Genomic DNA, 278,472 nt, shown 5'->3' on the forward strand with positions numbered 1-278,472 from the left:
TTCTGTCTCTCCTTTGACAGTCTACAACTACCATTTTGATGCTTCAAAAAGTCCATAAAGAGATCGTAAAACGAATCCATATGAATCGAGTGGTTTAGTCCAAATTTTCTGAAGAGGCTTGATCGCTTTATGTGATGAACAGATTGAATTTAGGCTTTTATTCACATATAAACATTGATCAGCAAACATAAACGGAAGCTCAACTGTACTTGCTTGAAAGCGAGAACAAACCTAATTGGTTCTTGCTGAAGCTCAAACGTGCTGCGTAACACGAGAATGAACCTCATTGGTTCTCGCATGTCCGTCAAACATGTTTGAGCTTCCGTTTACCATATCTAATGTGTGGGTTGATGAATGTACATATGTGAATAAAAGACTAAATTAACTCTGTTCATCATATAAACTGTTTGTGTCTCTTCAGGAATTGGACTAAACTGCTTCCAAGAAGAACTTGCGGATTTAGGACAACATGAGGGTTATAAATGATGCGAGAATTATTACTTTTGGGTGAACCAGCCCTTTAAACCATATCAGCAATACCCCTTATGTCGGAAAATAAAACGTAAAAATGTTTTGAGTTTGTGTTCACCACAGACTGTATTCCAGACATTTCCAGACAGTGGAACTGGAAGTTCTAAAATGCTAACTCGTTTCTGGGATTTGACCCACAAAATACGTCACCCCTGCAGCGCTCAATTCCAGGTCTTCTGAAGCCATACAGTATAACAATTCTGAGGAACAGAATGAAATCTTTTCCCTTCCCCCAAAGCTCTGAAATGTCAGTCATGTTCTGATTCAAACACTGATGTTAGATGACCCAAAAATGAACATTTTTACTTATGTACTCACCCTCATGTCATTCCAAACCCTTTCAATTGCAAAACACATATGATTGTTAATATTCTCTCATCATTTTCGTCCATTCATTGAAAGTTACTGCAACCAGAACTTTGATGCATCATTTAGGCTTTTATTAATATATACAGCAGAGCACACATACATGGGACATGAATTAAACCACTTGATTCATATTGATTACCATCTTTTTTGTACTTTGATGCAGCAAAGTTTTTGTTGTGTGGACTTTTATTTGTTTCAAAGATTTGGATGTTTGGAACGACATGATGGTGATGTCAGAAGTTTCATTTTTGGGTGAACTAACTTTTTAAATTGAAGTCAGTTCCTCACACTAAGCTTTTGCATGACTTCAGGAGACCTGGAATATAGTGTTTGAGTCATATGAACTACTTTCATAATGTTCTTCTTGGAGCTTGACAGACATGATCACTATGAACTGTGGTTTAATGGAAAAGAGCTACATCAACTGTGACAATTCTTCAAAATGTCTCTATTTTGTATTAAAAATAATAATAACAGCCTATGGCTTTAAATGTGACATTGTAAAATAATTTCCATTTTACTATTCCTTTAAACAGACATTTTTGGGAGGGAAAGCACAATCCAGTTATTGTAAACCAAACTGTGGTTTGTGGATTTTGCACATCTGGCTAAAAGTGCAAGTGTTGTGATGGAGGCCCTTCAGCAGTGATTTTTTGTCTTTGGTGAGGAGGTCAGGTCAATGGGATTTACCCAGCATGCTTGACTGGATTACGCTGTAATTTAACACAGCAAGACCTGAGCTCTAGGTGGATATTTTAAGGACGGCACAGCCTTATAACTGCATTATATGCAACCCAGCTGGTTTCAACGGAGCTGCTTCTCTCTTTTACCCGAGTTTGTGTTTTAATTGGGTTTATCAGATAATAAACTGAAGTTTAAACTGTTTCCATCACTCTTGTAGCTAATGAGTAGAGGATACTTACCATTAGTCCTGGAACAACTTTGTGGCGTATTTCTGACCCTAAGCATTAATCGCCCTATAGGAAACAATTGACTAATTGCATAAATCCTAAACCTTAAAATCTGACCGGTTGAATGTGATGTCATTCCAGGAACAATGAGGATGTTGATGGAAGTCAGAATCAAGATCACTGTGCACATTTGTGACAATATGGTATTAAAACAATGAAAGTTGAGCATTTGGTGCGAACATCTCGTCTCATGATGACGTTCATGAATTTTATATTCGTGCATAATCTTCGTCCATAGCGGTCCAAATCACTGAATCCATCATAAGCCAAAAATACATCCATTCTGCCTCACTTATGTGATCAACAGTCGTAAATTCAATCCGATACACACTCCGAACTGTTATTGTAGGGCAAACACATCTCCTGCTCAAATAAGCCCAGTACACTGACATCCCTTGACCGTCTAAGAGGTCTTGGGCCTGATCTTTATCTAATACGTTGATTTAAAAAATATATATATATATATTATTTTATTTGTAGGGTTTCTTTTTGTTTCAGGGTTTTTTTTAAAAAAATATATCCAATATATGGAATCTATTCTAAAGCGGGTGTTGCATGAATGTATGTTTACATGGGGAAATTATATATAAATGAATCAAAAAAGCAAAGATTATTATGAATGCTGATTGCCGATTAACAGACTCCTGGTTCATCAAGAGTTTAGTTTTTAATCCTAGTCCCTGGCCCTCCATGACCTCATCTGCTGCACAGGCTCTGATTGGTCAAGGTTCTCTCCTACATTGTCTTGTTTTAGCCTGTCTTTGCTCTCTCTCCCTCTCTCTCTCAGTCTCGACGCTGCTGCTCAATCACTGCAGTGCTGCCTTTATTCTAAACACTGACCTGAGAACAGAGAGTATGAAAGACCTGAGCGCACTATAGAGTCTCCTTCTCTAACACCCCTTGCTCCGCCCATTTGCCCCTCTTTCTTTAGCTCCTCATTATACTCTCACACTGATTATGTTTTAGATACGTGCATTATTTTAAAGTTTTCTTCATGTGCACTTACAATGATAATTATATTTCGGGGGAAAAAGGAAATGGGTGACTTTGAATGAAAAACGTTTTTTTCATATTCTTTATTTGTTGGTTTTGTCATTGGCATCGGATGCTGTAATGTTAGAAGACTTTAAAAATGACAATGTAAAATCCTGTATCATTTATGAAATGTGTATAAAAGAGAAATGTAATTCAATTATCAATAAATACTTATCCAGTTTTGAATCTGGTATTGGTTGATTGATTGATTTAGCTAGGACAACATATAGTATGTGGCCTGTCATGTTAATATACTGTACATGTAAGGTAAGATGGATGTCCCCAAACATAATTTTTTAATCTTAACACCATAGACAGCACAAAATCTCAACACTTTTGATGAACACTATGCTCTGCTATGAATGGCTTTCTATTCATCTGAATATTCATCTTCTTGCCCCAGTTAGGGGACCATCTTGCTTGAGTATTGGGGTAAAATGGCCTCTTTGAATATTTTTGTAAATTAAAAGTAAATGCACATTGTTCTTAAGGGTGCCATCTTCCCCTATATATATTACAATTCAAAATGCTGGATTTCCTATTATGCATTCATGTCTGCAGTACGACATGGTATAATTTGTCTAAAACTACATACATTAAGAAGCTACATGGATATTTTTTACTTTTAATTCATTTGTGACACCACAGGATTATGCAAGTGTACTGCGAAATAAATTGTGACCAGTTAGGACATATACACTTTCATTTACAAGGGCTTTTTTTTCTGTAATTATAATTAATTAAATGTCCAAAAACACACTAGCATACAAGAGTGACGTATATAATCAAGGCTGAAAGGTTTGACTGTGTCCCTTTTTTTATTTTACTTTACTTACTTTAATGTCAGGTCAGAAGTGTCACATGTTTTATACTGTTATACAATTTATTATCTATGAACTGGCCAAAACAACGGTTTATTTATTTATTTATTTATTTATTTCCAATGGCAGTCATTTATTTATTTATTGTGAATTTATATTTAATTTATTTTTCATGAATTTTGTTTTTTACATTTTGGCAATTTACCCTATAGTATAACCAAAAGGTTAGCATTTGTTAAATGAACATGCATCTTTATTTACCTGCAATAACCTTTTTTTTTTATGGTCAAGATGTTAAGGTACTTCTGATTTTCAATCTAAACCTATTTCTATGAGAAATAGTCACTTGAGTAAAATGCCCTGGTTTCCACAATGGGGTCCACAAGTTTAGAGCCACTAATTTAAGATATTTCTATTAAATGCAAATTCAAATATTTTCCAGTGGCAGTGAGTTTTGTATTTTTGCTTCACCAAGAAAATGTTTCCAAACAATGCCAAAACAAAACGATGCTCAGCCAATCAAATGACTGGATCTATCAGTTTCCATGTGGCATCGTAACAGTAAACGATTTGTTTCTAAATGAGCTGCAGCATTTGTTTTAGAGTCATATTTACCTCAACAACACCTTGACCTGCTCAACTCCTCAGTTCTTCCCACATTTAGCTGGACTTCCTACCAGATAGGAGGCTTCTGTTTGTACACACTGTATCAGCAGCATACTCTAAACTGCATTAATATCCAATCAAATACCTTTAAAGATGGTTCTTCCCTTCCTAAGCAAAGAAAACCAGATAGTTGTTCTCGCATGATTCTGTTCTTGCAGAGTCTGCATTTACTCTGTGACTGTCAACTTGACACACTCCAGCCCATTTCCCTACTTTACTTAAATGAGAGGGGAGAGGGGAGAGGGGAGAGGAGGGGGAGAGGGGAGAGGGGAGAGGAGGGAGGGAGGGAGGGAGGGAGGGAGGGAGGGAAGCTCTGACCAAATTGACACATCCATGCCTGTTAAGCTCCAAGACTTGAAAAGACCAGCAACAGCTCTCCAATTTGTCAATCTCCTCTAGACTTTTCCGTTTCTGTGATAACCTTCAGACACTTTCCTCTACTCTGTGCTAATGATACCAATGATTAGCACATTGTCCTGCCTTTCCTGGGCTGCCGTGAAGGACAAAGGAAAGACGACAAACTTGACAAAGTACAAAGCAAAGTCGGACTGATTACTGACTAATAAATGGCTTAAAGAAATAGTTCACTTCAAATTGACCCCTTGCAACATAAAAGCAACCTAAAAGTATGATCAAAATGACTTGCTTTAAAACTGATTTAATTTGTGATTTAGTAATTGTTAAATGATTGGTTAAACATATAACAATAAAATAATACATTAATAACTAAGTTTTAAATTTTAAACTTAAGTCTGTTTCACAAAACGTTTCGGTTACTAACGTAACCTCTGTTCTCTCTAGAAGAGGGAACGAGTATTGCGTAGTTACTACGCTACGGGAAAGCCTTTCTTTCTCGAGATACTGAAGCCAAAAATTATCCTTAATTTTTATAATCTTGTCAACGCAGTGCGGCAGCCTGCAGACCTAGGGCAGGCTTACTAGCGTGCCCATTGGCTGCCCTGCGGCAACTGCAGCAGCCTACCGCTGAGCCCTTGGCGTGACGTCACGACCAATGAGCGCGCTTGGCGCGCTTAATGCGTCACAGCCCGCGAAAAGGGGTGTGGCTTAGCGTATAAAAGCGGGGCTCGGAGGCTGCTTCTCTGGTTTCTGTCGCATGAAGCGAATGAGCTCGTGGCGCGAGCACGGCGGGCTACGCAATACTCGTTCCCTCTTCTAGAGAGAACAGAGGTTACGTTAGTAACCGAAACGTTCTCTTACGAGAGGTTCTCTCGTATTGCGTAGTTACTACGCTACGGGAACACCCTTGTCAACGCCGTGCGCGCCCAGCATCCACTGAATGAGTCCCAGGGAGAGCCCGGGGAACGTGATAGCAGAGAGCCGGGCGGCCCACAGAGGGCTAGCGCCGTACATAAGCACACACTAGGGGGTTAGGAGCGGCACGGCCGGTCCGAACTGACAATTCCCTGTATAGTGCAGCTCAACCAGTAGAGCTAAATCACACAACGTAGCCCGCGCACAGATAGTGGGCTGGCATACGCGAGACTTAGACTGATAACACTTTCGCCTGCAAGGCGGGAACATCCAGGTTGTAAAACCTAACAAATGTGGAGGGGGAGGCCCAGCCTGCCGCTGCACAAATGTCATGAATGGGAATCCCGCTGGACCACGCCCACGACGAGGCCATGCCTCTGGTGGAGTGAGCTTGAATGCCCAATGGGCACTGCAGGTCTTTAGACGCATAAGCAGCAGCAATAGCGTCCACTATCCATCTGGACAGGCTGTGTTTCGAGGCGGCGAGACCCTTGGTGCGCCCGCCAAACGAAACAAAGAGCTGTTCCACCACTCGTTTGACTGAAGACAGTGCTATCAGAAAAACGGTTTTGAGCGTGAGGTATTTCATATCCACAGTTTCCAAGGGTTCGAAGGGATGCGCTTTCAGGGCCTCCAAGACCAGTGAAAGATCCCACATAGGAACCGAGGGGGGTCGCGGGGGGTTCATCCTCCTGGCTCCTCTAAGGAAGCGGATGACGAACTCGTTCCTTCCTAATGCGCGGCCCAGCTCTGAACAGAGAGCGCTGAAATGGCCGTGACATAGACTTTGAGCGTGGAGGGGGACCTGCCCGCGTCCAGTAACTCTTGAAGGAAACACAGTACTCGCGATACCCCACATGTCTGTGGATCGAGCCCCTTAGCAGTGCACCATCTGTTAAACACTGACCATTTCGACATGTAGAGCCGCCTCGTAGAGGGGGCTCTAGATTGTATGATCGTGTTCATGACCCCGTCTGGCAGATCAGCGTGTAATCGTTGAGGCTCCACGCATGCAGAGACAGCGCTCTGGATGGGGATGCCATATCGAGCCGCGGGCTTGAGAGAGAAGGTCTCTCTTCACCGGTATCGGCCAGGGGGCTGAGTCTGCCAGCTGTATTAGATCCGCGAACCAAGCTTGGTTCTCCCAGTATGGGGCTAAGAGGAGCACTGTGTGGCGCGCTTCCCTGATTCTCTTGATGACCTGAGGCAGCAGAGAGACCGGGGGAAAAGCATACAGCGGGCCGCTGGGCCAGGTCTGGGCCAGCGCGTCCTCGTTCTTCGAGAAGAACTCTGGGCAATGAGCGTTGTCTTTTGACGCAAAAAGGTCGACTTTCGCTTTGCCGAAACGGCGCCACAGTGACTGGACTGTTTGGGGGTGTAGAGACCACTCCCCAGGGGGAACGTTGTCCCTGGACAGTCTGTCGGGGCCCTCGTTCAGGTGGCCAGGCACATGCGCGGCTCTCAGCGAGCGCAGAGTGCTGAGCCCACACGAGGAGGCGTTCCGCCAGGGTGCAGAGCGTCTTTGATCTGACACCGCCCTGGCGATTCACATAGGCCACTACCGATGTATTGTCCGTGCGGACTAGAACATGGTGACCGTGGAGGAATGGGAGGAAGTGTTTGAGCGCTTTCTCGACCGCGAGCATCTCTAGACAGTTTATGTGTAGGAGATTCTCCTGGTCTGACCAGCGGCCATAGACCGGTCTGCCTTCGAAGAGCGCTCCCCAACCTAGGTTGGAAGCGTCTGTCGAGACAACTTTCCGGTGTGAAATCACTCCCATAGACACTCCTGTGTGATACCATTCGGCTGCCAGCCAGGGCTGCAGGGCTGAAATGCAGCTCTGATTCACTTTGACTCGCAAGCCGCCGGCCGCCCAGGCTCGGTGGGGCACGCGCGCTTTCAGCCAGCGTTGAAGCGGGCGCATGCGCAGTAAGCCCAGCTGGAGCGCTGCTGCAGCTGAGGCAATATGCCCCAGGATACGCTGGAATGTCCTCAGCGGAACCCGGCTGCCTATTTGGAGGGATGCGGCGAGGAGGCGGATGCGGCGCGCGCGCTGCTCCGACAGTCTGGCCGTCATAGCCACCGAGTCCAGTTCTATTCCAAGAAGGAAATTGACTGACGGGGCGATAGCGAGCTCTTGGTCCAGTGACCGAGAGACCCAGATCCTCCAGATGGCTGAGAAGCGCTGTTCTGTGAGACACAAGTTCCGTCTCTGACAGCGCTAGAATAAGCCAATCATCCAGATAATTCAGTATTCGCATTCCCTGTTTTCTCAGGGGAGCGAGAGCCGTGTCCATGCATTTCGTAATGTACGGGGTGCCAAAGACAGGCCGAAGGGCAGGATTGTGTACTGATATACTCGACCGTTGAAGGCGAATCTCAAGAATGGCCTGTGACGGGGAGTTATCTGGATCTGAAAATATGCGTCTTTTAGATCGAGAGAGATAAACCAGTCTCCTGGGCGAATCTGCGCGAGGATTTTTCTGGTTGTGATCATTTTGAACGGCCGTCTCATGAGGGCTTTGTTCAGATGTCTCAGATCTAAAATAGGTCTTAACGCTCCGTCCTTCTTGGGTACGAGGAAGTAGCGGCTGTAAAAGCTCGACTCGCTCAGAGAAGGATGAACCTGTTCTATAGCCCTTTTGCGCAGCAGCTTCGCTATTTCAGCTTGAAGCAGGTGCGCAGCTTCTGAACTCACTTTCGTCTCCGTCTGTGCTAGAAAGCGCGGAGGGCGACGAGCGAATTGAAGCGAATAGCCGTGTTTTATAGTACTCAGCACCCATTCTGACGCGCCCTGAATAGCTTCCCATGCTTCCGCATGCATAGCTAGGGGTCGAATGGTCTCTGGGTTCAGATCGCCGCGCTGCGCGGGATTGGGGAACCTGTATCAGAGAGGATGGAGCGGCGTGCGCGCCGCTGGTGCTCGAACACGGGGGCTGGTAAACAGTATTGGCCGGCTGTACAGCGTTCGGTAGCTCGGTCCCAGAGGATGGAGCGCGATTTGCTGACAAACACCCCTGGCGCGAAAGCGGCGTGGGGATTGTAATGTCTAAAAGTGAGTGCGCGTGCACGTGAGCGGGCGCAGAGTTTACACTTATGACACGGCCAGTGTTTGGGAGCTTAGAGGGTGTGCGACCCGAGGTAACTGAATGGCAGAGCGAGCAGCGGGTAGGTGTGAGCACAAAGTTGTGGGCACATTTACTACACTTAGTACTCGAGCGGCTTGTGTCCGCTTTATGAGAGAGCGCTCTATGCGCGTTACCATGGGGACCATGTTTGTGTGAAGCAGTGAGCACATGGGAGTGGGCACATTTTCTACACTTATGACACCTTCGGCCAGAGCCGGAATGTTTGTGAGCTTTAGAGGATCTGCAACCCGGGGTAACTGTGTGATAGAGCGGGCAGCAGCTAGGTGTGAGCACAGAGTTGTGGGCACCTTTACTACACTTAGTACTCAAGCGGCATGTGTCCGCTTTATGAGAGTGTGCTCTGTGAGCGTTACCGGGGAGACCGTGTTTTGTGTGTAGCAGTGAGCACATGGGAGTGGGCACATTTTCTACACTTGTAACACCATCGGCGTTATAGAGCAAATGCTTTGATGGCTCATATGTTTAGACGCTCATAAATACTCAAGCACCATCCTGTGAGATGCGGGTTCGCTTTCTGAATGTAAGAAAGCTGGCCGCGAGCTCGGAGAAGCCAGCAGAAAAAAATATTTTTCTGCCGCCAGAGCCGGATTTGAACACGGTTCTCCAGTGCAGAAGCGTAATATTCTGCCACTGAGCCACAGGGGCACACATGAGCTTCCAGTTGGTGCGAGCATATGACCGAGCGTCGTGTTTCGGCGTTTGTTTGCAGGCGCGCGTGTATTAAAACAGGCCCGTTTACTGCAGCATTAGTATTTCCAGCCGCCTGAACTTAGAGGGGACTGAGAAATATTTAACCCGTGAGATGCGGGTTTGCTTTCTGTATGTAAGAAAGCTGGCCGCGAGCTCGGAGAAGCAAGCAGAAAAAAAGTTTTTCTGCTGCCAGAGCCGGATTCGAACACGGGTCTCTGGTGCGGAAGCCTAATGTTCTGCCACTGAGCCACAGGGGCACACATGAGCTTCCGATCAGTGCGAGCATATGACCGAGCGTCGTGTTTCGTTTCGGCGTTTGTTTGCAGGCGCGCGTGTATTAAGACAGGCCCGTTTACTGCAGTATTAGTATTTCCAGCCGCCTGAACTTAGAGGGGACTGAGAAATATGTATCCCGTGAGATGCGGGTTTGCTTTCTGTATGTAAGAAAGCTGGCCGCGAACTCGGAGAAGCAAGCAGAAAAAAGTTTTTCTGCTGCCAGAGCCGGATTCGAACACGGATCTCTGGTGCGGAAGCCTAATGTTCTGCCACTGAGCCACAGGGGCACACATGAGCTTCCAGTCAGTGCGAGCATATGACCGAGCGTTTGTTTGCAGGCGCGCGTGTATTAAAACAGGCTCGTTTACTGCAGTATTAGTATTTCCAGCCGCCTGAACTTAGAGGGGACTGAGAAATATGCGAGGATTGGAGGAAGTCCGGCCTAAGCGGGACGAAATCACTCTCTCTTCCTCCTTTCGCCGGTGCTCGTGACGTCCGCTCTGATATCCCTTGAGAACGGCGCAGTTGCGCGGCTCGAACAAAGGGAGAGAGAGCGGGAAGATGTCATTATGTGCTGTGACATCGTTTGTTTGCAGGCGTGCGTGTATAACAACAGGCTCGTTTACTGCAATATAGATATTTCTAGTCGCCTGAGCTAGGAGGGGACTGAGAAATGTGTGAGAAACGGAGGTGGCCGGAGAGTGACGCGCGCGACCGAGACGCGGGGTAGCTTTCTTATAACGTAAAGGAAGCCAGCCCGTGACCGTCTACTTCTGACATCCCTTGTGAGCGGCGCCTTGCGCGGCTCGAACAGAGGGGGAGAGGGCGTGCGTCATCCGGGGGGGGGGGGGGGGGGTAGCTTCCTTGTAACGTAAAGGAAGCTATAGCCCGTGACCGTCCGTTCTGACATCCCTTGTGAGCGGCGCCGTTTGCGCGGCTTGACAGAGGGGAGTAACCAGCTGGTCTGCTTCACCCCCTGATGCGACGGCAGTGCGGGCAGAGGCCGGCCGCTGCGCGTCGGTGAAGGGCGGGGGAGAAGGAGAGAGCGAGGCTCGCGGGAGGGGCTCCGGCGAGCGCTCAGCTATAACCACCGGCTCGGAAGGCCTTTGAGAGCGGCGTTTTTTCTTACGCGGCCCGGAAGAGGCAGCCGGAGAAGGTGGAGGATCGTGAAACATGGCGAGTCGAGCCCGCAGGGTCGACATCGGCAAGTCCTCACACTGTTCGCAGCCGCCCGTGAAGGGCGCGGGCTGCGTGGTCGAAACCCAGGCAGAGAGCGCAGATCACGTGGCGGTCTCCGTCGCTGAGCGCGGCTCTGCACGAGCCACAGGATGAGCGAGGCATTTGCAACAACGCCTCGCGCTCTTTTAGATGCAAAGTGTGTCGCGGGACGAACACACAAACACATACAACACAGAGCAGTAAAAGGATATATTCGCCGGATAGCGAAGCAGGCAGGGAAAGCTGAAGGCGGCGAAGGCGGCCGGCGTCCTCAGGCTGAGATCCTCGGCGTGCTGGTCGCTTGTTTCGACGGCTTCCTCAGAGAGCAGCGATGCGTAGAGCTTCGCTGAAAAGACAGAAATCAGAGAAGCAGCCTCCGAGCCCCGCTTTTATACGCTAAGCCACACCCCTTTTCGCGGGCTGTGACGCATTAAGCGCGCCAAGCGCGCTCATTGGTCGTGACGTCACGCCAAGGGCTCAGCGGTAGGCTGCTGCAGTTGCCGCAGGGCAGCCAATGGGCACGCTAGTAAGCCTGCCCTAGGTCTGCAGGCTGCCGCACTGCGTTGACAAGATTATAAAAATTAAGGATAATTTTTGGCTTCAGTATCTCGAGAAAGAAAGGCTTTCCCGTAGCGTAGTAACTACGCAATACGAGAGAACCTCTCGTAAGAGAACTATTGTATGGCTTCACAAGCATGGAATGTAAGTCATGTGAACTACTTTTATCTATAGAAAGATATAGTGTGTATATAACGCAAAACCATTGACTTATTATTTTTCCTCCCATTTCATATTTTTTCCACCACCATCTGTACAAACTCAGTACAAATCCAATGGTTAGGTTTCAAATTTTAATAAAAATTTTTTAAATACGGTTTATCCATATTTGACCCAAACATGGGTTGAGACAACCCAGAATTTTTTAGAGTGTATGTTTTCTAATCTAAGTGTTGAGCTTCCTTAGATACAGTCTAACTTATAGGCCAATAACACCTGTAGGAAGTTCTACAGAGAGCAGGAGATGAATCTCCGCCTGAATTTCCTAACACACTGTCTACTAGAATGCATCACATCTGCTAATGTAGGCGGTTGACTGGTGTTGGGTCGGATGATAAAGGATTCTGGATGATGTATCAGGGTGGGATGGATAAGCCAGACTCCAGTAACAATGAGAGGATGGTCCTGTCTCTATCCGGACGGGTGGGTTTTCATAGACGGGGGACAAGAGAACAGGGGTCAAGGTGAGATCGATGTCCTGTCCATGGGAAGACAACAAACAAATTATTTACAGTCATTGTGTTAGACACATCCCTCATAATGACAGAGATAACAGACTCCACTATTAAACCACAAAGCTCTTCCACAAACTGAAGTGTCAAGACTGGGATGACAAGGTGTACGTCTGTGATTTTCTCACCAAATAAAATCCTCTCTACCACTGGACATGCTTTTCACTTTGGTTGTTCTTTTACAAGCTGTGAGTACTGCACAGGCCATAGGTAAGCACTTCTTGTTTTACACTGCTTATTATTATTAATATAATGCGCTTATTACTTGAGCTTCATTCTAAAGGATGCCATTTTTTATTGCATTGATATAACCACATTTTTCTGAAGGACATGTGAGTGATGCTTGTGCAAAAGTCATGACCATCATGATAGAGTGTTGTGGGTGGTTGCTAGGGTGTTGCAATGCAGTTGCTAAGGTGTTCTGAGTGGTTTCATTGTGTTGCTATGTGGTTGCTAGGAGGTATTATCTTATACTGGTCCTTCCCCAAGTCCTAATGATTTTCTGGTCTCTATGGTTCAGATAACTCCTTCAATAAAAATCATAAATCAAAAGTATCGTACTGTAGTTATTGAGTTATGTTCAATATGAGCAACAGTAATAATGATGTTTTCCTTGAACATTTAATAACAATGTGAAAGATATGGCTGACTAACATTGAATGGGTTCGTTTCCTCAGGCATGACATCTAAATTAGTTTACACTTTATTTTAAGGTGACATTGTTACAGTGTAATTGCATAAATAAGAACTGAGGGTAACACTTTATTTTACAGTGTCCTTGTTACACACGTTACATGTAGTTACTTTAGTAATAACTATAAATTATGCATAGTTACATGCAAATAACCCTACAACAAACCTAATCCTAACCCTACCCTATGTGTGCTATCTGGGTCAGGGTTAAGATTGGGTTTAGGGTTAGTTGCTTGTGATTATGCCTAATTTACTGTTATTACTGTAGTAAGTATGTAACTTGTGTAACTGTCACCTTAAAATAAGGTGTTATGTAATTATTGAACTGTAGCTGTAAAGATAAAGATATTTTAAAAGATTTAAAGATTTTTTTCTCTCGATCAGTAAAGTTAAAAGGAGTAAATACTTTTGCCTCAGTTAATATTCTATTCTATTAATCAGTAACACTTTATTTTAAGGTGACGTAGTTACACATTACTTCATGTACCTACTATAGAAATAACAGTAAAGGATGCATAATTACAAGTAGTTAATTAATATTACTCAGTACTAATTTGAGTTAGTACAATGTAACTACGTCACCTTAAAATAAAGTGAAACGTTTAAATCTTCTTTAAGAAATATCCTTAATTTCAGCATACCAAAAGATACCCAAGAAATCAGCAATGTTTGAAGTGATAAAGAGCTCTGTGTATGTAAATGGATATGCAGCAGATGTGAAAGAGGACATGATTTATTATAACGGTGTCCAGGAATACAGTGTTTACGGCAAACATTCTTGACCTGAACATCCGTTTCTCCTTGACCTCCAGCTGTTCATGTATCAACTGAACATGCCTAATAGATAACCCTATCTACAGTCTGCCTGCATGTGCTGATAGAACTACACTATTATTTACATTCAAAAAGCTATTTTCGAAGGCAATATTACAATAAACCTCTAACCCTAACTACCAAACTTTGATGCAAGCTTGTTTGTACAACAGGGATGAATGATACCACAAATCAACGGACATGTAATGAGGGTGTTTCATATCAGAATATCAGAGACTGGAGGGGCTCTTTTGCTTCAGGCTAGTAAACAATCTCCTGCAACCATTCTGGACACCCAGAAAACACTCAGAATACCTAAACAAAAGGCAACGTCCTGGCATCATGGTGGTCATTTCCTTCAGAAAATGCAAAATACACATTTAAATCTCCACCTACTTGAAGGTGTTCGAGTTTGCACAGAAAGCTCTCTGTTGTGATGATTTGGAGATATGGCCAGGGAGAGTTGATTCTATAATGTATAAACTCCCCATGAACCAGGGAACAGTGTGTTGTTGCCAATTTTTATTTGAACTGAGTTGATAATTTACTGTGGAAAGGATTCTCCCTCTATGCCTCATCAAGCAGCTGACGCTTCCTGACTAATGGTCATTTACACTTTATGCTGCTTCAATTTTCATCTCCACATGGTCCAGCAGAGCAGCCCAACTTTATATAAAGACCTAACTCATTTGTGGGGAGTGTTGGGGAGAGAGCAGCGGTGCAGTGCGGAGTATTGATTAGACACCTTTTGAAAATCTACCAACCAACTGAAGGAAAATAGTTTTGCACTGACAGATTTTAACACGCAGTGAAAGCCTTCCTCTGTACTGCTTTAGTCATATTCCTCTGATTAAAAACACATTCCTTGCTTTCCTCAAACCACTTCTGAAAATACCTGCTTAGACCAGCATAAATTTCCATGATGGTCCTGAATGGTTAATCCCTGTAGTTGATGGTGGTCTAGCATGTGCAATAAAACTTCAAAACTTGTAAAGCTTGTTGATCAGCTCGTCTTTTAAGTGAAGCTTGCTGGTTAAGTTATAGGTTAAGTGTGTGATTTCTTGCCTCTAGCATCACCAAATAATAAACAGATTTTTCGGTAACACTTTCTTTGAAGACCATGCTTATAATGAATTATAGCTCCATTTATGCTTATTTATAAGTAACTATTAATATTTTATAAATACATTTATAAAGACTCATTACAACCTATACTGCATCATAAGAACAATTATAGTTGCATTTATGTTATTTTTGATAGTTACTTATAAGTCATGCATTTGTTTTTTCAATGCGCATGCTCATAATCCATTATACACTAACTTATAAGTATTAATTAGTCATATGGTTCCATGAATGTATTTATAAAGATGCAGCCTGCATTGCTTTAATGTTATTATATTATAGTTGCAATGACTTTTTAGTAACTTGGATTTATTTCTGTCAAATAAGTGCATATGTTTTTATTATTAGCTGTGTTGTGTTCTTATAAATACTTATTGTGAGTGATAATACAGTTGCTAAGCTCTATAAATGCATCATTGATGGCTATAAGTAAAGTGAAAACATAGGATGCAATTTTCCTAAAGCAAATGCTAAGAAATCATGAAGAAAAGTTTACATAAGTTTATTTGTAAATGCAACTAATGAACAATAATTTCTGTAATAAAAAAACATAAATTATTAATACAAAGAGTTGAAAACGATATATATTTTTCAATGTTACATTCATTGACAAAAAACTGCAACAATATTTTTTTTTAAGTATAATTTCAAACTGCTATAAGCAATATCATGCATATGGCTGAGGAGATATAGATTTTAACAAATCATAATTACTATTCGTGACCTCTAATGCAAACATTAGCCATTAAATACATAATTGATAACTAACTGGTACAGCAAACAAGGGTCTCTGGAACTATTTTATATTTGATAATTTATAAAGCAGTGTCTGTTATGAGCATGCGCATTGAAAAAGCAAATGCATGACATAATTATAAAATTAATATAAATGTAACTATAACTGTTCTTATAATGCAGTATAGGTCTTAATGAGTCTTTATAAATAGATTTATAGAATAGTAATACTTATAAATAAGTATAAATGGGGCTATAATTCATTATAAGAATGGACTTGATAGAAAGTGTTACCGATTATTCTGTTAATCGCAATCTTAATTTGAATGATCCTGATATCAGTTCTTAAAATCACTTACTGGTGAAGTATGCAAATGTTTATTAACACAACCCCGATCTACCTTTGGTCAACAGATTGTCCCCTCCACATGTCTTACTTATAGTTGTCTCCTGCATATTTTCCTCTCTTCCAGATGAATATGCAGTGTCACCAGTGTGAAACAGATAATCTGTTCTGACTAATTGTTACCTGTCTCTGTTATTGGTCAGCCCTAGATCCCTGCTCAGCGTATATCACTCTGAACGAACCATGGCGGAATACAGACTACCATGTCAACAACTCTGCAGGAGTCCCTCTGTGCGACCGGCACGTGGCGGGGGAATGGTATCGCTTTACAGGGATGGCAGGGGACGCTATGCCAACCTTCTGTATCGATGAGAACCACTGTGGTACCCATGCCCCCATCTGGCTGAATGGCAGTCACCCTCGGCCTAGTGATGGCATTGTTACCCTACATGCTTGTGCTAGCTTCAATAATAACTGCTGTCACTGGACAGCTAGTGTGGACGTAAAGGCCTGTGCTAAGGGTTACTACGTCTACCGCCTACCCCGACCCTCAGTCTGCTTCCACGTCTACTGTGGCCGTAAGTCTTCCTACTGCCTCATTAGGTCTTTCTGACATGTTGGTTAAGAATTGACCTCCATCAGACGGTTTCGTTATGTGTGTCACCATAGATTTCTATGACATATGCGATGAGGTTGAGTGTAATGGAGCCGACTGCCCTATCGAGCCAGAATGCCGCTGTTCTGAGGGGACGGTTCTAGGCCCTGATGCACAGACATGTCTGGGTGAGTAACAGTGTGGTCCAGGCCTGGGCAAGAGAAATGCTTATAGAGCAGAAGAGTTATATTGCGATAAGAATGAGAGAATGAGAGACCACAGGACTGTTGAGAAACAATCCACTAATGTACAAAGGCAGCCAGCAAAATCAATGCCTTTAAAGATAAAAAAAAAAAGAATAGAGTGCAATTTATCCAGTAATTTTCAGGGTGTCTACATTTTTAAAGGATTTTCTGTTGGTAAAATTAAGGACACAATCTGTTTAAATTTGTCTTGCAGAACCCAAGTTGTTTATTTGCTCCCAATTGGTACTGTTGCTATGGTTACATCTCAGAATGAACGTAACTTATGTTCACAAGTCTATCTTTTAAGGATATGCAGTTGTTACAAGAACAGAGGCCAGGGGTAAATGGATGTTTAAGACCGTAGGGCATTGGTGTCCAATCCTGCTTCTGGAGGGCCACTGTCCTGCAGAGTTTAGCACGGTCCCTGATCAAACGCATCTAAACCAGCTGATCAAGGTCTTCAGGATTATTCCAAAATTCCAGGCTGATGGGTTGGAGCAGGTTAAACCTAAACTCTACAGGACATTGGCCCTCTAGGAGCAGGATTGGATACTTGTGGTGTAGGGCCAAGTATCCTGACACAATCTGACCCATTTGAAACATTGTTAAAATCTATACTTAAAAAGAAAATGTACTTTAAAGATACTCTAAACTTCCGTTTTTACGTAGCTTGGGGATTCAAACCTTAATTTGACGAGTCAGACTCATCAAATCCTTCCTTAATTTGCAAAATGAACACATTGCATAAAGCAGTTCTGCTTCATAAGCTGGTAAGAGAAAGTGTCAACTTTAAATGCTGTATTGAAGGGCAAAGATTTAGTAGGACAAAAATGAGTAAATGGAATAAGTGAAGACAATTAGATTTAATTTTATGTGTTCATTAACTGGATTGGATGTAATTAAGGACATCAAGCCCTCTGTCCCCTCATTGATCTTCTCTCTCTCTGTCTTTCAGTCTTTTCCGTTAGCATTTAATTACCTTTTTATACGGTGGCCGAGAGGGCTCAACGTACTGCAACTGAAGAAATCACATGCAAATAGAAAAAACACCAGCAAATTTAGAAAACATCCTCATCAGTTTGACAACACATGTGCTGCAACTACTCACAATGCAACCAAATACAGAAACACACTGCAAATTCTCCCAACGCACATAAGATCAGGATGTTAAAATAAACCAAACAAAACTCACCTTTCAGGTCATCGACAACAGCACTGACGAGTAGACATTGAACTGTAAGCATGTCTCAGCCAAGTTTGTCACTTGTTGGAGTCCCCTGGAAACATTCTGTCCTATTTGCAGCATGTTTCTGTATTTGGTTGCATTGTGAGTATTTGCAGCACATGTTGTCAAACTGATGAAGACGTTTTCTTAATTTGCTGGAGTTTTTCTAATTGCATGTGCTTTCTTCAATTGTAGCGCATTGAGCCCTCTCGGACACCGTATTTTTACCCTCCACAAACAACTTAACTAATCGCTGTCTATTCCAATGCCAGAAGAACATAAATGACTGGCTTTGTTGCAAAACAGTGATCTCCCTAAAGAGGGAGCATGTTAAGGCAGAATTGTGTCGCTCCCGACACAAAGATTGTTCCGATAAAGTATACAAACAAAGTCTAATGTAGCATTGCATGTATCCTTCGTATAGAAGGCAATCCCTTGTGTTCCAAATCAGTCTTTTTCAGTTCGGCATGTAGACAGCAAGGGCAACTAGGTTTAAGAACAGAGCCACAGCTCCATCTGTTTCTATCCCACATTCAAGTATCTGTTTTAACTGTGATCTGGTGTGTTATGTGTAAGATGTAAACGAATGTGAGAAAGGGAATGGAGGATGTGCAGAAGTATGCATCAACACCAAGGGCTCTCGTCGATGTGAGTGTGGACGAGGTAAAGTGCTGGACGTAGACGGGAAGAGCTGTAAAGGTAAGAACGTGGTAAGACAGCGCATCCTGAATATGGGCAGACTTTCATTTAAGTCATGCATTGTGGTTTTTGTGGTTCTGTGTAGAGACTGAAGGATGTGACAACGTGAATGGAGGCTGTAGCCATGGATGCTCCTCAGAGGACGACTCCTATTACTGTCACTGTCCCCGGGGTCTGATGCTGGGAGAGGACAAACAGACCTGTCAGGGTGAGCTGAACCTCTCTCCCTTTTTCTGTCAGGGTTTGTGGACTTCACTTTGACATTTGTTTTGTGTGCAGTCCCTGTGCAGTGTGATCCTAGTTCCATAGAGGTCTCGGTTCCCAAAGACCTGGTTGGAGGACTTGAGCTCTTCCTGTCTAACACTTCCTGCCGTGGCATTTCCAATGGCACTCACATTAACCTCCACTTTAGTCTGAAGACCTGTGGCACTGTGGTCCAGGTAAAAATTATTATGGATCTGTCAAGCTTTGATTTGAAAGTCAACGTGAAATCTAGACTGACCCTGTTTACTTCTGTAATGCATATTTCTGGAGTTATTGTACATGATTAAAAAGTTTGCGTTAGTCCAAATAAAAAAAAAGTTTGTATTTGTAATCTAATTACATTACCTGTGTAAGTCATGTGACATTCTCCTCTTATCCATCATATTTATGACCTTGAGTGGGGAAAAGTAACGGCAGTAACTTTACTTTGCCCCACTGATGATAATAAATATGGCAGATGAGCAGAAATGTCACATGACTAAAACGGATTCGTTTTTTTGATAACAAAGTAATTTAATGTCGGTGTTGTTAATGCAATAACACCAAATAAAGCTAGAATCAATAAAAAAGCCTTATAGTTATACCGCTCCAGAATGTGAACTTGACCTTCAGCCTCCATATCCTGGTCAAAAAGTCAAGTCAAATTTATTTGTATAGTGCTTTTCCCAATGTGTATCATTTCAAAGTAGCTTTACAGAGAGTCATACTGTTATGTCAATAACGCCTTACCATGATTTATCATAGAGCAAGCGTTAGGGCTAGAAAGTACAGTACAGTAAGTAAGTAAGTACAGTACTTGCAAGTGGTGTTCCTTGAAAAACCACAGCAAGCTCGCATTCAGGTCTGGTTCCATTCATTTTCACATTGCAGCCCTAATGGATAAAATCCCAATGGATAATTTTTTTTCCTCATTGTCACATTACTGAGGTAAAATAGATGGCAAACAGTATTACATGTTGACTTATAAAATACCTGATAGTTCTCTGCGAATGTAGTGGAAAATCCTTTCCCTTTCTCTCTGCTTCAGGTGATTGATGACAAAATCGTTGGCACCAACTTGGTGACAGGGTTGCCCCGGTCTAGTCCCAGCAACAATGGTGATTTGATCGTGCGCACCAGTAAACTACTGCTGCCAATCACGTGCGAGTTTCCGCGGCAGTACGAAGTGTCAGATGGATACCTGCCGAGTCTGAGCAAAACAGCGCTGGAGTTAGCGGGACACAGCGAAGGAATATTCCCCTTCAGTTTGGAGCTGTTTAAAAGCGCAGAATTTTCTGAACCGTACAACCAACCTCCTCAACTGCGGTTGCGTGACTCGTTGTACTTCGGCGTTGAGCCTCGAGAGCGGGTGGATGGCCTTGCTGCCTTTGTTGAAAGCTGTTTTGCCACACCTGGTCCCAAGGCTGACCAGGTCTTAAAATATTACCTCATTAAAGATGGGTAGGTATTCAGAAGAATTCAAATATGAAGGGATACTGTTCTGTATGCTCACAATACCATACTGTATACTCCATGACTGGAGCTATATGTCATTTTATTACACGGCGCTGTGGAATGCTTGATTGTGATTGGTCAATTGCACCATCCAGTGATATGTTATTCCCAGATAACAACCGCTCAAAACAGAAACACAGGCTCATCCGGGTTACTGAAGTCAGCAGCGCTGACATTTGTTTTAGCTAATAAAATATAAAAACTCAGTCGAATCAATATTTTGTGTACAGCTATTAAATTATGCCATCCAGTATCGTGGACTCGCTCTCTCGTTTCATACAAACGCAGTTGCTGCCATTTTGTGACTATTGTTTTGTACACTTTTGGATTATGAGATGCAAACACTACGATTTTAAAACAGTTTAATCTGAAATCAATATTTCTTATCTCCATAATTATTTATGTGGTGAAATGCTGTGCGAAATGCGAAATGCTAATAAGCGGTATGACTGTATCTCTTAAATGTCCGTCTAGTTTGAACTTGCCGTGCTAGCAACTGCTCTCTCCACAGAAGCTTTGCGTTTAAAGACCTAATAAAATATCTCAATATTTCGTGTCTAATTATTTACTTATGTGGCAAGTAGCCGTGTAATAAGCGGGATAATGTACGTTATCCCTTACTTAGCCATTTTGCTAACTTCAACTAGCCACTGAATTAGACCGTCCTATCTCTTCTACCACAAGTTCCCTCTCCAAAACCTGAATACTTTAGCAAACCTGACACATAAAAGGCAGAGTATTAAGGTGTTTTCTGAATTGCTTAAACATCATTTTTAGCTGTTTTTTAGAGCCTACACCTCTCTCAGAGCGAGGACACCTGAGTGTTATGTCATATCTATCGGTATAATTTATGTGTGATATTTTGAGGAAATATTGCTTACACCACCTTTACACAAAGGCAGAGTCTATATTTAGAGACTGTTGTGCTTTAATGGCCTTATGTTTCCCAGCTGCATTTCAGACGGAACAGTGCGTCAGCTTTCGGCTAAAGACCAGCTCTCCAAACACTACCAGGTCCCGGTCTTCAAGTTCATCGGCAAGGACAACAGAGTGAGTAGGGAACAGGTTCATGCTGGGAAATTCAACTGTGTCCGATGCATGTGTTTTTGTGTGCTAATGAGGTAGCTATAATGAGTATGTGTGAGAATGAGTGGGTCATTAAATCAGTTATGTTATGCGTACTGTGTGTGTTAGGAGGTTTTCCTGCATTGCCGTGTGCTGGTGTGTGGGCAGGCACAAGGGGAATCTCGCTGTACACAGGGTTGCAGAAAGCGCTTGAGGCGACATCTCTGGACAGACCAGCACCAAGAGCAAGACGTTCTGTCCAGCGGACCCATTCGGATACTGCCAGACCCATGAGACCACACACATTTATAACATCTCTTACCTACATAAAGAAGACAACGCCATCTACAGGCTACTTTACCGTATTTAAATACATGCATACTGTATATCTACAGTAATCTTACATTTATGAGTAATATAAGGAGCATTTGTTAAAGTCTCGTCTTACTTGCTTCCTTCCACTGCTTCTGACACTATATTAACATAAACCTCATCTACCAGACCAGAAATATGCATTTACTGTAGGCGATGTGATGTGTGCAATTAACAGTATAAGTCTGAGCATTTCAATAAAGCTTAGGATATGAAACTGAGTGCTGGCATTTTACAATTTTGAATAATTTGCATTTATATTCAATACTGTTTTACTAATGGGGAAAATAAAATGATTTTACAGCCAATAAAGGTATTTTTCACAGTCTGTAGTCACATTGTCTCTCACAGGGCAATACACATTTCTGTGTAATACTGTTAAACACTAATTTGGCTTTTTGTTTTAAATGTAATAGAATCAATCTATAGAATCAAACTATTTGGTTTAGGTGAGCATTTCAGTTTTCAGCATATGATATTCAGATAGTTAAACAATATTGTTTAAATAAATATCATTATTTGCATGAGTGAGGTAAAAAAAAAAAAAAAAAAAAAAAACATACTATTTTGATTATGCCAAAACAAACCAACAACTTAAATTTAGTTTGGAACATTGTTTATTAATAGTACAATAAATGTTAAAAAGGTGTAAGCTATTGTGGGACGTTTGTATTGCAATTTTCCTGTTCTCTATATTTTAATGAGCTCTTTATTTAAATATTTAGCATTAACTTACATATAAGTATACATTTTTTTATTGTACATATGAAATTGAGACTATATTTATGGATATTTTATAATAAACCCATACACAAGCACACTCACTACAAATTTATGGGACACTTTTACACATGCGATATAAAATCTTTTGTGTTTAACTAAATTGGATCCATTAAGCACCAGGGTTACTGGGTGAATCTCATGAGCATGTCAAGAACATGTAATGGTCATATTTCACCCCAAAAAGTAAAAAAATCTATTGCTGCAATGCAAAGAAAATAAAGATACATAAATTAAATAATATATGTTTTATTAGTAGTATTTATACGACACAATAGTATGATAAATATTATAATAATATAATAATTCGAATTTAGAATGAAAATATGCCTAATTTCTTTGAATTTTTGTGGTGAAATGTGACCTGGGTGTGTTTTAATGAGATTCATCATAATACTGACCCATTGTGTGGAGTAGTTTAAACCTGTAAAGTATTTAAATGTGTTGAATGTGGTGTGTTTCTGTGGTTTGCAGGTCTTCACAGCTCATCCTTCTCTTCTCCTTCACAATAGCAGGATGCCCTCTGGCCGTTCATGAAGGGCCTGCAGCCCAAAGTCCACACTGTGTTATACATAGTGTCTGCAAAGGTCTCGCATGCTAGAGAGAGAGAGAGAGAAGGGAAAAGAGGTTGAGGGGTTTTGTCCGGTTTGTTATTACAAATGACAAACCATTTTGTGTTTTTATCTCTGCACTGTTTGTTTTTGATTTCCTATAGTTTAAGATTTTTTTTTTTTTCATCTGGGTCATAATAGATAATAGCTCTGTTCCAATAAGACAAGAGATCAGAGACCATTCCTCCATACAGAATCTCTCCAGATCCTTCAGATTCCCAGATCCATGTCGGCACTTCTTCTCTTCAGTTCAGGGCTGGGGACTGGGATGGCCATTGACAAGATCCAAACATGGCCTGTAATAAGATCTCTAGCACAGGCTATCAGGTTTTGATTTTTTATCTGTTGGTATTTGATGTCCAGGACCTCCAGCAGAAAATTAGGCCCACAGAATTAAAGATACAGCAGAGTATTTCATTTTACACACAGGATACTTTTTTATCCCTGTGTGCACCAAACCCATATTAAGTGTTTGCTGCCAAAAAATCTTTTTTTTTTTTTTTTTTTTCCTGCCAGAGGTCTTGGACATCTTATTCAGATACATGGCATCATGGATTCGATAAAATACCAACAGATAAAAAAATCAAAACCTGACAACCTGTGCTAGAAATCCTATAACGGGCCATGTTATGATCTTCCAACAGGACAGTGATCCAAAAACAAACATCAAAATCAACACAAAAATGTGTCACTGAGCACAAAACCAAGCGTCTGCAATGGCCAACCCAGTCCCTGACCTAAACCCTATAGATGATGAGTGGGCTGAACTGAAGAGAAGAAGCACCAACATGGATCTGGGAATCTGAAGGATCTGGAGAGATTCTGTATGGAGGAATGGTCTCTGATCTATTGTCAGGTGTTCTCCAAACTCATCCGGCATAGACTCAGAGCTGTTATCTTGGAAAAAGGAGGTTGCAAAAAGTATTTAATAAAAGGGGGCAAATAATTGTTCCTAATGTGTTTTGGAGAAAAACATGTATTTCATAATGTGATTTTTCCCCCACTTTCAATCATTTCCTTCAATGAAAGGTTAGATTTTTGCAATTTTTTTAAATAAAATATCAAAAGGATTAACAATGCAGATTTATTTTTTACAGCCATCTTTGATCATATTTACCAAAGGGGCAAATAATTCTGACCAGCACTATATACACTCACCTAAAGGATTATTAGGAACACCTGTTCAATTTCTCATTAATGCAATTATCTAATCAACCAATCACATGGCAGTTGCTTCAATGCATTTAGGGGTGTGGTCCTGGTCAAGACAATCTCCTGAACTCCAAACTGAATGTCAGAATGGGAAAGAAAGGTGATTTAAGCAATTTTGAGCGTGGCATGGTTGTTGGTGCCAGACGGGCCGGTGTGAAAAGGGAAAAACATCCAGTATGCGGCAGTCCTGTGGGCGAAAATGCCTTGTAGATGCTAGAGGTCAGAGGAGAATGGGCTGACTGATTCAAGCTGATAGAAGAGCAACTTTGACTGAAATAACCACTCGTTACAACCGAGGTATGCAGCAAAGCATTTGTGAAGCCACAACACGCACAACCTTGAGGCAGATGGGCTACAACAGCAGAAGACCCCACCGGGTACCACTCATCTCCACTACAAATAGGAAAAAGAGGCTACAATTTGCACGAGCTCACCAAAATTGGACAGTTGAAGACTGGAAAAATGTTGCCTGGTCTGATGAGTCTCGATTTCTGTTGAGACATTCAGATGGCAGAGTCAGAATTTGGCGTAAACAGAATGAGAACATGGATCCATCATGCCTTGTTACCACTGTGCAGGCTGGTGGTGGTGGTGTAATGGTGTGGGGGATGTTTTCTTGGCACACTTTAGGCCCCTTAGTGCCAATTGGGCATCGTTTAAATGCCACGGCCTACCTGAGCATTGTTTCTGACCATGTCCATCCCTTTATGACCACCATGTACCCATCCTCTGATGGCTACTTCCAGCAGGATAATGCACCATGTCACAAAGCTCGAATCATTTCAAATTGGTTTCTTGAACATGACAATGAGTTCACTGTACTAAAATGGCCCCCACAGTCACCAGATCTCAACCCAATAGAGCATCTTTGGTGGAACGGGAGCTTCGTGCCCTGGATGTGCATTCCACAAATCTCCATCAACTGCAAGATGCTATCCTATCAATATGGGCCAACATTTCTAAAGAATGCTTTCAGCATAAGTATACTTATGTCTTATGTTGTATGTATACAATGGGGCTAAAGGCACACCTTTAGAAAAAAAATTGCTTTTCACTATTCCCATAGTGTATGATTGTAGAATTTATTTTTTGTATTGAACATTTACCAACAGATTTTGTGTGAAAATAAATCATAAAAGTGGTTTATTATGTTTAAAAATCTTATAATGTATGAGGTGGCAAGGCTCACCAGCATGGGGCAAAAGGCACATAGTATTGATACAAATACTTAAGCTAAAATAATGTGTTTTTAATAATTTTAATAATGTTTTTAATAAGTTTATACTTGTTCAAAACAATCACGTTAGCAAAATTTGCACTTTTTTTCTGTTTATTTGGATAAATAAAAGAATTAATTGTAATTAACTTTCGCCCCAACAGCAGGGGCGCTTTTTACCCCAAATACCAAACTTTTACATATTCATCCGTTATTGAAAAAACTGAAAATCATTAACAAGACCTTTGTCTCAAAATTGTAGCGATTCTCATTTGCTACTTAAATCTACAACGTTTTAAAAACATAAAATATTAGATCAAATATTCAGCATTATCAACTTTGCATTGCTGCCCGCGATCGCATCAGGGATCAGCCAAAAATCCACATGCATCTTGAAAAGCAGATGTTTTGGAAAGTGCTGCGGCAAGTTTTTGTGCCATCTAGTGGTTTAGAGGAAAATAATATCAAAGGAGTCTTTTACCCCATTGTAGTTGTACAGTTCAGTCTTCTGAGAAGCTGATTGGTTCTCTTAAAACCGACTGCTTTGGCCATTCAATCTGTTTGTTCTATCTACAAAACCTATTTATTTCCGTCCCATATCGGCTCAACTCGCCATGGGAATTTTCCTAGCGCTCCACCCTCCCCAGCACCACCTGCCTAGATCTGCTAGAGTGTTCTCCCTACTTTCCTTGCAGCAGTTCACATTCTATTCACTGTATTTATATGCATGTTTCAGCAGTAGCCTTCGCTCGTGTCCATTATAGTCCATTTTGGATGGATGTTTTTCAATGAGATTGTCACTCTGCATTATGGGATTGGCTTCTGCTTTAGAACTGTTCAGGGACCTTTTGGAATAGCTTCTGTGTCTCAGCTCACTAGGTTTTATAACAGGGTTGAAGTGTGTGTTTGCATGTGAGTATTTCGCACCTTCAACCTTTGACATGAGGCCCAGGCTCTTCTTCAGGTCACCACAGATGCTATGGAGGCACCAGCGGAATTTGGTGTCACAGCGGTACTTGTTAGAGCCACAGGTTTCATAGCAAATGTCTAGCTGGTTACAACATTTGGTCATGGCTGGAACACCCATATCAAACTGTGGAGTAACAGCACATTACACAACATGCGCATTAGAACTTTTACAATATTAAATAAACCAGTTAACCAAAAACAACCAATGGAATTACTGTTGTACTAAAACCAGAGTGATACACTACAGTGTTGTCTATTAAATAAGAGAGGAATATGCATTATAAGGAAAATAGGTTAAGATTTTAGTTGTACTGTTAACAAACAAACACACACAAGTGCAGACATACACAGAACTTGTTAGTCACAAAAAATGGAACAATCTGTACACCCTTTCAATGCCAAACTCAAATTATAATGTAATGTATTTTGTCTATACATGTCAAGTCAAGTCACATTTATTTATATAGCGCTTTTTACAATACCGATTGTTTCAAAGCAACTTTACAGAGATAACGGGAAAATAATGCAACAAAGTTTGTTTCCAGAAGAAGATAGCGTCACAGTCCAGCATAAGTAAGTTCAGTGATGTTTCATTATTGTTGTAATAAAGTTATTAATTTAGTTCATTTATATATAACTGCTCTGGAGAAAACCGTCATGTCATTGTCCAGCTCAGTTCAGTTCTCATATAATGGCGTCAATGCAGGCAGGTCAATAATATTGTTGAATATTAAATTAAATGTCCCAAACTAAGCAAGCCAAAAGCCAGTAGCAACAAAGGCGAAAAAGGTGACAGTGGCACTGTTGCATTGGTAATGATTATTTACTTTATAAAGTAATTCTATAAAATTATGCAATTTTACTTGCTTTGCAATGTAAGCAAAGACTGCAAATATATTGTATTATGGTGCTACGCATGTTCGTTTTGTGCCAGGCTTAAAATAAATCACAAAATTTCAATATCTAGCAAGGAGTTCCTGCTCCATCTTTGGTGTGAAAAGGATGAAAACTCTTGATTTGGTTATAGCCATGGTTATTTAAGGGAACAATGCAACAATGGTGGTTAGACTCGCATCGTAATTCATAATGTTGAAACATAAGACAATTACATTTGTCGCCCGTACTAGAGGAGGATACAGATATATTGCTTTTATAATTGCTTTCTAAATGGACATCTTAAACTTCATAATTATGAAAAAAGTCAGAAATTACATAGAGGGCTGTCCATGAGTCATTTGTGGAACGTATTTGGCACAAATGCCTTTCTCTTTCCTGACAGCAATCTCATCAGCGCTTTGGCTGGATGCCAAACTTAACTGTCCAGAACCTGTTGGATGTTCACTCTCTCTTCAGAGTCCTTGCTATTCTCTCAGGGTTAGGAGCCACATATTTGAAATTTTGTCAGGCCTTTAACTTAATGCTATAACTTAAGGTCTGGTCCACATAGCAACTTATATGGCCAAGAACCACCCAGTTAGAAAGGAAGAGCCAGTCTAACTAAGTCTGATGTAAAGTAACCAAACTCAGTTTTTTGAAGTTAGGGGTTTAATTGAAATATATTACCATAATATTAGTTGTGAAAACATAGAAACATACTCAGATTTTTTATATCTAGTTTATTTGTTACTAAGTGCCACAAATTGTTATTATTATTATTATCATTTTATTTTTTTCAGATTTGATGCCATTAACCTGCCAGCTTCTCTAAAGGCCATCGCTTTATATAAGTCACTGTACTTTGAATCCCAAAGTCATTGATCAGTGACTTGTTTTCATTTAAACAAGCAGGGCCACCTTTATGTTATCAGATACACATTGCACAAAATGATCTAATTTTCTCTTCTGTCTAACGCAAACATGTAAACATTAACAGGTTGATTTTGATGGATCCTTTAATTATAAGTTTGATTGATTTGTTGACTAGTGCACACTTCATAGGCCGGACTCCCATAGGTCATTCATGGAGATGGTTCTTAGCAAAGCTTCAAGGCGGCTGGCCACTGGTTAATGTTAGTAGAGATAAAGGGACACATACACTGTTCGGTACCTGGAAACCAAGAAGTGAGGTGCTACAACCATCAGGTTCTGGCATCTGATAGCCAACACGAGGTTGAGGAGCTTTACCTGAAAAACAAAAATGATACATTAGAATATAGAATATATCATATATTTAAAAAAAATAAAATAAATAAATAAATATATATATATATATATATATATATATATATAATATTGTTAATGATCTTCAATCATTAGAATACATTTCACATAACAGTGGCTTTAAGAATTTATCTTACAAATGTGATGAAAATCTAAATCAGTTATATATTGTTGTGTGGACCCCTGAGATCCACTAAAAATAAAAGGTTGCAAAAGTTATTATTATTATTAGTAGTATTTTTTTATTTTTTTTTTGCAGTGATGCCATAGAATAACCATTTTGGGTTCCCTAAAGAACCTTCCAGTAAACAATTAGTAAAATAACCACTTTCTTAGTGGGAAGAACATTTAAAGTTCCCTGGATGTGAAAGGTTATTCATGGAACAATAAATGCCAATAAAGAACCTTTATTTTTAAAAGTGTATAATGAACCTAAAACATTATTATTTTTTGGCTTCACAATGTTTCTTGAGTCGTACACAACTTTGTCAGCTTTTATTAAAAGAGGGACAATGCAAAAAGCAGAATCTTAACAAGTAACACCATGTTTTGTACTACAGATTTAACATTTGAGACCAAAGATGCATTTTTGTCCTGCAAATTCCTTTTTAGAATTTCTGTACCCACTACCATTAATTCAATCTTATTCAGTATTATTAAATTTTATTGAGAAATATCTAACATGGAGTTGTGATCTTCAGATGAAATAGAAGGGTACAGTTGTATATCGCTTGCATATCTATGAAAAAAACGAATTCCTGAAAACATTACCTAAATGTAACAAATGGAATTAAAGCAGCAGAGGTCCTAAAACAGAGCCCTGGGGAATTCCAATGTCAATAACATATTTGTGATCAGTTTTGTCCAAAGCAACAAACCACTATCTAAATAAAGCAAGATTTAAGTCATTATTTTCTCTGTAACAATTTTAATTGCCTGATTAATTACAGAGAAATCGAACATATGTGGTAGACATGTATGCATTAATTTATACATGGAGCATTCCAATTGACTGCATGGTGCAACAGTATAAAACATTTCCATGTTTGGTATTCAGAGCATGTTCTTTATCAATGCAAAAGAAGGTGACAATGTCCATGGAATATTAGTTTCATTATAAGATTAGACACTACAACTACTCTATTATCTTAGCTTTAGCATTTAGTCAAGGCTCAATTACCAAATGTTCAGTATGACTTTTGAACCCTCATTAAGTATTATGCAATTATTTTGCTTAAACTGTACATAGGCCGATACTGACAAATTTGACTTTGAGTGAATAAAATACACTCACTACCCTTCTTAGGTAACATTAAACATTAAGAATACTGAAAATTTGCACTTACTCACATCGCTAATTAGCTCAATGTATGGATTTGTTCTGGCTGCATTAAGTTATATTAATTTGCATTCCGTTTTTTGCAAAACTAAGCAAAGAGTGCAAATCTGTCATTCTGAAACCAGAAAAGTAATACAAAGGATTCAAGATATAAAATAACTACATTCTCTTATTCATAGGCATATGAAACATTCTGTTTCATCAGTGTTTTCTGTAGAGTGGTGTGATCTACTTGCCCAATGCCACACTGTGTCTTTCAACATGAGGACTTAGGACAGATCAGTGAGGGCATGTTTCAGATGTTTCAGCTTATCAACAAAATGAATTCTGTTTTTCATTAGTATCACACATTAGTTAATATTCAACTCTGATCTTAGCTTTGTAAGCTAAACTAAGTTTTACTAGCTAAACTTAAATGCAGTTCATCCAAACATTAATATGTTATTATTAACATTAACATTAACATTATTTATTCACCTTCTTTACTCTCTTATTTTTAATGAAACAGAAAAGGAGAAGTTTTGAAGAATGTACACACTCTTCTTTAACATTAAATGACAGTTCATGGTGAACACATCTATCAAGATCCAAAAAGGACATAGAAGTGTCATAAAAGCAGTCAATGACCCCTTTTGGAAATCTACAGTCTTGATCACTATGAACAGTCAACATTCTTCAGAACTCCTCTTTTTGTGTTCCACAGAAGATAGAAAGTAATGCAAGTTTGGAACAACGTGAGGGTGATGAGTAAATCATTTTAGGGTGAACTGTTTTATTGTTATCATCTTTGTCAAAAGCATATAGTGTGACACAATCTCAGATCTGAGAAGTGTCATCCGATGTGCACTGAGACGATACTATTTCACTTACCATGTCTACAGCGGTACTGACATACACCATCCCGACCTCCCATCAGCTCCAGTATAGAGTCAAAATAGCCATTCACTGCCTGGAAACTCCCTCTGATAGAACCGAAGCCCCAGTCCGAATCATCCTCAGATTCTTGTGTGGTACTCTGGGTCTCTGCAGGTTTTCCCTCAACAGGGGCATCTGCCATCAAGATGTGTTCTGCCTGGTACTCCCCATTAACTAGAACATCTGGGGTATCACCAGCTTGAGCTTCAGGTAAAACAGACCCGTCAGCAGGCGAATCCTCTGCCGCCCCATCAACAGAGGCCTGGATAAGTGTGGCAGCCAAGCTTGTGGAGATACACAGCAGAAGCAACGGCAGCGTACGTGGAAACATGATTTGACAACAGGTCCTTGGAGGTCTGTAGGCTCCAAGGAGAAGGGGAGACAGATAAAGTCAAAGCGCTTAGAGGAAAAGAGTGAGCAGCACAAACAGACACTGTTGATAGTGCTTCGTGGAAGGGACTTTGACCTGTGATTAGATCAAGCAGACAGCAAAGCATTGATTGGTGCTAAGGTTAAAGGTAAGGTCCAATCTCTTGCTGAGGCTTGCTCTCTCAGTGAATTACAGCCACACTAACCCTGTGTAATCGACTCTTGGCTTTCATTATCTGCAGTCCACACTTCACCTGCAATATGATCTCCTGACACACACAGTCATTTTACCTGTCACACACAGTCATTTTATCTATAGAGCTCTCGTGATTCAACTATTTTTGCTATTGAAAGACTGTTGGTAATCTCAAGGGTCTATATCTTGATTTGGTCATGCGTAATTAGTATGAGTCATGGTGATTGCAGGTATGAAGTAAGATTTTTTTTTTCTAATTACACTTTAGTACACTGTATAACAAACATGGTTTTATTTTCTGGATTCAAATTAATTTGGATCTTTCTTTTTTTTAAAGAATTAAGTCAAAAATGTCAGTGTGATAGTTCTGTTAGTTTAGTCAGAAAAGACATACAGTGTCAGGCTAAAGGAGCGAGCAGAATAAAAAAAAAAAAAAAAAAAAAAAAATTTATGTTTATATTTGGGGATTTTGATTTAGAACCCCCCAAAAAGTTCATACATTATGTATGTGTGATTGATTGACAAAGTCAACATACCAGACAGCAACATAGCGTTGGCCCAAATCCGGCCCACATCTGGTACGCATGGAATCCACATGCATCAGATGTGGCCCGGATCTGGGCCGACACTCTTTCCCTGTCTGGGGTACTATGTTAATGTTAATAGTTAAAAGTTATTAGAAAGGTGTGTCTGTCGTTGAATGTGCAGTTGTTCACACAGTTTCTTATCATATGGACTGCAATGATAAGCAGTCTCTCCCTGTTCTCTCCAGTCTCTCCCTGTTTACTGAAGTCAGCTGGACCCCGGCCGTATCCAGATCAGATGGTGGACCTGCACCTGGACCCATCCATAACGCATCCCTGAAGTGCCAGCCTCATCAGCCCTGTGAAGGCCTCATCGACACGACCAATCTGACTTCTGACCTGTAATGGTGCCTGGATCATAATCATACACTGTTCGCTCGTTGGCCAGAGGAGAACTGGCCCCCGACTGAGCCTGGGTTCTCCCAAGGTTTTTTTCTTCATTCTGTCACTGATGGAGTTTTGGTTTCTTGCCACTGTTGCCTTGGCTTTTGGCTTGCTTAGTTGGGGACATTTAATATTCAACAATATTATTGATCTGCCTTACTTAGGGTGGACGATGACGCAATTTTCTTCTAGAAACAAACTTTGTTGTATTATTTTCATGTTATCAATGTGAAGCTGCTTTGATACAATCAGTATTGTAAAAAGCGCTATATAAATAAAGGTGACTTGACTTGACAATGTCCCTGATTTCAGACGTGCAGTGTGTAGGAACATGTTCTGGTTGATAACCAATAAGTGGAGACGTACAGTTATGAGCTTTCACCTCTATTACTGCAAATAGATTAAAAAAAAAAAAAAGAATATTTATAGTGAACATGAACACACAACATAGTTAATATATTCTTATATAGTGAACATGATGCAATGCATAACTATCATGCAGCACAAGGGGTATAATAATAGTAGGGTAAAACGGGGCTAAAGGTGAACCGAGGTAAAAGGCGCATTTGATTTTATTCTCTTTTAAAACACTAGATGGCACAAAAATTCAGCTTAGCACTTTTCTTAACATCCGCTTTTGATGGGCACGTGGAAATTTGGCTGATCCTTGACGCGATCACGGACCGCAACGCAAAGTTGATTCTGCACTAATTTGATCTGATATTTAAATTAATGAGGTTTTGTTAATGATTTTCAGTTTTGTTCAAGGTAAAAAAAAGTTCAAAACGGTGGCAATGGCATAACGAAAGAATATGTAAAAGTTTGGTATTTGGGGTAAAAGGCACATCTTGCAATCTTATACATTTATAGGATTTTTAAACAAACAAACCCCTTTTATGATTTATTTTCACACAAAATCTGTTGCTCCATCAATGTTCAATAAAAACATATATATTTTGTCTGCAATCATATTGGGAGTATTTAAAAGCACATTTTCTTAGGGCAAGTAATTTATTTTGTGTTTAAAATAAGTATCCCCAAAATGTTAGAAAAATCAATGTACTGTATGAAAAATGTAGGGTTTTCCTATTGAGCAACAGGCACGTACCCTTAGGGGCCGCTCCCAAAGAACGAGTTTTTCCATTCCAATGGTCAATACTTTTCCACTGTTTTTCTAAACGCGCTATACAGACGTGTATGACCGCTGCGCTCACGTCTTACGTCTTTTGCAGCATTTTGCACGAGAGCAGCGTTTTTTTAAGACGTCGTGTCAAGTTAAAAGAATTTCAACTTTTACATGCAGGCAGCGCTGCTCATCAATATTAGTTCCATAGCCAGTGCAATTTTCATTTTTCCACGTCAAAAATAATAGCTACAGTATATTTTCTGCTGTTTGGCCATTTCTGTTATTTTGGTTATTGGATCACGTCTCAAAACGTGTCTCGAGACCCGAGTTCAGCGCTTTTTATATATAAAAAAAGACGTTTAGACGCAAAGATGCGTTCTGTATGAACGGCCCCTTCACACAGTATGTAGATGTTATCAAGTTAAAATAACTCAAACCACTTGAGGAAACCGATTGCCTTTTACAATTTAAGTTTAAAAACTAATATTTATGAGTACCGTGAGTACTTATTCCATTTGAGCTCACATAATATTAAATTAAACTATAATTCCACTTAAATATTTTGTGTACTGAAATTCGAAATTGTATACTCCCTTGAGTAGGTACTTTGAATAAGTAATTAGCCTACTTCACAACCGCTAAAAAAGTATGTTATAAGTGTGTGTGGTATGAATGTAATCCGAACATACTACATTCATCATATTGTCATTATCATGTTACCTACCAATCCTCTCCAGTGGCCTCATCATGGGATAGTTTTTTGGGGGCAGACCTGACCTGTTGAAAAGAGATGGTATTCAGCCCTCCTGGGATGGTGCTGCTCTTCTCTCTAGTAATATGGCACATAGTCTTAGAGCTCAAACATGACAATCTGGGGCTCAGGTCAGGAAGCAGACAGACTGGCTAAACCGACCGTCTCAAGTCACTGAGGTCAGATAAATCCCATCACATAGAGACTATTTCACTTAGATATCATCATATAGAGACTGTGTCTGTTACCCGAAGTAGGAAATACAAAAAACTCCCAAACCCATTAAAGGGTAATAATTTAATTGATGTTCAACAAACAAAAAACAGATATAATACAGATGAACAAATGATAAAACTTGGGTTGCTGAATATTCGTTCCCTTACTTCAAAAGCACTTATTGTTAATGATATGATTACAGATTATAATCTAGACGTGTTGTGTTTGACAGAAACCTGGCTAAAACCAAACGATTACATTACTTTAAATGAGTCCACCCCCAAGATTACAGTTATAAACATGAACCTTGTCTGAAAGGCAAAGGGGGTAATTGGTGCTGGTGCGGGGAAGTGTTGGTGCTTAATGTAACAATATATAGTGTAAATGATAAATCACACATTGGGATTGGCATTTAAAGACAATCTAAACTCTATTGGAGTTAGACAACACGTGTCAGAACCTACTCATTGTCGTAATCATACTTTAGATCTAATATTATAACATGGAATCAATGTTGATGCCATTGAAATTCTGCAGCAGAGCGATGACATCTCAGATCATTATCTAGTCTCGTGTAAACTTCATTTAGCCAAGGCTGCAAAGCTGACTCCGAGTTACAAATATGTTAGACCTATCACTTCTGCCACTAAAGATTGCTTTATTAATAATCTTCCTGGTCAACAGAAACTTTTAACTCTCTCTTTTCCAGCACTTTAGACACAGTTGCTCCTATGTGCTTAAAGAAGATTAAAGAAAATAGTCCAACGCCGTGGTACAACAAGCACACTCAGGCCCTTAAGAGAGCAATGGAGTGCAACTGGAAGAAAACAAAATCGAGGTATTTTGCATTTCATGGAAAGAGAGCTCGATTGCATAAAAAGAGGCATTAAAAACTGCTAGATCTGCTTATTTTTCAACCCTAGAAGAAAATAAACAAAACCCTAGGTATTTATTTGAAACAGTGGCTAAACTAACGAAAAAATAAAGCTTCAAGCCCAGATGTTTACAAGCAGCACAGCAGTACAGGGGCGCGGGAAGTGGGGGTCAGTGCTGATGCCGGGGGTGCATCATGTTAATGAGCAAACATTTGCGTTGCATTTACAATCCTGTGAAAACAGGGGGTGCTGGCACCAAGCCTGCACCCCCTGCATTGCACCCCCTGTTTTCACAGGATTGTAAATGCAACGCAAATGTTTGCTCATTAACATTTATTCGCCGGAAGAAGTAGATCATCCAGGTACTTTTTGCCTACTCTTTTATGTGTATACTGTGAGATCAGACATACTTCTTTTGTTATGAAAGAAGTGTTTTTCACCTACTAAAGTAGGGAAGTATGCGATTTCGGATCCAGCCTTACTTTCCTTTAAAAGTCAGAAGCACAGCATGCTGGAAACTAGAAATCTGCTGTAAATCATTCCACTTGAGTTCTGCTTAATATAATCACTGATTGAGTTCATATATATATATATATATATATATATATATATATATATATATTTATTTATTTATCAAGTACAATGAACTTTATGTTATACTTGAGTAAAATGAACTCAGTTCATTTAGTAAATTTGACGGTTTTACAGTGTGTCAAACAGAGGAAAATAACACTCTCGGAATCTTTTGATCATTCACAAATTTGGTCTAAGAAGAATAAGGAAAGGTTTATTGATAATCTGTCATAATTCATGAAGCGGAAGCAAATATGCAAGTACTCTTTTATTGAGGGTCAGAAGACACAAGGCAAAATTCACGGGTGGGCTGGTGGCGCAGGGACTTGATGGTCAGCGTGATGGTGAAGACAGGTGACGGTGAATCCAGTGAAGTGAACATCCAACGCGACGAACACCACGAGAACACCGAACAGGAACGAGATCAGGAACAGGAACAGGACTGGAATGGCACACGACGACACACACTGAAGACACCAAAACAACAATCTGACAAAGAAAGGAGAGTGTGATGAGTCTATATAGGTGAATGAATTGGCAGCAGCTGGTGAGGGGAATGAGATCAGCTGGCGCGCTGATCAGCTGAAATGAGCAGCCACGCCCACTCACACACACCCACACACACAGAACAACAAATACACGAGACACGAAGAAAACAGTGAATTCATGAACCGTGACAGTACCCCCTCTCCTAGGAACGCCTCCTGGAGTCCCCAGACTCCCTTACCTGTCGATTGTAATCATCGATAAGAGAGTGATCCAGGATGTCTCTAGCAGGAACCCAACTCCTCTCCTCCGGACCGTAACCTTCCCAGTCCACCAAGTACTGGAATCCGCGTCCCCTCCGCCTTGAGTCCAGAATACGATTAACCGAATACATAGGTTCCCCTTCTACGAGACGCGCCGGGGGGGGGGAACCGGGACAGGCGGATTAAACTGAGAATGGAACACGGGCTTAATTTTGGAAACATGGAAGACGGAATGGATCCTCCTGTACACTGGAGGGAGTTTGAGGCGGACTGCCACCGGGCTAATGATCTTGGTGACAGTGAATGGGCCAATAAATTGGGGAGCTAGTTTATTAGAGACGGAACGGAGAGGAATGTTCTTAGTAGAAAGCCACACTTTTTGACCAACGACGTATACGGGAGGCCTAGACCGGTGGCGATCGGCTTTAGCCTTGGTGCGCGCTCCCGCTTGGAGAAGAGTCTCGCGGGCTCTAGTCCAAGTGCGACGACACCTCTGGACAAAGGCGTGAGCGGAGGGGACCGCGACTTCAGATTCCAGACTAGGAAAAATTGGTGGCTGGTAACCTAGACTACACTCAAACGGCGATAGGCCCGTAGATGATACTGGTAACGAATTGTGGGCGTACTCCACCATTGACAGTTGTTGGCTCCATGAGGAAGGATTCTTGGAGACCAGACATCGCAACATTCTCTCCAAATCCTGGTTGGCTCTCTCAGTTTGGCCATTGCTCTGGGGATGGAACCCTGAGGACAGACTAACCGTCGCACCCAGTAATCTACAAAACTCTTGCCAAAATTTGGACACAAATTGGGGTCCTCTGTCGGAAACCACGTCTGTCGGGAGGCCATGTAACCGAAAGACGTGGTTAACGACTGTTAACGCTGTCTCCTTGGCTGAGGGTAATTTGGGCAAGGGAATAAAATGGACCGCCTTCGAAAACCGGTCAACCACGGTCAAAACTACCGTGTTACCCTGAGAGGGTGGGAGGGCGGTAACAAAATCTAGTGCGATATGGGACCAGGGTCTCGAAGGGATCGGCAGCGGTTGAAGGAGCCCATCTGGGGGTCGATTGGAAGTCTTACCAGTGGCACAAACTGAGCAAGCCAAAACAAAACTGTGAACGTCACGAGCCATGCGTGGCCACCAAAATCGTTGCTTAACTAAAGATGTAGTGCGACTGACTCCTGGATGACAAGCCACATTGGAACAATGACCCCACTGAATGACGTTGGACCGTAATTCCTCTGGCACAAATAAACGGTTCGGTGGACAACCGGGCGGAGGCGTTACCCCTTGTAAGGCCGTCCTGACCTTCGATTCGACCTCCCATGAGAGTGTGGAGATAATTAGGGTCTCCGGAAAAATGCACTCGGGAGTAGACGGGCGATCGGAATGGTCAAAACGGTACGAGAGAGTAAAGTCAAAACGTCCGAAAAAAAGTGCCCACCGAGCCTGCCTAGAGTTCAATCTTTTAGCGGTTCTAATGTATTCCAGATTCTTATGATCGGTCCAAACGATAAAAGGTACCCCCGACCCTTCTAACCAGTGACGCCACTCTTCCAATGCTAACTTGACTGCCAACAACTCTCTGTTACCAATATCATAATTACGTTCGGCAGGGGACAAACGATGAGACAAAAACGCGCACGGATGCATTCTGTCGTCTGTAGAAGAACGTTGGGATAACACTGCACCTACCCCCACCTCTGACGCATCGACCTCCACCACGAACTGACGTGATGGATCAGGGGTAACTAAGATGGGGGCTGAAACAAAGCGGCCTTTCAGTTTGGCAAACGCAGCCTCAGCTGCGTCTGACCACCTGAACGTAGTTCTGGGGGAGGTCAAGGCGGTCAGAGGCGAGGCTAGTTGGCTGAAATTGCGAATGAACCGCCGGTAGAAATTGGCGAACCTCAGAAACCTCTGTAGGGCCTTACGGGAATCCGGACTTGGCCAATCCACCACAGCCTTAACCTTCTCAGGATCCATACGCATCCCCTCAGACGACACAATGTACCCTAAGAAAGGAACAGACTGTGCATGAAAAGCGCATTTCTCCGCCTTGACAAAAAGCCCATTCTCTAGCAACCTCTGAAGCACTCGTCTGACGTGCTGAACGTGTTCCTGGAGAGACGAAGAAAAAATCAATATGTCATCCAGGTAGACATAAATGAACTGATCGACCATGTCTCTCAGCACGTCATTGACGAGTGCCTGGAAGACCGCTGGGCTATTGGACAGCCCAAAAGGCATAACCAAATATTCAAAGTGCCCCCTGGGGGTGTTAAAAGCGGTCTTCCATTCATCCCCCTTCCTGATGCGGACCAAATGATAAGCATTACGTAAGTCCAGCTTTGTGAAGACCGACGCTCCCTGCAACCTCTCGAAGGCTGAAGACATCAACGGCAAAGGATAAGTATTCTTTACCGTGATGTTATTCAACCCTCGGTAGTCAATGCAAGGTCGCAGAGAACCGTCCTTCTTCCCCACAAAAAAGAACCCCGCCCCCGCTGGAGAAGAGGAAGGTCGGATGAATTTGGATGCCAGAGAATCAGAAATATATTTCTCCATGGCCTCCCTCTCGGGAATAGACAGAGAGTAAAGCTTGCCCTTAGGCGGAGACGTACCTGGCAGTAGATCTATAGCACAATCATAGGGACGATGCGGAGGGAGAGAAGCAGCCCGAGACTTACTGAACACTTCCTTCAGGTCCAGATACTCCGTGGGCACGTTTGACAAATCCACTGCCTCCTCCTGTAACGCAGAAACAGCAACAGACGAACAAGCAGACACAAGACAGGACTCATGACATAAACTGCTCCACTCCAACACTGATCTCTGCTGCCAGTCAATCTTGGGATTATGTTTGATGAGCCAGGGGTGACCGAGAACAATAGGTGCAAGGGGGGAGTCCAGGATGTAAAATGAGGTAGTCTCTGTGTGGTTTCCGGATACTGTAAGTGTAATGGGTCCAGTGGTGAATGAAATGGTAGGAAGAGCTTGACCGTTGAGTGCGTGAACAGCAATGGTGTGGGTGAGGGGTAACAGGGGAACCTGGATCTTGTGAGCGAATGTGTAGTCCATGAAGTTACCTTCTGCCCCGGAATCCAAAAGTGCTAGACAGTCGTGAGTGTTGGCTGACCATCTAAGTCTTACCGGGAGGAGCGTAGATGTAGATGAGGTCTTCTCAGCGGAGATCCCACCCGACAGTAGCCTCAGATTTACTGCCGGGCTTGCCCTTTTACCGGGCAGTTGTACGCGAAATGACCAGCAGTCCCACAGTAAAGGCAAAGGCCCTGGGATCTCCGCCTTTCCTTCTCCTCCCGGGAAAGCCGAGCTCGCCCGACCTGCATGGGCTCGTGATCGTAGACGGGGCTGACCGCGTCCCCGCCGCTGGCTCGCGTGGTCTCAACAGCTGCAGAAGCCCGAGCTGGTATCTTCATACGTTCCACTCGGGAAAGACGAGAATCCACGCGAAGCGCCAGATCAATAAGTCCGTTGAGTGTAGCGGGTAAATCCAAGGCGTAGATTTCCTTCAGGACGCGGTCAGCCAGCCCATGCAGGAACATGTCCCACTGCGCCTCCTCGTTCCACTGACACTCAGCCGCCAAGGTCCGAAACTCAATGGCATAATCAGATACAGATTTACCTCCCTGCTTGAGGTCCGCCAGGGTTCGTGCTGCTTCTCTTCCCGCGACCGCGCGGTCGAACACCATCTTCATCTCGGCGGCGAGTGTCTGGAACGAGGCACAGCACGGATCTTGATTCTCCCACACTGCCGTCCCCCATAGAGCTGCCCTCCCAGTCAGTAGTGTGAGCACGAACGCCACTTTGCTCTGTTCGGTGGCAAATGTTCTGGGCTGCAGAGAAAAATGCATTGAACAGCGTGTTAGAAATGCTCTGCAAAAGTTCGGCTCACCACTATACGAGGAACCTCAGGAACCGGTAGGCGGGGCTCTGACTGGGAGACGCTCGGTGGTGGTACTGGGGGAGCGGCGGGTGTGGGTGGCGCAGTGGGAGCTCGTAGATGTTGCAACTGCTGGGTGAGCTCGGACACCTGCGCCACGAGTGCTTGAATGGCCCGACCCGACTCATTAGAACTCCTCTCCTGGGCCTCTATCCGAGAAATGGTGGACCTGATGAAATCGTCCAGAGGAGAAGAGGATCCACTTGCTGCTCCCATCGCTTGGTCAGATCGTTCTGTCATAATTCATGAAGCGGAAGCAAATATGCAAGTACTCTTTTATTGAGGGTCAGAAGACACAAGGCAAAATTCACGGGTGGGCTGGTGGCGCAGGGACTTGATGGTCAGCGTGATGGTGAAGACAGGTGATGGTGAATCCAGTGAAGTGAACATCCAACGCGACGAACACCACGAGAACACCGAACAGGAACGAGATCAGGACTGGAATGGCACACGACGACACACACTGAAGACACCAAAACAACGATCTGACAAAGAAAGGAGAGTGCGATGAGTCTATATAGGTGAATGAATTGGCAGCAGCTGGTGAGGGGAATGAGATCAGCTGGCGCGCTGATCAGCTGAAATGAGCAGCCACGCCCACTCACACCCACCCACACACACAGAACAATAAATACACGAGACACGAAGAAAACAGTGAATTCATGAACCGTGACATAATCAGGGTCATCCAAGAGTCCTTTGACTTATCACTTAAAAAAAAAAGTATCCATATAAATCTAAATGACATACTCTATATGTACATTACTATTAAACTAAAGAAATAATTAAATTCAGTATGTTTATGCCCATTTAACACAGGCTTAAAAATAATATCCTGATGATGCTATACATTTGATTCTTATTTGCTGAAAAGTCTTGCCAGGATTTGCATTTTTGACCAAATGGTCATACCAATCTTGTATTCACTATTCACAGTCTTTAATTCAATAAATCACTATTTGGGCAAGTATTCACTATATTTAGGGCCCAAGCCCTGAAAGGGCGAAGGCCCTATTGTTTTCCTAAGGATTATTATTAGGGCCCAAGCCCTGAAAGGGCGAATCAGGAATTTAATTAGGAATTGCCATTGATCAGGAATACATTTATTATCAACTATCGATCGCAACTTAAAATGAATGTAATAAAATCAGAATAATCTCTCGTTTTAGTGATTCCCAAGTTATTAATATTTTTGTCATTGACGTTCTAATCAGGCTAATCTGGTCGTGCAAGTAAAATTCTCTTTCGGGTAGGCCTATATATTAGGGATGTGTGACACCGCTGGGGGCTTTTAAATCGCTAACCTAAAGTAAAATACAGACGTCCGCTCAGACATTAAAGGTTGTATCAGCGATTTCAGGCACAAACATAAATGATCACATTCATCTAATCTTTCCTAACGATCCACTAGCTGCGCGCCCCATGAGCATGCCGTCAAAAAAACGCGTCTCTGTAGGCAGCCTAGGCTCTGAGATCTGCACACAAAAACAGTTGGTTTCACCACCACTCAAAACCAAAATAAATAGTGTTCCAACCAATCACCGACAGGGGTGGGTGTTGTGAGGTTTTGCGCTCGTGCACGGCTGCCTATGATGGCTGCACGCGAAAACCTCACAACACCCACCCCCTGTTGGTGATTGGTTGGAACACTATTTATTTTGGTTTTATATAAGAAGCAAGTCATCTTCATGGTGTTGTGGTTCCTATCAGTGATGCGAGGGTTGATCCGAAATGAGCGGGTGCCTGCGGTCATCCGCGGTTACCCGCGGTTATGAGTCATCCAAAAATATTTTTAATGATATTCGGGTCACGGTCGGTCGGGTCGTTTGAAATAAAGATGCCAATTAAACCTTTGTAATTTATATAGTACAAGAGAGCATATGAGCGGAGTGGAGCGGTGAGAATCTCCGCTCATCGCTCACGGAAATGTTCGCTCCCCCGCTCAAAGCTTCATCAAGCCGCTCCGCTCATCATCGCTCAGCGCTCAACGCAGTTTGCTCCGCGCTCCACTCAAATCGCTTAGATGGGCCTAATAATATAAATAACAATTATATAAACAAAAATATAGCCTACATAAAAATTGTAAAAGTAAATTTACTATTAGGCCAGAATTTTGATAAGTGAACTTTTGCGCAACGCGCACGATTAAAATTTAAATGGGCTTGTATCAATTGTTTGAATATTACGCTATATTTAATTTACACTTTGTTACAGGTTACCGTATTCAATTTGCTAACCTTTTGCTTTCTTCCCAGCGTGTTCACATCACACTGCATGTTTACGAGAGATGTGTCTTTTTAGATTCCAAAATTAATCTTTACTGACTGGAATGATGTCTCCACATTCGTTTTCTTCTACCACATTATAGTTAGTTTTATATTATAGTAGCCTACACCTGTGACTTCTTATTTTCCTTTTTGAAGTAGACTACTTTTTGAACTCCATTATTGAGCCGAGTTTTGACTTAAAATAGAATCCATCTTGCAGTCATCAACAGTAGACTGAGTCAGGCTTGACTGAGCATGCTTCAGAATCGTGGTGTGCGCGGAGCGAAATTGGAGCGGGAAATAGGGCGACGCTCCGTCCTTTTAAAAATGCCGCTCTGCGCTCTGTCCAAAAATGCGGGTCAGGAAGCGGGTCGGGTACAATATTTTCTACTTTTTTTTTTGCGGTCCGAGTTGCGGGCGGGTTAGTTGAAAACGTCGGTCGGGTGCGGGTTGTTTATACATTGACCCGCGCATCACTGGTTCCTATTCTCCCACCTGAAGAACAAGAAAAACAAAATGCTTGGTTTGACAGTGTTGAAGAACATAAAACTGCCTTTGTGGAGGAGACAAATAAATGGCTGCTGGAGGCGCCAGATAAACCAGCAGAGGGTGTTGTTGCCCCATGTTTAGGATCTACTGTTTCCAATGATGAGGCACGTATATTTAAAATTATGGAAAATGCAGTAGAAGATGACATTAGACCAAGTGATAGTGTTTCTAATGTGTCAGTGAGGTCAAAGAAATGTAGTACAGTGGTGAGTAAAACTATGTCCACTACATCATAAGCCAGATTAAGGGCTGAGGCTGAGACAGCTGCTCTTATGGCTCGTCAAAGGCTGCTGAGTCAGAAGCATGCCCTAGAGGAACAGCAGGAACTGTTAAGGAGAAAGGAGGAGGAGCTGGACCTGGACATGAAGCTGGCAGCATCTATGGCTAAAGTGAGTGTGTTCAAGGCTTCAGAAGGATCTCGTGTGTCTAACGTTTCTGTGAAATCAGATGGGATGAACTCTTATTTGGAAAGAGGGAAAAGAACACAGTTAAGCCATGACACTGCAACATTTGTGCCTGAGTTCAACACTCAACCATCGGCTGCAGAGGTTGGAGATGAAGCTTTGCTTTCAGGTTATGCTGCTGTGAGGCCCAAGACACAGACAAACAGAATGGAGCCGTCTGCTGCTGTGACCCGGGCCGGTCCGTCCACTTTGCTTACTCTGCCCGCTGCTGTGACTGGGGTTGGTATGCCTACTCTGCCAGAAGGTGCTTTTCAGTCACCAGTTACTCACCTTCAGTATGAAGCTGCACCTGTAACAGTGAATAATTCTGATCAGCGTTTTCTCACAGTTTTGGAAAGGCAAAATCAAATTACATCTTTATTGGTTGGACAACAGTTACTTTTTCTCTTACCTAAGCGAGACCTACAAGTTTTTGACGGAGATCCGTTGCAGTATCAAACCTTCATAAGGATTTGAAACCTTCATTGAGGATTTGAACACAACATTGAAGGGAGAACACAAAGTCAGAAGGACTGTTTGTATTACCTCGAACAGTATACGAGAGGTCAGCCCAGGGATTTGATCCAAAGCTGTCAACATCTGCCTCCGTCCCATGGATACACTAAGGCAAAGTCACTACTTCAGGAGCATTTTGGCGATCCATTCAAAGTAGCCTCTGCCTACATGGATAAGGTGCTTTTATGGCCGATGGTTAAAGCTGAAGATATCAAGGCTTTAAGGGCCTACAGTCTATTGTTGCAGGAATGTTGCAACTCTATGGGAGCCGCCGTAAGTGACCTGAATGTGCCTACAAATATGCAAACCATTGTGAAAAAGCTGCCTTATAAGCTCCGGGATCATTGGAGAAGTGTGGCCTGCGATATTCAGGAGAAGTTTCGTCGTGGAGCTACATTTTCGGACATTGTGGAGTTTGTTGAGAGGCAAGTCAAGATAGCAAGTGACCCTCTTTTTGGAAATATACAAGATACACCTGTGACAGGAAGAAAGGAATTAAAAATGGTCAAGTGTCAAACTAGTTCAAAGGCTAGAGGCAGTAGTTTTGCCACTACTGTAACACCTGCTGAGAAGAAAGTGGAGCCTGGGAACAAAAGGGAGAAGAACTCACTAGTGAAAGTTTGTTTGTTTTGTGGAGCTGGACATTCGTTAGATGTTTGCCTTCTTTTGGATAAAAGGACACAAGATGAAAAAATGTCTTTTTTGAAGGAGAACCGTATGTGCTTTGGATGTCTGTGCGTTGGGCACATGAGTAAAGATTGCAGAAAACATCTGATATGTAGAGTATGCAATTATAGGCACCCCACGTTGTTGCATTTCCACCCCAAAGCAAAACAAAAGAGTTTGACTCAGGCCAATGGTGGCTTGGAAATGGCCAGAGAAGGCGCTGTGGTGTCTGTTCAGGCTTGACTGGGGCCGGTAAGCAGGACTGTACGCTCTCTATTTTGCCTGTTCAGGTGAAATCCAAAGGGGGGCAAGAGGCCTTGGTCACGTATGCATTTTTGGATCTGGGGAGTACTGCCTCATTTTGTACAGAGCAACTCATGAACTGGCTCAATCTTACAGGGAAGAAGCTGGGAATCCTCCTTACAACTATGGGACAAGAGAAAGTGGTGGACAGTTATAAGTTGTCAGACTTGGAAGTCGCCGGGCTGGATTCGGACAACTTTTGTTGCCTGCCTGAGATTTTTACTCAAAGGAGCATGCCTGTTCATCGAAGTAACATTCCACGCTCAAAAGACCTTCAAAGATGGCTGCACCTGAGACACATAAAAATACCAGAGATCGATGCTGATGTGGACCTTCTGATCGGCACTAACGTCCCTCAAGCTCTGGAGCCATGGGAGGTGGTTCGTGCAGTGAACGGGGGCCCTTATGCAATTAAGACCATCCTGGGTTGGACGGTGAATGGCCCGCTCCGAGGAGATTGTCAGATCAGTGATCAGTGTTTTCAGCCCGACATCACAGTCAATCGGATCTCAGTGGCGAGGCTTGATGAGCTTTGGGAGAAGCAGCTGAAGGTGGATTTCCCTGAAACTCTGCAGGATGAACAACCTGGTCTGTCAAGGGAGGACAAGCGCTTCATTGAGTCAGTCTCAGAGTCTGCCAAGCTCATTGATGGTCATTACAGTATTAGTTTGCCGGTAAGACAAAGATACCTAAAAATGCCAAACAATAAGACAGTTGTAGAACAGCGTGCATTGAGTCTCAAAAGGCATTTGAATAAAGATCTATCTTTTCGCTCTGATTACATCACATCCAGGATGCTGGCTAATGGCTATGTAGAGAGAGTTCCAACTGAGCAGCTGGCCCGTTGTGATGGAAGGGTGTGGTATATACCCCATCATGGGGTGTATCATTCTAAAAAGAAAAAACTGCGGCTAGTTTTTGATTGTGGGGTCACGTTTCAGGGGACGTCTTTGAACTCACAGCTTTTTCAAGGACCAGATCTCACAAATTTGTTATTGGAAGTCCTCACAAGATTCCGCAAAGAACCTGTGGTGCTCATGGCAGATATTGAGGCCATGTTTCATCAGGTCAGGGTGCCAGCTGAAGACTCTGACTTGTTGAGATTCCTGTGGTGGCCTGATGGAGATTGCAGTCGGGAGCTAGTGGAGTACAGAATGATGGTGCATCTGTTTGGTGCTACTTCCTCCCTTAGTTGTGCCTGTTTCGCCCTGAGGAAGTGTGCTGAAGACAATCAAAAGTGCTTCAGTCCTATGGCAGTTAACACAGTCCTGCACCATTTCTACGTTGATGATTGTTTGGTGTCTGTTGGCTCTGAAGAGGAAGCAGTATCTTTATGTCGAGAGCTTAGTGCCTTGTGTGCTAAAGGCGGTTTTAAGCTCACGAAATGGATAAGTAACCAACGCACTGTCCTTGCTACTATCCCTCAGGAGGAGCGAGCCAAAGAGGTGAAAGATCTGGATTTGAATAGTGATGCTTTGCCTGTAGAGTGTGCCTTGGGTGTACAGTGGTGTGTCCAATCTGACTCATTCAAGTTTAAAATCACACTTAAAACCCACCCACTCACAAAAAGAGGAATCTTGTCCGTGATTAGTTCGATTTACGACCCTCTTGGTTTCTTAGCACCTGTTGTTTTGTCGGCCAAGAAAATCCTCCAAGACCTTTGCAGGAGAAGTCTGGGATGGGACGATCCTTTGCCCTCTTCGGTTGCTGGAGAATGGATGGCTTGGCTGGAAGACCTTCATGACCTTGAAAATTGGGAGGTCAGTAGGTGCTTAAAACCTGTAGACTGTGGTCGTCTTGTCTCTGCTCAGCTCCACCACTTTGCAGACGCAAGTGAGGAAGGGTTTGGGACTGTGACTTACCTGTTGCTCCATGACGATAGCGGGCGAACTCACAGTGCATTTGTAATGGGAAAGGCACGAGTAGCTCCTCTAAAACCTGTCACCATTCCCCATATGGAGCTGATTGCCACGGTGGTGGCTAGCAGGATGGACAAGTTGTGGAGGAAGGAGCTGCAAATGGACCTCCAAGAGTCGGTCTTTTGGACAGACAGCACTTCTGTTTTGAAATACATAAAAACGAGACATCCAGATTTAAAATCTTCACAGAAAACAGAGTGTCTGAAATATTGAAAATGTCTAATGTATCCCAGTGGAGGTACGTGAATACATCAACCAACCCTGCGGATCTAGCCTCCAGAGGTGTTAAAGTTCAGTCGTTGCTAAAGACTGGTGCATGGCTCTGTGGTCCTGACTTTCTTCATGAGCCTGAGAGCAGGTGGCCTGAAAACCCTGAGACCTTGGAAAACCCTCTTGTTGGAGACCCGGAGGTCAAGGCTGTGGTGGTGAACGCTGCTCAAGTTGAGCAGGTCAGTCCAGTGGAGAAGCTCATTGATTACTTTTCCTCCTGGCTCCGTCTTAAAAGGGCTGTTGGTTGGCTTCTCAAGTTTAAGACCTTGCTTTTGTCCCTGGTGCGACATCGAAAGCTGCTGAGAGAAACCCTTTCTGGATCGGACCTAAGTGCTGAGCAGCTGGAGAAAGAGCTACAGGTCCAGATGGAAGGTGTGAAGGCTCAAGTGCCAAAGGATGTTCTGTCCATGAAGGATATGGTTGTAGCGGAATCAGATATTATCTGTTTTTGTCAAAAAATAAGGTTTCTGGAAGAACTGGCCAACTTGAAGAAAGGAGAGTGTGTAAGGAGGACGAGTCACCTCTACAAGCTTAACCCGATCCTGGATGGTGATCTCATTAGGGTTGGAGGACGGCTTAGTAGAGCAGCTATGCCAGTTGAAGCAAAACACCCAGTTATACTGGCTAAAGATCAGCACATCTCCAATCTTATTCTCTGTCATGTACACCAAAAAAACAGGCCATGGTGGACGAAACCACATGCTTTCTCATCTGCGTCAGAAGTATTGGATTCCTGGTGCCTGTGCTGCCATTAGAAAGGTTTTGACTAAAGCCGAGTTCAGACTGCACTATTTTAGCCCCGATTTTTGCTCGCCGTCAGGTTTTGAGAAATCGCCGACAAATGCCCGAAAGCAGTGTGAACTTGGCATAAGTGTGTCATCTGTCATAGATTGTCAGCTTCACCTAGACATCAGAAAACCTTCCTCACAACAGAATAACTCCTGATGAGCCTCCTTTCAGACGAGTTGGTTTGGACTGCTTTGGACCGTTTGAGGTTAAACGTGGAAGAGCTGTGGTCAAGAGGTATGGGCTCATTTTTACATGCTTGGCGATGCGAGCCATACACCTTGAAGTTCTTTCATCTTTAGACACAGACTCCTTCATCAATGGTTTTAGAAGGTTTGTGGCGAGACGTGGTCAAGTCCTGGAAATCCGTTAATGGTACTAACTTTGTGGGCACTGAACATGAATTGAGGGAGGCCATTGAGAATCTGAACCACAACCTCATAAATGACATGCTGTTACAAAAGAGTGTGAAATGGGTTTTCAATCCCCCAGCAGCATCACACCATGGAGGTGCTTGGGAAAGATTGATTCGGTCAGTCCGTAAAGTGCTAAACTCCATTTTGAAGACTCAGACTCTGGACGAAGAAAGCTTGGCGACGGTGTTTTGTGAGGCTGAAGCGATTGTTAATAGCCGTCCAATAACGAAAGCGTCAACAGATCCTCAAGACTTGGAGGCGTTGACCCCTAACCATCTACTTCTGCTTAAGTCGCGGCCGTTGTTGCCACCAGGATTGTTTGAAAAGGAGGATGTTTATGCTCTTCGTCACTGGAAACAAGTGCAGTATATGTCGGATTTGTTCTGGAAGCGCTGGGTGAAGGAGTACCTTCCTGGATTTCAGGAGAGCCAGAAGTGGAATTTTGCTAAAAGAAACTTTGTTCCAGGATATCTCGTGGTGCTAGTGGATGATATGGCATCTCGCAATACTTGGATTACAGGAAGAATTGTGGATACTGTTCCGGACAAAAATGGACTGGTGCGAAGTGTACGGATTAAAACTAAAACCAGTTATCTGAACCGGCCAATAACCAAAGTCTGCCTTCTGCAGGAAGCAGAGGGGCAGTGAAGATCTTTGGATACAGACTTCCGGTGGCGCGCGCTGCAAGATGGCTGCACAGCACTAGGCTCCTGACTAAAACCTCCTAATTGAACGTTGTTTCTTCACGCTGAGGAAAATATCACATGTTATCACAGCTGTACAAGTTTTATTTCAAGTATGGCAACTAAGAAATCGAGTTCACCACAGAAATCGGCAGCGGGCTGCAAACGACTCAAAACACTCGAGGACGACGTAGCCTCAATTGTTAACCATGCAATCGAAGCACAACAGGTGGCCATGCGCGAAATGGTTTCCCGCATGTTGACAGAGGCAATACAATCGGCCCTTAAGCCATTCAAGGACTTTATCGACGAAAACAACGCTGCTCTTCGTTCGATGAAAGAGGAAATGAATTCCTTGAGTAATAATGTGGCGTCAATCACAACCAAAGTGGATAATCTTCAGGGCAGTTTACGCAGCACTAAAAAGAACGCGAACCTCTGCCTATCTCAGCTTGAACAGATGCAACGAAAATGCAATGACCTCGAAGATCGGTCACGTCGCAACAACGTCCGCCTGGTCAATCTACCAACTGGAATGGAAGGGGACGATCCGGTCGGTTTTCTACAGAAAATGCTACCTAAATGGATCCCCGACCTCTCGGCGCGCTCAAGTCCGATCGAGATTGATAGAGCTCACCGAGTGTATTCGAGTTCCAACTCACCAAAACCACGATCGTTGATATTCCGGCTCCTCCGCTATCCTGACAGGCAAGCCATCCTTCAGGGAGCCCGGAAAGCAAAACCCACTTTGCCCGGAGGAGCGCGCCTGGAATTCTACGCGGACTACAGTCACGAGAAAGCTCAAAAGAGGAAAGCTTTTTCGACCGTAAGATTCAAGCTTCATCAGAAAGGCGCAGAAACTTTCCTAATCTACCCAGCATCGCTGAGAGTCTCCCACAAGGGTCAGAAGTACTCGTTTGAATCACCGGAGAGTGCTGAAAAATATCTCGAGGGTCTTGATGTCGACGCGTCAGTATCCACTGTTCGTAGATCCTTAAACTTCCCGCTACCGGAGGAAATGGAGGGGTAGACCTGACCATAAGGTGTCATCGTTTGAGTTTTTTGCTGAATAACAATACATGGACCAATTCTCTATCAGCTTATTCGGACTTTAGTTCACCAAAGTGAAATGGTAAATTATTTTATTTACAAATATTTGCATTGTGTCAAACTATTTTCAGTTTTCAAAACTCATTTTTCAATTTTCAAATTGTGCTGGTTGTAGATAGTTAATTATGAAGATCTGGTTCTACCCAGAAAATGCGGACTAAATTACAGTCCTTAGCTTAGTTAAATCTGGTTGCTGTAATTCTAGTTATGAGAATAGTGTATGTTTTACAGTTAGTCTGATTTTGGAATATTTGTTCTTTTATTTTAACCTCCCCATCTGTCAAATTTATAGGGGGCTAAGAAGGTTAATAGTGTTCAGACATTGCCTCGCGATCGCCACAGACGTTTGCTAAAAAGGGAAGGGGGGAGAGGGAGGGGACGATTAGGCGCGTAAAGCACTCGGGACCTTTTCTGTTTTTGTTTTTGCTCATTACGGTTGGAACTTTAATGGTACACTCAATAACTTGCCCTAACCATTACATGCTAATTTGTGAATGTCTGGTTACTACAGACCATGGTTAAAATAAACACGCTATCTTAAAACGTCAGGGGGTTAAACTCTCCTATTAAACGTACACGAGTGTTAGATCTTTTACACAGGAAAAAGGTTGATGTAGCGTTTCTTCAGGAAACCCACCTGACTGCCATGAATGTTAAAAGAATGCAAAATAGGTGTTATATCCCCATAGCATCATCTAGCTGTAAATCTAAGAAGAAGGGAGTGACAATTTTATTTAAACGTAATTCTAACTTTATTATTGAGCGCACAGGTTCCGATGAAGATGGTAGAATTGCATATTGCGGTACGTTAATAGAAGGAAAGAGGTTAGCATTTGTTAATATTTATGCTCCGAACTCTTACGACGCCTCCTTCTTTCCAAATGTTTCCAAAATCATACTTTCTCTCCAAGGCTATTCAATTATCATTGGATCTGATATGAATGCCGTGCTCGACACAGTTTTGGACCGTTCCAATCCTTCAGTTTCAGTAGCACAAACTCAGTCTTCTACAGCACTGAGATCGCTCAATAAAGATATAGATGTATGTGATGCTTGGCGTATTCATAATCCAACAGCCAAAGAATACACTTATTTCTCCCCAAGTCATAAATCATTTTCAAGAATTGATTATATTTTACTCTCATCTCCGTTACTTTCAGGGCTTATCAATATTGAATTTCTACCTCAAAGCGTTTCCGATCATAATGCTGTACTAGCACATCTTCAGATTAATACATCTTGTAAACCATCTCGATGGAGATTTAATAATTTTTTACTGCAAAATGAAGACTTTCTTTCTCAACTGAGAGCAGAACTGATTGAATTTATCAATATAAACAAGGACTCTGTTGATAATCAGGAAATGCTATGGGCTTCCATCAAAGGGTTTTTAAGGAACAATGCTATCTCCTTTTCGGCTAAGCTTAAAAAAATTCATCTTGAACAAATATCAATGTTAGAGAAAAGATGTGGGGAATTAGAAAAGGAATTAAGCAATCAGTTTTCCATTGATACACAACAAAAATTACATTTAGAGAGGGTCGCACTTAATGATCTTTTGCGAAGAAGAGCAGAGTATTTAATGCACATTACAAAACATAAATATTATATAGATGGAAGCAGACCGAGCAGACTCCTTGCGCTTACTCTTAAAAAACATGAACGACGTTTTAACATCCAGGCTATCCAGAGCTCAAAAAATGTTCTCACCTCACATCCCACCGAGATTAACAAAAAGTTCTTGTCATTTTTTGAAAAATTATATTCTTCAGAAACGCAACCCAGTAATGATCAGTTAAAATTTTTTTTTGATCAGTTGAGTTTAAACATACTTTCAAAGGAGGAAGCTGACAGTCTTGAATCTGAAATCACCATAGAAGAATTACACTGCGCATTATTAAGTTCAAATAAAGGAAAGTCCCCGGGAATCGACGGCTTACCAGTGGATTTATATCTAGCGCTTTGGGATCAACTTGGTCATATCTGGTTAGATACTATAAATGAGTCCATATTCAAAGGTCGTTTTCATAAAGATCTCAATACAGCTCTAATCACGGTTATGCCCAAACCTGGCAAAGATCATTCAGACTGTTCTAATTATAGGCCCATCTCCTTGATTAATGATGACGTTAAACTGTATGCTAAAGTTATTGCCAGGCGTCTACAGTCAGTGATTCATAAACTAATTGACTCAGATCAATCAGGATTTATAACAGGTCGTTTGGCTTCCGACAATGTTCGTCGAGTTTTACATATCATTGCTGAATCCGAGAAATTAGAAACACCCAGCGGCCTCCTGTTTATTGACGCTGAAAAAGCCTTTGATCGGCTGGAATGGAGCTATCTATGGTATACATTGAAGAAGTTCAATTTTGGTGACCATTTTATTAGAATGATTCAAACTCTATACGCAAATCCCATGGCCAGGGTTTCTACTGGTGGACTCATTTCAGATTCTTTTACTATTTGTCGAGGCACAAGACAGGGGTGTCCGCTTTCTCCTTTTATGTTCAACTTATCGTTAGAACCTTTGGCACAGTATATTAGACATTGTAAACGTATTACCCCAATTCAGTTAGGCTCATCAACCCATTCTATTTCTTTATATGCTGATGATACTCTGCTATTTTTATCTGATCTACAACGCTCACTTCCTAACGCCCTTCAAATTATAGACGAATTTGGTATATTATCGGGGTTTAAAATTAATCATCCTAAAACTATTTTAATGCCTCTCAATTCAGACGGTTTTAATTTTCCTATTCCAGGTAATATTCAGATTTCAACACAAGTCAAATATTTAGGGATTCAGTTGAGACCTACTTTGCCCCTTATTTCCAAAGTTAACTATACGTCAATTTATGGGGGAGTTGAGTCAGATATTCAAAGATGGATGTGTCTGCCTTCATCTCCATCCGCCCGAATGTCAACAATAAAAATGAATATTTTGCCCCGCATCAATTTTATTAGCTCTATGCTTCCTCTCCCCCCACCAGTGAATTATTGGAAAAAGTTGGACTCTTTACTGATAAAATATATATGGAATGGAAAGCGTCCTCGTATTAAGTGGTCTACACTTCAAAAAAGTAAAATAAAAGGTGGAATGGGCTGCCCTAATTTTAAATGGTATCACTGGTCTTTTATTCTGCTCTCAGTTTTGAAATGGTTTGATTCGAGCTCACAGTCTTCATGGAAACAATTAGAAAAAGATCGTATTTCACCAATTCGTTTGCAAGATTTTTTATTTTCAGGCCTTTCGCACAAGAAATGCTCACTGTATTATGGTCCTATAATTTCCTACACTCTTCAAATATTCAAAAAGATTGAAGCCTGTTTTGCATCTAAAACTTTATGGCACACTCATACCCCGATTTGGCACAACCTGAACTTACTGTCTGGCGGTCAACCTTTCGTTCAGCCTTCCTGGTCTACAAAAGGCATTCTAACGTTAAACGACATAAAAGGGGAAGATTCAATTTTGGATTTTCGTGACTTAATAGGAAGATTTAATATCTCGTCTAACACTTTATTTTTATATTTCAAATTACGTGCCGTGCTAAAGACCCATAAGGTACCTTGGGGTGCAAATCTTCATACTCACCCAGTGGTGAACTGGATCTCAAACGCTCCAAGCTCAAGAATTGTGTCATATTTTTATCTCTGCTTTCAAAATCTTAATACAGATAACTTTTCTAAAGCTAGAGCTTGGATAATAGATCTGAAAGTTTCTAACAGGACAATTGAATGGGATACAGTGTGGGATAATACATTCCATGCATCCACAAACCCAAATCACCAATTCATTCATCTTAAAGTTATTCACAGGGCATATCTAACCACACGCATACGTTATGTAATGGGTCTATCACCCCACCCATTTTGTAATTTCTGTGGACCGGGTTGTGTGGACACTTTGGTACATATGCTGTGGGACTGTCCAGATGTGCAAAAATTCTGGGATAGGGTGCTTGATGTTTTGTACAAGGCGTCGGGGATTTGTATCCCCAAAGATCCTGTTATTTTATTGTTGAATGACAATTCTCAATTTCCTCTATGTGAGAAGGTACGGAAATTCTGGTTAGCCGCCATGACCGCCACAAAAAAGTCTCTTGTTCAACGATGGAAACCTCCCCATGACCTTTCTATTAAACATTGGCTCCACTCCTTACTGGAAATACTATACCTGGAGCTGTCATCTGCACGGACCAATCACGCTAATCCTAGGACTGTTTTGATGTGGGAGAACTGGATATCTACAGTCAAGACATTTCTGGCTAATTAATCTGCAGCTACGTATGGGTGTTATCATTAGCATTATTTTATTTTTATTTTTTTTTCTGTATGAATTATATTTTATCCCTTGTTATTCAGATACTGCTCAATGTCCCGAAGTGCAATGGGGTGGGGTGGGGTGGGGCGGGGTGAGGGCTTTATAGGTAAATTAGTAGTCGTATAAGTTTTCTTTACTTTATTGCAAATATTTTGTAAACTTTTTCAAAATAAATAAAAACACTAAATTACAAAAAAAAGATCTTTGGATACAGCGGACATGAACTTTGACATTATTGGACTTTAAAGGACTTTTAAAGGACTAAAAGTTCACTTTGCATTTTGATTGGTGTCTGTCTCCCACAAGGTGATGATGGTGGTCAATTATTACTATGAAATAATAATAGTATAATAATAATAATAATAGCATAATAATAGCCGGAATGTAGGAGCCATATATTGGGTTTGACTTGTCTTCTTTGATATTTCCTTCTTTTTCTATACTGTTGTGTATGTGCATGCGCATAGTGACGTCATTGATTACTGTGGGTGTCACCGGGGGTGTGGTGTCTGTATTAGTGTGTGTGCTCACCTGTGTGGCACGGCGGGGTGTTTGGATTATGGCTGCAGGGTGAGCATGTGGAGAAACTTTCTGTTGACCGTCACCATCTTCTGTTACTGCACTGTCTGAGGTATCTTTGCACGGCTGATGAAATGCATCTATTAAAGTAAGTGTTGGTTCTTTCTAAGCTCGTGAAATGGAACAATAAAGACATCCCATCATGTGCAATGGTTCAGCGTGACGCGTCTTCAGTATAAACCCACATGTCTTAGCCTGCTGTGGCGTTTTGATTGGTTTTTAAGTTTATACGCTGCAATAGTTACCTTTGAGACATTGTCAGTTACCTTTGAGACATGTAAATTATTTATAAGAGGTTCCAATTTGAGGGATTTAGCAGAAGATTTCATATTAAAATCCAATAACATAACAGTATATCAGTAAAGAAAGCATTTATTAGTTTTATCAACAGCAGAAAAACACTTTGCAGTTTGCCATAGAACATAAGGATTTGGAGTATGGAAGATTGGGGCCACGTTCTGCAGTCCAATAAGTCAATACTAGTCAACAAGTCCAACAAGTTAACCTAGCATTGGATGGTGTCAGGTATGTTTGTAGGAGACGACTGGAGTGTTTTAATACCAAATGCATACTGTACGTGGTCCCAATAGGTACGGCAGGGAAACATAATGGCATTGGGGACAAAAGTCCACAGCAGGTGTTGTAAGGATCTACAAAGTTGCCTCCACTTTGAAAATGGACCAATAATTGGGAATCCTGCTGAGCACAATCTAGATGATTAGGGAGGATCTGTTTTGTATGGAAGCTTGTTTCCGCCACAGAATAAAAACTAAAAAAGTTAATTGTGCTTTTTTATCTCACAATTCTGACTTTTTTTCTCACAACAGCGATTTCACATCTCAGAATTGCGTGATATAAACTCGCAATTGCGAGTTATAAAGTCCAATTCTAAGGGAAAAAAAGACTGACATTTTTTCTCAGAATTGCATGTTTGTATCTCGCAATTCTGACTTTATAACACGCAGTTGGGAGATATAAAGTCAGAATTGCGTCTTATAAAGTCAGCATTGTGAGATATAAACTCGCATTCAGAGAAACAAAGTCTTTTTTTCCCTTAGAATTCCCAGATAGCTAAATTTGTCTGGCCCACCTCTGGGCCTCATCCTTGCTTCAATTCTGGCCCAGTTCTGGCTGGGTCCCCGGCCCAAAACTGGCCCAACACACTGAAAAAGGACTCAAACAACTTCCTCTGGCCCAGATATGGCCCACACCCTGTAAAATGACTCTTATTTATTGATATGACCCAGGTCTTGCCCAGGCACTGTAAGACAGATCTGGCTGAGAGTCGCCTGGGTCCCCGGGCCAGATGTGGCCCAGAAACTGGCAGTGAAACATAAATTCAACCATTTAAAAAGATTAAGGGTTTTTATTATAAAATTAACAAATACATTTTAATATAAACATGTATTAACAATGAACAAATATTAACATTTATTAACAACACAATTTTTAAACCACAAAATAACAAGTACATTTTATTTACTGTATATGATTAAAAGAAAAAACTTTATAACTCGCAATTGCGAGATATAAACTCACAATTGCGTGTTAAAAAATCAGAATTGCGAGAAAAAAGTCAGAATTGCGAGTGTATTTCTCGCAATTGTGAGTTTATATCTCGCTATTGTGACTCTATAACACACAACTGCAACTTAATATCACGCAATTCTGACATATCTCGCAATTCTGACATTATATCTCGTGATTCTGAGAAAAAGTCAGGATTACGATATGTAAACTCACAATTGTGAGATAAAAAGTTGCAATTATCTTTTAAACAAGCTTCCATAGTTTTGAGATCAAATGTATACTTTACTGCGTTCAAGCCATGCCGTAATTACAGTAAATAAAGCTCTGTATGAGCTTTATTTAAAAGTTTACTAAGTTTACACATTGTAACTATAAGTTCTACAAGCACGTGAAGGCTTTTTACAGTTCATAATCATTACTGTAATTATGACATGGCGTGTATGCACCTTTTTCCTACATGATAACACTTTGCATGCAACAAAGTCGCGTGCAATGAAAGTGATCATGCTCAGCTTTTTGAAGTCTTCAAATGGCCTACTCAGTCCTGTGACCTTAAGGCCATCGAGAACCTTTGGTAAATTATAAACCTGAAATTTGAATAAATCATGCAGGTCTTCCAATGAAGCTCAACTTTGTGAATAACTTAAGGAGTGTTGGAAAATGTTAAGAATGACAAGAAAGTTTAGTGAGTCAATGCCTAGGAGAATGTCTGCTGTAATCAAAAACAAGGGATAATCAACTAAATATTTATAACTGTAGTCAATGTATGCTTTGTTTTTCAATGCCTTATTTGCATAATACCATAAAATCTGTATTTAATTACATGCTGGAGTTTGCTTTTCTTGCCAAATAGTTTTGCTATTTTAATACTTTAGTGTATTCTTCTTCCCAATATAACATACTCCTCATATTGTGACTGTTTAATAGTGTCATTAAAAGCAAATATTGTGCAAATTATCCCCTCTGGACATCACTTTTTAGCCACTACTGTGTCAGTAACCATGTTGCCAATGGTTGTGATTCATATTTCACCTCAAAATGTGCAATATTTTTTGATAAATCACATCTACTGTATGTAGAGAAGTACTTCTGTTTATTCATATTCATATAAAACACAAGAAAATAATAATAAAAATAGTAATTTGATTAGGGACACACAAATGCATAAACATTTGAATCGGGTCTGTTTCATGCTCCGCTTTTAATGGACACCTCTCCACAGTTTACTGTATAAACAACATGGAAGGCATGAAAACAATCCACACCAAATGTCTAAAATCTGACTCAACATTCAGGCTGTACCTCAACACTGACCTTGAGTTTGTTGTAAGGTCAAAACACAGTGGCACAAAAAGCTCAAAGACTTTCCATAAATGACAATGCCAAACAATGGACACAGTACAAGGGCATACATGGAAATCATTTTACTAAACAAGTGAGGATGTACATTTACAAAAACAAGTTGTAAATGTTGTTTAACTGAAAAACAGAAAGATTATGGATTCATTTAAATCGACTGATTTTCACTATGGTCTCAGGCAGCTAGATTTTTGGACCCCATATATACAGCACAGTGTGTTCTCCAGGTTTAGTCCATTAAAGTACCTCTAGAGGGCAGCGAATGACTATTAAAGTTTATTTCATAATATTCAAAAATAAATTAATGTAGGCTATCAGCAGCATTTGCAGTGCTTCATGTGCTGTTTTGAACGGTTCATTGGGCTGTCTGGAAAGGACTGAGTATTTTTCTGGAACTCTTATGTTCTGTAATTGATTGACAAACAAAAAAGCTACACAAAGGTAGTAGAGTGAAACTTTGCAGAAGATAATATGGACTTTCATCTTCATGGGCCACTAAATTATGTTTCTATAAGACTCTATGGGTCATTGATAATATGGCATTGCTATTCTTATTATGTTTAGTCATTCAGAATAAAAAATGTAGCAATATTTTAAGCTCAACAAGAAAGTCCTCATAGCCTCTTCTCTTCCTCCACCTATGTTCTGAAGGGCCCTGGATGGGGCGTTGCTGCCTACATTCTAAGTTGTCTTACTGTACCGTCTTTTAAGTGGTGTCTTGGTAAGAAGAAGCTTTGCTGACCAAGGAGTCTGCTGATAGATTGCAATAGATCACAATGGATTGACAGTTATGCAGTAAATTGATCAATCATCTAAAGATGAAATATCAACAAGCAAATAGCAGCACTCTGATATCACTGCTAATAACTCATCGGTCTTTTTCCTCCTGAACTCAACCGAACGAGACTCATGCTCAGCGTTCAGCGATTAATAACGAGCTGCATTTGAATGTTTAGGCTAATGGCAGTGAGGATTGCTTGTAATAATTCCATTTTGTGCATTTTAAAAAAAACATTCAGAAAAGAAAACATACTGAGTTCAAAGAAAAACATGACTTATCAACATATGTAGCTTTCACTGACTTTTATTAATTTTTATTTTTTATTTGCTTATAGAACAACCAAATAACAAATATAAGCATAATTTAACACTTACAACAATGAAGTAGCAATGGATGACAGCATAAATAAAATAAAGGAAGACAGTAGGCCTACACACGAATTAAGTATGAAAATAGCTTTCACTGACGTGACCGCGGGGTGGAAACATTACGTCGCCATGCGCACTTACTAGACTGTTTCTTTCAAGGGTTTAAAGCTGAGGAGGACTCTAGCCTATCCAAGCATGTCTCACTAGCAGCCTACCATTTGAGAAGCACCTTATAGATGTTTGTCAATAGAGGGCGCTAGACACAAAGGAATACAAATAAACGTGGCACAAAACTTCAGCGCTGCAGAACGTGTTGTGTAGCTACACTTGGGACAGAGGGACAGTTGAAACACCTGACCAATGATTTTTGCTCCACACATGCATGTCCTCTTCAATTGGGAACATTTTTAAAGGACGTAGGGTTCTCTAATCTGAAGATATTTAACAAAGTGGGTCTGTGGTTCTTTTCATTGGAAAAAGGTAACAGCTAACTTGGATCACGTGAGTCACCTCATCCTATCAATGGCAGTGACATCAGTGGCCAGCGTTCAGACTTTTATGACAGTCATTTACAGGTCACGTTACACACAGTGTCTTGTGTATTAGCTCGTTTGTCTCGTGAAAAATGTTCTTTATTTGGTGTCATATCGCTAGTAAACTTACAGGACTGCAATGTTTGTGGAATGTGCTTTACTGAGCGGTAAAAAAGCGTGAGTTGCTGCTCTGTTTCGAATTTGAATCTGTTAATTAAAAACAGCTTTATTGGGCATACATACAGTGATACTATCCACTAAAAGTGTAACTGTAATTTAATTCTTGAAATCTGGAAACCATAGAAATAATACAGTTTTATTCAAATCTAAAAAGCGTATCATAAGCATATAGGCTACACAGCAGTCATAAATCATTACAATTCAAGTCTAATAATTTTTTATGAAACCTGGAAGCCATAGAAAGAACACATCATTATTTTATTTTTTCATTACACAACAATATAATTAAATTATTAATTTTCTCTTTATTCATGCAGCATCATAGTGCATGGCAGGCAGTCAGTCAGTCAGTCATTCAAGTCTTATTATAATTGGTAAAACCTGAAAGCCAAAGAAAACATTGATATTGTTTACTTTATTTAGACATTATAGTATATCACTCAATATTACACAATGCCTATTATTAAATAACTAGGCTACTACACATTTGCTGGTGGTAAATTGTTGGTTAGGCTACTTTAGAGCATTAAATATGACTGTTTCCACTGACATGGGTACAATTGGAACAAAAACTTGTGAAGTAACTGTGGAAAATATAAACGATTTATATGTATCATTGACAATAATTTTGTTAGTAGACGAATGAAAGAAATATCACATGAAAAAAATTACATGTTTTTAACTTCTAGTTTTTGCATGGAAATGTAAAAAGAAACAAATTGATCCAACTGTACATGGTGTACCCTAGTTTATTTCCCTCACAGCAGGATTACAAACAGTTTGATTCATCTATATTACCCTCCCCATGAAAATGAATGTAGGAAAATCTGATCCACTATTGTCTCAAAAAACACAAAACTTTTTTATAACCTCAACAGGATTTGTCTCAGAAGGCTTTGTCATTTTACTTCCCGTAGTGTTTCCCTCCTCTGCTGTTCAAATGTGGTATGACATGCTTGAAATAAGGCAATGAGACCCTTTTGTATAATCCCATAATAGTTTAAGATAAACTTAATGCTTTTAATAAAGATGATAAACTGAAGTGTCCCAACTTTACCTGTATTCATCCTAGATATGTTCTGAATAAGATGAACTTTATTTGTGGTTACTCTGGTAGGATACCTGTGTGAATAATCATTGCCACCAGTTGCTTAATGTCCCCATGAAATCAAATCCCCCCTCCCTCTTGCTCTTCTCTTCTCTGGTGACTTTACGGGTGCGAGGCGGGACAACCTGTCTCTCACATGAGATCACAGCAATTGCAAACCACAACGATCCAATCAATTACCGATGGACAAAATCAAGTTTTTCTTGTTCGAGTAGAAAGAAAAGACTATCACAACTTCCGTTTCATGCTTTAAAAGTCATTGCAAAAAATGTGCAGCAGACTAATTTTTGTGTACTATCCTATAGTGTCCAGTGTTATCAGTTTTGTTAAAGGGATACATAGGTAAGAAGAATGTTCATATTAATCGCTTTTTTGTATTGCCAATGTAAAAAAACAAGACCGAAAAGTCAAAAGTTGGTCATTTGTATCCTAGGTTATCTATAAAAGCCTGTAGACTGATTTGTATGTGAAGGACTCGAGCCAGTTTCGCCAGGAAAATCCAAAGGATGTGATGTTTACGCTCGCTCCTGAGAGCCAGTCTTCAGGATAATGTTGAAAGAGCTAGTCTGTACTTTAATTTTAATGTGTCATGCAAAGAAAAGGGATTAATTCAAACTATAGTTTCACGTAGCCAGATCTATAGTCTATGCCCAGACAGCAACATAGTGTCGGCCCAGATCTGGACCGTGTGGAATGTACCGGATGGGTGCCGGATCTGGGCCGACACTATGTTGCTGTCTGGATGGTCTCAATATACTTTATAATCAAACTTTCATAACAGAGTAATTTTAATGACCTCTTCTTTAGACATGGTGCCGCTGAATCGCAGAGCTGGTGCAAACATATCCACATCGTCGCTATGATCTGAACTGCTGCTTTCTCACCGCTGTCATTTTTATTGTGCGTTTATTTTGTTATTGAGAGGAAAGCGAGCAGTATATTTACATATTCATCTAAACGTCACTTTCAGCAGTGTGGACGGCGTCATGATGTTCGCTGCAAAGGTATTTCCAACTTTTTACTTAAAATAAAGTGTTACCCTTTTTTGTTCTTCACTTATAAGTTGACGTAGTTACACGCAGAGGTGAACAGTAACAAAGTACATATACTTGAGTACTGTCCTTAAGTATAGATTTTGAGTATCTGTACTTGAGTATTATTTTTTCTGGAAACTTTTTACTTGAACTTCTCTACATTTGAAAGACAAATATCGTATTTTTTACTCCACTACAATTCTGTCAAGGTCCTTGAGTAGTAACGTCAGTCAGCGGATTATTTTGGTTGCAGACGTTGCATTTTGGTTGGAAATGAAAGTCGGCTTGACGTCAAAACCCGACTGATGTTGGTTTCTGACGTCAACCCGATTTTCATTTTCAACCACTATATAATGTCTGGCCAACGTTGGAGATTAATGTCAATCTGACTTTGGATTTTGACATCAACCTGATTTTCATTTTCAACATTGGGTTTGGTCTTCTAAAGCTGAAAAACTTTAAATAGGGCTCTATTTGAGGAAACAGCCATTTGGCTGTCCACAACCACTGTGGAAGTTGAGTGCACTTATTCAATTTCACATTCAATCCCACTACTGGAACTGTGTTCAAGAAATAAATTTGATATTGATATGAGGGTAGGCAGGCATAGATTCAGAGGCATAAGGTACTGCAAGTATTACACACAGAAATGCAACAATAATAAAACAATGCATTGACATTTTACTTTTGATATTTAAGTGCTTTTAAAAACGAGTACTTTTGTACTTTTACTTAAGTAAAAATCAGTCTTTACAACTTTTACTTGTAACAGAGTAATATTTGACCAGTAGTATCTGTACTTTCACTCAAGTAATGAAGTTGTGTACTTTGTCCACCTCTGGTTACACATTACTACATGTACTTACTATAGTAATAACAGTAAATTATGCATAATTACAAGTAACATGTAGTCAATTAATATTACTCAGTACTTAAGTACAGTGTAACTACATCACCTTAAAATAAAGTGTAACCCAAAAGTGAATTTCGCAGTGAGTATGTCGGGGCCTTGAATCACGTTCAGTCTCTTGTACGTTACGTGTGAACAAGTACGATCACAAGCAACATGTTGCTGGCTGCAGTTCACTTAACGGCCACCGGTGTCGCTAATAACAAGGGTTTCTGAATTCTACATAAAGCCCCTTTAAATGTTAATATAATTAAACTCAGTGCTACGCTTCCATTTCCTGTCAAATATGAATATCCAAAGCAAATAGACGGATTGCTGTAAAAATTTCCATGTATATAAATAAACAAAAATTCACAGAATAAAATATTCCACAATTTGAATTTGTCAGAAATATTTAATAAAAGTAATTACGTCTCTCACATTTAGAGTTGAGACAGTTATCTCAGGCAACAGTATGCAGTTTCTCTAAATGACCATTCGCTTTATTCCATAATGTACAATTTGTTCTGTACAAAACAAAAATGCTAAACTTTGTATAAAAAATATAAGTTAATTTAAAATTTAACTCTAATTAACAAAATAACCATGGTAATAATCAATAATTGTGGCAATAATAATATAATAGGAGCAATAATATTAATAACCATAATAATAGTCTCTAAACATAGTGCATATGAGGGAAAAGACTGGTTGTGGATGATCTTGGTGACTGAGGTGAGCGGTGCTGAAAAGATCCTCTCAACTCCGTAGGTGGGGTTGGTATAGCATTACTCCAGAGCGAACACACACACACACACACACACACACACACACACACACACACACACACACACACACACACACACACACACACACACGCACACACACACACACGCACATGATCAGAAAGTGCATGACTGCCTAAGATAGCACCATTAGAATGTAGCTTACATCTCCAAACTCAATCTCTCTACTACACAGTGCGCATGTCGCTCGCATGCCGACACAACCCTTGGAAGCCATGTTTAACATTCCCACATCCGATGGTGTACACCTTTGGTACACGTAAAAACTAACAGGCATCTTGAAGCAGTTTGTGACAGTATTGATTACATTCACTCATCAGTCCTGCAGTATTTACAGAAGGCCATCAGTCGGTCAGAGCTCCATCATCGTCTGCAGGGACTACAGGTGCCTCACAGGTCCAAAAAACAAACAAAGAGTGGAACTGAATTCAGCCATTTGAAACAATGACATTATGTGGATATTTGTTGGGTCATGACTTGAAATTCACTTTAGCCTGCATTCAACAATTTATGATGTAGCCAAGATGAAATAAATCTTCCTCAGTGAAATGTGCAACTGTCAGTGTCAGATGCATTTTCAACTGACCCTTCACTAAGCTCCGCCATCTTGGTTACTGTTACTCGCTCAGACACGCTTTACAGAATGTGCCACAGATTTCAGTAAACCACGTGATTTTAGCTTAATGTGCTCATGAAGTGTTAAAGAAGAGTGATGTTGCTATTATTCATCTGCTTTTGTGTAAAAGAAATGGATAAATTACACAGTAACGCGAGTAAAATCTTTGAAGAATGAACTTCACAAGGTTTATTTAGATTTGGAAAAGGGAAAGTAATGCATTTATCTCTTGTCATTATTAGAAGTGCTACAGCAACATTTGTGTAGGATTTCAGTCAAATTTAAGGACTTTCCTCTGGTTATATGGTGGATGCACCAGTTGCTAAAGCAGGATTGGTCAGTAATGTTTTTAAGGCGGGACATAGTGAAGGGTGTCAGTCCACATAAGTAAGTCATTGAAGTGTGCAGCATTTTACCTACATGTTCAGTAATTTATCATTTAGTTATTTGTTGTATCAATTTACAGATTGGGTGGGGTTGTAGTACCTTATATAATAAAAATAATTGTTTGAGGCAAATAATAAAAATAGCTTCAGAATCAGAAATAGTTCCATTTTATGTTATCATAATATTTTCTTTTTGGACCAATTTTTTATAACCTGACCTGTCAGAAATATGCTCGCTTACCCTAAAAATAATGACAATAAATATATCTGCAGTCTGTCATCTAGGCATCGTTGTTGTTTTTTAGTTTACAGCGATTATTACTTTGTACACACACTGAGTTCCTTTCTTATAGCAATGATGTAAATAGGCCATGTGTATGGAAGCTTGTTTCTGCCACTGAATAAAAAAATAAGAAAGGCAATTGCGATTTTTCCTTAGAATTGGACTTGATATCTAGCAATTGCGAGTTTATATCTCACAATTCTGAGAAAAGAAGTCAGAACTGCAGTATATAAACTCAATTGCGAGAGGAAAAAAAAAAGTCAGAATATTGAGATGTAAACTCGCAATTATCTTTATCATTTTTTTTTATTCCGTGGCGGAAACAAGCTTCCATGCATATCATATTTATTATTTTGACATTTGTTTCCCCCTGAGGTTGACTTATAACTTAGTATTTTATGACCATTTATCCATCCTATCCAATTGATATAATTAAAAAGAGTGGTTTTGTTGGCATTTTTAAGACCTCTGTTTCTGAACACCCAATAGGTGTGCTGTAGTTGACGTGTAAATGCTGGCAGTTGAATGAGGCATTTTTGAAGCTTAGTTCCAATAAACGCTAGGAAGAAGGTTTTGAGTTTTGAAAGTAACAGTGTGTTTTTCAGGTACACTGCAAATATTTGATTCTTTATATGACTCAATAATGCTACGAGCTTCAACGGGTTAAAGCTGAACTTCATATCAGGTTGGAAGATGCTGCAGATTTCAGTGAGGGACACCGTGACTAGTGTGTGACTCCAGTAAGGTTCAGAGTGAGACTTATGCCGTCACAAAAGCTCTTTGCTTTGAAAGGACACGCTGCGGGGGATTTTTGTTTTTTAACTCCACTCAGAATAGGCTGTATTTCTTCAAGTACTGCAAAACAATTTTTGCTCTAAATATTATATAAAACATCCATCAGACCACCAGAGCGATGGGTTCACCGTGCCTCATGTATTAGCTTCGACTAAACATTCCTTCTGTCTATCTGAAAAAATAAATCCACTCAAGTAGCTTTGCGTATGCTTTTGACAACAGCAGGATAAAAAGTACCATTTTAAACTAGACGAACAGTCTTCTAGTTACGAGTCACCCAACCAGATCGTAACGCGGGTTCGCATTTAAGGCCTCTTCAAATGTAAGACCACGAAAGAAACCGAAAAAAAAAAAACTAAGAAAAATAATCACCTAAAAGAAAAGATGCAGAAGCAACCTCCTAAGGAAAAGTACTGTCAATAATGATGGCCATTCTGCAGAAGTGATCCCACACAGAGCGGACTTGAGTCCCAGCCATCAACGAGGGAGCCCTGATGTCATTCGAGAGTACGCCTCCGTCACCCACTGAGGTAACATTATGTTTTGTTTATTTTTGTGAATGTATCCGTCCCGGCCTGCCCTCTGCACTTCCTCGTGCCTCTGCAGGACGTGGGACTGTCCACAGGAAGTCTCAGGGTCTCTGGCAGGGGTGTAGGTGGTGCTGTGGGACAGGTGCCACAGATTTAGTTGTCCACTTTCACTGGCCCGCTGTCTGATGTCTCGCACGGTTCGTCCTCCTCAGTGGAAGCCCATGTAGAGATGTCTTCTCCTCGAACAATTCGTTCCCATTGATCCAGGTTTTCCCTGCAAACACAGATAGCTCTTCACAATATTACAGAAAAACAACAACTGTTTGTCCATATTCTGAATGTGGCAGAACAACTGGCTTAATTACGGAAGCCCTGAACAGCAACGTAAAAAAAATAAAAATCTGTAAAAAAAGTCCAAATATTTTGAGATTAAAGTCGAGATAATATACTATCTGTAATTAATTTCTGCAATGACATCTATAACTACACTGTTGACCCTTCCTTAACACCTAACCAGATCACCTAACCCTTTTTTAATCAGTATTTGAGAGAGATCTACAAACCTTTTCTCTCTGTCACAAGGATCAGTTGGGGTCATCTGGATGATACATTATCCATTGTATACATGTTTACTGTTATTGTCAATTCATAATAAAAAACCCATGTTTGCAGCTGTGACTTTTGAGAACATACAAATTGCTGTACAAAAGATTTTCAATGATCTCAACAGCTTTAAAACTACTGATTTTTACAAAATTTCCAAAAATCCAAAAGTTTATAGGAAAGGGTTCAAACATAAATTATGCCATAGTATTTTATTTTGAATTTCTTCTTATTAAAATACCATTTTAGTATTCAAAATACCAAATAGTTTTCTTAGTCGTTGTACCACATGACATTTTGGGGGTTTAAGATACCAAAACATACAATAATATTTATTATTTTAATGCACTGAATAAAGTTTTATAGAAAAAAATATTTTAAAAGGAAATAATGCCCTTGGACACAAAAATATGCACGTCATGTCGGTGAGCCATTAAATTGATCACCCAAACTTGAAACCAAAACTTGAAAGGTAGTGTAGGACTTTAAATAAAAATGTTTTTTATTAACATCCAACAACAAATATTTGATCAAAATAAAATATTTTTAGTCAGAATTATTGTTCCAGTTGCTTAACACATAAATGCGTCCATTTTATGAAGGATTTGGTAACGGTAACTTTCAGCTGATGTTTTGTAAAATCAAAACATTCTGATTTATAATTGACTTATATTTGATTTTCATTTATTGAAAATCTTTTTTCAGAAAACAAATATATAAATTGTGCTTGTGTATGAATTTCACAAAACTTATTTATTAGTATTACAATTATTTTATTTTTACAATATTTTATAATGGATCCAACTAATCGCTAATGAAATTTGTTTTTGACTATTTTCATGACTGATTTTTATAAAATATATTGATTGGTTATTACAGCCCTGCAAATGTCAACTGATAGGCTGTGGCTAGAGTAATTGAGGCAATGCTGTCAGGGCAATCTGACCCAGACACGAAGGAAAGAGGTGGTCATACTCAATTTGCCCAGTTGTTTTTTTAGATCTGCCCTTTTTGTTCCATACAGTATATGTAGCACACAGGCCAATAAGAGAGGATGAAAATGGTCGGCTATTTGACTCTCCCTTTCAATTAGTAAGGTTGATGTCATTTACTGGTCCCTCTCTGATCTCACAATGACCAGGGCTCCGGAACGTCTGAACCCGCTGCCCACAGATTCCAGTTAAAGACCTGGTGCTGACACCGTGGCATGGCTTTTCAGATTGTGCCGTCAACTGTGTTTGCATTCCCCACAGATCGAGGTCACAGAGGTCACAGTTTAGGGCACATGGGGAGCAGTTCAGACACACAGACCCATCCTCACATCAGAACTAGCACAAAGGCCACATCATGGAAGCTGGTTAATGTGACCTGAGCAAAACAGTGCAAGTAGCATACTGAAGCTTTAAAGAGGCTATATGTGAGGATTTTAGAGGATTTTATTTTTTTATGGCCAATTCTTGTGAACAGATTGTAATGAAAAAAAAGAAAAGAAAGAAAAACGAGACCTTCACTGACTTCCTACATTGTCTATGAAAGCCTGTAGACTGATTTTGTTTGTGAAGGCCTCTCTTCTGTTCTCTGCAGCCATAAAGTGTGCAACACTAGCTAACGTTAGCTTAGAAATGGAGTCCACTAATGTCAACAAACACAGCACAACACAAACTAAAATAAAAGGTTTGCTGTTTCACAGCAACAGTGACCTAATATTAATCCGTAATGATTTAACAAGGTCAACTACAACGGCACAGGAAACAAATTCTTATACAATGTTCAGGATAATGCCTAAAGAGCCACTCTCTCTGTGTACATAGTATGTGCGAGCAAGAGTAATAAGTTGCTGGCTGCAGTTCAGTTAACAGCCAGTTATCTAGTTGTCTAGTTATCTAGTAACTAGCATAGCATCAATCTAAACCACATGTTAGCAACAGGCTAAAACATGCAAGCAATGTGATAATACATACTAGGAAGTACATAGATCATTCTGGATGGTTGCCAGAGTGTTGTTGGCAACTGCATAGTAACACCCTAGCAATCACCCAGAACACCCCAGCAACAGCCTAGCAACCACCCAACAACACCATAGCAACCACCCAGAATACCTGAGCAACATCATAGCAATGCCCTAGCAACCACCCACAACACCCCATCTAGAATGGCCTAGCAACCATTGCTAGCAAAGCAACACCCTGGCAATTATCTAGATTACACTAGCAACCTCACAACGTGGCCTTAAAACTTCAAACAATCTATTAAATAACCCAACATTAAAGTTTGATTTGGTAAATGTTTTTATCTAGTTACTATTATTTTGTTATTTATTTTTAAATCATTTTAATTAAGAAAACCAATCAACTAATAATATAAAATTATAATAATCACAATAAGCAATGCTTCCACTAAGTAATATAGTCAGGGTTGCCAGGTTTACACAACAAAACCAGCCCACTTGCTATTAAAACCTTCCCAATCGCGTCCAGGGGGAGGGGGGTGGGGTGTAAAATCGAGTCCCGAATTTAGGGGGGTCAGCTTTAACACACAGTATAAAAGTATCCCAATTCCGCGTGAAAACCGCAGACCTTGGCAACACTGAATATAGTTCATCACCTTGTAGGCTGTTAATGGTAGCCAACATGGCCACTTGGCTCATTAATATAAAATGTAACTGAAGTGAGGTCACAGTTGTGCGATTATAACAGATTTTAACAAGGCTCATCATCTGTCTTATAATATTAGCTTTGTCAAACAGATTTAGATATATTAGTCTCCTTAATTTGTTTAATAAAAGTGCTTTACGGAGATGATGTATTATACCATGGTACAGGAGCATTCATGCAGTCAAACGTTGTTATGAGTGTGTGACTGACCTGCAAGACGTAAGCAGAGGACTGGAGGGGGGAAACAGCTCTGACAGGGTGGTGTAACAGGGAACTGCCACTGCATTGTAAAATCCCACCTGAATACATGGGTAAAAACAGGACTAAGGTTAAAAAAAAAACACAGGCTTCTCGACTCTACAACTAAATATAACAGACCTAATGAGCCGCCTTCCTACAGTATAGGCCACATTTTAGGCACACCCCCAATGTTAAGGCTGTTCCAAAGCATTGGGATAGGAAAATAAACATTTTGCTAGGTGGCCTTTAAGGAGCTTGATAATGCCAGAAAGTTCTCATTTACCTGTCCCTGGGGAACCTCGTGCTTTTTATCCCTGTCCATCATAGGGATGGGCTGCATTCCAATCTTCTTCATTTCATCCCCCTGTCATCACACACAAGTAGTATATAATTTCACTGAATGGCCTGCAGTTTGACATACTGCTCAAAACAATACAGTGATCTGAACAATGATTTGCTTTATTACATATAAATATTGTTACTACAAAAAGACTCCTGTTTGGTTAACAATGATATGGTTTACCTCAGCCCAGAACTCAGCATAGATGTCATTGGCTGTGATACGTGTGACGGGCCATAGTTTGGTAACAGAGCAGAGATCACAGGCAGTCATCATCAGACCAATCACACGGTCCCTGTGGTGGACCAATAATCAACCAACAATTAATCAAAGGGATCAAATCAGGCTTTTTATGCCGATGAAAACGAGGCTACGAGGGACAGACATAGAGTCTTTACAATGACATGCGCTGTATGAACGTCCTAGAAAATTCACAGTTTTCAAAACTGCTACGGTATATATACAGTATATATATATAAAAGATAATTGCAACTTTTTATCTCACAAATCTGATTTTTTTTCTCAGAATTTTTAGTTATAATGTCAGAATATAAACTCGCAATTGGGGGACATAAATGTGCAAATCTGACTTTTTTCTCACAATTGCAAGTTTATGTCTCGCAGTTCTTACTTTTTTACTCGCAATTGTGACTTTTTTTCTTGCAATTGTGAGTTTATATCTCGCAATTATGACTTTTGTCTAAAAATTCTTATTAGAATGATTTTTTTTTTTAATAAACTCACTTTTGTGAGTCCAATTCTGAGAAAAAAAAGACTGATTTCTATCTCACAATTCTGACTATAATTCGAGTCAGAGTCAGAAAATGCGTCAGAATTACGAGATGTTAACTCACAGTTGCGAGGAAAAAAGTCTGAATTGTGAGATAAAATGTCACAGTTACCTTTTTAATTCAGTGGTGGAAAAACCTTCCATAATATTCTGTATGTTGTTAATAAATAGCACAAACCATTGAACCCACTGTACATCCATCCCTTACAGCGTTGTTTTCATTCCTGTCAGAAATTAAATATGGCACTACCCTGACTAAGGTCTACAAAGTGACATTACTATAGTAATAACAGTAAATTATGCATAATTACTAACCACTAACCTTAAACCAAACCATAACCTTGAAGTACATGTAATTAATTAATATTACTCAGAACATATTTGTGTAATTAGTCTAGCATCTTAAAATAAAGTGCAACCATTTCCGTGAGATTCACTCAAGCATGTTAGTATTCCAATCCAAGCACAGCTTACGACACTGTTTCGGTGGCTCCCTGAATATATCTCTGATGTTGAGGTGACATTTCCAAGAGTTTTGTGATAATGGAGCAAAGGTACGACCTCTAACCTGTGAGCACGGTTGTTCAGGTCCAGCGCCCCTGTGGCCAGCAGTTCAGCCAGTTGCTTGCGGTTGCCGAAGTACAGTGCGAGGTCTGTAGCAATGATGGCCTTCCTGATGATCTCCAGCACCTGCTCATACTCACTGGAAGTCAGGTTGGAGAAAATATTGTGCCCTTCCAGCTATGAGAAAAAAAGAGATAAATAAAAAAGCAAAAGCTCCACTTATGAGGCATCTGGCTCTGCTGGAGAGTGGCAGCAAAGCCAAAGAGATGGCTGACAACAGACATGGAAAGACAATGCTCTGTTTAATATGGGAAATTTCTTACAAATTTTTAGTTGAAATTATAGAGATTATAGGGTGAATTGCACTTTCAATAAACAAAAGTCATCAACACTATATACCTAGTGCAATTAACGTTGAGCTTTATTGCTAATTTCCTTATTTAATTACTGAGTGTTTACTTGTCTTTAATAATGCTTAAAATGTATAAAAGTTAAGCTAGTTGTTTTTGCATGTATTCCAAACTCTGGGCCCTCTGTGGGCTCAAAAACTCTATGATTTTGTTTTTCTGGCTGTTGACAATATTTTCTAATTTATGGAGTGATAAAAAGAGATATCCAAAATCCCCTCTGTAAAAACTATTGACTCTAATATGTCGAGAAAATGAAATAATTTCGAACCTGGCTATATCTAGTGTAAGTATGCAAAATAGTGCATATTCAATTAGATAATGCCTCATTTGCATATGTAAACATAAAACTTGTAATGCAAACAATATATTTGCAATTCTAAATGTATTTAACCAACACTATAGTCAAGTTACTTTTTTTTTTACCCTGTTCGCCTGGGGTGTCTTGCCTAAAATACAATAAAGTTTGTGGTTCCAGCAAGTTCTGCTCTGATATAACAGTATTTATAAGGACTGTAGCTTGATACAACTAGCACTGAGATCATATACAAGGCCAGTGCCCGCAAGCCAATTTTATATAAGTTTAACTGACATAGTGCACAGACTCCCTTAGATTCTTCAATGACTATATCAGTTAAACTTATATAAAATTGGCTTGCGGGCACTGGCCTTGTATATATATATGATGAGTGTAAACGCACGACCCTCCGACCACATCGAGCATGTTTGAGACTATCGTTCTGAGCTGGCACAGTGTGTAGGAGCTTTACCTGCAGGATGGACACCGTCTGTGAAAAATGATGCTGTTCCATTGTGGATGTGGAATACAGGGCGGCCAGTGGATGGTCAAACTTCTGCAGATAACTGTTACTGTAGCCACGGTGGTCCAGGTCGTGACATAAGCAGGCTATCAGCAAGCCTTTCCTCTGTGTGAGCGAGCAAGAAAGTTATTATGTGGAGCTACTAACAGTAAAGGCCCGTTCAAACCAAGAACAATAACTATATAAAGAGAGAACTTCCACAGTATCCACACCAACAGGTGATAATGTTCTGCTTATTATAAGTGTGGGCTGTAGTTATCTGTAGCTTTAAAAACTCAAGCTCTTTAAATGCCAATGTTTTTATCTTTCATCAACTGGAAAAAAAACGCTCTGAAAGGAATTCCAGTGTTATCATTCCTCCGTGTCATTATAGCTATTCTCATAGAAGTTGAATTATTATTAAAGCTTTAAAGTTAACGTGCTTGGTGTGAACGGACCGTTTTTTAAAATAGGGCAGCTTTATCAGTAACAAGTTACTTTCTCCATCAGACAAGAAGGGAAATCTTTAGTTAAATGATTTTGTTCCTTACTATGTTTCTGACTATAAATTAGTGTGTTTTATATTTTTCCTAGTAAATGTACTAATAGTTAAATTAGATACTGCCACCTCATTGGGTCCCACTTTATATTAAGTGGCTTTACGTACTATGTACTTACATTGAAATTAATAATGTGATCCAATGTACTTATTGTGTAACTACATGTTTTTACATTGTACTTAAATTTTAAAAATTCTTGCATGTAATTACAGCTGTAATTAATTTATGTAATTACATTTGTAATTACATTTACATTTTTACATTTACATTTACATTTATTCATTTAGCTGACGCTTTTATCCAAAGCGACTTACAATTGCTATATATGTCAGAGGTCGCACACCTCTGGAGCAACTAGGGGTTAAGTGTCTTGCTCAGGGACACATTGGTGTCTCACAGTGGATTCGAACCCGGGTCTCTCACACCAAAGGCATGTGTCTTATCCATTGCGCCACCACCACCACTGCCAATTACACAGTTGACACTTCCCTCACACCTTAACTCACCCTTGAACCTACCCAATCCACCACACCTGTCCCTAACCTTACCCGTATCACACCTCAATAGCAGCAAAAGTGTTTTACAATACAACATGAACACAATAAGTACATTGTACTTATTTTTTGATGTAAGTACATAGTACTTAACGCCACTTAATATAAAGTGGGACCCCTCATGGTTTTGTTTTTTCACCAGAAACTGTAATGAATAATAAATTATTTCATTAGTTACATATTTTAAAAGACATTGTCCCCTTAAGAAGTCTCATCAGCTCATCAAAATCACATTATTCTGTAAATGTAAAGCATAAAACCTACATTTTCCATAAACATCACTCACAATTGCATTTTTGTCAACAATTAGGTCTTTGTTGTTTAGCGGTTCGGCACACTGTGCCAGGCACTTGTTGGTTCATGAATATTAATGGCATCATATGACGTTTGCCCTGAGTGATATGCTGGAAGGCAGACATGTGAGCGCTAGCCAGAGTAAGATTACTATGATTTTAATGACTTTAAGGGTTGCTGGACCCCTGCAGTTACCTTGGCTAACTTCTTGCTAATAGCTCATAGTTTAGCATTTCAAAAGTAGCTTCCCCAACACAACACAACACAACACAACACTGATGTGAAATGATTCTTGTTTAAGTTCACTGTAAGAAGTGCTATAATGAGAATGATACTGACCTCAAGCTCTGTGAATATCCCAGTGGTTTTCTGCAGAATGACGTACATGCAGTGTGCCACCGTCACAGCGTGTTTCCAGTTGTGGTATGGAACTCGTCTGTAATTTTTCCGCACTGACATAGTGAAGCGACACAGTTTCTCCTGCTCAAAACTGTTATAACACAAAGAAAGTGTGACTGTACACGTTTGCCTTGTCAAAGCGGGGTGTTTCTTCACCTACGCACACTTTTATGTCCAATTTTTTTTTATTAAGACAACGGATTCAAATGCCTTTCATGTATATATTGTATCGTTCTACTCTGATCCCAGACCCAGACTTTCAACCTTTCAATAGATAGATAGACATACACTGGATGGATGGATGATGGATATTCAGACAGACAAACAGATAGACATAGACAGACAGACATAGATAGACAGACAGATTATCCCAGACCTAGACTTTCAATTGATAGACATGCAATGGATGGATGGATATTCAGAAAGACAAACAGATAGATAGACATAGACAGACACAGACAGACATAGATAGACAGACAGATAAACGTCAGACAGACATGGATGGATGGATGGATAGATAGATAAAACACACAGGAGTTATAGATATGTACACATTCTTACCTGCTTTTACCACAAGAATTGTGAACCATGTATACAAATATTGCAGGCCACATTTCCTCAAATGGGGCAATGTCAAAGTGAAACCTTAGACAGAAAGATGACAGTTTGTTTGCAATTCAAATCTGGACAGGTGAAATATGAACATGAATAATGCTCAAAACATCCTGATTACAACTGCACTCGTGTATCATGCCCACTTATCTACGCATGAAAATAACACCAAACAAATATGCACGTTCAGTTCCTGTGGATCATGACAACACTTTAATAATTTATAATGAAGATAAAGCATTAAAACCTTGACACATCTGTGATATAAAAAAAACACACACAATGAGCAACATGAGGCTATGTGTTATAGTGGAAGATACAACCTCGACTGCCTTATTGCTTTTATTAAATGTTGGCAACAGAAATATGATAAAAATGAATATGAATTATTATTATTTCTTTTTTTTGTAGTAATAATCTGAACAAGTAATTTATTCCAGCTATGAGAATAAACATAACACAAATGTTCAGTCCAATGCTTTTAGAGCCTATTTTACAGCTATTTAACTGATTTCTTACTGAAAGCCATTATGCAGCAGTGATTTGGATGTATGAGAGTGTAAACTCACAGTTCGATCTCTTTATAAATGACAGCAGGGAGAGAGAGTTGTGTGAGGGTCTTCCACTCCTCTGATGTGCAGATGCTGTGGTACGAAAGCTTCTCCATAGTCACCCGGTAAATGCACTCTGAATGTCTTATCCGGTGATACATCTACACACAAACACATACACACCCCCCACGTGTTTACGCAGATGCAAAATATACATGCAAAACAGTCTAACCCACTGAAAATACTGTGGTTTCTTTCTATCTATCTTTCTATAATCTGCTATGGTTGTTCAGTGTTTTCAGTGTAGTGGTCGAGTGATACTCATTTTTTGATGGTCAATACCTTAGAGAGCAGGGTGGCAAATGACCGATATAAATGATATCACACTATATCAAGATAGTAAAAACACATGAATAACAATTGCTGAAAATAAATGAATATTTATATTACATAATATTTACTAAATCTCTTATGTCTAATGACTTGCTTACTGGCGAAAGGCAAGGACAATGACCTCTCCCCTAGAGCAACCTGTCACTCACATCACAGCAACAGAGAATGGGAATCTACGTCATTATGCATTGCATTCTGGGTAGTGGTCGCCATATTTTAGGACACACTCAGGAGCATACAATGATAAATACAAATCGCCAGAGAGAGAAAAAAAAAAAAACGACTGTATTTACGTTAGAACTTTTTAAGAACTGCCTGAACATATTCATCACATTTCACACACAGATAAATCATGCGACCAACTTCTATTGGACCACACACAAGAGCAAATTGATTTCTCTTTTGCAGTTTATTTTTTAATAACTAAAAAGTTGCACTGATATATCTGCTAGATAAAATAACAAATATAATATAGCTTGATCTCAGCCAGTGGATAATGTATTTAATCAACATATATCATCACATCACCCTAATTTCTTAATGTTAAAACATTAAGGGATAACAACAGAATGGCCCTCTGTAATGCAGCTCTGAAATGATTTGTATTGTTAAAGCGCTTTACAAATAAGTTTTACTGGACTTAAAGGGAACAAGTACAAGATTCCTTATACCGAGAGAAGCTGAACCATGAAGCAAATGAGCGCTACTGTACGAACACAGATAGTTTTCATACATTATTTATGGTGTGAGCACTTGCGCATTCAAGTGGTTAAGGAAATATGAATCTGTAATAGGCTATATCTGAAATAAATAATAAATATATAAATACAAATCATAAAACCGCATTTTGGTTAAGTTGATTATTTTCAAGTTGTTTGTTTAACTTTTCACATTTGTTCAAGAAGCCATTTCCCTCATATATACGCCACAATAGGAAAGAAAAGACTATCGCAACTTCTGTTTCATGCCGGCTTTAAAGTTTGTCGATCAGATGGGAAAATATTTTAAAGTTTGTCTTTCTATTACTAATAATAAAAAAGTAAACTTTATAATTATTTTTCGCATACATTTACCTTCTTTGTACCAACAGTTTTGTCTAATAATTTATTAGAATAGAGACAGTAAACTAATGAAGATGGAGAATGGAAGCTGCGATGCTCAGGCACAGGCATATTTCTCAACGCTGTCAAAATAAAAGTCTTTATCACATCGACACAACGGCCAAAGAAAAATCAAATCGGCCAATGCTGAAAATTAAACAATGCAAAATATCAGCCTTGGCAATATATCGGTCAACCACAACTTTCACTCTACCTCTAATAAATCATATAAAGAGTAAAATCCCTGGCATAACGTGAGGTGTTGAATTCTGTCCAAATAAAAATAATATTAACATAAATATTATGCTTCAGTCATTTTAAAATCTGCTATGAGACGAGACTCGTAAAGTGGCCCCACAGAGGGCCGAGTGGCTGACAGTCCTGAGCCTGTTTTTTCCAAAAGTTCCCATTCTCTAAGAGGTGTGATGTTATTGCTGACAGATGTTTTATTAGACTCCAAGTCATGTGACATGTCTGCGCACTTACATTTGCACAGTGTAAGGCCAAAGCACAGAAGACGGCGAACATCTTAAAGTTGTTCTCATCAGTTTTAGTGAAGGCACTTCCTCCCAGCTTGTTCACCATTTGTACAACACCAATCACAGTCCCGCGGCTGACTATGGGCATGCACAGGATATTCCGCGTTGTGTAGCCAGTGTAGAGATCTACTTCTCTGTGAAAAGCAGAGCAGACGACACACACAAATGTACACTTCCAAAGAGCTGAACACCCATAATGCTTGCTTGTATATGATTGAGTTAGGGATTGAGTTAAAGGAGAACTCCGGTCAATTTTAACATTGAGCTCATTTTTTTGTAAATTTGAAGTGCTGTCAATACAGAGAACAACGACAAAAATCGGTGTTGCCTACACCGTGTTATCCTCTTTTTAAAATTTGCACCCTGTTGACTTAAATGGGGCAAGTTTTAAACCTGCTTTTAGCCTCTTAACATCCTTGATGTGTCATTACAAGTGCACAGCCAATGTGAGTGATTCCCTCAGAGTGAACACAGGTGAATCTGACAATCGACTACTGTGGACTTCGACCGAAAACAGGAAGTAAATACAGGTATGTGCGCTGGCTGAATTAACTTCATTTTTATTCATATCTTTCACATCTACTGCAGTCAGATTCACCCGTGTTCACTCTGAAGGAATCACTCACATTGGCTGTGCACTTGTAATGACACATCAAGGATGTTAAGAGGCTAAAAGCAGGTTTAAAACTTGCCCCATTTGAGTCAACAGGGTGCAAATTTTAAAAAGAGGATAACACGGTGTAGGCAACACCGATTTTTGTCGTTGTTCTCTGTATTGGCAGCACTCCAAATTTACAAAAAAATGAGCTCAATGTTAAAATTGACCGGAGTTCTCCTTTAAACACACAAAGGGTTCTAGCGCTGGCTCATCTGGTCTTAGCATAATCATCTTATTCCACAATTTTGATTTACACAAATCCAGAAGCCCCTTTCATCTGACATGTCCACTTTAACACCTAGAACCACAGACCACTGTTGTGTCCATATGTCCAACTCAACAATACACTCATATTATTTGAGGACTATATATTGTATTATATTGTCAGTACAACAAACCATGATGCATAAATATTTTATTTAAATAACATATTATTACTTCCACATTAGAGAGTAATGAGCATGAGATTAATTTGCACCATTGTAAAAAAAATCTTTCTTTCTTTCTCTTTCTTTCTTTCTTTCTTTCTTTCTTTCTTTCTTTCTTTCTTTCTTTCTTTCTTTCTTTCTTTCTTTCTTTCTTTCTTTCTTTCTTTCTTTCTCACTTTTTTTCTTTCTTGGGTTAAAATATGACATATGACAGGCTTTGTGAGATTCACCCTGCTAATTAATAATCATGGACAATACCTGGATCATTGCCATGATACTGTAACTAAGACCTCGAACAACATGTCAGTGCAAAACTGTGTATTATGTTACTTTAGTCATTCATCAAGCTTTAACTACTAATTGTAGAGCCTGGTTATTTAACAAAGTGGCTTAAAGTAATCTCAGATGTTTTACATGGAAAATGAAAATCTTTATTACCTGTTGAAACGGGGGTCTGCATAGGCATCCGGAATATTCAAAACTTCTCCTGTTCGTGCCACCTGACCAGCTATTCCTTTCTCTATAGAAAACCTAGGGGTGAGTGTTTAAGTTCAGTTACCAATATATACTGTGTGATGTATGCTTAGTCTCAGAAATTCAAGAGTGAATCTCATGAAAACATGTCCAGGTCACATTTCACCTCGAAATCAAAAGTAAAATGTTTATGACCATTATGATTTTTGTCCAAATTGTCTGTCTCAGTCAGTCAGTCAGTCAGTCAATCAATCAATCAATCAATCAATCAATCAATCAATCAATCAATCAATCAATCAGTCCCAGCTCATATGCGTGTCGTGGGCAAACACGCTACCGTGTGCTCCACTCGTTTGTATGTAATGTATTAAAATATATTAGTAATTAACACATTTGTAATGATGAAGTTTAATCAAAATATATTAAATATATCACATAAAGCAACAGTTAAGTACTTTGCATTTGCTTAAGTATGTTAGTCAACACGTCAAGTATACTTCTTTAAAGCATGATAAAATATTACTAAACCATAATGATTTAAAATGTACCTTTAAAGTAAAACTTTTAATTGGACAATTTTTACAAAGTGCATTATGAAAAGTGTACTTAAGGGTGTTAAGAAACATAGTCATGAAAGTGTACTATTTAAGGCCTTTTATTCCATTAATATTACAGCTTTTAATCTGCAAGTACAGTTTTTTAAAAATATACTTTTAAGATTGAAGTACAGCCGTGGCCAAAAGTATTGGCAGTAACAAAGCTTATATCAGTTTCTAGGTACACTGAAAAACAATGCTAAGCATTTCATAAGTTTTAAATGCTTTCATTGGCAAAAACATTCAATATGTGCAAAGAGCCAATATTTACAGTATTGACCTTTCGCCATAACCTCTGCAATTTGCTCTGGCGTGCTAGAAATCAGCTTTTGAGCTGAATCCTGGCTGATAGCGATACGTTCTTGCCTTATTAGTGCTCGAAGTTGATCACAGTTTGTGGCCTTGTCCACTCGCCTTTTGAGGATTGACCACAGGTTCTCTATGGGGTTAAGATCCGGGGAGTTGCCTGGCCAAGGATCCAAACTTTTAATGGCCGCCCCGAAGTCGCACCCTTCTCTGGACAATCGATTTTCCAGAAGTCCCAAACAGTCAGAAGAGGGCTTCATCAGAGAAAATAACTTTGCACCAGTCTTCTGCTGTCCAATCCTTGTACTTCCTGCAGAATTACAGTCTGTCCTTGATGTTTTTTTGGGAAAGAAGTGACTTCTTTACTGCCCTTCTTGACATCAGGCTGTTGTCCAAATTCTTTTCCATTTTGACGCAAAGTGTGATGGCTGCACGTCTTACTTTGAAGGTAACCATTGCTAACTCAAGAACACAATGATTGGAAGAACTTCTTCCCACCTTTCATGGCAATCAGTCTGCTCTTATAATTCTATCAGAATGATAGAGCGATTTCACATGACTAGTACTTGTTCACACTTCCCCATGTGCTGATGATATAATTAGTGAAATTATGTTAACTGGTCATTTTATGGCAGGGGCAAAAAACACTGAAATTTAGGTTTTTATAATAAAAAGAATTGGCCAGTGAAGCTTAAAAAGCATCTGATCAGTCTGCACAATAATCTAGAAACAATGTGAATCATCACCACAACAAATGAAGCAGCAAACTTTGCAAAACACAAAATTCCCAAAATAATTTTGGCCATGGCTGTACACTACAAGTGTACATTCAATCCTTACAATAATTAAATATAATAATTAAGCACACCTCTTTTTAACAAGGGAATGTCTCATTCATTACTATAAAGGATACTGAACACACATGTTGATGCCATACTGCCTGTCATCTGGCAGCCTGATATTATCCAGATTTACTGTCAACAGTCAGTTCTTCCATTCAAAATTTTGTGACTTTGTGTAACTCCTTTAATTTTCAACTACATTTTTACATAAATAAATAAATAAATAAATTGAACTACTTAAATTTGGGTGGGTGCTCACCTAATTTCTTTGGTTTTCCTAAAGACGGGCTTCCCTTCATTCTCCTCCCCGATATCAAACAAGTCAGAGTACAGCTCTTTGTTATTGTGATCCACCTGGAAAAGCGCACATCTGTCCGCATTAACCAGGTTTTTTGCATATATCTGAAACACAAATAAACAGGCATTTCCTTAATGACATTTCTCCACAACGCAATGTAACACGTTTAACACATATGTTGAAGAATTCATTTTAACAGCATTATTACACTGTGGTTCTTCTGCAGCGAGTTCATCAGCATCGATAAACATAATTTGTTTTGTGATTCATGTCAATCTACTGTCAGCCTTGTTGAAGGATAATATATTTGTTGTATCAATAATGTATCAGTGACTTTTGATTAAATCTAATATGTGTTAATCTCAAGTGTACATCTCATTTGCAGTCTTAAAATTGTATTATATTTTTGGAGTATATATATCTGCATTATGAAAAACTCTGATATACTAATATACATGTGTCTATGTGAAACTAGAAACTGAGGAACTTGTTCTTCCCTCTGGATTTCACAACTTGGTCACACATTGCGTCTCATCCACTCCAAGATAAACTTCTACTTTATGAAACTGCTGACAAGTGAGAAATCTCCTGAAACTAAGAAAGACGTTTAAATACTTCAATATTTCCAAGGACATGCTTCCAAAACCGGAGGTAATATTTGAATTAGTCCCTGAGAGGGAAGCCAAGAGCTCAGAGAGAAGCCTGTCCTCTCCCTGACCTATCTGAATCACTTCCCGTGCTGTTTTGCTCAACATGACAGAGACATGAGGGGGCCAGTGGTCTGATACTTGGATTGAATGAATATTTGCGTTTGTGTGTTTGTGCAAGTGAGACCTAGAGAACTCAAACATGTGAGTCAATGAGAAAAAGAACATTTAACAACAAGCCCAAGGCTGGTGGGGTGAGCAGTGACTTGTGGGGGTTATCGCAGAACATGACAAACAAATGAGAGACGGTCTTTCATAGCACAAATCTCTATGGTGTTGATGGTGACACAGATGAGCGACAGAAGAACAGCATGTTTGTCCTCATGACCAAGCATGTGACCCTACTGAGAGAAGGAAAACCTACTCACCATGATATGTTCAAGTAGAGAATCTATTGCCACTATGTTGTCAAAGTATGTTCTGTTTGAAATTGAAAAGGGGGAAACACTTGTCATTTTAAAGGGATAAACGTATGGCACAGTATAACACAAATGCATGTTTTGTTTTTTAATAACATTGGTTATTTATTATAATGTTAAAAGCCAATTAACATTTACATATTTCCACAGTATGGAGAAGGTCTTGGAGGAATCTCAAGAAAACTTATCAGGGTGCATTTAACCCAAAAATCAAAAGGATATTGAAAGGTTTTAAGATTAAGAAATTTGTTTTAGAATTAAGATTTTTTTTGCATGGTAATTAAACATATTTCCTACCCATTACTGTAATACCTAAGGTTCACGAAAATAATGTCACAATGCAAAAAGTCTTTAATGGTTCTAAAACAAAAATAGACTTTATTTTCTTTAAGCAAAATGTTTGGTGTGAGGACCAGTGTTGCCAGATTGGATGGTTTTGAATTGGATTGTGAGGGTAAATATTGGCTTGGGCTGGTGGGCAAAATTCTGGCTGGTTTGGGATCAGTTTGGCGGTTTTCAAACATTTAAGTTTTATGGACTAATTGGTTAACAAACAAAACCCAAGTGTGCATGTACTCCATCCAATCAGTCATCCTGACTTTACTAAACACATATTTCATGAGATTCCACCAATACTCACTTTCTAGGCATAAACTCGCTTACTTTGACACATCTAGGAGAAAGTCGTTGAGTTCCGTCTGTTTGGCGAGACCTCTGCAGACCTGCGAACAAAAGAGGAACTGGAAGTTTGAAGATGGCAATCACCACAAGTTGGTGTCAAAACTGATATTTCTGTCTTCTAAGAAATGATTCTCTAAGTGTATTCCATGCATTACTGATCATGTTGATCACCAGCCAAGCCATTAAACTTTTTAGAACGTTTTGATCTATAATCTGCAGAATAAAAAGCTGATAAAAGCACTTCACTGCTTCATTCTACATCTACTTGTTCTTTTCTTTCTTTCTTTTTTTTTTTTTTGCTAGAAAAGGGCTTTTGTGCTACATAGAAATAAAAAAAAACATACATAATTCGGCTAGAGGGTTTGATGATGACAAGAAATTACAAGAATTGCCATTTTTGGATGAACACACCCTAAAGAAATAGTTCACCTAAAAATAAAAATTCAGTCATCATTTACTCACCTTCATACTAAACCCATATGATGTTATTTTTTAATGTAGAACACTAAGAGGAGAACTATTTGGAGAATTACAGATAGCCACTAAGAACTGTTGTTTTACGGAAACGAGCTGCGTAAAATTATTCAGAATTCAATTGAATAATGATTCAATTTCATTTCTGAGTGATCCATTCCTTTAAGCCCTTTCATTAAAATGTGTTACTTATGGTCTTCCTTGTCTACTATGCTCATCGGGACCATGTTCTGATGGTTCCCTAACTTCTGAGAAGGTTTGTGCCCCACAGAGAGAGTTACTTACTCCCAGAGAGCTCTGTGATGCACAGGGACATTAAAGCCCAGAGTGTTGTCATTCACGTTGTGCACTCGTTTAAGTACAAACAAGACTGCATTATCATTAATTGCACCTCCTGAGACGAGGGTGTGTTTAAATGTGTGGTCTGGTTGCTTACACTGGGCCCACCTGATCCATGTACACAGTGGATTACAGAGATCAAAACACATGTGTACAACCAAATCAAAAAGCTAATGCAACAGAACTGTCAAGCAAGCAAGGTTTAATCAATGCATTGTTTTTCTCAAACAAACTCACCTGAACTTGGTGTATGGCTACAGATGCCCAGGCCAAATTTGCTGTTGCAACCTAAAAAACATGTTACACTTAGCCAAAGATGCAATAGCACTCCATAAACAGGCAGAACTTCATAGTTCTGTGTGCCTCGCTCAGTTGAATATCTTGTTAGCCAAAATATGAATACAATTACACATTTATTGTTATTATTTTCTTCATATCTCAACCCCTAATCAAAGAAACCTGAAAAATCTAACATCAGGCACCCACATTCAGTGAATTTATTTGACGCAATGCTCACAGGGCACGGGTATTATCTAGCGGCTAGCTGTTTTGTGTAAATCGGTTGTACACTCGTTATTTAGGTGTATTATGGGATTGCATGAGTGCAACGTCCACTATGGACACACTACAAATGTCTGTCCCCCTCAAATAGTGCACTATGTAAGGGTATAGAGGTGATTTTTTTGGCATAGCCAAGTCTTTAGGTTTACTTAAAAATTACAGATAGGTGTGTTTGATTAGGGATGGCACCAAATTCTGCAGGACAGTGGAGGTTGAAGTTGAAGTTGGCCATCCCTTTTTTTCCAATAACAATAAAGTCATCAAACTATGAAATAACACAACAGAACTATTCAAATGAACTAACCAAACCTTTTATAATGTAATTTACTTCGACATACTGTAAATTGCTAAATGGCATAAGGTCAGGTCCATATTGAAACTTGTACTGAACAAGATAGGACCACCCATTTAAAATAACTGAAATTACGGCATAATTTAGCTGAAAAAGGGTCCATTGTGTATTGTTAATAGTGTAGCAATATAAAAACCACAGCCACCATAGTAGTTACTTTCAAACCAAGTAGTTTTCTGTTGGTCAACATGGGGAAAGTTTGAAAAACCTGAACGCTTTGCGAAATTTGTGTTGGGAAATCTTTTGTCCCTCACACGAAATTCCAAATCGCAGGGATTCCTATTGACTGTATTTTGCCAATAAAAATTTGCCAAAGAACAGTAAATGTGACTACCTTTAAACAGTAAGAGACCAACATTGTCTGACCAACATGTGACGGGACCAATTACAGTTTATCTTTTATTTTTACAGTTTGTGCAATTAAGGGGCTGGTTTATCTGAAATAGATAGATTGAAAGTTTAGACTCAGTCTCAGTCTGTTTTATTTTTTAACACTACTAAGAAATTAGAAATGATAATTTCTCATAAGTCAAAATATTAAATGTTGTAATTGAGGCAACCCATAGATGTTTTACATAGACATTACATCGAAAGCAACCTAAAAAAAATTCCTTGAATAGTCCTGAAGAAAAAGTGCAGCCTGGCTAGAAGAACTGAGAGCAGAGCCACATGGGTACTAGACATGTAAGAAATACCAGCACTTTCTCCCTTAGAGTACCTCCTGGTGGCTGAGGTTGAAGGGCTCTCTGCCCAGGTGACGGTGCAGCTCCAGGATAGCGATGAGGTCTCCGATGGCGGTGAGGATGGGTAGACACAAAACAGAATGTACATGGATCCCTGAGTCCTGCCCTGTGCCATGAGGGAATCTCTCATCCTACAGGGAAAAAAGAGCACACAGGGATCACACAGGGAAATCAATCAGTCAGTCAGTCAGTCAAGTCTGTCTGTCTATCTAAAATTATTATAACAGGGTTTCTGCATATTTTATGAAGGTACATTTAAAACTGGTTTAAGACCTTTTTAAGACCAAGTAAAGGAATGTTTAGTAATAAAGTGAAGGTAACACAATACATCAATATGTTCTCAGTGTAAATGTATACGTTAAGTATAATGTAAATGGTAACACTTTACAAAAAGGTTCATTGGTTAACATTAGTTAATTAACTAACATGAACTAACAATGAGCAATACATTTGTTACAGTATTTAATAATCTTTTTTTAATGTTAGTTAATACAAATAGAGCTGTTCATTGTTTGTTCAAAGTGCATTAACTAATGTTAACAAATACAACTTTTGATTTCAATAATGTATTAGTAAATGTTAAAATTAATATTAACTAATATTAATAAATGCTGAAGAGGTATTGTTCATTCTTATTTCATGTTAACTAAGGTAGTTAACTAATGTTAACTAATGAACCTTATTGTAAAGTGTTACCATGTGGAAAAAACTTTTACTATACCTTCTGATCGCACTGCTAATAAGTGTTCTTCCTCAGTATTTCTGTCTTGCTTTCCAATACAAATAAAAAGTTTTGACAGATATTTGTTGTTTTAAGCATAAACTCACATAATTTTGTTACATTTTCTCAAGACTTCATTTTACATTTGTATCTCAAGTAAATGTATCTTAATTTAAACTTGTTTAGATATTTGTACTGGAAAACAGGACAAAATACTGAGAAAGATTAGCCTAGAAATCTAGATGCACCCTAGCGGAAGCAAAATGTATTTTGCAGCCAGGGTAGTCTAGCAACTCTCCATTGACTTTCGAGCTGCAAAAACCTAAATTGGGTCAGGCCAATCACATCGTGTATAGAGTAGGCGGGGCGGGCTTAACATAATGACGACAGAGTTGCAACGGTTCCCTGCTACTTGAAAACAAAGAATGGCGGCTGCTGCTGGAGAACAGTCTTTCGAATCGGCTATGGCCGCGACTCTGGAGGACTTGGAGTTAAGTTTTTCTTTGAGAAAAGAGCAAAGAACGGCACTTAAGTCATTCTTAAAAAAAGGAAGATGTGTTCGTAGTTTTGCTGGCCAGATATGGCAAAAGTTGAATCTATCAACTAGCTCCGCTGTTGGGAAAATGCTCTGGTTGGTTGAAGCGCTGTCCTATTGCGTGCAGAGGGAATTTGAAAGATAGCCGTTTATCCCGCCCCTCGGATTGAGCCGTGTCTATGGTGAGTTGCCAGACCTAACATCTTTATGTAGGTCTGGCTTGCCAGGCTAGAGAAAGATATTCATTTCTTGCAAAGCATGCAACATTTGTGACTTTGTGAATTTAAGACTTTCTGCTCTGATTTAAGACCGTTTTAAGGCCTTAATTTGTGTAAGGGCGAATTAAGACTTTTTAAGACAGAAACCCTGCTACACAGGAAGCATTCAATTTGGCACATTATAACACAGTCCATCAGTTCACGAACATGCTATTTTTAGTTTTTACAAACCGTAGAGCTTCTGCAGCCACTGTTTTAGAGTATCAAAGACATTTTACACATAATGCTCATATTCGTACAGTTTTGTACACATATGATTAAAAATTAAAGATGGTTTAAATTAGAAGGCCAGAGACCAAATATAGTTATGGTATGGACACTGATCCTGATGAATGGAATGCACATCAAACATGCACGACAATCTTTCCAGCTAACAGATGACATAACACTTAGTACTTTATTGATAATTTTTGGTAATTTTGGCAATTGACATCATAATTACGAAGTTGTATGTACTTAACTTTGACCTAAAAAAAACACATACTGTTTGAATCGGCCATAACAAGTTACGAAAATTGTTTTAGAATAGAGTGGTGCAGGGATGATGTCAGAACCCGCTGGTCCCTTTGAGATTTTCCTATGGGGTTTTATATTAGGGTTTTCCAATTTATGAGTGAAATAAAGCCTGTGGTAAACAGTATTTGACGAGACTTAGACATTTTGTTCTACAATGTAAACTGCACACACTCACACCCCAAGCTGTCTTATCTAGTTACTTATTAGAAACATACGTTTTCACATAAAAACATAACTGCTTGAAAATGTGCGTTTTAGGTATGGGTGTGTGTAATTTACGTTCTAGAACAAAACGTCAAAGTATCCTCAAGTTATGTTTACCACAGGCTTTATTTTACTTATAAATTGAAAAATGTCAAGGTAACTAATGTAACCCCCGTTCCCTGAAAGAGGGAACAGAGACATTACATCAGACGTAAACTGATGAATTGGGATCTCCCCTGAGACCCCAATCACGTCGAGTGTAAACAAAAGCAGCCAATGGACATTGTTGAGAGAGATTTGCATCGCGAACCATGCACTGCAAAAGCTAGTATGAATGGAAGCGTGGGTGCACTCGCTCAGTTAAGTTTCAGTGCTACAGCAATTGTGCCGATGGGATGTAATGTCTCCGTTCCCTCCTTCAGGGAATGGAGGTCACCGTTCCCTGTCAGTCAGCCATGTTTGATGTAACGTGAGACGTGAACTGACGAATTGGGATCCTAACAAAATGCCACAAATACTGCCTCTTCCAGCGCCCTGCATGAGTCGCCTAATTCCTCCGCACCTGCTGGGGTGGAGAAAGGACAGGGCTTTAAAGCAGAGTGTCAATCACTGCCGTTCCTTCTGACCCACACAGCGAGATACAAAGACCTCGGTATCGAAGGTACTGCACTCAGCTGGCTCTGCTCCTACCTTTCCAACAGACCATTAGGGCAGTGCTACATATGGAAGGGCTCTGTGGTGGATCCAGCCTAGCTAGGGTGAACTCAATACCAAGCAGAGACGGCAGGGTGGGGACGGGCTCGCCAAAGAAACGGGCTCGCCAACAGGGAACACGTACCATGGAAGAATACACATGTGGGATCACTCGTAAGGGAATCACAACACATGGGCACCAAGTCTGGGCTGACCTTCTGGGCATACACAAGAGTGCTACACCTAACGTTTGACGCCTCCGCCTGGTCTGACTGCCGAAGGTGCTTGAGGTGGGGAACTCCCCTGTGGAGAAGATAATCGCACATATCCAATTCTAGGAGGGGAGTGGCTCTACAAGTGAGACACTGAGCGGTGCCTACTTGCATAGGCCCCGAGGCCAGCTAGGTGCCAGTGTATCCGTGCCGAAGGTTCCCTTGGTCAGGGAGTAAAACAATGGGCAGTGGGACTTGTCCGGAGATGCAAAAAGGTCTACCTCTGCCACCCCGAAGCGTCTCCAAATCAGCTGGACCATCTGGGGGTGGAGTCTCCATTCTTCCGGGAGTGTGGTCTGTCATGAGAGCTGCATGATTGAGAACGATTGAGCTCTCCCAGAAAATGAATGGCGCAAAGCAACCTCAGATGCTTCTGACTCCAGAGGAGGAGATGGCAGGTGAGTTGCAACATGCCACAGGAGCGTAGACCACCCTGATGGTTGATGTACGCAACGGCCGCAGTGTTGTCCGTCCAGACAAGCACATGCTTGCCCTATAGCAGCGATCTGAAGCAGCGCAGAGCAAGCCATACAGCTAGCAACTCGAAGCAATTGATGTGCCACTGCAGTCGAGGCCCTGTCCAGGAGCCCAAGGCAGCATGCCTAGGGTACCGGGCAAACTGAATTGCATAGGCAAGTCTGATCGTCCAAGTGAGTCAGCGAGCCAGGCTGAGGAGCAATAGCCAGCCCCCGGACCCCAAGCAAGACACACAATTGGAACTACAGACAAACCCACAGTGGGGCAGCGAGGTGGAGCCCAGGGACCTGACTCGAAAGGCACAATGTACCGGTGTAGAGGTTGTGAGTGTGGTATAACACTTACCAGGCTCCATTGTTCCAGTCAGTAGGTGGACACGACAAGAGCGCGCTAGTGTTTTTTTCTGAAATACCCAGTTCTACTGTTATTCAGTGTTCTATTTGACTCAAGGTAAGCCTATCTTCGATTCTCTGCTTATTTTTCATTTTTAGCTTTTAAATTTTATTTTATTTAGACGCGTTCCGACTTTAACAGCCGCATGTGAAAATTATTGCAGTTTAATTGCACTTAAGTATTGCCTCCTAGCAGCTAGTTTAGATTTGTCCCATTTTCGCTTTATTTGCTTAATTGCTGGCCGAGACAGCTGTCCTCACTCAAGCGGTGAAAGCATTATATCTATGTAGTTTGCGCGCTGTCGCGGAAGCGTCAGCGGAAGCGTTCAGCCCTTGTGTTCAGCCTCCTCGTGTGAAGACCGACTCGGGTAAAGACCATCGACTCTACCTGCCTGACTCCACCGAGCAAGGACACCAGAAAGGCACTTAAGTATCTCCTTCTCCCTTTCCTTTCCCACTTTTATCTTATTTTCCCCTTACTCAACATGTGCTTTCAATACATTCCTGTTATCTCTCGGCAACGGCCTTTCATCACGCGCAGAAGGCAGCACAATACTGCTAATCTGCGTCCCATTCTCTCATCCTCACACACACCTCTCTCTCTTTCCGTGGGTCTATGGAATTGTCAGTCAGCAGTCAATAAAGCTGACTTTATTCCAGCCTTTGCATCTCATTCTAATCTTAGTATCTTGGGCTTGATTGAGACCTGGATTCGTCCAGAAGACTCAGCAACCCCCGCTGCTCTCTCTAGCAATTTCTCTTTCTCTCACACCCCTCGCCAGTCTGGGAGGGGTGGGGGTACAGGGCTTCTCATTTCTAACAATTGGAAATACTCAGCGCTCTCTTCTCTATGCAACAACAACTCATTTGAATATCATGCTATTACACTTACAACTCCCAATTAGATCCATATTGTAGTCATTTATCGCCCCCCAGGTCAGCTGGGAAATTTTGTAGATGAGCTGGATGTCCTGCTGTCCTCTTTCCCTGAGGACGGCACCCCACTTGTAGTCTTTGGTGACTTCAACATTCATCTCGAAAAGCCTTATGCAACAGACTTCATCTCTCTCCTAGCCTCTTTCGATCTCAAACGACTCATCACCACAGGTACTCACAAATCAGGCAACCAACTGGACCTGGTTTACACACGCAACTGCATCACAGACAACATTCTGGTGAGACCTCTCCATGTTTCAAATAATTTCCTCATTACTTTTAGTCTACAACTTCCTACCCGTGCACCAACAACCCCCCCACCAGTCACTTTCAGATGAAACCTGCGCTCACTTTCTCCCTCCCATCTTTCCTCTGCCGTGTCATCTTCTCTTCCCTCACCCTCACAATTCTCATCTCTGGATGTGAATGCCACAACGGATACCTTATGCTCCACTCTAACCTCTTCTCTAGACAATATCTGCCCTCTCTCCTCCAGGCCTGCATGCGCTACTCCCTCTAATCCCTGATTATCTGAGGTTCTTTGTGAACACCGGACTGAACTCAGGGCAGCGGAGAGGAAATGGCGCAAATCAAAAGACACATCTGACCTGAGTATGTATAAATCTGTCCTCTCTTCCTTTTCTGTTCATGCTGCAAAATCTTCATACTTCAACAACAAGATCAACAGCTCCTCCAACACATGATCACTCTTCAAGACATTCAACTCTCTCCTCTGTCCACCACCACCACCACCCACCTCCTCCTTAAGGGCTGATGATTTTGCTAACTTCTTCACCAACAAAACAACAACTATCAGCAGTCAGTTCTCAGCTCCACACACACAGGAACCCAGACCGACCCCTTCCACAGCCAATAACCCTCTCTCCTCCTTCTCTCCGCTAACCGAGGAAGAAGTATCTAAACTTCTCCTCTCCAGTCATCCTACCACCTGCCCTCTAGACCCAATCCCCTCACGCCTTCTACAAGCCATCTCTCCCACACTTCTACCAGCACTCACACACATCATCAACTCATCCCTCCATACTGGCACTTTCCCTACTGCATTCAAGCAGGCTCGGGTAACTCCACTGCTTAAAAAACCAACACTAAACACATAATTTGCAGAGAATTACAGACCTATCTCTCTCCTACCATTCATTGCGAAAACACTTGAAAGAGCTGTTTTCAACCAAGTAACATCCTTCTTGTCTCTGAACAACCAGCTGGATGTCAACCAGGGCATTCAACTGAGACTGCATTACTGCCGGTCACAGAAGCCCTAAAGATTGCAAAAGCTGCTTCCAAATCCTCAGTTGTCATTCTCCTGGATCTGTCTGCTGCCTTCGACACTGTGAATCATCAGATCCTTATGTCCACCTTCTCATCACTGGGCATCACAGGAACTTCCCTCCACTGGTTTGAGTCCTATCTCACAGGTAGGTCCTTCAGGGTCGCAAGGAGAGGCGAGGTATCCAAAGCACATCAGCTGACCACAGGGGTTCCTCAGGGTTCAGTTCTTGGACCCTTGCTCTTCTCCATCTACACCACATCACTGGGACACATCATACAGGCACATGGTTTCTCCTACCACTGCTAAGCTGATGATACACAGCTCTTCCTCTCATTTCAACCAGATGATCCCACAGTAACTGCACGGATCTCAAGCTGTCTGGCGGACATCTCGACATGGATGAAGGAACATCACCTGCAGCTCAACCTGGCAAAGACTGAGCTTCTCGTCCTCCCTGCCAATCCATCTCTACAACACGACTTCACTATCCAGCTAGATTCATCATCAATCACCCCATCAAGGTCGGTCAGAAATCTTGGAGTAACATTTGATGACCAGCTGACCTTCACATATCACATTTCAAAGACAGCTCGATCATGAAGGTTTGCACTGCACAACATCAGGAAGATCAGGCCTTTCCTAACTGAGCATGCAACACAACTTCTCATCCAGGCCCTGGTCATCTCTAGGCTTGACTACTGCAATGCTCTTATGGCTGGACTTCCATCATGTGCAACTAAACCTCTACAAATGATTCAGAATGCTGCAGCTCGTCTTGTCTTCAACGAGCCCAAAAGGGCCCACGTCACTCCTCTGTTCATCTCTCTGCACTGGCTACCTCTCGCTGCTCACATCAAGTTCAAGGCATTAATGCTTGCTTACAGATCTATCACAGGCTCAGCTCCCTCCTACTTTCACTCACTCCTACGAGTCTAAATCCCTACCAGAAGCCTACGATCGGTCAGCGAGCGACGTCTCGTGGTTCCATCACAGAAAGCCACAAAATCACTTTATAGAACATTCTCATTCACAGTTCCATGCTGGTGGAATGCTCTCCCCACCCTCATGCGGAATGCAGAATCCCTGGCAACATTCAAAAGACAACTGAAAACCCATCTGTTCTGTGAGCACTTAACCTCATAAAAAAAAAAAAAATTAATAAAAAAAATCTTTCCTTTTCCTTTAAATCCTCGCTTATCAGGCTTATGCTCCTCTGAACAATGCCTGAACTTTGTATTTTGTATTTTGAGCACTTCTTGCGTTGTTTTTTGCCTCTTCACGATGACTCCCTTAATTAAGTCCTAATTTGTAAGTCGTTTTGGACTAAAGCGTCTGCTAAATGACTAAATGCTAAATGACTAAATGCTCTTGATTGCGTCAGCCTGCTTCTGGACTGCCGAGAACTGCTGGGCAGAGTCACTGACAGCATCACTGAAAAGGCCACCTTGTGAGATGGGAGCATCGAGAAAGTGCACTTTGTCAACATCTCGCAATCTCTGCAAGGTCTAGCCAGAGGGTGCTTCTGGACCACCAAGGTGGACATTATTTGACCGAGGGGACTTTCATCAAGGTCAATCACTGTGCGCAGTTCCTGCATCAACCCTGGCACAGAACTGCCCTTGTGCAATGACTGCTTTGGCCTGGTAGACTTGCAGGGTGGCCATCGCATGCAGGGCAGAGACGGCCTGTCCAGCAGCACTATAAGGCACAGCAACCAGAACTGCTGTGGTCTTACAGGTGCTGGATGGGAGTTGCAGATGAACCAGGTGTCAGCATTTTGCGGGCATGCATCGCAACTGCACACTCCCCCTGGGGAATCCCCATGAAACCCCTGACGCCCCATCATCATGGGTAGTGAGAGAGGAAAAACGTTGAAGCAGATTTTGGCATGTTTGGCTTTCTATACTGGCACAAAACAGCCTTGTCTAACAGAAGAGAAAGTCTTTGCTGAAAAGTCAACAGCTTTCATGCAAATCTTTTAAAAAAAAGTCTCCCATTAGAATTTTTTTTAGAAATAAGTTTTTGTTGTTTCTTTGGCTACTCACTCCCACTCAAAAGGGTTTTGCGACCCACAGTTGAGAAACAATGCTCTAAAATAACTATTTTGTTATTTTGTCATGCATAGTCAGTCTTTTTACCAATGGATTTCTTATGAAAATTAAGACATATTTCACTGTTACTTAACTGTTGCTGAATCTCATAGCTGAATGGTCCATGTTATTGAACATTTAAGATGGTGCACAGTTTAACCCTCTGAGGTCTGAGCTGTTTTCTGGGCCCTGGAGGTGTTCTGACATGCTCTGACATTTCTGGTTATTTCTGTTACTTGTGACATTTTCATGGCTAAAGTCTAATTAAACTGTATTCAGCACAAACTCTGCTACAACAATATATCAACAGCATGTATGTAAAAGTTTGTAGTTTTGAGATAATGACATTTATGCGTGGTTTGTGAAAATACAAAAAAAAATTCTCACTGAAATAAGGCCATGAAACCCATACTGATTATTTCTTCACAAGACTTTTGAAAATTGTATCACGTAGCCTAGAATATTTGCTCCAAAACAATGTGAAAATCACCCTGACTGCTCATTCAGAGAAGACAATATATTGATTTAAAAATTTTACGACGTGTTTTGTGTTAGAAAGCCTTATGCGGCAGCTCATTAATATGTAAGCTTTTCTCACCTGAGAAAGACAAAGAACCTCCCCAACGGCCCTATTAGGAGCTATCCTAATATAGCTCCTAATAGCCCTGTCATTCTGAGCAACCTTGCACAATACTGTAAATGAGGAGATTTAAAAAAGAATGGCTTTTTAAATTGTTTGGATTTATTTACAACACAACATAACCCAAAGATACACAACAAATGCCAAAAAAAAACACTTCAAAGACAGACCTTTGTGCCATTCCTAAAAACATTATACATACCTTTAATTTCCAAGGTGTTTGATTTTCACTTTACCATGTTCATGTTCCAGAGACTCATGTGAATGTTGAAGTCGGCAGGACTCAGTGGCATCTGGGCCCTGAAAAAAAAGTGAACATACTGATATCAAGAGAAAGGCCTGCACGATTTTGGAAATAAATATTAGATTTTTCTGGTTAAAATTGCTTTTTAAAGTTCACAAAATACACACACACACACACACACACACAAATGTTTCCAACAATATATAATATAATGAACACAAGGTTTGTTGTGCCTTGTAGGCATAAGCTATGCGCAGTGCTGGGTAAAATAATAATAACAATAGATAGCAGTATAAATCTTCCAAAATATTTCAGTAACAACCAAGCTAGAGAAAAATATATTGATTATCATGTTACTTCAAATGTTTCCATTCGTTATGATGATATGAAATGAGATAATAGTAAAAACATGAAGCCGTTTGGTGCGTTTTGCTTTTCAAATGTTCAAATGATACATTCAAACGCGATCGCGCTGCAAAATCTGATACATTCAAACGCGATCGCGCTCAAATATAAAACATTATGGTTACCATACATATCTACGTTTGACCAGATATCCACAAACACAGTAGGCTTAACAGTAAACACGGGTCTAAATATTATAATATTCCCCATATATCTAGCAACAGTTCAACTGCAATGTGACATTTATGCAACAATAACAAACTAATATGTAAAAATTTCTTACCTTAAATCTTTATTGTCTTCAAATCGCGTTCTTCTTCTTCTGAGGTAGCCTAAATCCAATGTAAGTCTGGCGCGTCTTTCAAACACAGTAAGGAGTAAGTTACGAAGTCTCTGCTTCTTTGTTTTGAGGGGATGAGGGCGTTTACAGGTCTGTGTTTCTCCGCATGGATCATTTCCATAAAAATACTGTATCATGTCAATCGCTCGTGCGCTCGTAGGCGTGTTCAAATTAAATTTAATGAGGACGCGTTTGAGAAACTGTACATGCCGCTGCTTTCGTATGGATTACTTAAAAATAGAATATTTGTTTTTTATATTATTTACATACTTTAAAAATAGAGATTCCAAGCGTTGTATAGACATGCGTTTCAAGTCTGTGTGACAAACATTCGCTGAGTTACAGGTCATTTTCTGTCGCGTTTCAGAATGAGTTTCACATTGAGAGAGACGGCAGAACGCGCATCATGTTTATTTTCTTTGTTTTACGGAAAACACAACATTTTGTTTTTATTATGAGTGTACACAAATAAAAGAAGACATTTAACAGCTTTGAATGATGTACAACACAAGTATGTAAAATCAAAATCAACAGAGTATTTTGCACTGATAAAAAAAAAAACGAGTAGATCACGCCGGCGTGATTGCCGACCTCAGGGGGTTAATTGTTCCCAGTGTATGACAAACTGGATGTGACATTACACATTCAGAGTAGCGACAAATTTCACATCCACTTTAGGTAATCTTATAAAATATATATTTGCTAAAATAGTAGAAATAGCAGTTAGAATTATTAGTGCAAATACTGCCCAATTGAGATGCAGTAAAATTATTTTGAGGATCTTGGAAATGAGTGAAAACAGCATGTGGCTCACCCCTATGATGTCCTCTACAAGTAGTGTCTTGCGTGTCTTTGCAACGTGAGCGGCGATGGTGGTCCCAAACGTGATGGGACCAGAGGGGATGAGCCCAGGAAGCCCCTCTTTTGCCCCCGTTGGAGTGAACAAACATAAACTCTGTGACAGGGAAAGCAACATCAACAAAACAGCATGACGTTAAGGAAAATGTCTTGATTCGTCACTGTAACTATAATATTTGTCTGTACTTAAAATCTTATTATATATCCCTATCCTGTCTAAAATACAACATTGGCCTAAAAACTGTTAACAGTACTTTCATAAGATGGAAAACAATTACATTTAAACTGAAAACCACTCAAGTGGATAAAAGAGAGGAAATGAACATAGCAGTGTTCTCAAGTGTTTTAATGCTATAGAAATTCCAGGCCATTTTGAGACAAACAGAACATGTACATGACCAATCAAAGGTTTGGACTCACTTGGCTGAGTTTATGTTTCTCATGATCTTAAGACCTCTAATGCTTCAGTGCTTAGAAATTAGATTTGTTGAGCAAATATAGATTGTTCCTAGTTAAATTTAAGCATCTAGGCAAAAACTGGCTTCTTTAAATAATCTAAAATAGATTTTTAAATGGTCACTAAAATATTTACATCCTTTCTTAAATCAATGTTTTAATGACTTTACACTTGAGTTTGAGTATACTATTAACTCAACCAGAATTGAAAATACTTACATTGTTGCATTCTCCAAGGAAGTAAAGTGCAAATCCATCAGCTTTTGTGGCTGTGAAAAAAAAAAAAAAAAAAAGGATGTAGGGATGAAAAAACAGGATGATGTACTGTATCATGTTTTAAACATTCCAAAAGAATTTTACTGGACAAAAATGGGCCGAGATTCAGCATGGCATTTCTAGGGGGAAAAGACAGCAAAGTGCTAATACATATGGCTAATGTTTTTAACAGATATAATGATTCTTGCTTTTGAAGAATATCCAAGTAGAAGGGGCCAAAAGAATGGAAAAAAAGAAAAAAAATTGCCATGTTTCCATTCAAAATTGGAATATCGCATAAAACATTTGCGAATAAAGCATCATTTCAATCCCTTGTGTTCAAGAGTACAAAATCACCACTTCCTGGGAAATTGCCGCAAAATATCTCTAATGAAAAACGGAAGCGGCTGCAATCAGGGAAGCCACTGTGGCTCTTTTATCCTACATCATAAATGACTTGCGTCTCAGCAGATGAAACGCAATAAACGCTGTCATGTTATCTTGCGTTCGGATGCCTAGTATTTGGGAACACAATTATGTGAGATGCTTCTAGGAGGGAATTAAACCAAATCATTCTGATTACAGACTTTGGCTCAGGCATTTCAGAATGATCAAACCAACATTTGAGAAGCTGTGCAATTAAACTGATCCGCTGGTTAGTCCAGTTATCCAATCACATCCTCTGAGGCAAAGTCATGTGAGTTTTTTGTTGCGTATCGAGGGATTTATTCGGTAAAAGTGTTTCCACTGTATAGATAAAAAAAATCTTATGCCTCAATTGAGTATGTTTTTATGCACATTTTTAGAATTTACACGCAACTTTCCATCCAATATTTTTTTATGCGATGTCCAGAAAAATAGGTGGACGGAAACATAGCTATTGAGAATTTATTTCTGAGAACTGATTCAAATAAGTATTTGACATAAATGGACAGAACACTGTTATATAGTTGTATATATTGTTATAGAATTGAAAAACAATTATGGTACCTCATCAAGGTACAAAATGCCCCTGAAAATCTATATCCAAATATTACTCCCAAATAGAAAACAAAGTTAATTTCTGAAACCGGTGCGCACCAGCTTGGCGTGCGTGAGACGTGCAGGGGGCCGGAATGAATCCCAGCGCTCTGCAGTGCTTCAGCATGCAGATGAAGCGTGGGTGGATGGGAAGTGACAGGTTGAGCGCTGCTCAATCAGCTTGTGTGTGTGGAGGAGAGAGATGGGGAACACCCATACTTAGACCTTTTAACCTGGATTCACTACACCTTCATCTGTACTGGCAGCTACGTTGCATTCACATTTCTGCTTCGGAGCAATGTGCTGTTTACGAGGACCATGTGAATGCTGTAACTTGTTATTGTTGGTGTCTAATTCTTAGGCCTAATTCCGAATTATGTTCGTCTCCAAGTGTGTCAGTTGGTAAAAATTTTAGTAACATTTTAACTATAATAATGTTTTATAATATTAATAAGAACAGATAAAGGATTAGTTCACTTCAGATTTACTCACCCCCACATCATTCAAGATGTTCATGTCTTTCTTTCTTCATTCGAAAAGAGATTTAGGTTTTTGAGGATAACATTCCAGGATTTTTCTCCATATAGTGGACCTCAATGGGGTCCAACAGGTTGAAGGTCTAAATTGCTGTTTCAATGCAGCGTCAAAGGACTCTACACAATCCCAGCCGAGGAATAATGGTCTTATCTAGCGAAACGATCAGTCATTAAAAAAAAAAAAAAAAAAAAACATTTATATACTTTTTAACCACAAATGCTCATCTTGCACTAGCTGTGATACACACGTGACATAGGCGGAAGTACAGACCTAGTGTTTGCAAAGCATGCATGCAAAGACTAAGTCAAACGGCATCGAGCAACGATGTCGGACTATTTTGAAGTTGGAGGAGAAAATGAGAACTGGAACATGTGTGACCTTTCAACGTGATTAGGCTACATAATGTGTGACGCATCGCATCGCTAGTGCAAGATGAGCATTTGTGGTTAAAAAGTATTTATATGTATATATATATATTTTTTTTTAGAAAATGACCGATCGTTTGGCAAGATAAGACCCTCATTCCTCGGCTGGGATTGTGTAGTCCTTTGAATCTGCACTGAAACTGCAATTGGACCTTCAACCTGTTGGACCCCATTGAAGTCCACTATATGGAGAAAAATCCTGGAATGTTTTCCTCAAAAAAACTTCATTTCTTTTCGACTGAAGAAAGAAAGACATGAACATCTTAGATGACATGGGGGTGAGTTTTAATTTTTAATTCTGAAGTGAAATAATCCTTTAAGAATTATTAAGTGTTATGAATGGCTGACGTGGGTAATTTGGGCTCTGTGAGTGTTTGTGTGTGTGGATGAGACGGAAAGACTCTGACCTGTTTTGATGATGTTGCACAACTCATAGAGCAGTAGCTTGTTGTCTCCTCCAGTGTCCAGCCGCTGCTCCATGTAGCTGTTGAGCTCATATACGACGCTCTGCATATCCGTGTCCTGGTACTGCTGGACACAAGAGACACACACATTCACATGCACATGCACTGTATACTACACACTATAGCTAGAAGTACCCTACTCCTCAAAAATGTTTAAAAAAAGTCTCCTATGCTCACCAAGGCTGCATTTATTTAATCAAAAAAATAGTAAAACAGTGAAACATTATTACGATTTAAAAGAACAGTTTATATTTTAATGCATATTCAAATGTAATTTATTCCTATGATGGGAAAGCTGAATTTTCAGCATCATTTCTCCAGTCTTCAGAGACATTCAGAAATCATTCTAATATGCTGAACAAGTGACATTGATGGCTGCTGAAAATTCAGCCTTTTCATCATAGGAATAAATTATATAATATATGTTAAAATAGAAAACAGTTATTTTAAATAGTCAATATGATCAAAAATGTGCAAAGACAGTAATATTGTGAAATATTCCTACAATTTTTCAGCATCATTACTCCAGTTTTCAGTGTCATATGATCCTTCAGAAATCATTCTAATATGTTGAATAGGTGCTCAATAAACATTAATTACTATTATCAATGCTGAATTTTTTTTTTTTTTTGGAAACAGTGATAAAAAGGGTTGTTTTACAAATTGAAAGTTCAAAATGAAAAAGTATTTACTGTCATTTTTGATCAATTTAATGCATCCTTGCTGAATAAAAGTATTAATTTCTGTGAAAACAAACAAACAAAAAATCTTACTACCCCCAAACTTTTGAATGCTAGTGTAGTAGTTAATTTTTTTTGCTAAAAGTTGAACATTATGTTCCACTAAATCTCATATTTAGCCATCCACACAGGAGAGTCAATTTACCATTAAAATTTAGAATTTTGCATTAGGGAACAACATAAAAATACAAATACATTGTTAAACAGTCAACCATTCAATCAGACTGAAAACCGTCTTGCTTTGTCCTCCATTCTGGGTGGATTTTTCGCTGAAATTATTGCAGTGCATTATGGGACCGCCTTTTGACATTTAGGCCAAAAAATTCTCACCTTAAAAAGCAGTATAATCATGAACATCCAATAATGAAGCTTTTTTCGCACAATATGCACATGAAATATGAATAAAACTTGTATAATACATAATTTTAACATCCAAATCAGGAGGAGTGAACGGCAGGCCCAAACAAGAATGTCTATTTCTGTCCCTGTGTGAAAGGTCAGAGTGGGCCGGTGGACGAGGGGTGTGTGAGGTGCCCCCCCACGGGAACAGCTCCCTACACATCCTGTTTATGTACATGAACTTGTGACGCACTGAGGACAGGCGACGTCCCCGCTGTCCTTCTCCAAAAAGTCCTTGTTCTGCTATTCCTGTCCCTCTCCACCGGCCCAGTTTAATTTCTTCATCTCTGTCCCCTAAATCAGCAGACCTAAGTGCTCAGAGCACAGTGTGTGTGCTCCTAACCCTAGCCCATTAAAGTGGCAATGATCTCATTAACAGCTCATTGCCTCCGCTCATTTAAATCTGTCACATGGTTTGTGTTCTCAGTGTCATTTTTCATACATCAGACACTTTCATATTTAGCAGCTGTATGTGTGTGTGTGTGTGTGTGTGTGTGTGTTGCTTATTGTGATTATTAGCAGAAACTTTCAATGAAGTGTTCCATGAGCGCTTCTCCCCAGTAACATGAATGTCAACACTTTTGCTGCTACACACTTACTTTAATAAAAAAATTAAAAAAATTAAATGTAAGAGATCCTTTTCATTCTACAACATTGATTCCTCATATTATGACTGCTTTAAGGTTAACCCTATAAAGGCTACTGCATCACATTTGATAAGCACATTTCTAAGGCCTCTAAATTTTGCTGAAAAACCTGTTGAACATAATCATCTACATGCTGTCTGTCATCTGATTGATAGTTTATACTTTTTTAGCAAGTAAAAGGTCCTTCAGTAAAATTGTAAAAATGCCCCCTTTAGGTCGTGATGCACATGTCATTTTATCTTTAATGATTTTTATAAAGTAAACAAAAGAATAACTTTTATAATGTAAGTCATATTTCAAGATGAACATTTACTGAAGATCCTTAGGTTTACTTTATTTCAGAAAAAAATGTGAGTGTCAAATATGATACATTAGGCTTTTGAGGAACATTTGTTATTCATCTCTCAATCATCATTGTATCACATTGCATTAATGTTTTCCCCCTGCAATAAAAACTATAGAGCTTTGATCATAAAACTTAACATTTGAATATCATCTTACTAAGATGTATTATTGGGAGATATAGAACGACAATTTATATTTATATGCATTTTATACACATAGTCTGCTATACTGTTATAAGATTTCATTCATTTACATTAAAAGCTATCAGAATTTTGTCTACTTTTTGGCCATATAAGTATCAGAAACTGCATCAAATTGCATATTTCAGGCCTCCAAATCGTTCAAATGAGTATGAGCAGATATTCTCTTCTATCATACTATGAGCCATAAAAGCCAGATGTATATATAAAAAAAATAAAAAACACACATATACAAACTTATATATACATAACTTATATAGACTATTATTTTTTATGTCAGGCTTTACAGGGTTAAAGGTAAAACACACACACACACACACACACACACAAAATGGGCAAAAGCAAATGCGATGCCTCACTTACCCTGCTAACTTCTTTAGCTGAGGAGTCATCTGTTAAAATAGAAAAGAAAACCATGTCAAAACAAATGAAGATGAGCATATACTGTAACACAAAGTCACTTTCATGGATGACTGGGCAGAACGTCCCTTCATTTACATAAAGCATGTTTTATTTAGATTTATTATGCGACCCATTTTTACAGTCTTGTGCGTTTACTTACATTTTTTTTATTTATTTAATTTATGGACTTTTTATGTCTTTAATTATATGAATTAAGTTAATTTGTGGGATTTTAAAGAGAAAACAGTAAAGCATGAGAAACAGGATAAAATCTGCATCACCGACATGAGCAACACAGCTAAATGTGTCATGCACTGACCGCTGTGCCACAGTTCCAACACAAACACAAAAACAAACACAATTTAATGTGTAGCTACACTGAAACTGACTCCAGTGTCCTGACCAGGTGCCATACTACACATTTGACAGAATTGCAGTAGAACAATATACAAAACCTTGCTCTGTGGAGAAGAATTTTGGGCAAATGAGAGCAGAATGCAACAGAATAAGAAACCAAGCAACCAACAAAAAGTTCTGTGTAATTCTGTCACTTTCCTAATTGTCACATTTGCAACTGATTAAGAAAAAAAAAAAAAAAGAAGCATTTTTTCCCCCTGCCTGGTTAGAACACGGTGTTAGGGAACATTCAATGAGTAACTCATGTAGCCAAACTGACAATTTTCCACTGCATTGATAAGCGTTCTTTCTCAGGCTATGCAAGCTTCAAATCTTAAGCAAAAATCTAAGTTTTTATAAACTAATACCCAAGCCCTTGGCAAATATCAAACTGCAAAAGATAGAATGGCTTGCAAAAGCTCCGTCAACCTACAAACACATGCCATGCATTACATACAGACACAGCTGTGAACATCCACATTCAGATGAATAGGGATAAAAATAATTTGAGAGAATTTGCCTCCTTTTGTTCTCCAGAGAAAACACCTGTTTCTGAGGCCAGTGAGTTTGTAAAAACCTGGAGACGTTCAGATAACTCTTCCTACTGGATTCCCCCATTTAAACCGAAGTTCAGTCAGTGTGCAGAACACAGGAAGTGATGCATATAAACGTGTAGAATGTATCTCAGTGCAAGCATTATAGCTCGCTCGCAACAGCAAGTAATATGACATACGTCAGACTGCTCACAGGTACCGATGTGGTCCCAAGCTAACATACAATTTTTATGATGCCTCTTATTTTTTTAATTATTACATTTTGTAGATTCTGCAAGGGGTATGTAAACATGACCACAACTCTACTTGAGTGGCTAAACAGTCTCTACGTTATTAAATTTGCACTGCAGAACAAACAGTAAGTAATTAGCACAGAATCTAAATAAATACAAAATCTGCATAACTAATTACAAGTCCAAATGTTTGGCATGCATTTTTCACATGTACAGGCCAATCACACCAATTCCAAAGCAGCAAACAGCAATGACCCATCTGCAGCATTCAGATTTCCAAGTTTTTTTTCCAGAGAAAGTTTGGCACTGGACACACTTATAAATATATAACGTGTAAATAAACTGTATGCATGTACAGATGAGTTATTATGTTTATTTGTTTTACATTTTTTAAAATCCTAAAACTTTTTATTTCCAGTTATTCCAACACAATCTCACGAGTGAGTAAAAGGTGGCAAATTCGTATGAGTGAGGTCGTATGAATTTGTACGAATTAGCCATCTCGTAAAATTCGTATGATTTGTCTAAACCCCAGTGATGGGTAGGTCATTCCTACGAATTGGTCAACTCGTAAAATATGTAAGATTTACCAAAAATTGTACGAATTCATAAGAGTAACATCTTATGAATTCGTACGAATTAGCCACCTCGTAAAATTCGTTGAATTGTTGAAAGTTTAAAATTTTCAATGTGGTCTCGAGACTTTTGGACCCAAGGTCCTGACCCAAATGGCACCCTAAGTCATTGCGGTTCACACTTTAGTAATCAAGTGATCGGGGGTGCATAGTGGATGCTCATGATGAGCACCCTTCTGAAACCTAAAATGACGGAAGAGACTCTCAAACATGGGGCCTAAAGATGATTAAAACAACTCCAAATCGAGATATTTATTATTTTAATTCACCTGCTCAACAACCTACTAGAATCTCCATGGTAGTGGAAAACCTGGATAAATGAGGTAGCCAGAATTGTAAAGTGTGATTTGAAACCAGGAACAGTCATGCTAATTAAAATCTTAAAACACCATGGAAATTTTTATACATTTTTGTAGTTCTGCCAAGCCAGATATTTTGGCAGTCAGAAATTGTGGATAAAAATAATAATAATAATAAAAAAAAGCATTGTTCTTAATCTTTATCCAGTGAATCCCCAACAACTGGAAAGTCATATGACTTATTTTTTTCCTCTATCATCACCTAAATGACCTTTGGCTTGCTCAGCTGGGGTTTAAAAGACAATAAGTATTCAGAAATATTATTGATTTCAACTGCAATGACACAATTGGAACTGAATCGAAACAACAACAAAAATCCCACTTTCTTAGGGGCCTTATTAGTTGTTTCAGATTTTGGTGGGGCAAGGGTTGGGCTTGGAGTCAAAAAGGTTGAGAACCACTGCTCTATGGTCAAGTGGACTTAATGAGGACAAGCACATGGTGGCCTTTGCACTGTTCCCAACATCAGATCACTTGTATCAGCCCGCCTAAATATGGTTGATACATTACAGGCCTGTGTGGATCAATTTGGGGGTGGATAGAGGCAGCCATGCAAGGACAACTGATCCTGCTGTGTCAAAGCTTTTGATCTCTTTTGATTCCCTGTTGACATAAGCAGGCAATATGCCTAAACAGTCATTTTTATTATATATTTATATAAGAGATCAGCACAATTCATGTCCAAGAGAACACTGGATGGCTGACTGCGGGACCTGCAAGTATGGCAGTGTCTACTCCTGATGATCCTTCTTACAAACACATGTGATGACAATCTGGCTGAGTTCCTGGCCTACATAGACAAGTCTGTCTAGATAGGTAACTTCCTTCAAAGCGAAATAGAGCCACATGAACCAACAAGTGACTGATTTGGAACAACACATATACTGTTATAGGAGCTTTATTGGGTCCTCTGGAGCTCAGAGGGAAAAGCCGAGCTTGACCGGAAGTGAGAGGACGCTGGCGTGTTTTGGCTGCCGCTTCTCACACCGGACGAAAAAGTTTGTTTGCAACTAAACGGTTTTACCTACTGACTTTGTTTGGTACCGGTGATATCTGTTCCTGCCTCAAGATCTGGACTGTGTCTTTGCCTGGTCGCCGCATCTGCTGCCTGTCACGTTGTGACTCGGCTGTGACCACCAACAAGCTAGCTCCCGGGGTTGCCTTCGGCCCATCCCCGCTGTGTTCTGCTCGAGCAGTGGATTACAGCCCGGTTACTGGCCGGCCTGCACTCCGGAGCAGCCTGTCAGCTATGCGGCTACTGTTTATGACCTTCCTGCTGGCCTCTCTGCGGCTCTTGTCATCTACGGCTCTGATAATGGCGCTTCGATACACATCCTTGCAGCTTCTCAGATTCAACCACCGTGCACCTCCTTCACTGGACATCACTTCTACTCTGCAACAACACTGTCTTCTCCGTCGTCGCCCTTATATCCACCGAGGCTCCCGTCGCAATCTTCTCTACTACTTCAGTGCCGAAAACAGTATTCCATCTTTCTGGTCCGGCCGTAGTTCACTCCCGCCTGGACACCGGCGCAACAACAACATCCGCATACGTCATCCGCGCACTCTTCACGTGACTTCATCTAACCTCCTGCCCGTCTCAACTTCCGCCACTTGGATTTCACAACAAAAGCCTCTTAAATCAGTGCTATTCAATACAAGATCACTTAACAATAAAAGCCTGCTCCTCTGTGAATTCATTATTGACAATAAACTGGATTTTCTCTGTCTTACTGAAACCTGGCACACACCCATGGACTACATTGCATTAAATCAGACCACCCCACCTGGATACTCCTTCATCGACAACCCCCGTCTGGACCGGCGAGGAGGTGGCATCGCAGTCATTCACCGCAGCGATATCTCCATCTGCCCCATCCCCATCCCGGTTGTATCCTCATTTGAACACTTGGCTTTCAGACTTCCTGGTTCCCAATCACTCACTGCTGCAGTCATCTACCGCCCTCCCAAAACTTGCCCATCATTTCTTTCTGATTTCACTGACTTCGTAACTCAGCTGTCCTCTATTTCTCCATCCATTCTCCTCATTGGTGACTTCAACATTCATATCGACTCTCCGGCAGCAAAATTCACATCTGACTTTTTGGACATTTTAAACTGCCTCAACCTCACCCAGCATGTCACTTCACCTACACATAATCATGGAAATATCCTAGACCTGGTCTGTTCCACACCCTCCCTCACCATACATAACCTTTCATTGACCGACCTCACAATTTCTGATCATCTGGCCATCACCTTGTATATCATTACCCCCTCTCCTACCGTCAAACACAAAAGAACAATTACATTTCGAAACCTGAAATCCATTAGTCCCATCTCTCTCACCTCCTCCATATCCCATGCCATCTCTACTTCTTCGATTCCCTCTGACCCGATTGCCTCTGATCTAGTCAACTTCTACAACCACACACTCTCCACCTGCCTCAACCAAATGGCCCCCTTAAAACTGCCTCAGTCTCCTTCTCCACCTCTGCACCTTGGTACACCCCAGATCTTCACATTCTCAAAAGACAAAAAAGACAACTTGAAAGGATCCATAAAAAATCCGGTCTCACTGTCCATGCCCAAGCCTACAAACACGCCATAACCACATACAATTCTACTCTCAAAACTGCCCGGTCCAACTTCTACTCACAACTCATCCACTCAAATTCTTCCGACTCCCGCACCCTATTCTCCACATATGCAAAACTGACCAAACCCAAGGACAATATAACCTCCACATTCACTACAGACAAATGCAATAACTTCCTGTCATCCTACCATACCAAAATCCATACCATACACTGTTCACTAGCATCCACTTCCTCCGCTTCTCCTCCTTCTGAATATCAACTCACTCCGCTCACACACCACAGCTTTTCCTCCTTCTCTCCTCTGTCTCCCTCTGACACCTCCAAACTCCTCTCAACCATGAAATTCTCCAACTGCCAGCTTGACCCGATCCCTTCTCCCCTCTTCAAAACCTGTCAACAAATCCTCATCCCTCTCATCACCATCATCATCAACACTTCCCTTACGTCTGGATCTGTTCCATCACCGCTAAAACTTGCGTCCATCACACCCCTCCTGAAAAAACCTGGCCTCAACCCTGACAATCTGGACAACTTCAGACCCATCTCCAATCTCCCGTTACTTTCAAAAATTCTGGAACGCGCCGTCATCACACAACTCCACCAACATCTCCACTCCTCTCAACTCTTCGAAACATTTCAATCCGGATTCCGTCCACACCACAGCACAGAAACAGCACTTCTTAAAGTCACAAATGATCTCCTCATTGCTGCCGACTCTGGTTCCATATCCATCCTCCTTCTCCTCGACCTCTCCGCTGCATTTGACACAATAGACCATACTGTCCTCCTCCATCGTCTTAAATCTATTGGCATCTCTGGCACAGCACTTCTCTGGCTCACCTCCTACCTCTCTGACCGTCACCACTTTGTCTCTGTTAACAACTGCAACTCCCACACCTCCCGTCACCCATGGTGTCCCCCAAGGTTCCGTGCTCGGCCCCCTCCTCTTCACCATCTACATGCTTCCCCTCGGTCAGATCATCCGCCACCATGGACTCCATTTTCACTGCTACGCCGATGATACCCAACTCTACATGTCCACCAAATCCATCACCCCGGCTATCCTCTCCACCATCACCAATTGCATTTCCGACATTAAAACCTGGATGGACAATAACTTTCTTAAACTCAACAGCAATAAAACAAAACTCCTTATCACCGGCCCAAAATCTCTCCTCTCTTCTATTCAGAACTTTACTCTCCTTATCGACGGACATAATGTCACCCCCTCCCTCTCTGTCCGAAACCTTGGTATCATAATGGACTCCACCCTCTCATACCGAACACACATCAACCATATCACTAAACTATCCTTTTTCCACCTCCGCAACATTGCCCGCTTTCGCCCCTCCCTTACCCTGTCAACAGCTGAAATCCTCATTCACGCATTCATAACTTCAAGACTTGACTACTGCAATAGCCTTCTCTACGGACTTCCTACCAATCAACTACAAAAACTGCAATACATCCAGAACTCAGCCGCCCGCCTCCTCACCCACACCCGGTCCCGAGAACACATCACCCCTGTTCTCCAGCAGCTCCATTGGCTACCTGTTCATTATCGCATTCAATATAAGCTCCTCCTCCTCACCTACAAGTCCCTCCATAACCTGGCCCCGCCCTACCTCACTGAGCTCCTGGAACAGCATCAACCCACCCGCCACCTCCGCTCAGCTGGCACCAACCGCCTTACCCCGATTGTCCGCACTAACCGCCGGACCTTGGGGGATCGAGCCTTCGCTATCGCCGCCCCTATCCTCTGGAACTCACTCCCTACATCCATTAGAAACTCCGACTCACTACCAAACTTCAAATCAGTACTCAAAACCCACCTGTTCAAACTAGCTTTTCCTTAAAACCCCTTTTGTTTTGTTTTGTTTTATTCCCCATGTGAAGCGTCTTTGAGTGTCCAGAAAAGCGCTATACAAGTGTGATGTATTATTATTATTATTATTATTATTATTATTACTGTAGGCAGCAACTTACATATAAGACAAAAATTGCACAAGACGACGATCCGGTTTTTACGGTGTGTTCCGCACCATTGGCTCTAGTTGGACGCAGTTGGGGTTTTTTTTCCCAACATGTTGAATCTGCGTTGGGCCGTCGGTGGAAGAGGAAACTCTGATTGGCTGTTCAGCTTAGTGAACAAGAATAATAGCAAAACAGCGAGAAAAGAAGTCAAAACGGTACAGATAGAAGGCTGTTCTAATTTGACATCATCTTACCTGAGTATTCCTTGGTAAATATTTCAATATTAACATGAGCAGAGTGGAATAAAGAAAGTGTTTAGAGGATTGATATTCAAAACGCATTCAAAATGCTTTGTTTACGGTTTGTGTATCTGCAACCTGCAGCGTCGGTTTCCCTTTTTGAATGACGAATACAGATGAATATATCTGTAGAAAAAGACAGTTGCATCATTTACATGTAGGCGCAGAACGCGCATGCTAGCTGACAGTCGGCTGTAGTTCTCTCGGTGTGTTCAAGTGCAGCTTTTCCCCCCGACGCAGGCGACGCAAAGTAACAGCACAGTCGGCTTTCATCAGCACTAGTTCTTTGACGTCGGTTTGGTGTGTCACTACAAACGAGAGACGTGACAACTGATTACAATAGAGTTTGCGGTTAGCATTTTGCTAAGCTAATGCTGCGAAGATTTAAACATAGTTTAAAAGTGCACAGACAAATATCGGTTTAAATAGCATAAAACCTTTTTAATTGATATTGTAGGGTACTGAATAAATTAGTTGTCTTTTACATTTACATTAACACAGTTTATTCACTGTGAGGGATTTATTCACTGAACTCGTCATTGTGGTATTTTTCTGAATCGGTAAGGTGTCTACCTTTTGAAAGCGCACCTGAGGGTTTTAGAACTGAGCCTATAAGTGTCTCTCTACCCAGGTTCTGCTAGACAGCTTAAGGGAGGGCAATATTCCACTTTGCACCACAGGCTACCTATGCTTACGTCATACTTTCCATTTCTGGTATTCCCAGATGGAAATCTTTGGTAATCAATGCAGGGATTTGCAGATGTGTTTCTGTCAAGCTCTCAGTGGGCAAATATCTGCTCCAGATTGTTTGTGTAAACTGAAATGAAATCTCTCAATTCAGCATGAAAAGTAAAGCAGATTTCAGCAGTTTTGTCTTCTGTCAATAAGTACATTATTTTGACAATCAAAAAACATGTAATGTACTTACAATTGGGCAAGACATTACAACCTCTGTACCACAGATGCTGTCAAAAGAGCTTAACTTGTACTGATCACAGAACATTACTTTAAAATAATTTCAGTTATCCTAGCTTAATGCGCAGACACAACTTTGTAAGCCATTTTAACTCAAAATATGTTTTTGAGCCATAGAGGTCAATAACACCTGAAGAGAGTAAACATTCCACTTGATTTCAATGAAAAATGCTTGGCTGGTGCATATAGCCACGGAACTACGCAACCTAGATGCTGCCATGTTTATGAACACTTTGTTATGAAATATATATATATATAACAACATCTAAATATCTAAAAACGGCACTGCTACTGGCCAATGGTGGATATGGAAAACAGAACAAACCCATTTGAACACAGGTCTGGTGCAGAAATTACACACACCAGTCAACAATGAAAAAATATGTATTTTCTTAAAACACATTCCTAGTGTCTTCTAAACAATTTATTCTAAATCATTTTTCAACAAACTGTAACAGTCTTTGAAATAACTGACATCCTCAAGCTCTTTATTTTTCAACCTATACTTTAAACCACTTTCACCATTCAATTAAAGGTGAACTAAGTAACTTTTTTTACCTTAACTGAACAGCTTCGGGGTCATTGGAATGGTTATATTACTTATTTCGGGTTGAATGGTGGTCGTTTCGCACGCCCCTGGTGCCCGTGAGCGGAAAATACGCACTTGCAACTTTGAGCCGGCGGGCCGCCGGCCGCCGCGTCAGGAAGTCTCGCGTGATATCAGGTCTCGCGATGTAAACAATTGCTTTACGGCCAAAAGAAATCAGCTAAAATGCTGTCATTATTGCGCTCCCTCACACTGTCCGAATCTGAATGAAGAAGTCGTTTTAAAGAATGTCCCATCTGCTTTGATGTCGTTGATCTATAGCCTCTGGTGTCTGAGAATCACCAACGAGTTTTTACAACAGTGTTGTAAAATATCTATTCCGAAGCTGTGGGGGGAGCTCTAGAGAGAAACCTGCGAGCAAAAAGCGAGAATACAGCGAAAAAATCCCGAAGCTACTGAGTGCTGCTTTAATATCTGATGGACACAATACTGCCCTACATTTTTCTTATTGAATTTTACTTGAATTTCACTTGAAAATTTGTTAATATGGTATTATGGAAGTAAAATGATGTTTCACGTCAAAGAATGGATAAATGGTTTAATAATGGAGTGCTGGGCAATGTACCACACTGAACTAAGAAAATTACAAAATGGTAAATGCGATTATCACTAATATGATGAATGTGAATGTATTAATGAATTCTTAGCAATTCTTAGAATTATGTCCAGACATTCCCTGTCTGGCGCCAAGCTGGACACAAACTACACATTCAAGCGGCATCCTCTTCTGTTATTGAATTACAGCACATTTCAGGATTTTCTAGGCGCACGTCATTGGCGGCACTCCTGTATGGATAAGGTCATCAAGGCCACTAGGCTAAAGACAGACTGAATGAGTAGGTCGTGAATCACACTGTGCACACACCACGTGTGCGACAACGTGGCACAGGATCAGTCCAGATGTAGCATTTCTCTGGAGGCAGAGCGGCGAAAGGTTTGGGATTTATCAATTACTCGAAGACTGCATATGTGTGAGAAGAAAACAGGGCCAGTGGGACGCTATAGTTGGGAATGAGGTGCAGGGAGCTGACATCACTGGAGCCTTGGGGGTCCTTGTTAGTCTCAACCAAAGCACAGACACATCATCTACTGTACACACATACAGTGGAGCATTATTAGTAGTGCTCGCTTATATTTAGGGTTAGGGATTTGAAAAAGAAAAAAACACACTACCGTATTAAAGGATCAGTTGACCCAAAAAGGAGAATTCTGTCATAATTTATTCACCCTTGTGTCATGTTACTTCTTTCTTCCGTGTAACATAAAAGGAGAAACTGTGAATAATGTGGTCACTATTTTCCAACAATGAATGTGGACCGGAGCTTTCAGGCTTCAGGCCTGAAAAGGTACCAAAAAAATATCCTAAAAGAAGTACATATGACTTACTGTTTAAAAGGCATTTAAAAGACTATTCATGTTCAGTAATATCAATTTAACTACACTGACACTAACAGATACGAAAATTAACTTGAACTGATTTGAGCTGGATTAGTGACACTAACTTTGCAACATCGATACCATTATTAAACTGAACTAAACTGAATCAACACTGAACAGACATGAGCTGAACAATGTGCAATGAATGGATGTGATCAAAGTGCTCTAGATATTATAAAAACCTTCCCTCTTTCCCTTTGTTTAAACTTGATCACTGGCCTGGCCCAAAGAGTCACAAAACGAGTTCTCTTCAAAGGCTGATGTCACCTCGCTCCCCTGAATGACCCGAGTGAAGACGGTGTCTGGAGCTCTCTGCAAGCTTCAAAGACTAGAGACAAACTTTCAATACACATAGGAAAAAGGACATTGGCATTTTTACCCACAATCAGACTTTCCCAACTGTATAGTATTTTTTCCTGTGTTTTATGTATGTCCCCGTGTTATATTGGCCTAGTTATGATTCGTTAGTTATGTTAGGGTAATTTCAAATGCTGATATCCAGGTGCAAGTATGTTTTGCTTTAACATCTTTTTATGCCCATCTTTCTTGGTATTCATAATGGTGCTTAGTATATTATGATAAAAATACATAATACTATTTTTACCATACTTTGGTGCAAAGAACTGCACAAATTCTCCATGCCACCATAAACACGCAAATAGGGTGAAGATAAAACAAAGACTTTCTCCCAGTCATCTTTGATTGGTCTTTGTGTCAGAAATGGGTGTGATTGATAGGGCCTTCAATAATTCCCTGATCAAGCACATCTTCGCTCAATCTCTTTTGAGACACATCTCCTGAGTGCTTCCGGCAACTTTACCTTCAAGGTTAACTTCGTTGGATTCAACGTGGACCATCCAGAAGAACGAACGCTTCAGTGCACTCCTAGCAAAATCCTCAAGAATCTCCAGACTTTACCGGGACTATCTGGACTTATTCAGCAACCGAAGTCAAATGCAAGTAACCGTCTGCAGCCTTCAGATGAGTTTCGAAGTTGTGCCCCTTTAAGGTGATCCTGATTCTTTGATGTTAGAGGCCGTGGTTAACTGATTGTAATCTTGCCATTCTCTTCTCTTCTCTTCTCTTCTCTTCTCTTCTCTTCTCTTCTCTTCTCTTCTCTTCTCTTCTCTTCTCTTCTCTTCTCTTCTCTTCTCTTCTCTTCTCTTCTCTTCTCTTCTCTTCTCTCCTCTCCTCTCCTCTCCTCTCCTCTCCTCTCCTCTCCTCTCCTCTCCTCTCCTCTCCTCTCCTCTCCTCTCCTCTCCTCTTCTCTCCTCTTCTCTTCTCTCACTCTTCTCTCTCTCTCCTCTCACTCTTTACTTTCTTTATTCTGTATATATTCTTTGCTTAGTTTAGTTGTATGTAGTATACCGTAGTTTCCTTTATTAAACCATTATATCCACTCCACGCTTTATTGTCTCTGTGTTTGCCGCTTAAAATTAAAGTCACTTAAACTTTTTGATTTTGCTATATGCTATTACCCTGCAAGTACTGTATCAGGAAAAAGTTACTCTTTCTTGGCCAGGAAGATTATTTATTTCCTAGAATTAATAACTAATTATACTGTTTGTTCAGTGGACGAACTGATTAAATAATTGTAATATTAATTCTGCTAGTCAATTCTGAAACTAATCCAAATGTTTATAATTTATTATAATTCATTGTAATTAATTATACATATTTACCTTTTGAGCTAATTTGCTACAAATGACACTATTGTCTTCTGCAGAGCTGCTTATAGATTAATTGAAATTGTTTCATAATTGAACTTTGCAACATTGACACAGCTATCCCCCCTTTGCAGCTATAACAGTTTCCACTCTTCTGGGAAGGCTTTCCACAAGATTTTAGATCTTTTCTGAGGGAATTTTTGCCCATTCATCCAGTAGAGCATTTATGAGGTCAGGAACTGATGTTGGACGAGAAGGCCGGGCTCGCAATCAGTTCATCTCAACAGTGTTTGATGGGGATGATTTCAGGACTCTGTGCGGGCCAGTCAAGTTCTTCCACACTAAACTCATCCAACCATGTCTTTATGGACCTTGCTTTGTGTACTGGGGCACAGCTGTGCTGGAATAGCAAAAGTGCCTTCCCCAAACTGTTGGAAGCATAGCATTGTCCAAAATGTCTTGGTATGCTGAAGCATTAAAGTTTTCCTTCACTGGAAGTAAGGGGCCTAGACCAACCCCTGAAAAACAGCCCCATTACCATTATCCCTCCATCTCCAAACTTTGCAGTTGGCACAATACGGTCAGGAAGGTAACGTTCTCCTGGCATCTGACAAACCCAGACTCACCCATCAGACTGCCAAACAGAGAAGCGTGATCCATTACTCCACATAACACATTTCCACTACTCCAGACTCCAGTGGCAGCGTGTGTTTTACACCTCTCTATCTGACACTTGGCATTGTACTTGGTGATGTGAGGCCTAAATGCAGCTGCTCGGCCATGGAAACCCATTCCATGAAGCTCCCGCCACACAGTTTTTGTGCTGATATTAATGAAACTAGCAGCAGGAATGAAACTTCATGAACTGATTTATAGTAAAGATGGCACAGTAATCCACTGAGCTCTTTAGAACGACCCACAACATTTTTCCCCACAAAAGTTTGTAGATGCAGACTTCATGGCCAGGTGCTTGATTTTATACACCTGCGGCAATGTGTCTGATTGAAACACCTGAATTCAATAATTAAGAGGTGTGTCCAAGGCTTGACGTTAACACTCGCCAACCCGTCAAATGCGGGTGGATTTCAGTGGTGCCGTGTAACACAGTCACTCTACTAGCCACTTTGGCGGGTTGAATTTTATGTATAATATATACAGTTTTCAGTTGTAGTCTTTTAAAAAGACATCTGAATTAATAAACTAAGTGTTGTCAAAAATATTTTAATACATATCGATACTGAAATATCTGAAACGCTTCCAAGACTCAATTACCACGAGTCGCCCTCTGACGTTTCAAAGAATGGTGCAACGTCGAGCAGTATTCTTTGAACAGGATTAAACTAAATCTATCTGAAATGTAAAGGAGAACAATGATCAAAATGATGGTTTAAATATAAGCCTGCTTGTTTTTAAACAAGGTTTGAAGTTTGGTGCAACAGAATTATTGCATAAACCTTGATTTAATCTAGATTTAAACTTAACCCTTATTGGTGCAACCCACCCTGTTATTTTAATAGCTTTGAAACAATCTGTATTGTAGTCATATATATATATATATATAAATGTGACTTGATATATGGCCCATATTCCAAGTCTTCATAATGCTTATGGGAGTTATTTGTGAAGAATAGACTGAATAACCATTCTGCTGCATCTGGATCAGTGCATGCAGGATCAGAACAATTTGTGAATAAATCCTTCACACTGGTATTATGAATTGGATCAACAGATTAATTAATAAGAAAAAGGAAAAAAACAAACATGAGACAGAAACACTGCGGACAATAAAATGTGCACAAAAAAATCTATAGACTTAAATTTAAGGTGGAGCCTAATATATAAAGATAGAGAATAAATACACACAAAAGAGCTATAGATTATTTGCTTAAATACACTAGTTTGAATACATGTCACAGTCCACAAAGAGATAAAGGCTGGAGTGTTTGGAAATGTGTGCTTCCAGGGTAAAAATGATCACAAGATATAAAAATATGACTGATCACATTTCACAGAGAAGCTGCACCTTCAAAGTAAAAGCTATTTACATCCTAAATTTCAATATAATAATACCCAACAGTGTCTTATTGAACAGATGTTGGCCTCTGCAGTGTAAGTAGTCATTCTCCATCACAAGCAAAAAGATCTATGCTTGAAAATCCTTGAAGGAGACAGAATTAGAAAGAGCTAGATGTCACCAGTAGGTCTTGTCCTTTAGCCTATTGATTTGACAAGTCATTCAATGTCACATCGTCAGAGTAGGATGACTTTAGTGCTTGGAACACTTTATTTTTAATGCAGAGGTACTCAATTTCAAAAGCCAATAAGCACTTTCAAGAGACAGAGAATATACACTATTAACATTTATATACTGTAAATGTGTATTCATATATGATGGGTGAGACAATGCTCAAACACAACATAAAAGCTGATGGTACTTTGTATAATCTACATGAATTGCAAAAGGGCCTGACATACTAGAGGAATTACAGGTCACAGTATTTGCAAAAGTTGGAACAGACCGATACGAAGAGCATCACATGGACTGAAGCCCTAGGCCCTGCTGACGGTGCTGCCGTCGGGCCTGAAGTGATGCTCTCTCATACACCACAACAGAGGAATCATATGATGTCCGGGTATCTCCACAGCTCAGGACAGCTTGGAGCACACCAGATTAGGACAATCTATTATTAAACTGATCAGTGATCTCACAAGTACACTTGTGACCTATCAAAGGAAAAGTATAAGATGTTCAGATTTGACTTTTTATTTTGTTTTGCTCTCTTTAGGACTGGAGTCATGTGAGTAACCTACATCATTTGTCTCTTATTCTCGGAATCTAAAAATGCAACATTTTTTTAATTCTGTCATCATTTACTCAATGTCCATTGTCAATTCAAACCTTTCTTTCTTTCTTTCTTTCTTTCTTTCTTTCTTTCTTTCTTTCTTTCTTTCTTTCTTGGATCACAAAAGAAGAAAGTATTAAACTATCCCTTTAGGTGAACTGTCCCTTTAAGGTCTGTTCATCATAGGGCAGGGTGATTTATTGAATGCTCATGGTTTATTTGCAGTGATTTTGATGTTAATTAAAAAATTAAGAATGTAAAAATATGTGCTTTTCATTTGGCCTTTATGTTACCCGAAGAGTGTCACTTAGTCCTCAAGATACAATCCTCAGGATCTATGAAAATGAAAGTGTTAAGACAAAAAGGCTCTTCGGACTAAAAAAAAAAGTAACACTTTTAAGACATTTCAGATTCATAAATATTGAGGTATATACTGAATATTAACATTTTGGGATTTATTTGTTTGAATTTATATAACCCAGCCAGTCACAAATGATTGTTCTATTAGCTGATCTGAAACCGTGTGTATTGCAAAAAGAGTTAATCAAATAAACTAAATAAAAAATATAAGAATTATTGTAAAAAAAAAAAAAAAAAAAGAATCTTTGAGAAGATGCTCAGTCTTAACATGATGATCATTTATGAAAAGTAAAATGTGTCTTGGTTGACTGAAAAGAAAAATCATTGACGTGCACAAAGAATTTGTAAGCTAACATGCATACTAATTCAAAGCACTGCTAGATATGCATCACAGGCCAAGACAGAATCTGGCACACATGCTTTACAGAGAGACTGACGTTGAAACGGTGCCTGAGAAGCAGAGCCGAGGTTAACCATCAGCCGTTTGCCTGTGAGAGAGCACTGCTGCACTCATGCAGAAAACATTCCCAAAATGCGACACATTCCCCCTCCTCCAGCCCCCCCCCCCCCCCGACCGACTGCATGCCCCTGGAGGCTGGCTCTGACGTCAGTAGCTGAGCTGGGCCGGCCGCCAGCCCTGTGGGCCCTTGATGGATGTGATGGGTCGAGTGGAGCGGGCCGAGGCACGAAGCATGCTGTGCACAGAGAAGCCAGTCCCGCTTAAACAGCCCTAATGACCCATAAGGACCCAGCAGGCCCTCTCTCTCATACTTTCACCAGTGCGCTAACCCTTTAGCCTTCTGCAGTCTTTGCTGCTCAGGTTACATAAACACAGACACATGCACTGAAGAGGTGTATGAAGTCTATTGATGTTTTTTTGTTTTTTTTTCTCTTGATTTTTTTCCCCACATGATCAAAAATAAGTAAAAATAAACAAAATCAGAACCAAAAAATGCGATTCAACTCATCAGCTCATTAGTAGAGACTGTGAGATCTGAAGTGAGTGTGTCAGATGAGGGAGACGTACAAAATGTGCGCTGCTGGTGGTGCTCCAGGACTGTTTTAGGGTCCTGTTGAAAAGACATTTAGTGTGCCAAACAGATTCCTGTCTATATGGAAAGGATAAATGGCTATCATATTAAGATATTAAAACTTAACTTAAATAATACATGTTTTGCCTCAGCGGTGTAAGAAATTTTAATGATAATTAATGAACATACAAAATGTCTTAAATTTCTAATTTGTACAACCGGGTTTTTATTAATATTTTGTATTTTGATTTTACATATAATTATATATAAATATATTATATATGTTATAGTTATAGTTATAGTTTCCGGTTTGTGAGTTTTCTCATTTGTGTTATTTTTCTTAATATGTCGGTAACACTTTACAATACGGTTCATTAGTTAACATTAGTTAATGTATTAACTAACATGAACTAACCATGAGCAATACATGTGTTACTGTATTTGTTAATCTTTGTTAACGTTAGTTAATAAAATACAGCTGCTCATTGTTTGTTAATGTTAGTTCACAGTGCATTAACTAATGTTAACAAATACAACCTTTGATTTCAATAATGTATTAGTAAATGTTGAAATTAACATTAACAAAGATTAAATGGTGTATAAGTGCAGTTCATTATCAGTTCATGCTAACTAATGTAGTTAACTAATGAAACCTTATTGTAAAGTGCTATCAATTGTCTATATAGTTCGTCTATATATATTATTCGTTTATTTCAGTTTTGGTTATTTTAATACTTCAAGTTAGACTAAAATAAACTGAGAAATGATGCCTTTGCAAATAGCCAAAATTTTATTTCAGTTAACGTTTATTTTATTTCAAGTAACAAAAATGTTTAAATACCATGGAGGAAACATAGGGCCAGATATGATAATTATAGCCATATTACCAAGAGAACAGCAACAAAATTATTATTTTTTATTTCTTTGAGGGGGAAAATCTATTTAGTTTGTTATGTACAATTGTATGGCTAGTTGCATTTTATCTAAACTAACTATTTCGTTTTTTAACGCTTTTTTTTAAAGGGTTTTATTGAGAACCACTGTTAATGCATATACTTTTTCCAGAAGCAAAGGTTAACCAGGAATAAAGCATAGAAACAAAATGCAAATTATGCATTCAAAATATCCATATTGTGTTTACAATTGTGTGAAATGCCATCTGAAATGTCACCCTCAAGAAAATCAAAGACACTGTCGCAGCAAGTAAACGCAGGACTATTTTTGACAGCACTATTGCAGAATATTCTAGCACACGCCACGAGCCCGTACCTGCAGGCTGACTGCTGTTCTTCCGTTTCAGCCATCTGTCCACCGTCTCCGCACTCACGCTTTCCAGCACAAACTCATCCAGCATCTGCGGGTGGAGGGAGAGATACGCCTTCACTTTCTCATCCGTCAGACCTGCAACAAAATCATCACCATTATTTTCTTACCCTAACATTTATTCACAAATAGACGTGGTTGTCCATTGTTCCTAGTTCTAAAGAAAACACATCAATACTGGCAAAATAGTTTACTGTACTTAACCCTGTAAAGCCTGACAAATAAAATACATTTATTTTTTGACACTGAACAGAAAAAAATATTACAAAAGTTTTGGATGTGTTTTTATATTATTGGATATGTGTTTGTTGTTGTTGTATCATATTTGATTGGGCTTTTATGGCTAATGCAGTATAATACAGGACAATATGGAGCTCATATTCAAGGAAGACAAAAACACCTCAATTTTATTCAAAAAACAAAACAAAACATTTTCCCTTCATCTAAATGGCATGAGACTTGATGTCGAGTTTGAGACATGCTAGCTTTACGGACAGAAACATTAATTGGAATGATATCTGGTTGTATGTTAGCATAACTTAAAATAGGATGAATGGGGAAATGAAAAAAAAAAAAAAAAATTCTATATATTTGTCAAATAAAAAAACTAAATCAGCCACAACACAGAACACAAATACATGGAAGTGGCAACCCAACAGAACATCCACAATGTGGAACGCTCATGCTAACACGCATGCACGCACACACTATAAAAACAATGCAGAAAACATAATAAATGAAGGGGCGTCACCACAACACATCCATGATGGAGTAAACACACACAACACCCCTACCTATTAAAATAAATAAATAATATAATTTATTTATATACATTTTAAAAATACCTTAAATCCCCCCAATACTGCACAAATGTAGAGTAAAACATTAATAACATGAGTGATATTACACTTGTTTTAAAAAAAAAAAAAAAAAAAAACATTACTATGTTACAAAATCCTAAGATCCTAAGAAGCCTATAAGATCTCTGGAGAGACCCCAACATCCTGAGTGTACATTAAAAACAAATAGCTTATAAGGGTTGAGGAGAAATTCTGATAGCTTGTAATGTAAAATAATGTTGTTGTTTTTTGTTTGTTTTGGCCTGCCAGCTAAATATATCTCACAATTCATATGGAAAACTTTTGTTCTGCTTTTTTTGCAGTTTTATGAAAAACTGCAGCTCGGGCATTCACCCCAATATCTCCTTCAGAGCTTAAAGTGCCCCTATTATGCTTTTTCGAATATTACCTTTAATGCAGTCAGTGCGTAATAAAGCTGTTTGTGAATGTAAAAGGTCTGAAAAGTTTTAAAGATCAAAGTGCGCGACAAAAGTTATTGTCTCCTAAAAGAAGACTAATAAAACTGCAGAAACGAGTCGACAGCAATTCCAGTCTGAATTGTAACACACACACACACACACACACATACAGACAGTTGCTCGCACATCACATGCAGATCGCGCACACACACAGAAACATTCAGTAGCGCAGAAATGTATCGTCAACGCAGTTCTGTGATTTATCAATAAAATAGCTTAGAAACTGAAAAGTTCTATGATATATTTCTTAGTAACTAAAACCCACAGCTTCACTATTAGTAGAGACGCTGCCAGGTAGAATTAATTCACACGCTATCACTCTATATAATGCATTCATATTTATTTAATCTTTACTGTGCTACTTCATCTGTATCTGATTTAGAATGAGCAGAAATCTAAAACAAAAATATAATGACCCAAAGACAAAAGAACTGATAAAAAGCTGTAATGCAGGAGCAATAGCCTTGTGGGCAGCGCTGTGTCATATTCCATATCTGTGCACAAGACAACCCGTGTTCGAGTCTCAGCTCGAGGTTCAAGCTTATTTGTTAATTAATGGCATCATCAGTGACTAGTCAACGTCGACTCGACTTTAAAATCTGAAGTCATTCAACAACTAGTTTATAGTACATGGGGCTTCCCAGAAAACAAGGAGGCCCTTTTGGAGGCACAGGAAGAAGAATGACAAGTTGACTGTGTTTAATAGGCAATTAAGTGTTTGAGAGCTTACTAAGTGCTGTTGTTTATTGTCTTCGTTGTCAGGGCAAACATCAATTTACTGGGCCATTGCTGAAGCCAAGCACATTTTGGTTAGCTAAAAACAAGCCAGCCTGTGTGGGTAGGTCTAGTAGAACCCCATTTTATTTTTTAATGATTGTTTTTATATTTGCTCACGCTCAACTTGTCCTATGGTTAACTGTTGCAGGAAATAAATAAGCAATATTTAAGTGTGTCAACTTCCTGCTAAGTATTATATGCAATTGTTCGTAGGCTAAAGACAAAAAAAGGTAAAAAGATACTGATCACTGATAAAGCGTTGTCGGGATGATTCCGGTTCGCGTGGCTACGTGGAAGCGATACAAATTCTGTATTATAAATTTTAAGGCCAGACAAGTAGTTTGTTGAGGGTTGGTTTGTAGGCAAGGACACATATATTCAAACGCGCATACCTATAGACTGAACTCGTAATACGCATGTGCACGCCATCAGCATTCTCACAGGTTCGCGTTGAAATTTGCGCAGAAAGAACTTAAAAGAGTTTTCTGTTAGAACGGTGTCGTGTTAGCGGCCCCTAAGTTAATAACTAATGATCGTTGCGACGGAAGTGGATCAATCAAAACTAACTTTAGCTGGACAATAACTTTATTCTAGAGCTGCTATAAAGCCAAAACAATCTCTGTTACTTTAGTTTCCTATCATCACTGTAAAGCCGCATTGGAACAACAATTGTTAAAAGCGCTATATAAATGAAGATGACTTGACTTGACTTGATCTTTAAGTTTATGAACAAAGTTTGGCTGAAACATCCTGAAAAAAATACATTTCGTAAATACATTAGTCTTAAAGGGATAGTTCACCCAAAAATTTTAATTAGCCCATGATTTACGGTATGACGGTATGGTATACGACTTTCAGACGAATACAATCAGTTATATTAAAAAATGTCCTGGCTCTTCCAAGCTTTGTAATGGTAGTGATCCTGATTTTGAAGTCCAAAAAAGTTCATCCATCCATTATAAAAGTGCTCCACACGGCTCCGGGGGGTTAATAAAGGACCTCTGAAGCGATACATTTGTGTGAGAAAAATATCCATATTTAAAACTTTATAAACTAAAATAACTAGCTTCCAACAGACGGATGTACGCATCGATTTAGTGTAAACTATGTCATACATAATATCAGGGGTTACTCTTTTGGCGTAAGACGACTTGCATCTGCCGGAAGCTAGTTATTTTCATTTATAAAGTTTTAAATATGGATATAGAAAACACAATCGCTTTGCCTCAGAAGGCCTTTATTAACCTCCTAGAGTCGTATGGAATAATTTTATGATGGATGCAATTTTTTGGACTTCAAAATCAGGACCGCCATTCACTACCATTATAAAGCTTGGAAGAGCTTTAAATTTTTTTTGTTTGTGTTCGTCTGAAAGAAGATAGTCATATGCACCTAGGATGGCTTGAGGGTGAGTAAATCATGGGATTTTTTTTTTCAGTTTTGGTTGAACTATCCCTTTGAATTTCTTTCAAGCCTTCAGAGACCCACTTCTACAGTCTACTCCATAGGTCACCAATTAGTGGATGATCGTCCAGATCAAAGAAAGTTTCTATATAGATCATGAATCATTTTCTCAATATGTTTTTAAAAAATCCCTTTCTTTTTCTCCAACCGTAGCAGTTACCCATATTAATGCAATGGCGGCATATTATAGAAAATGTATTTAATTTTTTTTTTACTTTTAAAGTTACAGCTGCCAGTTTAAACATTTATCAAAAAACTAAAATACAAATAAAAAAAATAGACCAGAAATTAAATGCAAAGTTCTTACAGCACTAAAACTGTCTAAGATACAATTGTTCGGAGCTTTGCGTCAATTCAAATTTAGAGACTGGACCTCCAGGAACTTTAATTAAATATCACTGGTCTACGTATTGATTTATTTATTTTTTTTTCTTTAAATGCCAGGATGGACTCAACTGAAACCAAAGACTTTGAGCATATGTGAGTCTTGACTTAATGTACAAACTCGGGGGAAACACAGCTGGGAGGCATGTGTTCCACACTACACACACACACGTTAGCAGGAAGATATTGAGACCCAAACTAGCCCACAAGAGCTCCCACAAGCAGAAAAAGGGTATAGACTGTTTTGGTGCACAACAATAAAAGACAAAACAGATGAAAATGGCAGAGCCTCCACTCTTTGAACACTAAAAACAAACCAGATGTTTGAAAGATATTCATATCCATACACAAACAGTTGTATGGCTAGCAGAAGTTGCACTACAAATAACCATTATATACGTCAGACTACAACCCTACCATTTTCTCACCCAATTCTACCATGGCATTTCCTGATCTCCAAGCAGAAGTAGCTGGATGCAAAATTTTGAATAATGTCAATGCACAAGTCTGACCTGTGATACAGCCTGGAATAAATCTGGCCCCGAGTCAGGTTATTCCAAGGTTTTTTTCTTTACAACTGTTACTTGATGGAGTTTTGGTCCATATGGGGTGGATGGACTGGGTTGTAAAAATTGTTTTGTGCTTGTTATATTTAAACTAACACTGTTGTGTTGTGGGTTTGTGGCTTTATCTTTTTATTCTGTGCTTGCTACATAATAAAGACAACATATTTTGCCATCGGTCATACCAAATTGAATGTTCATTATCAGAGTCATTCCTTCATACATTTTTATGTCTGCATCATATATGTCTCAATGTATTATATAAAATATTAAACTGACAATTTTTACAATGATCACTATTTTGGTATGAGCTATTGTCCCCTATATTGTTTTAATTGATTTTTTCCTGTGTCCTAAATTTCACTTTCCATTCTCTTTTTGTAATGTCTGATTAATAAGTACTGAACATTTTTGGTTGGAAAATAGCACAAATATCAGTACGTATTACCAATGTATTTGATTAATTATGTGATGTATCGCTATAAAACATCAAAATTGTTTTATACTGTACATCAAAATTTCAAAAGATGTTAAAAAAAATAAAAAAATAACTTCAACTGACCTTATGTAAGCTAATTCTCCGTCTTTGCTTGCTGAGCAATGGCTAATTTACCTTTTCATTTCCATCCTGTTTGTTTTCTTAATATTTTGTAAATAATCAAATTATAATAAGTAGGCTACATATAAGTTGAAAAAGTGACTGACCCTGACCAGAACATTTAGCTGAAGTCCCTTTTATAGAAACACGTTCATAAAGTATAAGCATATTCATTTTTAAACATTACAGAGATCAAAAGGTATACTGCCGAACAGGAATGGCTCATCCTATGAATTATTCCACTGGACTGAAATCTCTCGGTCCTTTCATTAAACTATCACTCACATATTTCATATGGTCTATTTTTGCAGGGGCACATTACAACATTATGTTTTAACCTTTTTTTCTAATCCCTATTATAATTATTTTACTGTTAGAATGTTTGAAAATACAGAAACACAGTAGACACGTTATTTTATCTAATTATGGAAAGCATTTTGAATTATCCATCAATGTTTGTTTTTTTATTCAGTAAATGATGTGAAATTGTCAGCTAAAGCAACCAGCTGGGTTTAGCTCAGGGAAAAAAGCATGTTGATGTATGGAGGTACAGGTCTGTATACGCACAGAGAGAGACAGTGAAAGAGAAAAAACCAGGAGGGGGCCGAGGGCTGCTGCCGACTGACGCTGTCCAGACACGAGACACAGCTCTTCAGGAGCGCAACGCCTCACGAGACTCCCAGAGCCAGTGCTGACGCACATGGGGAGAGAACACTGCTTCATAAATCAGACACTGGAGGGGACGCAGACACACAGGCTGAGTGTGAGAAGAGAGAAATAACACTAGACGACCTTCTGTGAGGTTTCCTGCTGCATCAACTCAATGAAATGAGATACTTAGACAACAGCACCAGATAATTGCAATTTGTGTCTCTCTTCATATTAACCTGATAACTGTCACCCCCCTTTTTTTGAGCATAAGAAATTAAATAGTAAATAATTCATGAATGTTTTTGAATACAGAACCTAAAGTTGCTCTCTTTAAAAAAGAGGACACAATGCAGATTATTTCAGAAAAGAAAGTCTCTTAAAAAAATGAATGTCTTTAATAGTTATAGAAGTTTGTCTACCGTAAAGCAAATGCACTGAACTAAACGTTTTTAATGTTATACAAAATACATATTTTATGGAAAAAAATTGGTTTTCACAAAAATTGAGCCTGCTAAAAGGATTTAAAGTACCCTTTCTATGGTAATGCAACATCCAATTCAAAACAGTTTCACAGGTTGGAGTGTTTAATCTTTTGAATGATACCTGATTTATAATGATTACTAAAATAAGTGATAGAAAAAAAAAGCCAGTAAAAAAGGCATGCCAAATGTCCCGCTACTGGAACACTGGCAGTTAACAGGCTAAAACCTTACATTTATATCAGATCAGAAATGTTATATTTTATGATACACTGAGTATTGGACAGTTAACACTTGGGAATTTGATACAAGGTGTGACAGAAGGCCGCTTCAGAGTTAGCTACCTGTCCAGAGTTGGCCATACACAATTCCAGAGGTTCCTGCCTGTTCTGTTATGACCAAGGAGATTGTCCCTGAGACCCTTAACTGACGTGTTGGGTTTGAGTCCACCTTAGTCGAGTCCAAGTCGAGTACGAGTCCTTAACCGATCGAGTCCAAGTCAAGTCCGAGTCCAAAAGGGGAAGGGGTCTGAGTCGAGTCCGATATAAGTCAATATCTTTTTTTTATCTTAACAACTTCTAAAAAAACAACATCAATTTTAAATGTAACAAAAGCAAACCCTTAATTGCATCTTGCCGCTTTGATTTCACATAATTTCATAATTATTATTCTGTTTAACAAACTTAATTTAATGGAAGTTATGGCCAACTTGATTTCTGTGTAGTGACATTTCTGAGTGAAACAGCTTTTTGAATGTAAAAAGCTATATGCCGGGACTTTATTTATCCATCAATATAAATGTATTAATTCAAGGCAAGGGGTGGTAATCGGGATAGCTTGGTGAATAGAAGGGGGACAGACTACTGGGACTTGAAGAGCCGAAAATACAGTGGTAAGGGGACAGGGGAAGGGACAGACCTACAGTATTTACAATGGCGTGCACTGTGTACAAAGGTCCTTCATGTAATTTCCATAACTCAGGGTTTACGTTAATTTTACGTGACAAATGCAAGTTCGCGAAAAGTTGTACTGGATTCCGGACTCGAGTCAGAGCCCAAGTTCGAGTACTCCAACTTTACTTAGCTGTTCCTTATCAGCTGCTTCAGAGTTAGCTACCAGTCCTGTATTGGCTAAAAAGACCATGCCTAGTCCCCTTGTCTCAGCCACGGAGGCCACGGAGGCTGGGTTCTCATGTCTCAGCTACTTCTAGCCCCCCGGTCCCAGTCTTGATGGCCGCCCTTGAACTATCTGTTTTTTTTTTTTTTTACTGTGTCTCATCAGGTCTGCCGATGCCAGCCTGCTAGACGTCAGCAAGTCAGCCGGTCCTCCAGATGTTCCCAAGTCAGCTGTACAAGGGCAGTGTTTACTTACCTGTGAAACTCCCCTATTGCTATTTGCCGGTTTCTCCAGTGCTTCTGATCTAATACAACTCCCACACCTTGCAGCCAGAAAAATGGAGCGCAACTGGAAGAAAATTTCAACTGAAAGGTATTTCGCATTTCATGGAAAGAGAGCTCGATTGCTTACAGAGAGGCCTTAAAAGCTGCTAGATCTGCTTATTTTTCAAACCTATTAGAAGAAAATAAACATAATCCTAGGTATTTATTTGAAACGGTGGTTAAACTAACGAAAAAGAAAGCTTCAAGCCCAGAAGTTTCCAAGCAACACAGCAGTAATGACTTTATGAACTTCTTCACTTATAAGATTGATAATATCAGGGAGAAAATTATAACTATGCAACCGTCTACTACAGTATCGCATCAGGCAGTGCATTGTAGTGTCCCTGAGGGAAAATTTGATTAGTTCGTTGTTATAGAAGAGGAAGAATTTACTAAACTCGTTAAATCATCTAAATCTACATGTATGTTAGACCCTATACCGACTAAGCTACTGATAGAAATACTTCCAGAGGTCATAGATCCTCTTCTTAATATCATTAATTCATCTTTGTCTCTAGGATACGTACCAAAAACCTTTAAGCTGGCTATGATTAAACCGCTTGTTAAAAAAACGCAACTTGATCCTACAGAATTAGTCAATTACAGGCCGATCTCGAATCTACCTTTTCTGTCAAAGATATTAGAAAAAGCAGTGTCTTCACAACTGTGTTCCTTTCTTGAAAGAAATTATATCTGCGAGGATTTTCAGTCAGGATTTAGACCGTACCATAGTACTGAGACAGCTCTCATTAGAGTCACAAATGATTTGCTCTTATCATCCGATCGTGGTTGTATCTCGCTATTAGTGTTACTCGATCTTAGTCCTGCATTTGACACCATTGACCACAACGTTCTTTTAAATAGACTCGAAAATTATGTTGGCATTAGTGGAATTGCACTAGCATGGTTTAAATCATACTTATCTGACCGTTATCAGTTTGTAGCAGTAAATGAAGAGATGTCTCATCGATCACAAGTTCAGTATGGTGTACCACAAGGTTCAGTACTAGGACCGCTGCTGTTCACTCTGTACATGCTACCATTAGGAGATATCATTAGGAAACATGACATTAGCTTTCACTGTTAATGCCGACGATACTCAGCTGTATATTTCTTCAAAACCTAACGAAACTTACCAATTCACAAAATTAACGGAATGCATAGCTGATATAAAAAATTGGATGACTCGTAATTTCCTACTACTTAATTCTGAAAAAACAGATATTCTAATTATTGGACCAAAAACTTCCTCACGTAATAAGCTAGAATACTGTCTAACACTTGATGGCTGCTCTGTAGAGTCTTCGTCGTCGGTTAGGAACCTGGGTGTGCTCTTTGATACCAATCTTTCATTTGAAAGTCACGTGTCTAGTATCTGTAAAACCGCATTTTTCCATCTTAAAAATATATCTAAATTACGCCATATGCTCTCATTGACAAATGCGGAACAATTAGTTCATGCGTTCATGACCTCAAGGCTAGATTATTGTAATGCTCTTATGGGTGGTTGCCCTGCACGCTTAATAAACAAACTACAGCTAGTTCAAAACGCAGCAGCTCGAGTTCTTACCAGAACCAGGAAGTATGACCATATTAGCCCAGTTCTATCAAAACTGCATTGGCTCCCTATTAAACATCGCATCAATTTTAAAATATTGCTGATCACTTACAAAGCACTAAATGGTTTAGCTCCGCAGTACTTGAGCAAGCTCTTAACGCATTATAGTCCTTCAAGCCTATTGCGATCTCAAAATTCCGGCCAGTTGATAATACCTAGAATATCAAAATCGACTGCTGGCGGTAGATCCTTTTCCTATTTAGCACCAAAACTTTGGAACAGTCTTCCTAACATTGTCTGGAAAGCAGACACACTCCGTCAGTTCAAAGCTAGACTAAAGACACATCTCTTTGACCTAGCATTCACATAATACATTATAGACTTCTATAATTCAATGTTGCTGCATAGATTAGGTCAGCTGGAACCGGGAACACTTCCTATAAATCCTGATGTACTCGTTACATCATAAGAAGAATGGCATCTACGCTAATTTTAGTGTCTTTTGTTTATCCCGAGGTTTTCCCGCAGCCTGCTGGATCCAGGCCGTATCCAGATCTGATGAAGGACCTTCGTCTGGACCCGATCCAATGCAGTGCTGAAGTGCCAACTAGTCTCTCCCTATGGAGGATCCCTTTACCACTCTACAGATAAAGCGTTGTCGGGAAACTCAATTCGCGTATCTACCCCGAATTGATAAAATAAAATAAAATTCTGTATCAAAAATGATAAGGAAACGCCAGTACTTTGTTCAGGCTTGGTTTGTAGGGAATTCCAAACCTGCGCACATATATTCAAACGCATATAACTATAGAACCAATTCTTAATCCTCATGTGAACACCATCAGCGTTTATCACAGGTTCGCGTTTAAAGTCTGTGTAGAGAGAATGGTGTCGTCTTAGCGGCCCCAAATTTAATAACAAATGATCGTTGCGACGGAAGCGAATCAATCAAAACTAACTTTAGCTGGAAAATAACTTTATTAAAGAACCGCTATAAAGCCAAAACAATCTCTGTTACCTTAAATTATACGTTTATCTCTGTAAAGCTGCTTTGAAACAATCTACATTGTTAAAAGCACTATATAAATGAAGATGACTTGACTTGACTTGCTTCAACTATGTTCCTGTCAGTGAAGTATCGTTACAAGGTAACACCTTGACTATATATCGGTCGACCACTAATTGTCTGGTTGGTTGGGATGCTCAAACCAATATTTTAAAAGTATCACATTGTCAGGGTTTTTAAATTATTAAGTAAATTATTCTATTAATGGTGTACTTATAGTTGTCTTTGCATATTAAACTGAGATAATTACAAATGTAAATATTTTAACACTGAAACCCTAGCTTGTGCACGACAAATGGTGCACAGTCACAGCACCTAAGATATATTTATGTACAAATTATTGTACATCTTAACCTAAAATCTTGATGTTGAAACCCCCAAATGAGTCACCTCTAATACTTCCTCTCATTATCCTAGTGCTTTTTAAATGCTGCATAACAGAAAAAGTAGGGCACATATCCACAGCCCTTTGGCACCCCATTACAAAGTCCACCTTGCAGTGTTCCTGTACCATTTTATTAATTGTTTGTTGTGTTACAGCAGAATGAGCTGTAAAAAATATTAGTGGTCTAATCACATGCAACATCATCAAAGCTTCTGCATGCATCACATGACGCCAGAGATCACAACAGAAAACCAAAGCAACAGCCCAAAACCACAAAGCACTCAAGACTCACCACCCTCTCTATCCCTGCATAACACTTTAAACAGCCAATAGCGATAACTGGACCGCTGTGCCCCATGGGTTTTTTCTCCACAAAGACAAAAACAACCTTTTTTCACTTCCCCAAACTGAACTGAACTTTAATGAATGTTATCGTTGCAAGCTGGAATGGAAATCAGCTTTAGTTTCTTTGTTCCACTTGTGGAGGTGAAGCCACATTCAAAGAAATATTAAGTGATATTCAGTGTATATTTATTTATATTAGTGGATATTTATAATTTAATGGTTATTAGTGGTGTTTGCTAAGTCTAGCTTCACTATTGCTCACAATCAGAGTTTGGGATTTGACTAAACTTTAAGTAATAAACTCAGCATGTAATTCATCCCACAGCAGTGAAAGAAAACTCAAAACATGCAGCTTGCTTAGAAGAAAAATCTACAGACCTACATTGAAGGGGGACATATGAGGGATTTAGGGGTGGGCTCTTTAGACTTGGGCCTATAGAATCTACATTTAGTATACCATAGCAACCATGCATTTTTGCACTATGTAGAAATTAATTGCAAATTGCAAAAAACATTTTAATTTAAATTCAATTTCTGAATTTGAGGGTGGCAAACAGGATGTAGAATTATAATTCGAATTTAAACTTAGAATTAACTAAGTTTTTATACTGCAGATATAGTTTTTATAAAATATTTACTTATACACATATATTCGCATATACTTAAGTTCTGTAAAAAGTATGTGAAAATAATGTGACAAAACTTAAATCTGTTTTGATGGTTATTAAATGTTATGACAGTACTGAACTTACCTCAGAGAAATAAGTCTTATCATGTGAGGAAAACAACAACATATCTGGAAACAAGCATAATATTATATAACATGCATAATAATAATAATAATAATAATAATAATAATAATATATAATAGGAATAATTCATGAAATGTAATGATGTTTTGTCACAAAACTTAAACTTCCCTATTGTGCAGCATGATATATAGTAATATTATGTTTTGTGAAAAGATCTATACAAATAAACTTAAATTGAATTGAATATAATGATAAGGCATGATAAGGCAATGAAAGGCATGATAATAATATAAAAAAGTATTCATGAAAATGTATGTAAATGTCAGTAATGTGTGCCAAATTCCAAATCAAATTCCAATTTAACATCATGTGAGGCTAATTTAATTCAAATTCTAGTTTTCTAGTGTAAACTCAAAGGGAGGCAATTCTTATTTTTTTTTATTTTTTTTTTGCCTGAACACTGTGGCTGTGAGTTTTACACAGGCAACACCACTTACATTTTCTTTCATTTGCAGAAAACGTAAAGATCTAGCTTTATATTCTGCCACATGAAGCCACAGCACACAGCAGCACTTTAGAAATGTTCCCATTATTTATTCACTTGCTAAGCAGATGCATTATCCAGGGAGGCTGGCACTTTTCACACTTTGTCTTGTGTGGCATCTTCCAGACATGGGGAAGTGATCATGGCATAACTTGGACTAAGAAAAGGTTCAAACAAAACAGCTGCATTTGTTACGTCCCCTGCCAGTGGTACTTGGAAAGCACTGGCTGCACATCCAAAACATTCCTCCTGGGTTGCAAAATCACTCGCTTCACACAGCACAAGAGAAGCTCTAGGTCTGTACTTTTTTTCACAGTGGGCAAAGACACAACACAAAAACAAGGAGAACTATGATCAAATGATTAGAGTGGTGATATGTAGACGTAGGCGCTGATAATGTCTCTTAGAACAACCCACGCTGTCCTTGAACACAAAGAATATTGTTCCTAATGAACGTCTGTAACTCAAGTTAGCAACTATAAACTGTAGCTTATGATATGATATCAGTCATCAGACATCACAACAATATGATCATACAGAACCTAACCTAACCCTTACCCTAATCCCTTCAGTTTGTTCTTTTAAAAAATAGAAGTGATTTGTAACATCAACAAAGATTATATTTTGATAGCAATATTTTGAAATTACCAGATAATTTGTGACCTACACAGGTCTTTTTTTGTGACCTTGTGACTTTTCCCATTTGCACTTTTTGGAGCAGTAAATGAATAGTGTTGTAGTTTTAGGTATGTTTAAGTTTTAGACTTTGCTTCAGTGTAAATGAAATCCTGCAGCTGTATATAAAAGTATGGATCGTGATGCCAAGAACATGATAAAATGTATATCTTGAATGCAATACTCGCTTTGTATAAAAGTGCCTGCCAAATGCGCAGAGATTAATAAAAGATTAATAAAAATACAACATGAAATACAATCCATGTACTTTTTTCTCTGAGGTGAATATATCCGTTGTGTTCGGGTATACAGATATCGCGTTTACATCTGTCAACTTTCATTCTGACTGTCAGCAGACAATTTGAGTTCTGTTCCAGAGATATTCAATTGAGTGGAGAAAGTACAGGGACACTTTTTTGGGGATTTCTAGGCATTGTGTTTTTATTAATCTTGATTTCTCACAATTTGTGTGCTTTTCTCAGAGTAAACTTAGGCGCTAATAGAGTCTCATGAACACACAGTCGTACACAGAAGACCAACAGCCAAGCTCAGGATTTCCGTTAAATAATACAATTCAGTTTTCACTAAACTCTATAGTATACCATCAGAACACGTGAAATATGCGACATGATGTATGAGCATTCTGTGATACTTTTGAATCTTTTTTTAAAGCTTGTCGCTGGTTGTTATTCACTGCCATTATATGTACGAGCACTAGGGCTGTAACGATATGCGATACGAAACCGAAATCGCGACACTCAGATCCACAAACCTGTGTCACAGTGTGAGAAGGCAGAATCGCGATACACCCCTTCCAACTCCCAGAGTTATCCTTCCCATCCAGATCCAATGCTACCACATCTTTAAATTACTATTAGTATTATTTGAAGTTAACATTATAAAATACGTAGACCTACACCACAAAACTAGTTGAGGATAAATTCTTTAAAATTTGGCAATTCCAGCGGACAAACGTTTGCAGTAAAACCTTGAAATATAAATTATCAGAAAATGCATTTAATACCAATATATTGAAACGTCTGTTTATATATCCATACTCCCTTAATAAAGGAGTCCAGACATTAGAAAAATATGAGTCTACTACACATGCGTTTTATATTTAATATGAGGGAAATACACATGGACGTGACAAAAAATCTTTAACTTTTAGGTGGCAAAATATTTTTTAGTAATTCTGTGAATTACACTAAGCAAACCAAAAGTAATACTACCCACCGGATGAAGAAGGGTTGGCTCTACACCGAACATAAAATATTCATTTTATTTTATTTTTCGTGTTCACATTTATGAGGAAAAAAATAATGTTACGGACGTGACAGTTCTCCGTTACGGACATAACCGCTCTGAAAGCAGCACTAAAAGACTGCTTTAAAACTTTCACAGAGACCTCAAACAGAAAGCACAAAACCTTTCTTTAAAGTGAATTTCGTTTTGTATTAATTGTATCTTAATTTTATTCAATGTTTCATCAACCAATTGCCTGGATTTAATAAATAAATAAATAAATAAATAAATATAGCAGACAATAGATAATCATGACACGGCGCGTGAACTGGAGCTCGTCTCATAAATGAACCGAAACTCAGCGTATAAGGCAGCCTACTTGCCTTACAGACCTGAGAAATATATCTATATAAAGCTTGAAATGTCTACTTTTGAACAATTCAAAACGAAAGAAAACAGACTGCTCTCTGCTTATGTAATCCGCATCGTCAACTTCATCTTTGCAGCCGACACTGACACAGAAAACACTTGTTTATTAATAAACAATTAAAATGTCTCCTTGATATATTTTACATATTCATAATCATTACTTTTGCCGGTTATTTGTGACAGCTCTTAGGTGCTTTATTGGCAGCGCCACCCTTGCATGTTACATGAACGCGTAAAAAAAAAAAAAAAGTCTCCTTTTGTGGTCCGAAAAATAAACAAAAGGCATACTGCATTAAAACAACAACAGGGTGAGTAAATTACTTAAAGCTGAAGTCTGTTACATTTGACGCTCTAGCGGTTAATAAACAGAACTGCATGCCTCTTGTGGAAGAACATTGTAGCCAGAGCTACTTCTCTCTGTTTATGTCTATGACGAGTCACGCATATTGGCTTACTCCGCAATGGTATATGACCCGAACCAGTCTAAAATAGTCAGAATATGAACACTTATTATAGGTGTACCGTACTGACTCAGGATAAGACAAAAACACAGATTTATTATGTACTTGCTCATTATAAATTTTTTTGTAAATTTTGAACACAAAAAAGTAGACTGCAGCATTCATTTACATTTTAGGGTCAACTATGCCTGTAAGTGTCTTTAACTACTATGGACTAACATTTTAATTAATTATTTAATACAATGCACTTATTATGTACATGTTTTTACACTGTACTTATATGTAAATAAAATACCTGTTTTTGTTGATGTAGGTACATAGTAGTCAGCAGCACCTAATATAAAGTGGGACCATATTCATTCAGAAAAAAATTAATTAACAACTAGGACAAAATTTGTCTGAACACTGATTTTTTTGGTCTGAATTAATTGCATTTCAATACTTTACACACTGCATATGTATATGTACATGGACCTGCATAGGATGTTAAGAACCAACCCTTAATGGAATTTTTGGGATTATCAACAGTGTGCTGCTTTGCAAACAATGGAATAAAAAGTGATTTTTTTAAAGTTTAGATCAGGCTTGTGGGAAGTCGTTTGAAAGGGATCTGGTTTCATCTGCTGCCTTAGTGACATTTGTGTTTATTTCATCGGCCAGAGAATCCTCTGAGCAGCTCTTCATCTCTTTGCACATGCAATGAGAGTACATGTGACGTGAATGAACATCGAACCTCTGGGACCAGTGCTATCTCATGGGCTTAAAACAGATCCCTCTCGGCCCATGCGCTCCCAGCTAATGTGGCCCCCGCTGCAGGGATCAGAGATGGTATGCAGACAGTTGGCCCTTAATTATGATACAGAACCCTGCCTTTAATGCAGTGAGGTTTAATGTTCAAACTTTGTATACGTCTAAAAATCACACGGTCAAAAGTGTTCCCTCTTGGGATAATGCTATGCCTAAATGACGTCACCCTGACTCATTGTATTGCTGATGAATCAACCCATCCTCAACACTAAGTCATCTAATTAGACTGAGGCTGTGACCTAAGAGAGCTGGAACCAGTTACCATGTTTGGAGTGTACAGTAGAGTTTAGACACTGGATATTCACAACCGCGATCTCATCCCTTCAAATACATGCATCATTTTTTTATTTATTGGAAATCACCCTCCAACAAACGGAAACATACATATTTAGTTTCATATTACATGTCTGAAGCAGGAAGCATGTGAAATATATAGAAAATCTATATTTATAGTGATGGATGATGCTCTTTATTTATACAGGTCTAAATAATGTACGTATTACAGTAATCTGAGAACTGGAGGGTCTGGGGAATTATACACTATATGACCATAAGTATGAGGACGCCCAAACACCACACCCATATGTGCTTATTTCATAAAAAAAAACAAAAAAACATTGCCAGTAACAAGGTGCTGGTCCTCTCTAACAGCTTTCACTCTCCTGGGAAGGCATTCCAGTAACTTTTCCCAAGCGTTGTTGTCAGCTGAACCCCTTCGACGTAAAATATTTACTTAAAGTACCCCCGAGATTTTAAGATAAATATTTTCAAAAATGTAACAACATTTTGCATGTTCAGGATTCTCTGATGTTGGTTAATGTTCACATGACAGTAAACAGATAAAACATCTAATCTTTCTCAAATGTGTTTAAAAAAATTTTGACAATGTTTTTTTCATTACTAATGGACAAGTTACTTTTAAGGGTGTTCACACTTCTGTTCTATCTTTACAAGAATCAACTAACACTACAAGTTGAAATACAAATATTTATGTCTTAAAATGTTCACTTTCAAACGTTCAAGCTTTTATACGTCATATCCTTCCTTGAGCTTTTGTTTTGGTGGAAAATTGGTGAAATGCTCTAAATTTCTGTCCACAACATTGCAAAAAATAATAAAGTGAACCTAGCGCATGTTGCATTCTCAAATGCACATTAAACTCAAAGCGCTTCCAAAGATTGTGAGAAGCAGCATTTACTGTGAGCCAAGCTGAAAACACAGTATGCTGTGTTTGCACACGTGTAAATGAACATAAGTGCCAGTCTACACTTTGAAATACACAGCAAAACAGACTGTATACTCTTTAATTAAATCACAGCCTTTGATTTAACAATCACATGATTTGATGAGATATATCTCTATTTCAGTTTTATTTTGATTAATTTTGCAGCCCTAGGGCTGGACAATAAAACAATAATGATAATTATTGTGATATAATTTCCCTCAATACAATTATAACAAATGTTTGATAAATGTGTAACGTAATGTTTAAACAACCTGCCATGTAGCGGTCTTTTTAAGTGGCTCAGAGCGAGACGTACTGTTAGCAACTCGAGGCAGTTGATGTGCCAATGCAGTTGGGGGCCCGTCCACACTCCTGAGACTGCATGCCCATTGTGCGTGGCACCCCAGCCGGTGACAGAGGCATCTGTGAACACCACAGCATGCCTGGACACCTGTTCCAAGGGCACTCCTGCCCGCAGGAACGAGGGGTCTGATCACGGGCTGAAGGTCTGGCGGCACTCCGGTGTGATTGTCACCTGGTGAGTGCCGTGATGTCACGCCCATCTCGGGACTCGGCCGTGAAGCCAGTGCTGAAGCGGTCTCATATGGAGCAGCCCGAGCGGAGTTACCGCTGCTGCTGCTGCCATATGCCCCAGGAGCCTCTGACAGAATTTCAGTGGGACTGCCATCCTGCCTTTGAACGTGTTCAAGCAGTTCAGCACCGACTGAGTGCGTTCTTCAGTGAGGCGTGCTGTCTGTGCGACCGAATCCAACTCCATACAGAGAAAAGAGATCCTCTGCATGGGGGAGAGTTTGCTCTTTTCCCAGTTGACCTGAAGACCCAACTGGCTGAGGTGCCTGAGCACAAGGTTCCTGTGTTCGCATAACTGATCTCGAGAGTGTGCTAGTATGAGCCAGTCGTCGAGATAGTTGAGGATGCGAACGCCCTGTTCTCTCATAAGAACAAGGGCCCCCTCCGTGACTTTCGTGAAGACACGGGGAGACAGGGACAGCCCGAAGGGCAGGACCTTGTACTGATATGCTCGACCCTCGAATGCAAAGCACAAAAATGGCCTGTGTCGAGGAAGAATCGAGACATGAAAGTACGTGTCCTTCAGGTTGATCGCTGCAAACCAATCTCGGGGATGGATGCATTCAAAAATGTTGAACGGTAGCTTGTGGAGACTCTGATTCAAAACTCGCAGGTCCAAGATTAGTCGTAGCGTAGTGGCTCACTATAGTGGAGTGGATGGCCCGAAACTTGGGGGGACGCCGGCCGAACTGAATCGCATAGCCCTTGCTGATCTCCAAGGTCTCCCAGAGGGTCGAGCAGACCTGCAGCTATGCTTTTACACAGAAGCAGCAGCTGGCCAACAACAGAGGGGACTCAAGCTTTCCGGAGAGAGAAGAGACGACCGGCGTGCCGATGTGGTCATGTTCCCGTGCAAAAACATGAACCACCCACGAACACAGTCTCACATGTTTCCCAGGCATGTGAGACAGTGATCGTGGCCGTCAGTGAGGACATGTCATCTTTAGAAAGACGCAACTCACACTCATGTAAGCTCTTTCAGGGGAAAGGCAGGGGAACGGTTGCAGCGGACACAGAAAGGAAATGTGCAGCCTGTCGTGGTCTTACCAGCCATAAGAACAGCTATTCAGCGCTCTTGGCGCACCATTACCAGCTGTGAAAACAGCCTTTTTGTTTTGCTAAAACAAAAGAGAGAGAGAAAGAAAGTCAACCCCGCAACAGACACGAGAGATCCTCCTGAAGCGCTTGCTCGTTGTTTGATCACTCAGTAGATTAAACAGCATCGAAACGCTCGGCTCCGATGCAAAAACTTTCACTCAGGAGCAAAAATCTGCCTTTAAAGTTGAAAGAAAGAAAGATTTGACATTTATCGTGATAACTGAACGTGATAATTTTTTAGGCCATATCGCCCAACCTATGCAGCCTCATTTGTTTATTTGATTGTTTCATTCAATTGAATTAATTATTAGCTTTTCATCATCTGCCCTGAGGTTCCCTCACTATCCCTGTATGAGAAACAAGATATTTTGCCAAAAGTCCAAGTAACTCTATTTCATACAACAAAAGTGGACAGTTAAGAAATTTTTCCCCCTTTGTCCTAGCACTCTAATCTCATTCACACTTATGTGATAGTCCACGTGAGAATCAACAATGACGCATCTTTAGCCACCAAATTTGAATATGAGCAAGTGCAAATACTGTAAAATTTAAGTTGGATGAAAGTTTGCTCTGTTTCTCAGACAAAGCTATCATATGACTTGTGGAAGTCTTGGAATACAGTCTTGGATGGAAGACTTTGAATACAGTCAAATAATTTTTTTATTATTATTTTTTTTTGTCTTTGTAGGAGCTTGTCATCTTTAACTCTTGGCCTCTGTCTACTTTCATTGCATGGAAACAGGTTTGGAACATGAACATAAACTATTGCTTGTCTATCATATATTTGAGCACTTTTTGCCCCCAGAGGCCTTCAGGCCCGAACTTTAGTCTCAGTCTCAGACAACATGCCTACTAACCACCCACTATCCATTCACTGACCATCTGATACAGAACACAGGATTTTTTTTCTCCCAATTTAAACCATTAATTATAGCCATTCGACATCACAGTATAATTAAAAAGCTATCATTTGTAACATTTAATGAAAAATATAACAACTTTTAAATGTAATTGAACTTCATATAAACTCATTATAATAAATGTCACATTTAGCTCTACCTTTAATAGGTAGGCTATAGCAGGGCTCAATATAGTGGTCCAGTGAAGCACTGTATTAATGGTGGCACGTGTGTGGATTAGCAGTCCCACTTTGGGAGCCAGTAGCATACAGGCCTATATTTATTTTATTTAATCGCAGTCTGCATGATTTGACAATCACATATATACACTATACAACTATATCGATTGTATTTTGGTATATTATGCTGCCCTAGAACAATGAATTCAATAGTGCATCAATACGTTTTACAGGAGAATATCAGGACAGCAGTTCATGATGCTTAGCTTTGACAACAAAAAGCACATAAGTAAATCAACTAAAGAATGATGTGAGACCTGAAAACACTTTATTACCTAAAGAGGACTGTACTAACAAGACAACCCATAATATTCAAACACTAAAACAGATTTGAGGTAATGGATGGTAGTTTAGTCAGATTGTGTTTGTCTGTAATTGTGTGTTAGATCAGATCACATTTTATGAGTAATCAATGCAGAAATCCAGACATCACAAACTTATTCATGCTACTGTATAAGATGAAAACAAACTACAGTCATGTCAAAAATACACCGACAGCACACGTCAAGAGAACTGAGAGAGAATCCAGGAGAACTGTTAGTCCCAATGACCGGCTTGAAATGCCTGTGGATTACACTATAGTCTATCTTGAGGAGCCCTCATTTCCTTTCTGCGTATGTCCTTATTCTATAATGCTGCTCCTTTTTTCCCTCCTTTTTAGATTAGTTCTGCACAGTCTCAGATCCCCCCAGACATTTTAATTGCGTCATCCAAGTTTTTTTCTCCTTTTTTAGTTCTGCTTTGAATAAAAGTGCAATGCTTCTTGAGAGAGGGGTCACGGACGTCAGTTATTCGTTGCAACATCTGATCTTACTTTACAGTGTCATACTGTTTAATTTTGGCTTAAATTTGAGTACAGACTGTAGAGACTTGGCCCTATCCAAAGTTAAGAGGCTACTGAATAATCTACCAAGATTTCTAGAATAGTTGTGTGACTAGAGTTGCCAACTGTCCCGTATTAGCCGGGACGTCCCGTATATTGGGCCTAAATGATTTGTCCCGTACGTGACCTCCCTTGTCCCGTTTATTGACTGCTACGCTGATCTAACCACTAACTAAGGGGCTTCACATATGTTACGTCTTTTGCGCGCTCAAGTTTGTTATTTTAAATGCAACAAGCACGCTCAAATAGAGAGCAACGCTCGTTTTTTCCAGGCGCGCCTATGCCGCAGCGAGATGAAAAAAATCTCAACTTTTCAGAATGCCGCAAGCAGGTCATGTGACATTGAACCAACCGATCAGCTTTGGCCTTTCCGTAACAACATTGAAAGCTCAGCCAAGATGGACGAACAGCTGATCATAGTACAGGGCAGGTTTTTTATTACTCATCTCCATAAATATATCTAGCAGTAGAGCTAATGCAAGGGCTCGAAATCCATTTATCCTTTGCTGAAACAACCTCATCATCATGGAGAACATGGCTCATGATTGCTTAGCAACGGCAGACACCACAAGAGCGTTTAGTTTGTCGTTTTAATTTGTTCTGCAAACTAGGTGTATGCGAGTAAAATGCGGCAGGAACATCTGTTTGTGTATGCATTTGTAGATTATATTGCAAACAAATCATTATGATATTCATGGTGATACTGTAATGGGAGATCCATGTTGAAAACAGTTGTGTACATTTTTTTCAGGATTCTTTAATGAATAGAAAGTAGAAAAAAAAAGCATTAATCTGAAATAGAAAGCTTTTGTAACATTACAATGTCTTTACTGTCACTTTTGACATATTTTTGATGCATTCTTGCTGAATAAAACTATTAATTTATTTAAAATAAATTATAACTAATCCCAAACTTTAGAACGGTAGTGTATAGGCCTAATGCTACAAAAGCTTTAGATGGTTTGTGTGTAAAAATTGACATTTATTTCTATGACATTAAAATTCTTTTTAGGAGTAAATTGTGCATTGATAGGTTAAGCAAAACAAATGTGTATATATCTGAGAATCTTTTATACACACACTTAACTGCTGACACTGAAATGACATACACTGTGTGGTACAGTAAAAATATTTTGAGTGTCCCTTATAAAGAACCACGATTGTCCCTTATTTTCCTTTTCTGAAGTTGGCAACACTATGTGTGACTCAGTGTTACACACGTATAGTATGCAATGTTGTCATGCGTAAAAAGAAAGTATTTCATTTACCAACTTATTTTATTTTATTTTTTTATGCTCTTTAACTTGAGACTGTGGTTGAGTTGTTTTAATTTCTAGCTGAAACAGGAGCAAAAAAGAAGCAGTAGACAAACTGATTGTAGGCAAACTTTATGTTGGCTTGAGAAAGCCTAAACGTTTGGAGTAGTTTTAAAAGCTTGAAATTTGAAAGTTACATTTTAAGGCCATGCAGTCTATGACGCAAACATGGATTATAACATGGATTAGCACATTGCTATCATATTTCTAGCATGTCTTAACACGCTGTTAGCATGATTTAGCACATTACTAGCTTGTTTAAGCATGTTGCTAACATGATTTTCCATGTTGCTAGCATTTTTCTAGCATTATTTAACATATTGCTAGCATGTTTAAGCCTGTTGCTAGCATGATTTTGCATGTTGCTAGCATGTTTCTAGCATGATTTAACACATTGCAAGCATGTTTCTAACATGAATTGGCACATTGCTATGTTTTAGCATATTGTTAACAATTTAACATGTTGCTAACTTGATTTCACATTGTTAGCATGGTTCTAACATGATTGGTTATAAATATTAGATAGAATAGAAGCTTTACATGAGTTAAACTAAGGGCTTCATTGTGTTTAGATTTTTGACAGAGTTTAAAGACGGTGTATGTAAGAATATTCATGTGTTAATCGTTTTATTATTGACAATGTGTAAACAGCTAGTAACGAAACTTTAGTAATGAAAAGAGACCTTCCCTGACTTCCTAGGTGGTTTATGAAAGCATGTAGACTGATTTTTATGTAAAGAACTCAGTTTTTGATTTTTAAATCAGTACACTCGCGTTAGAAGAAAGAAAAAACGTGTATAAAAGTTAGCTTAAAAACATTATTAAATTATTATTAAAATAAATGAACATTTATTCATGCTGCCTAACCATATGTAATATCTTAAGGAACTATCTCGCAACAACTCAAACCTAAAATCTAACCTAAATGCAAAGTATGTGAATTCACTGTCAGCGCAGCACCAACTACTACAGGCCACGTGCCTCAGCAAACCACTACTCACTAGACAGTACAGAATGAACAAAGAGCTGTTCATTCAGGACGTGTTTTTGCTTTCAAAAAAGGCTTTATGAAGCACAACAGAAGGGATCAGAATGCAAGGGTTTTAAGATGCCTTTTTTAATGCCCTTTTTATTTGCCTTAAAATAGCCTTAGCCTTAAAAACGAAAAGCCCATGACGCAAGACACTGAAAAAACAGCAAGATGTGGTGCAATGGCCAAGTACCTGAAGCATGCCTTCATAGATCATAAATTAAAAACCATAATTGACAAACTGCGTCTTTTGTGAAACATACCCAAGTTAGTCACAAACGATTTGTCCTTAATTTAGGTGGCTGCTCAAGGTTAATGTTTAACCAAAGCTCATGGCACATTCAGACACGATGTCATACGCACACTGTTAAGAAACTCTTATCGCAGAAGAATCCAGATGTTTGCTTACAGCATGATAACATGTGTGCCAAACAATAAATAAATGCGCGAAACCATAAAAGATTATAGTTAAAATGACAGATAGTCTAACCCTTTAGCGCTGTGTGATTGCTGGCCGTCTGAGTGGCTCTATTTCCCCACACAACTCGAGAGATGTAAAAATAAAACACTTGGTCCAGTGAATCCTGCCAGAAAAAGCATTTTTCTCCATCCATTCCCCTACATAATTCAAACTAAGCTGACAGACCTGTTTGCAAAGCATTGTCTCCATTATTTGAGGGATGATATGTGGAAAAACAGGAGTAAAAAGAAGGAACTACTTCATTGGAGTCATAATATCTTCCTTTTTACAGGGTGAGGATGAGGTTACAGTAGGGTGACAAGACATCCTGATAAAATCTTATAAGTACCACGTCCAGACAGAGTTACAATTGGGACATTGTCTTGAAAATAAGTATTTTCTTTGGCTTGATTGCTGTAAATACACTTTTTAAAGAGCTCAATATCAAAATGAGAGTTTAAGTTGGATATGTGTATCCAAAGATTAGATGCATAGAAACTATTTTCTACTTTCTATTCTTTACAGACCATTGGGAAATAAAACAAATCGTAACTTAAATCACACCAGGCCAGATTTGTACTGGTCGCCTGCATATCTAAGACCTGTTCCAATTTTTTTCACCTATAATCATCCTAGATTTGAGAAGCCTATACATTGTGTGGGGTCAGCCTCTCGCTGCTGGTTTCCAAAGAGTCGGGGAACTTTCAAAACCGTACAGTGACCAAAACAGGAGAGAGCAAAACTGAAGGAAGGCCTGAGAGAGAAGAGTTGGTTTATTGAGAACTGCTCTCTTCCTGGAGTGGTGTCAAGGGCAGACTGCCAAGGTTCTACTTTTCACTTGCCTGACATGATTGAGGTGGGTGGGTGTGTGACGAAGGTGTGTGTGTGTGTGGAGGGGGTTGAGTGCCTGCGTCAGCGGTCCGCCTGGGACTCCCCTGCCAGAGGTTGGAAGAGCATATGTTTCTTATCTAAGGAAGAGTTTCAGTGTGGCTGAAATAGAAAGATTGATAGCTAGAATGTTATGTTGAAAATGAAGAAAAAAAAATTACTCACACGTTTACTTAAGGCTGGCCCACGCTAAAAGATTTTTAAAATCTTATCCGATTTTCAAAATGTGAGAGACCACAAACATGATTAAAAAAAAATCATAGATTTTAACAGTTTTGTTCCTACCACACACATTAACAGATTCCATTCACAAACAACCAGAGTCCCGGCAGTAAACACGGGAAATCTCGCAAAATCTCTTGTGGTCGTGACTTTAGAAGAAACAAACATGGCGGGCAAAAATAAATTGCGATAATAGTGTTCGAACTGCTTTTTACAGAAAACAACAGGATTTCTGATTGTAAATATTCAATATGTTGGCGTGTCGGTGCGGCCCCAACGTTTTTCTGAGCAGATACAATCACTCTTAACACACCTCACACCAGGTGTGATAAGATAATCTGTAGAACCATCAAGATAATCGAGACTTTACCTAGAATTGTTGGAAGGGAAGAATTGGCCCAAAATCTGCCTGATTATCTTGTAGTGTGTGGTTGCCTTTAGCTATCTAAATGGAGACATTACATAGACTTCGATTTTTTATATATACAGCTAGTTATAAATACTATAACCTAAACTTTTCTGCATTTTTACAATTAAAAAACAAAAACAAACTTTATTCATGATAACACCCCTCCCCCATCCCACCCCATTTATTTGGTAACTACATTGGTATTATGTCAAATAAGAGATAAATGTATTGTTTTTTGTGTATGAACAAATAGTACATTATCATTTTATATAATTTTCCTTTAAATGGAAAGATGAGTTGTATTAGCTTGCGTTCACTTCAAAGCTAATCGCTAGGTCAAACCATTAGCCTTAAGGGCCCTACACACCGGGACGAATATCGGTGCGCGTTATTCGCCAGCGTTTTTCAACGCGTTTTTTGTGTTCACACCCAAGCAATTTTCGCTGACGATGAGCCGAGTGAACATGCAAATTCATTCCCTGACATTTGATGGCGCTTAATGTAATACAGAAACCACTCCATAACAGTTCTCTTTTATCAAGATTTGTGTAGTCGCTGTCGCGTTTGTCATATAGTTCTTTATGTTCCGACACCAAATGAGACCAGCAGCTCTACAATCATCTTGCCTTGCATCTTCCTCGTCTTATTTCTTCCCGGCAGTGTAGACGCTACTTGGTGTATATCTTCTTCGCCGTTACGTATGTGTGCACGGCAAGACCGTTTTGTGTTTGAGCGCCCCCAAGTTGTGTTTTACTGTAACTTCAGAAGCTCCAGACACGTGAACAAAAGTGCCAATCTCATTGGTCGGATAGTTTTTGACGCGGCGCGTCAAACCAAAAAAACGAACCCGAGGCGTTTTTTAAAAAATGATGCTTTTACACGTGCCGTTTTTCGCGCCGGTGTGCACACTCACATTGGCGCCCTTTGTTTAGTCACGAGGCATTAAACGTCGGCGAATTTCAGAAAGGCTAGACTGCCAAAGAATTAAGCATGTGAACTGCAAACAATAAATGTTTTGAGATTCATCTTACATTAATTTACAAATAAATACATCATAAATTGTTTTGTAGAGAAGATTATTTTCATAAATTAACTTCTTTTTAAGATGGGCTTAAATGGTACAGTGCCACAAAACGCATGCAAACTATAGCCAACACAAGCTAACCTTGAATGAAAAAAAACTTAACATTTCTCAATGTGGGCACAATGACAATTACTATGATACTTAGTCCACAGTATATTTAAGCTCCATGCATGTATTTGTAAACATTTCTTACATTTTTAAAGGCAAACATTGTCTTTTTTCACCATTACTCACTGTGGAACCATTTAAGCCCACCTTATGTGTTTCAATGAGGAATCCCTCTAATTGCAAACTTTAATACATTTTCTGAAAGTGTTTAATGATAACATTTCTTTGTGTGCTTTTACCTTACTAACCTTTTAACCTTACCTTACTACCTTAATTTACAACTATATTTAGATAGGCCTACAAATTACACACATTCATTCAAATAAGATAGATTTGTCCTAAAGCCCCTTGTATAACCGGGCATATACATAATGCTTCTCCCGGTGTTGGTGTTGGGGGTGTTGATGGCCAACTATAGGGGACCCCCTAACCCCAGAGTATGGAGCCCCAACTCGGCTTCCTTCCCGAGATACACCCGGTCAAACTTCCAGCTTGACTCCAGCTACAACTCCAGTCAAGCCGATTTAAGGCTCCAGACCACCGGCCACTAACACCTACCCATCCCACACAGGGCTCTAATCAAACATTAGCTAAATTATTTTTTTTAATACTTTCCTGTCACTGAATAAATATATTGATGTTTTACTTCTTTAAAATCAATACATTTTTATATTTTGTGAATCAATGATGATGTGGGCTTATTTGGAACACATGCAAGCTTAAATGGTGCCAAAGTACCAATAAAGCCCATGCCAGACTTCTGACTTTATTCCTAAAATATCTTAATTTTATATTCTAAAATGTACATCAACTAATTAATACATTTTCAAATGAGAGATAAATCTTACATTTTAACAAATTATTTTTCTTATAAACCATGTCAATATCTATGAAAAAAACTAGACTTAATGGGTACACTTACCCTAGTAGATTTACAGTAACACGACACACACAGTGACTTTCATGGAAAAGTAATTTGCATTATTTCCACTCTTGTGGCTGTGGTCATTAGGAAGAAAGGGTATCGGCAATAAATGACCAGCTGAGATTGAGATAAGCCACCGCTGTATCTGTGTGCTCCCCAACTAGAGTCCTTTACCCCATGTTCATAAGGCCTTGCCCTTTAAAATACCACAGCCAAGTTATTCACACTGATATGTTTTCACTGTAAATTGACCTCTAAGTGGTTAGCGTACAGACTCTTGTGATTAGGAAGCTCTGAGAAGTCCAGCGGCCAAAGTTTTCCATCACATACAGAGTGAGAAATTCACTTTTGCTCTCAGGCCACAGTGACAGTGAATGCTGAATCTTTTACCAGTCAATTCAAATATGTATAATTAACACCATGTATGAGAAATCCAATGCACAAACAATCCTGATGAAAGTGAGTTACACTCACACTTCCTTCTAAATTAATAGTTTTAAGTTAATTCTTTTTGACTTGAGTCAACCTCTAAAGCTGATTTGCTAGCTTTCCAGTTCTATGTATTTTTGAAAATGTTACAAAGAAAACATTCCACTCCGGTTACAATGCATAAACAAGAACAACATACCTAAGTCTCGAAAACATGACCTTTGAACGTCTGCCACCACAAAAACAGGTCCATATTTTAGCTTCACTGTGATTGATGTAACAAGACACATTGTGATGCCTGAAACATTATTGGTCATTCAGTGTAATAAAATAATACTACTAATTCTACTGCTAATAATCATATAAAATATGTTCATATAAAATATATTGTTAAAATATGAAAACTTCACAATTTCTTTGAAAAAACTACACACAGAACACATAGAAACTCAAATGCCGTCACTACCACCTGCCAAAACAAAAGTATGGTTGAACTTGAAATGATGACAGAAATATAGCAGAATGTTCTTCACAACGTAATGTTAGCACTAATAATAATACAGTTCATTCAAAATTTTTTTTTTAGGAATATCACACAATGTTTGTCCATGTATTAATTTAAACTGTAAACCTCTGTTGTGCAGCAGTGTTTGACAAATTTTTTTTTAAAGGAATTTCATTTGATTACATAAAAAAAAAAAAAAAAAAAAAATATTAAGTTAAAGTTTTATGCATTCATTTGATTACCGCAATTATTATTATTATTATTATATTTTTATAATAAATTTGTATTAAATCATAAAACACAGCATCCTGGCAAATTAAAACAGACAACAACAGAATTTCTGAAGCAAAATTTGCTCAACTACCATAGCCTATTTATGTGTGACAATAGTTTTTAAGGTGTTCTGAGTGCATGTTTTTTAGATTGTTGCTGTGTGGTTGCAACAGTAGGGTGTTCTGAGTAGTTGTTTACCCCAAGTCAAAAGAGCCCACCCACCAGACAACCAGCATAAGCATGATAAAAAAAGAAAAGAAAAAAAGAAAAAACAATCACTCATGTCTGTAGCACAAATAGTACGGGATAAGTTATGTGCCAGACGCTAAAGTGCAGTGTGTAATATAGCTGTTTGTGAATGTAAATGTAATGAAGTAAATTCACTCAAGGATGCAGTGAAAGAATTGTCAGCAATAACAGTCTCACTTTCTGTTACATACCTACGTAACAAAGTAAAACATTTGCATAATGCCAGCCTATGGTTTTCATTGGCTGCCCAAAAACAACTTCTAATTTGATCTGCCATCAAACACTGCAATTGTAGCTGAGACTGTAGGAGTTCAGACTCTTTGAGAAATGAGGTGACGTCCATTGCATATTATGAGAAAATTAAAGTGTTTTTTTACCTTTGATGCAAGTAAATCTAATGTAGGAGACCTCCAAAATTACAAAATGAGGAACGTTTAAAATAGAATAATGGGGCACTTTAGGGTAAGGGGTTTGTTTTAATGTATGTACACTGTACAGTATGAGAAATGTATAAGATATAATGGATGTAGGTACATAATGGATAAGTAGTCAACACATCTTTATGGGGTGGGAATCGAGAATCAATTCTAATGCAGTACTGGTTTAAATGTATGTTGGTAGAACTAAGGAAATTGAATCATTATGCGATTTCTGACAATTTAAATCAACACCTAAACCAACAATTTTGTGAATATTTGTTAGATGTCAGTTCTGTGCGTGTGCTTAAAAAATATATAGTGTTTGCATATAGTCCTGGCTGTGTAAACAGGAGAAAAAACAAAGTTGGATCAAATCGATCCAGGGAGCACCAAAACATTCTAGTAGCAAATCAGCAATAGTATCCGCTCATAATGGGGGAGGAGAGAGAGTGAGCAAGCTGGACATATGTAGAAAGACTGTAGAATGAGAGATGGCTGAGATATTACCAAAGAGGGAAAAGGTCAGAGGAATATAATTGGAAGAAGAAGGGTTATGGTCAGGCAAGAGCTAGGATCCGCAGTAATACAAGCTTTCCAGTGCTGGAGAGACGTTAGAGAGAGGGAAGGCCTGAAAATGGACACTGAGGTTTCTTTGTTTTTGCTCGATAGGGCAACCTGTAACCTGGGGAGGGGGGATCAATCCACAGTCATGATTTAAATGTAGCCCATTCGATTTCAAATATCAACAGTGTTTCTCAGAAATTGCTCATTATATCTTTAAGTGGAATCGGAACCAGAATTGTTAAATTTCTCACGATTCTCATCCATACTTCCTGTATGCCTCTGTTCAAAAGATGGAGGGGGGGTGTTTGATCTGACAGAGCTGCTCTCGCATGAGGCCAAAGATGCCGCCACATCTGGAGAATTCCTGTTTCCAGCAGAGCAATGGGACCAAAGGAAAACTCTGATGAGAACAGCAGATTCACGGTCTGCTTTTGGAGATCCCTAAACACAAGGTCATAAAGGAGCTCTGGAGTTGAGTATCAACTGACATCATCAGAAGAGCAGAGTGCTGAGTAACAGAGCAAGTGTGATCATCCCATGGAAAGTTTATATGATGAACCAATGAGTATATCAAACGAGATTCCTTCTTAGTTTTCCACATTTCAAATGTTCTTTTACTGTCACAATGTAGCTGAAATATTTGAGGTTTCAGCAGGGCTCAAATGTGGGCAGATGTGAGAGGTTCAGGAATGGAACAGAATGCAGGGTCTTGAGATACTTTTTAAAATGTTTTTAAATAAACTATATATAACTCGACACATCTTAAAAATGTCAAAAGAAGTTGACAGTTTAATAAACTTGATCTAACTTGCTCAAAAAGATACTCTTCAAACTGTAACTGTAACTGTAGCATGAAGATAGTTAACACCAGGGGCGTTTCTAGTGTCTGATCATCACTGGGGCACAGGGCCACCAAAGTTTTTTGGGGGGGCATGCTCACCCAGAAAGATTTTCTTTTTTTTTGTTGCAAAAACAGCACCAAAAATTTGGTGACTTTGGGAGTCATATTTATTTATTCATTTTCTTTAATCATATTATGCAACAAACATTAATGCAAGTGCGTACTACAGATCATTTAATTAGTATTTTTATTTTATTTTAATTTACCGTAAAAGGCTTTGCTAAAATTGATTAGTTGAACTTTTTTAAGCATCAAAGCTAGTTACTATTGGGTGGTGACAATGAAAAACAAGCTTTCACTGATGATGCTTAAAGGCCCCCTGAAATCAAAATGCAAATTCCCTTTCGAAGGAGCGCAGCATGCTCAGGCAGCTCTCGAGGGAGCTGCTTGTGAGAATTGTGAAAAACTACCGATCCGAGTGCTGCGCTCCAGCTTTGCTATTTTTGATGAGGATGGTCAGGCTCGCGCACATCATGGGGTTCACAAATGGATCTGACAGGGGATCCTGAGACTGCTGAGGCACTTTCTCAGGAATCTTCTGCCAGTTCCGATGTTCTCTTTCCTCATGCGGAAGCCCGCCCAGCGGCTTCTTCCTCACGAGCGGAGTATCCGATGTTAGAGCTGTCTGCTTCCGAGGAAGTGGATGTGCTCAGCATAGAAGGCTGGATTTTGGAGATGACTCGCCACTCCATATGAGGAGCTGGTTGAGGTTGTTTCTCGTGCCGTGGACAGATTAAATATCAGCTGGTCACGTGAAAGGCAGGAAGCGCAAATAAAAAGCATTGCATCGACATTGCATCATCCCTAAAAACCCCGGTGCTACCCACCAAACCCTGGTGCTGCCCACCAAACCCTGCCGCGATACATCTGCTTTGGTGGGCAGGGCTTATATGGCTGCGGGTCGAATCTGCATACCATGGCAGTACTACAAGCATACCAGGCCGACCTTCTAAAGGATATTTATGAGGGCGAGGGACCAATTCCAGATGACATCGCGGAATTGTGTAAGGCTGCAGACCTGTCTCTCTGAATCACCTAGGAAACAGCCAGTGCTATCGGCCGTTCCATGGCAGCTATGGTAAGACATATATGGCTAAATCTGTTGGGCATCAAGGAGAAAGACAGGGCTTTCCTCCTTGATGGTGCGATTTTGCCTTCTGGCCTGTTTGGCGACGCAGTAAACACTGTCGTCGTCAGGTTTCAGGAGGCGAAAAGCAGTCTGTTGCCTTAAAGCAGTATTTACCTCACCGCTCAAAATCTAAGAAGTCTGCCCCCAGTGGGCAACCGCAGCCATCCACCAGCTCCTCAGTCCACAGACAGGCACAAAAAGAGTGTTGCCTCTAAAGCCCCCCCTCAAGGAGCTTGGGGGCATAGAAAGCACGCTCAGCCGAAGCCTCAGCAAAAGCAGGTCGACCTGAGGGCCGTCCTGCAGGCGAAAAAGGCTTCCGGGAAGAGGTCCTATCAAATGTAGGATCTCTTCGGGCTGCCCTACCCGCGACAGAGAGATTGAGGTAGTCTCCTCCGCGGAGCCCACAGGAAATCGATTTTTGTATCCCGCCGTCAGGTGCGCTTCGGGACACATCGATTCCCAGCAAACGCTCGCTGCTCTGTCTGCCCCACAGGCTTGCGGCCAGGCAGTGCTCGCGTCCGTACACCGAGAATAGTTTCTGATCGAACCCTGCCAGAGAGCTGCTTCAGGGGGTCGAGAACGAATCTCAAACGATACCCGAAACCAGCCTCGAGAGATTGGTTCCCTTGGTAGAATATTTCGAGGCATGGAAAAATCTGACGAATATTTCTCCTTAGGTCCTGCGCACCATACAGAAAGGGTACAGACTGCAGTTCGGTTTCTGCCCACCGAATTTCAGCGGGGTGGTTTAGACTGCAGTCGACCCAGAGCATGGTCGGGTATTGGAACATATATGGAAGTAAACTCCCTGCTGGTAAAGGAGTCCATAGAACGTGTTCCTCTGCCGGACAGGGAGTCCGGGTTTTACAGCCGTTACTTCATTGTTCCCAAGAAGGATGGGGGGTTGCGTCCAATTATAGATCTCAGGCAGTTGAATCGGTCCCTGAGGAAGTTCAGGTTCAAGATGCTCACCATTCCCATCATTGTGAGTTAATCAAATCTGAGGATTGGTTTGTCACGATAGATCTGAAGGATGCATACTTCCACATTTCCATCCTTCCATCTCACAGGAAGTTCCTGAGGTTCGCTTTTGGGGGCGAAGTATTCCAATATCGTATCCTTCCTTTCGGCCTAGCTCTCTCCCCTCACACATTTACCGAAGGCATGGATGCAGCTCTAGCTCCGCTGAGGCTTCAGGGTATCAGGGTGCTAAACTATATCCACGATTGGCTTTTTATGGCCCAATCACGGGAGCTGGCAGTTTGGCATCGAGATGTCGTCCTTGTCCAAATCCAGAGCTTGGGGTTGAGACTCAACACAAAGAAAAGTGTGTTGGTGCCAGCCCAGAGAACCACGTTCCTGGGAGCAGCTTCACACTGGGACGTTCCTGTGCGCAGCTTCACACTGGGACAGGCGGGGCTCGTTGTGGCATAGTGGGTACTCGTTCCCCAAAGTGTCGTCATCGACATGGTGCGAGTACCCTCGAAAAGGAACGTCTCGGGTTACGACTGTAACCCTTGTTCCCTGACTTGCTTTGTCACAGAAGCTAACGCTGTTGTAGCCTGAATGGTATGGGACTCGATAACGATGCGGGCACAATTGTCTCCTGCACGGATCGAATCCATCCTGGCCATGGTGACCAGGATAAAGCTAGGCCAAGCCATCTCTGTAAAACATTTTCAGAGAGTGTTAGGGTTCACGGCAGCAGCGTCCAACATCATTCCATTCGGCCTGCTGCACGAGGGCCCTGCAGTGGTGATTGGGAACCCATTACGCTTGATCAGGGTTATGCGCAGATGCCTTCGTTCCCTATCTATGTGGAAAAACCTTGGTGTCTGTCCCAGGGTCCCGTGCTGGGAGCGTCATGTCGCTAGAAAGCCGTTTTGACAGACTCCTCCCTCACAGGCTGGGGCAAGGTCATGGACGGCCGCTTTACAAGAGGTCTATGGCAGGACCATCTTTCCTCCTGGCACATAAATTGCCTGGAAATTCTGGCAGTCCTTCGAGCTCTGAGGGGCTTTCTGCCAGACCTCAAAGGTCACCACATCCTTGTGAGGTCAGAAAATATGTCAGTGGTGGCCTATATCAATCATCAGGGGTTTCTGAGATCCCTCCCTCTATGCAGACTGGCTCATCAGATCGTCCTGTAGTCCAAGGGGAGACTGTGGCCTCTCAGAGCAACATACAACCCAGGGGACCAGAATCAGGGAGCAGACATCCTGTCAAGGAAGGGGCTGAGGCCCGGGGAATGGAGAATTCACCCGAGGTGGTGAAGTCGATATGCGAGAGGTTCGGCCCTGTGGACGGGGATCTGCTTGCATCTTGAGAGACATCACACTGACCACTGTGGTTCTCCCTCACACATCCAGCCCTGCTGGGGTCTGATGCCATGGTGCAGAGGTGGCAGAGGCTGCGTCTGTATGCATTTCCCCCGATCGCTCTGCTCCCGGGAGTTCTAGAGAGGGTTCGCCGAGACAGAGTCAGATAGCTCCGTTGTGGCCGGCCCGAGTCTGGATCTCCAACATATTGCTCCTAGGAGGGTCTTTGGAGATTCTCATCAGGAGGGACCTGCTGACGCAGGCAGAGGGCTCAAAATTTCACCCTCGGCCAGAGTTATGGAAACTGTGGGTCTGGCCTCTGAGGGGGCACAATACAGAGAGGCCGGCCTGTCAGCAGGAGTAGTCGAGACCATACTTAGCTCTAGAGCTCCCTCCACGAGGAAACTGTGCGACCTAAAATGGAATGTGTTCACCAATTGGTGTAGCGAGCGTGAGGTGGACCCAGTTAACTGCCTGGTGGCTTCAGTGCTGGAGTTCCTCCAAGATCGCCTCTCGGATGGTCTTACCCTGTCCACATTCAAGGTGTACGTGACTGCCATTGCGGCTTTCCAAGCTCCTTTGGGTGATGGGCCCCTGGGGAGACATCAGCTGGTCGTACGTTTCCTGCGTGGTGCTTGGAGGATGAGACCTTGGAGGATGAGACCCATCTAATGTGGCACGGCCTACGGTTCTGCAGGCTTTTCATCCTCCACCTCACGTGATGGCGGATGAAGAAGGACTTTATTTGCTCTGCCCTGTCAGAGCTCTCAAGATTTATGTCCAGATGTCTTCTTCATGGCGGAAGTCAGACCAGTTGCTGGTGTGCTTTGGGTTGCCCAAGAAGGGGCTTCCCGCATCCAAACATACCATCAGAAACTGGATCATTCAGGCTATCTCTATGGCCTATCAGGTGTGCAGCTTGCCTTCACCTTTGGCCGTGAGGGCTCATTCAACCAGAGGCATGGCGTTCTTTAGAGTCATCCTTTCAGGGGCCCAGATCCAAGAAGTGTGCGATGCAGCAGGATGGGCCATCCCTCATACTTTTATCAGATTCTATAGCCTGAACATTCCTTCTATGCCAGGCGCTCTAGTGCTCTCGTCCTAAGTGTGCCTGTGCGCAGCTTCACACTGGGACAGGCAGGGCTCGTTGTGGCATAGTGGGTACTCGTTCCCCAAAGTGTCGTCATCGGCATGGTGCAAGTACCCTCGAAAAGGAACGTCTCGGGTTACGACTGTAACCCTTGTTCCCTGACTTGCTTTGTCACAGAAGCTAACGCTGTTGTATCCCGGCGTCCCTTTTTAGCTTCCGTGTATGCCGTCACACGTTACATCATGACGCAACACCAATCACGATTGGCTTAGTTTCATACACGCTTCAGAGGCGCTACGCTGGTGGACGTTTCCCAAAGTGTCGTCATCGACGCAGTGTCTCATTCCCAGTCATACAGTCGTAACCCGAGATTTTTTTAATCTTTTAGTATGAATATATTAGCCCTAAGATTATGAATAAGCTGTTTTGTTCCAAAACAATGACAATATTCACATTTAGGAGATATAAGCATTCAAAACAGTCTCTAACTTCCGCTAAAATGGATCACAGATTTTTAAGACATCACAGCGGACTTCAGCTTCTCATCACATCTTCTGTCCAATCAAATGCCCTCTAGAATCTAAAGCGTCCTGTCCCTATGCTATAAATACGTCACGGGGTATATGGGTTGGAGATGAGTGTTCAGTTGCTCAAGTGCTTAAGTTTTATTCATTTTTCTAACTGTACGTTGGTTAAGAATGAAATGGCTGCAATTTATTCACACCTTTACTATTGAATCCAACGTATAATCAGCGCTCAGATTCGCTTCCATGGTGCTGTCAAGTACGACTCGCAGTCTGTGAGGTAAACTAAACGCTATTGGCTATTTGAAAAGGGGGAGGAGCCATTCCATATGTCCAGCCTTAGCTTCCTGTTTTAGTGGAAATAACGTCAACGCATCACTTCAGTGGGCCTTTAAATCAAGCCACAAACAATGCCAAATTAGAAGAGATAAGCAAGCATTCTTTTAGCAGTTAACAAGCTAATGTTATCGATCAAATCTGTGCCAAGTAAATTAGATCTGGAGAACGGGATGTCCTCATTCAACTAAATAATACAAATTCACATACTACTCATTATCACAGCAATAAGCGTTAGCCTGGTAGTTACCTCTCGTCAGCTACAATGTTGTTTTATGAATAATCATATGACTGACTGCAACTCGACTGCAACTGAAAAGTGAAGGAGGAGGAGCACAGCGAGGGGGCGGAGTAGTGGTGTTTGATTGAAGAGGACGTGCAGGATACTTTCAGCTGGCATTACAATCAGCATTCAATTTTAAATAATTAAAATGAGGTATATGATAACGTTCAATGAATAGGAAAACCTTTTTGCAGATGTACAGAATCCATCTACTGCAACCTACGTCATCATCAGACAATGATTTTCAGCAAAACATCAAAACTTAAGGGTCTAGTGACACCCTTGGTTAACACTAATGATCGCTTAGTGGCCCTTGTGGCATTGAGAAAAAGAATGCAAAACATACTTGCATTGCATAATGAAATGCAGAGTGACATTTCAGATCGCAACAATTTACAAAATCGAGCTTGTGTAGCTAGAGGCATTTGTGTACATGTACTTGCATTCCCTTTAGAAAAGGGTATTTATTACACAAATAATATCCTTTAAAAGAACATGCTTAAGTGCAAACTGAATGTAGTCTTTTTTTCGACAATTATAAGATGTTATTTACAATTAATTGAAAACTATTAAGTTTAAATTAGTTTAAATGCGTATTAAATGCAATTAGTTGAACTTGCTTTTTAACACCTCTTAAAGGTCCCATGACATGCTACTTTTTGTAGGCTTTAATATAGGCCTTAGTGGTCCCTAGTACTGTTTCTGAAATCTCTTTCCAAAAATTCAGCCTCGGTACAGAATTATAGCCACTACAAGCCAGTCCCAGAATGAGCTTCCTTCAGACGGGCCGTTTCGGTGTCTGTAGCTTTAAATGCTAATGAGGAGGAGAAAGACGGCGCAAGGTGGAGGGTGGGTGTGGCCTTGACCATCTTGCGGCAACGGTACCATCATGCATGTTTACGTTGGATATATTGCAATGGCACGAAGACACGCAGTCGTTCAAGCATTTCAGTTTGACCCAGAATCTGATCCAGATGGAGAAGCAACGGATGAAGAAGTTGCAACTCAGCGGCTCCAGCAGGACGTTTCCGAATGGTTAAAATATTATGTCTGGATACGGTACTTTATTCGGATGGTTTCCAGTTATTATCATGTAGCTAACGCTAACCTACTGTTGCCTTTTCATGAGAGATCTGTAACGTCTGTAATTTATCTTATTACAATTACATCAAGCTCTGCGATCTTGAAATGCGGATATCGCGCGCGCCATATAACCAACAGGAAAACGGTTATCCAAATAACAAAGTGTACAACACTAGTGTGTGTATTCACACACATACTTGATGCTGTCTACCTTTACATTAGCGCAAGTAACTGCATAGCTACTTAATGTTACAGCCACATTCTACGTGTAACAAGCTAGGTAACCATAAACAGTAAAGCAACACACTTATATATCATTAGTTGACTTAGCCTACTTGTCCGAGGTGTGCAGCTGAGCCAAAGAGAGTTGGTAGCTGTTACTGATCCAGACTTTAGTTTAAGACGTTCAGCAAGCCCAGCTCTGTATTGACCCAAGTTGTCGGTGAAATGTTTGCCGCAGACATGCAAAACTTTGGGAAGTTGAGTCGGCGCATTTACAGAGAAAATGAAATTAATCCACTGGTTCTTCTGGGGCTTGGATGAAGGAACTAAAAAAAGGCGTCGGTGTTCATTTGTACATCCAATTATTGAGCAATTATTATGCTTCGCTTGCTCAAAAGCCATGATATCTCTCGTGGACAAACTAAAATCGCACGCGAGCGTTCCTACTTCCTAGCTCATTTTCTCATGGGCGGAAAATATTCTCTGGGCGGGCAAAGCAGAGAAAGGGGAGGTAACATTTCTCCTTATAACGTCATAAGGAGGAGATTCAAGATCAGCCCGGTTGAGCTTCCATTTTCTCAAAGGCAGAGAAAGATAGCAAAAGCTCGATTTACACCGATTAAAAATTCTATAAACTTGGGGACCATATACAGGCTAGGGGAAATCATATTAATGTTAAAAAACCTCAGAAAATGAAAATTTCATGTCATGGGACCTTTAAGTAATTTCATAATTATTTTGTCTCTGGAATATGGTTTAAGTGCACTACCAATGTACTGACAAGCATTTATGAAAAATACTGTAATGTCAATTCCATTGAAACTTATGTCCTGTGTATATATATATATATACAGTGGGGAGAACAAGTATTTGATACACTGCCGATTTTGCAGGTTTTCCCACTTACAAAGCATGTAGAAGTCTGTAATTTTTTATCATAGGTACTCTTCAACTGTGAGTGATGGAATCTAAAACAAAAATCCAGAAAATCACATTGTATGATTTTTAAGAAATTAATTTACATTTTATTGCATGACATAAGTATTTGATACATCAGAAAAGCAGAACTTAATATTTGGTACAGAAACCTTTGTTTGCAATTACAGAGATCATACATTTCCTGTAGTTCTTGACCAGGTTTGCACACACTGCAGCAGGAATTTTGGCCCACTCCTCCATACAGACCTTCTCCAGATCCTTCAGGTTTCGGGGCTGTCGCTGGGCAATACGGCCTTTCAGCTCCCTCCAAAGATTTTCTATTGGGTTCAGGTCTGGAGACTGGCTAGGCCACTCCAGGACCTTAAGATGCTTCTTACGGAGCCACTCCTTAGTTGCCCTGGCTGTGTGTTTCGAGTCGTTGTCATGCTGGAAGACCCAGCCACGACCCATCTTCAGTGCTCTTGCTGAGGGAAGGAGGTTGTTGGCCAAGATCTCACGATACATGGCCCCATCCATCCTCCCCTCAATACGGTGCAGTCGTCCTGTCCCCTTTGCAGAAAAGCATCCCCAAAGAATGATGTTTCCACCTCCATGCTTCACGGTTGGGATGGTGTTCTTGGGGTTGTACTCATCCTTCTTTTTCCTCCAAACACGGCGAGTGGAGTTTAGACCAAAAAGCTCTATTTTTGTTTCATCAGACCACATGACCTTCTCCCATTCCTCCTCTGGATCATCCAGATGGTCACTGGCAAACTTCAGACGGGCTTGGACATGCGCTGGCTTGAGCAGGAGGACCTTGCGTGCGCTGCAGGATTTTTATCCATGACAGCGTAATGTGTTACTAATGGTTTTCTTTGAGACAGTGGTCCCAGCTCTCTTCAGGTCATTGACCAGGTCCTGCCGTGTAGTTTTGGGCTGATCCCTCACCTTCCTCATGATCATTGATGCCCCACAAGGTGAGATCTTGCATGGTGCCCCAGACCGAGGGAGATTGACCATCATCTTGAACTTCTTACTTTTTCTAATAATTGCGCCAACAGTTGTTGCCTTCTCACCAAGCTGCTTGCCTATTGTCCTGTAGCCCATCCCAGCCTTGTGCAGGTCTACAATTTTATCCCTAATGTCCTTACACAGCTCTCTGGTCTTGGCCATTGTGGAGAGGTTGGAGTCTGTTTGATTGAGTGTGTGGACAGGTGTCTTTTATACAGGTAACGAGTTCAAACAGGTGCAGTTAATACAGGTAATGAGTGGAGAACAGGAGGGCTTCTTAAAGAAAAACTAACAGGTCTGTGAGAGCCGGAATGGTTGGTAGGTGATCAAATACTTATGTCATGCAATAAAATGCAAATTAATTATTTAAAAATCATACAATGTGATTTTCTGGATTTTTGTTTTAGATTCCGTCTCTCACAGTTGAAGAGATTTTTATGAATTTTTATGATAAAAATTACAGCCCTCTACATGCTTTGTAAGTAGAAAAACCTGCAAAATCGGCAGTGTATAAAATACTTGTTCTCCCCACTGTATATATATATATATATATATATATATATATATATATATATATATATATATTACACATTTGTAATGGCGAAGTTGCATACATTAAAATACATTAACTTTAAACGCAATATTACGTAACACACTACAGTTAATTTAAAACCAGGTACCTTACGTCAACATCAAAATAAGTGTAATTTTTCAAACCATGATTTAAAATGTACTTTAAAGAAAAAATGTGTAATTTGACATTATTACAAAGTGCACTTTTCAAAAGTGTACTTTAGTGTTATCTGCAAGTACAGTTTAAAAAAAAAAAAAAAAAAAAAAACACAAACTTGCATCACCGACATGCCAATATATGCCATGACTAATGGGCTTTTTTTTGGATGTGCCAAAACTGAAGTCAGTGGCATTGTTTGTGAATGAAGGCACGTCCTGGAAACTTCCGATTCCACATATAATGATCTAATGTGTTGTTCTAATGATAAAACCATTAGAACATTTCCAACTGCTCAATCAGACACCATTTGTATTCTTTCCACCAACAAGCAAACAGCATGAACAGGATTGTGGGATATCATAGGCAGCAAGAACACATTTGTACTTCCTTCAAAAATGATTGATGAAGGCAGGACAGTAGACAGGACATTTTGCAAACATTGGATTCAAACATGTTAATGCCTTGCTACCTCCACACAGTGAACCAAGAAAGAAAAGATTTATTTGAAAACGTTGTAATTGTCCAGTTGGACTTTTTAATGAGATCTTCAAGTGCAACTTGGCATTTTATATGTCTGGCAGAGTGCTGAATGTATATCACGTGAGGCTGTTTCATTGACTCGTATTTAGTGAAAGGCCGTTTGAAGAGGAAATTCACTGGGATGATTAAATGACATACAGCTGGGGTAGGAAGTGTCTTCGATGAGCGTTTCCTGCATGACAATGCAGCGTTCTTCATTGAGTTAAGCTTTCTGTAGATGGCCTGTCAGATCATATTAGTGTTGACCTGGAATAGCCTCAAAAACGGCCTCTGTTCAGAGGTCCATCACATACACTAGGGCAGAGCTGATATAAAACAACACCACACCACCGGTAACATGACATTCTAAAAAAAAAAAGCTGTCTTAAGACTGAACAACTTTTTCCACATCTAATCAGTCAGATAACATCTTATTATACTGCCAAATTAAATTTGGGTACAAATTAAATAACATGCTTTGTGTTTGTTTGGCTTTACTAAGCATATTATTTAAAAGGTCATGAAACCCTAAAACACATTTTCGAGATGTTTACAGTACAGGTTGCACCTCAATGAAAACAACAAAAGCACTCATTATGTTTATTATCAAGAGAAAAGTGATTCTTTTTTTTAGTTTTTAGCTATTTCGTTCTTCCGATTTAAAAAGCAATGTTGAATCAACGTCACGAAAAGTTAACCTGGAGTGATGATTGGCTGCAAGTGTGCGTCTATGTCATCAGTTTCTGAGCTTTTCTCTGCATTTATTCATGAGAATGAACAGTTTTAATCCAATCACTGCGCTGTATTATGCATGAGATCGCATTACAGCGGAGAATTGAAAGGTCACGAAAGACCGTTTCAGCTCTGTTCGTTCACCTCTGCCTGTTCAGCGTTGCGTTCGGATACAAGTGTCGTAAGTGTGTGTTTCCTCAGTACAGTAGCACAAAACTGTTGGAGTTTGACTACCAACACAGAATATATGGTTGTAACGATATTTAATATGTTACTATACAGTGCACCTGGTTCTAAAATGTTTTCAGATATAATGCATCCTATTAACAAACAAACAAAAAAACTCATTCTCACAAAATTCCAACCTCTAAAGTCACTCCTTAAGGGGGAATTACAAGGAATTTTCTGACTGTTTTATTTAAAAGAACTGACTCATTCTATCATTCAGATTCCAAGGTAACACTTTACAATAAGGTTCTATTTGATAACATTAGTTAACGTGAAATAACAATAGAAAACACTTCTAAAACGTATTAAAATCTTAGTTCATTTCAACATTTAATAATAGATGATTAACATCAAAAGTTGTATCTGTTAATATTATTAAAGAGAACATGAACTAACAGTGAAGTTATATTTGTATTAACTAATATTAACAAAGATTAATAAATAATGTATCAAATGTATTGTTCATTGTTAGTTAATGTATTAAGTTGTGAATCAACACTAGTGTGACTAGTCAGAATCAATTTAAATATCGGTTTATGTGATTTCATAAGACTTGCATAATAAGAATCCTGAAATTCAAAATGTCAATAAAAAAAAAAAATGTTGAGTAGAAATCAATGTTGAATTTTCATTGTTTACGTGTGGTGATCTGCTGATATCAGCAGCCTTACAGACAGCAGCAAGAAGCCCAGACTCAGCACTGTCTCTGAGAGATGCAATGACACACCAGCCGCAAGCTCCCTTCACCACCACACCGCTCTACTCCTGGAGTCGGACCGCTGAGCATATATTCCAATAACACTAATGTGAAATAATAATGCATTTTCAACAGAATGAAGAATTCTTTATATTCCATTATTCCTGATTGATATTGATTTGGAATGTTTTGCTGGGAGTCTCCATTAATATTTAGTTATACAGCTAAATCATGCGGCCTGTGTCATCATGTCCCAGTCTCATCCCCCCTTTCTCTCCATCCACCTTCCTGTTGGTCTAGACCAGAGGTGCCACTTTGGCTTCTTTTTTGGTAAGACACGTTAAAAATCAAGGGGCACGAGTTGCGATTTTTTGGGGGGCTTATTTTGAAAAAAATGGTTGCTTGTTAGAAAAATCTGAAATTTCTTTGCATTTATGGTCGCTGTAGCGCAGCCTACAATTTCACAAACAATGTCACCAACAGAGATGTACAGATAGGGAGAGAAAACACAGGAGATGATGGACGGCGCAGGGACGAGATACTTTTTAAATATATTTATAATGTAGGCTTATCAATCATCACAGGCCAAACCTATTCTGCTCACAGGTGATCGGAGGATGCGTGCCCTCCTGCTTTGTTGCAATTTGATGATTTTTGTAAAACAACTTCTGTTTTTGCTTTTCAAACTCAGAGTGGTTTCAGTTTAATATGTTGCAGGCTCATTTATTGATCATAAATAATTGATAATAAATCATATTGGGCTTGTTTGAAGCTGCGGTTGCTAATTTGTCTTGTGAGAGTTGGCAATACTGGTCTAGACTATCCTGTCTAATAGAAACAAAAGTGCTCATTTAAATATGTAGAGAAACTGATCATAAAACTAAATTGCCTGTATAGTTAGCACAGCAAAAAAAAAAAAAAAAAAAAGACTCCCACATCTTTTGTTGTTGGTGTCAAAGGCCACCCGTCCAATCAAAATCAATACAATATTTTGATGCAAATGAATCTCTCACTTGTAATCTAGTCAAATTAGGGAGATATTGCACTTTGCATGACATGTTTGAAAACCATGAACAAAACTACACAAAGTAATGGAAAATATGACCCAGACTACATTAAATACTGCTTCACTTACAGCGTGGATAAACATGGTTCGTGCAGACCACAATGTGTTATGTGCTGTGAACTATCATCTGCCGACAACACGAAAGCATCGTAATTCATGAGACATATTTTGAATGACAAAGTAAAACTAAAATATCAGTGTTCCTATTAAGCCTATGTCTTGTAAATGTTTTTGCATATTGATGAACCTGTGCGGTTTAAGGTTCTGTAGCATTAAGTTCAATGTGTTTTTTTAATTACTTTCGTACATCAAACAATTATAAGAAATATATATCCTGCAAAACCGGTTAAGACTGTTGTACTGAGTTTTTCGTATTAAAAATGAGTAGTTTAAGACTTAGTTTACACTAGTCTACAAGTGAAATAAATGCTGAAGTCCCTAAATAAACAAATTAGGGTAAAAAAAGAAAAGAATATATATATATATATATATATATATATATATATATATATTATTTTTGTGTGTGTGTGTGTGTGTGTGTCAATCTCCATCAATAACAGAGAAATTTCCCTGGCCAAGAGACCTCTTCACAAATTAGCTCAAATGGCACACTGAGTGATTAATAATAATAATAATAATAATAATAATAATAATAAATAGCATGAATAATAAATATATTTTGAATGCAAAAAATGGCCTGTGGCTAAGTCAACACACTACAAGTAAAGTTGCATAGTAAACACAGTACCATGCAATTTATTATTCTGGCATTTTAATGCGTATTGCAGGAACATGCTCTAAAGTATGAATAGTATTAATTTTGTATGTGATGTATCCTCCGAGACTGCAATGAAATAAACCTTGCCTAATATGAGAAACCATCATAAGCAGGCATTTCAGTAAAGCCGGTGACATTCGTGCTTACCTGTCTGTCATTAGTACCACGGCAGCAGCTTTTGCTCTCAAGTCAATTGGTTCAATACTAATTCTGTCATGATATTCATCAGAGGAGGTCACCACAACAACATCTCCACACTGTTGTTCACTTTGAGCTGCTATGCGCTGTGGGAAATAATTCCAATAATTTCTCTGCATGTGAAACTAATCAAAGACTAAATTAAATACCCCTGTTAAGTCTCTGCATTTCATGGCTTGTCCTGCATTAGATTGCTCTAAAAAAATTACACTGGCTAATTAACATTCCAGTAGACAACAGTTGACTTGTGTATTGTGTATCCTGTCTGTGCATTTTAAATGAGAGAGGAAATCACAAAAACAAGTTTAGGGCCACACTTATTTAATTCAAAGGATGAGACATCACCCTCTTTCACATGTATGTCCCCACCCAACAAGTGCACTAAAAACTTAATGTAAACACACATAACAGGTGATGACAGACACTTATCTAAACAACTTAACTGTAATGGACATAATCATTCACACTATCTTGCAGCCGTTGCGCAAATATTGCCACCCAAACTTCACGTTGGAAATTAAGCAAACCAAAAGTTTCCCAGTATGCAGCTGCAACGCAGTGCAAGTACGCAACAAAAACGTTACATTTTACAACACCCTTATTTACTAATACCAGGAAAACAAAAAGTATACCTACTTGAGCCAATGAAACAGTCCGTAAATCTTCGGAAACAGCTTGTGGAAGGCGGACCATCTTCCATGTCTAACCGCAAGCGAGTAATGATAACTCTTGATATGATATGCGTCTAGTTTAATGTCGACCCGCTGCTATAAATGACACGATCCGACCCTGAGACGCCGGATGACATCAAAGCGCGTCAAATCTAGAAGACGCTACAGAACGCCGTGTTTGTATGCGCCCCGTACGCACATGTATCTGATGTATGTCCAGTATGTAGACTCGCCACGTCCTCTCCTCTTAGAATAATGTTAAAAAATGAAGGCAAGAGGCGAAGAGGGCTCGTCTCGAGTGGAGCCGGAGAACGGCGTTCGCGTATCTCCTCCCCGGCTCGCCGCACTCTGGCGCAGCTGCTCCGCTCCGGACTGCTGTAGTGTGCTTTCCCACTGCTCGGGGGGGAATGGGGGCGTCATTTCTCAGGGTTGGACATCCTCTTATGTTATAGTGTCGAGGCAGGACGTTAGGGAATTAATATAAAAAGCAGCGTTTAAGGACATATGGGTGCGTATAAGTGCTTCTACTAGAGGCCATTCTTCGCTATAACGACATGTTGGTGCATTTCGGGTCCTTCTCAGTACATACAGTTCGGATTTGTTTCTTTGACTTCTAGATGTCACAGTGAGTACTACTTTAACACAAGTAATACTGTTTTGTGCGTAAAAACAACGCTGTCAGGAGCCATAAACGACTGCAAGACAAGTGACAAGGCAGGCAGCAGAACTGGAGAAAACAACTGTTTGCTGCTGCGGACTGACGCGCTCTGACGTCAGCACGCGTCAATGAGTGTGTGTGTGAGAGAGAGAGAGAGAGAGAGAGAGAGAGAGAGAGAGAGAGAGAGAGAGAGAGAGAGAGAGAGAGAGAGAGAGAGAGAGAGAGAGAAAGAGGACAAATCTGTTTTTCGTTTTGGTACAGCGTACTAACGACAAACTATTGCAGGAGCGACGTTTTTCCCCTCCAAAAATGTATATTTATATAAACTACGAAATGACGGTACCGTCAGACGTAGCATTATTTCTGTGCAATCATTCGTCTGCAATTTTAATTAATGTTGAAAATGACATTAAAAACACATCCCTTTAATAATAATAATAACATAGGCCTACATACATATTTTTAATGTTATCTTAAGTGCACCATGTGTTGTTTGCTCCTAATCTTAAACAATAATAAAATGAAAGCAATGTAAGCTTGTACTGTGGATCTGAAAAGAGTAAAAAACAAGATTTTGAGATCCAGGACACATACACAGTATGGTTTTAAAGTATGTTTTACAAGAAAATACTATTTCAGTCTTTCTACATTCAAATGTTTGATTTAATGCATTGCTTGCTATTTCTTTGTAATTATTTTTTTATTTTACAATCCATGAGTGAAATTTTGTTCAAAGTAAATCCAACACTAGATTTTTTATTTTTAAATGTAGGTATATTCATAATTATAAATGTCTATACAGTATTCTTCCATTACTTAAAGTAATTTCTATTAATATTTGGCCATCATGGAAGTGCAATTCCTAACTCTATTCAGTCTAGAAAATTAAGACCATGTGTTAAATTAGCTAGTTAAATTATCATATAGTTATTTCTATTTTGCTGACTCATTCACTATAATATTAGCTATAAAGAATACATTTATAATATCCAATGAAGGGGAACAAAGGTAGTAAAGGGAAAAGGAAAAATAGTCCAGGACAACAATCAGGGAAGAGGTTAAATCAGTGTTGTATAAATTAGAAATAAGATAAAGTTTTATTGCTGTTATCCAATTTTTAAATACATTTACAATTAAATGTTACTTTGTGTTAAAAAAAAAATGTTTCTCCCTTGGCCTGTTATTATGCTTCATTATATTTTATTTGTGTTTATGTACTTATGTGATTTCTGTGTTTGTTTATATATTTTGTTTTACAAAGCCATAGTGCACAGTATGATCATTATCCGAATATTGTCCAAAATTATCAGTGTCAGTTACAGCACTAACAATGATTAAACTTCATGATGGTTTAATAGCCTTTTAAATATACACACACTATATAGGTAAAGAATCTATTAATTTCTTAAATGCTGGGTTTTTTTTTCTGTAGCCTGAAACATCTAAAGATGTGTATAGTGCTTCAGACTACCGGAAGAACAAACATTTAAGATAACTATGCTAAAATATTTTTAGGTTTCCATTTGCCAAAATCATGCAAAAATTTAATAATAATACAAACTATGTTTTCACTGGTATTGTTTATATCATTTTGAGTCAATAATGCACTTTCACCTTCACCTTTGAGAAGTTTCAGTTTGTTGCTTCAGTATGCCGTGCACAAGTTTGCAGCTCAGTTCTTTATAATTATTACAGGAGTTGGGTTTCTTTTCCAGAATCCTTTTTTACCCTGAGGTTTATTCAAAGGATTTCCTGTATCATTTTGACGTCCCATTGACGTCTGTTGGGCCCCACACTTTCCAAAACTTAGAAATATTTCTTCATCTGGTGACTGAGCATTCAGATGTTCGAGTCATTGGAGAAAATAAAAGCTTGCATCTGGTAAGAGTACATCTGGTAAGAACTGTGCATAGTCAGACATGGTTAATCAATAAGACTTGCAGTTAATTAGTTTAAAACGTTAGAGAAACTAGTTTGAAAAGACATGAGTGTTTTAGTAATGGGACTCCTGTTAAAACAACTAACAAAATTATTGCTTTTTGGTTGCTTTCTGGATTGTATATTAGTGTGAACATCACTGGAGCAGTTTATCATGGAGTTCTCCCAAGTTCATAACAAGTCTGCAAGAACTGAATGTCTTTTTGATATCACTCTGGGATGGAATACAGTAACATGCTCATTTGCAATGTGATGATAGATCTCTGATGAACTGGCCAACCATCCAGGGGTGAGTTTCCCAATCATTAGCCAACTGTGGTCGCAAGTTCTGTCGTTACCAACATAAATCGGTGTTTCTCAAAATTATAGTTCCAACGTACATTCGCAAACCGCATTGCAAACTTGTATGATTGGAATTACAGCTCTCGTCCTGTGGTTAGAAGCATAGTTTCTTGTCAGTATGACATGTGAACTTACATAGATCAAGCAAGCTAGCATGGAGTACATTCCATATCTTTCATTCCATTTAAAGGGGCTATATGTAGAATTCAGAAACCCTTGTTATGAGCAAAATCGGAGGTTAAGTGAACTGCAGCTAGCAACTTATTGCTCATGCTTGCACTTGTGCGGGCAGTTTTAAATTTGATTGTGCGAGTCAAAATTGGTTTGGGCGGGTGAACAAACTTTGGGCTGGTTTGGGATCAGTGTGGCGGTTTTCAAACATTTAAATTTTATAGGATAATTGGTTAACAAACAAAATCCAAGTGTCCATGTACTCCATCCAATCAGTCATCATGACGTTACTAAACACACATGCCAATTGCAGAGTTAGCTGGAGTTGGTGTTGACGTCGCTGATGAGCCCACACTTTTAGCCAATCACGAGCGTGATGATTCATGAGTGACAGGTTTTTAGCTTGTAGCTCAAATGATCGATCGCTATGCCAAAGTGGCATACATATAAACTGTAGTTCCAGTAAAGAGTGGAAGAGTGACCCAAATCTTAAAACGTGGATTACACCTGTGGTATGACACATGAACTTACATAGATCAAGCAAGCTAACATGCAGTTAATTTCATATCTTTCATTCCATTTAAAGGGGCTATATGTAGAATTCAAAAATGTCTCGGTTACGTATGTAACCCTTGTTCCCTGAAGGAGGGAACAGAGACGTAGTCGACGTGTCGACTGATTGGGATCACGCTTAGGGAGCCTGTCATCTTCGAGTATTGTTAAAACGAGCCAATGCACATTGGCGTGCGAGTATTGCATCACACACTCCACCCCGCAGTGCGGGAATAAATACAGAAGTGGATGCACGCACCAATTGTTTTTCGCTGAGGAGCTGAGCGGAGGCCGGAGTAAGTGGTGGTCCAGCAATAGTGGCGACGGGACTACGTCTCCGTTCCCTCCTTCAGGGAATGAGGGTTACATACGTAACCGAGACGTTCCTTATCAGTTCGGTCATGTTCGACATAGTCGACGTATCGACTGATTGGAATCTTCTATTAAAACGCCACTAGAGCTGCCACCTTCCAGTGTCTAGACAAAAGCCTTCTGATCCCCCCGCATTATTGAGGCGGAGATAGGACAAGGCTTAGGCCAGGGATGTCACTGCTGTTCCACAAGACCACTGGGAAAGCATTCCCCTTTCGTTGGAAGGAATACACATCCTGCCCGTAGAGAGGAAACGTGAGGGTTACACGTTATGGACTTGGCGATTTACCGTGCAGTACTACATATGGAATGTCACTGAGGTGGCTCCAGCCTATAAGAGGGGTGAGACTCAACCAGTCAGTGACGGCAGGGCAGGCTCTGCCAAGGGAAGACACGGGCTTGCCTCAGGGAGCCGTACCGTGAAAGAATACACATATGGGATCGCCGTAGTGCTCACAACATATGGACCCAGCCTAGCACAGGTTCCACCAGTGCATACGAGTGTTAGGCCAGTCATCGGACACTCCGCCACGTCCGTTGCCGAAGGGTGTGGAGGACCTCAACAGGGTTCGGCTAAAGAGGAACTCTACTAGAGCACAAATGGCGCACGTATCCAGTTCATAGGAGGGGAATGGCGCAGCAAGCCTACACTTCGAACTGGGCTTACAGTGAAACTGGCTTCATGTGAAGGGGGCCCATGGGAAGCAACCGGCTCGACACATAGGCTATTTTTCTAGCGAATATTTTTCTATGAAAATCTTTTCTGGCCCAGCCCGCAGCCCTAAAAACATCTGTCAGCGAGGCACCCCTGTGTCAACGCCCAGGAAGGAGCTACACTCTCTTTTTGGAGAGGCTCACCACCCAGGGGGCACAGTGCACCTTGGAAAATACACACCAAGATGATGGCAACCACTATCCAGTAGGCCAACCTCTGCTTGGAAACAGCCTTCCCTTCTGCTGGTCTCTGTAACAGACAAGAGTTGGTCTGAGGTCCTGAGGCTTTGCATTCTGTCCAGTTAAAACCGCAAGGAGCGGAAGGGACAGAGAAAAGCCAGGGCTGGGTCTGCCTCCTCCGGGGTAGCGCTTGCAGGCTCACCATTTGGTCCCGTTTTAAGGGAGAGCTAGGAACCTTGGGCACATATCCAGGCTGGGGTCTCAGGATACCATGAGAGTTGGCCGGCCCGAATTCCAGGCACGATTCGTCGACCGAAAATGCGTGCAGGTCCCCTACCTTCTTGATAGAGGCAAAGCAAGCAGGAGAACTGTTTCTTTAAAAACAGGATTTTTAACTCAGCTGCCTGCAGTGGCTCAAAGGGAGGTCTCTGCAGTGCAGTAGCACCAGAGATAAGTCCCAAGAAGGTATAGATTCAGTCTCCTTGCTCCCCTCAGGAATCTGACGATCAAGTTGTGCTTTCCCACGGATTTGCATCCACTGCATCATGATGTGCGTTAATATAAAGGCAACATACATTTTGAGGGCGGAGGGAGACAGCCCTTGCTCCGACCCATCTCTGCAGGAAAGAAAGCACGGAAGTGATCGAACACCTTCGGGGGTCTTCTGGGTGAGAAGAACACCACTCAACGAACAGGTTCCACTTCAGGGCGTAAACAAGCCTCATCTTTAGAGGGTGCTCTCGCAGAAGTGATGGTGTCTACGACATGTTTGTGGTAGATCACCTAGAACCTCCGCTTCGGGACCAGACATGGAGGTTCCAGAGGTCTGGACGCGGGTGCCAACGGCCTGCGTTGTGGAAGGATAGAGATCTTTGCTGAAGAGAAGTGACCCTTCAGGTCGAACGCTGCAGACCAATCTCGGGGACGGAGCATACGAAAATGTGTTTCTTCGTTCACAACTTGAATGGAAGCTTGTAAAGGGCCCGACTCAAGAGACGCAGGTCCAAGATTGACCGTAACCCACCACCAGGGCGAGGTCGGATGCAGTGCGGAGCTCACCCATGAGCTCACGGTCTGGGCTACCCTCGTGCATGTTCATGAGTGCCTGGACCTGGGGGACCTGAAGCAGCACCATGGCATGCAGAGAGGAAGCGGCTTGCCCACAGGCTTTGTAAGCCTTGCGCGTAAAGACGGACGAGAACTTACAGGCCTTAAAGGGGAGACGAGGATCCCCCTTCAATGAGGAAACGCACGGATGGAATGGCATCTTGAAAAAGACGCAAACACACCCGTGTTGCTCTTTCAGGAAATGGGACCCGTCACCAGTGCCGGAGCACACAGGGGAATGACCGCGGCAACACTGTTACAGTAACAGTGAAGCACTCACTTCTTTCGCCCTCAACCAACCGTCAACAAACTCAGAAATTTGATGCTGTTAAAACATCAGTTGAGAGCTTCAGAAGCTCGCGATCACTGCTGCACTCTCGCTGAAAAAACACCAGCACTGGGAGAGTCTTCCAGAAGAATACCGACACACTCGCTCGTTGTACACAACAACACTCTTCAGAGACATCGACACCAATCGGCTCCGAATCGAAAGACAACTGGTGCGTGTATCCACTTCCGTATTTATTCCCGCACTGCGGGGCGGAGCGTGTGATGCAATTCACGCACGCCGATGTGCATTGGCTTGTTTTATCAATACTCGAAGATGACAGGCTCCCTAAGCGTGATCCCTATCAGTTATGATCAACACCGGAGGCCGTTAAGTGAACTGCAGCCAGAGCACTTGTGCACATGTAACATACAAGAGTGTTACCAATTTGGGCAGTTTTAAATTTGATTGTGTGGGTCAGAATTGGTTTGGGCGGGTGAACAAACTTTGGGCTGGTTTGGGATCAGTGTGGCGATTTTCAAACATTTAAATTTTATAGGATAATTGGTTAACAAACAAAATCCAAGTGCCCATGTACTCCATCCAATCAGTCATCATGATGTTACTAAACACACATGCCAATTGCAGAGTTAGCTGGCGTTGGTGTTGACGTCGCTGATGAGCCCACACTTTTAGCCAATCACGAGCGATAGCAGGCAGACGTGATGATTCATGAGTGACGTGTTTTTAGCTTGTAGCTTCAAGTGATCGATCGCTATGCCAAAGTGGCATACATATAAACTGTAGTTACAGTAAAGAGTGGAAGAGTGACCAAAATCTTAAAACGTGGATTACACCTGTGGTGGAAGATGACTCGAAGCCTCTTTGTAAAGATAATTGTAACTCTGAAAGCACAGTTGAATGACTTAATTGAAATCCAATATTGGAATACTTCTGGCCATCGTCGTGTGCACACTGGCCTGGGGTGCGTTTCCCGAAAGCGTTGTTAGCCAAATATGGTTGCAAGTTCTGTCGTTATCAGCAGGGGTTAAAGTGGGCCGGAACGATCCGGAACTGTGTTCCGGCACCTCAGATAAATTAGCCTAAAAAATAAATAGATTCATTAAAGGAGAACTCCGGTCAATTTTAACATTGAGCTCATTTTTTTGTAAATTTGCAGTGCTGTCAGTACAGAGAACAACGACAAAAATCGGTGTTGCCTACACCGTGTTATCCTCTTTTTAAAATTTGCACCCTGTTGACTTCAATGGGGCAAGTTTTAAACTTGCTTTTAGCCTCTTAACATCCTTGATGTGTCATTACAAGTGCCCAGCCATGTGAGTGATTCCTTTAGAGTGAACGCGGGTGAATCTGACTGCAGTAGATGTGAAAGATATGAATAAAAATGATGTTTATTCAGCCAGTAGACAGTAGTCGATTGTCGAGTTCACGCGCATAGGTTTAGTACGTACGATCATGCGCCCGAACTCAACAATCGACTACTGTGGACTTCAACCGAAAACAGGATGTAAATACAGGTATGTGCGCTGGCTGAAATAACATCATTTTTATTCATATCTTGCACATCTACTGCAGTCAGATTCACCGCGTGTTGACTCTGAAGGAATCACTCACATGGCTGGGCACTTGTAATGACACATCAAGGATGTTAAGAGGCTAAAAGCAGGTTTAAAACTTGCCCCATTTAAGTCAACAGGGTGCAAATTTTAAAAAGAGGATAACACGGTGTAGGCAACACCGATTTTTGTCGTTCTTCTCTGTACTGACAGCACTCCAAATTTACAAAAAAATGAGCTCAATGTTAAAATTGACCGGAGTTCTCCTTTAATATCAATGATAGCGTGATGGTAGGCTATTGTTAAAAAAAGACGCGTGCACCGTCAAATTGCATCCAGCCTGGAAGGAGTCCTTCTGCATCAAATCAAAACATAATATCACCCCCTGGCCCCGCCTTCACAAACACGCTTCCCGACGTTATGTTCTAAGTCACGGTTCTCCAGTCTGATTTGAGTGCATCTACGCCGGTTCACGCATGCAGACAAAGTCATTGTGTTTACAGTTGCCAGTGGCGGATTGGCCATCGGGACCAATCGGGGCCGGACCATTTTTTAAATATATATATATACATTATTTTTAAAGGCTGAAAGCGCATAGGACAGGTTTTTATCGCTTGCACGATTTCACTGTGGTTATAATAATAATAATTTAATAATAATAATAGTAAATGTTAAGCATTTGGCCCAATCGGCAACGGCCGGCCTGGTCCCGAGATGCAATCACGGTGGTTGAGCTCGGTAAAGTTAGTTTTAGGTTTTAGGTTAGTTTTGTTTTCCCATGCCACTTTTCTATAGGGTCGGCAGTCTTACAAAGATATCAATAGCAGGATTAGTTTTAACATTATGTAACCATTGTATATCGACATGAAATATTCATTTAAAATCACCTATGTGCGTTAATGCTGCATATGTATACCTGAGAATGTTTTGACGCGTTTCCACAGCGCATTATACCTAAGGGAACGTCTGCTAATTCCACCAACTGCGTTAAACGTAGCCTATAATTTGTATTATTTAAAATTACTTTTAACATTTAAAAACAGATTTTCAAATTCCAAAGCTTGTAGAAGGTTCTTATTGGCAATATTGACTTAGGCTACAGATTTCCTGGTAGCCTTAAGTAAATTAACTTGTCAAAGAAAATGATTCATAAAACATATAAATATCAGTTGAGCCTACGTATGTTTAATTTCTTCACTGACACAGACGAAAATGAAAAGACTATCAGTCAAAGTTCAGCTTTAGGAGGGGAAGAATTAGGTCAGGATAAGGAGACTGAGAGAAAAAGAAAGATGAAGATGAGGAGAGAGCAGGTATTGACAAATAATCTAATGCCCACTGACATGGTTTTAAAGCTATTTCTTATCCATTTTTTGGCCTTCAAAAGTCTTACATTGCACATATGTAGGCTAGAGAAATCCAAATTTGGATATCCACGAACATCCTCACTCTCACTCGTGCTATATTGCTTAATAGTAGCATGCGGTGTAGGCCTGTATGGAAGAAATATAGGGAGAATTACATAAATACAAATATAAAAAAGGTTAATGAAACATTACAGGCCATATTGGTATTTATTGTGATCAACAATTATATTCTAGCCTTCGTTGAGGACCATTTGGAGGTTTTTGTCACCACCGTCAGACTGTACGTCACCACCGTCAGACAGAAAACCTGACGGTGGTGACGTATGACGGTGGTGACAAAATCTACTCTTTCACATGATATACATGAGTTGTTCACATTAGCCATCTTTTTTTCCCTCTGTTGCTATCTACTTCAGACCTCTTCTTAAAAAGTATACATTTATGTCATAATCGAATCTAATATTGTTTTATACAAAAGAGACGGTGTTGACATGTTATGGTTGTGACAGTAGCAGTGTCCAAAAATATGAACAAGTCTAAGAGAAATTAGCAAACTTACAGGAGCTTGAGTGATCTTGAAGCATGCAGAACAGTTGAAGGTTTGAAAATGGGGTCCCCAGTAATTAAGTTGACCTTGTAGTTGCCTGATTTTATTGCTTTTTATAAATATCTGACGGTGGTGACGAATATGTGGGACACATTTTGAGCAACCACAAAATAATTGTAATATGTATTAAAAACTACAAACAGTGAGGTTTGAACAATATTTACTATGTACTCTTTCATGTGGTAAAGATATTTTTCAATTTAATTATTACGTTTTGTTTTTTTAATCAAGTTGAAATGATTATCTCCTATCCGAGGACAACTGATTTTGTAGGCAATGGGCCAGCATATAATCATTAAATTAATACAAATTAAAAATAAACCTATAAAAAAACCTTACATATGTGCAAAAGACCCCCTGATTATAACCTTGATTCTTTTTATTCATGAAAATGTTATTAATTTCCAACAGAATTAGCACTTTTCTTCGTGGGACATGTTTTATCCAAATTCCCAAGAATCAGTGATTTGCAAACAGCATCACAAAGTTGTGTGTTTGGAACGACAGATCTCGACATGTGGTTAGAAGCATTTCTTGTTTGCATGACATGTGGACTCAAGAAATCCTTATCTTGAGCAAAATAAGAACACTGATATTCAGTATAATCTATATCTTTTATTTAGAATACATACAAATTTACGTCTTTTAGTTTGTCAAGAGATTTAAAGATCCGTTTTTGAAGAGTGCGCATGTGCGAACGTGCTCTAGTATGTAAGAACGAGCCTATGATTCAATCTGGAAATAAAGCAAAATAACTGAGAAAAATTAGAAATAGTCCTCAGATGCCATGTCTGTAATTTATAGCAAAACATCTAGCATTAATTTGATCTCAAACAGATTCATTAAAAGTAGTTATTACTCCACCACCTGCGTGACATCACTAACCAATGACATATTTGTGAGAGTATGGTTTCGGGAAACAGACGTGACTAGCTAGTTGATTTCTTCAATGATGCCTCGTACTCTATGGTAGTTAAGCAGCAAGTTACCTACATTTATTCTTGTTCGAGAAGCTGTTTCATAGATATACTTCACAATGGGGAAGAAAAGACTATCACAACTTCCGTTTCATGCTCCAAAGATGATTGTATGTTCATTAATTGCACTGTAACATCCTTTATGATAAGTCACTACCTTTATCAAAGGACATCTAAGATGTTATAATGTGTGGGGAATAAGTTAAATTCAATTATTTTAGTCCAATAATCCCAGAAAGGTGTTCTAATCAATTTCCCCTACGAAATTTTGAAGGAGCACAATCAATTTAAACTTACATAAACAAGGTTTAAACTTACATAAACTTTCATATTAGAGATCTTTTGCCTGTTTGATTTGACATACAGCAGCTCTCTAGTTCACCACTTCATTGCTTTTACCATGCAACCACACTGTAAATAGTTGTGTATACCCTGGCACAGTGAATTACAGGGTAATAACCATCTGATGGAACCTGCCCTGTAACAGTAAAACGCCACATCAGGGAAGACCAACAGTGACGTGGGTGGGGAGCTCAGGGCTGATGAATGCGGATCCATTAAGAAAATGTAAAGCAGAAATGTCAGTCGGGACTTTGTGAACAAGGCATTAAAAGAGTAATTTTACAGCTACCTCTTTTTTCCCATTCTAACCACCCAGTGTTTAGAGCCAGGAGGCAAAGGAAATATTCACAGACCAGACTGTGGTTATTATGTCATTCGGCTTTTAGGGATTTCCTAAGCTCTGTATGTTCAAGTGGTATTACTCTTAACATCAGCGAGCTTAGAGGTGCTGGAAATGAAGATTTCTATGTCACAGATTTTTATTGGGATCCTGTAAAAAAAAAATTTTTTTTTTTTTTTTTGTCTCAAATGTAAAATTTACATTTATTCATTTAGCTGACGCTTTTATCCAAAGCGACTTACAATTGCTATATATGTCAGAGGTCGCACGCCTCTGGAGCAACTAGGGGTTAAGTGTCTTGCTCAGGGACACATTGGTGTCTCACAGTGGATTCGAACCCTGGTCTCTCACACCAAAGGCATGTGTGTTATCCATTGCGCCACACCACCCAAATTTAGTATAATATAGTTTTTTGCTGAAGTATTAAATGTTTCTTTATCCAAAAGTATTTTGTCACTGAAATACAGTGCTATGCTCTAATTCTGGTAACAGGCGAAAAAGATTATTTGAAACATGAGCCCTCGTTTCTTTTGCAAATGGGTGAATGTGGTTGTGATGATGTAACGTGGCAAAAGCTTAGCTTATCAATATTATTCAACCATAGGGGTGCTTCCCTTACTCTCAAATATTTTACTGTTGTGAAAAATAAATAATCTATGTGACGTAATGATCCAGAGATCAGGCCATTTCCAAGCCCATCTTCATTCATCTGTATTTTTGGTCAGATTTCCTAGAAGAGACTGACTATTTTAAAATGTGTAAATTTAAAAAAAATCTGAATAGTTTTGCATTGTTTTCTAATACCTTCTGTGTAAAAAGTTGTCTATAGTTTTGTTGAATCCGTCCACTGATAATTCATTTATTCAGCCTACTGCTTACTGCCCAATGCAGAGTATGTTCTGTATACTGATTTTATTTTTTTTTTTTTTTTTTTTTTAAGTACAATATATTGAAACTATGCAGTATGCAATGATAAATCTTTTTAAACAATGAGTGTTACAATATTGTCACCATATCCTTACAACATTGCATTATTAATTCAGCAAGTTATAAATATAATGTTTATTTTACATTTTTAATTTTGAACAATGTTATAATCTTTCAGTCAAATCATGAGTAATGAAAGATGTAAAATAATTGTGCCTGACTATGTCTAGGTTATTGCAAATGGCAGGTGAAATCAAGCACATTGCATTAGTTTTGCACACATGCAAACATTATTGTAAAAAAAAGTGATTCAAAACCATCTTCATAAAATGGATAATCATAAACATAAAATAAATCATAAAACTGCTGTGCAAAAACTTATGAAATACATTGTTTTGTTACACGTGAACAATGACACATTAACCAAAACTACAAATGGGTCATGTAAGGTATAATGTAATTTTACATTATTTGTTGTGTTATAATTCTGTAAATATAAAAATTCATTTGTTCATTTTTTCAAACATTACTTCAGAGAAGATATAAATATGGTGCAGTCTGTTAAACCGATTGATAATAGGCTTGTACTCTTAACTGTAGCTTAAAATATAAAGCCCAATAGGCCTGTATAGCAAAGGCAGCAAGCTGCAGCTGCCTGTAACATCAGTGGTGGAGGAGTATAATGTAACAAAAACACGACAGGCGATGATGCTGCGAGACAGTAAAGATCCAAGAGTACGTCAGGCAGACATTGAGGTCAGGACGGGTCGTACATGGTCAGCCAGCAAAGGCAGAGAAGAGCCTGCATCATGCTGACATTGTCGGGTCAGTCATCCAGGGAAGGCAAGGGCTAGGCTGCTCGACCAGGGCAAGCTGGAAGCAGGCGAATCCAAGGGACCAGCGCGGCATGGTGCAGAGGGAGGTCCGTAAGGCAGAGGAGAAAAGGTGGCATGTTAAGTCCGCAGCGATGAATAAGCAGGGCAGCTGGATGAGGTGGGAGGGTGTGCGGGAGAGGGCTCTGACTTGACAGAACATCTGGAGCATGGAAAAGCACTGGATGAAGTTTTTGTTGTGTTCCGTGTATGACATCCTACCTACTCCATCAAACCTACTTACATAGGGGGTAGCAGAAAGACCCAATTGCATGCTCTGTGGAAGACCAGCTAACCTTAAGCATGACCTTTCCTCACGCAGAACAAGTTTGGCAGATGGAAAATTTCAGTAGCGGCATGACCAGATTTTGACTCCGCTGACTGCCGGAGTGGAGCAGGCAAGAAAAGAAACCAAGACAACTTGTTAAGGGGCCTTGTTTCATTCAGTTTCTTAGCTCTAGGGAGTGCGTGGCAACTGAGATGAGGAGTAAAGGAGTCCTGGCCACGACAAATGACTGGGAGATGCTGGCAGACATTAAGAAGCAGCTCAAATTCCCAGAGGAAATAATCCACTCTAGTCTCAGACCTGACACTGTGCTCTGGTTGAAGAGTACCTGGCTTGTCAAGCTGACAGTACCCTGGGAGGAAAGAATGGGGGAAGCACACAAGCGTAAGCTTAAGAAATATCAGGCGTTGATTCTCAAGTGTCAACCCGGAAGGATAGAAGGCTTGGAACCTGCTGGTGGAGGTTGGCTACAGGGGTTTCACAGGGCAGTCACTTTGGAGGACCCTTGGACTGCTTGGGATTGACGGCCAGGACATGAAGCAGCTAGTAGCAAACATTACCAAACAGACAGAGTTAGTGGATATGTAGGGCCCTATAATTTCCGCGATCATGGAATCGCGGAATTGGCAAATTAACGCGGAATCTAGTGTTAACGCGGGATTTCGCGGAATTTTACATATTTGGGATGAAATTCTGTTTTTGTGTGGGAGAAGAATGTATGTCTGGGGAAAATGCAGACCGGGGGAAGCAAATCTGGGCGACACAACCCCTCCCGTCATTGCAGCTCCCCCTTCAAAACAATGAAAGCATGGCCAGTCGAAGTGGCTCTCCACGGCTTTGCTTTCGTCAGCGAAAAAGTTAAGAAACTCAACGCTAAGCCCTCAGTAGTAGTCCTACAACTTGAATACTTGTTTAAGTAACTTTTGATAAAATGTTTTTGGCTGTTACATGATGACAAATTCAACTTTAATTTCATAACTCAGGGAGTACTTGCTGTATTTTGCCTTGTTTTTGATGCACTTTAAATGTACTGTATGGAAAAGATGATTCTTATCAGTACTTTATGTATAACTCTGAAATTGAGAGGTTTTTTTTTTTTTTGTCCTTTTTCTTTTTACTTGAAAGAAAAAGCTAATGGAGCACTTTTATTTAAACCTATATAAACTAATATAATTTATTTTACTGGACAGTTTAAAGCTCATAATCATTCATATTTTGTTGTTACTTGAAGTACTTAGAGTGCAGTGTTATGTTGCATTAGTGTTATGTTATGTTGCCCATTGCAGTAAATGTGATGTTTGTTACCTCAATAAATTTAAGGTCATTCCTATTTTATTTGTGTACATTTTAATCATTAACATTAAAAGCACATTCTTTTTACGACTAAAGTAACAGTTAAGTGTAAACAAAAAAAAACTGAATTCCCAAAAATTAAAACGGAAAAAAAGGATTTTGCAAAAATTAAAACGGAAAAAACGGAATTTGGGAAAAAAATTAAACGGATTTTATAGGGCCCTAGATATGGATACAACGAAATGAGTAGTGGCAGAACCAATATGGCGAAGGGCCAAGAACATCCTGAGTTTGCAGGTGAAGAGCGGGAGTGGAACTAGGACACTGGTTCCACCGTCAAGCCCCCCTCCCCGCCCTTAACTCAGCCAAGTTGGAAGAAGTTGTCTTGAGAGAGGAAGAGGGGATAGCAATGTCACTGGTTCACAGATGGTGCAGGGTGAGTACCTGTAAAAGTGAGCAGGTTGCAATAAACCGTATCATATTTTGCATATAGTAATAAACAAATACGCAAGGGGACTTTGTGAATAATGGCTGTTATATTCTACATAAATTTGCTTAGCTTTCTGTGGAGATTTGAAGAGCATAGACTAGAGTTTAATCAGAGTCATCATTGTTGTTATGCACTGTAACAAATTAAGCTTCTCATTTGACTCAATTAGCACCTTTTTTGTTGCCATACACAAAGTTGTTTTAGCTATCATTGCCCTTTGTCCTGATTATGTCCTTTGATTCCTGTTTCCTTCTGTGTTTAGTTCTAGTTCCTTTCATTGTCAAACTCATTGATTAGTTCATTAAGTTCACCTGTTTCTCATCTAGTTTCCTTTGTTTGTATCTTGTATATATATTCCTGTGTTTCAGTTACTTCTTGCCGTTGGAGCGGAATGAGGCTGAACGATTGTTAATGAGAGACAAGCACGACACAAGGCTCTAGAGCAGTGGAGCTTTTATTATCCCGCAGACGACAGCTTCCGCTTCTTCCGGTCATGAGTATATGGGGTAACGCAGCGTTGTTTTGATCATATTAGATACATTTGAGTGTGTTGAAAGTTATGTTATAATGCTACTCTGTGCGTTCACTTTTTTGGTGTTTCCATGTTTTCTACAAAATAAAACCAGAAATCGAGGATAACGCGGATATGATGTCACTGATAGGTTAAAATTGCTTATTTCTCTGGATTTAAACATTCTTGGAAACATTTGGGATAATGTAAGAACACAAGTCAAAAAAATAATAAAAATAACATTGTTCTAGTGGTTTTATATCCATTTTTATATCCATCCATATTTTAATCCAAAAATCTTACATATTGTGCCTTTAAATCAGGTGTTATACATTTTAATTGTGTTGATTATTGTACCATTTTCTCTTTTTTTTGGTTTTCTATTAAAACGGTGTCGTGTTAGCGGCCCCTAAGTTAATAACTAATGATCGTTGCGACGGAAGTGAATCAGTCAAATCTAACTTTAGCTGGACAATAACTTTATTCTAGACTAGAGTACACAAGTCAAAAAATTTATAAAAATAACATTGTTCTAGTGGTTTTTGGATATTTTAATCCAAAAATCTTACATATTGTGCCTTTAAATCAGGTGTTATACATTTTAATTGTGTTGATTATTGTACCATTTTCTCTTTTTTTTGTTTTCTGTTAAAACGGTGTCGTGTTAGCGGCCCCTAAGTTAATAACTAATGATCGTTGCGACGGAAGTGAATCAGTCAAATCTAACTTTAGCTGGACAATAACTTTATTCTAGAGCTGCTATAAAACCAAAACAATCTCTGTTACTTTAATTTCCTATTATCACTGTAAAGCCGCTTTGGAACAATCTACATTGTTAAAAGCGCTATATAAATGAAGATGACTTGACTTGACTTGAATTTTGTATGTAATTCAAATCCCATATCAAGAAACAAACGTAATGGAAACAAAGCTTTTTAACTGTGTTGTTAATATGCATAACTAAATAGGCCTCCTCATGCATCACAGAACAAACTAAACTCGGCTTGCTGATATCTATGATGCTTTTAAACCTCTAAACATAGACATTTTTTTTTTTGTTGTTAATTAAAATATGGTAGTCCATTTTGTGAATAGCGCTTATTGAATAATATTCAATTATGCAAAAAAAAAAAAAAAAAAAAAAACATTTTTCAAGCTATTTTGAATGTGGCAGTTTAGCACCAACATCGAAATATTAGGATCATGGTTAGTGGTGCTTTATTTTATTCTAAATATAATATAGAAAATAAGTTATTGCTTGCTTATAATTCGCATTATAAGTAGAATATAAGGAAGTAGACTTAAAATCCAATGAAATTCAAAGAAACTGCTGTAAATGTAGTTTCTATAATATATTAAATTTTCAGTAAGAATTACATATAAAAAAAAAACACTTAAACATGCCATTATTCAGTATTTCAAAAACATTATGTTTGAAATGCCACCTATAGAAAATGTATTCCAACCTTAATGATGCGATGACAAAACATTTAAGGAATTATTCAACATTCTGTTGAAAATTTAATTCAAATGCACACTCAAAAGCCTTCTTTACAGATACACCCACATGCACATGTACTTAAAACCCACAAACACAACACACGATTTTGAACTCCTCCTCTACGTACTGCTGTGCAAGGTTACAGGCTTCTACTGCAATCTTTAAACACACACACACACACACACACACACACACACACACACACACACACACACACACACACACACACACATTCTCTCTTTCTTTAAACGTCTGCTGTGACAATCCACAGGACAGCCGGGCCATTGACGTCAGAGACAGGCCTATGAAAGAAAATGAGTCCCTAGAGGCTTGAGGAAACTTATACTCATCTTCACAGCTAGTAACTATTTCAACAATGATAAGAGGCAAGCATTTAGCCGTTATTTAGACAGCGCCTGAAAAGAAAACCCCAGAATGCATCCAGACTATAATGACATGCATGACGGTGCTTTCATCCACACACCATTTGTGGTTTTCATATTATTATGGTCTAGATCATGACTGTAATTTTTCCCTGGACAGTTTTGTCTATTTTAAATGAGCTCCACGTTGCTGCCTGTGTCGTTCAAGATATCTTTTGTGAGCAATACCAGATAATCTGCAAATACAGATAAAACACATTTTTTTAAAAATGTGTATAGCTGGTACTGTATGTAATTCTGAAGCCAGTCAATCTCAGTGATCATTGGTTAAACGAAATTCACTGACGTACCACTGATGCATATTGAGATTAGAGTGACGTTAAGGCAGCGTTATAGTGTTGCCAGAGCTGTGCCGTAAAGAGAATATGAGCGGAAGGTGCCACAGTAGCAGAGCACGGGGGGAGACACCACATTCATATCTGTCGGCCCACCGTCATTAAACTGATCTAGGACAGGACGAGCTCCAGCATGTGTACACTATGAAATCTTTCATTCCTGAACAAAAATTTTTTTGATTTTAAATATTGATCACAATCAATTTAATAAATTTTCTTATTATTCTTGGGGTTGGGCTCTGCTGACTAGGGCCAGTAAGCATTTGCCTAGCAACCACTAAGAATACCCTAGCAACTCCGATGAGCTTTGGAAATAGTGGCAGTGTGAAACTTTGCAACATTGACACTGTTACTGACACTGAACTAAACTGAATCAACATTGATCTAAATTAAGCTGAATAATGACACAATTGTCTTCAGTATAGATACATCAATATAAATAAAAGTCTTTGATCACCATAAGTAACCCTCCTTTTTTGGGTGAAGTCACCATAAAATCAAAATTGACAATTTCTCTTTTTTTAATGAAATATTACAGTATTTATTATAAATACTCCATGCACTTCTTTTTTTATTATTTTATTTATTCATGTGCCCTCGTAAACTTTAATCAAAGTAATTTTGCATTGAGCAGCAACGTTAACATAGCCCACGAGTCAAATGAATAAAAATCTGAATGAAAATGAAAATACACTTCAAAATAAAAGTCCATAGAGCAAAACCAAGAAAAACTAAACCGGTGAACATGTAGGCCTAACACAATTATGATGAATCCTTATTAAAAGTTACAAAAGTTAGTTTAGTTTAACTGTTCCGAGCATTAACTGTCCCAAGCGTCGTTCACATTTGTTCATGTTCATGTTCTCACAATATTGCATTGTTAGAATTCATAAAAATGTTACCGTCCAACTGGCTATTGACACCGTTTAATACAATCGCCAATTTGGCCCGATGCAAATGAGCTTTTTAAACAGGCATGTCAAAACTAACGTTCTTTTACGCTTCTATTTACTCCTCCATTTGTCCTCTTGTTGGCAGACTCAAGCTTGTGGAGTAAAGTGAACAAGCATCTGTATTCTGTATCAAAGACTTTATATGTAGAAAGGTGGTGCACTCATATTTCTATGAATGGGAGAAAGTGCAATGCCTTATAAATAAAAGAGCCAATCGCTGATTGATAAAGTCATCTTGTCACTGCAGGTGCCGTTAGAAGCACCAGTTGCTATAGAAACAGTCAATGTTCTGAGATGCGCGCTTATTACACATGCACATTGGCTGGTCCAGCCTGAAAAATAAGCTTTTTAACGCTATTTTAACATAATGTGACCGAGCATTTGTGCAGGGTTTGCCTAAATACTTATGAATAACAAAACAATAAACGAGAACTGTCTGAACTCTCCTCGACTTTACTAAGTGTCACACACATGTGCGAAGAAACCCAAAAGCCTGCGACACTCCAGTACAAAAGTGTGCATGACCCTTGCCTATCTGTGGCAAGCCCTGTGGGGAAAAAGCATTGCACACACACATATATGCAACAGGCACCAGTACATCCAGAATGAATGCATCATAACAGAATCAAACAAAAGGTCTGTTACAATAAGAAATGTCTCAGTTACGTATGTAACCCTCGTTCCATGAAGGAGGGAACAGAGATGCCACGTCGGACTGACCATGAATAGGAATCTCGTTAGAGAGGCCAATTTACTTTGAATGTAACTAAATGAGCCAATGCACATTAGCATGTGATATTTACATCTGCTGCCCCGCCTTGCAGCACAGGTATATAATGAGTAGCAGGTGCATCGCATTTTCAGGTTTTCGCTGAGGAGCCGAACTAGTGACCCGGCCGCCCAGCGGTGGTACAGCAACTGTGGCGACGGGACGTGGCGTCTCCGTTCCCTCTTTCAGGGAACGAGGGTTACATATGTAACTGAGATGTTCCCTTTCAGTTGGTCACATTCTACGCCACGTCGGACAGACCGACGAATAGGAATCCCTACCAAAGCGCCACAGATGCTAAGAGAAACTAAGAGAAACGCTGCAAACTGAAAACAAAGTGCAAACGGTGTGTGTGTGTACACAACAGTACGCCTCCTCCTGGAAGGCACGACCCCGCAGATGGATGGCTTAGGTGGAATACGGGGACACGGGGGAGGGTTCAACAGAATAGTCCAGGGTGAAGTAGGTAGAGGAGTGATCCAGGGAATGGCCTTGAATGGAGGGAGATGGTGACTGATCCAGGCCACAGCTGAGACTGCACCCCTTGGTGGCGTCGCAGGAGGGAGGAGCCATAGATATGTTGCAACCGCCCCCACCATGGGGATGACCGTAGGCGACGATGACGTAGAAGGGAAGAGCCCACCGCGCAGCCGGAGAGCCGATGATGCGAGGGGACACCGATGGCCTTGGCGACCGCGACGGAGCTGCAGCGCCGACCCCCCGAGGTGGAAGCAGGGATCCGGAGGGCAGAGGCCACGGGCTCCTCACAACCAGGAGGAGATGGCTCCCTGCAGTCCAAAGGTGGATCCACACCACTGAGTGGAGGCTGAGGTGAAACTGAAGGGCTGATGGGAGGCAGCGATGACTAGGTGTCAAGCGTGGCTGGGAACTGGAGAGGGGATGCAAAATCCAACAAAAAATAAAGTCTCAAAAATCAAAAGGTTGGGTGGGAGCAGATAATTAGAGACGTAACAGACAGATTCAGATGGTAGCAAACCTGGCAGAAAGTTAACCTCTCCAAAATAAAAAACTTGCCAAAAACTCGCTCTGGGTGGGTGGGGCTCACTTCCATACCCTCATATTCCACTAGCACTCCCTCGGCGACAGATGGTGCAGCCGGCTGGCACACCTGGTCAGACTCGCGTTGCTCAGGCTCCGTGGTGATGTTCTGCTTGGTCGTCCTTGTTGGCATTGGCTCGAACGTCACGGCGAAGTCCCTCTTGCGGCCTGCAGTAGGCTCATGATGCCGATCCTCGCAATCGGAATGGTTTTGGTTGGGCACTGGATACTCAGTAGGGCTGGTGTTGTAGTCAGTGGGTCCGACGGTGAGTGGCAATTTACAGGACACCAGCACCCACTCAACGAAGTTCATGAAGCTCAATCGAGGTCCTTCCCCTCGTAAATAAAGTTACTGCAGCATCTTGCTTAAAGGATTAGTTCACCTCAAAATGAAAATTTCCTGATAATTTACTCACCCCAATGCCATCCAAGATGTTCATGTCTTTCTTTCTTCAGTGGAAAAGAAATTAAGTTTTTTGAGGAAAGCATTTCAGGATTTTTCTCCACACAATGGACTTCAACGGTAGTCTGGGCTTTGAAGTGCTTCAAAGGGCTCTGCACAATCCCAGCTGAGGAATAGGGTCTTATCTAGCGAAACGATCGGTCATTTTCTAAAAAATTTATATACTTTTTAACCACAATTGTTCATCTTGTGCTGGTCTGCGACACGCCAGGCATTACGTAATCACGTTGATGAGTTGATCATGCAACGTGAACATAATTTTTCTTATTATGCAATACAAATATATGAAACTATTGAAATAGTTGTGAGCATACTAACCCACAACTACAGGATGAACAATGATTATGATATTGCCGGATACTTTTCGTTAGCTTGTTAGTAGTTTAAAGGCAAGTATTTTCACTGCGGCTACGTTGATGAATGGTATTACTTCTTTCTACTACTGAGAGCGTGAAACAGTATTCCATGCCTCAACATAAACCTCATGTAAAAACCTTCAAAAACATATAATTTTCAAAGGGTGAGCTTATTAGCATGCGAAACCAAGAGCTGCGTGTCTGTTTTCTTGAAAAAAAGAATAATAAATAATGTAAAAATAATAATAAATAAAAATAGCAGAATGCAGTTGTCTTAGTGCTATAACGCATCTACTCTAATTAGTCTCTCTGTTTATCCAGAGGTTTACCGCAGTCCGCCGTATCCAGATCTGATGAAGGACCTGCGCCTACACACGACGACAACACAGTCCTGAAGTGTCAACCAGTCTCTCCCCTGTGAAGGCCCCCTTCTACTTCCCTTTACCTCTGTACAGATAAAAACATTGTCAAAATAGTTCCGGTTCACATGGCTACGCGGAAGCGATAAATAATTCTGTATTATACATTTTTAAGGCCAGACAAGTAATTTGTTGAGGTCAATTTGTATTCAAACGCGCATATAGACTAAACACGTAATACGCATATGCATGCCGTCAGCAGTTTCACAGGTTTGCGTTTTTAAAGCTTGTGCAGAGATAAAAAAAAAAAAAAAATTCAAGGCTTGCACCTAGGTACCTATTTAAGGTTTACGTTCTCGAGCCACCAGGAACTGTTGTGCGAATGACCGGGCCGGAGCACGTTAAGGGTTTTCTGTTAGAACGGTGTCGTGTAAGCGGCCCTAAGTTAATAACTAATGATCTTTGTAACGGAAGTGAATCATTCAAAACGTCTCGGTTACGTATGTAACCCTCGTTCCCTGAGTAGGGAACGGAGACGTTACGTCGGATGATGACGAATGGGGTTTCGCTTAGAAAGCCTATCATCTTCGAGTATATAAAATGAGCCAATGGCAAAGAAATGCCATGGGTCTGCGGAATTTGCATAGCGTAACTCCGCCCCACCCTGGGGGTATATAAGGAAGTGCGCTGGCAACATGCAGATATGTCTTCGCTGAGGAGCCGAGACTGAACTCAGGCGTTCCAGCGGTACAGCGGAAGTGGCAGGGAGACGTAACGTCTCCGTTCCCTACTCAGGGAACGAGGGTTACATACGTAACCGAGACGTTCCCTTTCGTAGTCACTCCGAGTTACGTCAGATGACGACGAAAGGGGTTCCCAGTGTAATCACGCCACCTCTCGACTGTCTTCCAGTGCCCTGCGTAAGTCTGAGCTCCCTGTCGTGAGACTAGCACAGACAAAGGAGTCCTACTTAACACAGGAATACCAAGGTACACTGGGAAGCATATCTCAGTGGAAATATGCAATTATGCCCAGCCCGAAGGGGGGGACTTGGAATACACATATGACCCCGGGGGGCTGCATATGGAGTATCACTGGGGTGTCCAGCCGCAGGTGGAATCTTTCAACCCCAGGGGTGGCAAGGTGGCTTGCCAAGGGAAAGACACATGCTCAGAGAGGCTTACAGTGGAATACACATGTGGGGGTCGCCCAGAGGGGGAACCATGCACATGGAGGCACCTAGTCAAGCGCGAAAGCTGCCGGTGGCAACTCTGGCGTTGATGTCGTCAGTGCTGGAGGAGACTCAGGGCTTACTAGGCTCACCTGAGGAGAATATCGCATGTATCCCGTCCGTGGAGAGGAATGGCGAGCAAGCGAAGACACCTGAGCAGAATCTCTTACCGGCTAGTTGAAGCGAGTACATGAGAAGAAACTGGCTCCACTTGGAGATTGTAGAATCTCGCGAATGTGTTAGGTGTCGCCCAGCCTGCTGCTCTGCAGATGTCTGTTAACGAGGCGCCATGCGCTAGAGCCCAAGAGGATGCCACACTCCGAGTGGAGTGGGCCGTCACACCAAGGGGTCATGGTCGACCTTGCTGCTGGTATGCCAAAGCAATGGCGTCCACTATCCAGTGAGACAACCTTTGCTTGGAGAGAGCCTTTCCCTTCAGCTTCCCACCATGACAGACAAAGAGCTGGTCTGAGGTCCTGAAACACTGCGTTCTGTCAACGTAAGCACGGAGTGCGCGTACTGGACAGAGCAGTGCCAAGGCTGGGTCTGCCTCCTCCAAAGGCAGCGCTTGCAGGTTCACCACCTGGTCTCGAAAAGGTGTGGTGGGAACCTTGGGCACATATCCAGGCCGGGGTCTCAGGATCACGTGAGAGTTAGCCGGCCCGAATTCCAGGCATGCTTCGTCAACCAAAAATGCCTGCAGGTCCCCTACCCTCTTGATAGAGGCCAATGCAACCAGGAGCGCTGTCTTCATTGACAGGAACTTAAGCTCCACTGATTGCAGAGGCTCAAAGGGAGCACTCTGCAGGGCAGTTAAAACCACTGAGAGGTCCCAAGAGGGTACGAGGGGAGGACGAGGAGGATTCAGTCTCCTGGCTCCCCTCAGGAACCTGACGATCAGGTCGTGCTTTCCCAAAGACTTACCATCAACTGCGTCGTGATGTGCGGCAATGGCGGCAACATACACTTTCAGGGTGGAGGGAGACAGCCTTCACTCCAACCCTTCTTGAAGGAAGGAAAGCACGACACTGATGGGGCATTTCGTGGGTTCTAGATTTTTAGAAGAACACCAGTTGACGAAGAGGTTCCACTTCAACGCATAGGCATGTCTCGTGGACTATGCTCTAGCGGAAGTGATGTTAGCCACCACCGCTGGTGGTAGGGTACTCAAACCTGCCCCGTCCCGTCCAGGAGCCACACGTGGAGGTTCCAAAGATCGGGACGAGGGTGCCATAAGGTGCCCCGTCCCTGAGAAAGCAGGTCCTTCCTCAGAGAAATTGGCCAGGGAGGTGCTGTCGCGAGGAGTACTAGTTCTGGGAACCAGGTGCGGTTGGGCCAATACGGGGCAACCAAAATTACCTGCTCCTCGTCCTCCCTGATTTTGCGCAAGGTCTGCGCAAGGAGGCTCACTTTGGGAAACGCATACTTGCGGAGGCCCCGCGGCCAGCTGTGCGCCAGTGCATCCGTGCCGAGCGTGCCCTCGGTCAGGGAATAAAACAGGTCGCAGTGGGACGAGTCGTGGGAGGCAAACAGGTCTACCTGTGCGTCCCCGAACTGATCCCAAAGCAGCTGAACCGACTGGGGAAGGAGTCTCCATTCTCCAGCGAGAGGCCGAAGCCGAGACAGCTCGTCGGCCGCCTGGTTCAGGTCTCCCGGGATATAAATGGCTCGAAGCGACCTCAGATGCTTCTGACTCCATATGAGGAGGTGGCGGGCGAGTTGTGACACGGCGGGAGCGCAGACCACCTTGACGGTTGATGTACGCTACAGTCGCGGTATTGTCTGACCGGACTAGTACGTGTTGACCCCTGAGCAACGCATGGAAGCGGTGCAGGGCAAGACGTACAGCCAACAACTCGAGGCAATTAACATGCCAAAGGCGCTGGGGTCCTGTCCAGGAGCCCGCGGCAGCATGTCCATTGCACATGGCACCCCAGCCCGTGGTGGAGGCATCTGTTGATACAACAACATGCCTGGAAAGGGCACTCCGGCCCGAAGAAAACTGAGGTTCGACCACGGGGTGAAGGTCTGACGGCAGGAGCGGCGTGATTGCGGCTGCGGATGCCATATGCCCCAGGAGCCTCTGAAATAGTTTCAGTGGAACCACACTCTTGCCCTCGAACTGACAAAGGCAAGTCAGCAGTGACTGCGCGCGCTCGCTTGTAAGCTGCGCGCACATGGCGACCGAGCCGATCTCCATACCGAGAAAAGAGATCCTCTGCACGGGGCAGAGTTTGCTCTTCTCCCAGTTGACCCGAAGGCCCAGACGAGCTAGGTGCCGGAGCACTAGGTCCCTGTGTTCGCAAACCTGGTCTCGAGAGTGAGCTAGGATCAGCCAGTCGTCGAGATAGTTCAGGATGCGAACCCCGTGTGCCCGAAGGGGAACAAGGGCTGCCTCGACGACCTTCGTGAAGACGCGAGGAGACAGAGCTAGCCCGAAAGGGAGAACCGCGTACTGGTATGCCTGCCCCTCGAAAGCAAACCGTAGAAACGGTCTGTGTCGAGGAAGATTGGAGTCATGGAAGTAGGCGTCCTTCAGGTCGATCGCTGCAAACCAATCCTGCGGCCGTATGCACTCGAAAATGCGTTTGGCCGTGAGCATCTTGAACGGCATCCTGTGAAGGGAGCGGTTCAAGACGCGCAAGTCGAGGATTGGTCGTAACCCACCGGATTTCTTCGGTACAATGAAGTAGGGGCTGTAGAAGCCGGACTTCATTTCGGCTGGAGGGACAGTCTCGATCGCACCCTTCGCCAGTAAGGTAGCGACCTCCGCTCTCATAACAGGGGCATTGCCACCGACCATAGTGAAGCGGACTCCCCTGAAGCGGGGAGGAGACCGCGTGAACTGAATCGCGTAGCCGAGCCTGATGGTCCTCGCGACCCAGCGGGACAGCCTGGGAAGCTCTAACCAGGCTTCCAGGAACTGTACCAGCAGGGTCATGCGGACCACAGACGTACCCTCGGTGGTGCAGCGAGGCGGAATGACCGGCCCAGGCGTGGGTGGCATAGCGGCCCGGTGCGGGGGCACGGTCATTAGCCGCGTCCTGCCAGAGGAGGCCAGGGGAGGACCAGCGTCCCACGGGGGCGTGCTCTGGCAGGGGACTGGCGACAGAGGGGGACGAGAGTGGCGAGGCTCGTGAGCGACGCGCACTGTCATCCGCGCACTCTGTGTGCTCAGAGATGGGGGAGTGAGTTCTTTCTTTAACCACATTAGGGTGCTGCCCGTCGTGGGACGAGCAGCGGGAGTGGGAAAACCAAGGATTCTCCCCTGGCCCTCCACCGGGGGAAGGAGCGGCCCTGCTACCGTCTCCTGGAAAGAACTCAGCGCCATCTCTGAGCAGCCCGTCTCAGGAGCGGCGCTTGGCCTGGCGTTTAGCGGGGAGAATTGCGCTTGGCGGGGCACGGGGCGGGAGAGGGCTGTGGCGCCTTCCTACGGCGTCCTCCACGACGCGCCCCGGATGGAGGCTGCTGCTGGGGCCGTGCGGGAGGGGCGGGAGCCGTAGGAGGGCGCCCTCGGCGGCGAGCAGACTGAGGCACCTGTGCCGACAGCTGGGTGGAGGCAGCAGCGAGCCGTCGGGGCAGGATGTGTTTGAGAGCCTCAGTCTGCTTCTGGGCGGTCGAGAACTGCTGGGCAAAGTCCTCAACCGCCCCGCCAAAGAGGCCAGCCTGGGATATGGGAGTGTCGAGGAACCGGGTTCGCTCGGCCTCACGCATATCGGCCAGGTTGAACCACAGATGTCTCTCCTGGACCACGCAAGTGGACATCACCTGACCCAGGGAGCGTGCGGTCACCTTCGTCGCTCGGAGAGCAAGGTCGGTGGCGGCACGCAGCTCATCAAAGAGCCCTGGGTCAGTCCTCCCCTCGTGCATGTCACGCAACATCTGGGCCTGGTAGACCTGGAGTGTTGCCATGGCATGCAGTGAGGAGGCCGCCAGCCCCGCAGCTCTATAGGCCTTCGCCACAAGGGTGGAGGAGAACCTACAGGCCTTGGAGGGGTGCTTTAGGTCACCGCGGGAAGAAGCACTCTTGAGGACACAGTTGCATCGCAACAGAGCGTTCAACCTGGGGAACCCCAGTGTACCCTTTGGCGGCCGCCTGATCGAGAGGAGGCAAGGCGGAGGAGGTCGCCGAGCGATCACGGGAAGACAAGGGTGTCTTCCAGGACCTCGTGACCTCCTCATGCACATCCGGGAAGAAAGGCATTGGGGTCGCGCGCTGACGAGGATCAGCGGCGGCACCCAAAAACCAATCGTCAAGCCGCGAGCGCACCGGACCAGGTGGCGGGGACCACTCAAGACCGATGGCCGCGGCTGCCCGGGAAAGCATGGCCGTCATCTCGGGATCAGACTCGGGAAATGCTGGGACACCCGAAGGTGGCAGCACAGCCGAATCCTCACTTCCCAAGGACTACTGCCCACCTTGTGATGCAGCGATCGACATCACATCTTCCTCTGGAGTGCCGAATGAGACCCGCGGCAAGTCAGAGGACTGTACAGCGGGCTCATTCGAAACGCTCGCGGGTTGCACGGCCCTAGAGGACGGTGTGGAGCGTGGAATAGTCGGCGCTTTGTTCCACACCGTAACCCTCAGTTCACCCTGGCCGCCAGCCGAAGTACCAGCTCTCGTGGAGCTCGTAGATCGGGGTGCGGGTGAGGGGACTCTACCATGAAGGTCATTGAGTCTTGACCGCAACCGTGCGATGGGCATGTTCCCGCAATGGGAACATGACTCATCCACAAACGCTGCCTTAGCGTGCTCAATACCCAGACACACAAGACAGCGATTGTGCCCATCAGAGTCAGAAATGAATAGACCGCAACCAGAAGTGCACGGGCGAGGCATCTTTAAAAAGACGTGCCGCATGCAAGCTCTTTTAGAAAGGAGATTTCTCCGCAAATGCTGAAGCGACCAGGGAGAGAACACACAAACACTGGCAAATCACTGCACAGATAAGCAGGGAATGTGCACTCGCTGGAACTCGCTGTCACACCAACACTTGGAGAGAGGCTCGTTCGAAGAGAAGAGAGATGAATCTCAGGATTGGCTTGTGGAGTGAAGTACATCAACTTGGCTCCGAAGCGAAAACATATCTGTATGTTGCCAGCGCACTTCCTTATATACCCCCAGGGTGGGGCGGAGTTACGCTATGCAAATTCCGCAGACCCATGGCATTTCTTTGCCATTGGCTCGTTTTATATACTCGAAGATGATAGGCTTTCTAAGCGAAACCCCATTCGTCGTCATCCGACGTAACTCGGAGTGACTACGAAAGGGAAATAAAGCTAGCGCAAGTTCTGCCAGGGAGACTCAATCATTTACGTCACTAATTGCCTTATCAACTACCCTATAATTTCCTTGCTGTAGCATAAAAGGGCAGCACTTACTCATATCTGAGTCCGCAGATGCTGTTGTTCCAGCCACCACCTTCCTCCCCACCACCACTAAGACGGATCTTCTCCTCCATCCCCCCCATCACGACCACCCAGGTGTCCACTTTCACCATCCCTAACATCACTAGATGGGCTCTTCTCTCCAACCTGAAGTCTTCAAGACGCCCCCCCTTCCATCCACCCCACCACCACCAGAGGGCCCCCTTCATCGCCTCGGGGGGTGAGCGGCGCCCCTGCCTTCATCTTCAGTCAGCAGTCGCTGATTCAATACCCCTGGAATTCGAGTCATGAACGGGGCCTCCGCCAAAGAATTTGATTGCTTGCTGAGCTTATTAATAAATGACTATGCTACAGCATTAATTCTCCCGAGTCTTTCTGGCAGAACTAACTTTAGCTGGACAATAACTTTATCCTAGAGCTGCTGTAAAGCCAAAACAATCTCTGTTACAATAATTTCCTATTATCACTGTAAAGCTGCTTTGAAACAGTCTATATTGTTAAAAGCGCTATATAAATGAACGAGACTTGACTAATGAAAAGTATGACAACAATCGAATGGCAAAGAATTTAAAACAATTTGCTCAGGTGGTTGCTGGAAGTTGTTTTCTTAATCTCTATCAGCTTGCAACATCATATCCTGTTTGTTAACGACATAGTGTGTGTTTCTACCTAGGTAAGTTTGAGCTATATTGGCTCAGGCACACATAGCTATTTAGGTCATTAGTTAAATAAACCTAAGGGTACGGCACTCAGGTTCACATTGCTAAGCCACTATTTAATTTATCTTGGCTTCACTAGCCCAGATAAACGTTTTAATTCAAGTCACTAGTTTTAAGCTACAGTATCTGGACAAGCGACCAGGTACACACAACAATAGTCCACTAGCATTAAGCCATTCGGCAAAACAGGCCCAGGCACACATAGATAGCAGGGGAGAGGGAGAGGGTGCTATTTGCTATTTAGATATATGCTATTTGTTCAGCAGCAGTATGTCTTACGTACTCGCAGCAGCGTATCAGCGTATGTATTGGCAGTAGCAAGTCCCTGTACTTGCTCTGCAGCAGCAGCAGCAATAAACAACAGCAGCAGCAGCAGATCCATGCCAAGACCAAATACATTAATATTGTCATATAAATTACCATGCTAAAAATCTTCAGAGAGTTGTCATGATAGAAATATTGTGATCATATTTTTAGCCATATCACCCAGCCCTAGATGGAACTGCAGTTCTCGTCCTGTGGTTAAAAATCTTTATTTCTAATTTATCTTTTTTTTTTTTTTCGTGCTGTTGCAAAGCACAAAGCCTAAGTGATCTTTGCTTGCTAACTTAAAACCAATGAAAATAAGAAAGGGCTTTGTGGCACATTGACTTCATTAGACGAGTCGAGCCTGAGCATCAGAGACAAAGGAGGGGGGCCTTGCCTCTCCCATTTTAAAGAGCTTCTGTGTTTTCTGTACAGACTCTCCCAAAATATTGTATCAGTGGTCTGGAGGGCAAAAAGCAGAGGCTGATTTCTTGGATTTTATCTCATTAACGAGAATTTTGTCACACTAATAAAGCCACTGAGTTCAGTAGAGCCCAGTCACCTTCATTTATATAGCGCTTTTAACAATACAGATTGTTTCAAAGCAGCTTTACAGTGATAATAGGAAATGAAAGTAACAGAGATTATTTTGGCTTTACAGCAGCTCTAGAATAAAGTTATTGTCCAGCTAAAGTTAGTTTTGATTGATTCACTCCAGTCGCAATGATCATTAGTTATTAACTTAGGCTTACACGACACCATTCTAACAGAAAACCCTTAATGTGATCTGAACGGCCATCTGCACAAAACAGTGCCTGGTGGCTCGAGAACGCAAACCATGAAATAGGTTCCAAGGTACAAGCCTTGAAAAATTTATAATACAGAATTTTTTATCGCTTCCGCATAGCCACGTGAACCAGAATTATCCCGACAACGTTTCATCTGTACAGAGGTAAAGGGAAGGGAAGGAGGCCTCACATGTTCGTGATGGCTAAACGTCAGACAATTCTCATAATCAATCAGCCCAGAACACCTGACACAGTTTTCCCTAAACATTCCCTTTCTACGTCACTGTGACTCTCTGAAGACAATATGGAGGACGACACACACACTTACTCTCTCGCATATGACATCCATTGAGACCAGTGACCTGGAATTTCAGAGAGGCCGTTCTGAACCTGAATCATTGCCCTCATTAACTCCGAAAGCTGATTATGATGATAAATATGACCACGTCACTATCTCCTGGGCTCTCGTGAAGAGGGGAAAAAAACATATGAAAAAAAAAACAAGCACGGATTTAGGCACCATATATTACACACTGTGATCTGCTGACGTCAGTGAGGGACAACTAAAAGAGCTTGCTGTGCTGTAACATCAAAGCTCGCACAATTACGGCTTCACACATTCTCTTTCTTCACACTTCTTCCTAAGCGTGTGTGACATTAAACCAAGCACACGTAACACACCCCTGTTCACTGAAACACACAGTTTGCACTTTTCATGTATTCCAATCATATTAAGAATTCATTAACAACACATATAGTTTTGGATCGTACAACAGTCACAGAACTGCACATTTTGATAACTTAATTTGAATAAAAAGATATTTTTATCGTATTTATTGATATTACTTTGACCTTTGAAAATAATGTATTTCTGAAGGTTTTTGCATGAGGTTAATTACTTCTTTCTCTCAATAGTAGAAAGAAGTAATTACCATTCATCAACGTAGCCGCAGTGATAATAAATATTACTGATAAATAAAAATATTGACATGAAAACATTATAAAGAGCAGTCTAAAAGTTTAAGACCACAATTAAAATACTTGTATTAGACATTTTTCTAAAATGTATTTATTTTATTTTATTTTATTTTATTTTATTTTATTTTATTTTATTTTACTTATTTATATAATTGTAAAAATTGTATTATCAGTATATACACCCACACACTAAACTCGAGATGCACCCATGTATCGGCCAATAAACGGTATCAGATGAGTGCATTCCCTGTGTAGTTGGGAATAATTGGGAGAATTTTTTTCTCCTTAAAGAAAATCAAACAAATCGATATCGGCATCAGCAGATATAATTCTGAATCTGTGCTCTACACTAAACCAAAAATTATTTTTATTTACATAATAGCTTACTTAATAAACCTAATCTTAATTATTTTTAAATGTCTTTTAAATCTTAGTCTCCTAATTCAAGCTTTATTATTGTAAGTAATACGTTTCGACACAAACAATATTTTTCTCAGTGTGTTAGTGTAACCACATTTCTTGCTTCTTCTCTTTTTAATGAGCGAGAAATGTAAATGCATATTACATTACATATTTACATGTTACATGTGGTTAATTTTATATAACTTGTAGCCTACTGAAGCCGGAACATTCTTTAATTTTAAGTTACTGAAATCAGCTTGATATGCAGGTTTTCTGTATGTTTCTTTTATTTACTGTATGTTTCTGAGTCTCTTGCACTCAGCAAGGCTGCATTTATTCATCAAAAGCACAGTAAAATAAAAATACTATGAAATATTATTACAATTAAAAGAGTTGTTTTTAATACATTATAATACATTTTTTGTGATGGCAAAGCTGAATTTTCAGCATCATTACTCCAGTCTTCAGTGTCACATGATCATTCATACATCATTCTACTATGAGGATTTTGTGCTTTCAGAATTTGTAAGAACAATGTAAGAGTCTTTACAGTTAATTTAATGCATAAATTACATTTACAGTTAATTTTATTGCTAAATCAGAGTATTCATTTCTTCCAAAAAAAAACCCTCTTACTGACCCCAAACTTTTGAAAAGGTATAATATGAATGTGTCAGTTTATACTGATTCTTATGAGTGTGTCCATGCATGCTTCATGTGCTCAGTGATTTCATTATGTCAGAGGCTTCAAAGGATGGATGCTAGTATAACCTCTATTCCCTTAATCATTACTTATCAGCTCTCCTTTTTCAATTTGAAAAATGGAAAAAACAGTGTGCATGCTCACTACAGATCTTCAAGAGTTTAAGAGTTTGAGGCTGTCAGCACATGTACGTCCTGCACAAAAGCATCCGTTTCAACCCCCACCTAACGTCTACGGCACCGTTTTACACACGAGTGATGTCATACTGCCGTCAGGGTCCCACTATGCCTGCTACAGAATATTTTATTCTCAAGAAGTAAGAACAAAGAAGTATTACGGCCTCCTGTGTCTTTCTAATGCTGGCTCACAAACCCCTGGAAAGTACATGCCATTCTCGTGGAAGTATGCCGTGTTCTGTGCTTAAAACAAACTTGGGTCACCGAGCGATCTCAGAATAATGCATTTATTCTGCAGTGGTGAATAGTCTCCATCTAATTTGAATTCCTCATGAAATTACGGCAGCACAATAATTGCAAGGAAAACACACCGATAATGACTGTCCTGTTAATGCCATTAGGTGTTTCTTCAAATATGGGCACTTTTATGTTCCATGGGGTCATCTTGGAAACTTTTTACCATGCCTTCTGCATTTTTATATATAGATGTTATTATTTTACCACAGACCCAGACATTTCATCTTAAAATATGAAGAAATTAATTATTACATTGTGAAATCTATTAATCTAAACAAAGGGTGGAATACTTATAAAGGATTAACTTCAATTTTTAAACAAACTGTCCCACAGTTGTGGCATCATCATTCATGAAACAAGGCATGTTATGAGTAAAGAAATAAAAATAAAAAAATCAAGGTGAAAATCACTCATGAACAGAATATTGTGTGTGTGTGTGTGTGTGTGTGTGTGTGTGTGTGTGTGTGTGTGTGTGTGTGTGTGTGTGTGTGTGTGTGTGCGTGCGTGTGTGTGTGTGTGTGTCATTTCCAGTAAACTGTAATTATGACAAATTATGTCAAACATGAGAGAATATTATTCAATAGGGTATATGTCGAACGTCGCATGACGAAACCGGAAACCTGGTCTCATCGCATCCGCTTGTCATAGAAAGTGTTAACAGCCGTATGAACTGACGCCGATATCTATGGAATTTTAAGGTAATCAGCTAACCTACCTATCTCACTTTGTTATTGGCGTTTTATTCTATTTAAATATCTAAACGTTAGTGTGAAGATTTTTTTTTTTTTTTACTTTTAAATATCGATCTTCACATGCGAGGGACATTGGTTATGATCATCTTTGCTCGCTCCTTTTAAGTTATCTTGAGTAAAACAGTAAAAAAATGCAAGAAGCACATACAAAAGACCTGAACCGGAAGCGATGCGTTCTGTTTTCCGGTTTCGTAATGCGACGTTCGACATATACCCTATTGTGTGCATTTGGGATATTTTAAATGCTGGTTATGAAATTAGCCTAATAGCAAGACAAAAGCCATTTTATTCCAAAAACTTTTGAAATGTTATTTTTATCACAGTCATTTTCACCATTTGCTTTTAAAGAGAATACACATAAAACACATACAGTAATTTGAAATGTGGTGGAAAAGATATTGTTGTGGAAATGTTCATTAAATAAATAAGTGATTGTGTTTTTAAGGATCCACAGGCAAAAAGTGCCCATGATGAAGAAACATCTATCATCCATAATAACCATAAAATTATGGTTCCTATGAACACATTGTGTTTTGTACGATCATGTTTTACTCTTGAACTTCAGTATTATGTCACTACTAAAAATGTACAAAATGATACAAAATGTAAATGTTAATAAGTCAACTAAGTTTGTCTATCTATCACAAGCTTTGACAGTTCTGGGGAACAACTGTATCTGACGTTGTACTGTTGTAAATAAGAGAGAAAATTACTCAAGATTCATTATTTTAATTTCTTGACAGATCCTAAATATAATTTCTGTTTAGACAGATTTAGAACATAAAATCGAAATCTTTTCTTAGAAGATGTCTTGTTGTCTTAGGAGAGACCAGGGAGTGTTGTAACACATTTTGTTTGAGCTAGTTATATGAGAAATATTCAAGCAGAATATTAAAATTAAAACTGTAATATTACAACTAGAAGTATATGTATTGTGGTAATCAAATGTATCTGATTAAAATAAGTATTTGGCTACGCCTCATCACTATACCACACCATCTTTTCAATTTATACATTCAACTTCAACATAGTAACGTAACAGTTGAATGGAAAAAGGAAACAAATACAGAAATAAATGAGAAATATGTTTACCTAAATATTCTTACAATTACTGTCACCTCATAAAGGTGGTTATGGGGACATTTTGTCCCCATAACATAGGGTTTTACCAGGACTACACACACACACACACACACACACACACACACACACACACACACACACACACACACTACTCGGAACATTTGTTTTTCTAATATTTCTCAGAACTCTATAATGTAATGTTATTTCTAGTATGACCCTCATTAAACAAGTTAGGTGTTTTATTAGTATTAATTCTCATTTATCTAAATTGTAGCCTATATAACAGATCATCATATAACATGGACATTTTCTTACATTCTTTCTTTCTTTTTTTTTTGTTGATTATATATATATATATATATATATATATATATATATATATATATATATATATATATATATATATATATTCACAATCTACTAATAAAAGTAAAATTAAAATCTTTTTTGTGACTGTTTTGTATGATAAGTGTGATGATGATGAATGATAATCGTTGCTTCAGTGCCTGAGAAGTGACTCAAACCTTTAATGCCATCTAGTGGTTAAAAGGTTTAGCTATGCCTTTTTTTTTCTTCTTAGTAACAATAATATATTTTATTAATAATAACATCAATAAACATTATTGCATTATGCTATAAATTATTAGTTTCTCGGTTAACTAGCCTAACTTTCATCCTTTTCCACGTCCTTGGTTTACTGCACCACTGTACTGCCTGAAAGAGAGACTTACATGTGTTTCATAATGGTTATGCACTGTACTCAATAGATACTCAAAAATTTATATTTTAAAACTTTTTTATATATATATAAATCTTCCTATAAAGATTGTTGATTATTTTTATTGCAATTTTTATGTTTATCTGTTTACAGACAAACAGTTTCTTCATGGATGAATTTTTTTCAGATTATATTTTTTATTGTGCTTGGTATATTATTATTACTGTTAGAAGGGCTGCACAAGCATCATACACAGAATGCAGATCTTTGTTTACAGTGTCAGAGATTTGCTGGGGTTTCGTTTAGTTGTCAGCTAATTTTTGACATAACCGCCATTTGCCTTATTAAATATGGACATTCCACCTAGTGTCAGTTCACAAATCTACCAACAGCTTTTATAAGACTATATTTACATTCTTTTATCAGCCATATAAAACCCAAGCCCATATCAACACTATGAAACTATGGGCCAGATTTACTAAACAGGGCAAATTAGCGTGAGAGCGCAATTATAAAAAAGCGCAGATGGGAGTGGAAAGTTCTGCGCCTGATTTACTGACGACACACAAATAAAAAAACACAGAGGCAGCCGGATAATTTCCATAATGACCAACGCAATCTACCAATAGCAGCGCAATTTAGCGTCTGGTTAAAACATACTTTTTTGGGCGGAAAATAATGACGGAAATACCAGTAAATTGACTAGCGCAAATCTTAGTAAATCACCTTGCATGATTTATTTAAATACTCTCCTCCCCTAAATTTTGCGTCTGAAAGGGAAACGTCTCAGGTTACGACTGTAACCTATGTTCCCTGAGAACAGGGAACGAGACACTACGTCAGAATGACGCTATGGGGAACGCCTCAGGCGTGACAGGTGTCTGAAATAAATATCAACTCACGTCAATCATGTTGACCGGCGACAGCCCGTGCATCATCAGCTTGAATGATGAGCGCGCGACCTGGATGTATAAAGGAGAGCCTTGCACACATGACAACATCCTATCGTCTGAAGGGACTGTTGCAGGCAGGCCCCGAGGCATGGCAGGAAGACGTAGTGTCTCGTTCCCTGTTCTCAGGGAACATAGGTTACAGTCGTAACCTGAGACGTTCCCTTTCGAAAGGGAACTCTACACTACGTCAGAATGACGCTATGGGGAACGATATACCAACGCCACCATGCTGAGGGGAGTGCATGCCCAAAGGCAGTGACAACTGTCCGAACCAGTAATTCAGAAACACTGGAACCACTCACCCTTAGGTCACATCGGGCTGTCAGTGACAGCACTCCCTACCGGTCATAGCCCAAGCTAATGAACCAAGAAACCGCCAGAACATAGTTAATTGGGGGTATATCTGGGCCAGCTCAAAGGCTTAGGACCACAACTTCCAATAGAAGGGGTCCCTTCCAGGGAGTGTGGCTAGGGGACCCAAGGGACTCCCAGCCAGTCACTATTCAGGGGAGCATGCCTCCTGAAATGCCACCAGGCTGGCCTGGTGATCTATACTAAGACTCACAGTCTGGCCATTGCCTGTCTGTCCAAGACATAGCCTCTGGAAGTTGCCTTGGATAAGGCATCCAGAATCTGAAGGCCTGTAAAGCTGGCAGAAACCATTCAGTTCCAGATCACAGAGACGGGATCTCCCAGAGAGTGTGACTTAACCTCAAGAAACGACGGAAGTCGTCCACTCAATCCACGGGTCTACCCAGTGCTCGCTCCGAACACTGGGGAAGTAAGAGAGGGTTCAAAACCAGGAAGGTCAACTGAGACCTAAAACCTGATGACCCCCTCATGTGGGGAGCTCCAGTACATGAGGGCTCATATCAGGAAGGCCGGTGAGGCCTATAACCTGGCGACCACAGTATGTGGGAGCTCATACTCAGGAAGGCCTGTGAGGCCTCTAACCTGACGACCACAGTAAGTGGGAGCTCATCCTCAGGAAGGCCGCTGAGGCCTGTGACCTGACGACCACAGAATGTGGGGCTACCTTCAGAAAGGCCTAATGAGGCCTGTAACCACAGAATGTGGGAGATAGCCTGAAAGGGAAGCGCCTGTCGTAAAACATTGCGACAGAAGACGCATCTAGAGTGGGACCCAAGGTGAAGAACCGGAGTCTGAGCCACGTAAAAAAGGGAATGAAGCATACAGCGCATAACCCTTACCATAAATATGGATTTTAGAAGGTACACGAAACGAAAGTGCATGTACTTGGCCAGTCCAAATCCAGGAAGGCCTGGTAAGGCCTCTAACCTGGCGACCACAGTATGTGGGAGCTCATACTCAGGAAGGCCTGTGAGGCCTGAGACCTGGTGACCACAGTAAGTGGGAGCTCGTATTCAGGAAGGCCGGAGAGGCCTGTAACCTGACAGCCACACAATGTGGGGCTACCTTCAGAAAGGCCTAATGAGGCCTGTAACCACAGAATGTGGGAGATAGCCTGAAAGGGAAGCGCCTGTCGTAAAACATTGCGACAGAAGACGCATCTAGAGTGGGACCCAAGGTGAAGAACCGGAGTCTGAACCACACATAAAAAAGGGAACGAAGCGTACAGCGCATAACCCTTACCATAAATATGGATTTTAGAAAGTGCATGAAACGAAAGTGCATGTACTTATCCATTCTGAATCCAGGAAGGCCTGGTGAGGCCTCTAACCTGGCGACCACAGCATGTGGGAGCTCATACTCAGGAAGGCCTAGTAAGGCCTATAACCTGATGACCACAGTAAGTGGGAGCTCATCCTCAGGAAGGCCGGTGAGGCCTGTAACCTGACATGTGGAGGCTCTTAACCAAGAAGGCCTAGTAAGGCCTATAACCTGGCGACTATAGTATGTGGGAGCTCATATACAACCACAGTATGTGGGAGCTCATACTCAGGAAGGCCTAGTGAGGCCTCTGACCTGATAACCATATAACATGGGAGCTCATATTCACCACAGTATGTGGGAGCTCACATTCAGGAAGGCCAGTGAGGCCTGTAACCTAACATGTGGAGGCTCGTAACCAGGAAGGCCTGGTGAGGCCTATAACCTGGCGACTACAGTATGTGGGTGCTCATATTCAACCACAGTATGTGGGAGCTCATACTCAGGAAGGCCTAGTGAGGCCTGTGACCTGACGACCACAGAATGTGGGAGCTTGTATCCAGGAAGGCCGGTGAGGCCTGTAACCTGGGAACCACAGCATGTGGGAACCAATGATCAGGAGGCCAGACGAGGCCTGTAACCTGATAGTCACAATGCGTGGGAGCTCACATTCAGGAAGGCCTGATGAGGCCTGCATCCTGACATGTGGACGCTCACAACCAGTGAGGCCTATACCCTAGCGACCACAGTGCGTGGGAGCTCACATCCAGGAAGGCCTGGTGAGGCCTGTAACCTGACATGTGAAAACTCATAACCAGGAAGGCCTAGGAGGCCTGAAGCCTGGTGACCACTGAATGTGGGAGCTTAACACTCAGGAAGGCAGAGAGGCCTGAAACCTGGCGACCACAGCATGTGGGAGCTCATACTCAGGAAGGCCTATGAGGCCTGAAACCTGGTGACCACAGTATGTGGGAACTCACATTCAGGAAAGCCGGATGAGGCCTATAACCTGACATGAGGAAGCTCATAACTAGGAAGACCTGCGACCACGGTGTGTGGGAGCTCATACTCAGGAAGGCCGGGTGAGGCCTGTAACCTGGCGGCCACAGTATGTGGGAGCTCACATTCAGGAAGGCCGGATGGGCCTGTAACCTGACATGTAGAAGCCCATCACCAGGAAGGCCGGTGAGGCCTGTAACCTGGCGACTACAGTATGTGGGAGCTCATACTCAGGAAGGCCTAGTGAGGCCTATGACCTGATAACCACAGTATGTGGGAGCTCATATTCAAGAAGGCCTGGTGAGGCCTATAACTTGATAACCACAGTATGTGGGAGCTCATCCAACCACAGTATGTGGGAGCTCATAACCAGGAAGGCCGGATGAGGCCTGTAACCTGATGACCACAGTATGTGGGAGCTCACATTCAGGAAGGCCGGTGAGGCCTGTAACCTGACATATGGAGGCTCATAACCAGGAAGGCCTGGTGAGGCCTATAACCTGGCGACTACAGTATGTGGGAGCTCATATTCAACCACAGTATGTGGGAGCTCATACTCAGGAAGGCCTAGTGAGGCCTATGACCTGATAACCACAGTATGTGGGAGCTCATATTCAAGAAGGCCTGGTGAGGCCTATAACTTGATAACCACAGTATGTGGGAGCTCATCCAACCACAGTATGTGGGAGCTCATAACCAGGAAGGCCGGATGAGGCCTGTAACCTGATGACCACAGTATGTGGGAGCTCACATTCAGGAAGGCCGGTGAGGCCTGTAACCTGACATATGGAGGCTCATAACCAGGAAGGCCTGGTGAGGCCTATAACCTGGCGACTACAGTGTGTGGGAGCTCATATTCAACCACAGTATGTGGGAGCTCATACTCAGGAAGGCCTCGTGAGGCCTATGACCTGATAACCACAGTATGTGGGAGCCCATATTCAAGAAGGCCTGGTGAGGCCTATAACTTGATAACCACAGAATGTGGGAGCTCATATTCAACCACAGTATGTGGGAGCTCATTTTCAGGAAGGCCTAGTGAGGCCTATGACCTGATAACCACATTACTCCTTGACAGTCAATTCCTGGGAGCTCACCTCAGGGAGGCCCAAGCGCTGTCCGGTTGCAAAATGGGGACTGTATGGTCAAGGAGGCCTGTTAAGACCTACTACCTGACCATCGAAAAAGTAAATCTAAAGATTTTCTTACCCAAAACATTTTGCCCCAGACTCTAAAACAGGAGACGTGGTCTGAAAAGAAACAGAAATATGTTAATTTCACATTTTACAAAAAGACCAGAATTACACCTGCTCTTTTTGTTTGCTGCTCATCATTTTAATTCCTCAATTAAAATGCAGCCAAAAACACTGGATAACGCGATCTGGATGATAGGCTGAATTACTAAATATCTAACTTCTTAAAAGTCAGATAATATTCCATCATTTTAATTCATAGAATTAAATGCAGCCATAATCACCAGACAATACTGTTTTAATATTTATTATACGTTCTCGTAATCTACACACTGCCTCGGCAAGCGCGAGAACGAGTCGTTAAAATATATTTGGCTTTCATCCCTCGAGAAGAAAGTCAACAGGTGCGAGGTTGAAACATCCGACAGCGCACGGATTTTTTCTTTCTCACGCGCGCCGAGATATTTCTTAATGAACACTGTCAGCACCCTCAGGAACTGCTGTGAACGCCTCGTACCCAAACAGTATTGTTTCACAAACCGCGTGCACCACGGGGCTCAGATGCTGAACCCTCCTCCCTCGAGAAAAGGGTCCGACGAGAGCGGAGCATTTTTAAATAAAAAACGCTCACAGTTTGCACAAGAGGCTCTCTCGAGAGCCTCCCGCGCGCTTCAGCGATATTCACAAAACAGACAAACAGTCCCTGAAGACGAAAAGATGTTGTCATGTGTGCAAGGCTCTCCTTTATACATCCAGGTCGCGCGCTCATCATTCAAGCTGATGATGCACGGGCTGTCGCCGGTCAACATGATTGACGTGAGTTGATATTTATTTCAGACACCTGTCACGCCTGAGGCGTTCCCCATAGCGTCATTCTGACGTAGTGTAGAGTTCCCTTTCGAAAGGGAACTCCTACAAATGCCTAAGCAATAAAGTCAGCCGCAAAAATAATAATAATTTTTCACTGCGTGCTTTAGTAAATCCTGACAGTAGTTTTTTAACACTAAAAGGGGGTTTACGCTGGTGCAATCTGTCCCTATCAGTCAGTCACATTCGACGTAACCTCAGAACTGAATTGACGAATAGGAATCTCAGGGAGCCCAATCACCTTCGATTGGTAACAGAACAAGCAATGGACATTGGCGAGTGAGATTTGCATCGCAAACCACTCCCCGTGCAACAAGTATATAAGGAAGCGTGCAGCACTCAAACATTAAGCTTTCGCTTAGTGTTTCTGACGAAGATTCTGCTCTTTCCCCTGTGCACTTCAGTACTAAAGAGCTTCTTTCCCTAAAAGAAAAAACACGGGTGTGACGTTGCGTCTTTTTCAAGATGTCATTTCACCCGTGTGTTTCTGGATGCGGTCGTTACCGGGCCCCGGCTGACAGTCAACGATCACTGTCTCATGTGTCTGGGCCGTAAACATGCTGAGAAAGTGTTTGTGGATGAGTCATGTACCCACTGCCGGAAGATGACCATCGCGATGCTGAGATCAAGACTTAAGTACTTTGAAAGAGGTGGAGTCCCCTCTGCTACCCCCCAATCTAGTTCTTCTGCCCAGCAGAGAGCTACTTTGGTTGATACAGAGGGTGATCTGAGGGTTACAGTAGGGGCTCTCCCACTGAGTCAATCACCACGGCCCCCCACTCCTCTATCGCATCACAAGCTGTGGAGCTTCCGGGTGGTGGTGCTGGTCCTTCTCATGGGGGACCCAGCATCTCATTCGGGGCTCCACTGAAGGATCAGATGCCGATCGCTGTCTCGGAGGGTGGGCTAGACATCTCTGGGGATGAAGATTCGGCTGTGTTGCCTCCTTCGGGTATAGTAACGTTGTTTAACCCATAGCTAACGGCCATGCTTTTCCAAACCAATCAGAGTCTTATCTCCCATTCCCTTTAAATGCCAGTTGCGCTCACGCCATGGCAGATTCGCTATTTACATGACGGAATTTGATAGTGGAAAGACCGAAGCCGTCTCCAGAGCGCAAACGGAACTGCTCGTGTACGAGGTAAAAGTATGCAAGCAGCCAATCAACGGGACAAGCCGGATTCCACCATATCTTTTTGTGTATGTACACAATAATAATATTTTACATTGTAATCCTTTTAATTTTAATATTTGGCATGTTTGTGTGCTGCTGTAAACCCTGTGTGTTTAATAAGCGGAATGTACGCGCGTTGTGGACCCACCTATAGGCGCACATTACTAACACGCTCTTTAAATAACAAAAAATATATACATATGTATTGCACCATTGACTTTAGACCAGGTTTCAGTTGGTCAATGGTGCAGTCTATTTATGTTGCTTCAAAATAGCAAAGCGCCAACAATGCGCCAGAACACACCTCGTTTTCAGATCAGCATGCCCATGGGCGCACAAGTGGGCGCAAATGCATTTGCTATTTAAACAACGTGGCGAAGGACGTGAAAATGATATCTGTGTCGGACTGAAACTAGCAAAAAACACTTGCACCGCGCTTGGCACTGCATTGCGCCAGGTGTAAGATAGGGCCCACTGTGGTCCAAGAACGTCATCTCTGGCTCAACCTGGCTAAGATGAGAGAATCCGACAAAGTTTGCATTCTTGACTCCCCCATCTCCCAGGCCGGCCTCTTCAGCAACGCTGTGGAGAACTTTGCCCAGCAGTTCTTGGCAGTACAGAAGCAGATAGAGGCGATAAAATATATCCTGCCCTGGTGGTCTGCTGCTGCTTCCACCAATCCGTCTGCGGCAGTCCCCCCACCTGCTCATTGCTAAGGGCATCCCCCGTGGCCACTCCACTCCTGTGTGGCCACAACAGCACAGTTCACCAAGGCTGCAACGTGGAGCTGGCCGTAGGAAGGCGACACAGCCTTCACCTCAGTGGCAGACAAGCACCTCAGCCATCTGGGGCTTCAGGTCAACTGGGAAAAGAGCAAACTCTCCCTCGTGCAGAGTATCTCTTTTCTCGGTATGAAGTTGGACTCTGTCAACATGACAGCATGTCTCACGACCGAGTGTGCACAGTCAGTGCTGAAATGCTTGAACAGGACAGTGGTTCCACAGAAACTGTTTCAGAGACTCATGGGGCATATGGCATCTGCAGCCGCAGTCACGCCGCTGGGATTGCTTCATATGAGACCATTTCAGCACTGGTTACATAGCCGAGTCCCGAGATGGGCATGGCACTGTGGCACACACTGGGTGGCAATCACACCGGCCTGTCCGCCCGTGGTCAGACCTTGCTTTTCTATGGGCATGAGCTCCCCTAGAACAGGGGTGCCCAATCCTGCTCCTGCCGATCGACTGTCCTGCACAGTTCATCTCCAACCCTAATCAAACACACCTGCCTTTAATTTTCAAGTGATCCTGAAGACCTTAATTGGTTGCTTCAGGTGTGTTTGATTAGGGTTGGAGATGAACTGTGCAGGACAGTCGATCGGCAGGAGCAGGATTGGGCACCCCTGCCCTAGAACAATTGTCCAGGATTGTTGTTGTCTCAAAAGATTTCATGCTCCTCACGAAAACCCCTCCCTGACGGATTACCCGGAGGAAGGACCTGCTTTCTCAGGGACAGAGCACCATATGGCACTTAGGTGGCCTACCCCCAGCAATAGTAGACACTATCACTTCAGCTAGAGCCCCCTCTACGAGGTGCGCTTACGCTTTGAAGTGGAGTCTGTTCGTTGATTGTTGTTTTTCTCACCGAGAAGACCCCCAGGAATGCCAGATCAGAGTAGTCCTTTCTTTCCTACAGGAAGGGCTGGAGCAAAGGCTGTCTCCCTCCTTCCTGAAAGTGGATGTTGCCGCTATCGCTGTACATCACAATGCAGTAGACGGTAAGTCTGTGGGAAAGCACAACCTGGTCATCAGGTTCCTGAAGAACGCAAGGAGCTTGAATCCTCCTCGACCTCGCCTCATTCCTTCATACGACCTCTCTCAGGTCTTAACAGCCCAACAGAGAGCTCCATTTGAGCCTCTGCAGTCAGTTGAGATTAAGATCCTCACTTCCATCCGGTGAGTTAAATGTGCCAGGAATTCGGGCCAGCTAACTCTCACTTAATCCTGAGACCCCGGCCTGGATACGTGCTCAAAATTCCCACCACTCCTTTTCAGGGACCAGGTGGTGAACTTGCAAGCGCTTGCCAGCCCTTGCATTCCTGTGTCCCATTCGCATTCTGCGATTGTACGTGGACTGCACGCAGAGTTTCAGTACCTCAGAACAGCCCTTTGTCTGCTATGGAGGCCAGCAGAAGGAAAAGGCTGTCTCTAAGCAGAGGTTGGCCCACTGGACAGTGGATGCCATCGTCTTGGCATACCAGTACCAAGGCGAGATGAGCCCCCTTGAGGTGAGAGCTCACTTCACTCTGAGTGTTGCCTCCCTTCGCTGGCAGACATCTGTAGAGCTGCGGGCTGGATGACACCTATTATGTTTGCGAGATTCTACAATCTTTGAGTAGAGCCTATTTCTTCCCATGTGTTGGCAACAAAAAGGTAATATGTGGGAGGCTGGCTCGGTGTCTCACTTGCAGTGCCATTCCCCTCCGAGGATGCGATATGAGCGCCCATTTTGCTCCCCAGGCGAGTTACCTGGCTGGTGAATCCTGGATGGAGCCTCCAGCACCCTTCGACAGTCAGACACTGTGAAGGCATCTGATCCCAGGTCTAGCACTTGTGTGTATGCCCAGTTGGTCAGCCCCCTGTGCTAGACTAGGTGCCTATATGTTGTGATTCCCCTCTGGGTGATCCCATGGGTGCATTCTCCACACTAAGGCCTGTGTTTTTCCTTTGGCAGAGCCATCACTGTCATTTCTGCATGGTATTGACTCAACCCTAGCAAGGCAGAATCTACCGCAGAGACCTTACATATGTAGCACTAATGGCCAGTCTTACATATGTAGCACATATGGCCAGTCCATATGTGTAACGCCACGTTACCTCACTATGGGCAGGACGTGGTCTCCATAGCATCCCTTTCCGCCTGGAATAGGCATTCTTCCTCAGTGTTATCCAATAGTCTCTCTGTATAGGTAAGAGGAACAGCAGTGATTGGTATTCTCTATGTAAAACTCTGTCATTTCTCTGCCCCAACAGGTGCGGGGGGATTAGATTGGCTTAGCTATCTATCTTAGATTAGATTGATTAGCGATTGTGCCGTTTTTCTTAGGGATCCCAATTTGTCAGATGTAACATATAACGTTGAACGTGACTGACTGATAGGGAACATGTCGCTAATGTAACCCCAGTTCCCTGAAGGAGGGAACAGAGACATTAAGTCCTGTCGTCACAATTCCTGTGTTCACCGATGAGCGACCGGTGCTGGAATATTTTTATTTTTATATCCTGGAATATTTTTCTCAAAAACCTTAATTTCTTTTCAACTGAAAAAAGAAAGACATGAACATCTTGGATGACGTGGGGGTGAGTAAATTATCAGGAAATTTTAATTCTGAAGTGAACTAATCCTTTAATAAACTTCTAATAGTGTGGTGCTGGTATGACATCACTTTGTAGGGAGTTAGCATCACGCTGGTTCCCTCGACAAAAACCCAATAGCTTTTGGATTATCGCCAAAAACAAGCTCTGAGACAACAAAGTTTATGATACTTGCACGTTTTGTCAATCAAGATAATTATCACAGATGAACACAACTTTTATGAATTTTGAAGCCTAAATGCAGTCGCCAGAAGTTAAAAGCCAAAGGTAGCCTATAAATGAACTACACCACAGTCCCACGAATTCAACGTCACCATCACTAAGCTTCCGACAACTCTTTCAGTATTTTTCTAAAAACATTTTCCCAGAACGTTTGAGTAAGAATAGTTTGTAAAAGCACAATTATAAGCATAACGCTACTGTAGAAGCAGACTGGGCTTACCTTTTCGGCGTGATGATGTTTAATCTCCTTGACAGCCTCTGTAGTCCCATTTAGCCATTTGTTAGCAATGGCCTTTTTCAAGACACATAACAGTTTAAAAAATAAAGAGTGGGGTAATATTGATGTATTTTATGTCGTAGAATAAAAACATGAAAGTGTCTTGAGCTAAACAGACCTTATTTCAGCCATTTAACCAAAACCCCATTCAAAAAACCCATTGACTTCGGGATGACAGAACCGTAAAGGCTAAATGCTTACTCGCTTCCGCGTTTTGTCCTACAAAGTAATGTCATACCTGCACCACTCTATTACTGCTTATTAATAAGGTAACTACCTTTGTAAGGTAGTTGTTAGGTGTATGTACAGTATTGGGTAGGATTAAGATATGTAGAATATGGTCATGCAGAATAAGACATTAAAGGGATAGTTCACACAAAAATGAAAACAATTCTGTCATCATTTACTCACCCTTAAGTTGTTCCAAACCTATATCAATTTCTTTTTTCTGCTGAACTCAAAAGAAGATATTTTGAAGAATGTTTGTAGCCAAACAGTTGTGGGGCACCATTGACTTCCATGGTATGCAAATACTATGGAAGTCAATAGTGCCCCACAACAACAGAACAAATATATTTACAGGTTTGGAACAACTTGAGGGTGAGTAAATAATGAGAGAATTTTAATCTTTGTGTGAGCTTTTTCTTTAATATGTGCTTTATAAATACTAAACAGCAAATATTTGAAAAGTTGACCCTAAACTTAAGTGCTACCTGGTTTTTAGACATAGAGTTATGTAGACATTGTTAATGGTTTGTTTGTGAGATCACGATGGACATGGAGAACTGTGTACAAGCCTGCACAGTTACGCAGATGCTACACTCCACAGGCTAAAGGAAGTGCCCACTTCCCCATTTGCGCTAGCCAAGGGAAACTCGCATTCTGGCTCACGCTCACAAAATGCAGCCAACAAACTTGCTGCTGGGTCACACAATGTGTGTAGACAACATGACAGTGCTCCTCCAGTCACCCCGAGAGAGGCCTGACCTTCACATGGATTCACATAGCAACACAGAGCCTGCTAGCAGCAAAGCTGTGCTTGTGTGTTTGCTTATTTTGGTGAAATGCATGCAGCAAACAAACTTTTGACATGCTAAATGGATAATGAATTTGGATAAAAAATGTCTATGTATACATTCTGAGAGGTTTATATTCTTGACGACAATACATGCTGTGCGGCGCATGGACTATTATGCTAATATGGTACATTATAAATGCAATGTGTTGTGATGTCATTATATTCTTGAAAGGCCCAAGTCAACAATAGCCTACATGTTGTTGGGTGCATGGACTATTACGCTAACATGGTGCATTATAAATGCAATGTGTTGTGATGTCATGATACTCTGAAAGAATCCAGTGTTTATAATTCATGCAAGCAATGGTAGACATTTAGTGCTTGACAGCATATTATTGAATTCACACTGTGGTAGCCGATGGAAGCTCCTATCTGCTATCTTGTACTCCACCTCCATGTCTATCTTTCTTTCAAAGTCCTTCTCTTTTTTTTATGAGTTTGGCCATATAGCGGCTCACTCAAAAGTGTTAGTTTTCTGACAGAATGTTGAAGCTAAAAGACACATTTCAGCATACAATCAAAACAGACCTAAACTTTCCATGAACAAACTTTCCAATTTTTTTTTTTTTTTTTTTTTTGCCAATTGTCCATATTAATTATTTTAATTGTAGTTTTCTACAATGTATTTTTCGGTTGCACTTTTTTTTTTTACTGTGTGTGCACTTGCGTGTACTAAGAAAGTACTGGGTAATATACAGTAAAGTAACTATAGGCTTAGGAATCCGTTCAGGGGTAGTACCTAGTTATTACCAAGTTATTGCAATTGCAATTACTAAAATGTACATACTGTAAAATAAAGTGCTGCTATTTTTCTGTCGACAACTATATTGCCTGGAGTGAAGAGTAAGTTTTTTTTTATAGAGTTGAAGAGTTTAGGTTTTCTCTTGTGAGTGGAAGAAAAATCAGAGTGGAGCATTACAGAACACTATACAGCTCCACTCCTGTTTGCTGCTCCGATCCAAGCTTTCAGTCTGTGCATTGCTCTGTGAGACACAAAGTTCGATGCTGATCATCACTATCTATCTATCTATCTATCTATCTATCTATCTATCTATCTATCTATCATCAGTGCGGTCACTTGTCCTTTACCTATAGGTTAATACAACAGGGGGTTAAGTATCAACTATTTCTGCCAAGATTTAGACCAAGTTAGAAGAACATTTTCAGAGAATCTGACGGAAAATAAGAGGTTAAATAAGAAAATACTATTATGTTTTTTTTTCGTTCTTAACAGTGATAAACACGACGCTTGGTTTTTGAAATAGGTAAGCTGCATATTGTGCTGATGCCGTCATTTTTCTGAAATGACCCCACCATGAGAATCCAGTTTAAGTATGGAGGAATTAGCTCATACCTTGCTGAAGGGAATCCTCAGTGCCCGCAAGCTCCCCACCGCCTCCACCACCGTCGTCTGGAGTTTTGCGTTTCTTCGACATTGGCGGTCTAATATGACGCGATCTCTGGTGTCTATTTGTTCTTGGCTCAAAACGGATATACGAATGAGGACGATAAACACTCAATTGTCTGGGCAAGCACATAAAATTGACAGGATGCTGACAGTTGGAATCTTCACAAAGCACGATCCCCATTCATTTGGGCATCCACAGTGTCCAATTCTCTCCACTACGAAACAAGCGCAACGGGAGCAAAAGTTGGCATGGTGCGCGGGTGATGATGCTGGTAAAGTAACGTGTGAATTAAAAAAAAAGACGAAGAAGAAGAAAGAAAGACGAAAAAACCTTCAAATATGTTAAGCTTCAGGCTTAAAGTATAAGAAACACGCACGGATTTCCCCTGACAAATGAGAGATGTTGCTACAAAGTGGTTTGCGTATCACGTGTGCCCGGGATTATACTGAAGCAGAAAAGTACGCATCCACAACATTTTGCAACTCAAATCGCACTTGTCTCTTCGCAGAAGCACGAACACGCACAATATTGACCATGTTATTGTGCTACACAACAGTACTATCATTTTCAGGTATGTTAGATATATCCAACTGTCCGTCAGCCGAGATCGCTTTACAGCCAGTGAACTTCTTGTTGACGAGCTGCAAAGAGTCGATTTGAAAAGTCACCTTTGTCTGTTACTCAAATCAACGCAAAACAAGAGTCATCTAGGGAGATTTTCTCTTTGTCTGAGAGCTCCGATCGATACCATCAAATACTGGACGGACAGAACACAAAACTGTACCTTTGCTCTTAAATAGAAATCATCTGTCCAGCGATGCATTAATGACGTTCGCCTCTTCTCAAAACTTCTTAGTCCGGTTGCTAGGAAACCACAACGGATTCATAATGTATGATTTTAAGTGACTTTAACTTTGCGCAGAGATAGTTTTCGTATTTTTTTAGCGTAAACGCTCTGTGTGTGTTTGGTGGCACGAAACAGTTTAAGAATTCTGTATCAATAAAGGCTCCATCAGCAGCAGCATCATCAGAGCTTTGGCGTTTCCATTCCAGAGACAGGATGACGTCAGTAGCCTCCTCCGCAAGTGGTGCCAAGGCTACAGCTTAGATTGACTCAAAAGATAATCTCGCGTATTTTACGTAATAACATTAGAAATGACCCGTTTGTCAGACCTCACGTGTGATGGCTTCAAAAATCAGATGTTTTTTTTTTTTTTTTTTTTTTTTTGCCTATAGAAAAAGCCAAAGAAAAGTAAAGCAAATACATTTCCATTCAGTCACTTTTTTTTTTTTTTTGTGCAATCATCACATTAGAGAGCACGTTTAAACATGTTTTAGGTGATGTGCTCACGTGAGGGATTGTACTGTGTTGGTTGGTTTTACGATTTTTTGACGTCATTCTGACTTAAACCATGTAAAACCAGCAAGCCAGTTTAGGCTAGATTAAAACACACACACACACACACACACACACACACACACACACACACACACACACACACACACACAAAAGTTCACCCAAAAATGGAAATTTTGTCATTACTTACTCATTGTAAGGTTTTTACAAACCTGTATGAGTTTCTTTCTTCTGTTGAACACAAAAGAAGATATTTTGAAGAATGTTGGTAACCAGACTGTTGGCACCCATTGACTTCCATAGTAGGGGAAAAAAATATTATGGAAGTCAATGGGTGCCATCAACTGTCTGTGGTTACCAACATTCTTTAAATTATCTTTTGTGTGTAACAGAATAAAGAAACTCATACAGGTTTGGAACAACATGAGGGAGAGTAAATGATTACAGAATTTTAATTTTGGGGTGAACTATCCCTTTTATTCACTGCACAGATCAAGGTTGAATGTTTTACTTGCATGATCTTGCAACACATTTTCAGGATTTCAGTGACGTGACATGACAGCTGTCACTTCAGCATCACTTATGCATTGTTTTCACTTAAGTCAAAAACCGTCTTGCTCTCTAAACAAATCGTCAATAAAGCACTCTTTCAGAATAAGAATTAAGACAGTTAACCACAAGTTCAGTCATTGGAAACCTGTTGAGGCACGATGTTTATGTTTGTAGATTAAGTAAGTATTCATTACTTCAGTTAGCTAATTGTTTCTGCCTTAAATTATTACATTGTTAAAATGCATTTTTTGCATGAATTATTGAATTGTTTAAAACATTTTTAGCTACCTATGATTTGTAGGCCTATATGTAGCCTACATTTCTAAATTACATGACTTAGACGGTTACCTCTGATAACAGATCACTCTAAATTGTAATGTGGACTCGTGCATTTTCTGTAAAGCTGTTTTTAAACTATGTGTATTGTGAAAAGCACTATATAAATAAATGTGAATTTAATTGAATAAAGTATTTTCCGGAATAAATCGTAAACAAAATGGCATATGGTACTTTTTTTAACAAGTGTGGCTAATGGTATGCAACAAATCCAATAATAAGCGACTGCTGAGTAATAACGTGGGTTCCTTCGTAATCCTGGACATAAATAATTCACATTCATAACTCTGTATTTTGTATTTAACCGGCTGCATTGTCACTTGCTGTGAGAAGACTATCTCAGATCACCCTAGCACTTCGAGTGACGTTCGCCTTCAGTGTTTTCTGTGGGCAAACAGGCTGCTAGCGCTCCTCCCCCTCCCCCCATACACTGCAGCTCTATTGACGTCAGTGCTGCTTGCGTCAATGCTCTCTCTTTGACAGAAAGAGTTTTTTTTCCTTGGATCCTAATAGGATTATTATAGAAAAATGCCCACAGGCCTTTTCAATGCTGGTAAAATGGCACTTTCAGCCCCTCGTGTGATGGATTATATTAAAATGTGAAATAGAACTATAATGTATAATCTATAGGTGTGGCTACTCTACAGATCCACATGGGGTGTAGGCTTTGTGCACTCAATATAAATTGTAGTACTTTTTAGGTCCATGATCTGAACCTACTATTCACAACATGTAAAATTACAAATCAGGCGCATATTTTTTGCAATACAACACAGCTTAAATAAATAAAAAAGTATCAATGCCTTGTTTTTTTTTTTTGTAGGGGCCAGACTCAGAATATTACCCCCACCCCCTTCTGAGAACACATTAGAGAGCAGAATTAATCCTTTGCGTGTTAGCGCAATACGAAACTATGACGTCAATGTTTTTTTAGGCTTGACTACTCTCCCAGTGCAGCATCATAAATGCTTTGCTCTTGCGTGATATAGTGTGAGCAGTTCAGGAGTGATTTGCAAATTGGTGCATGCTCCTTTTTTTCATAGTCCTTAGCAGTAATTAAAGTGCCCCTAATATGGTTTTTCGAATATTCCCTTTCAGTGTGTAATATAGCTGTTTGTCAATGTAAACATTCTTCTGTAAACATATTCTGTAAACATTTCCACATTAACGAGTCGTTTGTCATTCGAATCTCACTGTGTGACAGTTCAATGGACATTGGCTTGCAAGATTTGCATTGTGCACCCCACCCCACGAAGCGGGTATGTAAGGAAGTGCGCTTGCACTCGCACATTCAAGCTTTCGATTCGGAGCCAAATGCGTTTCGTCGATTCTGCTCTGCGATCATCAGTACGAGTGTTCTACGAACCTGGAGGACGCTCTCCAGAGAGTGTCAATGTGACGGCGTGTCAGCGGTGGTCGCCATTTAAAGAGACAGTGAACCCTAAAAGAGCATTTTCTCTGCATGCATTGCAGTTGAACTAAAAGAGTTCCTGTGCACACTGCAAGCTTTCAATAGTCTTGCATGCTGTGCAGCTACCATTCCCTGTGCGATTCAGCACAAAAAAGAGCTTTTTTCCTTAAAAGAGCAAGCACGGGTTAGAGTTCTCAACGGGTCGGGTCGGCCCGACAAACCCGACGGGACCCGCGGGTTCGGGCCGGGTTCGGGTCGAAAATATAATCAAATGACTCGGGTCGGGTCGGACCTCGGGCTTAATCTTTTCCGCTCAGTAAAAAAAAAACAACAACAACAAAAAAAACCCATTTATTAATCATCGCTGCTGTTCACCGTAAAGAAAGTCTTGCTGCTGCGTGTAACGTGCATCATGGAGAGGGGCGGCGGCAGACCTGACGCCGCTGCGTGCACGCCTTTAGTCTGGAGAAGATGGAGTTGGTGAGAAGTAAACTTGCCGCAGGTGAATTCACCGTCGCTACTACAGCCTATTTATATATTTAAAGTTTATTGTTTCAGTTGTTTGTATTGTTAAAAGGCATGAACATTAAAGGTTGATTTGAATTCCCATCTGCTGGTCATGATAATACGTGTATGAGAGAAAAAAAAAATCCGACGCGGCGTCGGGCCGCGGGCCGGGTTCGGGCAGATAATTCATGTTTTTGTGTCGGGTTACATCGGGTCCGGGCTTTAAAAGCCACGGGCCGGGTCGGGTCGGGTTGTAATTTTCAGGCCCGTTGAGAACTCTAGCACGGGTGTGACGCTGCATCTTATTGCAAGCTATGGAGCTTCCGGTGAGATTGCTGGTCCTTCTCATGGGGGACCTAGCATTTCATTCAGGGCTCCGGCAGAGGGTCAGATGTTGATCGCTGCATTGGAGGGTGGGCTAGAGTCCTCTGGGGATGAAGACTCGGCTGCATTGCCCCCTTCCGAGAGAGTGGTGTTGTTCGAGTCTGACCCAGAGCTAATGGCCATGCTTTCCACCATGTCCCGAACACTTGAGGCTGGACGATTGGCATCTCGGGGCGGCGCACACTCACCAACAGCGTCCCTCACAAGTGCCTTTCTTTCAGGAAGTGCACAATGAGGTTACCAGATCGTGGAAAGCACCTTTTTCTGCCCGAAACTGAGCTGATGCCTCCTCTGCCGTCACTAACTTTGATGGCGGGGTGGTCAAGGAGTAAGTCGAGATCCAGTGGAGTATGCGGTTGTGATGCAATTGTGTCCACAAAGCGCTGGCGCCTGGTGGGGTAATCCGTGTCTCCCATCCAAGGCCTGAAAGTTCTTGTCTGTGCTTATGGCCAAGGCTTACAGAGCCGCTGGACAGGCTACCTCCGCCCTGTCAACCAGGCCAAGTCACTCAAAGGGCTGTACGAGGGTAGTTCTGACCCAGGGTGGATGCAGGAGCTGTGCACAGCGACAGACCTCGCCCTACATGTGACGAAAGTCACTGCACGGCCCTTGAACTCCTGAACAAAGGAACTGTCAGATTTGACATAAACCACATCCAGAGGTATGCTACTCCCATTATATAAATCCAGCATGGCTTGTCTTAACCAAGAAGCAGTAATGCCACACCTTCAGAGAACCGAAAGGCATCTCTTGAAAGACCCTGAATGCGCAGCAACCTATTTTGCAGAAATCAAGAAACTGGTGGAAGAAGGGTATGTGACCAAACTGGATACAGACAAAGAACCACAGAGCAAAGAGAGGTGGTTCATACAACATCATATGGTCAGCCTCAATGACAAAAATCAACAGATCTTCAACTGCTCATTCCAGTTCACCTGGCCCAGTACTTGGTCCGTCACTCCTTGAAGTCCTGATAAGATTTAGAGAGTATTCTGTAGCTGTGGGATGTGAAGGGAATATTCCATCAAGTCTGATATCTGAGGGATGTGGAACAAGAAGTGGATGTCTATGAATGGCAGGTGCTCCCTGGAGTTTCTATGTTGACAATTGTCTTCAGAGCCTGAACACAGCTGATGGGGCCAGAAAGCTGATTGACCATCTCAGATAGCTGCTGGCAAGTGGAGATTTGGGCAAGTGGACCTCAAAACAACCTAGTGTAGTAAGTAGTTTTAATTTATTATTTTCCTAAGTGAAAGAAAAACTCTCCCAATTAATGCTGTAAACTATATTTGGTATACAACTATAATAATAGAGGAATATTTATTTTCACTCAAATATGCAACTCAGTTGCACATAAGGTAGTTTTCAAAAACACTTGTCTTCATGGCAAATATATTCAAACATACATAATTAACAGTAAATAAGCTCCTCTCTAGAGGTTTTTTTTTATATAGCTAATTAACGAACTGTGAACAATGAATAACTTTCCTGAGGTAAATGCAACGTCTTGTCATATTGTTAAAAATAAAAAAATGTACATGTGACATGATACATATTGGTTAGTTGTACTGTATTTTTCAACATACCCATTGATGTTCATGCATATTGTTACGAACTGCTCAGAGACACAAAGTAGGAGATCCAAATGCAGCTTTATTGGCTGGGGCAATCCAGAGGCGTAATCCAAAGTACAGGCTAGGGTCATACACAGGCAGGTAGTCAAAACAAAGAAACAAACAAAACAAACAAAACAGGCAGGGACCAGAGGCAAGAGAGTAATCCAGGGACCAGAGGCAAGAGAGTAATCCAGGGAACAGGGCAAGATATCAAAAACCAAGAAACAAGAAAACCAGGGAAACGCTCAGAAATGCAGTGTAACACTTAACAAGACTTCGCGGTGAGTGAATGAATGAACAAGGTATAAATAGACTGAGACTAACAGGGTGATGGGACACAGGTGAATGCAATCAGTGATAATGAGGTACAGGTGAATGTGATGAGTGTTCAGAGATAATGAGTCCGGTCAGTGAGTATGGGAATTGTAGTCTGAGAGTGAACGTGAGTGTCTGATGTGGAGTGCCCTCTGGTGGCTCTCAAGGGCACTCCAGCTGGTGACCGTTACATAGCCCCCCCTTTAAGGAGCGGATTCCAGACGCTCCTAAATTGTCCAGGAGGGTGGTGGAGCGGAGGCGGACCCGGGGGCGGGATGGAGGGCCAGGCCCGTGCAGCGGAAGAGGACCTGAAGACTCCGGCAGGGCGGAAGGCCAGGGCGGATCAGGCTGTGCAGGCGGCCAGGGCGGAGCAGGCTGTGCAGGCGGCCAGGGCGGAGCAGGCTGTGCAGGCGGCCAGGGCGGAGCAGGCGGCCAGGGCGGAGCAGGCTGTGCAGGCGGCCAGGGCGGAGCAGGCGGCCAGGGCGGAGCAGGCTGTTCAGGCGGCCAGGGCGGAGCAGGCTGTTCAGGCGGCCAGGGCGGAGCAGGCTGTGCAGGCGACCAGGGCGGAGCAGGCTGTTCAGGCGGCCAGGGCGGAGCAGGCTGTTCAGGCGGCCAGGGCGGAGCAGGCTGTGTAGGCGGCCAGGGCGGATCAGGCTGTGCAGGCGACCAGGGCGGAGCAGGCTGTGCAGGCGGCCAGGGCGGAGCAGGCTGTGCAGGCGGCCAGGGCGGAGCAGGCTGTGCAGGCGACCAGGGAGGAGACGACCCTTCAGGCGACCAGGGAGGAGACAACCCTTCAGGCGACCAGGGAGGAGACGACCCTTCAGGCGGCCAGGGCACAGGAACAGACACCGGCTCAGGAACAGGAACAGACACAGGGACAGGAACAGACACCGGCTCAAGGACAGGAACAGACACCGGCTCAGGTACAGGAACAGACACAGGGACAGGAACAAACACCGGCTCAAGGACAGGAACAGACACCGGCTCAGGTACAGGAACAGACACCGGCTCAGCGGAGACCATCTTGTCCTGAAACACTGGCTCGGCGGTGGCCATCTTGTCCGAAGACACAGGCGTGGAGTCGGCCATCTTGTCCGAAGACACAGGCGTGGAGTCGGCCATCTTGTCCGAAGACACAGGCGTGGAGTCGGCCATCTTGTCCGAAGACACAGGCGTGGAGTCGGCCATCTTGTCCGAAGACACAGGCGTGGAGTCGGCCATCTTGTCCGAAGACACAGGCGTGGAGTCGGCCATCTTGTCCGAAGACACAGGCGTGGAGTCGGCCATCTTGTCCGAAGACACAGGCGTGGAGTCGGCCATCTTGTCCGAAGACACAGGCGTGGGGTCGGCCATCTTGTCCGAAGACACAGGCGTGGAGTCGGCCATCTTGTCCGAAGACACAGGCGTAGAGTCGGCCATCTTGTCCGAAGACACAGGCGCAGAAAGAGGAAGAGGAACAGATTCAGGCTCAGTATTCGGATCAGATTCAGTCTCGGCGGGACGAGACTCTTGACGGGCGAACGTGACGTGAAGCTCAGTCTCAGGATCGGCTGACGTGACGTGAAGCTCAGTCTCTGGATCAGGATCAGCGCGCTCTGAGCTTGACGGGACCAGCGTCAGCGAGGGCTTTGAGCTGGATAGGACCAGCGGCGAAGAGGACTTTGAGCTGGACAGGACCAGCGATGAAGAGGGCTCTGAACTGAACGGAACCAGCGGCGAAGAGGGCTCTGAACTGAACGGAACCAGCGGCGAAGAGGGCTCTGAGCTGGACGGAACCAGCGGTGAAGAGGGCTCTGAGCTGGACGGAACCAGCGGTGAAGAGGGCTCTGAGCTGGACGGAACCAGCGGTGAAGAGGGCTCTGTGCTGGACGGAACCAGCGGTGAAGAGGGCTCTGAGCTGGACGGAACCAGCGGTGAAGAGGGCTCTGAGCTGGACGGAACCAGCGGTGAAGAGGGCTCTGTGCTGGACGGAACCAGCGATGAAGAGGGCTCTGAGCTGGGCAGGACCAGCGGCGAAGAGGGCTCTGAGCTGGACGGAACCAGCGGTGAAGAGGGCTCTGAGCTGGACGGGACCAGCGGTGAAGACTCTAGCTTGGCGAGCATGTCGCTTGCTGTCTCAGGGGCGGCGGGCATGACGCATACTGCCTTGGCTTCGGCAGATCTGGCGTGAAGTGCGGGCTCGGCTGGACTGGCGTGAAGCTCTGGCTCGGCAGACGTGACGTGAAGCTCTGGCTCGGCAGACGTGACGTGAAGCTTTGGCTCAGGAGATACTGTGGGTTCACGGAGCTCTTCCTCTACCCCGCCCACCGTAAACGATGAGCCACTCAACAAAAGGGCCAGGTTGATATACTGCTCTAAAGTCCCATGAGGATCATGCCAGGGCATGAATGAACTGAGCGGTTCAGATAGTCCTCCACGAAAAAATATCTTTAGGCACTCTGTGGTCATTGAGGTAAGATGTGCCAGTTCAATAAACTCTTCGACATACCTCTCAATCGAACGATTCCCCTGACGGAGACGCAGGATTTGTGCACCTGTGTCCATGGTTGGCATGGCTGCTGGATCTTTGTGTGGCGAAGTCTTCTGTTACGAACTGCTCAGAGACACAAAGTAGGAGATCCAAATGCAGCTTTATTGGCTGGGGCAATCCAGTGGCGTAATCCAAAGTACAGGCTAGGGTCATACACAGGCAGGTAGTCAAAACAAAGAAACAAACAAAACAAACAAAACAGGCAGGGACCAGAGGCAAGAGAGTAATCCAGGGACCAGAGGCAAGAGAGTAATCCAGGGAACAGGGCAAGATATCAAAAAACAAGAAACAAGACAACCAGGGAAACGCTCAGAATAGCAGTGTAACACTTAACAAGACTTCGCGGTGAGTGAATGAATGAACAAGGTATAAATAGACTGAGACTAACAGGGTGATGGGACACAGGTGAATGCAATCAGTGATAATGAGGTACAGGTGAATGTGATGAGTGTTCAGAGATAATGAGTCCGGTCAGTGAGTATGGGAATTGTAGTCTGAGAGTGAACGTGAGTGTCTGATGTGGAGTGCCCTCTGGTGGCTCTCAAGGGCACTCCAGCTGGTGACCGTTACACATATTTTTTGTGCTATAACTTGTATTAAAGTAGAAGAAAGGCTCGCGATCTGTGCTGCTTCTTGAACTGAGACGCTACAGCAATGCCACATCACATTTAAGAGGATCAAAATACCCCTTGCGAAGGAGAGAAATGGGGCAGGCACCTATTGTGGAGGCAGCCTCACACTAGGTTCTGTGCTTGTGTAAGGCAGGTTATAGGAAGAAAGGACAGAGGTGTGCAAAGATGCCACCAGAGCAATTCCCAGTTGCAGAGGCAGTGGGGGCCACTCTGGAAACAGCTGGGGAGGAGGCAGGAGAGGAGCAGTGATGCCACACAAGGTTGAAGGAAGAACAAGATGAAAGTTTCAAAAGTTTTTAATAATCCACTTAAAAAGGCAATCCAAAAAGGCATGCAAACAAAACACTACCTCTGACATACATATGACCAGACAACTGGGAACTGAAAAGACTGCAACTTAAATACAAAGCAAATGAGGGTAATGATGATCAACACCTGTGCAGATTAAATTAATCTCCATGACAACTAAAGAGTGACAGAAAACTGAACAAAAGAACACATGTGACTGGAATTCAACTAAAAGTCCATGAAACTGAAACGAAATAAACAGAATCATGACATCACGCCCCCTCCCGGAAGGCACGACCAGGTGGTCGAGACTCAGAGCACAGCATGGATGACAGCCCACGGCGGAGTCGCAGGAGGGAGGAGACATGATGTTACGGTGGCCAAGACATTCGGGCGATGACGACCAACGAAGGAGTTGATGGATCCCAGGGTGCAGGCGAAGAGCCGATGGTACAGAGCAACACTGCTGGCACTGGAGACCAAGGCAGAGTGGCGGTGACGAGCGTCTGAGGTGTATCCAGAGTCTCTGAGGACTAAGGCGGAGCCGGTGTGATGAGGCGGAGCTGGAGGGAAGGAGGAACCTGCCGAAGCCATAGGGGAGGAGAGATGGATTGCAGCGGAAGGATTGTAAGTCTGTGGCATAGGTAGAGTGATAACTGACCAAAGTGGAACCAGTGGGACAAGGGAACCTGTGGAGCCACAAGGTCGAGGGTCTCTGGTGGAGCCGAGGCAGAGCCGACAGGTTGATGGGCCAAGGTGGAGCAAAGGGATCAGAGGCCAGAGGCAGAGCCAAAGGATCCTCTCACTCAGGTGAGGCTGGTGATTGAACGACCTGAGGCTTCACGTCACAGCAAGGCGTCATCGGAGAAGACGAAGGGCTGCAGGCATGGCTGGACTACTGGCTGAGCTCTGAGTTGAGGGTGAGAGATTGAAGCTGGACGGGATCAATGGCGGTAGTTCATAGTCCATACAGGTGAACGATACAGTTTCAATGCTGTCTTGAAACAGTGATGATGAAGAATAGACAATTGATTCAGGGTGGGAGGCAGTACCTCAGTGTCCCAGTCTATCAGCCTGTCCTGTGTGTCTACAGATGTCGCTGGCTCACACCCCTGGTCAGACTCACTCTGGGGCTCCGGCTCTGGGGCGATGGTCAGCGCTGTCCTTTAACAGGCTCTGGCTCACACATCGGCTGAAGCTCTTCGTCTGCGGGGGGCTCAAGTGAAATCTCCTTGTTTGAGGGTGGTGGTGGGCTGTGCTCTGGATCTGGCTTTGAGACGTCTGCAAGGTGGGGCTGAACGTTGATGTTATCATTGGCATCCACTTCACTGTGAGCGCGGATCCATTTAATCATAGCGCAAATCTAGTCCCTCAGCACGGATCTCCCTGTGGCATGACGAAGCGAATGTCGTCGTCCAGTCCACACCGAAATCCCTTCATCAGGCAGATATCATCACAGCGGGCACTGTGGCAGGTGTTGAGTAACTCCTCCATGTAGTCCTTCAGGGTATGACCATTCTAAAAAAAAAAAAGTCTCTCCCTCTAACATCTCATTCCCCCTCCAAGGGGAAACATTGATAGATGCTAAGTCCATTATCTTTTGTCTTGGTCCGGTCATCTGTCACACTAGGTTGAAAAAGAAGATGATGATAATGGTGATGATGTTGATTCAAAAGTCTTCAAAATGATCTACCGCCAGCAGTCGATTTTGATACTCTAGGTATTATCAACAGGCCGGAATTTTGAGATCACAATAGACGAATGATGAATGAGACCATTCTACAATCTGAATTGTAATGCAGTCTGGAATCATAATCACACCATTTGAGCCTGGTTCTCCCAAGGTTTTTTTGCGCATTTTTGTCACCGATTGAGTTTGGGTTCCTTGCCACTGCCGCCTCTGACTTGATTAGTTTGGGACACATAATATTCAGCAATATTATTGATTTGACTGTACTAACACTATTGGATGAGAACTGAACTGAGCTGGACGAAGATATCACTGTTTTCTACAGAGCTGCTTTATAGCCTAATTGATAACCAATAATATAACTAACTAATAATTTCATTGTATTTGATGATCTTTAAACAGTTATTGAATGGAACTTTTTTTATTTATTTATTTATTTATTTTTTTAATTTTTTTTTTTTTTCTGGTAAATTTAACAATGAAATAACCAAAAAAAAAAAAGGAGTAGGCTGAAGCCAATGCTTATATTTGCCTACCCTATTTAACCACATACCTGAAGAATCAGCATTATAAATTATAAAAAAAGAAGAAAAAAAACAGTATACATAATTATACAATACATACAATACAATACTACACATACATTCTTCTTTTTTTGTCTTTTCTTTCTCTTCCCTCTTTTCTACATAATATTAACAAAATTTACATACTAACTGAATAATCATTAACAATTCTCTTTTTACATTTTTTTTAAAACTAAACAGAGAAGTACATAATTTCAAATCATCTTCTAGTAAATTCCATAATTTCACACCCATAACTGATACACATCTAGATTTTACATTAATTCTTTCTTTTCCACATTCAAACATAAACAGGCCTCTTAAGTTATATCTACTCTCTCTTAACTTAAATAATTTCTGAATACCAGATGGAAGACTTTTATTAAGTGCTCTATACATTATTTCCAATATTTTTATATATACGATATCTGTAAATTTTAAGGTATTACTTTGAATAAATAGTCTGTTAGTTGGTTCACGATATCCTACTTTATTAATAATTCTAATAGCTCTTTTCTGTAACTTAATTAATACAGCTATATTAGTTTTATTTGCATTTCCCCATATTTCTGAACAATATGACAAATAAGGCATTACTAAGGAGGAATATATAATTCTCAAACCTATTTTATTTATTAGATCTTTTGTTTTATACAATATTCCTACTGATTTATCTACCTTATTTCTAATGTATTCAATATGTGGTTTCCAACTAAGTTTATTATCTAAGATCACACCTAAAAATTTTGTTTCATAAACTCTTTCAATTTCAACTCCATTTAGGTGCAATTTAGCATTGCTATAAATCCTATTACCAGAAAATATAATAAATTTAGTTTTATTTTCATTTAAAGATAGCTTATTATAGTCAAACCACTTCTTTAATACAATTAATTCTTTTTCTACCAGTTGCAATAATTCATCCATATTTTTTCCAGAGCAAATAATATTTGTATCATCAGCGAACATTATAAATTTCAACTTTGTAGATACTGTGAAGATGTCATTTAAATAAAGAATAAATAATTTTGGTCCCAAAACTGAACCTTGAGGAAGGCCGCATGTTACTGTTTCTAAATCAGACTGTGTATTATTAATTTGTACATACTGAAATCTATTACTTAAATAACTCTTTAACCACTGATGTGTGACCCCTCGCAAACCAAATTGTTCACATTTTTTCAACAATAAAGCATGGTCAATAGTGTCAAATGCTTTACACAGATCAATAAACACACCGACTGTATTGAGTTTTTGGTCAACTGCAGCTGCAACATGTTCAACAAGCTCCATCACAGCTAAGGATGTAGAGCAGTTGTTCTTAAATCCATATTGGTGCTCACTTAGTACATCATATTTATTTAGAAAGGAGTCCAATCTGTTTATAAACAATTTTTCAAGTATTTTTGAAAACTGAGGTAACAGTGATATAGGTCTATAGTTAGTTAGTGTTTGCTTATCGCCACCTTTATAAACCGGAAACACCTTTGCTATTTTCATTTTATCAGGAAAAGTTCCTGTTAAGAAGGATCTATTACAAATATAGGTGAAAGGTTTAATAATACAATGAATGACTTCCTTAATAAAAGCCATATCAATATTATTGCAATCAGTAGACTTTTTATTTTTAAACTTACTTACTACTTCTAAGACATCACTATCACACACTCCTCCAAGAAACATTGTGTTAATATTATCAAATGTAGGACTAATATATTCCTCATTAAACTTTGGTAGCTCATTAGCCAAATTTGGACCAATATTAACAAAATACTGGTTAAAGGCATCAACAATAGTCTCTTTATTTTCTAATGTTGTGTTGTTATGTTTGAAACACAATGGAAAATCTCTGTCTTTATGATTTTTCATTACGTTATTAATAATCCTCCAAGTACCCTTTATATCATGTCTGTATCTTTGCAATAGCTGGTCATAGTAATCCTTTTTTTGCTTTCTTAGTACTGATATTAGTTTGTTTTTATATTTTTTATACTGTTCCTCTTTTCCCTTGGTTGGACACTTAATAAAATCCATGTAGAGCTTATTCTTCTTTTTACATGACTTTTCTAGACTCTTTGTCATCCAAGGTAACAGCCTATTTTTTTGTTTCTGTTTACATTTTTTCAAAGGACAATGATTATCATAAATTTGGGTAAATATTTCCAAAAGTGCATTATATGAATCATTAACATCTTCAACATAAACATTTTGCCAATTTTGATTTAATAATTCTATTTTCATAGCTTCCATAGCTCCAGATCATTTTAATCTAACTAAATTTAAATTTTGTTGTTCCATTCTTAAATGTAACTCATTCAACATATCCAACACAGTAAACACAGGTAAATGATCTGTAATATCTTAGTCCACTTTTAGTTTTCACATTAGATTTGTTTATAAAAATATTATCAATCAATGAAGCACTATCTTTAGTTATTCGTGCTGGTTTCAATATTAATGGATAAAAACCCAAGCTAAACATAGTATTAACAAATTCTGATGTTTTAGTATGCTCATTAGATTTTAATAAATCAATATTGAAATCTCCACAAACAAAGATAAACTTTTCATTATGCTTCTCAAGCATCTGAATCAACACTGAATTGTCTTCAGCTAAACAATGACACTATTTTCTTTTTAGAGCTGCTTTACTGCAGAATTGAACTGTGTTTACATTATTTAATCATTATTCTCCAGTTTATCCCTGTAAAGCTGCTTTGAAACAGTCTGTATTCTATAAAGCGTTATATAAATAAAGGTGACTTGACTTGACTAGAAAATGTAGGGTGGATACTGGCAGACAAGGGAGCTAAGGTTATGAGGGTGTTTCATTCTATCTTGGCTGTACTATTAATTAACTATTATTTATTAACTATTAATTAACGGTTAACGCCGATATAGTTGCGTACTCTCACTTTATTGAACACAACAAACCCAGCCTGTACTATCAGGCATGAACAATAATAATACGTTTTATTTAATTATTTATTTTTATTTATATAGCGCCTTTCCAGTGCTCAAGGACGCTTTATAATGTACATGCAATAAGGAAAGGATAACACCAATAGGGTAGACAATGATGACAAACAATAGTAAGTAGGTTAGTGTAACGAATACAGAACAGTAAAAGAGCATTATATAGACAGGGCATCATACAAGAGAATGGAATCAGGCACAACAAAATACAGAACACAACTTAAAGGAGAACTCCGGTCAATTTTAACATTGAGCTCATTTTTTTGTACATTTGGAGTGCTGTCAATACAGAGAATAATGACAAAAATTGGTGTTGCCTACACCGAGTTATTCTATTTTTAAAATTTGCACCCTGTTGACTTCAATGGGGCAAGTACTAAACCTGCTTTTAGCCTCTTAACATCCTTGATGTGTCATTACAAGTGCACAGAAAATGTGAGTGATTCCTTCTGAGTGAACACGAGTGGATCTGACTGCAGTAGATGTGAAAGATATGTATAAAAATGATGTTATTTAAGCCAGCGCAAATACCTTTGTTTACATCCTGTTTTTCGGTTGAAGTCCAAAGTAGTCGATTGCCGAGTTCACGCGCGTGATCATAGGTATTAAACCTATGCGTGTGAACTCTGCAATCGACTACTTTGGACTTCAACCGAAAAACAGGATGTAAACAAAGGTATTTGCGCTGGCTTAAATAACATCATTTTTATACATATCTTTTACATCTACTGCAGTCAGATCCACTCGTGTTCACTCAGAAGGAATCACTCACATTTTCTGTGCACTTGTAATGACACATCAAGGATGTTAAGAGGCTAAAAGCAGGTTTAGTACTTGCCCCATTGAAGTCAACAGGGTGCAAATTTTAAAAATAGAATAACTCGGTGTAGGCAACACCGATTTTTGTCGTTATTCTCTGTATTGACAGCACTCCAAATGTACAAAAAAATGAGCTCAATGTTAAAATTGACCGGAGTTCTCCTTTAAGAATGATAACATTCAGAAAATAAGTGAGTTTTGAGTCATTTTTTGAATTTATTATTAACACAACAGACTGATCGGGGACATAATTCCATAGTTTAGGTGCAACAATGCTGAATGCTCTGCCCCCATTGAAGAGAGGCGATACCGAGGGACAAAGAAAAGACCAGAGTCAGAAGATCGTAGTGAGCGAGTCAGGGTGTAGGGGAGGAGCATTTTACAAAGAGGGTGGGAGCCAATCCATGCAAAGATTTAAAAGTGAGCAGGAGAATTTTGTATTTAATGGGATAGGCCACTGGAAAGCAGTGGAGATCATGCAAAATTGGGGTGATATGAGCAGAACACTTGGTATGGGTAAGTATTTTAGCAGATGAGTTTTGAATATATTGTAATCTGGAAATGGAGCTGGCAGGTAAACCAATAAAAAGGGAATTACAGTAATCAAGACATGATGAGAAAAATGGATGACAGACACTTATGAAGGGACGGAGCTGGGCAATGCAACATAGTTGAAAGAATGCAGATTTGGTGATAGAGTTAATATGAGCCTGAAAGGAGAGAAAGGAGTTGAAAATAACACCTAGATTTTTAACAGAACTTGAGGGTTTGATGTGAGTACCAGCCAGGCGAAATCAGTAGGAATATTGCTAGCGAGTGATTGAGTTCCAATAAAAATCTCAGTTTTGTCCTTGTTTAGTTTCACAACAAAAGTCAGCTCTCTTTTTGGGGACTTTGCAAAACCATTTGAGTGGGTTTGCAATGTGATGGTCTTATAATCGTCATTAGATCAGCTTCACCAAAAAGACCATGAAAGCTTCACTAGTTTTATTGGTGAGCAGCAATCATTATTATTATTTTTACACAAAATTTGATTAAACATTTTTTATTAATATTTGAAATGGTTGTACATTTATTTCTACATCTTTCTATTCTGTAGACCATTTTGGCAAATTTGAGTTCAGCTTTGTGCTTTTAAAATAGTTTTGCTTTCCTGCCATCTTGTGGTCAATGTGGATAATTAATAAAAAATGGTTACAAGCACACCAGTTCATCATTACCTGTAACAGAGCTTATATTGTGTTATTCATATTGCATTGATTTAGAAGTCATTACAATCATTATATTTAACTGAACAACACATTAGTAATTATTATTTTTAATACAATTAGTCTTAAGTGCGTCCGTCACATTTATGGTAGTTGGTTTAAATGTGCCACAAATTGTACAAATAAATGTAATTTATATTATATTACATTAAAGAGGTTACTTTTTTTCTTAATACAATTCTGGTTATTCTATAATTTGTTTTGTCAGATAGACAGTTATGGAGAAATTGTATGCATTTTAATGAGAATAAAAAATAAAACGACAGTGAGAGAACAAAATTTCAGGATTTAATTATTCCATTCTCATTGATGTGTGAATTAAAATGACTAATATTTCTTAGAGACCTCAGTATTTTTCCTGTGTTGACACTGGAAAGTTTTGGCAATCACTCATGCTTCCCTCTGGCCCCGCACTGTTAAACTACTGAAGTGTCTGAAGATAGATGCAATTCCTCACCTAAGTGAGTGGAATTTTCACATGAGAGAGGACAACACAGCTTTGACCTACTGGGTGCAGAATCACATATAAAAGTCCTGGAAAAAAAGGTGCAATGACGTCTGAGTATCCGTGAGGTGCAAGCGATCTCAAAAGAAGGATCTAGATCCATTTAAAAGTTCAACTGAAAGTAAGCCTTATGACAAGATGTCTGTAAAATGTTTTAAATAATATTTTTTATGAAGATAGATTTAATATTTTTTAATTGACACAATCGACTATATTGATGTGGACATAAAAGCTTTAACCAGCATTGTTACATGCATTATTATTATTATTATTATTTTCTATTTGTTCTATATTTGACATAAAATAGCTCCAGTAACAAAGATTAAAAAAAAAAAAAAAAAAATCTCAATTTTCTTCAAACTCTGTTAGACTAAGTTTATCTTTAAACCACATTCCCACAGTGTAAGCCTTTAGTCCCAGACTAAAATTGTTTTAACTGAAAGCAACTTGCAGTGACGTATCTTAAGATCTGTCAGTGCCATTGTTTTGTCTCGAGATGCACACCAGTAATGTTTTTGTTTTTTTTTGTTGTTGTTTTTTTCTAGGCATGTCTATAAAAGCTACTTAAATATCCTAATTGAACTAAGGCCTAATCCTGGCTTAATCTAAACCCTGTTTGTGCAACCAAGTCTTTCACTCACTAAATATGCAGCAAGAAAAAAATCAGGTTGTTAAATAATTTGACAGAAAAGTGTTTAATAAACCAATCTGAAGAGCATTTACATTTTTATCTATGCTGAATTCAAATCCAAAAATATAAACATTAATTCTTTTTACAAAAGTTTTCTTCACAATTGTACACATATAGTATCCTTCATAAGAAGACAAAATAAATAAGCATTATGTACAATATGCTTTAAAATAATGACTTGTATATTTAAAACCCCCACATGACTTTAACTGGCTGAATTAGCAGGACTGTAAACATGTTTCCAATTAGGGTTTTTAAGAAAGAAAGATAGATTTCGGTTAGGTCTTAATAGGCTTTAGTTTTTAATGTAAAGCATACAAATCTCGAAATTAGTTTTGTATGTAATGCATGCAAATAATGCTAACTTGAGTCAATTCCACTGCAAAAAACAAACAAACAGAGAAACCAGCTGATCTAATATATTTGCGCCAAAAGCTATTGCATAAAAGCAATGATAGTTCAGCTGTACACAGCTTTAATTTACTCCATAGGGTCAACTTCCTATAAAGAGGGCGGTGTTACTTGGGTCCAGGCTGTAGGAAGGCGTACATGGGCTGAACTGTCATATTGTGAGGCCTCGTGCACTTCAGTCACAGCCGTGGAGTCATATACCTGAGAGCCAGAAGAGGGCGCTGTGACTGGGTGAGCCAGGCTGCTGTAGTGACTGGCAGAGCCACGGAGAAACTGGGAGCCCAGACTGCTGGCCATACTTCCAGCCTGAGACACTGGGGTCAAAGGTGAGTTCCCCACAGACCACAAGCTGGTGTACTGACTGCAAAAAGGATACAAAACAACCAAGAGGAAAACATTATTGGTCAGATTAGGAAACACTCAGAGGTCTGCAAGGGAGGACTTTTAAAAACTATAAATGTGAAAAGGTTTATACATGATGTTACATTACTCAATTGATGTCTTTAAAGAATTTGGAAAATGTTTGAGTGCATATTGAGACATAGTTGAGATCTCTTATGAAACTCACATGTAAGATCATTGGTGTTTTTTTTATTTTCTCAAGAGAAAGAAAGAAAATGTAAGCAAAAACCTCCAGTTAATCTCACTGCTTTTTAGGAGAAACAACTGAGACATTACAGGGATTGATCATCCAAAAATGAAAATTAGGCCATGATTTACTCACCCTCAAGTTATCCTCGGTGTATATGACATTCTTCTTTCAGACGAATACAATTGGAGTTATATAAAAAAAATGTCCTGGCTCTTCCAAGCTTTATAATGGCAGTGAATTGCTGTTTCTGTTTTGAAGTCCATAAAAGTGCCTCTATCCATCATAAAAGTGCTCCACACGGCTCCGGAGAACACATAACTTGGCTCCGGGGGGATAATAAAGGCTTTCTGAAGTGAAGCGATGCGTTTGTGTAAGAAAAATATCCATATTTAAACCTTTATAAAGTATAGCTTCCGGCCAAACTAACATACGGATTCCACTTAAGTCTAAGCGCAACTTATGCGAGTAATGCGACGTACTGCTGATATTTACGCTACGCCATGACGCGCTACGCTACTTCTGACGTCACAAGTTTCGTAAGTTGCAGATTAGGCGCAAGTAGACTGCGTATGGCCGTTCGGCCGGAAGCTAGAATTTTACTTTGTAACATGTTAAAAATTCATATTTTTCTTACACAAACGCTTTGCTTCACTTCAGAAAGCCTTTATTATCCCCCCGGAGCCGTGTGGAGCACTTTTATGATGGATAGAGGCACTTTTATAGACTTCAAAACAGAAACAGCCATTCACTGCCATTATAAAGCTTGGAAGAGCCAGGACATTTTTTAATATACATCCGATTGTATTCGTCTGAAAGAAGAATGTCATATACACCTAGGATGACTTGAGGGTGAGTAAACCATGGGCTAATTTTCATTTTTGGGTGAACTATCCCTTTAAAGAGATCGTGTTTGTAATTTTATTTTCCTATGTGGATGTTTAAGAGCTGAAGGAAGAAACAAGGAAAATGATGTAGTGTGTTGTTAATTACTTCATAAATAAAAACCACTTGGTTGCAATTAAGTAGTAGTGAAAGTGTTTGATTCATTCTCACCTAGAGTTTGAGTTTGGGGGAGAGCCGTGGCCCATTGGGAGCACACCGGAGTGGGAGGACATCTGCAAACTGGACCAGTTATCATGAGATGGCAACATGGAGAGACAGGTTGAGCTTTCAGAGTAACCAGCTGCAATATAAACAACACAGAGGATCTAGTCACATGAACAGTTTCAAACCTGCTCGGTCAATAGCTTTAGAAATCTCTCTCCTACACCTGGAGGTGATGTGACTGAGCGTTCAAGCATCCCACCACCAAAGTTCCCCTGTTTATGAGCGAGAACTCAAACACAAAAGCTGCAGGAATGTCAGACACTCTGCGGTCAGTAGAACTTGTTTGAGTGGCTCATTAAAGGAAACAGTTCAGGCTAAGAAGGAAATTCTCACTATAACACTCATTAAACAAGACTAAAGGGATAGTTCACCCCAAAATTAAAATGAGCTCATAATTCACTCACCCTCAAGCCATCCTAGGTGTATATGACTTTCTTCTTTCAGCCAAACACCATCAGAGTTATATTAAAAAATATCCTGGCTCTTCCAAGCTTTATAATAGGAGTGAATAGTAGCTGAGATTTTGAAGCCCAAAAAGCACGTCCATCCATCATAAAAGTAATCCATGCGGCTCCAGAGGGTTAATAAAGGCCTTCTGAAGCGACATGATGTGTTTTTGTAAGAAAAATATTCATAATTATAACGTTATCAGCTATAATCTTCTAGTAACGGCCGAGTCGAGTTCTAGCCGAAGAGTGACCTCTGACCTGACTCGGAAGCGCAGAGGATAGAGCAAAACACCAGTCACGAATTAGAAGTCTAAAATGAGAATTTTTAAAGAGAAATGTGGGAGGAGCTTGAGTTTGTTGCCCAGCCCTGTTTGTTTGAATCGCGAGCAAAATATTCTGATAAACTACTCTCACTCGACTCTCTCGTGAACGTGCGAACGGATGTTACTGAAAGCTAGTGATTACAGTTTATAAAGTTATAATTATGGATATTTTCTTAGAAAAACGCACCTTTATTAACCCCCTGGAGCCGTGTGGAGTACTTTCATGGTGGATGGATGCGCTTTTTTGGGCTTCAAAATCTCAGTTAGTATTCACTCCCATTATATAGATTGGAAGAGCCAGGATATTTTTTAATATAACTCCGATTGTGTTTGGCTGAAAGAAGAAAGACATATGCACCTGGGATGGCTTGAGGGTGAGTAAATTATGGGATCATTTTTGGTGGACAAACCCTTTAAAAGCCAAACCTTCAGCAGAATTTCCAACATCTTGTTTCCATTCAGTAAAGTAAATAGGGACAGGTGTAAATTGTCTAAAATTTGTAAATTGTGTAAAAGTGAAAACGCAATATAGCTTAGTTCAATTATCAAATTAAAGGCTGTGATTTAATTAAATAAGTACAATATATAGACTGTAGCGCTGCGTGTTTCAGAGTGAAGAGTGTTACCATGTTTACAGTGTTTTCAGCATCTTAGAGTTCACAATATGCTGCTTCTCACGAACTTCATCTCTATATGAACAGTGAGTTCAACATGCATTTTAGGAACACAATGTGCTAGGTTCGCTTTATTTACACATTTGCATAATTTCCAACCATTCCAAAAGATTCAATATTTTATCTGGGTACCCCTGTCATTACAGATAGCAATGTCGTATATTCAATGTTGGGGGTAATGCATTACACGTAACGCAAGTTACTGTTTTTTTTTTTTTTTTCAAGCAACTGTAAAGTAATGCAATACTTTTACATTTACAAAATATCTGATTAACTTTTTCAAATAAGTAATGCAAGTTACTTTGTTTTCCCATGTATTTACTGACACCTCTCTTGTCCCCATGTTGAGAGAAATTTGTGAGTAAGGTGCAGAGGTGTTGTGTGCGTTGTATGAACATGATGGTTATTGTAGTGAATAAAAGCATTGAAATGCAAACTCATAATACTATGCAAACCTACAATAATTAAATGCTAAACTACACAAATATACTTTATGCATTTATTCTCACTTTATGAAACAATGTCTTTGCTGCTGACCTTTGATGATTCAGTTCAACCATATTTGAATATGCTGAAGCATAATGAGATATGAGACACAATTTAGCCCCTTGTCTATTTCAGAAAGTATGTTTGTGTTTTCAGGAAGTATGTTTTGCAGAAGCTGGACAATATGGATGGGCGTAACTTACTGGGAGAGGCGGTCGGGTGGGCATATGGGCTGGGGTATGGCGTAGACCGGTGACTTCTCAGAGTCGAGTAACGTTCACAGCCATGGGGTGAGGATAGAGACAGCGGGCTGCCAAACTGTGCGTGAGGGTTTGCAGAAGGACAGAGAGACCCTGTGGCTGGCAGAAACCAGCTACTGACTAGACCAACAAGAAAATCAGAGTCAATATGAAATTCATTTTGCACTTCACTGAAATGATTAGAACTGCTGCACAACATAAACTGGACTGGATCAGTCCGCATTTAATAAAGAATTGTGAAATAACTTCAATCCAAATGAATTACATTTATGATTATTGAGATACTCTTACATTGAGAATAGCCAGACTGTTGACTTTCACTGACATCCTCTAGTATGTCCTTATGATCACTTCTGAGGGGAAAAACAAGATACATTTATATTTCATCTAGTTTCTTAGTTTACAATACAAGTCCTCAAAAATATTCACATGGAGGAGGATTTGGGCTAATTGTTACATGGGAAATTTGTCCATGGTGAAAGTTATGAGTTAAAAGACCAATTATACAAATGCTTGTTTTCTCTTTAGTTGGATTTGTAAGTTGGTTTAAAACACAGTTGTAAACCCTTGCAAATTAGGACATTTTTAATTTAATTCTATCCTTCAAAGTGAAATTCCAAAATTTGTTACAATTATTTTATGGCAAATATGTGTTTTACTGTATATATTGTTATTGTATACAGTTTACCACAACAGGTATGTATCTACACAAAACATTACTTTCAAACATAAAAAAAATCATCTGGAGTAAAAAGTGCAACTCATGTATTTACAATGTTTTAAAGTATATATGTATATATATATATACCTTTCCTTGGCATCCAGGAAAGCTTTGGCGAATGGATTGTATTTAATTTTGAGAGCAGTAACCTAAAACAGCAAATTGCAGATGTCATTATGCACAATATCATTGTTCATTTGTTGACATGCTTTATAAAATCACACTGTAGAAAAATAAAACGCGTTACCTCTTCATTCTGGTAAGCAGTAACTGCTATGAATTGTGTCTCAGAGAAAGAATGAGTGGTGATCATTCTCTGTGGACCACCAACGCGCACTATGTGGATACGTGGCTCATATTTGTGTAGCGAATTCAGCATAATCTATGAAAAAAATGGGACATATTTTCAACTTCTTAATACAAACTTCTTTTTGTATTTTCCAATAGTACGCAATTTACTGAACCTTTGAACGTAATTCGATTTCAGATACGCTTATATACAACTTATGAACTGTTTTCGCATGACAACGTCCACAAACCTGGCCACCTCCGTTTAATTTGTTGGTGAGTTTGACTTTACTGAAGGAGACTGAGGTTTTCATCCAGTGCGCACCGAAGTTTGGCGAGTCTGGGTGGATGTAGACGCAGCTCGGGGCTTGTGGCTCGGGTTTGCCACCCGGTACCCATTCACCGTTCACATACTTCCACCTGTGATTGTCTGCTGCCACAAAATCCAGTAAGAAGGAGTACATGGCGTTTGGATCCAGACCGGACACATTCACCTTTAGCACTGGGAACATGCGCCTGATCACAACAATGAACAGAGACATTTCGACTTAGAGGCATTTGATTTCTCTTTCAAATAAATTAAACAATTTAATTCCGCTAAAATTAATATATAATAGCGTAAAAGAAGAACGAGGAGGGAAAAAACGTTATTTGGAACGTTTTTTTTTTTTTTTAATGTAGCCTAGCCTACTATGGCAATAAGTTTTTACACTGACAAAATAAAATAGAAACCTAAAATTGAATGTGGCAAAACCCGAATGAACTACTTTTATAAATATTATTTAATATGGCAATCAACTAATCAACAGTTCAATAATGGTTTAGGTAACAATTGCACATTTGGACTTGCTTATTAAAATACGATAATAGGCTAATATGAATAATGTTTCTTCTGGCTAAAAAAAAAAATACCTGCCATTCTTGGTCACTATCATTTCATTCGTCAGTTCTTTGAACTTCTGCCAAAGTTCATTTTCATCCAAACTGACTTTAAGGTCCCTTTCTGTTGGATCTCCTTTCTCGCTGCCAGCTTGAAGTTCATTTTCTACTGCAGTTAATAAATGATCCACCCGATACTGGATGTTCTTTTCCGGACAGTCACTAGCCCCAGATGCCATTCTTCTATCCAATCGGCTCCAACACGATAAATAAATAAATTTACAAAACTGCGCGAGCTCTTCAGTCAAAATACGCCCAAGACTAGAAGAGATGCATCCAATTAAATAGCCTACTACCCAGGTAAAACGCTCTCCATGCTTTGCTCAGGAAAACTCTGATTGGCTGGTCTCCGCTTTGATGTGTGCGTTCTGACTAGTCATTGGTTCAGAGATCTGGTGTAAAGAAATGCGTACATATTTACACATAGACTATAGTCGCAACGTCACATTTAAAAACGGATCTATTGGTGATTTTCTCAATGCAGGTCAAATGATTACATTGTTACATTGTTGGAAAATGTTTTTTAAAAGCCATATAAGTCTTCATAGGCCTACTTAAAACTGTGGGAATAAATTGTTCGTTTTTAATTCAAACATTGAATGTATGCCTGTAAGATGATATAGGCTATGTTATCTGCTGAATGCCACTGGGGGAAATGGTAATAAAAAAAAAAAAAAACATATTTTATCGAGTAGTCTACTCTAGATCATTTAAAAAGTTCAGACAATTTGATTTGTAAAAGATTAATAAAATAATTATACACCCAATGGCTGTGTAAGTCCATGGCCGTGCTGATGAAACGTTATAGTAGATGTTTATGAGTTTAAAGCCCGTGGGAATCTTTCTCCAGAGGTGTCAAAAGCAGAGGAAACGCCATCCGACTCGACGCGTTCCAGGACAATGGGTGTTCATAAAATAGCGTGAAAGCGTCATCTAGGCGACAAAACTTCCGGTAAAAATGTTTGAGATTTCATTGGAACAACAAAACCGTTCTGGAATTATTTTTTATTTAAAAAGCATCTGAATACCAAAATATGTGTACAAATGAAGATAGGCTTGAAATTTTAACATTCATCCAGACATGATTTAAACAGTCGTCTAAAACATAACAGAAAGTGCGTAAAGGCATCTAGATTATCATTTTGTTATTTATTAAGTAAATTCATAGTAAATGAAATAATGCAATGAAAATTACAATTACATAATTTGCAGGTAATATTTTCCCCGTTCTCTTAACAGCATTAAAGTTACAGATCATCACTATGTATAATTTGTCCACATTCTCACGTCACAGTTTCCCACCTGAAACAAAGTAAAATTGCAGTTTACTTAAAGTTAGGCACAGGTTTGGTGGCATGGTCAGGTTTAATTGTGGAAGTTATAGATCAACAGTGTAGTTATAGATACAATTAATTATTGTAATTCCATACAGTTTATTTTTTATTTTTTAATAAATACAATGTAAAAACATGTACACAAAAAGTGCATTATATTAAATGATTAAAATACATACAGTACCTCAACAGCATGACCAGTATATATGTCAGATAAGCATAGAGGCACATCTGTATATGATAAATGAGGATCTCCAGCACAACTTGATGGGGATTCCTCTGTGGTTTTCCCAGCTGGCTGGAAACTACATGCATGAATGAAATATTACAAAGTTTGAAAGTGAAAATGCCTGACACATTCCTAAACACTCTTCATTCATATAGTTCCTGACCTTGGTGAGAACTGTGCATTTGAGCGTTCACTTAAGGATTCTGGGTTCTCTGGTTTACTCTGATCAATCTGGTGTATTGCAGGGTCAGGCTCTGCAGGGCATCTGGTCTTTCGAATTTGGACGTTGTGAGAACATTCATGCTTCATCTCCTCAAAATAAAAAAAGTTTTGATGTTGAGCAATAAGTGAACTATAAAAGCACATTAGGTAAAGGAATAGGTGCCCCACAATTAACATTTAGTCATCATTTACACATCTAAAGGCACAATTTTTGAAGTGAACAAAAGTGTGAATTGGATTGGGTTGTAGAGGGCGAGATCATTAGTGACTATTAAGGGTCTAAAAAGGTCCTCGAAAGACATGGAATATAGTGCATTAATCTTATGGACTACTTTTACTTTCATTATACTTTTATGTTCTTTTTATATTCTTTTATTTATCATCTGTTACATTTGTTAAGATAAATCATCAAAACTATATTATTGGATCAAAACAAAAGCTTGGACATTCTGTCTTAAATCTCCTTTTGGGTTTCATGAAGAAAGAAAATAAAATGTGTCCAAACAACAAGATGGTGAGTAAATTTCATCTTGTTTAAACTACTCCTTTTATAAAAAGTTCACTCATGTGAATAGTGCTGAGAAAGCTTGTGTTGTGTGACTAACCAATTCTTTGATGCTGAAACCATCTGTGCATTGTAATCTCCATTTTCCATTTTTTGCCATGATTCTGCTCACATAAAAAAAAGTTATAATAATATCAAATGTCTATTCATTTAAATTAGATGATGAACGTGTACATTTCTCACCTCTGGGTGTCAGCCATGTGAGAAAGCGAGAGGTTGTGCATTAATCTCATTTTGTGGGTAATGTCAGTAGTCTTTGACTTGATCAGTGGCTCATGGGTTCTCTGTTGTGATGAAAACAGAGAAATATAGACACATAATCCAAACATGTGCACCTAACTGATAGCCCTATAATTGTATAATTGTATTGATTTCCCCCTGGAGAGGGGTGTCTACTAAATAAATAAATGTGAATGTAGGTACCCCAAAAAGCAAGTTGGAGCTGACTTTTTCCAGGAAGGTGGACTGCAGAGTGAAAAACTTTGGCACTTTGAACTCCCGAGTGAAGACCTGTGGAGACAAAATGCACTGCATATACAGTATATACAGTATATACAGTATATATATATATATATATATATATATATATATATATATATATATATATATATATATAGTGGTTTCACCCCAGAAAAATAGTTTTAAGCCAGTTATTTATATCTTTTACTGTACTGTGTCAATAGGAAACATCAGTCTCACCATCATCGAGTTTGTCTGTGATTACAAATTGAGACAGACTAAATCCAGAAGAACTGCGGCAACGTCTCCAAGACGCTTGAAGAAACCTACCTGCAAAGCTGCAGTACTGTGAAAAGTTTTAGACACTTGTGTACAAATAGTGTAAAGTCAGGATGCTTTCAATAATAATGTCATAAATAGATTTTAATTATCAATTAACTTCTATTAACTAAATCAAAGCAATATTTGGTGTGACCACCCTTTGCATGTAAAACAACATTTGTCCTCGGTACATTTGCACATAGTTTTTCTGGAAGCTTTGCTAGTAAGTTTCTTCAAGCATCTTGGAGATGTTGCCGCAGTTCTTCTTGATTAGTGTGTCTCAGTTTCTTCCTGTAATGTTCATTCAACATAAATAGGAACAGGTTTTTTTGGGGTTTTTTTCTGTTGTTGTGTGTATTCCTTCATTGGTGATTATTCATTACTTCCATGGGTTATATGTCAGTGGGATGTCAGAGGTGACAGCACAAGTGTCATCTCTCTCAGTTGCTGTGCCACTGTGTGCACCTCACAATCTTTCAAGCCACACAGTGTGTTGTCTCACACCCTGAGGTGACAGGGTTTAAGCGAGGGAGCCATCTGGGACAGCTGAACTGTTGATTTAGGTGCTTATTCGCACACGTCACAAAATGAATGATGTTAGTTGGACCTCACGTCTACAGCTTCTACACAACAGCAACAATTGCAGTGGTAAAGCCTTGACTGTTAGTCATGCATATGCAAGCACATTGTAATGTAAGTGGAGAACAGGTGTAACATTGTGTAAAATCCCTGTAAACCAAAGTGAGAGTGACATTAGATCACATTCAACTCTTTACATGAGAAGTAATAACTGATTTTACATGCCTACACTTACATACCTAACTACAAGAAGTCCAAAATTAGATATCCCCCCATATGGCTTCTTTTTTTTTTATACTGGGCAAAATATAAATATGTATAAAATAGGTATATACGTATTTTATACGTATATATACTGTATATATATACATACATACATATACATATATATATATATATATATATATATATATATATATATATATATATATATATATATATATATATATATATATATATACGCATATATATACATATTTATATATACATATATATATATATATATATATATATATATATATATATATATATATATATATATATATATATTTATATATATATATATATATATATATATATATATATATATATATATATATATATATATATGTATATACATATATATATATATATATACCGTATATATATATATATATATATACACATTTTATAAAATTACATTTTATATGAATATATTTTTTATTGAAAATATATAAAAATACCTAATATTAAATTATAAATTTTAAAAATATAGCAATGTATTTTTGGCCATTTTTTATTATTAAATATATTTGAAATATATCAAAAAAAAAAAAAAAAAGTGTTATATGGACCAACAATATCCAACTAGATTTTTTTCAGTGTTGTTTATCCGGTTTCTAGGATGTTCTTGGTGCTTCCTTAGCCAAAGACTCTAAACTCAGACGTTTTTTTGGTTGCCTGCTATGTAAAAAATGGTGTTAAAGTAGTTGACTGCAAGACAGTTATAACCAGAGTCCAGACTGCATGAAGTCTCTATTTCTGGTCTTTAGATATATCTCAAGTCGCAATATGGGATTGTTTTTTCTATAGCCGTGGTGCATTGTTTAGCACATATGCAGACTGTGGGGAAGCGTCCGTGGAACCCAGTGTCTGAAGCAAGTATGAGCGCCCGTGCGAATAAAAGGGACCCTGCATTACACATTGCATGATTTTATCCAAAACATAAACAATAAATAGATCAAAATGTGTTTCTTTGAGCGCCTTGTGATTGCTTAGCGTCTCATTGGTTCTGGACATATGGTATCTGACCGGACTGCAGAGCACGGTGCACGTGAAGTGTGTGGAGAGATGATCGGGCCCCAGCAAACTTCCATGGCTCATTTCATTGTGGACTGTTCCAGGAAAAGAAAGGGCGATGACCAACTCGAAAATAGCGGAAAAAAAGAAAAACAAGTCAAGCTTCAATCGTAATACGATGCCTCATAGGCCTATATTGATTTACGGCAACAGGTGCCAGGTGACTTTTTTTTACGGTTTTCATTAATATTTGTGAAACAGTCCTTTTTAAATTTCGTTTTATCATATCCTGGAATTTATGTGCATTGGTTTGGATGCATATACGTTTTTTTTTTTTTTTTATGGAAGCCCAGGAATAACAGCGTGTCTTGTGCAAAGCTAAAACATCAGTTATACAGTAATATCAATAAGCAGTTCATGCTCACATTAAAACAGTTTTGTATTCGTTGGTCTGTTCTGGTATATTTTTAAAGGTTAAAGCTTGATCTCTAATTTTATACTTTTAGAAATGATTGGCTGAAATCACTGTGTGTTGCTATTGTATTCTGAATCTGTCTGACTGTTGAAACTGGCTCTTATTTTTATACAATTAGCCTTTGTTGTCACCTGTTGGTGAGTGAAAACACTGTTGCTGTTTAAGAGATTGTCTTGAGTGGTACTGGAGAGATTTGACAGGTGAAATGGGCTGGTATTTTCATACAATTTGCCATTACTGCCACCTGCTGGTGAGTGAGTGAGTGCTTTGTGAGATGCTTTTGAAGTAGGCCTAATTGTATGGGAGAAAAGGGAAACATTTTGTGCACGCCCAGTTCCAGGAATGCACTAATATTTTGTTGGTAGTACCAGTTATAACAATTATTATTTAACACTAAGTTGTCAACACTTTGGAAAAAATAATAATTTGTTGTTACACTACATCCTTACGCATCACTTTCTGTCAGGACTTTTACGTGCTTTTCTCAACTCAGTGAAGTGACGTCGGTGTCCGGGTTAGCAGTAGCATGAGGCGTCAGGCAAGTGTTAAATAAACTCCTGATGTACTTACAAACTTTCCAATGCCTCGTTTTATGAGTACAGAACCTATACTACTGTAGAAGTTTGGTACCATTCTGGGCATTATTAGTGGGGTAATTTACGAGATACAAATATGGAGCCATTAGCGCGTGCACTAAGCCATTCGGCTGATATCTCTAAATAAGCTCTAACTTCAGTAATGTTCAACCAAGGGAAAAAAAGGCTTCTGGGGGGGGGGGAGTGTCTAGCTCGATGTCATGGTGCAAAGGACCCTAGGTTGATTTTACTCTGAACCATCCCTTTAAGGTTGATTTTTGATTAAACAAAATGTGGTGAAATTATGCAACTTTGTTTTGTGTCGATTGCTCTACCCCCAGTGCTGCTCGAGGTGACATTGCTAAGACAATGTTAACACCCCTCAAACCACCTTAAGGAAGAGCTTGACAGATGAGAGTTGAGGTGGGCTAAGTTGCAAGAAGCTCCCCACTCTCTCATCTGTTGCCCTCCCCAATTTAGCCATCCCGGCGGAAAACATCTGATCATAGCGATGTGGATATGTTTGCATGTGCTCTGAAGAATTTGGCACTCCAGTGAAGGCATGTCACATTTATTTATATAGCACTTTATACAATAGATTGCTTTAAAGCAAGCAGGTTATGTTTATTATACATGAGAAAAAAACACTGGAAAAAAAAAGCCTTCAGAGACACTAATTAGAGTCTGACTTGAAACTTTACTAAATAATTTTGCTTAAAATATGAAATACTGATTCTCTAATACAATAAAGTATTCAGCTCAAAGGCAGCCATAGTAAGACAGACATTTTCTCATGCATGTGTAAGAGAGATGTTTGGATGTCTTCTAAAGGGCTAAATTCTCTCACACATGCACACAGTGTCTGTCCATGTGATGGATGTCTGGTACCTTTTTTCCATGTGATTCTGACTGTGTTTTCTTATGTGATGACACCATAAATGGGCCGCAGGGCCGATTAATACCCCGACCACTGGTCCTTCCCATATCTGTTTGCCATTCCCTATCCCTCTTCCAGACCCATGCTCTGTTTGCACACATCCACTATGACAGGGAGATGTGAGAAAAATGAACCTTTCGTGTGTTTCTGCAGGTTCCACTCACATCCCGGATTTACTCCTACTCTTCAACCTCCTTACCTCGCCTCTATGCGGTCTGAACTCTGGCAACTACTGGTGTCTTGCAGTCAACTCTAGTCTACTTAAATGCTAGTTTTCACATAGCAGGTAACTAAAAAAACTGACATACCCTAGATTTTCAGTAAAAATGTTTTACTATAAGAACTCAATGAGCTTTCAGTTAAGCTAGTCCTTAGTCCTTCAGGTTGTTTTGACTTTTTACTTACTTCCAATATCCCAAAGAGTTCTACTAAGGCAATATTCAGTTGACTTGAGAGATATTTTTAACATCTATTAAAGTATTCTAAGTAAATAAGTCTTCTACAAACTTAAGTTTTATTTTATTTTGTTTACATTTAGACTTTCAGACAAAACTTTTTTTAGTAACTTTAATATTTTAAAAGTATGGATGATGTGCTGGATTACTTTCTAGATTTCACAGACTAACGCTATTAAATATATTGTCAGCGTAGGGGTGCAAAAAGGTATAAATAAAAAGTGCTGGATCTATTTGCAAGCAGTTTTCTTTAATCAAAATAAACTCAGGATTGCACTTCTTAGGCTCTTTGGAAACAAAACATGATATACAGAACAACCACCAAAATTACAGCAAGATCTGACAAAGACTAGAGACTGAACAAGATAATTAACAAGACCGGTGTACACATGAGGGCAAATCAAATGGGGGGATGACTGACAGAAGTGGAGCTTGTGGAGGTGGAGACTCAGCAGGAGTCGAAGAGACTGGGCAACACCAAAAGATCCTGGAGGCCGAGGTGGAGCTGCGGGGACGGGCGGCCAAGGTAAAGCCAGGAGGACTAAGGTGGAGCCGGTGCAACTAAGGACTGAGTTGCAGCTGGATGGAAGGAGGAGCCCGACAGAACCAAAGGGATGGAGGGACAAGGTACAGCTGAAGGCTCGGAAGTCCATGGCGAAAACAATGACTGGCCAGGTCAGAGCTAGAGGGACGAGGAAGCCTGGTGAAGCCATAAGGATGACGTCCCAGGTGGAGCTGAGGGAGCGAGGAGCCAAGGTGGAGCCAACTGATCGACGGGCTGAGGTGGAGTGACGAGTTTGGAGGGTTGACTAGAGGCTAGAGGGTCGACACACCAGGGCGGAAGCCCAAGACGGAATCGAGCTAATAAAAGGGGCCAGCGAAGGAGGAGCCAACGGAGACAGGGCAGAAGAACTGGATGGCACGGGCAGAGGGTTACAAGATGACCCCCTTGGCTGTGACAGGACAGTCAGTAATTTCAAAAACTGCCTTCTTGGCAAATACGGGACAGGCAGAGAGGTCAAACACAACCTCCTTGGTCAAAAGTGGCCTCCTTGATAGGGTACAGGTAGAGAGTTCAGAAACAGCCTCCTTGGCCAAAATGGGACAGGCAGAAGAGGTGGAAGGCAGAGTAGGAGCATCACAAACCACACTGACATGGTGCTGTGCAACGTTACAGACTTGGTACTTGGCGACAAAACAGAGGTGAGGTTTACAGGGGTGAATTTAACAGAGGCCAGTTGGTACGAGATGGATGTGCAGGTAAAACTCACTCTCCTGGCCTTAAGAGGCACCATGCTGGGTATCACGTTTCAAGCCCAGCTTGGAGCTTGGATGTAACAAAAGTCCTTGATGTTGAAAATTGATGAATTCAGAATTCAAAGAGATGCCAGAAAATAGACCAATCACAATTACACTGTGCCATTGAATTAATTGCAGAAGTTTAAAACTTTAACCCTCTGGGTTTTATCAGCGCGTTCTGTCACATTAATATTTTCACATTAATAAGAGCGAAAATAACTTAAAATACTCTGTCATTATTGGTCAGATAAGAGTAAGACATCATTCGAAACTGTAAAGTGTCTATTTTTATTTGTTCATGTTCAAAAATATTTTAAACAAACCCTGCAACCAGAATGTTTGAGGAATATCAAATCAGTACTGTTCTGCAAACACTGTTTTTTGAGGAGCTTAAAATGGTTTTATGACATTAGGCTTTTTGGTTCCTATTTGGAAGCTTTAAAAAAAAAAAAAAAAAAAAAATATATAGTATTCTTTTTAGAATATGAATTCTTATTTTAAAAGTTCAATATACTGTAAAAGTCTCTAGTTATACAGTAAGTGTGTAGATGATTGTGTGGGTTATGCATGTTTGTGTGTGATAGAATGACAAAGCGCACAACTGCTGCAGGTGTGTTTGCCTCCATGTTCCTGCTTACTGGGATCAGACGATGTGGTTTGACACTTACTTCAGGAAACATGAGCTCAGTTTCGTCTTGTCCCCAGGTCTGTTTGCCCTGCTGTTGGAAAGCATTCTCCCCTCCTCCACCCCCTCTTAGTGAGACTGGCATCTGTGAAGAGAGCAGACATTACAAACAGACAAAATTTATAACTCAGATTTCACTTCAACACCACTTTGAGAGGTATTTTTCAGTTTCATTAATCATCCTTTTAAATTTGCATTATTGAGGATGAACATAATGAACGCAATGCCTGGTTGACATGACTTCTCTCTGAGACAGATCTCCACATTTTCCCCACTTTGCAAGATGGCCAGATACATGAGCTATACATGCAAGCAATCCTTGGAGTGAGCATAGGGTTAATATGTTCCTAATTATATGCTACTTCTCAAGAAGATCCTCGGACACAGCCCAGCTCACACCCGATAACACTGCACACCCGGGTGAGGACACACTTTGTCTGCTGGGTGCAAACTGGCCCTCCAGAGTGATACAGTGCAGGAAAGTGTTTCCTCAAAGCACTGTATAGCAGCTAAAAGACCTGTAACAAGCCTGTACACTAGACACCGACAGGGAGAATGAGAGTAACATTAATTTGTGTAGGAAAGGAAGATTGTGTTGATGAATAATTTTAGCTATAAGAAGAGTGCACAAACATTGGATTCAAAATTAATGTTCTGGGGGGAAAACATGGGTGTGTAAGTGCACAAATATAGTGGGAACAATTTGTTCCGTGTATTTCTCCTTTCAACTCAGTGATGATGGAGCAATGTTCCTCAGACAAATTTGACTGTCCATCCTGAAAATAAAAAAGTGTGAAATTCAACATAGCAGATAGATGTTGTGACTCAGTATCTCTCATAGAAACCAAACAATCTAAGGTAAATATAAAAAGAAATAGACTCAAATGTATAATTAATAGTTTTCAAAGCTGTGATTATTGTGGTTGTGAAGTTTGACAAGCTGTACAGAACTAAGTAACCAGCCTGCCACATAGAACTTAGTAACAGTGACCCAGGGGAAAATCCAATTGCTCAGAGGTTGCTATTTCATAGCTCACGAGATGTTACAGTTAATTTGAACTGATTTCTCAGTTAAAATGCCTTAGGGGAAATAAAAATAGAAACAACCAAGACCATTATTGGTGATAAAATCAGTGTGGATTAGCATAGCACAAAAAATTCGGTCTTGGAAGAACATGAGAAATGCGTGATTTATTTTCATAGTTTCATTTTTCATAGAAAACTCTCAATAACAGACTTTGGTATCGTGCCGAATGGTGAACGTGAAGTTCCTGAATCAAAATCTTTGTTGAACAACATTTAAATTAACTAATCACATTTAAGGGACAAGTTTACAGTTTATGTCAAGTTAAGGTTTACAAACAGGGTTATGTGCTTCTACATCATTGTTATTCACCTATAATTTCCCTCATATGTTAGGGTTAGGTTTATGTAGGAACAGGGTTAGAACTACATTTTTGGACAGGAATGTTTTTCCAGGATCAACAACATATGTTGATTCAGGAACATGTCTTACTTGGCAAAATCACGGTAACCCTTTGGAAATCTGAGCATGGTTTTGGGATATTGTTGAAATCTATTCTGAAAATCTACAGGAGATACATATGAGGTAATGAGCTAAGGTAATTTCTTTAGGAGAAAAATCTAAAGCCTTAAACTCATTGCTGTGTAGGGGAAATCTGAGATCTATCTATATAGAGAGAGACCTTTTGTTTAAGGTCCAGGAGATCTTTTCCAAACAGTTTAACTCATTCCCTGACCTCTGGCTTGATGTGACATCCCAGGCCAAATTGGTCAGTCTCTTTTGTGTGTGAAATGAATTAGACATTCTCCCCTGGGTGATGTTTGTCCATGATGTGCTGACTGAAGGAGATCCTCCTCCACTACTGAGGGTCATCTCACTGCTATGTGAACAATCAATTCTCTTTTCCCATAGAGTTGAGGTTAAAATGGCTTCCAGCAGAATGTGAGTTTGTGTAAGGCCAGCAGTGCAAACAGCATGGGGTGAGAAGAGTGTTGCAGGCCTTTTCAATCCCAGCAATATTTTAAATAGTCTAAACAGAGGCTAATTTCAACGTTTCATAAAATGAACTGAAACCGTTTTTGTAAAAATGAGTAGCTAAGAAATGCAAAGCAAAGAATGAAGGCAGAAAGGCAAAGGTCAGTGATTTATTGAATGAGCAGAAACGTACATGTTCATTTTGTGCTGTGGAGTCATCAGGTGTGATCTGAAGTTTCGGTAGAGATCCAGACTTCTGTTTTAGCATGTCCTTAAGAGTCACATCTGGGCTGGAATTACTGCTGCTCTCTGCTAGCATGAAATGTCAATGAAGTTTAAAAGTGAATTATAGCAACAACAACAACAACAACAAAATAGCATTAGAGTTGGTAAGTTTGATTTATTTCCTTTTTCAGTACAAGTTTTTCCTATTTCAGTACAAGTATACACTACCAGTCACAAGTTTTGGATCGGTAAGAATTTTAATGTTTTTAAAAGAAGTCTCTTCTGCTTACCAAGACATTTATTTGATAAAAAAAAGGCAGTAATATTGTTAAATATCATGACAATTTAAAATAACTGTTTTCTATTTAAATATATTTTAAAATGTAATGTATTCCTGTGATCAAAGCTGCATTTGCAGCATCATTACTCCAGTTTTCAGTGTCACATGATCCTTCAGAAATCATTCTAATATGTGGATTTGATGCTCAAAAAACATTTATTATTATTATCAGTGTTGAAAACAGTTGTGTACAATTTTTGTTTCAGGATTCTCTGATGAATAGAAAGTTCAAAAGAACAGCATTTATCAAAAATAGAATCTTTTGTAACATTATAAATGTCTTTACTGTAACTTTTGATCAGTTTAACTCATCCTTGATGAATAAAAGTATTGATTTCTTTTATTTCTTTTCCCCTTACTGACCCCAAACTTTTGAACGGTAGTGTTTAATGTTACAAAAGCTTTCTATTTCAGATAAATGCTGTTCTTTTGAACTTTCTATTCATCAAAGAATCCTGAAATAGAAATGCAAATAATTGTTTTCAACATTTATAATAATGAGAAATGTTTCTTGAGCATCAAATCATCATATTAGAATGATTTCTGAAGGATCATGTGACACTGAAGACTGGAGTAGATGCTGAAAATTCAGCTTTGATCACAGGTATAAATTACACTTTACTATATATTCACATAGAAAACAGCTGTTTTAAATTGTATTCATATTTCACAATATTACTGTTTTTTTCTTCTTCTTCTTCTTCTTCTTCTTCTTCTTCTTCTTTTTCAGCATTAGTGAGCAAAAGAGACCTTTTAAAAACATTAAAAATCTTACAGATCCAAAACTTTTTTGTACATTATCTCTCAGTATAATGTACTGGGTAATGTAATGGGTTATATTACCCATCACAAGGTATTACTATAGAAAAACATTGTAATACCATTGCCAATTGCCTGTAGTTGCTTCTCTAGTTGACTTGTGCTTCTGTGTTGTTCCGCCCAGACCTTGAACACCTCCTGCTCCCTGCGGCTCTGAAGATACCCGAGTCGGGTCAGCTGTTTCTGCAGTTCCAGAACCTCATGAAGGCCAGATTAGAGATTACATTAGATGAGTAATCATGCACGTTCATTCTTAAACCCAAAGATTATCTCTTAGTTAATATCCATGGAGAGAGAATGCGGAGTAATGCTGATCTCACCAGGTAGTGGTATGTTTTAGGTAAACACCTCAAGTATGCGTCCTTGTGTGTGAGGGTTGATCTGGTGACCCTCGGAATGGTGACAAACTTCTGTGACAGAAAGAGTAAATTGAGGATGGAAAGAGAATAACTAACTTGATCGCAGACACTGATAACAAATCTGGGAACACCTAGCATTTTTGAAATCTCTTTTGAAACTGAAGAGACACATGAGGTCTTTTTCTTCAAAAATCTGACATTTAAGCTCGATTTGTTCTCCGTTTAAGAGTCAAAGAGGAACAATTGAGATTTCATTTGAGCATTTTTCATTTTTCATTCATTTGTGTTGGCATTCCCATTCCGAGGTTCCAGAGAGGACCCCTGTCTTTCAGTTGAGCTGGGAACCCCCAGCATACAAAACGAATGAGAAGTAAACATGCAACCACAGGAAGCCATTAACTGCAACAGGGACCAATTAGGCCCCAGCAGGTGTCCATGGCTCGGCCTGCATCATCATGAAGTCTGGACAAAGTTTTTCGGCCTGAGCTGAGGAAACAACAGGGCAGTTTCATTTGCTCAGCAATTTGTACCAAAGGTTTCCTACTGGCAGCCCATAAAGTCCTTTATAGCTCTCCCTTTGTCCTCCCCTCCAGTGCTGGTCATTAGAGGACACAATTACAGCCCACTGAAGAAGGCTTGCTTTTATAGGAGGAGATTGATAAGCCAAAGACCCCTCCTCCACATCCTTACCCCCTAGTTTCTACCTCTTATTGTCCTCAACCCAGACGGCCAAAATCAAAGTCAATCACAAGTCCACACCAACTACTTCCCCCATATTACAAAGATGAGGAGCTTCCTCAATCCTCTGGACTTCAGTAACACTTCAAAGTGGCACTGTGAGACACGCATCTACTCTTCTACAATGGGTTGCACTACAGCGCAACATCAAATGGACATCTAGATCAATTTTTGCTCATGCTGTTTTGTACATGTTTTAGCCTAACTTCAGTAAAGCCAGAGGAATTTGTGTGTGTGTGTGTGTGTGTGTGTGTGTGTGTGTGTGGTTATACAGTAGGTGCTCTAATATAGTTCAGGGAACTTAATGGAGTTGAATATCTTTGGCTCTAAATGTCCTTTTAGGAGGAATAAAAATACACACAAGAGACAATTAAGACAATTGTTGACATTCAGTAGGAGTATAAAATCTATGTGAACAGTATAACTGACATTTATATGGTCTTGGAAGAATTTGATGAATATCATTTTGTGGGTAAGATCTCTAACTTTTGCAGACTTTGGTGTCTTGGCAAATAAGCACAGTCTGAGACGTTGATATTTCTTCTGAACTCTGCAGGAGACACTTGTGAGATTAGTAGGGTGCAAAAGTCTTAATTTGATCTCAATTTAATTGCTGTCTAGGAAAACTAATTTTCCCTCAGTCGTGTTTTTCTTTTCTATAGGAGTTTAGCAAGGTTAGGGTCGCAACTTTTCAGGGTCACACAGCCAGAGTAAGGCAATGAATACCGTATGACTGTCCATACAGTTGCTGGTAAGGTTTCACTGTCATGAGACTTCTTCTCCTGCTCTGATGGAGAGACAGGAAGCGGGTAACTTTATTTGAAATGTTAATGGCTGATGTGATGTGCTTGTTCCTCAAACGTATGGAGATGTGTGTACGTGTCAGGTGGGTGTGATTGGCTTTGGCCTGAATGTCTACGAGCTCATTTCAGATGGTAGAGGAAGTCTGAGGCAGACATGTGAGATTGGTTTACAACAACACCAGTAACAACATTCACAATGATAAACCGTGTGCAAAGAATGAAGAGAGCTTCAATTATACTAGACCTACTATCCCATGCAGAAGGTCACCTTATTTATTCCCCTTGCAGTGAAAAAAACATAACAAAAACCAAGCATTGATTCACAAACTAGTTCTAAATAACCTAGTTCACACATAATTCTAAATGAGAACAATACATTTTTAGTTCTGTCCACCATTTAAATACCATTATACTTACAATTTATATTGGCCAAAACAATAGATTGATATTTTTAAATGTTACCTTTACAGCTTTACCTTTAACTAAAACTAAAACCATTAAAAAAACATTAATTACTTGAAATAATAATTAATAAAAACTTAAACTTGTTTTTATTTCAACTAGTTGCCAAGCCAACATTTATCATTTAAATCCAGTTAAACATGATTAACTAAAATAACTAAAAATAAAAAATATATATAGTTAAAACTATATAATAATAATGTTAATGATAATAATAATGAATTAAATTTATATAGCGATTTTCTCTGCACTATATAGGGATCTTCTCAACCCCCTCCAATGTGCTTCCTTAAATATAAAGAGATACAACGGAAAACACGGGGAAAAAAATGCAACCTTTTCTATCCAAGTCTTCTTTTCTCAGCAGCACTGCCTTCTACTGGCGAAATTTAGTAACCGCTACTCTTGCTTTATGCTCTCTATAATGAAAACAATTTAGTAATAATTAGTCATTGATTCCAGGAGGACGTACCTTCGCTTTATGCCCTTCCCCGAGTCTGGTATTATCTGAATCAAGGGGCTTCATCTCTTGCCTTTGTCTTTGAACTTTTTCCCTCAGTAATGTAGCATACTGATATGAAAGCATGTCTTTCAAGTGGTGTATTCTGTAGTATGTCTCTAGATGGCGCTAGAACGTAAGAAAAAGAGAACGAAAGCATCAGCGTGTGACAGAACATAAGAGAGCAAAAGAGAACAATTCATTTGTGAAACTGTTGTCAACTCTTTTATCCATACAGAATATTGATTCATATATTCATGGAGAAAAATAATTACTTCCAATAAATAATTAGATAATTTAGTTTCATTGTTTAATTGTTGATTAGACTGAAAATGCATAGGCCTACTGGTATAGCCTACACGAGGTATAGGAGCTCTCAGAATATTTCCAGTTAACAAATTGTAATAACGAGCTATACGATAGGTGAACGCTTTTGTTGTTGAAGTTGAAATCTCATAATTCCGGTAATTATGACATGGCGTGAACGCACCTTATAGGCCTATGCGAAGTGTGAAGCAACAGTGAAGTGTATATTGATACTAAATAAAGTGAGACTGTGAGAGTAGGAAAGTGATGAGAGTAAAGTGAGACTAGCACACTGTGGTCTTTTTCCTCACAGGTGAGGTTTCTATATGGACTTCACTTTGCACCTGGGCCTTTGTTGGCATGCAGCTAGTCTTTCAATCCATCAAGGCATTCGGATAAGCCTACTAATTGGGTTTATTATGTGCAGCTGCAATTTAATGCCAATTTTAGCAGGCTACCTTAAATATTCTGGACTTTGACAGTGATTTGACATAATGTTTACTCTACGGTTCCATAAAGCACATTCTGATTGTCATTTGATTAGGAACAGAATAGGCCTGAAAGTACCTGATCTAGAAGAACTTTTCGTTTTCTTTCAAGGACTTGATCAGAATCCACAGCATAAGCAGAAGTCATTGCCATCGGCCCTGTTCTGCTGGGGTTTTGTGGTCTCCTCTTCTGACGGTCAGATAGACTGGCTGCCTTTTGGAGAGAGAAATCACACTTGGTTGACAAGACACAACAGCAGCTGTGCTCTTGTCTTCTCTTGTCACAGAGATCACAACACACCAGTGAGTAATTGCATGGATTTTCCTGAATTGGCTAGTAATCAGAATCAAATGGCAAAGAAACTAAGCTAGTACGATTGCAAAAGAGCGCAAATTACAGTAATAAGCCACAAGATGCTGATTTTTCCATGGCTAAAGAGTGTGGGTTTTAAATAATTTCACTATTTTGGTCTCACTGGATGTTGCCATTTTTGTCCTGTTTTGTCCAACTTCTAAAATTAAAATTTTGTGATTTAAAGAGTAAATGGTAATTCATTTAAAAATATTTCAGGTGTTTCTCTTTTTCTTTTCCCCCCCTCTTTTTTTTAAATCAAAATGCACAAATCTTTGGTGGGCCGATACTGATGCATTAGATTATGTCTTCAATGTCAGTCTTATTATCATTTTGTAATATCTCTTTAGCCAAACCCAGATCCTTAATGATATCATACGCCAGAAAGTGACCATTTTTGGAAGCAAACAACAAAACATTGGTAGGTATTAGCAATGAATTTGATTAACTCTGTCATATTTAGTGTATAAGATAAGACTACTTTTTGATAAGACTACAGAAACATTTTGACAAATACTACATTATAAATACCACCTCAGAAACATTGCTAAGCTATGGACCATATTATCTGTTTGTAGAAAAGCTAGTTCATGCATTTATAACCTCTAGACTAGATTACTGTAATACATTACTAGCTGGTTGTCCTGCATCCTCAATAAACAAGCTACAATTAGTCAAATGCAGCTGCTTACCAGGTCAAGAAAATATGATCATATAACACCAATTTCTACACTGGTTATCTATTAAGTTTGTATCGATTACTAAGTATTGTTACTGACCTATAATCTCAATCTCAATCTTAATTTATTTATAAAGCACAATTAAAAATAACCACAGTGCTGTTCAATGTTCTAAAGCCAAAAACAATGAATACAAATAAAACAAAACAACAAGGGACATCACAAGTTATAGGCTACAGAGAAGAGATACGTTTTTAATTTTAATTAAAAAAATGTAATGTTGGTGCAGTTCTAATAGGAATCTGTAAACTGTTCCAAAGTTTAGGTGCGGCTATGGAAAAGCTCGGTCACCCCTAGATTTTAACTTTGACTTTGGAACAGTTACCAAACTCTGGTTGCCAGACCTAAGAGTTCTCAATGGATGGTGTACATAAGTCCGATGGATGGTGTATACACAACAAGTCCGATGGATAGTGTATACACAACAAGTCCGATGGATGGTGTATACACAACAAGTCTGAAAGGTAAGAGGGGGCAACATTTAAAAACAAGCAGAAGCACTTTAAAGTCAATTCTAGAGCAGACTGGGTGCCAATGTATAGATATTAAAACAGGAGTAATATGTTCACGTTTGCGAACACCGGTTAAAAGTCTCGCAGCTGCATTTTGCACCAGTTGTAATCTAGGTAAGGAGGAAGAATTGTTTATTCCCAAATACAGGGAGTTACATGTACAATAGAAGAAATAAAAGCATGGATCGCTGTTTCAAAGTGCTTAAAAGAAAGAAAACTCTTCACTTTAGCCAGTGCTCTTAGTTGGTAAAAACTTGATTTGACCACTAAATTGATTTGCTTATCAAATTTAAGTGCACTATCAAATAAGACACCCAAGTTTTTTTTACACACATATGATATAAGGCGTAAATGGTTTAGCTCCGATCTTCTATCGTCCTACAATCCATCACACTCTTTAAGGTCACAAAACACAACTACAACTTTTGGTTTTACCTAAGTCCACTAACGGAGGGAGAGCATTTTTGCATTTGGCACCTATACTCTGGAATAGCCTTCCTGATATTGTTCGGGGCTCAGATTCAGTATCCCAGTTTAAATTTAGATTAAAGACACATCTCTTTAGCCAAGCATTCACATAATGTACCTCATAACCGTGTACTCCATTTATATCAGATCAAATGCACATGACACTCTGCTTAATGTTATGAACAGCAGCTACTGTATGCTAGTTATTTTCCATTTGCTTTTCTGTTTTATCTCGGGATAGGTAACAGCCTCTTACGAAGACTTCAGATGCCCAACACCTGTGAAAAGACTCCAACTCCTGCGAAGACTTCAGATAACAACAACTCTGAATCAACTTGCACCAATGCTAAAATTTAATTTTCTAATCATTGTTCACAACTTATATTCATTACTTCAATGAGCTCATTGTTTCTGCATGCCTTAAATTAATACATTTGTTAGCTAACCAAGTGATTTGTATATGTACATTTCTGAAATGCATTATTTGGACACAGTCACCTCTGATAACAGATCACTCTAAATTGTAATGTAGACATATGCATTTTCTGTAAAGCTGCTTTGAAATCTGAACAAATTTGAATTGAATTAAAATCACAAAACATAACATAAATTTTTAGTTTAAGTTTTTGCTGCAGAACAGAAAAAAACCATCTTGGTTACGGATGTAACCCTCATTCCCTGAAGGAGGGAATGGAGACGTAGTCGACATGTCGACTGATTGAGTCTGATTGGGATCATGCTAGGGAGCCTGTCATCTTCGAGTATTGTAAAAACGAGCCAATGGACATTGGCGTGCGTGAATCGCATCACTCGCTCCGCCCCGCAGAGCGGCAATAAATACGGAAGTGGATGCACGCACCAGTTGTTTTTCGCTGAGGAGCCGAGCGGAACCCGGTCAGCGGTGGTCCAGCAATAGTGGCTGAGGGACTACGTCTCTGTTCCCTCCTTCAGGGAACGAGGGTTACATCCGTAATCGAGACGTTCCCTTTCAGTCGGTCGACTGATTGGGATCCCTACTAATACGCCACTAGTGCTGCCACCTTCCAGTGCCTAGACAAAAACCTCCTGATCTTCCCGCATATTGAGGCGGATATAGTGGAGGGCTTAGGCCGGGAAAATCACTGCTGTTCCACAGGACCACTGAGAAGTGTACCTTCGTTGGAAGGCATACACTGCGGAAGCCACATCCTGCCCGAAGGAGGTAACGTGGAGAATACACATGTGGACTGAGCGAACTTAGCAGGCAGTACAACATATGGCATGTCACTGAGGTGGCTCCAGCCGATAACAGGGTGGAGACACAACCAGACAGTGATGGCAGAGCAGGCTCTGCCAAGGGAAGACACGGGCTTGCCACAGGGAGTCAAACTGTGGAAGAATACACTTATGGGATCGCCGTAGGGATCACAACATATGGACCCCACCAAACACAAGTTATACAAGCATACAAGTGATAGGTCTAGCATCGGACACCAACACTGATGGGGTGAGGAGGAACTCAACAGGGTTCGGAAGAGGGAACTCAACTGGAGCAAAAAGGCGCACTTATCCAGTCCATAGGAGGGGACCGGGCTAAGGTGAAGCTGGCTTTGTGTGAAGGGAGCCCCCGGAAAGCAACCAGCTTGACACATAGGCTAATTTCCTAGCGAATGTGCTGGTGTCGCCCAGCCCACAGCTCTTAATCTGTCAGCGAGGCACTTGTGTCAATGCCCAGGAAGGAGCTACATTCTCTTTTTGGAGGAGCTCACTACCCAGGTGGGCACGGTGCACCTTGGGAAACTCACCAAGATGATGGCAACACTAATCTTTTAGTGGGCCAAACTCTGCATGGAAACCTCCTTCCCTTCAGCTGGTTTCCGAAACAGGCGAGAGCTGGAGAGGTCCTGTGACTTTGCATTCTGTCCTGAATAACCGTAAGACGGAAGGAACAGAGAAAAGTCAGGGCTGGGTCCGCCTCCTCCGGGTAGGAACCTTGGGCACATATCCAGGCCGGGGTCTCATATTAGTGAGAGTTAGCCGGCCCGAAACTAGGCACGATTTGTTGTCCGAAAATGTTTGCAGGTCCCCAACCTTCTTGATAGAGCAAGCAAGCAGGAGAACTGTTTCTTAAAAACAGAATTTTTAACTCAACTGCCTGCAGTGCTCAGGGGAGGTCTCAGAGTGCAGTAGCACTGGAGATAGGTCTCAAGAAGGTATAGAGGGGGTGCAAGGAAGATTTCATCTCCTTGCACCGCTCAGGAACCTGACGATCAAGTCGTACTTCCTATATCTCGGCTACATCCTGATGTGCGTTAATATAAGGGCAACATCATTTTGAGGGTGGAGTGGAACATCCACGCTCAGACCCATCTTCTGCAGGAAGGAAGCACAGAAGTGATCGAACACTCTTCAAAATGTTTCAAAATGTTCAAGTGTCCAACTAGATGCGATAGAAGCGAATTTGATGTTCGATTCGCGTGCGGTGTGAACGCAGCATTAGAGGTAGATAGCTGAACCACCGCAACGGAACCTGAATGGAACGGACCCACGGACCCAGCGTTTATACCCACGCTGTGGGGTGGGGCCTGTGGTGCAATTTACGCACGCCAATGTCCATTGGCTCGTTTTTACAATACTCGAAGATGACAGGCTCCCTAAGCATGATCCCAATCAGAATCAATCAGTCAACTACGTCAAACGTGAGCGACTGAAAGGGAACTGGGTTTTCTTAACCTAAAACACCTTAAAAATGGCTTACTGCTTTTAAAAATGGCAGCAACATCAATATGATAAAATGCCAAATACTGTAATTCTTTTTTTATTTATTGTAAGAACTGGAATAAATATTTTTTCCATAAGTAATATATGCATCTTGGTGTTTTAATATAGAATCATCATTCATGGGTGTGTCCTTTTATTTCATGTGTGACTCATACAATCAAAATTTAGGTAATGGATGTGACAATGTTGATATGTTTGGTCTTGGAGGAATAGATTTGCTACGTTGCTGCTGTTATTGCTGCTGCTGCAGAGCGAGTATGGGACTTGCTACTGCCAATACATACACAACACGCTGCTGCTATACAAAAAGGCATACATGTATTGCCCATAGCAGATCTATACAGGTGGAGCTGGGGAAGGTGGAGGGTTTCTGAAAGCAAGCTGCACTGTTATAGCAAATGCACGCAAAACTGTCATAGAAGAGTTGACTGGATGAGCTCCTCCCATGACGATTAGATTAATTATCTGAACGTGCTTCTCCCGAACTTTGTTAATAAAACATCATTTAATGTCAAAACTTTGGATTTCACTTATACAATCAAATACACAGAGAGCCAGTAACATTTTTGTTAGTCTCTAGCTTCCCAGAAATCCATTTTATAAGGCTGTTATTTGCCATAAGCTCAATATGCGACTGTCCAGGACAGATAATTCCCTGCTGCTGGCACTCACTTCTTATGTAATACTGGCCTCTTGTGATGCTGGGCACTTATTGTTGCACAACTCTTCCTGTGCATTGTTCCGGTGCACTGACTAAGGAATGTTCTGGAAATATTGGCTGGTACAGCACTAGTAAAGGTTTGACATGTACTATAGTTTGAATTGTTTCAAAGGTGTCTGAGAAAATGCAACTGGTGTCCTGTGAATTTCAGAAACAGGTGGGGGTGGAGTTTCAACATAATTTTTACAATAATTAAAAACAATTCCCACCATTTCTTATAAAAGTACTGTTTGAGAAACATTTACTAATGAATAGATACTAATGAATATATATACAGGTGCTGGTCATAAAATTAGAATATCATCAAAAAGTTGATTTATTTCAAGAATTCAACTTAACAGGTGAAACTAATATATTATATAGACTCATTACATGCAAAGTGAGATATTTCAAGCCTTTATTTGTTATAATTTTGAATATTATGGCTTACAGCTTATGAAACCCACAAAATCAAAATACCAGAAAATTTGAATATTACATGAAATCACACAATAATTACACAGTAATACCATGGTCATTGAACCAGGTTTTGGTTCTTTTGGCAGTGTGGGCCGGTGCAAATCCTGCTGGAAAATGAAGTCAGCATCTCCATAAAGCTTGTCTGCTGAAGGAAGCATGAAGTGCTCTGGAAATGTCCTGGTAGACGGCTGCGTTGAGTGGACAGCACAGTGGACCAACACCAGCCGATGACATGGCTCCCCAAACCAACACAGACTGTGGAAACTTCACACTGGACTTCAAGCATCTTGGATTGTGTGCCTCTCCATTCTTCCTCCAGACTCTGGGACCTTGGTTTCCAAATGAGATGCAAAATTTGCTCTCATCAGAAAAGAGGACTTTGGTCCACTGTGCTTTATTAAATCCAGAGTCAATGCAGCCGTCTACCAGGACATTTTCAGAGCACTTCATGCTTCCTTCATTTTCCAGCAGGATTTGCACCTGCCCACACCAAAATAACCAAAACCTGGTTCAATGACCATGGTATCACTGTGTAATTACTGTGTGATTTCATGTAATATTCTAATTTTCTGGGATTTTGATTTCGTGGGTTTCGTAAGCTGTTAGCCATAATCATCAAAATGATAACAAATAAAGGCTTCAAATATCTCACTTGCGTGTAATGAGTCTATATAATATATTAGTTTCACCTGTTAAGTTGAATTCTTGAAACAAATCAACTTTTTGATGATATTCTAATTTTATGACCAGCACCTGTATATATTTAATGTAAGAGCAGCATCAAATGTCTACACTCATCAAGTATTAAATAAGGCAATAAGAATGACATTATGAAATAAATGACTCTTTTAAGGAAGCATAAAACACTATGGGAAGAGCAGACTATCCTTTTTCTTGTACAGGCAGTTCATGGCATGTCCATCTCTGGAAAAGGCCAGGCGGGGTGACAAACATTCCTTCATTTTACAGGCTTGACCCGTTTAGGAAGTGTATGCTTTGTGGTCGTTCACAAAGAACATTAGAGGAAGGCGTTTTTAATCAGTTTGTTGCCACAGCAATAAGAGGAGAGTGAAGGGGCACATAGTTATCTTGTCTGTTAAATAAGGACGATGTCATTGAAGGAAGGATGGCTGGAAGTGGGGGTTTTAGTATCATCTGTGTCAGCAATCATGAATCAAAGCTAGACAGTTTCACATTACAGCTGGGCAATATGAGGCACATATTGTCATGCATGAACAACTGTCACACTGATTCTCACAAGCCTTTAGTCCAGCATACAGTCTTGGATATGGTGAAAGTAATAACTTGCGGTTCGATAAATGAGTCGGAATAAGTTGATTCCGATTAGAAGCAGGGTTGGTGCGGGTGGGCTAACGTTACTTTTTGTTCATAGAGCTGAAAAATAATAGTGAATACGATCACAACTGCTGCGATTACCTAATCATGAAAAGTGCATTTGCATAATATTTATATTTTCCCAATTTGCCTCAAAGGTTATTACTTACGATGTGGTTTGAGCATTGTAGCCAATTACAGACATGTTGTTACGAACTGCTCTGAGACACAAAGGTTGAGGATCCAAATGCAGTTTATTAAAGTAAATCAAAATCGTAATCAGAATCCAGGCAAAGGTCATACACAGGCAGGCAATCCAAACAAACAGACAAATCCAGAGGGTGAGGCAGGAACGGGAAAACCAGGACACGGGCAGAGATCAAGAACCAGAAACAATGACAACAAAGGAAACGCTCAGAAATGCAGTGAAATAACCTACAAGACTTCGCAGGGAATGATGAGGTGAACCAGGTTTATATGGGGTGAACTAAACAATATAATGAGACACAGGTGAATGTGATAATCAGGGATAGAGCTGGTAAGTCCCCCCCATCCGTAAAACCCCAAGTGCTAGCAGTTGTGGAAAAGACATAACGAGAAAGACTACATGTCGCCTATGTGACGTCACCCCATAACACATTTTCCCTCCACTTGTCAAATCACGGTGCTAATGCTGCGATAATCTATGGAGACAGATCGAGATGCCTGTGTGTTTTGTACCCAAATGTCACCATTCAAACCAAATGGGCTGTTCTTTCTTCAGATTCCCATCGAAAGCAGCGAAGAGTTGTAGTCCACAAAGTGCTCTCACACAAAGTCTAACCGTTAAACTCAACAGCCAATCAGATGCATTTAAATGAGTCGCTGCACTGAAGAAATTTAGCGCTCAATGAGTTCTACACATTCGCGATCATTAGTCAATAAACTGTAGGTGCAAATAATTCACTGCTATGTATATTATATTTTTAATGCTGCTCTTTTGCACCCCATTACGCACTGCTCTATTTGATGTTACGATGACTACAAGGTCAATGTCAAAATGACTCTGATGGCCAATCAGATAAAAGAAGATGGGGCTCACCCTTAACAGAAGATGCATGTGAATTTCAACACAATGCTTTTAACCAACAGTGAAAGAGTGCGAGGTACATTATAAGTAGCTAAACATTTAAAGGTAGGGTAGGCAATTTTCGGAGAGGCTAGCAATAGCGAGAAGCGCTAGAACTGCCCCTGATTATGAGAGCCATTCATTCTGGAATCTGACTATAGCCTAGTCTTTGCACTATAAACATGTACATGTTTTGGTGAATGTCTACAAGGTGCGGTAACATTAGCGTGTGAAAAAAAGGGTCCATTGTCAACAGAGTAGAGGTGTAAGTAGACCTCACACAGAATTCACTTTCAAACCAAGCAGCTTTCAGTTGAACTGCGTGGCGACTTCGCATGACCAATTTGAACATGAGCGAAATCTGTGTAGAGAACTTTTCTGCTGATATCGCCACCTCGTAAAACAGTCAGGCTATTTTTTTCTGTGAGATCGGTTTGGTTTTACAGTGCACTTGTATTGCGGTGTCAGTCCAGGTTAGGGTTAGGGTTAGGGTTAGGGTTAGTTTGCAGCAAACACTATCAGAAGAATATTTTAAGTCAGTGTTCTGTCGGCATCATGGAAGCTTGCTTCCGGCGTGAAATAAAACTTTAAAAGGTAATTGCGACTATTTATCTCACAACTGTGTTGTCTGTATTTTTTTTCTGGCAGTTGCAAGTTTAGAAATCTCGCAATTCGGACTAGATATAACTTCAATAAATAAATTCAGAATTGTGATTTATAAAAAAATAAGAATTGTAAAATATAGCCTACAGTAAACATGCAATTAATAAAGGGATTGCCAGTTCTCACAATTGCCAGTTTATAACTCTTTTCCACCTCAGAATTGTGATTTAAACTCGCAACTATTATAAAGTCTGAATTGTGAAATATAAACTCACAATTTTTTATAAAGTTCAAATTGTGAGATATAAACTCGAAATTCTGAGAAAAAAGTCAGAATTGTGAGATAAAAAGTTGCAAAAACAAACATCCAGAGCATCATCATGAAAAATGCACGCTGGAAAATCTGTAGGCCTCATGGAAGTGAACTTAGTAGGCTACAGTAACTGGGTGGGAAGAATTCAGTAATTGCTCCAACAAATTCATAATTATTTTTGATTCACTAAGATTCACTCGTTCCAGAAACAGATTAGGCTACACCACACACTGGATGTTCTTGATTCACTTACAAACTTGCTGGAATGTTTTAGCTGTATATTCAGAATATTTTAGCAAGACGATCCATGCACATTCAAACTGGTAATAGAACCAAACCTCATGCAAATAATTTCTTTCTGTTGTTTAAAATGTATCTCTGTTCTCATCCCTATAGATAGGACTATAGAAGCTTGTTACATATGTCCTTGTTACATATGTTACATGTACTTACCATAATAATAACAGTAAATTATGCATAATTACATGCAACTAACCCTCAACCAAATCCTAATCCTACCCTAACCCTATAGTAAGTACATGTAGTTAATTATTATTACTCAGTACTTAAATGTACAATTACAGTGTAACAGTGACAACTTAAAATAAAGTGTAACCAAAGAATCTAACAGAATTGGGTAATGAATGTGCAAAGGTTCGTGGAAAGAAAAGGAGCTTTTGACTATTGAAAAGGACTTGTGAAGTTGACCTGGGGACTGTGTTGATAGTTGTAACCAGGGTGACCAATACAGCAGTTGTTCATTTGTACTTTCCCTGTTCTACTATTTTCCATGGATGGGGATGAGGGCACAAAGGAATGGGATTGTATAAGGTTCAGAGTTGATGCTGATTGTCACTTTGAACTCAGTCAACACCCCATGGAGTGACTGAAATGCAGAAATATGTGGCTTGATTGTGTGTCTAAGAAACAATACTTGTTCTTAAGAAAACATAACTGTTTGACTTTTGTTAATAAAATAACTGCATTTGGATCCAGCTCTCCCTCATTTTTTTAAATTCACCAATCATTACAAATGCCAGCATCCTCAAGTTGTTGTCTTAATCAATAGCATCTTAATGGATTTTAATAATTCATTTACCCTTTTAAGTTAATTTCTTCATCAATGTATCTTCTGTTCTGCAATTGTCACAGACACATAGGGCCCTATTTTAACGATCTGAAACGCAAGTGTCAAAGCGCAAAGCGCAAGTAACTTTGTGGGCGGGTCTTGGCGCTGTTGCTATTTTCCCGGCGGGATAAATGACTCTTGCGCCCGGCGCAAATCTAAAATGGGTTGGTCTGAAGTAGCTTCATTATTCATAGGTGTGGTTTGGGCGTAACGTGAAATAAACCAATCAGAGCGTCATCTCACATTCCCTTTAAGAGCAGGCGCGCTTGTTCTAAAGCGGATTCCTATCATAACGGCGGATTTGCCAGACGCGCGCCAGGAGCGGTTCACAGCCAAGGAGAGCAACGCTCTCGTCAGGGACGTTGGGGATGGAGAAACCCACCCAAATTAACTTAGGTTAAAAAGGCGTATGATAATTTGGGTAAATGTGTATGCTAGATGTATGCTTTTATAATAAATTGTCTGTCTATCTATCTATCTATCTATCGCCTAATAATGTATGATTTGCAAAAATGAAAACTGCTTCTGTGTAGATGAGAGAATCAAAGTGTATGCGCGTTGTGCACACGCTACATTGATTATGGCCAAGCATGCGCCCTTAAAATAGCTTATGAATAACATGCGCAACGCGCCACTGACTTTAAACTATTTTTTCCTGGTTAGTGGCGCAATTGTTTTCTAAACCTGCAAAATAGCATGAAGGAACGTTTGCGCCGAAACACGCCTCCTTTTTTGCGCTGAACCGCCCAGGGAGCGCAATTACAAGTTCATTCCCTAGTTTAGCGACGTGCTTCTGTGGAGGGAAAAGCGCGCTTTGCGCGGGTGCAAAATAGGAATGATACATGCGTCGGTGTACTAAGTCAATTGCGCTGGGTGCAAGATAGGGCCCATAGTGTCCATAGAAGTCTGAACACCATATTCCACAACATTTTGATACAAGACTTTGGTAACACTTTAGTTTGGGGACCAATTCTCACTACTTGCATATTACTAGCATATTGGCTGTTCATTATTACTTATAAAGCACATATTAATGTCTTATTCTGTATGACCATATTCTATGTCCCTTATCCCCATACATAAACCTAACCACTATACCTTACTAATTAATAAGCAGTAAATTAGGAGTTTATTGAGGCAGAAGTCATAGGGAATATGTTCCCCAAACTAAAGTGTGACCAATACTTTTTGTTTTGGACATTGGCGGCAATCCAAGTATTTACCCAACATAGAATATTCTAAAAAGTGTGTGTATATCATAAACTGGGCTATGAATGGCAAAGAAAATACACTATTTAGTATTTCCAACTGTTGGTCTTTAAAATAGGGATATAGTAAATATTGATAAATATTTTATTCATTTTCTGTCCACTCACAACAACTTAACAGTATATGGAAAAGGAGGGAACTTTTGCTTTGTCTGGTTCATTTGTGTTTTTATGCATGCTATTGAGTACTATTTATTAATATGCCTACCTTTTCTGGACACCGTGCTGACTGGTAAGAGTCCAGGATAGGGGGAAGAGAGCTGACATGATGAGCATCTTCAGTTTTCATGGTCATAATCAGACCAGTGAGCTATTAAGATGTAATGTAGTTAGGACAAAATACTTAAGTATCAGAGAAATTAATTAATTTGATGTGCTGTAAGTTTTCAGTAAAAAGATGACTCACTTAAATGAGTAGAAATTAATTTGTAAAAATACAAATATTCAAATTTGGCTCTCAGTTGATATGAAGTCATAATGCATATTGATTATAATTATAAAATTAACATTAGAATAATTTTGCATGGTCAACTACCTAAACTCATTATTTTGATGTCAACAAGGAATCAGATTACACAGATTAATTTCTGAATTACAGCAGCAGTGGGATTCCCATAATTTAGTTATCACATAGAAAACATTAACTTTAAATCTAGAAATAAATAAATAAAAATAACTTACCAGTTTAGCAATAAAAATCTGCTCTCTGGAGCCTTTGATTTTAGGCCTATAACAATCAACTATAGTATAAGCGACTTAAATACAGTTTGAAGAATCACCCCACAAACAGGCTAAACAGCTTTTCTAACAACCTAACAAGTCTGTTACTGTAATGGTTATATATTTGATATAACCTAAGCAATTTTCTGAATGACTAAGTATTTTTCTCTGTAGCATCAAACTCGTCTGGACAGTAAGAGCTCAAAGAGAAGTGTTGAGAGTTTCAGGTCTGATCTGTGTTTAAGGGATCGTTGCCATAGTGCAAGCTTACACAACCTCAGTCCTATTGATTCCTTAAAGCCCATTCATTTCACTTTGTTCATTATAGGCCTGTTGTGCTCAAGTTTTACCCAATTATTAAAGTAATATTTGTAAGAAAACCCCCTTGTAAGGTTTGTAGCGAAAGACTGTACCTGCCTTTCACATTAAGAAAATGTATGCTAGCTATATCGATACCAATATAACTAATAATTATATATATATATATATACACACACTGTTCACATTTGATCATTCAAATATGCTAATAAGAAAAAAAGAAAGAAAAAGAACATGTCTTTTTGATTTTATTATCAGAATCCTTAAAAATGACTTGGAACAACACATATAAACACCAAATTGCAAAATAAATACTGTACACGGCTGGTTCGTCGATCAAACAGTCCTTCAGTTCATATTACACACATACTTTTAACAAGTCTCAGATAGGCTATTAAGTGTCTGTTCTAAGTCTCTCAGACAGTGTCGTCTTCGACAGCTATTGTTTTCTGGCACAAAGGAAGGACCGTGGCCTCTGGATGCATTTCACGGGTCGTCAATCGCTTCAATACTTCCACAGTTTGAAACAAACATCAGTCGTTCAGCCCATCAAAGTGAAAACAATAGCAATGTGCAAAAAACACTACTGTTCCCCAGTCATTGTGTAAAGGTAACCTGCAGAAAATTCTCTGAGTGATCAGCAATAGCCTACATCTCAATGCAGAAAACATTCAGACATTCCCGTCAGTCCATTAAGAAAACTGAGTTTGTGCACGCATACAGGACGCGTTCTTGCGTTCGTTCTGCGCTGTTCATTGTTGCGTTATGTGCACTGCGTCATATGGACGTTTTTGCGCAAGCACGTTTAAATGGTGTGTCAAATTGAAAAAATGCAACTTTTAAAAAGGCTTAGGCTATATGCATTCTGTTCCATTCCAATAATTTGGTAGAGCGTTTATGAACCCGACGTGTCTGCGTGAATGGTAACGCCTTCTTGCATTATATCTTCTCTATTTTCATTTTTGATCTATGTAAACAATGCGACGCATTTTTTTTTCGTGCCAAGTTTTAAGACGCCCTGGCCCAGTCACGTTAAAAATATGCATTGTTGCGCGCCCTATATGTGCGCCTTTCTTCGTTCCGTTTGTGTTGTTTTACACGTCAAACGGTCGCGAGACTTGCGTTTTAAGGCGGCGTGTCCAATTAATAATAGTTCAGCTTCTACAAACGCGTATCTTCAATACCATTGCGCTCTGTCCCGCTGTTTTTCAACGCAAGAACGCGTCCTGTGTGAATGACCCTCAGACAACAATATTTCTAAAAGCAAATTAGGTGACTTTTGAGTTTGACACATAACTCATGGACTGAAGTCTTCACAGTGACGAATTTTAAGGTCATCAACTTTTAAGATGAGGCAAAGATGACAGTTTATCAACTTTCCCAAAAGCAGCAGCGCTTTCCACACCTTTCAGCCACTCTTTACATTTCCTCATGACAGTCTCGTCCACGTCTCCATCCTCTTCCTCATACTCAACATCATCATATTTGTACTGATCATTGAGGAGAGAGATCTTCACAATGGTGCTTATGTCATTGGAAGCGTCCAGTTTGGCAACAGGTCCGGAGCTCTTATTATTAGAGCTGCCCTGAGCTCTCTTGGATGGGAAAACGCGCCGGTGTCTCAAGTCCGCGGAAGCGCAGCACTTCTGCTGCTTGGCCATCATTTGCTTTTCCAGATTGCGCTTTTGGATGACCAGGATGGCTTCAGGGGTCAGGCTAAGGGAGAAGTGGATCTCTTGCTCGCCGGCTTCTTTTGCTATAGAGGTCCTGGAGGCGTATTTATGGCTGGACTCTCCAGAACTGGACCGTGGGACGCTTTCGCATGAGGTAGCCAAGGGTTTGGGGACGCTCAACCATGAATGTTTGCTGTCCGTCTCAGGATCTCGAGGGACTCTGCTCGGTTTACTTCGTCCAAGCTGCTTTAAATTGGCCGACGGCCACGATGTGGATATTTTCTCTTTCTCCGATTCCTTGTCGTCTCCTGTCCTTTGACTGTACGTGGGTTGAGGAGGTGCGACATTGTCCCTGCTCTTCTTTCTCCTGAACAGCTCCTTTCTTGGCGATGATATCCGTGAGTGCAGGTTTATCGGCGGAAAAGGCATTTTGAATGCTATCGATGCGCAAAATAATGAAGAAACCTGTGCGTGAATGATGGGAGAAATGCGTCCATTCGCCTCGGTCCACCGGATCTTTGGATATTAGACGCAGTAGTCCATTGCACTCCTCATCTCTCTTCTAGACTGACAAGGGGCGGGGCATCCGCGGGATTTATAATGTGTCATACGGAAGGGGCGTGGTCACAACAGAAAGGTTAAAACAACAAAGCCATGCGTATGCAAGTGCCTGTATGAATGTATCTTATAAAGAAGATTTATTGCATTATACAATACAAAATGATACAGCCAAGTTCACACAAGTGTCCTAGCTTTGTAAACACTGGTGTAGTTCATTCATCACCTTAATAATGATCAGGTCACCTTAAAGGGATAGTTCACCCAAAAATGAAAAATTTACTCACTCTCAAGTTGTTCCAAATCTGTTTTCTTTCTTCTGTTGAACACAAAAGAAGATATATTGAAGAATGCTGGCAACCAAACAGTTGACGGTAGCCATTGACTTCCATAGTAGGAACTAGGAACAAAAAAAAAATTATTTGGAAGTCAATGGCTATGGTCTACTGTTTGATTGCCAACATTCTTTACAATATCTTATTTTGTGTTCAACAGAGGAAAAAAAACTCATACAGGATTGGAACAACACGAGGGTGAGTAAATGATGACATAATTTTCATTTTTGGGTGAACTATCCCTTTAAGATACCCTTCGTCTTATTAAAAGTATTTATATTGTTTTATTTAAACTTAACAAACTTCTTTTTAACATGATTTTAGTGTAAAAAAACAACAACTATCACTTACAAACCAATTTTACAACATTTAATTTTTTTTGCTAATCAATATAACCTTGATTTTTGCTTAATTTTTTTAAAGAAAATGATCAAAAAACATTTTTGGGGTAGTCTGCAACAACATTCAGACTACCCCAGAAAAATTATGCAACACCAGATTTGAAACAGTATTGTATTGGAATGCAGCTAGCAGAGCTTCACAACACAGATCCAGCCATCGGTACTTTTTTTTACTGATCGTCAATATTTTCTCCTTGGTGACCTTGGCGTAGCACAGAGGAGGTTAAAGACAAGCAGCCTCCATCGGTATTGATCCGTCGCCCTCCTTTCAGCAATTGGTAATTTCACAGTGACATCTGTTCTGTCACCCAGCCACTGCGAAGTGTTTCAGCAACAGTGAAATGAGGAACACAATCAATAGGCTTATACTTACTGTTCAGAAGCACAAAGACAGATGTTTATTTTCACAAACAACGTCCATAGATTGCTGACAGAATTAAATCACAGAGATTACAGTGAAGAAAAAAATCTTTTATGCTAATGATAACTTTAAAATGAAAAAACCAGGGAAGATTCTATGCCTGCAATTAAACACTGTTAGTTATGCGACTGATGCTTGTAGCTTCAAAGCATATACAGTCAAACCAAAAATTATTCAGACACCAGATATAATTTTGGATATTTTTTTAATAGAAGGTGCAGGACACTATCGTTCATTTATGTAAGTGTGAGGATAGCAAACTAAAGTAAACTGTGACATATTATACCCCAAAATTCTTCATACAGTGGACTACCAGTAAAATGTATAAAAATTTGGGACCGAAAATTATCAGACACTTTGACCTGACCATGTTCTAAGTGTTTTTTCTTTAATTGCTAATGCGACCTTTTTACACCAGAGACTGAACAAAATTAAGCATTGCTTTGTAGTTGGTTGACCTAAATTGGTATTACCTAATTGTGTAGTTAAATTTAACAGCTGACAGATATTCAACCGAATTCATTTGTGAGACAGTCTAACAGAAGGATGGCCAAAACAGTGAAATATCAACTGATTTGATAACTCGGAGTTCTTGTCTTATTTTATTACCATTTTCTAAACTATAGCGAATAAAATGTTCAAGGTGTCTGAATACATTTAGGTTTGACTGTAGCTTTGTTTGAAGAGCATCTGTGATATAGAACGAAAACCAATCTTCATTTATTCCATCAGTTGAGTTTACAACCTGCTGTGCAGAATGTTCTGAGAGCTCATTTCATATTTGCACTGGGAAAGATTTACATCAGACATCCGTACACTATCAGATGAACAGCCGACATATTCTCACTGAATATGAAAGTGTTCTGACTGACTGTGTTTTGGAGTGTAAAGCATCTTCTCAGCCATAAGCTGGAGGATCCACCAACAGCTGTACCCAGTATCTCACCACAGTGATGAACCGATCAGCACGTGATCAGCATTGTGCGTGGAAGAGTGCTGTGGAGGAGGGATGCTCAAGAAAACAGAGCGCTCCCACAGTTGTCATGGAAACCGCATCAGTCTCCTTGCTTGTGCAGTCTAAAAACAGACCAGCCACTCTAGGTTATTAGGTCATGTTAAGAACATGTGACGCCTGGAGGTAAGGAACAAACCTGTTTCTGAGCGTCCAAGAGACAATCATAAGGGTTTATTAAACAAAAAGCTATTGTTTTGTAGATTAAGCACCCAAAAAGAAAGCGAGGTAGACTCCTGAGATCCAGTGTGGGGAGACAGCTGTCTCTGTTGCCCTGGGCTCAGACAACCATCATTATTCTGAACACATCAGTCAGAAGATTATAACATATGACACATTAACTCCCTGTGCAGGCAAATCAATTCCAAAACATCCAACGAACAAAGCATGAGTATTGCATTTATTTATTTGATGTGCATGTGGCATCACACGAATAGGTTTTTTCTCTCTCTTTTTTTTTTTTTGTTAATAAATTTGGTAGAAATTTATATTTCTGTACAAAAGTTGAGCAGTAGTTGATTTCATTCATAAACATCACACGTAATAAAGCACTTCACTCCGTTTTAACTGGCAGTATATCATGTAATTATCCGCCACACACAAAATAAAAATAACAAAAGCTTTAGAAAAAAACAAGTAAGGCTTGTAATAAATGCAAATATTACATATTCACTCTTAATATTACACAATATTTAAAAAAAATTATTAAGACAAAACATGAAAGTTTTTAAGGTCTTGGAGAATAATGTGGCAGGTTCTGAAATGAAAGAGAAAAACTATCCTTTTTTTCATATTCACTCTTGCAACGCAGGACCTGTCGTCAGAAGGACTTCTGGACTCTTCAGCTCAAACAGGAGGAGAAACACTTCAGAACAGCATCCCTGTGATAATGAAAAGACATTTGTTTATGGCTGACGGCTCAATAGGGTATTATATCTGGGTGGGGGCTCACAGCAAAATCCACAGAAACAGATGGATAATGAAAATACTATGATGAAAATCATACTTAATCCTAAATAAACCGATAGCTTGCTGTTAATGTGGTTTATTACCTCAACATTCAATTTAATTCTTTGTTCTAAAAAATACTTGTTTTTTTCCTTTGTTGTGACTGGGTGGAGCTCTTGCATATTTTATTGTGTTTTGGTGGGAATACATTGCATGAAAAGAAGCGGCTCAATCTCATTTTCCAGGTATGGAGTACGGTTTATAAATAATGATGATTGTAATGCACTTTTCAGGGTATTCATTTTCCTAAAGATCATTTTGTTAGGCTAGTTTTGTCTAGCAACAACAACAACAACAAAAAAAAGCTTAAATGTTTCATTCAGAGAGTGATATGATTCTCTGATATTTCACGTCTCAGATTAAAACTGCTGTTACAAGAAGTTGGTAAATTCAATTCATTTCAAACCTCCTAAAGGCTGGCCCACACTAAAAGATTTTAAGGGCCAGATTGACTAAACAGGGCGAAATTAGCGTGAGAGCGCAGATGGGAGTGGAAAGTTCTTTGCGTGATCTACTGACGTGACGACACGTAAATTAAAGAACACAGACACAGCCGTTATATTTCCAATATTGACCAACACAATCTACCAGGAGCAGTGGAAAATTGGCGTCTGGTTTAAGCCATGCTTTTTCTGAGTTAACTAATGGCGCAAATCCTAGTAAATTGACTAGCGCAAACCTTAGTAAATCACCTTGCATGATTCAATTACTCTCTTCTCATAAATGTTGCGTCTGAAAGGGAAACTCCTACAAATGCATATGCAATAAGGTCAGCCGCAAAAATAACCCTGTCCACGGCTTTTTAGTGCACATTTTTCCACTGCGTGCCTTTAGTAAATCCTGACAGCAGTTTTTTATCGCCAAAAGAGGGTTTGCGCTGGCGTAAACTGTTAGTAAATCTGGCCCTTAAAATCTTATCAGATTTTCAAAATGTAAGAGACCACAAACACGATGATAAAAAAACAAAAAACAAACATAGATTTAACAGTTTTGTTCTTAAAGTCCCGCCTGGGAAATCTTGTAAATTGAAATCTCTCGTGGTCAAACGTGACTTTAGAATAAACAAACATGGCAGACGACAGGCAAGAATAAATGGCGCTAACAGTGTTTGGACTGCTATTTAGAGAAAATTTGCAGGGAAAAAAGCGCTTTGGATGAAGTTGTGTTATTTTTCCGTCATCTCGTTTTCTGATTGGAAATCGTTTCGGGTTGCCTTAAGCCGGGCTCAGTACTGGAGTCTCAGGCCGATTAATGCCAGAAAACAATGTGTCCAGGGCATTGATCGGTTCCGTCGTTTGGCCCAGATTATCTGTTAATGTGTGGCGACCTCTCGATCTGCTTGCGGACACATCGGGGCTTTTGAACTTTTGAAATGGCGACTGCGAAACAACAAGCAGTTGTACGGGTCCGGTTGAGGGGGAACGGCTGGTGGAAATGTGGAAACAACACGACTGCCTTTATAATGTCTCCTCATATAATGTCTACAGCAAGTTGTCGCTAGTGTTAATTTTGTCAGCTATTTTTGCGTCTTAGTCCTGTGCCAAATGTACTTTTTAGTTTTTATCATATTTAGTCAACCTTGCCCTGTTTTCACGTTTTAGTCGACTAAAAGCCTAGGCATTTTAGTCTAGTTTTAGTCAATGAAAACTTAGTCATATTTTCGTCATGCTGCATAATGCTTAAATTTATAATAGGCTAACGATTATTTTGCTTAAAATTCTAATCACTACAATTGTTGTCATTTGAGAAATTTATATTTGCATTTCATCAGAACTTTTGCACTTTCATACAAGTACAAATCTAGAGTGTCTCATATAGTCTCATCATTTCTCATAGAACTCATATGCATTGTTTATTTGACCTAATCTAGTTTCCTGATTTTTTATTGGCTATTTGTCATAAATTAACCCATTCTCTACATTATGAAAACAAGATATATCTCTCTAAAATTTAAACAGTGAAATTTCTCATAATTCCAAATTACATTACTGTTTTTTTATAAAAAAAAAAAAAAAGAAAAGAAGATTTAGAGCTGCGTAGGTGAATTATATAGTCGAGATTCATGTTTGCAATTATTACAGAAGGTTTGATCGCAGTTTTAGTCTGGCTGAATGACACTTTCATATAGGCAGAATATCTCAAATGGAGATCGCTAAACTCCGGCTTAAATGTTTGTCTGTTTTTTTTTTTTTTATGTTTTCAGATCATCCGCGCTTCTTCAGCAGTGTAGAGAGAGAGCGACTCATGGTTGCCAGATTGCAAATATTAAGTAAAACATCGGGTAGAAAATGTGTCCTTTTAACAGAAAAGCTCTGATTGGGGATTTAAATTCTTGAAATCTGGCAACCGCAAGCATGAAAGCTTGTTAAACAGTCTGTAATACAAAAACAAAGACAAGTTTTAGTAATGCTTTTATTTTTTAACAACATTTTAGTCTCATCTTTTTTCGTCAATGATATTGCATGTTGATATAGTCACAGTTATCGTTTAATGACGTTGGTGTTGTCTCGTCTTAGTCATGGAAGAAAAGGTTGTCAACGAATATTTTTCGTCATGAATTCGTTAGCGAAATTAACACTAGTTGCCGCGACACAGTATCCATTTTGTTTACATCCGCTTCCCCGTGAGGTGCTAAATCTGGCATGATAATCTTAAGAAAATCTTGTAGTGTGTGATGAGCCATGATTTTCAAATCTTGTAGAGTGAAAGAAGAAAATCTGTGAAGATTGTCCTTATGTGTGTGATGTAACCAGATTTTACAATCGGTTAAGATTTAAATTTTTTGCTGTGTTTTATTTTTAGAGTAATTACAATACTGGCAGTTTGGTTGAAAATGCTGGTTCTCTCCGATTAGAAAAAAGAGCAATTAAATAATAAATATTGAGATACTGAAAAAATTAGGATGAAAAATATTTGTATCTATATCGCCCAGGCCTGATATGGAGCTAAAAGATGAGGTAACCATCACGGTCTCCAAGGCAACAGCAGAACAAGGTCACGGTGCCTTCCTTGCCTCAGCCTCCGCCTCTGTCACCCTCTCCAAATGTGTTGCTATGCAGACTTTGTCATGCTCAAAATTCACAGGAAGTGGAGGAGGTGTGAAAGCAGTCAAGGTTAAAAGGAAGAGTATAGAATCAGAGAGAGACTGAAATAAGGAGACTGACGAACGTTGGCATTACACGCACCCACGCGGCGATCAGGAGAGCGTTTAGTGTGTAGCCTTAAAAGCACTGCACATACAGCACATAAATAAATGATGATTAACTCCCCCTGTTTTCTGATGAAATATCGGCGCAACGTATGCCCCGGCTTTCCAGCACAGCGGGTGGATTTCCGTCAAAAAAAAAAAGCTGAATAAGCCATTAAGGGCTAAACCAAAAGTAGAGACATTAAGGGATTATTATTAGCATATTATTTCCAAAAAAACAAACAATTTATGTTATTACTTGACACATAAGGAGATAACAGAGGAGGAGGGCTGGATCTCGTTATTTGTCCGTTTTTTTTGATAATATTTGATTCATTTATTTTGTTTTTAAAATCGGGGGAAACATCATTTCAAGAGGCACCTATCTGCCAAGATTCTTTACTTAAAGCCCATACGTATAAATAATTATAGAGGGATTTATAATGTACATTATAATACATGATATATTTTCATAAATAATTGTAACCAAAGTTAAAATGCATTATAATATTTGCAGATTCTGAAATTGGTTGTTTGTCATGCATTTTAATTCATTATACTTTCTAAAGGTGTGTTCAATGAATAGATAAGTATTATAATGTATTATAACTGTGGTTACAATTATTCATGAGACCATACAATGCATTATAAGGTGCATTTATTTACAAGGCATAATTACTGCATTAAAATTACATAAAAAACATTAAATACATAAAAAATGTCACGCAGAGCATTTTGAGGGATGTACTGTAAATCATATAATTATAGTTTTGAATTGATTGAAATAGACAGTCTGATTCAAGGAAATGAATCAAACCTACCTAATTTGTACTGTATATTTATTTTTTTGAAGAATGTTGGGATCCAAACTTCATTGACTTTCATTGTATGGAAAAAAGACGAAAGTCATACATGTTTGAAAAAACATGAGGGAAAACTACGTTTAAATCACTAATAAACCATCTTAACACTCGTATTCGAGAGACAAAAAACAAAACAATCAAACTAACCTAATGACATGGTCTCTAGGAATCTTAATGGCTCAAAAAGTGCATTAAAATATTGGATTGTGGAAATGCATCAAGCTCATGAAAAAACATGTGCACAGCCCAATGTTCAAAACAGAGATCAGTGGGATAAACATCTCATGACGTGGAGCCTGCTCATGCTAATCCAGTAAAAACAATGAAAAGAGCCCTAACCCACAGTTTTAAGCCACTCAAAAACAGCATTACTGAGCTTGATGAAGGGTGCGGCTGTTTCTCGGAAAACAATCAACAATGAAACAATGGTGAGAGGCGCTTCTAAAGATGAACCAGCTACAGATAAATGGAAAGATGAGTCAAGGGTTTGGTCTTAAAATGAAACGAAAGCAGCAGGTGGAATACAGAAGAATTGTTTTCCTCTTTCAAGAGGTTCTTGAAGCAGGGAGGGTGTCAGGTTGTGTGTGTGTGTGGGGGGCTGGGGGGGGGGGGGGGTGTCCTGGCTGTCAGAATCCATCAGAAACACCTCTGGCTGGAGAGAAGGGGGGTTGCCGGGTTCAGCA

General features: G+C 40.3%; 7 protein-coding genes across 14 annotated transcripts in view; 1 reads left to right on the forward strand and 6 right to left on the reverse strand.

The window, feature by feature from the left end:
- Positions 1-12,304: 12,304 nt before the first annotated feature.
- oit3 (oncoprotein induced transcript 3) lies at positions 12,305-22,609 on the forward strand. The gene is made up of 9 exons (XM_079855953.1): positions 12,305-12,498; positions 16,204-16,578; positions 16,670-16,783; positions 18,642-18,764; positions 18,850-18,972; positions 19,044-19,204; positions 20,056-20,468; positions 21,473-21,572; positions 21,717-22,609. The coding sequence occupies exons 1-9, from the start codon at positions 12,444-12,446 to the stop codon at positions 21,879-21,881; spliced, it is 1,629 nt and encodes a 542-aa protein (XP_079712079.1). The 5' UTR covers positions 12,305-12,443; the 3' UTR covers positions 21,882-22,609.
- pla2g12b (phospholipase A2, group XIIB) lies at positions 22,562-31,607 on the reverse strand. Of its 2 annotated transcripts, none has more exons than XM_079855955.1 (4): positions 31,117-31,607; positions 28,795-28,871; positions 26,706-26,871; positions 22,562-23,336 (listed from the first exon to the last, which is right to left on the reverse strand). In XM_079855955.1, exons 1-4 carry the CDS (start codon positions 31,490-31,492, stop codon positions 23,218-23,220), a joined length of 738 nt encoding a protein of 245 aa, XP_079712081.1. In that variant the 5' UTR covers positions 31,493-31,607; the 3' UTR covers positions 22,562-23,217. The 2 variants fall into 2 exon arrangements, with proteins under 2 accessions (XP_079712081.1, XP_079712080.1); XM_079855954.1 differs by having other exon boundaries at positions 28,783-28,871.
- Positions 31,608-63,969: 32,362 nt separating this feature from the next.
- pde10a (phosphodiesterase 10A) lies at positions 63,970-215,435 on the reverse strand. Of its 5 annotated transcripts, none has more exons than XM_079855136.1 (22): positions 215,169-215,435; positions 120,287-120,418; positions 103,009-103,037; positions 100,258-100,381; positions 97,833-97,882; positions 97,114-97,254; positions 86,241-86,396; positions 84,847-84,897; positions 83,779-83,837; positions 83,065-83,116; positions 81,951-82,093; positions 79,912-80,004; positions 78,335-78,521; positions 76,374-76,516; positions 75,754-75,837; positions 75,133-75,283; positions 73,356-73,511; positions 72,183-72,355; positions 71,008-71,119; positions 70,768-70,848; positions 70,455-70,543; positions 63,970-67,261 (listed from the first exon to the last, which is right to left on the reverse strand). In XM_079855136.1, exons 2-22 carry the CDS (start codon positions 120,369-120,371, stop codon positions 67,141-67,143), a joined length of 2,280 nt encoding a protein of 759 aa, XP_079711262.1. In that variant the 5' UTR covers positions 120,372-120,418; positions 215,169-215,435; the 3' UTR covers positions 63,970-67,140. The 5 variants fall into 5 exon arrangements, with proteins under 5 accessions (XP_079711262.1, XP_079711259.1, XP_079711258.1 ...); XM_079855133.1 differs by having other exon boundaries at positions 100,258-100,378; positions 214,330-215,386; XM_079855132.1 differs by having other exon boundaries at positions 214,330-215,386.
- Positions 215,436-233,255: 17,820 nt separating this feature from the next.
- On the reverse strand, positions 233,256-239,259 carry tbxtb (T-box transcription factor Tb). The gene is made up of 8 exons (XM_079856180.1): positions 239,048-239,259; positions 238,387-238,651; positions 238,095-238,229; positions 237,935-237,996; positions 237,418-237,479; positions 237,070-237,246; positions 234,881-235,010; positions 233,256-233,596 (listed from the first exon to the last, which is right to left on the reverse strand). The coding sequence occupies exons 1-8, from the start codon at positions 239,251-239,253 to the stop codon at positions 233,326-233,328; spliced, it is 1,308 nt and encodes a 435-aa protein (XP_079712306.1). The 5' UTR covers positions 239,254-239,259; the 3' UTR covers positions 233,256-233,325.
- An 807-nt stretch (positions 239,260-240,066) lies between these two features.
- Positions 240,067-267,610, reverse strand: LOC307149770 (uncharacterized protein). Its single transcript, XM_079856341.1, has 13 exons — positions 267,502-267,610; positions 255,605-255,739; positions 254,705-254,860; positions 252,191-252,280; positions 251,933-252,068; positions 250,680-250,795; positions 248,471-248,572; positions 241,848-241,934; positions 241,608-241,708; positions 241,465-241,528; positions 240,801-240,946; positions 240,593-240,713; positions 240,067-240,376 (listed from the first exon to the last, which is right to left on the reverse strand). Exons 1-13 carry the CDS (start codon positions 267,586-267,588, stop codon positions 240,335-240,337), a joined length of 1,383 nt encoding a protein of 460 aa, XP_079712467.1. The 5' UTR covers positions 267,589-267,610; the 3' UTR covers positions 240,067-240,334.
- A 958-nt stretch (positions 267,611-268,568) lies between these two features.
- Positions 268,569-270,628, reverse strand: prr18 (proline rich 18). The gene has a single exon (XM_079854851.1). It carries the CDS (start codon positions 270,431-270,433, stop codon positions 269,669-269,671), a length of 765 nt encoding a protein of 254 aa, XP_079710977.1. The 5' UTR covers positions 270,434-270,628; the 3' UTR covers positions 268,569-269,668.
- Positions 270,629-273,113: 2,485 nt separating this feature from the next.
- The window catches only part of sft2d1 (SFT2 domain containing 1), a 27,492-nt gene continuing 22,133 nt past the window's right edge, over positions 273,114-278,472 (reverse strand). For all 3 annotated transcript variants that reach the window (XM_079855141.1, XM_079855140.1, XM_079855139.1), the window contains one exon: positions 273,114-273,612. In XM_079855141.1, coding sequence (XP_079711267.1) covers positions 273,573-273,612 — 40 coding nt within the window. In that variant the 3' untranslated portion in view covers positions 273,114-273,572. The remainder of the gene's footprint in view (positions 273,613-278,472) is intronic.

This window comes from Squalius cephalus (assembly GCF_949319135.1).
Source record: "Squalius cephalus genome assembly, chromosome: 21".
Taxonomy (NCBI): domain Eukaryota; kingdom Metazoa; phylum Chordata; class Actinopteri; order Cypriniformes; family Leuciscidae; genus Squalius; species Squalius cephalus.

Excerpts from the sequence above, each read along its gene's own strand:
- oit3 (XM_079855953.1), top strand. The coding sequence starts at position 12,444 with ATGCTTTTCACTTTGGTTGTTCTTTTACAAGCTGTGAGTACTGCACAG. Across the intron at positions 16,784-18,641 it reads TGATGCACAGACATGTCTGG|ATGTAAACGAATGTGAGAAA; the intron begins GTGAGTAACAGT and ends GTTATGTGTAAG. Across the intron at positions 18,765-18,849 it reads AGACGGGAAGAGCTGTAAAG|AGACTGAAGGATGTGACAAC; the intron begins GTAAGAACGTGG and ends GGTTCTGTGTAG.
- pla2g12b (XM_079855954.1), bottom strand. The coding sequence starts at position 31,492 with ATGTTTCCACGTACGCTGCCGTTGCTTCTGCTGTGTATCTCCACAAGC. Across the intron at positions 28,872-31,116 it reads TCAGTACCGCTGTAGACATG|GTAAAGCTCCTCAACCTCGT; the intron begins GTAAGTGAAATA and ends TTTGTTTTTCAG. Across the intron at positions 26,872-28,782 it reads GTTTCCAGGTACCGAACAGT|TTTGATATGGGTGTTCCAGC; the intron begins GTATGTGTCCCT and ends GTTACTCCACAG.
- pde10a (XM_079855132.1), bottom strand. The coding sequence starts at position 214,564 with ATGGGGATCGTGCTTTGTGAAGATTCCAACTGTCAGCATCCTGTCAAT. Across the intron at positions 86,397-97,113 it reads TTGTAGAGGACATCATAGGG|GATGAGAGATTCCCTCATGG; the intron begins GTGAGCCACATG and ends TTTTCCCTGTAG. Across the intron at positions 78,522-79,911 it reads GCAGACCCCCGTTTCAACAG|AGAAGTAGATCTCTACACTG; the intron begins GTAATAAAGATT and ends TGCTTTTCACAG.
- tbxtb (XM_079856180.1), bottom strand. The coding sequence starts at position 239,253 with ATGGCATCTGGGGCTAGTGACTGTCCGGAAAAGAACATCCAGTATCGG. Across the intron at positions 237,480-237,934 it reads TTCCTGGATGCCAAGGAAAG|AAGTGATCATAAGGACATAC; the intron begins GTATATATATAT and ends TTTTCCCCTCAG. Across the intron at positions 235,011-237,069 it reads CCACCCGACCGCCTCTCCCA|CTGGTTACTCTGAAAGCTCA; the intron begins GTAAGTTACGCC and ends TTTATATTGCAG.
- LOC307149770 (XM_079856341.1), bottom strand. The coding sequence starts at position 267,588 with ATGACCATGAAAACTGAAGATGCTCATCATGTCAGCTCTCTTCCCCCT. Across the intron at positions 254,861-255,604 it reads GAAAAGTTCTTCTAGATCAG|CGCCATCTAGAGACATACTA; the intron begins GTACTTTCAGGC and ends CTTACGTTCTAG. Across the intron at positions 252,069-252,190 it reads CTAAAACATACCACTACCTG|GTTCTGGAACTGCAGAAACA; the intron begins GTGAGATCAGCA and ends GGCCTTCATGAG.
- prr18 (XM_079854851.1), bottom strand. The coding sequence starts at position 270,433 with ATGCCTTTTCCGCCGATAAACCTGCACTCACGGATATCATCGCCAAGA.